We start from the raw sequence: 246,090 nt of genomic DNA, 5'->3' as shown, positions 1-246,090 counted from the left end.
TTTTGGAAGTCACAACAGAACGCAACATGCAAAATTTCAGCCAAATCGGACAAAAATTGCGGCTTCTAAAGGCTCAAGAAGTCAAATAGGAAGATCGGTTTATATGAGAAACATATCAAGTTGTAGACCGATGTTAACCATACGACGTGTTCTCCATTCTTAAAATACTTCATTTCTGCCCGATATTCTCATGATGTCTGATTTAGGGGAGTTTTCGGGGGTGAGGTGGTCCCCCAGACACTTGGCCCTAAAAAAATGTCTGCATCGTGCTCTTCTCTCAAATACCATTTATTTAAACCCCATATTGCCATTGGTTTAAACGGAGTTTACAGGATGAGGCGTCCCCAAACACATGGCCCCAAAAATTGGTTATCAAATTCGTTTTCTAATCTCAAATACCTCTCATTTGAGCCACATATTGGCATGGTCGAAAATTTTTTATCCTATGGGGGGTGTTTTGGGAGAGGGGTGATGACCTGAATACATGGTCCTACAGTTGGATATCAAATTCGTATTCTACTCCCAAATAACTTTATTTGAGCCCCATATTGCGATGGTCACTAAAAAATTGCTGTTTGTGGGGTATTTTGGGAAAGGGGTAGACCCCCAGAAAATTGGTTCCGAAAATGGGTATCAATTCTTGCTCTAGCCCCAATACCTTTCATTTAAGCCCCACATGGTCAAGGTCGGTAAATATGCCCGATTTAGGGGTGTTTTGGGGAGTGGGGTGGTTCCCCAAAAACTAAGCCCTGAAAATATAGCAGCAACGTGCTCTTCTCTCAAATATCATTTATTTCAACCCCATATTGCCATTGGCCTCAACATTTGATATCAAATTTGTTTTCTAATCTCAAATTCCATTCATTTAAAACCCTTATTGCAAAAAATATGTCCGGTTTGGGGTATGGGCCCTAAAAACAATCAATATCGAGCTCCACTGTCTTGAAGACCCAAATTGTATTGGTGAGCGAATACGTCCTATTGTTATTATGGTGCGCGGACGTCCCCTAGACAGTTGGTCTCGAATGTTGATATCAGATTCATGGTCTACTCCCAATTACCCGTCATTTGAGCCAAATTTTTCCATAGTCGGCACACATTACCGGTTTGGGGGTGTTTTGGGGTATAGAGCGGCCACTCAGTGATTTGGCTTTGAAAATATATATCAGATTCGTGTTCTACTCTAAGAAACCTTTTATTTGGGCCTCATATTGCAATGGTCAGCAAATACTTCCTATTTGGGTGTTATTATGGACGTTGGGCGGTCTCATAGACATATTTCCCGAATATTGATATCAGATTTGTGCTTTACTTCCAAAGACCTATCATTTGAGCCCCATATTGCTATGGCCGTAAATTTGTCCTCTTTGGGGGAACATATAAAGGGTGATTTTTTTGAGGTTAGGATTTTCATGCATTAGTATTTGACAGATCACGTGGGATTTCAGACATGGTGTCAAAGAGAAAGATGCTCAGTATGCTTTGACATTTCATCATGAATAGACTTACTAACGAGCAACGCTTGCAAATCATTGAATTTTATTACCAAAATCAGTGTTCGGTTCGAAATGTGTTCATTCACCGTAACGTTGCGTCCAACAGCATCTTTGAAAAAATACGGTCCAATGATTCCACCAGCGTACAAACCACACCAAACAGTGCATTTTTCGGGATGCATGGGCAGTTCTTGAACGGCTTCTGGTTGCTCTTCACTCCAAATGCGGCAATTTTGCTTATTTACGTAGCCATTCAACCAGAAATGAGCCTCATCGCTGAACAAAATTTGTCAAAATTTGAACACATTTCGAACCGAACACTGATTTTGGTAATAAAATTCAATGATTTGCAAGCGTTGCTCGTTAGTAAGTCTATTCATGATGAAATGTCAAAGCATACTGAGCATCTTTCTCTTTGACACCATGTCTGAAATCCCACGTGATCTGTCAAATACTAATGCATGAAAATCCTAACCTCAAAAAAATCACCCTTTATATGGAAGCTATATCCAAATCTGAACCGACTTTTTCCAATTTCAATAGGCTTCGTCTCTAGGCCGAAAAACAGCCCATACCAAATTTGAAGACGATCGGATGAAAATTGCGACCTGTAGTTTGTACACAAATTAACATGGACAGACAGACAGACGAATATAGCTAAATCGAATCAGAAAGTGATTCTCAGTCGATCGGTATACTTATCAATGGGTCTATCTCTCTTCCTTTTGGGTATTACAAACTAGTTCACTAAGTTATAATAGTAGAGGTGTAGGGTATAAAAATGTAGACCCTATTTTCACCACGTGATCATTAGGTACCATCTGTAAAAATTTGAAGAAAATCGTTTCAGCCGTTTTTGAATCTATAAGGAACACACAAACAAACAAACACATATTGATTTTCATATATAAGACTAGCTGAACCCGGCCCGCTTCGCTGCGTTTCCTTTTACACCATATGAATTATAACTTTCCTTTAAATTACTCTTCTTTGCATTCACTAAGTTACGTATATATTTTGCGGCCATGTTTTTATAGAACTTTTAGATTATTTTGGAAGCTTGTCTCAGGGTAGGAGGGTTACACAAGTAAAAGTTTGCTAAGTTCGGCGGGGCCGAATCTTATATACCCTCCACCATGGATCGCATTTGTCGAGTCCTTTTCCCGGCATCTCTTCTTAGGCAAAAAAAGGATAAAAAAAAGATTTGCTCTGCTATTAGAGAGATATCAAGGTATGGTCCGGTTTGGACCACAATTAAATTATATGTTGGAGACCTGTGTAAAATGTCAGCCAATTCGAATAAGAATTGCGCCCATTGGGGGCTCAAGAAGTAAAATAAAGAGATCGATTGAACTCCCATTGTATCGGGCTATAGACCGATTCAGACCATAATAAACACGTATGTTGATGGTCATGAGGGAATCGTTCATACAAAATTTCAGACAAATCGGATAATACAGGCTCAAGAAGTCAAGATCCCAGATCGGTTTATATGACAGCTATATCAGGTTATGAACCGATTTGAACCTTATTTGACACAGTAGTTGAAAGTAAGAATAAAATACGTCATGCAAATTTCGGCCAAATCGGAATAGGAATCGCGCCCTCTACAAGCTCAAGAAGTTAAGTCCCCATATCTGTTTATATGACAGCTACATCAGGTTGGAACCATACTTGGCACAGTTATTGGATATCGTAACAAAATACTTAGTGTCAAAATTCATTCAAATCGGATAAGAATTGCGCCCTCTATAGGCTCAAGAAGTCAAGACCCAAGATCGGTTTATATGGCAGCTTTATCAGGTTATGGACCGATTTGAACCATACTTGGCACAGTTGTTGGATATCATAACAAAACACGTCGTGCAAAATTTCATTCCAATCGGATAAGAATTGCGCACTCTAGAGGCTCAAGAAGTCAAGACCCAAGATCGGTTTATATGACAGCTATATCAGGTTATAGACCGATTTGAACCATACTTGGCACAGTTGTTGAATATCATAACAAAACACGTCGTGCAAAATTTCATTCCAATCGGATAGGAATTGCGAACTCTAGAGGCTCAAGAAGTCAAGACCCAAGATCGGTTTATATGGCAGCTATATCAAAACATGGACCGATATGGCCCATTTACAATACCAACCGACCTACACCATTAAGAAGTATTTCTGCAAAATTTCAAGCGGCTAGCTTTACTCCTTCGGAAGTTAGCGTGCTTTCGACAGACAGACGGACGGACGGACAGACGGACGGACATGGCTAGATCGACATAAAATGTCACGACGATCAAGAATATATATATTTTATGGGGTCTCAGACGAATATTTCGAGTAGTTACAAACAGAATGACGAAATTAGTATACCCCCTATCCTATGGTGGAGGTAATAAAAATGTGTGTCTATCGGCATGCCACTTGGGCTCGATTATAAAAAGGAGGTTTCTTATCTTTGAGCTAAATTTTCAATCAAACCCGCTCCACTGAGCTTTCGCTTTCAAGATGTAGAAAAATTTCACCTCTGTAACGTAACCAACTCTCCAATAGCTCTGATTATTTGTACGTTCGTTGAGCCTTCCCCTCTAACAGTTTAAGACAAACTTGGATATTCGCATTCTACCAAATAAATTGATCAAGTATCCGTGACAAGTTTGGCTTAGACTTAAGATATGCCGTACTACGAGGCCATGTCCGTCTTTTTCAAGATTTGGAAGACTAGGATAGGCAAATTTCGTCATATTAAGCCATCAGGCGGGCGATGAGATCATCACCCAATCCCAAGAAGCCCATTTATAGGAGGACCAATGACTGAGGTTATCCAGATAAACCTCAACCGTAGTGGGACAGCTACACACGCTCTGGGCATCACTTTATCTGTCTTTCAACTCTCCGACACTGCCACCTACGTCGGAGCTGCAACGGTTGGTGAAGAAAGCAAAACAGCCAGGAAATAAGATACTAATAGGGTGCGATGCGAACGGGAGGAGGTTTTAGATGTGGCAATATGTTCGAAAATTCTAATCGATGAGGTTCAGGATTGGATGGTCTCCATGGAGCATTCCTTCTCAAACCATCGTTAAATTAGGTTTAGAATCGTAATGCCAGCGCCGAATCCGATAAGCTTCCGAAATAAGTTGAAAACAAACTGGCCAAAGTTAGGAACACTACTCAGTAGAAGTGACGCACCACTATTCCTCAATAAAACGATTTCGATATCGGACAAGGTCAATTACTTAGGTGTGATTTTGGACAGGAAACCAAATTGGAATGTCATATACAGGAGCGTACCGCAATTACAACCAGGAAGGTAAGGTCACGAACAGTCTTGCAGCGTAAGAAGAAGATTAACAACTTCTAAATTTGATGGCACAATACGCATCAATGCTATTAATAACAATCTGACTAAAAATATATTCATATACACCATAGGAATTAACCATAGCTACAACCTTGTGCCTAGTACCACATTTTACTTTTAAAGGGTCACCACCCACTCTTGCACATGGCCGGTAGTTTTGATGACATATATAGCCACGGTATGTCAATAGACGTGGTAGAAACATATGATTTTGACCAAGTTTCAGTTATTTCGACAAAATTCAATATTCCTAAGCTAATATATTCCTAAACTAATGTATTTTAAAAGTATTACTTCTCAATGCAAAACTGCGCAAATTGCCTTTGGCTACATCGGTAGCTTTCATATAAATATATATATTCGTCCAATTTTGATATATAATAATATGTAATATGGCAATAATGTAATCATTTGTTAACCGATTCTCTTGAAATTTGGCGGTAAGGATTTTCTTACGACTTTGGATCCCATATATATTCGCCCTATTCTTACTTCAAGCATATTTATTAACCAATCTTCGATGAATCTTCCCTAGGGAAATATGTAGTCAATTGCCCAAAATATACCGGTACCAACCTGCAGAATAACCTATCTGGGCTTACAGGGCATATCCTACAGGGAATGAAAAGTTTCAATTGTCATAACTTATGTTTCTTAATTATTTTGTAAAAAATCGATTTATTATTGTTAAAAATTGCTATCCGTTAAATATATTTGCTAACTAATGTAATCCAGCAAACCTGCAAACAGTTGCAGTTGAAGAGAGGTATCGGAAGAAAAGCACAGAGGACAAACATCTATTCCGCAGAAAAAAAAGAAATGGAAAGACGTGAGTGTGAGCGAATTGAGATGTACAGGAGTCAGAATAAAGTCCGGAAATTCTACCGAAGAATTAGACATCAAACCGATGGCTTTGGTGCAGGCACATCCTCCTGCGGACACAAAAAAGAAAAACAGCTAACTGACACAGATAGTATGCTGAGGATATGGAAAATACATTTTTATACCCACCACCGAAGGTGGGTATAAAATTTTGTCATTCTGATTGCAACACATCGAAATATTCATATCTGACCCTTTAAGGTATATATAAAGTATATATAGATATATATTATTGATCAGATTTTGTTTTGCCTATAAGCAGGTTAAGTTCGAAGATGGGCTATATCGGAATATATCTTGATATAGCCCCAATATAGACCGATCTGCCGATTTAGGGTCTTTAGCCCATAAAAGCCACATTTATTATCCGATTTTGCTGAAATTTAAAACAGTAAGTTGTGTTAGGCCCTTCGATATCCTTCTTCAATTTGGCTCAGATCGCTCCAGATTTGGATATAACTGCCATATAGACCGAACTCTCGATTTAAGGTCTTGCGCCCACAAAAGACGCATTTATCGTCCGATTTTGCCATTATTTGGGACAGTGAGTTGTGTTAGGCCCTTCGAAATTATTCGTTAATGTGGCGAAGATCGGTCCCGATTTGGATATAGCTGCCATATAGACTGATCTCTCGATATAAAGTTTTGGGCCCATAAAAGGCGTATTTTTTGTCCGATGTCGCCGAAATTTGGGACAGTGAGTTGTGTTATGCCCTTCGACATCTTTCTAGAATTTGACTCAGATCGGTCCAGATTTGGATATGGCTGCCATATAGACCGATCTCTCGATTTAAGGTCTTGCGCCCGTACAAGGCGCATTTATTGTCCGAAGACGCCGAAATTTGGGACAGTGGGTTGTGTTAGGCCATTCGACATTCTTCTTCAATTTGGCCCTGATCGGTACAGATTTGTATATAGTTTCCATATAGACCGATCCGCCGATTTAGGGTCTTAGGCCCATAAAAACCATATTTATCATTCGATTTGGCTGAAATTTTGGGACTGTGCGTTGTGTTAAGCCCTTCGACATCCTTCTTCAATTTGGCTTAGAGCGGCCCAGATTTGGATATAGCTGCCATATAGACCGTCCTCTCGATTTAAGGTCTTGCGCCCATAAAAGGCGCATTTATCGTCCGATTCCGATGAGTCGTTAGGCCTTTCGACATCCTTCTTCAATTTGGCCTAGATCTGTCCAGATTTGGATATAGCCGCCATATGGACCGATCTCTCGATTTAAGGTTTTGGGCCCTTAAAAGGCGCATTTATTGTCCGATGCCGCCGAAATTTGGGACAGTGAGACAGTTAAGTCCCTCGACGTATTTCTGCAATATGGCATGGATCGTTCCAGATTTGGATATAGCTGTCATATAGACCAATCTATTGATATAAAGTTTTGGGCCCATAAAAGGCGCATTTATTGTCCGATGTCGCCGAAATTGGGGAGAGTGAGTAGTGTTAGGAGCTTCAACATCCTTCTTCAATTTGGTGTAGATCGGTCCAGATTTGAATATAGGCAATATAGACCGATCTCCCATTTTAAGGCTTTGGGCCCATAAAATTCGCATTTATTGTCCGATGTCGCCGAAATTTGGGACAGTGAGTTGTGTTAGGCTCTTCGAAATTTTTCTGCAACTTGGCCCAAATCGGTTCAGATTTGGATATAGCTGCCATATAGACCGATATCCCGATTTAAAGCCTTGGCCCCTTAAAAGGCCAATAACTTAACGCCTTTTTACTTGTTCCAGTGTAAAAATATCATAAATAACACTCGGACAGTATTAAATTCTATTGTTATGCTAAATCACACTGTTCTTTCGAAAGTACACAGAAAAAAAAGTTGCCGAATATTTAGGATTTTTCCTTATTCGCAGGATTTTAGCAATGAAAACGAGCCAAAGAACCAAAACTTTAAAATTAAGATATTGTGTTTAAATTTAATTTCCTATTTACTTACGGATACGACTATCCTTTTCAAATTTTAACTGTTTAATTATGATGAGTATAGAAAATGAATATGGCGTCCCACCAAGGATCGATCCTGGTGCCATTCTACCAAAAACTCAATGTAACGCTTCAACATTTGGTCGACGTCCCACAGGATCCCATCGTGTACTAACGCAGTTAAAACAAAAAAGCTTTTTAAAATCGTTCCAAATCATTGAATCGGTCCAAACAAGTTTTAGTCGATTCACAACAATTAATTTATGCAATACAGTTTTGACGTTATTGAGGCCACGTAGCGCACAGGATAGCATGTCCGTCTATAACGTGTGATAGGCATTTGCACGACCCGGATTGCCCTCGCCTGTCGCTGATGGGAATAAAATGTTCGCTGGGACGCAGGTTTGATGTTGTGGTGTTTTTTTCACTCTTTGGACATTTTATCTTTCTTACATAGTTTCTCTTAAACATATTGTCTTTTTAGCTTCGTTTTTTTTTAATATTTTATCTGATTCCAGTTTACAACAAACTAGACTTGACTTACAACACAGATTGCATTTATTTACCTGTTTCCCCATATTTGGCAATATAACAGGGGTGTGTTATATCTATCCGTTTCGTTGAGGTTTAAACCAGGTGTGTCATAGCTCAGTGGGAGTGTATCAGACTAGCATGACAGACGATTATGATTCAAACCCCGGCGTGGGAGAAATTTCTTTTTTAGTAATTTTTTTTTGTGTGCTTTGTCGTCTATTTTTTGTGGCCTTGAGATAGGACATTAATTAATGGAAGTTAATAATCATTAGGTGGGTTTTTTCCGTTAACTCGATTCTATACCCTCCACCATAGGATGGGGGGTATATATATATTCTTGGAGGGTGTAAAGTATATATATTCTTGATCGTTGTGACATTTTATGTCGATCTAGCAATGTCCGTCCGCCTGTCCGTCCGTCCGTCTGTCCGTCCGTCCGTCTGTCCGTCAGTCTATCGAAAGCACGCTAACTTCCGAAGGAGTAAAGTTAGCCGCTTGTAAATGGGCCATATCGGTCCATTTTTTGATATAACTGCCATAAAAATCGATCTTGGGTCTTGACTTCTTGGCATCTAGAGTGCACAAATCTTATCCGATTGGAATGAAATTTTGCATGACGTGTTTTGTTATGATATTCAACAACTGTGCCAAGTATGGTTCAAATGGGTTAATAACCTGATATAGCTGTCATATAAACAGATATGGGGACTTGACTTCTTGAGCTTCTAGAGGGCGCAATTCCTATCCGATTTGGCTGAAATTTTGTAGCATATAACTGGTAAAAATGATGGTTGATGTCAGTTTGGAAGACAATTGATGGCCATGCACGCTTAGCATCCGGCCTTATTGCTCGTCGGAGGGGGGATTCGAAATTGCCTCAATGTCCCGGTACCATCTTGCCACACAAAATATAAAAACTTTCGCGTGCATATCAAGTAGTTTTGATTAGAAAACAAGTAAAAGCGTGCTAAGTTCGGCCGGGCCGAATCTTACATACCCTCCACCATGGATCGCATTTGTCGAGTTCTTTTCCCGGCATCTCTTCCTATGCAAAAAAAAAAGATTTAAGAAAAGATTTGCTCTGCTATTAGAGCGAGACCTGGAGACCTGTGTAAAATGTCTGCCAATTCGAATAAGAATTGCGCTCTTTGTGAGCTCAAAAAGTAAAATATGGAGATCGATTTATATGGGAGCTGTATCGGGCTATGGACCGATTCAGACCATAATAAACACGTATGTTGATGGTCATGAAAGAATCCGTCGTATAAAATTTCAGGCAAATCTGATAATAATTGCGACCTCTAGAGGCTCAAGAAGTCAAGATCCCAGATCGGTTTATATGGCAGCTATATCAGGTTATGAACCGAATTGTACTTTATTTGACACAGTTGTTGAAAGTAACAATAAAAAAACGTCTTGCGAAATTTCAGCCAAATCGGATAGGAATTGCGCCCTCTAGAAGCTCAAGAAGTCAAGTCCCCAGATCTGTTTATATGACAGCTGTATCAGGTTATGAATCGATTTGAACCATATGAGGAACAGTTGTTGGATATCATAACAAAATACTACGTGCCAAAATTCATTCAAATTGGATAAGAATTGCGCCCTCTAGAGGCTCAAGAAGTCAAGACCCAAAATCGGTTTATATGACAGCTATATCAGGTTATGGACCGATTTGAACCATACTTGGCACAGTTGTTGGATATCGAAACAAAACACGTTGTGCAAGATTTCATTCCAATCGGATAAGAATTGCGCACTTTAGAGGCTCAATAAGTCAAGACCCCAGATCGGTTTATATGGCAGCTATATCAGGTTATGAACCGATTTAAACCATACTTAGCACAGTTGTTGGATATAATAACAAAACACGTTGTGCAAAATTTCATTCCAATCGGATAAGAATTGCGCCCTTTAGAGGCTCAAGAAGTCAAGACCCCAGATCGGTTTATATGGCAGCTATATCAGGTTATGGACCGATTTGAACCATACTTGGCACAGTTGTTGGATATCATAACAAAACACGTCGTGCCAAATTTCATTCCAATCGTATAAGAATTGCGCACTCTAGAGGCTCAAGAAGTCAAGACCCAAGATCGGTTTATATGGCAGCTATATCAAAACATGGACCGATATGGCCCATTTACAATACCAACCGACCTACACTAATAAGAAGTATTTGTGCAAAATTTCAAGCGGCTAGCTTTACTCCTTCGGAAGTTAGCGTGCTTTCGACAGACAGACGGACGGACGGACGGACGGCAATCCGCATCCGTAGCAAACACGGTTCTATTGGCCAGACATTCCTGATAGCGGTGGCCAGTTTGGTGACAGTTCCAACAATTTAGGCTAACTGCTGATATTTGCTCACTAGCTTCATCTAAAGACTCGACATCGTCATTCACCAAAAGCTCGTCTAACTCAGAAACACGCTTAGAACCTAAACTGGGTCTAGAAAAGCCTAGTCCACTCTTGCGACGAATGTCCTGCAGAAAAAATTCTCTTCTCCTACAAATATCTCTTAACTCCTGCAGAGATGTTATTTTCAAATTCAATATTTCATGTTGTATTTCAGGCAGCAAGTTCCGTCTAAGTATTTCAACCAACATGATATTTGAAAGAGGTTCCTTCAACCTGTCTGTAAGTTCGACCACTGATTCATAAAAATTATCAAAACTCTCTCCTTGTTTTTGTTTCCGGTCTTTAATAAGCTCTCTAATATCGACGTCCGATCTTGAATCACTATATTGCTGCCTCAAGGCACGGCACAAATCATTCCAACTAACTGAAGAAATCGATGGTAACGCCAGAACCAGTCTGCTGCCTTGGCCTCAAAAGTGAACTAGCATTGCGACACAATAGGTCGAAATCACCTTGGAGTGTTTGTGAAGTTAAAGCTTCCACTCTATATATAAAATTTTCAACGGATATATTATTCGGGCTTCCGGTAAATTTCAGTCTCCAATTTGAAATAATGTGAAGAACTTATCAGGTCTAGAATTCAAGTCAGATGAAGAATTATTGGAAATAGACGGGCCTGAACGACTTGTATTGAGAGGGGCATGACCATGATTCTGAGAAATTCCGAATAACTCCCTAAAAGCACGTTCCTCGACAGCTGGTAAAGTATGCATCTGCCTTGGCGATGTATGCTGAGAAGCCGGCTGTACAACAACTGGAGAATTCGACTGACCGTTTAGATTCATTCTTGAAAATATTGACTCCATATTACTCTGAACTAATCTGGATATCTGGTCAGCTAAGCCGAACAAAAATTGCGTCTGTTGAGCTGATATAATAAAAGATACTATCTCTTGAAGCTCATTCGGGTTGGTACCCCCAGGTCTTTCAGTGGCATTTGCACTGGTAGTAGCTGTTGCAGCCGCGTTTGACTAACTTACGGACCTTTGACTACTAGGTTCTTGAGTCGAAATCATTTTAGCTTGTGACCTGGTAGTTGTACCCGTGATACTTGTAGTTGACGGTTCAGCAAAAAGTCTAGAATAACATACTGGACAAAAAGGTCTAAGTTTCTCAATTTTTAAAAGGCAATATCTGTGGAAAATATGATCTTATGGCATTGGGCCTTCTTGGTTATCTCGGAAGCACAAGCACCACATGTTGGCTGCTCGTCAACAGAAATATCAACATCCAAATTACCCGCAATTAATTATCTTTTTTTTTAACTTTTTTTCACAATTTTCTAGATGGAATTTAGATAACGATTTTTTTGCTATAGTAATCTTCCTGAAGCCACAAAAGTTATCACTTCTTTACAGCTTACATCGATGCTATTAATTAAGGCACAAATCTTGGCAGACTCAATAATAGTAACGAGTTTCACGAGGATGTTGCACAATGATGATGAAGGGTGCACTTTCTTTGGTGTTTTCGACTCGTTTTCCTTGCAAGCATTAAAATTTTTTAAATTATTTTGCACCACTGGACAGACACACGGCTGCAAGTATGCCTAAGCCGCACACAAGATCTTTGATGCGTTAATCACGGTAGCTCGACGAAACTGATTATTGGTTTGGATGACAAAAATAGTGTAGGCAATCGCAAACAAAGAGAGCAGAGCATGAATGTAGGTTTGATCAAATTTTGTATTATGCTTCATATCATTTGCAATGACGTCAAGGCCTAACACAAGAATATTAAAGGAGAGAAAAAATTGATTTTAGGGAGATTATGAGGCAAATTTAAATGAAATGAAATACCTTTTTTTCCTTATATCAAGCCAAAGGGGGAAAAATTACAAAAGCAAGTCTAGATAGAAAATGACTTATCCATTCGCGGAGGAAATAATTCTAACTCTCACGAATTAATTACCTGCAATTTCTGTGAGGCAAAAAATTATAAAAATAAATAAATACCTCAAAAGTCTATTCTCGAAATTAAATAATCTGGGGGTAATCATACTTACATTGCAGAAATGCGATAATATTTTCTTTGTAAGATCACTTCACAAGAAAAATATCAAACTCGAGTAACTGGCACTGACTTTCAGCAAGTAAAAGGTTAACAGAAAGAAAAACTCTGCCCTTCAAATCTTAGAGGCAGAAAGATGTTCACCGGTGGACAATGCGATAACAAAATGGACGAGTTTGGCCCATTTTGGATAGAAGAAACCTCTGAGAGGCCCTCAACTAACGTTTCCTTTCCAAAAAATTTTCCAAAACGGCCAAAGCGAAAGCTAGAAAAACGTCAACTCCATGATAGATACTATCTATCATTAAGCCCAAAATAACCAACAGGGGTCGCTCAAAAGCAAAACGTTACAAATCCATAATTCAAATTTCAAGAGGAAATATTGTATAATAGAAAACAGACTCAAAGTAAGTTGGGATTGCAAGCGCCTCTACAATTTTGCATGACGTATTTTAATCTTACTTTCAACTACTGTGTCAAATAAGGTTCAAATCGGTTCATAACCTGATATAGCTGTCATATAAAACGATCTGGGATCTTGACTTCTTGAGCCTGTATTATCCGATTTGCCTGAAATATTGTATGAAGGATTCTCTCATGACCATCAACATACGTGTTTATTATGGTTTGAATCGGTCTATAGCCCGATACAACTCCCATATAAATCGATCTCTCTATTTTACTTCTTGAGCCCACAAAGGGCGCAATTCTTATTCGAATTGGCTGACATTTTACACAGGTCTCCAACATATAATTGAATTGTGGTTCAAACCGGACCATATCTTGATATCGCTCTAATAACAGAGCAAATCTTTTCTTATATCCTGTTTTGCCTAAGAAGAGATACCGCGAAAAGAATTCGACAAATGCGATCCATGGTGGAGGGTATAAAAGATTCGGCCCGGCCGAATTTAGCACGCTTTTACTTGTTTTTTGTGGCCTTAAGATAGGACACGAATTAATGGAAGTTAATGATCATTACGTTGATTTTTTCCGTTAACTCGTTTTTTTGCACTCTTTTCGTTGGTAGTGAATAAATATTGGAAGACCATCTTCCATCACAGTAAAGCTTCATCAAAGACAGCATACAATAGTTTTGAAGCATTTTTTTGATTGTTACATTTGAACCAGTACACAACATAAAAGTTCCATACGTTTGACAAAGTGCCGAATCAAATTTAGTGGCTTTTAAAGAGAAAATAATTAAGCCCAAGGACTACCCAAGATACTATTTTAACCAACACGTGATTTTTGGATAAAATTAATTGATACGGATCATATTGATCAACCACTTAGTAAGTTGTTTTTTATACTCTCCACCATAAGATGGGGGGTATACTAATTTCGTCATTCTGATTGTAACTACTCGAAATATTCGTCTGAGACCCCATAAAGTATATATATTCTTGATCGTCGTGAAATTTTATGTCGATCTAGCCATGTCCGTCCGTCCGTCTGTCTGTCGAAAGCACGCTAACTTCCGAAGGAGTAAAGCTAGCCGCTTGAAATTTTGCACAAATACTTCTTATTAGTGTAGGTCGGTTGGTATTGTAAATGGGCCATATCAGTCCATGTTTTGATATAGCTGCCATCTAAACCGATCTTGGGTCTTGACTTCTTGAGCCTCTAGAGTGCGCAATTCTTATCTGATTGGAATGAAATTTTGCACGACGTGTTTTGTTATTATATCCAACAACTGTGCCAAGTATGCTTCAAATTGGTTCATAACCTGATATAGCTGCCATATAAACCGATCTGGGGTCTTGACTTCTTGAGCCTCTAGAGTGCGCAATTCTAATCCGATTGGAATGAAATTTTGCACGACGTGTTTCGTTACGATATCCAACAACTGTGCCAAGTATGGTTAAAATCGGTCGATAACCTTATATAGCTGTCATATAAACCGATTTTGGGTCTTGATTTCTTGAGCCTCTAGAGGGCGCAATTCTTATCCAATTTGAATGAATTTTGGAACGTAGTATTTTGTTATGATATCCAACAACTGTGCCAAGTATGGTTCAAATCGGTTCATAACCTGATGTAGCTCTCATATAAACAGATCTGGGGACTTGACTTCTTGAGCTGCTAGAGGGCTCAATTTCTATCCGATTTGGCTTATATCCTTTTATTTGCCTAAGAAGAGATGCCGAGAAAAGAACTCGACCAATGCGATCCATGGTGGAGGGTATACAAGATTCGACCCGGCCGAACTTAACACTCTTTTACTTGTTTTTATATAAATGAAACCACTGTTTAATAACAATATTGAAAGCAATAAAGATCAGTTTAGTATTTCTATGCGACCGGATGAGTTCGAAACGAACATGTTCATTTAGATAAGCAATTGTACCTAGACTTAAGAATTTTCTGTTATTAAAGTATATGGATACTTTAATAACAGAAAATTCAAATGAAATTCATGATGGTAGGTCTTTTGTTATTTCTTTCTTATGTGAGGTAGGGAAATGTATAGGCACAGTGTTTGGGATCTTATTAAATTCGATTACCTTTAAGATCATGGTAGGGCTAGGGTAAAGAGGCAGTAGGCTCCGTTGACATCAGCAGAACCTACATAACAAATGATTATTTTATGGTTTATACCTTTGTTGTTTTCTTTTAATTTTTTCTAACCAATTTGGGCATTATTGATTTTTAGTATGGTTAGATATGGTCCACTTAATGATAGTTTCAGAGTATATATAAATTTTTTTTTGGTTTGGTTTTTATGCAACACGGGAGTCTATTAAATATTTATATATGTTGAAGATTGTTCTTTTTTGTGATCTCGGAGAATCGAACCCCCCGCCCGACTGCCTTTCACTTTGAAGGTCTCATTTGACTTCTTTTGGTTCTACACCTTCGAAACAATCTACGTTGCAAAAGTTTTCAAGTCTCAGAGTTGATTGGACAGATACCCTTGTAGGAATTTTATCAAGAAATATTTTTCTATGATTGCTTTTGTACGTTACAAACGCTGCGAGTACCACTGCTTGCGCCCAATTTCTCGGCGCAAGCAGTGGTACTCGCAGACGAGCGTGATGGGATTCGTGGTATGGAAATAATATGGACGGGATGACAGGACCTCAGTCACTTTTGGCAAATAACCGTTATTGATCCGAAGAGATGCGCCAGGTTGTTCAACCGTTAAATTATTGTGCATCCCGAGAGAGGCAGGGCAAAGAGGATAGCCATTCGCCGTATTTGTTATCCCCGAGTCGATGAACAGCCATCACAATTTACCGTGGGCGAAGTTACGAATGTCATCCATGGCGCCAAATCATCTAAGACTTTGAGCCCCGACGGAATCTCTACATTGATGTTGAAGAATCTGGATTCACCTGGAGTTGAGTACCTTACCACTGTCCTCAACCTTATAGTTCCCGATGTCTGGAAAATGGGCAGAGTGATCCCGCTATTGAAGCCTGGGAAAGACCCGAGTTCGGGGGAGTCGTACAGACCGATCTCCCTTCTCTCACCAGTGGCAAAGGCGCTTGAGGCATTACTCCTCCCGAGTCTCATAGGAGAATATCCATTCGCCGAGCATTAACATGGATTTCGAAAACTGCACAGCACAACAACAGCTTTGCATGCCATCACCGCATACATTTGTCGTGGCTTCAATCAGTCCAGGCCATGTGATAGGACGGTCCTCGTGGCACTGGACCTATTGAAGGCATTCGACACGGTCAGCCATGCCAAATTATTTGAGGACATCGCCAACACGTCCCTCCAGCCAGGCCTGAAACGATGATAATTGCTTTGTACGTAGTTAACAAGGTTTCCTTGTCTGCACCCTAAGTGCTGCCAGCAAGTGACTTGAGGACCTTGTTTCTACTTTTGACTTTATCGCAGATTGCTGTGGCATGTGGGGAGAATGTGTAAGCAAGCAGACGAAAGATAGAACACAATAAACTGCTACAACAACAACAACAAAAACAAACGCTAAACCAATCCCGGCGAATCCTGGCGGTTTATGTGGCACAGTTGTTTGAAGTGATACCCAAACAACACGTGCAAAATTTCAGCCAAATCGGAAAAGAATTGCGCCCTCTAGAAGCTTAAGAAGATTAATCGGGTGATCGGTCTATATAGCAGCTATATCAGATTATGGACTAATTTGAATCTTACTTAACACAGTTGTCGGAAGTGATACCAAAACACCACGTGGAAAATTTCAACCAAATTGGATAACAATTGCGGCCTCTAGAGGCTCTAGAAACCTAATCGGGAGATCGATTTATATGGCAGCTATATCAGGTTATGATCTGATTTCCACCATACCTTGCACAGTTATTGGAACTGATACCAAAACACTACATGTACAGTTTCAGGCAAATTGGATAAGAATTGAGCCCTCGAAATTCCCAAGAAATCAAGACCCAAGATCGGTTTATATAGCAGCTATATCAAAACATGAACCGATTTGGCCCATTAACTATCCCAAACGACCAATACAAATAAGAAGTGTTTATGGAAAATTTCAAGCGCCTAGCTTTACTACTTCAAACGTTATCGTGCTTTCAACAGACAGACGGACGGACTTGGCTAGATCGACTTAAAATATCATCACGATCAAGAATATATGTACTTAATGGAGTCTTAGACGCATAGGTCGAGGTGTTACAAACGAAATGACGAAATTAGTATACCCCCATCATAAAAATTCATAAAATCTTTAATTGGAACGACTGTACGGTCTATATAATTTAATGTTTGAATGCTATTTCATGCAAATGTTGATCGTGACTGCGCCTTAAATGGTCCATCCGCTTAGTCCGTTTTTGACATACTCTTTCCAACATGTCGGCCGGTATCTCACGAATAAATGCTTCAACGTTGTCCTCCAATGCGTCAATTGAAGCGGGCTAGTCTGTAGAGACATGAGCTCAAACATAACCCCACAAAAAATAGTCTAAAGGCGTTAAATTTCGCCTCTTAATAAGTCCATTGTTACGAGTGCTGTGTGGCATGTGGCACCGTCTTGTTTAAGCCAAATGTTGTCTTGTTTAAGCCAAAAGTCAAGCTCTTGAAATTTGGGCAAAAAAAGATAGATATCATATGATAGAGCTCACCATACACATTTAAGTTACGATTCGCATCATCTTTTAAGAAGTACGGTCCTATGATGCCACCAGCCCATAAACCGCACCAAACTGCGACTTTGCCTGGATGCATTGGTAGCTCTTGAAATGCTTCTGGAGGATCTTCACTCCAAAATCGATAATTTTACTTATTTACGTACCCATTGAGCCAAAAATGAGCTTCGTCGTAAAATGGAAGACGCGCGCGATTAACTTTTTTAACAGAGCACGCATTTCAATAATATAATTCAAAATTTTGCAAACGTTTTTCGTTTGTAAGACGATTCATGGTTAAATTATAAACCAAATTGAAGATGTTTGACAGTGAAACAAAACACCATACTTTGACCCCATATTTTCAAAATCGAAAATGATCAAAATTCTTCTGTTACTGTGAAATTGATTAAGATACCTCAAACTTTTTTTGCAAATTGTGGTCGCTACGGGATGTAGGAACTGGCCCATCGGAGTTGACATTTGGTTTAAATCAAAGCGGAATTTTGTACTGCTTGCCAACACACTAGACCGATCCTTAATTTTCAAAGCCTAACAAATGTGGTTGTCTTTGCGAATATCTTAGTTTTATAGTGATAGTCTTGGAGAATCAGCTTCAGTATTTTGATAAAGTTTTCCCTTTGCGCTCATTTTAGTTTGCTCTCAAACTAGTTTTATTTTTTGTGTCCATCAATTTGTTTTAAATGACTTCTATTTCCATAAAATTTTACGCAAACAAATTAAAAAAGCAACTATAAATGTTAAATACTTCAAAAAAAAAAATTTACGATTTTGATAAGAAAGAAATTGCATCCAACTATTGACGTATATGGATATAATTTGCATCATGCCTGTATAAATCCTAAAGTTTCCTAATTTGTTGGAGATAAAATAAGAAAAGGTGGTAGAACTAGAAATCAGGTGTACAAAGAGATTTCCACGTTATTGCAGTTGTAAACTTTTTGATTTCTTTGCCCATTATTTTTTTTTCGGTTGATAAATTGGTCACAAATGACCAGCGACAACCGTAAGTGTTCTATAAAACTTGCTATCATAAATAAAAGTCTGCCTACTTACATTATTTTGACGAATTTCCTTTCTAAAGCTGGGTATTAAGATCTTTGCATTGTTAAACTTTTTTTTGGAAAAAAATCAATGACTCAAAAAGTAAAATTTAAAATTTTTTAAAAAATATTTCACTGTGTCTACAAAGCTGCTGACTGATAGATTTCGATCGTTAACCCCGTTTACACTGGTCTTTAAATCCGGATTTTATAGCTCGATCATCTGTTTTCCCTTTACAAAATCAGCTGACGAAAGCCTTAAATCCGGATATAATGGTTTTCTAATGGTCTCATTAGAAATAATTATTTTAAAATGTATGTCAATCTGGGTGATTCGGTCTTTAAAGAAAATGTCATTAACCCATAAATACGAATGGGTAGAAAAATATCCAAGAGCTCCATTCTTGGGTATTTTTCTAAGAAAAATTCCAGCTCTAGCTAGGAAAGAGGCATCCTAATGAATTTTGGTTTGACGTAAAGTAGACGACTACAACTAGTTAAAAACAATTTTTCCCACGTTGTAAGATCATGTTTTGGGGGAAATTGGAAAAATATCCAAAAAAATTTTTTCTCAAAATTCTTAGGAGTGAGATTTCTGGAATCAATTTTAGTGTATTTTTGCACTTGGTGGTTTCTTATTAAAAAAAATAATTTGTGATGCTTTTTTATTCCAATGTAATAATGCTAAATGCTTACAAATTATTAAAAATATATTTTTTGTTTGTTCTAAATACATTGTGACTTGTGACTGAAAATAAAAAGAAGATTTTCTATTTATTTTAAAAAATTTTTACAACTTGTTTTTAAAAATTTTCTTAAAAAAAATTTGTTTTTTAAAAAAATGACTAAGTCGATATAGTGCTCTAAACAATGAATATATGAAATTTCATCCAAATTGGATGAGGGAATTAAGGGTCAAGCGTAATGAATTAAAATATTTACTGAAAATTGTCTTTCGAAAAAACTTTAGGAAAATATTTCTGTTTAAATAGATCTCATTGAAATTTATAGAAATCTTTCTTTAAAAAAATAATTGCGAGGATGCCCGGGCCTGAGCAACCTTTTGACTTAAAACAATATTTCATTGAAATTTTGCCTTTAGAATAAAATGTTGTTCAAGTTTTATCATTACATAGAAAAAAATTATTTTTGTATTACATTTTGTGATTTTGCATTTTGTTTTTGTTTCTATTTGGGACAGTAAAGCATTATAAAAAAACTTAAAAAATGTTTAAGCAAAATGTTTTAATGAAATTTGAGCTTTATAAAAAATTTTCGAGGTAGACTGGGCAAAAGCTTGTCTTTAGTAAATTTTTCACTAATATATAGTAGAAAAAAAATCATTAATATGTAGTTTTTAGAAAAAATGTTATTGAAATTTATTGAAAAATTATTTCTAGATTGATCCGGCCATGGCTGAAGAGAAGGTTGCGGGCTTGAGCCCGATGGCACCCCCTGGCTAAGTCCCTAGCTCTTATATAAACCGATCTCCCGATTTGAATTTTTGAGGCGCTGGAAGCCCCAATTTTTGTCAGATTTGGCTGAAATTTAGCACGTATTTTTCTGTTGTGTTCTTCCAACAACTGGGCCAAGTACGGCTCAAATCGGTCTATAACCTGATGTAGATCCCATATAAACCGATCTCTCCATTTGACTTCTTGGGTTATGAACCGATTTGAACCTTATTTGACACAGTTGTTGAAAGTAAAAATAAAATACGTCATGCAAAATTTTAGCCAAATCGGATAGGAACTGCGCCCTCTAGAAGCTCAAGAAGTCAAATCCCCAGATCTGTTTATATGACAGCTATATCAGGTTATGGGCCGATTTCAACCATACTTGGCACAATTGTTGGATATCATAACGAAATACTTCGTGCAATAAGAATTGTGCCTTCTAGAGGCTCAAGAAGTCAAGACCCAAGATCGGATTATATGGCAGCTATATCAGGTTATGGACCGATTTGAGCCATACTTGGCACAGTTGTTGGATATAACAACAAAACACGTCGTGCAAAATTTCATTTCAATCGGATAAGAATTGCGCACTCTAGAGGCTCAAGAAGTCAAGACCCAAGATCGGTTGATATGGCAGCTATATCAGGTTATGGACCGATTTGAACCATACTTTGCACAGTTGTTGGATATCATAACAAAACACGTCGTGCAAAATTTCATTCCAATCGGATAAGAATTGCGCACTCTAGAGGCTCAAGAAGTCAAGACCCAAGATCGGTTTATATGGCAGCTATATCAGGTTATGGACCGATTTGAACCATACTTGGCACAGTTATTGGATATAACAACAAAACACGTCGTGCAAAATTTCATTCCAATCGGATAAGAATTGCGCACTCTAGAGGCTCAAGAAGTCAAGACCCAAGATCGGTTTATATGGCAGCTATATCAGGTTATGAACCGATTTGAACCATACTTTGCACAGTTGTTGGATATTATGGCAAAACACGTCTTGCAAAATTTCATTCCAATCGGATAAGAATTGCGCACTCTAGAGGCTCAAGAAGTCAAGACCCAAGATCGGTTTATATGGCAGCTATATCAAAACATGGACCGATATGGCCCATTTACAATACCAACCGACCTACACTAATAAGAAGTATTTGTGCAAAATTTCAAGCGGCTAGCTTTACTCCTTCGGAAGTTAGCGTGCTTTCGACAGACAGACGGACGGACGGACGGACGGACAGACGGACGGACATGGCTAGATCGACATAAAATGTCGCGACGATCAAGAATATATATACTTTATGGGGTCTCAGACGAATATTTCGAGTAGTTACAAACAGAATGACGAAATTAGTATACCCCCCATCTTATGGTGGAGGGTATAAAAAGCAAAGAACTTGATCTATTGTGGAGAGAATATAAGATTCGACCCGGCCGAACTTATCACGCTTTAACTTGCTCTCAATAGGCTATCACACTGTGACACACTGGCTTCCGAGTGAACTCACCTTTTATACCGAAATCTTAAAATGCTGACATAATTATTAATTTTTCAATAAGTTTATTAAAAGGAAACTACTGTAAGTACAACATATTATTATATAATATGAAAATATTGCCTAAATTATTATATATATATTTTTCTTTTAATTTGTTAGAATGTGCAACCATTCTGAACTTTGTTCATAGATAGAATTCATGTGAGTTCAAGCGGGTCTTACAAAAAACATGTTTTCCAGAGCCATGATATTGTATGCGTTTTCAACAATTCATCTGAGGTAACTTTTACGATTATTTAAGCTGTTTACAGGACTCGCAATTTTTCAACAATTAAAAGTACATATTTTGTTTTTGCCAAGTTAAAAAAAAACTGGCTCAAGATATTTGAAATTTGTAATTAAAATTAAATTAGAATTCTTCACTATCGTTTATTTGTATTCATTTTTAGTTTTGTTTATAATTGGTTTAAAGTTTACACTAGGTGTTTATTTTCTATCCAAAGTTCAAATCGTTGATTTACAATGTCTTTTTGTAGGTTTTGCATGGCTGCAAATGCATGCACACGCACATGTGTAGCTGAAATCATTTTGTACGTGCGTAAATATAACATTTCGAATGTAGAATTACATATTTCATAAATATTTTATTTATTTTCCATGTATGTTTTTATGTTTTGTATGTACTGTAGCAGTAATAGTGTAGTTTGTATTGTTTTCAACCTGATATTTAAGTACACAATCACAAAGATGGCTTAAAGCATTTTGGAACTTTATGGTTCACTCTTTTGTTTTATCAATTATAGTTCTGCATTCGATTCATACGCCTATGTTCGTTACATTATTTTGTTTTGGTATATATTTAGTATTTAGTATTTTTTTTTTTTTTTTTTGGTTAACAAATAAATATCAATTTACAAGTACGAAGAAAACTAAGGACAACAGAAAAAGGCGATTAAGTACTTATATAGATATATATGTATATGTATGTTGTTTGTAAATGTACAATTTCTTTTCTATCTTTCAACTACGTCTACAATTGGGACTTATACTTTTAATAATTGGTTTTATAGTTTTAATACTTTAAGTAATAAAGCTCACAATGGATTTTTTTTTTTCAAATATAACTTAGTGATTTAATTGAAACTGAAATGTAATAAGACATACATATGTATGTGGTTGGTGAGTGAATGTGGGTGTATGTGTTTTATTTTAATTCAATGTGAAAGGGATATCGAATTTCGTGTGGCATAGCTTGAATATGGTAATTGCAACAATAGTCATTATTTTAAGTACTTAATATTTAAGACGCAGCATTAGGCCTAGCTTGCTCTATCGTAGATCTCGCAAAAACTGTTTAACAATTTAAGAAATTAAAGTATTCTAACATATATGTAGTTTTACTTTTTTTGTTTCTGAGTTCATTAACCACATTGATTATAACAATAAAATTTGTGCAATTAATAGGTGCCGAAGCGTGATAGAAAAAGATTTATTTTACGCTGGAATAGTTGCTTCTTCGTAAAAGTCTGGTTCGTCTTCATCAGGTTTTGCCTCACTACCATCCAGCTGCAGGAAAGAGAATTTAAAAACAATTATTGAAAGTATATAACAATGAAGACTAAAACACAGATAAAAATAATTTTGAAAAACAACAACTTTGGTTGAAAAAACAACTACGGCAACAATTTATTTTGTATCTCCACGACCCAAAGTACAAAATTATACAATAGTTGAAAGGCACTCTTTGCAAGCCAACATATAACAACAACTACAAAATATCCATAAGCAAGACAAAATACCATCTAACCAGACGCCGCATGGCGTTGCTTCGGGTGGTGGCGTTTTTATTTTATTTGTTCGGCTCACGCTGTTTTCTCTGTAACTCTCTCTACTAATCTTCTTATATATAACAAGTGAAAGCGTGCTAAGTTCGGCCGGGCCGAATCTTATATACCCTCCACCATGGATCGCATTTGTCGAGTTCTTTTCCCGGCATCTCTTCTTAGGCAAAAACGGATATAAGAAAAGAGTTGCGTTGCTATTAAAACGATATCAAGATATGGTCCGGTTCGGACCACAATTAAATTATATGTTGGAGACCTGTGTAAAATTTCAGCCAATTCGTATAAGAATTGCGCCCATTGGGGCTCACGAAGTAAAATAGAGAGAACGATTTATATGGGATCTGAATCGGGCTATAGACCGATTCAGACCATAATAAACACGTTTGTTGATGGTCATGAGAGGATCCGTCGTACAAAATTTCAGGCATATCGGATAATAATTGCGACTTCTAGGGGTCAAGATGTCAAGATCCCAGATCGGTTTATATGGCAGCTATATCAGGTTATGAACTGATTTGAACCTTATTTGACACAGTTGTTGAAAGTAAAAATAAAATACGTCATGCAAAATTTCAGCCAAATCGGATAGGAATTGCGCCCTCTAGAAACTCAAAAAATCAAATCCCCAGATCTGTTTATATGACAGCTATATCAGGTTATGAACCGATTTGAACGATACTTGGCACAGTTGTTGGATATCATAACGAAATACTTCGTGCAAAAATTCATTCAAATCGGATAAGAATTGTGCCCTCACTGTTGTTGGATATAATAAGAAAACACGTCGCGCAAAATTTCAGCCAAATCGGATAAGAATTGCGCCCTCTAGAGGCTCAAGAAGTCAAGACCCAAGATCGGTTTATATGACAGCTATATAAGGTTATATACCGATTTCAACCATACTTGGCACAGTTGTGGGATATCATAACGAAATACTTCGTGCAAAAATTCATTGAAATCGGATAAGAATTGTGCCCTCTAGAGGCTCAAGAAGTCAAGACCCAAGATCGGTTTATATGGCAGCTATATCAGGTTATGGACCGATGTGAACCATACTTGGCACAGTTGTTGGGTATCATAACAAAACACGTCGTGCGAAATTCCATTCCATTCGGATAAGAATTGCGCCCTCTAGAGGCTCAAGAAGTCAAGACCCAAGATCGGTTTATATGGCAGCTATATCAGGTTATGGGCCGATTTGAACCATACTTGGCACAGTTGTTGGATTTCATAACAAATCATGTCGTGCAAAATTTCATTCTGATCGGATAAGAATTGCGCACGCTAGAGGCTCAAGAAGTCAAGACCCAAGATCGGTTTATATGACAGCTATATCAGGTTATGGGCCGATTTGAACCATACTTGGCACAGTTGTTGGATTTCATAACAGATCACGTCGTGCAAAATTTCATTCTGATCGGATAAGAATTGCGCACGCTAGAGGCTCAAGAAGTCAAGACCCAAGATCGGTTTACATGACAGCTATATCAGGTTATGGACCGATTTGAACTATACTTGGCACAGTTATTAGATATCATAGTAAAACACGTCGTGCAAAATTTCATTCCAATCCGATAAGAATTGCGCACTCTAGAGGCTCAAGAAGTCAAGACCCAAGATCGGTTTATATGGCAGCTATATCAAAACATGGACCGATATGGCCCATTTACAATACCAACCGACCTACACTAATAAGAAGTATTTGTGCAAAATTTCAAGCGGCTAGCTTTACTCCTTCGGAAGTTAGCGTGCTTTCGACAGACAGACGGACGGACGGACGGACGGACGGACAGACGGACGGACATGGCTAGATCGACATAAAATGTCACGACGATCAAGAATATATATACTTTATGGGGTCTCAGACGAATATTTCGAGTAGTTACAAACAGAATGACGAAATTAGTATACCCCCCATCTTATGGTGGAGGGTATAAAAATCAATTTGTGTTTGTTTGTAGGTTTGATTGTTTGTATGTTGTGTGTTCCTTATAGACTCAGAGAAACGGCTGAAACGATTTTCTTGAAATTTTCACAGATGGTGCATAATGATACCGTGGTGAAAATAGGGTACTACATTTTTTGATATCTGAAGGGGTGCGGACCCTCCCCCTTACCTTAATTTTCAGAAACGCCAAATCTCAGAGATGGGTTGTGCGATTTAAGCGAAATTTTGTGTGCTCTCATATATTACCCTAAAAATAAAAATTTGGTATCAAAAATTCGGATGGGGTTCCTAGGGGGCTGCCCCACCCTAAAACCTACCAAACATATATTTAGACCAATTACGCCAATATGGAACTCAAAAGAAAGGTATGTAGGATAAGAAAACGTATCTGATATCCGGTTGTCGGACAAATGCTAGGGGGACCACCCCAAGCCCCAAAACATCCCTACATCGGACATATTAACCGACCATAGCAATATGGGACTCAAATGAAAGGTATTTGCGAGTAGAATACGAATCTGATATCCAAATGTGGGACCACGTTTTCGGGGGTCCACCCTTTCCCAAAACACTCCCCAAACATAACTTATTTACTGACCATGGTAATATGGGGCTTAAATAAAAGGTATTTGAACGCAGAATACGAATCTGATATCCCAATATGGGACTAAGTGTTTGGAGGTCCGCCTCTCACCAAAACATCCCCCAAAGGGTCAAAGGGGACAAATTTACGACCATAGCTATATGGGGCTCAATTGAAAGGTCTTTGGGAGTAAAGCACGAATTTGATATACCCCCACAAAACCACCCAAATAGTAAGTATTTTCTGACTATTGCAATTTTAAGCTCAAATAAGAGGGTTTTTTTAGTGGACCACGAATCCGATATATATTGCCAAGGCCAACTCACTGAGTGGCCGATCATCCCTCAAAACACCCCCAACCCGGTCATGTTTGCGACTATGGAAATATGGGGCTCAAATTATAGGTATGTGGGATTAGACCACGTATCTGATATCAACATTGGGGGCCAACTGTCTAGCGGACATCCCACCAACGTATTTGCTCACCAAGACAATTTGGGTCTTTAAGAGAGTGGAAGTTAATATTCATAGTTTTTAGGGCCAATACCCCAAACCGGACATATTTGCTGACTGTTGCAATAAGGAGTTTAAATGATATATAGATATATGAAAATAGAGCACGTTACTGATATATTTTTAGGGCTTAGGGGGACCCACCCACTCCCCAAAACACCCCTAAATCGGGCATATTTAGCGACCATGTCAATGTGGAGCTTAAATGAAAAGAATTGGGGTAGAGCAAGAATTGATACCCACTTTCGGTATCAATTTTTGGGGGTCTACCCCTTTCCCAAAATACCTCACAAACACCAATTTTTTAGTGACCATCGCAATATGGGGCTCAAATAAAGTTATTTGGGAGTAGAATACGAATTTGATATCCAAATGTAGGACCATGTGTTTAGGGCATCACCCCTAAAGGCAAAACCCCCCCAAAGGCAAAACATTGATTGTTTTTAGGGCCCATACCCTAAACCGGACATATTTGCTGACTTTTGCAATAAGGGGTTCAAATGAAAGGTATTTGAGATTAGAAAACAATTTTTATATCCAATTTTGAGACCAATGGCAATATGGGGTTCAAATAAATGATTTTTGAGAGTAGAGCAAGATGCTGATATATTTTTAGGGCTAAGTGGATTTAAAGTGTACTCCATGCTTAAAATTCTTTATTGCAGCCCGATATTCTCATGATGTCTGATTTAGGGGTGTTTTCGGGGGTGAGGTGGTCCCCCAGATCATTGGCCCTGAAAAATATCAGCATCCTGCTCTTCTCTCAAATACCATTTATTTAAACCCTATATTGCCATTGGTTTATGCGGAGTTTACAGGCCCAAACACATGGCCCCAAAATTGGTTATCAAATTCTTTTTATACCCTCCACCATAAGATGGGGGGTATACTAATTTCGTCATTCTGTTTGTAACTACTCGAAATATTCGTCTGAGACCCCATAAAGTATATATATTCTTGATCGTCGTGACATTTTATGTCGATCTAGCCATGTCCGTCCGTCTGTCCGTCCGTCCGTCCGTCCGTCCGTCCGTCCGTCCGTCCGTCTGTCTGTCGAAAGCACGCTAACTTCCGAAGGAGTAAAGCTAGCCGCTTGAAATTTTGCACAAATACTTCTTATTAGTGTAGGTCGGTTGGTATTGTAAATGGGCCATATCGGTCCATGTTTTGATATAGCTGCCATATAAACCGATCTTGGGTCTTGACTTCTTGAGCCTCTAGAGTGCGCAATTCTTATCGGATTGGAATGAAATTTTGCACGACGTGTTTTGCTATGATATCCAATAACTGTGCCAAGTATAGTTCAAATCGGTCCATAACCTGATATAGCTGTCATGTAAACCGATCTTGGGTCTTGACTTCTTGAGCCTCTAGCGTGCGCAATTCTTATCCGATCAGAATGAAATTTTGCACGACGTGTTTTGTTATGAAATCCAACAACTGTGCCAAGTATGGTTCAAATCGGCCCATAACCTGATATAGCTGTCATATAAACCGATCTTGGGTCTTGACTTCTTGAGCCTCTAGCGTGCGCAATTCTTATCCGATCAGAATGAAATTTTGCACGACGTGTTTTGTTTTTATATCCAACAACTGTGCCAAGTATGGTTCAAATCGGTCCATAACCTGATATAGCTGCCATATAAACCGATCTTGGGTCTTGACTTCTTGAGCCTCTAGAGGGCGCAATTCTTATCCGAATGGAATGGAATTTCGCACGACGTGTTTTGTTATGATACCCAACAACTGTGCCAAGTATGGTTCACATCGGTCCATAACCTGATATAGCTGCCATATAAACCGATCTTGGGTCTTGACTTCTTGAGCCTCTAGAGGGCACAATTCTTATCCGATTTCAATGAATTTTTGCACGAAGTATTTCGTTATGATATCCAACAACTGTGCCAAGTATGGTTGAAATCGGTATATAACCTTATATAGCTGTCATATAAACCGATCTTGGGTCTTGACTTCTTGAGCCTCTAGAGGGCGCAATTCTTATCCGATTTGGCTGAAATTTTGCGCGACGTGTTTTCTTATTATATCCAACAACAGTGAGGGCACAATTCTTATCCGATTTGAATGAATTTTTGCACGAAGTATTTCGTTATGATATCCAACAACTGCGCCAAGTATCGTTCAAATCGGTTCATAACCTGATATAGCTGTCATATAAACAGATCTGGGGATTTGATTTTTTGAGTTTCTAGAGGGCGCAATTCCTATCCGATTTGGCTGAAATTTTGCATGACGTATTTTATTTTTACTTTCAACAACTGTGTCAAATAAGGTTCAAATCAGTTCATAACCTGATATAGCTGCCATATAAACCGATCTGGGATCTTGACATCTTGACCCCTAGAAGTCGCAATTATTATCCGATATGCCTGAAATTTTGTACGACGGATCCTCTCATGACCATCAACAAACGTGTTTATTATGGTCTGAATCGGTCTATAGCCCGATTCAGATCCCATATAAATCGTTCTCTCTATTTTACTTCGTGAGCCCCAATGGGCGCAATTCTTATACGAATTGGCTGAAATTTTACACAGGTCTCCAACATATAATTTAATTGTGGTCCGAACCGGACCATATCTTGATATCGTTTTAATAGCAACGCAACTCTTTTCTTATATCCGTTTTTGCCTAAGAAGAGATGCCGGGAAAAGAACTCGACAAATGCGATCCATGGTGGAGGGTATATAAGATTCGGCCCGGCCGAACTTAGCACGCTTTTACTTGTTTTTATCTAAAATACCTTTCATTTGAGCCACATATTGGCATGGTCGAAAAATTTTAACCCTTTGGGGGGTGTTTTGGGGAAGGGGTGATGCCCTAAATACATGATCCTACATTTGGATATCAAATTCGTATTCTACTCCCAAATGCCTTTATTTGAGACCTACATTGCGATGGTCAGTTAAAAATTGCTGTTTGTGGGGTATTTTGGCCCCGAAAGTGGATATCAATTCTTGCTCCGCCCCCCAATACCTTTCATTTACGCCCTACATTGACATAGTCGGTAAATATGTCTGATTTAGGGGTGTTTTGGTGAGTGGGGTGGTTCCCCCAAACACTAAGCCCCGAAAATATATCAGCAACGTGCTCTATTCTCATCTCATATATCTATATATCATTTATTTGAACCCCATATTGCCATTGTCCTCAAAATTTGATATCAAATTTGTTTTCTAGTCTCAAATACCATTCATTTAATTGCAAAAGCCAGCAAATATGTCCGGTTTGGGGTATGGGCCCTAAAAACAATGAATTCGAGCTCCACTGTCTTGAAGTCCCAAATTTTCTTGGTGAGAGAAAACATCCTATTTGGGGATTGTTATGGTGGTCGTACTTCCAAAGACCTTTCATTAGAGCCAGATATTGCTATGGTCGTAAATTTGTCGTCTTTGGGGGATGTTCTCGGTGATGGGCGGTCTACAAACACTTGGCCCACATCTGGATATCAGATTCGTATTCTACACTCAAATAGCTCTTATCTAAGGAAACGTGGTCCGTTAAATGGCCCACCTTCGTCTTCCTCGTGAACAGGCATATCTCAGTCTTCTCTGGGTTAACATTCAGACCTCTGGGTTTAGCCCAGTCATATGCCAAATGCAAGACCCCTTCGGCCCTTTTGCATAACTCGTTCGGATCCTTACTCCTTAGAGCTATTATAACATCGTCTGCATAGCAGACGGGTTCAAATCCCGGGTCATTTATGGTGATCACCCATAGGAGTGGCGATAAACTGCCCCCTTTTGGCGTGACTTGTTGTTGTAGCAGTTTATTGTGTTCTATCTTTCGTCTGATTGATTCTGTTGAGTGTCAAGACCAACGAACTCTGCGACAAAGATGGGGTGCGTCCACAGGGATCTGGGTCTGGCCGGGCAGTTAAACAGGTGACGTGTATCGTGCGGTCCCTGGTTACAATCGGGACATACATCTTGCTCGTCGGCATCAATCGTAGCTCTGTGGGAATTGAGGCGGCTGCATCTGTCGGAACGTAATTGAGCCAGAACTACTCTGGTTTGCCGGGGGAGGTCGATTTCTTCGGGTGCAATGGGTGGCGGTCGTTCTCCAAGGACTACATTCACCCGGTAGCCAATTACCGCGTCTGCTACCGTGTCTGCATGAATGTTGTTCAGACCTGCTTGATATGCCGCTTGATCTAGAGGTTCTCTCTTGTAGCGCTGAACCTCATGCTCTAGATCATGTAGATCTACCTTAAGGCTTCTGGGCGGTGGATATCTATCCACAAGATTATGATTTGGATGGTCTTTGCGATAACAGACCAAAAGGTATTGCTTAGACAGCATGTAGTTATGTCTTCGCACTGGTAGGATCTTTGTCTCCTGATGGAGGTGGTCCACATGAGAACTGAGGAGACAGCCCGTCGCAGTTCGAAGGGCGGCATTCTGACTGATCTGAATATTATTCCACTGTGTGTCACAAAGTTCACGAGACCACACTGGCGCTGCATAACTTACCACAGACTGGCCAATTGCATTGTATGTGTTCAACAAGGTTTCTTTGTCTGCACCCCAAGTGCTGCCAGCAAGTGACTTGAGGACCTTGTTTCTACTTTTGACTTTATCGCCGATTGCTATGGCATGTGGGGAGAATGTGTAAGAGCTGTTAAATGTGTAGTATTTTTTTGGGACTCTTGATGGCCTTGTGCCACTTTCTGCCTGGGACCCACAATTTATCCACCAGTTCCTTAGCATATAGGTTATCCAGTCTCTAAGCACCGGGTCCATCCGGTACTGGTCTAAGCATTAGATCTGTGTGTCGGTCTGCACATTGTTAAAAGCCGCCTCGATGTCAATACATACCGCCAGGGTGTATGTTTGGTATCGAAGGATTCTTCTATTTTATGGACAACCTCGAGCCGAGCAGTCTCCACTGACCTTCCCTTGACATAGGCATGCTGTTTGTATTTGAGCTGTTCGCTGGATGTCCTACTCTTTATCATGGTATCCTCAATACCATCCATGGTTTTGAGTACGCCTATAACCACCACCCTTGCCTCCTGCCAGGCTTTCGGAGTATATACAAGTCCTGGGCATGTTGTGAAAATATTGGCTAGATGAGGCGCCAGATAGTCGGCTTCCTTTTGTAGTAACGCCGGAAATGTTACATCAGGTCCGCGTGATTTAAATGGTTTGAAACTCCTTTACTATAAATTCCGTAATTAAAAACCATCGATCAACGTCATTATTCCAAGATTCCGGTGTTTCTGTGAGTCCCGTCGTATCCTGTGGAAAATGGGTTTTCATCAAATGCCTCAACATATCCTCCGTTGTCTCTGCTCTCACTCCCATATCGTCTACTAAAGTTTCAGTTTGGACATGGGTTTTTGGACCTGTTCGCAGAAAAGCTTCCAGGAGGCACGTTTTGCCGAACACATTGATATCCATTGATATCCACATTGATATCCTACACCACATTGGGTATGCGGGTTAAGTCGTCGAAGCTTTAAATAGTTTAAATTTTAAATGTAGAAATTCGACCAAAAAACCGTAGTGAAAACAAGTAAAAGCGTGCTAAATTCGGTCGGGCCGAATCTTATATACCCTCCACCATGGCTCGCATTTGTCGAATTCTTTTCCCGGGATCTCTTCTTAGGCAAAACAGGATATAAGAAAAGATTTGCTCTGCTATTAGAGCGATATCAAGATATGGTCCAGTTTGGAAAACAATTAAATTATATGTTGGAGACCTGTGTAAAATGTCAGCCAATTCGAATAAGAATTGCGCCCTTTGGGGGCTCAAGAAGTAAAATAGCGAGATCGATTTATATGGGAGCTGTATCGGGCTATAGACCGATTCAGACCATAATAAATACGTATGTTGATGGTCATGAGAGAATCCGTCGTGCAAAATTTCGGGCAAATCGGATAATAATTGCGACCTCTACAGGCTCAAGAAGTCAAGATCCCAGATCGGTTTATATGACAGCTATATCAGGTTATGGACTGATTTGAACCATACTTGGCACAGTTGTTGGATATCATGACAAAACACGTCGTGCCAAAACTCATTCAAATCGGATAAGAATTGCGCCCTCTAGGGGCTCAAGAAGTCAAGACCCAAGATCGGTTTATATGACAGCTATATCAGGTTATGAACCGACTTGAACCATACTGGGCACAGTTGTTGGATATCATGACAAAACACGTCGTGCGAAATTTCATTCCAATCGGACAAGAATTGCGCACTCTAGAGGCTCAAGAAGTCAAGACCCAAGATCGGTTTTTATGGCAACTATATCAGGTTATGGACCGATTTGAACCATACTTGGCACAGTTGTTGGATATCAAAGCAAAACACGTCGTGCAAAATTTCATTCCAATCGGATAAGAATTGCGCACTCTAGAGGCTCAAGAAGTCAAGTCCCAAGATCGGTTTATATGGCAGCTATATCAGGTTATGGACCGATTTGCACCATACCTGGCACAGTTGTTGGATATCAAAGCAAAACACATCGTGCAAAATTTCATTCCAATCGGATAAGAATTGCGCACTTTAGAGGCTCAATAAGTCAAGACCCAAGATCGGTTTATATGGCAGCTATATCAAAACATGGACTGATATGGCCCATTTACAATACAAACCGACCTTAACTAATAAGAAGTATTTGTGCAAAATTTCAAGCGGCTAGCATTACTACTTCGGAAGTTAGCGTGCTTTCGACAGACAGACGGACGGACGGACGGACAGACGGACGGACATTGCTAGATAAGAATATATATACTGTATGGGGTCTCAGACGAATATTTCGAGTAGTTACAAACAGAATGACGAAATTACAATAGTATACCCCCCATCCTATCAAAACATGGACTGATATGGCCCATTTACAATGCAAACCGACCTTAACTAATAAGAAGTATTTGTGCAAAATTTCAAGCGGCTAGCTTTATTCCTTCGGAAGTTAGCGTGCTTTCGACGGACATTGCTAGATCGACATAAAATGTCACAACGATCAAGAATATATATACTTTATGGGGTCTCAGACGAATATTTCGAGTAGTTACAAACAGAATGACGAAATTACAATAGTATACCCCCCATCCTATGGTGGAGGGTATAAAAAGACAAGATAGGTTGATATATTCGTTAGCAAACGCCTTAAAAGTGAAAATCGGGAGATACATATAAATATATGGGAGCTATATCTAAATCTCAAGAAATTTTTCTGAAATTCGCCAGTGATCAGAAAAGTAATAGCAGAAACCTTAGTGACGAATTTTGTGAGGATCGGTTAATATATGACCAAATTATTGCAATATTAGTCAAAATCGGACGCAAATATTTTTTTTCTATCAGCCAACGCACAGAGGATGCCCCCAATGAATGCAGTGCATTGCGTTGGTGAGAGGAAATCAGGAATTGGAGGGGGAAAGGGTGTAGTGCTTATTGACATTTGTCCTAAATCTTTGGATGTCAAAGTGGGTGGGAAAAACATTAGCCGGAAGTCGATTCTACATACGAACGGTTCGGGAGAAATAAGAATTCTCTCTATAACATTATGTCTAGTATGCCTGATATACATCCTCACATCAGAATTAGAAGACGAATATCAGACGAACACACACCATGAATGTACCGATAGAACAGCGCCAAACAACCCATATTGTGACGTTAATAAAGGGAGGCAATAGAGTTGGATACCCCACTGTCCCCAATCAACCCCATCGCTCGCCTCTGTACACAGTCCAGTAGCTCCAGGGATGATTTTGAAGCTCCAGCTCATACATGTGAGTTGTACTCCTTTTTCGGTGTTATGAAAGAGGTGTAGATGTTAAGAAGATCAGACGGAGTGAAGCAATTCTTACACCGTTTAAAGAAGCCTAAACACTTTAATGCTTCTTTCGACACTTCAAATACATGTTCAGACGAACGGACAATATATACGGACAAACCGACATACACAGTTAGAATCATAGAAAAAGACATTGTGCAACATTTTGAGATACGCTGACAAAGGCTCCAAAAAGTGAAAATCGGTTGATACATACATATGGGGGCTATATCTGAATATGAACCAATTTCTTTGCAATATCGGGAGTCGTAAGGGAATCCTTTGTGCCAAATTTCATGTGAATCGGTCTACAAATTACCACGGACGAATATATAGATACGAGAGCTATATCCAAATCTGAACAGACTTCGACCAAAATCCGCATGTTTCGTGATAGTCGTAGAAGAAAGCGTATTGTAAAGTTTTGAGAAGATCGGTTAATACATGCGCTTGCCAAGGCTCTAGAAGTTGAAATTGGGCGATAGATATATATGGGAGCTATATCAGTATCTGAACCGATTTCTATCAAATTCACCAGTAATATTGAGACTCATAAGAGACTCTCTTGTGACAAATTTCGTTAGAATCGGTTTACAAATGACGATATAATTGCAATTTTAGTCCAAATCGGACAAACATACATATGGGAGCTATATTCAAATCTGAATCAATTTTTTCCAATTTCAATAGGCTTTGTCTCTAGGCCAACAAAGATGCTTGTTCCAAATTTGACGACGATGGGATCAAAATTCTGAACTGTACGTTGTAAACAAATTACCATGTACAGACAGACGAGCATAGCTAAATAGAATCAGAAAATTATTTTGTATGCATCGGCATACTTATCGATGGGTCTAGCTATCTTCTTTATGGGTGTTATAAATAATTTCACACCCTGTACCACAGAAGTGGTGTAGGGTATGAAAAGGGAATAAAATTCTTTGAAGAGGATATAGAAAAATGTTGAATTTTTGGTGACAACTCTATTTAAAAATCACAACATTTGGTCCAATTTTGGAATACATCCAGATCCCAAAAACAACATTTCATCGACAACATTATGTGCTCGTCTGTGCGGGTATCACAGTAAGATGTGGGCTATTCCACTATTTTGTAAAATAAAATGTTCGCGAATAAGCTTTAGGGTTCATCTGGAAAAAATACAGTTCCTGATAACTAACCGGTACACTAATTTATCGAGGGGACTAACCTTCTGTTAACAAAATTGGATTTCGCGTACACTTTTATGGTAAATGAAAAAGCGTTCTCAAAAATGTGTACAAATTTGCAAATAATTTTTAAAGACAGTCTTTCATTTGCAAGTAGGGGAGAGCGTGAGAGCGAAAAACATTTTGAGAGTCTTGTAAATGAGAGGTTGTAAATTTGTGATGGAGGTTTTTTTTACTAGCAGTTAAAAAAAGAATCTGAGCAAAGCTTCAGCTCAATATCTCCATATTTGAAGACTGAAGCGTGATTTCAACAGACAGACGGACGGACATGGCTAGATCGTCTTAGATTTTTAAGACGACCAGGAATATAAAGGGTGATTTTAGTTCTTATCTTTCTTTGGTAACACTGGTTCAAACAGCTCACGAACGTTTCGTATTTTGTTTCACTGTCAAACATCTTCAGTTTAGTCTATAATTTATATACAAACGAACAACTCTTGCAAATTATTGAATTTTATTATCAAAACGCGTGCCAAACAGCATGCTACCGATTCAAATAAAGATTTCATGCATTTTTCTGTATGTTATGTGTTTTTTTTTAACTTTCCTATAGATCTTAAAAATCACCCTTTTCCGAGTAATTAAGGCGTTTTGAAAAACCCACCTATGTATATTGATGATTTGAATATTTTCGGTGAATTGTCCCTTTCCGTGAATTGTCGGTGAATTGTCCATTTCCATCCCAAAACAATAATGTTGTTGGACAACTCATTTAATTTTAATATGGCGAATTTCCCTTTCTTTTTCCTTATGAAATATTTTATTGTATATTGTTCTAAAAACTCTCTTAATAAAATTTGTTGCCGTACTAATCTTTATTTTCCTGGGAAGGTTGATTTCCAACAACTGCGAGTGGAAGTTGAAATGTCTTCCTGTATATTTTTTAAACCAGTTTAATTTGATCTGATTTTCCTGTCTGCACACCATTGTGTCAAGGTATAGTAATTTGTAGTTCTGTAAATTGTATTTGCTTGTCAAATGGGTTGATTACCTGGAGTGTATTCTCCAGTGCCGTTTTCTAAATGACACAGAATTTGTCGTCCACATGTTTCGTCAAGAACCTTGGTTTCCTGGTCAGTTTTCTTATCGAAACGTCCAATGAATCGTCCATTATAACATCCGCAATTATGGGTGATATGTGGCGATTGAGCCACTAGAGTGCGCAATTCTCATTCGATTTGGCTGAAATTTAGCATGAAGTGTTTTGGTATGACTTCCAACAACTTTGCTTACTATGGTTCAAATCGGTCTATAAATTGATACATCTGCCATATAAACCGATCTTGACTTCTTGAGCCACTAGAGGGTGCAATTCTTATCCGATTTGGCTAAAATTATGCATGAAGTATTTTGTTATGATTTCCAACAACTGCGATATATATGGCTCAAATTGGTATATAACCTGATAAGGCTGGCATATAAATCGATCTGGGATCTTGACTTCTTAAGCATCTAGAGGGCGCAATTCTCATTCGAATGGAGTGAAATATAACCCAATGACTTCTACTATGGTCTTCAACATTCAATTCACTTATGGTCCGAATCGGACTATAATTTGATATATCTCCAATAGCATAACAATTCTTATCCATTATTCTTTGTTTGCTTAAAAAGAGTTACTGTAACAATGGGAACATTTTGCAATAAGATTGAAAACTCGGAAAAGAAAAATTGATAAGAATTCCGACGGATCTTATATTATTCGATTTCGCTGAAATTCGAAACAGTGATCTGAACATGTTTAGATATCGCTGCAATATAGGATAATTTTCCAATTAATCCCTTAAAAAAACTGTTACTTGTTTAAGAGTTTTCGGCACACGAATCAAATATGATCCAGATCAGCCATTAATTGGATATATTTGTGATATGATAGTGGATTTATAATAAAATATAATGATGAATATATCTATGGCATTGGGTATCAAAATGTTGTTATTTGTTTAATTGTAATATGCTTTACTTACCGCAGCAATTTCTTGGGGTTTGTACATTGATCCCAATTTCATGCGTATGGGAACCATCATCACCAAAAAGAAGGGGAAAGCTAGCGATATCTTTGAGGATTTCACAGCCCAGAGTAAAGCCAAACAGCCAACTTGAATGGCCGTAAACATATGCATTTTCCAGGTAGGAACTTTTCGCACATATGGCGTGGGCGGATAATGCTTAACAGGCATAAAGAACAATTTCACTCTGAAGGAAAGAAAGAAACAATAAAGGAGCATGTGAGTTATTTTTTTCTCGTAGTTTAATCATTAAATATTTTAGAGATTTTATTCGATTACGATGCTGCAGTGATTTGACAGGAACCAATGCTAAATACCTTTCGAAGAACTGAACACCACTCATCGAAGCAACGCCCATGTATAGGAACACTCCAAACAACACAGCCATGGGAATGAGACGTAGCAAAGGCGCCATGGTCACGGATAAACCTATCATTAGGGCTACAAAAAAGCCAGAGAGTCGTTGTTCTTTTACATCGATTATTCGGGGCGATTCACCAGGAGCATGGGTTCTATGAATTGAGAATTAGTTAAAGGAGTACGTGGCCAATATTTAAAGACCTCATGCAGCTTACCTGGACATAATTGTTAGGGCAGAAACATGAGCAACTGAACGAACAGTTGCAGCACAATGCCAAGGCATACCAAAAAATCCACAAAGGGTGTTCAGGCAACACAGCAAAACAATATCAAAATGTAGACCAGATCCTTTTTTTAAGCCCCTCTCGGGTTTATCGACAATCAACTCGGATATGTGCGATTCCATGAAGATGAGTATGTACACCAAGAGGGCAGGTATGCCAGCCAAGAAGGGCAACCAAGTTTCTACGGGGCCAAGGCTAACCAACCAGCCACGGTTTACCGGGTCACTGGGTGATATGCCTTCGGGTACGCTCAACTTTTCAGTGTAAACTTGAGGTATGAAATAGTCAACCATAACAAAAATCGTTATAGATATGGGAACACCAAAGTCACCCAATGCCCGACGAGCATTGCGTCCCAAAAAGTGTGAATTACGAAACAGCTTAAGGTAATAGGCCACCGTAAATGTTCCCAATGTTAGGATGGTACAGAACAAGGCAGTATTGGGCATATTCAACGGAGCCTGGTTGCCCAAATCGATGGCAAGGGTATTATTTGTTGTCACATTCGATCCATCTTGAGCGTCGTTCAAAGTATCCAAAGTAGAATTGTCGCCGTCCAGTCTGCCACCTGCTATTGTAGGTGGCGGTAAATTATAGTCGGCCAGCAAGGGATGTTTCTTGTACACCGAGACCAGCTTCATAATTGTCTCCACTATATAGATTAATGTAATCAAAGCCGAGAAAATTTCCTGTGTAAAGCGGGTCAACAGACGCACATAAACACTGCCCTCGAAAGCCGAAACTAAAATTGCAATGACGCCCAGCCATATTCCAATGTAGGCTCTTATGGTTAAAAAGCTAATATTATTTTCCTTGCAAAAATTGTTTAGGGCTTCGTCAAAGAGCAACAGCGGACCTGTAGTGCCTATTATAACCAAGGGCTGGCCTGCGAATGTGTGGAAAATCACTCCCACCACCGAGGCACTCAACAGCGTCTCCGATATGCCAATCAAGTTGTGAGTTTTATCCGAAGCCAAGCCGCCAAAGGTAATAGCCGTCGAAAGGCAGGCAAAGTACATGAAAATGGTAGCAGCCAAAGTCTCTGTATTCAAACCATCCATTATATCACTGCGATACATGGGCAAGCGGCGCTTAAGATCATTGCGTAAACCACCCCACAGCCTGTGAGTCTTCTCCAAAGGACTAGGCTTCTTTTTTTCGCCATCATCATCTTCATCGTCGGGTTTCTTTTCGACCAGGGCAGTGGTAAGCTCTGAGCCAGCCTGTTTCTCCTTAAGCTCTTTGAGCTCCTTCTTATTTTGCAGAGCTTTGGTTTTTCGAGATCTAATCCAATCTTTTTTGGCCTTTAACTCCTCGAAGGGCAGCAGATCATGTCGGTCCCAATTTCCAGGCGGCAAGACAATCGAATCGTCCAAAAACTCATTTATAGCCGAAAGCAGATCTTTGCGATCATCTGCTGAATAAGCGATGCCGTGAAAAGATTCATTGGCCATAAGAGTGGCAATGGATCGGCCAACCTCATGATAATCCAAATCGTAGTTGGGTGGGCCCAATAAGATAAACATAAAACGTACCGGTATGGGGACCTCCGTAAGACTGGGCATGGGTACACCTTCTGCCAAACGAAGAAAAGCAATTGTTGGTTGCTCCAAAAAATCAACTGCGCCAACCTAGAGTTGGAAAAAACACGTTGATGAATATTCAAAATTAGCTAAACAACAAATTGACTCACCAGAACCGTCGTTGCCTCTGCTCCATGAGGTATCCTCTTCAAGATGGTATCATTTTGTAATTTCTTCAAATCCTCCTGTGAAGATGAATACATGTCGTCTTTCATGTCGATTTTAAGATCATTGCTCTTTTTGCTACCACCAATTTCAAGGGCGGGCATGATTTTGATTTTTTTATCATCGCCCGAAAGATTCTGCACAAAGGGATAAAAAAAAACACAATAATTAATTACCAATCTTATATTTAGCTTGCACTCTTTAGTTAGCAAATGCACAAACTGAACTAGCCATGCAAAATATTACCAAAATCCAAACAATACAAAAATTACGAAATTTGCAATTGAATATATACATAAAACCAACATAAAGACAATATTTACAAAATATTTTACCATCCGCCATACCGAATGGTATGGTGTTCGACCAGCAGAGTCTGGTGTGTTCTATGTGGATTCACTTTCCCTTCACCCCTTGAAACGACTAGTTATGTTTACGCGAATGAAGTGTCACCTTACGTCAGACATCTAAAAAACTGCAGCTACTTGATGACAAATAGTATGCAGTTCAATTTTAATATGACGCTGTTTAATCTTGCATTCACAAGCCTTGATATGTAGCAATGAAGCCACAGTTTCTGCCTAAGTTCGCGTTGAGAATTAATCGGTAAAAACGGGCTGAGTTCGACCGAGCCAAATTTTGGTTGCCCACCACCATGGGTTCCGTTACCTATTATAACTTCTTACGGATGCTGACTGAGGAGGGATTTGAACCCGTCTGCTATGCAGACGATGTTATAATACTTCTAAGAGGTAAGGATCCGAACGAACTATTCAGAAGGGCCGAAAGGGTCTTGCATATGGCATATGACTGGGCTAGACCCACAGGTCTCAATGTTAACCCAGAGAAGACTTCTCGAGGAAGACGAAGGTGGGTCAATTTGATTAACCGCGTTTCTTCAATAAGACGATTTCGATATCTGACAAGGTCAAATAATTAGGTGTGATCTTGGACAGGAAACTGAAGTGGGCGAAATGGGGCCTGAATCCTAGGATAGTCCACTGGCTCTACAGAAGCGTGATTAGACCAATACTTACTTACGCCTCAGTTGTTTGGTGGACTGCTATGGAAAAAAAGTGCAAAATAAGGACCATACAACAGGTTCAGAGAACATGTTGTCATGGCATAGGCGGAGCGATGAGGACCCACCCACTAGCGCACTGGAGACTATTCTAGATATCCGACCCATTGACATGCAGATTAAGTGTGAGGCAGCCAATACAGCTATGGGACTTAACGCGATGGGAGAAAGGATTTAGGATGGGGGCAGCTTATACCATCGCGGTATAATCGAGGCGACGATAGGAAAACTGGAAAAAGGAAAGGGAGAGGTTTCCACACTGCTGCCATCGGCACAGTCTTGGTTTGACGGAACCCTAGTATTGCCATCTGGAAGATCATGTTACACGGATGGATCAAAGCTAGAGGACAGAGAGGGCCTGGAGGTCTACATTGAAAACCCAGCGACTGACATCTGTTTTAGACTGTCTGACCATAATACGGTCCAGAGGACTGACATCAGTAAGCTTGGTTAACCCGAAGCCTTTCGTTTCGACGCAGTCCGACGAATGCGCATGCAACAGTGTGGAAAGCGAAACCGTCAGTAGGACGGCAAAAATTCTATGGGGGGATCCAAATCATGAGAAGACAAGGCTATTACTGAAAGGAAGCAAGAAAGAGGTCAGTTTAGCTATTGGTATCATAACGGGACACATAGGACTACGAGCTCACTTATGTAAAATCGGTGCGTCAAGTGATAGCATGTGTAGGGCAGGCGGGGAAGATGATGAGACGTTGGAGCATTTCCTTTGTCATTGCCCGGCTTTCGCGTCCAAAAGACACCGGTACTTAGGTGGAGACACAATATCAGGCATGAACCAACTTAGGGGAGTGGCATTGAAAACAATTAAGGATTTTGTAAATAGCACGGTTCAAATCCCTCCTCAGTCAGCATCCGTAATAGGTCATTTGTGGTGATCACCTATAGGAGTGGCGATATCTGCACCTGGAGTGTCCGAACTTTTTATGAAGAGGGTGCAGTATACGCATTGGAGGATGTTTTGAAGTCGTACAGTGCCACTGAGAATTTGTGGTTAGCCGGAGACTGAAGCACCTTTTCTCCAGGTTTATCGAAAGAGAATACGACTGGCGTGAGTGCATTTCTCAGTGCATTCTTATAAATTCTAAACTTATCCATATAAGTTTCCCATTAACCCATTTTTCTTCTTCGACCTACTGACCGGACAAGCCAATTTATAAGACGACGTCATTTGGGACTCCAGGCTCTGAACCTGGAGTCCCAACTTATATGGAAAAGTTTAGAATTTATAAGAATGCACTGAGAAAGGTCAAAAGGTTGAACTTTGGCAGATTGATCGAGGAACTCTCAAACATTGGGTTGCCCAAAAAGTAATTGCGGATTTTTCATATAGTCGGCGTTGACAAATTTTTTCACAGCTTGTGACTCTGTAATTGCATTCTTTCTTCTTTCAGTTATCAGCTGTTACTTTTAGCTTGCTTTAGAAAAAAAGTGTAAAAAATATATTTGATTAAAATTCATTATAAGTTTTATTAAAAATGCATTTACTTTCTTTTAAAAAATCCGCAATTACTTTTTGGGCAACCCATATAAAAGATGTAAATATAAATTTTGCCCATGAACATTCGACTAAGGAACAGGGACTAACTTCTCACTTATCTGTGAGTGCAGTCCGATAAAGGATACTTCAAGATTAAGGAAGCTAATGGTCAAAGACTCTCTATTTACGGGAAATCTGCAGGAGCCGGATGGGGAATGGGCCGAAGCTCCTAGTGAGACTCTATTGAATTTGCTTGTGACACATTTTCCGGGCTCTGGGCTCAAGGAAGTGGCGGAAATAGATTTAGGGATAAGGGAACGGAGGCCATCGTAGAGCAAAGGTTAGCATGTCCGCCTATGACACTGAATGCCTGGGTTTGAAACCTGGCGAGACCATCAGAAAAAATTTTCAGCGGCTGTTTTCCCCTCCTAATGCTGGCAACATTTGTGAGGTGCTATGCCATGTAAAACTTCTCTCCAAAGAGGTGTCGCACTGCGGCACGCCGTTCGGACTCGGCTATAAAAAGGAGGTCCCTTATCATTGAGCGTAAACTTGAATCGGACTGCACTCATTGATATGTGTTCCTTAGTGGAATGCTCATGGGCAAAATTTCCAAATTTGCAAGGGAACGGTGATTCTGATATGGTGAGGATACTTGTTACTTATGGTAGTGTACGTTGGGCTTTACACTCTTTCGAACCTTACAAGTCACCCGAACCGGGCGGATTTTACCTGAAAATGCGTAGGCATCGTACGCATACGTACCGTACGAGTGCCTTTCGGAAAGATTTATTGTGTTGATGAGAGCTTGTTTAGAATTTGCTTATGTACCTCAATCATGGAGGAGGGTTAAGGTGCTGTTTATACCGAAGGCAAGGAAGCTGCAATGTAGTGCGGCCAAGGATTTTAATCCGACCAGTCTCACCTCCTTATTTGTTAAGATATTAACAAGACCCCCAAGTTTACTCCACATTAGGAGTAAACTTGGGGGTCTTACTTTCCTAGATGCCAGTGCACATATATTAAGGACAGATCAGTGGATCGAGAGAGGATACTGGATTATAAGGAATTCACCTTGGCGACTTTTTTGGATATTGAAGGAGCCTTTAACAATGTTCATATGTTTGCTATTGAGCGGGCATTATGGGGTACAGGTGTGTGTGATAGCGATATTGAAGGAGCCTTTAACAATGTGCATATGTTTGCTATTGAGCGGTCATTATGGGGTGCAGGTGTGGGTGATAGTTCGAAGTTTGTGAGGTCTACGACCTACTTTGATGCACTGGCTGTACTCGGCGATGGTATGGCCAGTTCTGACGTATGGCTGTCATGTTTGGTGGCCAGTGACGGATGATCACAGCTTTACCTGTTTAGGTAGACATTCCTGTGAATTGGACAGCACATTGAAAGATCTGCAGACAAACTTACAAGTAGGAATGGAAATAATAGGCTGCCGACTATATATTAGGATACCGACTCTCACGGAATGACTAAAGGGGCGAATTAGCTTTACGGATATTAATATATTTACAGATGGATCTAAGATGGAGAACGGGACCGGTTGTGGAATATATTGCGGTGAACTTGACATCAACGTCTCATTTCGAATGCGTGATGACTGCAGAATTTTACAGGCAGAGGTCTTGGCGATAACTAGGGCGGCAAAAATTATCCTTTCCAGAGGTATAAATCGATTTAACATCTGTATCTACAGCGATAGGCAAGCAGCGTTGAAGGTTTTAGTTAGCACGAGTATAAGAACTAAGGTTTTGTTGGATCGCTGTCGAGAGGTCTTAAATTGCCTTCATAGGAATCATAATCTGGCTTTATTCTGGGTTCCCGGACTTAAGGATATTATAAGAAATGAGAAGGCCGTGCTTGCGAGATCATGTATAGGCCTTGCTCTTGTGTCAATATTGGACATATACCCAACACTATCGAAAATTTTCAATGAAATAAGGGAGCGTTATAAGGATACATGATTAAATGGTTGGAATTCAACAGCCGGATGTGAACAAATAAAAGTTTTTTGTGAGATGAACGCTCGAAATCGAACAAAGATAGTCTGTTGTTAATGGAAAAGGCACATCTGAGTATTGTTATCGGAATTAAAAAAGGATATTATAAGTTAAGTAAACGTATGTCTCATATTGGCACTTGAAATGTAACATCTATCAGTGGTGTCATGAGATCGATAGGAGGAGAACTGAGAGGCGTAAATGCGTGCAGGATCAAGGCGTTTGATTTTTCATCTGGGTGACTCCAGAAAGTACGTTAAAAGACGGTTTGCTTTGAGAAGTGATTTCATCGGAAGGAGAAGAGGGAAGATGAGGAATCACAATGCGCTTTAATCTAGCCAACGTGGATGTCTAGACGACTAAGGTCTTGACAAGTAAATCCACCAAAGACCAGATATTAACACTGCGCTTAATTCTGGAAAGGCCCAAAAAAAGTCTAATCGACACCGACAGCCCTATACGTTCAAATGTATTTCAGGCCATGTCCCTGCAAAACTGATACGACTTTGCAGGATGATGCTGCTGATATACGCCCAGACAGGAAAACGGCTGTCGTGTGGTCTCTTTAATATTCTGCTGGAGAAGACTATATGAGATGCGGGTGTGAATATACATGGCACACTACTCACAAGAGAACATATGCTAATCGACTATGCAGATGACATCGATGTTATGAGTCGGTCACCGGAAGAAGCAGTTGCAGCCTTTGAAAGTATCGAAAGAGAATCAACGAAAGTGGGTCTGGCAGTAAACGGAGATAAGAAAAAGTGGATGATATCAACTTCCACAAATCCCTGTAAGCCCGATGAGATAAAGAAAATTAAGTAAGTGAGAAACTACAACATTGAGATAGTCAGCAACTTTATCCACCTCGGCACCGCCGTGATTGAAACAAATTACACTAGTTTTGAAATAAAACGAAGGATAATATTAGGTAACAGATGCTAATTTGGATTTAGCAAATAGTTCAGCAGAAAAACCACCTTCCGACATACGAAAATTATTAACCATGCTGATGTATGGCCCCGAAGCATGAGTATTTGCAGAAGAAGATGAAGCAGTACTTGCAATGTTTCAGAGAAAGATCTTTCCTAAAATATATGGACCGGTCCGCGTTCATAGATAATATAGGCGTCGTATGAAACACGCATAGAAAAAAACTCTTAGAAAAAAACAACAACCAAATTTATATGTGAAATTTTAAATTTTCAACAAATTTTAGCATTGAATCGAAGACATTATTTGTTGAAGTACGTAAGTAAGTCCCAACAAGAGACATGGCAGACAAAATTATTGAAAATTTGTGGACTTTCAATAAATTCTTTAGTTGAGGTAGTTCTTAAAATAGGCGTACTACCATATAGCCCACAAAATTCCCATGCCGTTCATGACTTGCAAACACAGGTTCGAGTCCCCCGGTCGGTCAAAAAAAAATTTTTTTTTTTTTTCATTAAACTTATTTCGAAAATTCAGCATGAAAAATATGAATTTCGTATTAAAAAAATAGAGTTTTTACCTTTTTTAAATTTAATTAATTGAGAAACTTATCGGTAAGAGATAAGATCATGAGTTCAATCCTCTGCGGCGCCAAAATTATTAAAATTTGTTTTTAAGGGTAATAGTGGAGAGTAGAGATAATAGTAGAGAGCAGTAAAACGAACGAGACAAAGCAGCAGCGCGAGCTAAACAAAGAAAATAAAAACATCACGGGCCGAAGAAAAGCATAAGCGGCGGCTAATTGTAGTTGTTGTTATATGTTGGACTGTAAAGAGTGCCTTGCAACAAAAAATTTGATCGTTGAGATTCAACATAAATTGTTACAAGAAAATTATAGTTAACAACTTCCATTGTACTTTTTTCAACCAAAGTTGTTGTTTTTCAAAATTATTTTTATCTGTGTGAGCTGTATGATGACGCATAGTTAAACGCATCAAAATACAACGTATGAGTAGCTAGGTCATGTTGTCAGAATAAATGAAGAAGCTCCAGCGAAGAAGACTTTTAAAGTCGATTGTTAAAGAAAACGCAGAAGAGGAAGACCAAAACTCCGACGGTGTGATCAAGTGGAGAAAAACATCTCAACTGGGTGTCAGAGATTGGAAGTTTTACGAAGTTTATATCTACCCCAGACTTATATTTAAATTTAAATAAAAGTTTTAAGTAAATTTTTAAAGTTGCTAATACAAGCTCTACAAAAATATAAAATAAAGTTACTTCAAACTATTTATTTTTCGAAAAGCCCCTTACATTTGTTGGGGTAACGCCAATATACAAAATGTAAACTACGTCAAACATGCACATTTATACTAAAAATAAAACAAGTAAAAGCGTGCTAAGTTCGGCCGGGCCGAATCTTATATACCCTCCACCATGGATCGCATTTGTCGAGTTCTTTTAACGGCATCTCTTCTTAGGCAAAAAAGGATATAAGAAAAGAGTTGCTCTGCTATTAAAACGATATCAAGATATGGTCCGGTTCGGACCACAATTAAATTATATGTTGGAGACCTGTGTAAAATTTCAGCCAATTCGTTTAAGAATTGCGCCCATTGGGGCTCACGAAGTAAAATAGAGCGAACGATTTATATGGGATCTGTATCGGGCTATAGACCGATTCAGAACATAATAAACACGTTTGTTGATGGTCATGAGAAGATCCGTCGTACAAAATTTCAGCCAAATCGGATAGGAATTGCGCCCTCTAGAAGCTCAAGAAGTCAAATCCCCAGATCTGTTTATATGACAGCTATATCAGGTTATGAACCGATTTCAACCATACTTGGCACAGTTGTTGGATATCATAATATACTTCGTGCAAAAATTCATTCAAATCGGATAAGAATTGTGCCCTCTAGAGGCTCAAGAAGTCAAGACCCAAGATCGGTTTATATGGCAGCTATATCACGTTATGGACCGATTTAAATCATACTTGGCACAGTTGTTGGGTATCATAACAAAACACGTCGTGCGAAATTCCATTCCAATCGGATAAGAATTGCGCCCTCCAGAGGGTCAAGAAGTCAAGACCCAAGATCGGTTTATATGGCAGCTATATCAGGTTATGGACCGATTTGAACCATACTTGGCACTGTTGTTGGATATAATAACAAAACACGTCGTGCAAAATTTCATTTCAATCGGATAAGAATTGTGCCCTCTAGAGGCTCAAGAAGTCAAGACCCAAGATCGGTTTATATGGCAGCTATATCACGTTATGGACCGATTTAAATCATACTTGGCACAGTTGTTGGGTATCATAACAAAACACGTCGTGCGAAATTCCATTCCAATCGGATAAGAATTGCGCCCTCTAGAAGCTCAAGAAGTCAAATCCCCAGATCTGTTTATATGACAGCTATATCAGGTTATGAACCGATTTCAACCATACTTGGCACAGTTGTTGGATATCATAATATACTTCGTGCAAAAATTCATTCAAATCGGATAAGAATTGCGCCCTCCAGAGGCTCAAGAAGTCAAGACCCACGATCGGTTTATATGGCAGCTATATCAGGTTATGGACCGATTTGAACCATACTTGGCACAGTTGTTGGATATCATAGCAAAACACGTCATGCAAAATTTCATCCCAATCGGATAAGAATTGTGCCCTCTAGAGGCTCAAGAAGTCAAGACCCAAGATCGGTTTATATGGCAGCTATATCAAAACATGGACCGATATGGCCCATTTACAATACCAACCGACCTACACTAATAAGAAGTATTTGTGCAAAATTTCAAGCGGCTAGCTTTACTCCTTCGGAAGTTAGCGTGCTTTCGACAGACAGACGGACGGACGGACGGACGGACGGACGGACGGACGGACAGACGGACAGACGGACGGACATGGCTAGATCGACATAAAATGTCACGACGATCAAGAATATATATACTTTATGGGGTCTCAGACGAATATTTCGAGTAGTTACAAACAGAATGACGAAATTAGTATACCCCCCATCTTATGGTGGAGGGTATAATAACCAAAATAAAAATATTAAATCCTTTAAAAGCGAAAAACAATATTTTCTGTAATAAAAAATGTGTTTTTTTTTTTCTTTCTAGTCACTTTAATAACTAAGGGATGTTGAACATTTACACCCATATACGACATTGTAGAGTGCCTACGGCATGATGGCTCAATGGCGACCGCTATTGGAGGAGGTGCGCTCAGTGTTTCACATATAGAGCGCCGTGTTTGTGCATTGCCGCGATTTCTCTGTTGCATCTGCATATGCTGGTGATTATTGTTTTCGCTTCCCAATAAAAGTAGCTAATTGTTATTGGTCATACATTGCGTGTTTTGCAATCGAAAAACAAAAGTCAATAATTACAAAATGGTTTTTAAATTTTTTACCGCAATTGCGAATTGTTTATAAAAATTTTGAAAAGGGAGAGACGAAAAAACGAAATGTAAGATAAATTGAAGCATACTTTCGAGTGGACAAAACAAAACATAAGTGAGTAAGTGCGTGAACTGTTTTTGGCTACTGGGGTTAACAAGGGAAGTATGCATGAAACTATGTGCGATTATTCGAAAAATTATAATATTTAAATCATTTCGATTTTAAAAATTAAAAAAAAACGATTGGAAAATAAAAATTTTAAATTTTTGGCATGGGAATATGCTTTTTTTTTTGATAAAAAGACGTTCACAGATATTGAATTTAATTTTGACAAGTAACAAGTAAAAGGCTGCTAAGTTCAGCCGGGGTGAATCTTTTAGACCATCCACCATGGATTCAATAGGTCAAGTTCTTTGCCTGGTATCTCTTTACATGCAAACAATGGATAATGGATTGATACGGAAATGACACCGAAATCATGGAATAATGACGTTGATCGGAATTTATGGTAAAGGAAGTCTTGGAAGTTTAAACCATTTAAGTCACCCGGACCTGATGGAATATTTCCGGCGTTACTGCAATAGAAGGCCGACTATCAGGCGACCCACCTGGCCAATAATTTCACAGCGTGTTCAGCATGTACTGTGAAGGCCTGGCAGGAGGCAAGCGAGATATTTATACCCAAGCCCGGCAAGGCAAGTTATACGCCACCAAAGGCCTACAGACCTACAAGCCTCACGTCCTTTCTACTCAAAGCCATGGAACGTATTGTGAATACTAATGCGATACCAGCGAACTGCTCAAATAAAATAGCATGCCTATGTCCTTTTATGCACGAGGTAGTGTTAAAAAAGGAATCCTTCAATCCCAAGACGACACATTGATCCAATCCTTATACCAGTACCGGGTGGACCTGGTCCTTAGAGACGGGATAAACCATATGCTAAGGAACAGATGGATAAATTGCGAGTCCCACGACATTAAAATATGGGAGATAGTAGCAAGAAAGTGAAAATCGCCACTTCTTTGGGTGACCACCATAAATAACCTATTACGGATGCTGACTGAGGGGAGATTTGATACCGTATGTTATCCAGACGATGATATAATACTTCTTAGGATTAAGGATCCGAACCAGCTATGCAGAAGGGCCGAAAGGGTCTTGCATATAGCATATGACTGGGCTAGACCCCGGGGTCTCAATGTTAACCCAGAGAAGGCAGAAATATGCCTAAAGGTGGGACAATTTAACGCACCGCGTTTCCTCAATAAGACGATTTCGATATCTGACAAGGTCAAATACTTAGGTGTGATCTTGGACAGGAAACTGAATTAGAAGTGTCACATTCAGGAGCGTACTGAGAAGGCTCACAGATGTTGGTCACTATGTAAACGTGCCGTAGGAACGAAATGGGGCCTCAGTCCGAGGATAGTCCACTGGCTTTCCAGAAGCGTGATTAGACCAATATTTACTTACGCCTCAGTAGTTTGGTGGGCTACTATGGAGAATAAGTGCATCGTAAGGACCATACAACAGATTCAGAGAACATGTTTTCTTGTCAAGGGCGAAGCGATGAGGACCACACCCACTAGGGCACTGGAGACTATTCTACCGACCGACATTTGCATACAGATTGAGTGTGAGACAGCCTCTATCAGCCTTAAGGCGATGGGCGAATGGATTGAGGATGGGAGCAGCTCATACTATCGCGGTATAATCGAGGCGACGATAGGAAACCTGGAAGGAAGGGAATAGGTTTCCGATCGGAGATAGAGTGCGAGGCACTGCTCTCACGGCACAGTCTTGGACTGACGGAAACCTAGTATTGCCATCTGGAATATCATGTTACACTGATGGATTAAAGCTAGAGGACAGAGTGGGCCTGGAGGTCTACATTGAGAACCCAAGGACTGACATCTGTTTAAGACTGCCTAACCATAATACGGTCCTGCAGGCGATGATCCGGGCGATCAAGGAATGAGTGAGGTCGCATGGTGCGAACGCGAGGACGTCGAGTATGAGCATCTTTACGGACAGTAACCAGGACGGTAAGGTCATGAACAGTCTTGCAGTGTAAGAAGGAGATTAACGCCTTCTCTGAGGATGGGAAAATCCACATTGTGTGGGTGCCGGGCCATAACGGAGTAAGGGGGAATAAAAGGACAGACGATTAGGCGGTAAAGGCCAGAGGACTGCCGACAATAAACTTGTTTAATCCGAAGCCGTTCGGGTCGACGCAGTCCGAGTTAAGGGGCGACGAACGCGCGTAGGATGACGAAAATTCTATGGGGTGATCCGGATCGCGAGAGGACGATGCTTTTACTGAATGGAAGTAAGGAGGAGGTCAGTATAGCTACTGGCACCATAACGGGACACATATTACTACGAGCTCAATTATGCAAAATTAGTGCGGCGAGTGATAACATGTATAGGGCATGTGGGCAAATCATGAGACGCCGGCGCATTTTCTATGTCATTGCCCGACTTTCGCGGCTAAAAGACACCGATGCACAATACCATACATGAACCAACTTAGGGGAGTGGTATGGAAAATAACTAAGGATTTTGTAAGTAGCACGGAATTCCTAACTTAAAATTTTCTTTTTCGAGTTTACTCTTTTTAGGGCGCACAACAAGCCGACTACTGACTAAGGTATATGTCCATAGTGGCATAGGGCGGATTAATATCCGCACCATCTTTTTAAACTAACATAACGGCTCAAAAAGCCAAATCGTAAGATCGTTTTATAGAGCTACATATATCAGCTACATAACAGCGAACGATATGGCCCATTTACAACTCCAGCCAACCTTCCCTAATAGGAAGATCGGTTTATAAAGGAGCTACATATATCAAAACAGCTACATATATAAAAACTTTCTAATGGGAAGTATTTGTGCAAAATTTCCAGCGCTTAAGTTAAAGCGAAAATTAGCGTGCTTTCGACAGACAGACGGATGAACGAAAGGACATTGATAAATCGACTTAGAATGTCAAGACGACAAAGGATATACATACTTTATTGTGCCTCAGATCAATATTTCGATGTGCTACAAAATTAATGACTAACTTAGTTTAACCCCTTCTTATGGTGGAGAGTATAAAATGGCATTAAGTTCGGCCGAGACGAACTTTGGCATACTCTTCAATTTTAATATACACTACCACTAACATGAATAGAACCTAAGACCCCATAAAGTACAAACATTCTTGATCGTCATGACATTTTAAGTTGATCTAACCATACCCGTCCGCCTTTCTGTCGAAAGCACACTAACTTTCGAAGGAGTAAAGCCGCTTGAAACTTTGCAAAAATACTTATTATTAGTGTAGGTCGGATGGGATTGTAAATGGGTCATATCGGTCTATGTTTTGATATAGCTGCCATATAAACCGACCTTGGATCTTGAGTCACAATAGGGCACAACATACGTGTCAAATATGGTCTGAATCGATCTATAGCCTGATAGAGCTCCAAAGACCATATTCATTATAGGCCAAAATTTAGCCCCTTCTTTAACACTCAAGGACATAGCTCGACCCATTTTGCAACATTTGGGTTTCTTATAACTTCTTTTTGCTTAAGGTACAGTTTTGTGAACGTTCATCAATAACTTTGAATCAAAGACAGATAATATCGTAGGATGTGCTATTCAAATGACCCAAATGTTTTACTTGAATGATTTTGTTTTGGTTATGTTGTTATAGCCACCACCGAAGTATGGGGGTATATTCATTTTGTCATTCCGTTTGCAACACATCGAAATATCCATTTCCGACCCTATAAAGTATATATAAAAATCTAAGACCATCTAGACATCTCCGTCCGTCTGTTGAAATCACACTACAGTCTTTAAAAATAGAGATATTGAGCTGAAATTTTGCACAGATTCTTTTTTTGTCCATAAGCAGGTTAAGTTCGAAGATGGGCTATATCGGACTATATCTTGATATAGCCCCCATATAGACCGATCCGCCGATTTAGGGTTTTAGGCCTAGAAAAGCCACATTTATTATCCCATTTTGTTGAAATTTGGGGCAGTGAGTTGTGTTAGGCCCTTCGACATCCTTCGTCAATTTGGCTCAGATCGGTCCAGATTTGGATATAGCTGCCATATAGACCGATCCTCCGATTTAGGGTCTAAGGCCCATAAAAGCCACATTTATTACCCGATTTCGCTGAAATTTGGGACAAATAGTTGTCTTAGGCCCTTCGACTTCCTTCGTTAAATTGTCCCAGATCGGTTCAGATTTGGATATAGCTGGCATATAGACCGATCCTCCGGTTAAGGTCTTAGGCCCACAAAAGCCACATTTATTATCCGATTTTGATGAAATTCGGGACAGTGAATTGTGTAAGGCCCGTCGACAACCTTCGTTAATTTGGCTCAGATCGGTCCAGATTTGGATATAGCTGCCATATAGACCGATTTCTTGATTGATGGTTTTGAGCCCATAAAATGCTCATTTATTGTCCGATGTCGCCGAAATTTGGAACAGTGAGTTAAGTTAAGCCCCTTGACATACTTCTGCAATATCGCACAGATCGGTCCAGATTCGGATATAGCTGCCATATAGACCGATATCTAGGTTTTAGGTTTTGGGGCCATAAAAGACGCATTTATTGTCCGATGTCGCTGAAATTTGACACAGTGAGTTTGGTTAGGCTCTTCGACGTCCTTCTTAAATTTTGCCCAGATCAGTTCAGATTTGCATATAGCTGCCATATAGACCGATCTCTCGATTTAAGGTTTACGGCCCATAAAAGAGGCATTTATTGTCCGATTTCGCCGAAATTTGGGGCAGTACTTTGTGTTAGGCTTTTCGACATGTTTATGCAACTTGGCCCAAATCGGTTCAGATTTGGATATAGCTGCCATGTAGACCGATATCTCGATTTAAAGTCTTGGCCCCATAAAAGGCGCATTTATAATCCGATTTCACTGAAATTTGACACAGCGACTTATGTTCGGCTTTTCGACATCCGTGTCGTATATAGTTCAGATCGGTATGAGGTATATGAGTATAAGGTATGAAATTTTCACCGAATTTTGATGAAAGGTGGTTTACATATATACCCGAGGTGGTGGTTATCCAAAGTTCGGCCCGGCCGAACTTAACGTCTTTTTACTTGTTTTTTACTTAATCTTATATATAAAAATCAATTTGTGTTTGTTTGTAGGTTTGTTTGTTTGTAAGTTTGTGTTTACCTTATAGACTCAGAAACGGCTGAACCGATTTTCTTGAAATTTTCACAGATGGTGCATAATTACCCCGTGGTGAAAATAGGCTACTATATTTTTTGATATCTGAAGGTGGGGCGAACCCGCCCCTTAGCCTAATTTTCAGAAACGCCAGATCTCGGAGATGGGTGGTGCGATTTAAGCGAAATTTTGTGTGCTCTCATATAAAGGGTGATTTTTTTGAGGTTAGGATTTTCATGCATTAGTATTTGACAGATCACGTGGGATTTCAGACATGGTGTCAAAGAGAAAGATGCTCAGTATGCTTTGAACGGCTTCTGGTTGCTCTTCACTCCAAATGCGGCAATTTTGCTTATTTACGTAGCCATTCAACCAGAAATGAGCCTCATCGCTGAACAAAATTTGTCAAAATTTGAACACATTTCGAACCGAACACTGATTTTGGTAATAAAATTCAATGATTTGCAAGCGTTGCTCGTTAGTAAGTCTATTCATGATGAAATGTCAAAGCATACTGAGCATCTTTCTCTTTGACACCATGTCTGAAATCCCACGTGATCTGTCAAATACTAATGCATGAAAATCCTAACCTCAAAAAAATCACCCTTTAGTACCCTAAAAATAAAAATTTGGTATCCAAATTTCGGATAGGGTACCTAGGGGGGCTGCTCCACCCTAAAACCTACCAAACGTATATTTAGACCAATCACGACAATTTGGACATATTTATCGACCATGGCAATATGGGACTCAAATGAAAGGTATTTGCGAGTAGAATACAAATCTGATATCCAAATGTGGGACCACGTTTCTGGGGATCCACCCCTTCCCCAAAACACCCCCCAAACTGGACTTATTTACTGACCATGGGTATATGGGGCTTAAATAAATGGCATTTAAATGCAGAATACGAATCTGATATCCAAATATGGGACTAAGTGTTTGGGGGGACGCCTCTCACCAAAAACTTCCCCCAAAGGCGACAAATTTACGACCATAGCAATATGGGGCTCAAATGACATGTCTTTGGGAGTAAAGCACGAATTTGATATCAATTATCGGGAAAAGTGTCTATGGGGCCACCCCACCCCCACAACACCACCCAAATAGTAAGTATTTTTTGAGTATTGCGATATGAGGCTCAAATAAGAGGGTTTTTAGAGTGGAACACGAATCCGATATATTTTTTTCCAGGCTAACTCACTGAGTGGCCACCCATTCCCCAAAACACCCCCAAGCCGGTCATGTTTGCCGACTATGGAAATATGGGGCTCAAATTAAAGGTATGTGGGAGTAAACCACGTATCTGATATCAACATTAGGGGCCAGCTGTCTAGCGGACGTCCCACCATCATAACAACCCCCAAATAGGACAAATTTGTTCACCAAGACAATTTGGGTCTTAAAGAGAGTGAAACTAAATATTCATAGTTCTTAGCGCCAATACCCCAAACCGGACATATTTGCTGACTTTTGCAATAAGGAGTTAAAATTAGATTTGAAAACGAATTTGATATCCAATTTTGAGGCCAATGGCAATATGGGGTTCAAAGAAATGATTTATAGATTTATAAGAATAGAGCACGTTGCTAATATATTTTCCGGGCTTAGTGTTTGGGCGACCACCCTAATCCCCAAAACACCTCTAAATCGGCCATATTCACCGACCATGTCAATGTGGAAATGAAAGGATTTTGGGGGTAGATCAAGAATTTATACCCACTTTCGGGACCAATTTTCTGGGGGTCAACCCTTTCCCAAAATACCCCACAAGCAGCAATTTTTTAGTGACCATCGCAAAATGGGGCTCATATAAAGGTATTTGGGAGTAAAATACGAATTTGATATCTAAATTGAGGACCATGTTTTTAGGGCACCACCCCTTCCCCAAAACACCCTCCAAAGAGTAAACATTTTTCGACCATGCCAATATGTTGGATTTAAGATTAGAAAACGAATTTCATAACCTATTGTAGGCCATGTGTTTGGGGGACGCCTCATCGTGTAAACTCCCCTAAACCAATGGCAATATGGGGTTTAAATAAATGGTTTTTGAAAGAGGGGCATGATGCAGATATTTTTTCAGGGCCAAGTGCCTGGGGGACCACCTCATCCCCGAAAACACCCCTAAATCAGATATCATGAGAGTAGCGGGCTAAAATAAAGTATTTTAAGAATGGAGTACACCTTACATCCAAACTAAAATTCGTATACCAATAAAGATCATATGGGATTCGGACAAAGGCACCTATATTGTTAAACAATTAGTCAAGCGATATACTATATTCGTAGCATTGTATTTCACTAAAATCTCTTTAATTAGCGAAAATAAACATTCCAAGGAAACTTTTGTTCCATATAAAGTAAAAGAAGGCGCAGCGGAGGGGGCCCGGGTCAGCTAATTATATATAAAAGGGAACAGTTGTTTAATATTTTATTTTGAAACTAGACAAGTTTTAAAAAATAACGATGTACTTTACATCACTCTCTACTACAATTAAAAAAAAAAAAAAAAACAAGTAAAAAGGAATTCAGTTCGGTCAGACCGAACTTTTGATACCCGCGACCTCGGGTTTATATGTTAACCACTTTAGCCATAATACGGAGAAAAATATATCATTTATTAATCCATTGCAGCTATTTTGAAATATGGTATACTAGCTGGACAGGGCCCGTTCCGCTGCGCCTTCTTTAACTCTCTTATATCTATTTAGGGTGGGGACACTTCGCCCTGAATGTGGACATCGTGCTACTGTAGCCTATGCCCACCTATGACGCTGAACGCCTGCGTTCGAATTCTGGCGGAACTTCGGATAAAATTTAAAGCGTTGTTTATACCCTCTTAATGCTGGCGACATTTACGAGGAACCATACCATGCATGGTCATGTACAAAATTCTCCCCAAAGAGGTGCTGCACTGCGACACACCGTACGGACTCGGCTATAAAAAAGGTGCCTTATCGTTGATAAACTCAATTTTAATCGGAAAGCACTCATTGATGTATGAAAAGTTTGCCCCTGTTGGGGTTCCTGGGCGAATTTTTACTCTACTCCCAAACGCCTTTCTTTTGAGCCCCCTGTAACTGTATTGGTAAATATTTCGGGTTTAGGGGGTCTTTCTGGTGTACTCACTTGGCCATCAAAGTAAATATAAGATTCGTGCTCTAATTTCAGAAACATTTCGTATGAGTCCCATAATGGCATGATCGGTAAATAAGTTGTGTTTGAAGGTGGGGTGGACCCCAGGGTCTTTGTCTCGAAAATTAATATAAATTTAGCGAAAATCAATAAATTTCCACCCCAAATAGCTTTTATAAAATAGGGAGGTATTTTGGGGTGGGGCGGCTCCCCAAATACATGGCTCTATAGTGTCCTGGGCTGTGCCCGCAGTACCCGTCCACAACAATAGAAAATATGTTTTTTTATACCCTCCACCATAGGATGGGGGGTATACTAATTTCGTCATTCTGTTTGTAACTACTCGAAATATTCGTCTGAGACCCCATAAAGTATATATTTTCTTGATCGTCGCGACATTTTATGTCGATCTAGCCATGTCCGTCCGTCTGTCTGTCTGTTGAAAGCACGCTAACTTCCGAAGGAGTAAAGCTAGCCGCTTGAAATTTTGCACAAGTGTGCAAAATTAGTGTAGGTCGGTTGGTATTGTAAATGGGCCATATCGGCCTACGCATATCAAAACGTATGCCATATAAACCGATCTTGGGTCTTGACTTCTTGAGCCTCTAGAGTGCGCAATTCTTATGCGATTGGAATGAATTTTTGCACGAAGTATTTCGTTATGATATCCAACAACTGTGCCAAGTATGGTTGAAATCGGTCCATAACCTGATATAGCTGTCATATAAACAGATCTGGGGATTTGACTTCTTGAGCTTCTAGAGGGCGCAATTCCTATCCGATTTGGCTAAAATTTTGCATGACGTATTTTATTTTTACATTTTTACAACTGTGTCAAATAAGGTTCAAATCGGTTCATAACCTGATATAGCTGCCATATAAACCGATCTGGGATCTTGACTTCTTGACCCCTAGAGGTCGCAATTATTATCCGATATGCCTGAAATTTTGTACGATGGATCCTCTCATGACCATCAACAAACGTGTTTATTATGGTCTGAATCGGTCTATAGCCCGATACAGATCCCATATAAATCGTTCTCTCTATTTTACTTCGTGAGCCCCAATGGGCGCAATCCTTAAACGAATTGGCTGAAATTTTACACAGGTCTCCAACATATAATTTAATTGTGGTCCGAACCGGACCATATCCTGATATCGTCTTAATAGCAGAGCAACTCTTTTCTCATATCCTTTTTTGCCTAAGAAGAGATGCCGGGAAAAGAACTCGACAAATGCGATCCATGGTGGAGGGTATATAAGATTCGGCCCGACCGAACTTAGCACGCTTTTACTTGTTTTTTTTTTTTAATTGTTAGAGTGCAAAAAATTTCGAACTAATCACATTACCAATCTTCGAGATCTGGTATTTTTTTAAATTAGGGTAATGAGAAGTGCTTTTTAGGGGAGACATTTCGACTGAAATATGGATATCAAATTCGCGTCCAGTCCCAAATCCCCTTACTTTGAACCCCATTTTGTCATGGTCGGTAAGTATGAACCGTTTGGAGGGTGTTTTGGGGCTGGGGAGGCCACCGGCACTTTGCCCTCAAAATAGATATCAAATTCATTCTTTACTCCCAAATACCGTTGATTTGAGCTCCATATTGATATAATCGGAAATAAAGTTCAGTTTAAGGGGTGACTTAGGGCGTACCCCCAAAATTGTTTTCTACTATTAAATACCTTTCATTTGAGTCCCATATTGCCATAATGGGTCAATTAATCTATTCGATGTATTTTTAGGAGGAAAAGAGCCACCTTGACTTGAACGCAAATTCTAATGTCATATTTTTAATCTACTCCCAAATATCTTTCATTTGAATCCTTTATAGCCATGATCGGTTGATATGCCCATTTAGGGTACTTGGTGGTGAGCCGACCTCCCACTTGGACCTAATTTTTTATGCCATATTTGTAATCTACTGCCGGATACTTTTCATTTAAGTCCCATATTGACAGGAACGTCGAATATTTCTGGTTAAAGGAGTTTTGGCGTTGGGGCGGCCCGCTGGGTACTTGGACCCAAAATTTAATATGATATTCATTTTCTAGTCTCCAATACCTTTCATTTGTGCCCATCAGTTCTTTTTTGGTTTTGGGTGGCGTTTTTGGTGTAAGGGGGAGTGTCAGCTACCATCCGATATCTAAAAATTATATAGCCTATGCTTCCTTTTTTTGATTCTACGGAACAAACAAACAAACCGCGTCTCATATAGTCATGATGGGTCATATACCCATTTGGGGAGTTTTTGAGGGGTGGGGTGACCCCCTGCATTTCGATCTGATTTTGAAAGCCAGATTCGTAATCTACTCCCGAATGCCTTTCAGTCTGTTTTTAGACATTTAGGGGTTTGGGCGACTTCTTGGGTACTTGGACCCAATTTTAATACCATATTCGTATTCTACTTTTCAATACCATTCATTTGATATCCATACTGTCTTTATTGGCCCACTCGGCCCACTATCGGCGGTATTTTTGGGGTAACGGGGAGGGTCTGCCCCCTCCCGATATCAAGAAATTTATATAGTCTATGTTTCCTGACAGACCAACCTACACAATCTGTGAACATTTCACGATAATCGGTTCAGCCGTTTTTGAGTCTATACGAAACAAACAAACAAAACAAATTGATGTCTATGTTGAGTGGTATAGCAAATACAATTCAAATATATAGATCTATCTAAACCATAAAAGGCACAGATGTCAAAACCTTACATAGGTCATTGTGACAAATTTCAGCGAAATCGGATAATAAATGTGCCTTCTATGGGCTCAAGACCTTAGATCAGAAAATCGGTATATAAGGCAGCTATTCCTGAGTACAGATCGTTCTGAACTACATAGGGCACAGATGTCGAAAAGCCTAACATAGGTCCTTGTGCTAAATTTCGGCGAAATCGGAAAGTAAATGCGCCTTTTATGGACCCAAGACCCTAAATCGGAAGATCAGTCTCTATGTCAGCTATATCCAAATAAATGGGGGCTATATCAAGATATAATCCCATATATTCGAACTTAACCTACCTATAGAAAAAAAGAATCTGTGCAAAGTTGTAGCTAATTATGCTCACTTTTAAAGCCTGTAGCGAGATTTAAGTAGGCATACGGACAGACATGGCTTGATCGGCTTAGATTTTTACGACAATCAAGAATACAAAGGGTGGTTTTTAGGCTATTATATTTTTAATAACACTGGTTTAAATAGCTCACGCACGTTTCGTATTTTGTTTCACTGTCAAACATCTTCAGTTTGGTCTATAATTTATCCATGAATCATCTTACAAACGAACAACGCTTGCAAATTATTGAATTTTAATATCAAAAAGACACATTTTGGTGCGGTTTAAGGGCTGGTGGCATCATTGAACAGTACTTCTTCAAAAATTATGCGAATCGTAACGTAACTGTGAAAGATAAGCGCTACCGTGAGAGGATATCCAATTTTTTTCCGGAAATGCAAGAGTTTGACTTGCTGCCACGTGGATTCAACAAGCGTTGCCACATGCACACAGCACCCGTAACAATGATCTTATTAAAAGGCGAATTCGGTGAAAATTTTATTTCACGTTCGGGACCAGTCAGTTGGCCGCCTAAATCGTGCGATTTTACCCCTTTAGACTATTTTTTGTGCGGCTGTGTTAAAGCTCATGTCTATACAGACAGGCCCGCTTCAATTGACGCATTGGAAGACAACATTGAAGCATTTGTTCGTGAGGTACCGGTCGAAATGTTGGAAAGATTATGCCAAAATTGGACTAAGCGGATGGATCATTTGGATGGATCTTTAAGAGGGTAAAACAGCTACATTGAACACGGGTGACGAAGAATTCAACACATCTAGCTGTGCCAAATTTCAGAGATACCGGGAAATAAACACTTTTGTTAGGAGCCCTTGAACTTAAATCGGGAGATCGGTATATATGGTAGCTATATCCAAATAAAGACCGATCCGGACCGTTTGATTGAGGATGTCGAGGGGCCTAACACAACTCTCTGTGCTTAATTGCACCGAAATCGGATAATAAATGTGGCTTTAATGGTTCAATGGGCATAACAACTTAAATCGGTAGCCCATCTTCGAATTTAACCTGTGCAGATTCTGGGCAAAGCTTCAGCTCAACATGTCTATTTGTTTATACTAACTTCGCCATTCCGTTTGTAACACATCGAAATATTGGTCTTAGGTCCCATAAAGTATATTCTTGATCAGCATAACATTTTAATTCGATCTAGCCATGTTCGTTCGTCCGTCCGTCTCCCCCTCTGACCGTCTGTCTGTATGTGGAAAGCACGCTAAGTTTCAAAGGAGTAAAGCTAGGCGCTTGAAATTTTGCACACATACTTCCCATCAGTTTAGGTCGTTTGGGATTGTAAATGGGTATCTGTACCAAAAAAGGTACTAACAATATAAATAAGTGAAGTGAATAAGGATATGCATACACCTAAACGGTATGTATTGGACATCTACAACTAGCAAATAGTTGTATTGGATACAACTAGCAAATATATGATGGGTGACTAAATGAACCTTTCAAAATTCGTACATTTTGGTATCAAAAACGTTTAAAATAGTACGTAATAGCTTATCTCCGTCCATAGCGAACGGCGATAGGTAGAATTAAACACTTTGTTAAAAATTATTGTGATCTTGAAAAAATTAAATATTCGGTTACAAATCGTACCAGAAGTGAAAGAAAACGTACTATAGTGCTGTAATTGGTACCATTTTGTATATTCTTTACTGATTGAGCTTAAGCTTTCATAATTAGGATATACACACCATGACAGTATGTATTGGACACCTAGGATATTTTCTTGAAATTCGTCTATTTAGGTACCAAAACGTACAAAATTTTACTTCCTATATGAACTGAGCTAGAGCTCTAAAAATTGGGATACACCAACACCTTGTGAGTATATAGGACCGACTAGCAAAATTTTCGAAATTCGTACATAATGGTACTAAACCGAACAAAAGGTACTTTCTTAACAGATTGAACTACGAACAAAATGGTACATTCTTTATAGATTGGGATAGAGTTCTGAAATTTGGGACCAGGGCACACCTTGGCAGTATAGAAGATTTTTTAATGTTAGTACTTTTTGGTACTAAAACGGACAAATTAGTACAGGTACATATCGAGAGTATATACCGATGGACTAGAAAAATTTCTTAAAGTTCGTCCATAAACTTACTAAAAGGTAAAATATGAAACTTTCTTAACAGATTAATCCACAGCTCTCAAAATTGGGATGCAGTAACCCTTTGACAGTATAGTTTAGGGGACAAAGTGATTATTCGAAATTCGAACACTTGAATACCAAAAGGTACTTTCTTTACGAACTGAGCTAGAGCTCTAAAATTTGGGATACAGGTACACCTTGAGAGTATATTTCGGCCGATTGAAGATTTTTTTTAATTCGTACTTTAAGCTATTAAAAAGTACAATATGGTACATTCTTAACAAATTTAATTAAAGCTCTCAAAATCAGCATGCAGCATTCCTAGATAGTTTGTTTAGGAGGAGATTTTTTTGGAAATTCGAAAATTTAGGTAGTAAAACGTACAAAATGGTTCTTTCTATAGGGATTGAGCTAGAGCCCTGAAATTTGGTATGCAGGCCCTGAAATTTGGTATGTGGCAGTATATATCGGGCGATTAGGAGAGTTTTTTTGATATAAGTACCTAGCTACTAATGATTTTTTTGAGGTTAGGATTTTCATGCATTAGTATTTGACAGATCACGTGGGATTTCAGACATGGTGTCAAAGAGAAAGATGCTCAGTATGCTTTGACATTTCATCATGAATAGACTTACTAACGAGCAACGCTTGCAAATCATTGAATTTTATTACCAAAATCAGTGTTCGGTTCGAAATGTGTTCATTCACCGTAACGTTGCGTCCAACAGCATCTTTGAAAAAATACGGTCCAATGATTCCACCAGCGTACAAACCACACCAAACAGTGCATTTTTCGGGATGCATGGGCAGTTCTTGAACGGCTTCTGGTTGCTCTTCACTCCAAATGCGGCAATTTTGCTTATTTACGTAGCCATTCAACCAGAAATGAGCCTCATCGCTGAACAAAATTTGTCGATAAAAAAGCGGATTTTCTGCCAACTTTTCTAGGGCTCATTCACTGAAAATGATTTGCAAGCGTTGCTCGTTAGTAAGTCTATTCATGATGAAATGTCAAAGCATACTGAGCATCTTTCTCTTTGACACCATGTCTGAAATCCCACGTGATCTGTCAAATACTAATGCATGAAAATCCTAACCTCAAAAAAATCAGCCTTTAAAACGTACAATATGGTACTTTATTTACAGATTGAGCTTTAGCTTTCAAAATTTGGTTCTTAATAGAATTTATCGGGCGACTAGGAGATTTTTTTCAAAAGCATGCATTTAGGTTCTAAAACGTATATTTAGGTACTAAACTTTATGAATTGAGTTAGATATTTGAAATTTTCAATACACATTGAGAGTATAATCCGGGCGACTAGACAATTTTTTTGAAATTTGTACATCTAGGTACTAAAGCGTACACATTGATACTTTCTTTACGGATTGAGCAACAGCTCTCAAAATTGGGCTACAATTTTTCCTTAACAGAATATGTCGAGCGACTTGAAGATTGTTTTGAAATTCGTACATGTAGGTAAAACGTGCAAAAGTACTTTCATTACGGATTGGGCAAAAGCTCTAAAAATTTGGAAACACTTACACCTAGACAATATTTTTTGGGCGACTTTTGATATAAGTACATCTCTGTACTTAATCGTACAAATTGTTACTTTCTTTACGGATTGATCTAAAGCTCTCTGCCAGTATATATTGGGCACTAGAAGAGTAGTCTGAAATACGTACCTTTTGGTAATAAATAGTTCAAAATAGGACATAATAATTCATCTTAGTCAAGAATGGCATCTTAAACAATAGGATAGAAAAGGACGTACGGGAAATGGGAAATATACATTTAGTACGATTTTAGGTACTGTTACGTATTTGCGGATTGAGCTAGAACCTTAAAATATGAGATACAGAATGGGCGACTAGAAAGTTTTTTCGTACATTCAGGTCCTAAAACGTTCAAAATGGTACTTTCTTTGCGGATTAGATTAGAGCTCACAAAATCGAGATACAGCTACACCTTGATAGAACATATCGTGCGACTAGAGGTTTTTTCTTGAAATTCGTCCATTTGGGCTCTAAAACTTACAAAATTTTACTTTCTATACGGATTAGGCTAAAGCTCTTAAAATTGCAGTACAATTAAACCATGAGATTGGGTGTGCCGTCGGGGCAGCGAAGCAACCAGGCTAGTATTAATATAAAATAGTTTTGTTTGGATTAGTTGTTTTTAATTCTATTTATATTTATTCAATATGAAAAAAAAAACACTCGTCATCATCTAAATGTTAGTTTATACTAATAAATACTTGTATTACATTTCATAATTTCCGATTAAAAACTGTTTTAAATTAAATATAAAAACGCCCGATGGACAATACAATACTAAAAAAATGATATAAACCACATTGATCCAATATATATGTATGCAGCAATAAATAGCAGAACAAAAGCAATTTGTTTAAGTGCCAATTAAGATGAACAAAGGAATGACTTACTTTAAATATTAAATTAAAGCGAACGCGAAGCATGAGTGAAGGATATAACTATGATTAATGGAAGAGCTGCGAGGAATAACAACAAAAACAATAACGAATGAAGGAGCTTCAAGTATCTGCTGCAGTGAGTATGAATATTTATGGATGTATGGCAACGCTGTTAATATTTTATGCCCATATTGAAAATGATTGATGCACGAACATGTATGTATTGTATGTATGTGGGTAATGCAAGAAAAGACTATCTACGGACTTTTTCCATTAAATGGACAGTTATGAGGATAATGAAAATGCATTGTATTACACCATATATACTTCCTTATATCACATGTGTATGTAGATGGACAGTTTTTGGGTTAAGTGCAATTAAATCGTTGAATTACCTGTAAACTCGTGTAGCTGTTGTACTTTCGCTTGGTAAAAGGAAACCCGCTCTGGTTTTCATTAACATGACGATGGCGTAAGAGTAGCGAACGCAATACGGACGGTTTATCATCTGTGTGAATTAAATCATCCACGACCATCTGGAATAAAAAGTCGATAAGAAACACAATCGCATAAGTAATCTATGGTTATTGTAAGAAGAATAGAAATTGATAACAACTTAAAAATTAAGAGAAATAAAAAACGAAAACCAATTAACCGCCAAGCAAAGTTGGCGAACTAGCTAACGTTTAAGTGGTTAGGTCATTTAGGCATTTTCGTCCATTGTGATATCACAGGAACATGAGAAGGAAGATGCCTTCTAGTTCCCACCGTTAACCATCCAAAGGCAAATTTGCCCATGAACATTGCATTAAGAAGCAGGGGCAAACTTCTCACATATCAATGAGTGCTGTCCGACTCAAGTTTAAGCTCAATTTATAGACGTGTCCGAACGGCAAGACACATGCGACACCTCTTTGGGGAGAAGTTTTTACATGGTAAAGTACCTCTCAAATGTCGTATTGGGAGGGGTTAACCACCGCCGAAAATTTGTATATCCACCAACGAAAATTGGGGTATATTTGTTTTTTCATTTCGTTTGCAACACATCGAAATATCCATTTTCGATCCTATAAAGTATATTATTGATCGCTTTTAAAAAATCTAAGACGATATAGCCATGTCCGTCAGTCTGTCTGATGTTGGATAAAGCTGCCATAAAGACCGATCTCCCGATCTAAGGTCTTGGGCCTATAAAATGCTCATTTATTTTCCGATTTCGCTGAAATTTGGGACAGTACGTTCTGCTAGGACCCTCAATATTCTTGTTTGTTTTGACTTAGATCGGTCCAGACTTCGATAAAGATGCCATATAGACCGATCCCTTTAAAGTCTCGGGCCCATAATATGCGCATTTATTGTCCGATTTCGCTGATATTTGGGATAGCGAGTAGTTTTAGGCTCCTCCATATCTCTGTTCAATACATCCCAGATCGGTTCAGATTTGGATATAGCTACTATATAAAACGATCTAGGCTGTCATATAGACTGATCTCTCAATGTATGATCTAGGGCCCATAATAGGCGCTTTGTCGTCCGATTTCCCTGAAATTTGAGACAGAGAGTTGCGTTAGGCCACTCAATATTCCAGTTCATTACTTTCCAGATCGATCCAGATTTGAATGTAGCCGCTACATAGACCGATCTCCCTATTTAAGTTCTTGGGTTAGGTAAGGTTGAAAAAAGGGTACGTATGTTAGTCCGCCCATGCCACTATGGACATACACCTAAGCCAGTAATCGGCTTGTTATATGCTCTAATTACAAACAAAGTAACCTCGAAAAAGAAAATCAATGTTAGGAATTCTGTGCTACTTACAAAATCCTTAAATGTTTTTTTATCCCACGCCCCTAAGTTGGTTCATCTCTGAACCATAACAACACGTTTATTATTCGATTTTGCTGAAATTTGACACTATGAACTGTTCTAGGCTATCCGCGGCTTTTATGATTCGATTTTGCTAAAATGTGGCACTGTGAGCTGTTCTAGGCTCTTTGACATTCGCGTTCGATATGGCTCCCGATTTAAGATCATAGAACTATAAAAGCGTATTTATTGTCCGATTTTGCTGAAATTTGGCGCAGGCAACCCTGTTAAGCTTTTCGCAATCCGCGGCCTTTATGGTTCAGATCACTGTATATTTGGCTATAGGTGGCACATTTGGCCCATCAAAGGTGTATTTTTAAATCCTATACCACTACTATGGTACAGGGTATTATAAGTTAGAGCATTTGTTTGTAACACCCAGAAGGACGAAAGATAGACCCATTGATAAGTAAACCTCAAAATCACTTTCTGATTCGATTTAGCTATGTCTGTCGCAGCTTTCCGATCGCGGTAGCAGCTTTCATCGGTCTAGAGACGAAGCCTATTGAAATTGGAAAAAATCGATTCAGATTTGGATATAGCTCCCATATATGTTAAATATAATTTTAGCAAGAAGGATTTCTTGACTCTCGACATTACTGGTGAATTTCACGGAAATCGGATCGGATATATATATATATATATATATATATATATATATATATATATATACATACATACATATATGTATACATATATATATATATATATATACATATATATAAATATATAAATATATATTGTAGTACCCTAAAAATAAAAATTATTATTCGACACATACATATATGTATACATATATATATATATATATATATATATATATATATATATATATATATATATATATATATATATATATATATATATATATATATATATATATATATATATATATATATATTCATATATATAAATATATAAATATATAATATATATAAATATAAAAATATAAAAATAAAAATTTGGTATCCAAATTTCGGATGGGGTACATAGGGGGGGGCTGCCCCACCCTAAAACCTACCAAACATATATTTAGACCAATCACGACAATATGGGACTCAAATGCAAGGTATTTAGGATAAGAAAACGTATCTGATATCCAATTGTCCGATCTAGTGCTAGGGGTACCACCCCAAGCCCCAAAACACCCCTAAATCGGGCATATTTACCGACCATGGCTATATGGGACTTAAATTAAAGGTATTTGCGAGTAGAATAAGAATCTGATATCCAAATGTGCGACCACGTTTCTGGGGATCCACCCCTTTCCCAAAACTCCCCCCAAACTGGACTATTTACTGACCATGATAATATGGGGCTTAAATAAGAGGTATTTGAATGTAGAATACGAATCTGATATCCAAATATGGGATCAAGTGTTTGGGGGGCCGCCTCTCACCAAAAACATTCCCCAAAGACGACAAATTTACGACCATAGCAATATAAGGGTTCAAATGAAATGAAATGTCTTTGGGAGTAAAGCACGAATTTGATATCAATATTTGGGAAAAGTGTCTATGGGGCCACGCCAACCCCACAACACCACCCAAATCAATCCCATGGCAGCCGGTTGTACGCACCGGATTGACCCGATGGAATCCCCATCGGCAAGGGCAGCCGCCTCAGTGTACGTGTTCGTCTTTTTTCGTCATGGGAGAGGCACATCCCGGAGTGCCTTCTCCGCACGCTTCTGGTCCGTGCCGGGATAGAAAAGAACCCCGGACCCTGGTTCTGTTCGGTTTGCCAGAACCGCCTTCATCATCGGTCGGTGTCGGTGAGGTGTAACCGGTGCATGGAATGGGTACATTTCCGTTCTTGCTTAATGGCCAGGCTTACAACCCCGACTTAAGTGGGTTGCTATCTGGCCATAATCGTCTGGTTCTGGGGAATTTTAATGCGCATCACACGTCATGGCACTCTCCCCTAGGTAACGACCAGCGTGGCATAGCTTTGGCACAGCAGATAGATAGCTCCACGTTTTGCACGGTGAATGAGGATGCCGCCACTAGAATTACGAGGAGGTGCAGCAGCTCGCCAGACATCTCAATTGCATCCCCAGATCTCCTGAGTGACGTCTCCTGGCAAGCCGTCATCTCTTTGGGGTCAGACCACCTCCCCATAATTCTCACCATCGACCGACCACCCGACTTCATAACCTCTGAGCGCCGGACGTTCATCAATTATAAGAAGGCCAATTGGACTGGCTTCAGAGAGTATACCAATCGCCGCTTCAGTGAACTGACACCCCCCTCTGATGTGCTTGTGGCCGAGAGGAAATTCCGAGACATCATCAACGCTGCTGCGAGCTGAATCTGGAAATAAACAGGGTAGTCAACGAACATAAGCGGAATTTGTGGCTGGAACACTTGGAGCAATGTAACTTAGGCACCGGTGCAGGCAAACTGTGGGCCACTGTTAAGTCTCTCTCGAACCCCGGTAAACGGGACGAAAGAACCTCAGTCACTTTTGGCGAGATAACCGTGACTGATCCGAAGAGATGCGCCAGGTTGTTCAACCGTCAATTTATTGTACATCCCGAGAGAGACAGGGCAAGGAGGAGAGCCATTCGCCGTATTCGTGGTCTCCGAGCCGATGAACAGCCATCACAATTTACCGTGGGCGAAGTTACGAATGTCATCCGTGGCGCCAAATCTTCCAAGGCGTTGGACCCCGACGGAATCTCTACATTGATGCTGAAGAATCTGGATTCACCTGGAGTTGAGTACCTTACCACTGTCCTCAACCTGTCATTGAACACTCTTATAGTTCCCGATGTCTGGAAAATGGGCAGAGTGATCCCGCTACTGAAGCCTGGAAAGGACCCGAGTTTGGGGGAGTCGTAGAGACCGATCTCCCTTCTCTCACCAGTGGCAAAGACGCTTGATTACTCCTCCCGAGCCTCGTAGGAGAATTTCCATTCACCAAGCATCAACATGGATTTCGGAGACTGCAGAGCACAACAACAGCTTTGCATGCCATCACCACACACATTTGCCGTGGCTTCAATCAACCCAGGCCATGTGATAGGATGGTACTCGTGGCACTGGACCTATCGAAGGCATTCGACACGGTCAGCCATGCCAAATTATTTGAGGACATCGCCAACACGTCCCTCCAGCCAGGCCTGAAACGATGGGTCGAGAATTATCTGTGTGGTCGCCAGTCATTTGTGAAGTTTAGGGATAAGAAGTCGAAACACCGTAGAGTAAAACAGGGAGTTCCCCAAGCAGGGATGATATCTCCGGCTCTGTTTAACCTCTACCTATCCTCCATCCCATCCCCTCCAAACGGCATAGAGATCGTATCATATGCGGACGATTGTACGATCATGGCATCGACCGGCAAACCAGAGTGGTTCTGGCTCAATTACGTTCCGGCAGATGCAGCCGCCTCAATTCCCACAGAGCAAGGATTGATGCCGACGTGCAAGATGTATGTCCCGATTGTAACTAGGGACCGCACAATACACGTCACCTGTTTAACTGCTCGGCCAGACCCACTCGACTCAGACCCAGATCCCTGTGGACGCACCCCATCTTAGTCGCAGAGTTCGTGGGTTTTGACACTCAACAGAATCAAGCAGACGAAAGATAGAACACAATAAACTGCTACAACAACAACCACCCAAATAGTAAGTATTTTCCGACTATTGCGATATGAGGCTCAAATAAGAGATTTTTTAGAGTGGAACACGATTCCGATTTATATTTTCAAGGCCAGCACACTGAGTGGCCGCCCATTCCCCAAAACACCCCCCAAGCCCGTCATGTTTGCCGACTATGGAAATATGGGGCTCAAATTAAAGGTATGTGGGAGTAAACCACGTATCTGAAATCAACATTAGGGGACAGCTGTCTAGCGGACGTCCCACCACCACAACTACTCCCAAATAGGATATATTTGCTCACCAAGACAATTTGGGTCTTAAAGAGAGTGGAACTAAATATTCATAGTTCTTAGCGCCAATACCCCAAACCGGATATATTTGCTGACTTTTGTAATAAAGAGTTTAAATGAGATAACAAAACGAATTTGATATCCCATTTTGAGGCCAAAGGCAATATGGTGTTCAAATAAATGATATATAGATATATGAGAATAGAGCACGTTGCTGATATATATTCCGGGCTTAGTGTGTGGGGGAGCACCCCAATCCCCAAAACACCCCTAAATCGGGCATATTTACTGACCATGTCAATGTGGAGCTTAAATGAAAGGAATTGAGGGGTAGAGCAAGATTTGATACCCATTTTCGGGACCAATTTTCTGGGGGTCTACCCCTTTCCCAAAATACCCCACAAACAGCAATTTTTTAGTGACCATCGCAATATGGGGCTCAAATAAAGGTATTTGGGAGTAGAATACGAATTTGATATCCAAATGAAGGACCATGCATTTAGAGCATCACCCCTTCCCCAAAATACCCCCCCAAAAGGGTAAACATTTTTCGACCATGCCAATATGTGGCTCAAATGAGAGCTATTTGAGATTAGAGAACTAATTTGATAACCTATTTTGGGGTCATGTGTTTGGGCGACGCCTCATCGTGTAAACCCTCTTAAACCAATGGCAATATGGGGTTTAAATAAATGGTATTTGAAAGAAGAGCACGATGCTGATATTTTTTCAGGGCCAATTGTCTGGGGGACCAACTCACCCCCAAAAACACCCCTAAATCAGATATCATGAGAATATCGGGCTAAAATAAAGTATTGGGTTGCCCAAAAAGTAATTGTGGATTTTTCATATAGTCGGCGATGACAAATTTTTTCACAGCTTGTGACTCTGTAATTGCATTCTTTCTTTTGTCAGTTATCAGCTGTTACTTTAAGCTTGCTTTAGAAAAAAAGTGTAAAAAAAGTATATTTGATTAAAGTTCATTCTAAGTTTTATTAAAAATGCATTTACTTTCTTTTCAAAAATCTGCAATTACTTTTTGGGTAAGAATGGAGTACACTTTACATCCAAACTTAAATTCGTAGACCAATAAAGATGATATGGGATTCAGATAAAGGCACTTATATTGTTAAACTGTTAGTCAAGCGATATACTATTTTCGTAGCATGGTATTTCACTAAAAGCTCTTTAATTGTCGAAAATAAATATTCAAAGGAAAATTATGTTCCATATAAAGTAAATGAAGGCGCAGCGGAGCGGGCCCGGGTCAGCTAGCACATATATAAATATATGTAGGCCTCCTAACCGTTAAGCATCTAGTTGCTTTAAAGAGCCCAACAACTCAAAGAAATGAGAACCTAAAGTGGAACTTCTTCTGACTGCCAGTGCCGGACACACACACAGCAGACGTTCAATAGTCTCTTGTTCCTCGACGTCCTCACAGTTTCTTCGGAAGTCGTTACTTGTCTGTAGTTTTACTAAATTTTATCTCCGGAGATCACTTTTAAAAAATGAGTGTAGCAATCGTTTAAAAAAATAAATTTTCATTTAAACAAAAATCGAAAATTCTTGACAATTTTAATCGATTTCTGGGATTTCTATAATAAAACATCCCATACCAACCGTATTTATTACTTATTAAATTTTTTGAGTTTTGATGACTCATGATTTCATGGGCAAGAATTTTATGAACTTGTCGAAACGTTTGGAGTTTTCTTATTCTGTGGGTCCAATTTTCAGCCCGTTCAAACTTTATTCGTATTTTACTTGTTTCAGTTGTTTTGATATATTACATTACCTGTTCGACTACTCGATATGCTACAGCTGGCAAATCTTTTTCATTTAAATCCAAAAGTACTACGCCAGTCTCAAGGCATCGCCTTAAGTTAAGCAATGAATGAAATGATAGCGATGAGACATGAGCCTTTCCCCATCGATCAGAACCTTCTTGAACGTCTTCTTCATATTTGATCCAACGTGCTGTCTCTTTCCACTCCCTATCTTCACCGGAACCAGTAAGTTCATCAAGTTGAACAAAGATCTGTAAAATGAAAGTACAGTATTTTTTTATTTCAGTAATTATACACAGTTAATAAGTCAGTCGAATTGAAAAGGAAATAAATACTTACTACACTTTTAAAAAAAGAACAATTACGATTAAGGTTTATTGAATTTAATTTAAAAATTCAAAATAATGGATGTCCTATACGAAATTAACACAAGTTTATAATATAATTTTTGTGTAGAGATTATTATACCGTGCATGTTTCAAAATAAATAAATAACAATTTTCAGTTTAAGTGATTCATTACAAATATTATTATGAAAACGATTTACAGTGGTATACAGATTTGAAATAGGTTTTTTGACAGTCTCCTTTTAGAACTTTCAAATAAACTATTTTATCATAAGGCTGTTAGTGGTTGGACTAGTTCCACCAAAAAAAACACAACGTTTTCGAATTCGTAAGTATTTAATTATACACTTTACTTGTGTGCGTAGTAAGTCTTTTCCTTCTCTTTCATCTATATTAAGTGAATATGCTTCTATATATAAATAGTGAGTTTCTTACCTCATGGGGACTGTGATCAAACGCCTTTTTAGCCTGTTGTAAACCTGCTACACTTATTTGCGGCAATTCTCTCAGTTTAATGGATGAGTGATGAATTTTGTGCCTTCGCAATGCTCTGGGATCATCCGAACGATGTGATCTTAATTCATTAAGATCAGCCTCCTAGGATAGAAAGAAGGGAAATATTAGAAAACAATTGTAAATAATTTAAAACAACGTTATTGCGACTACATTAACCTTTGGCGCCTGATATTTAAGGTTTTAGGGAAGGCAGTGTTTTAAAAGGAAAAAAATTATGAATTTAGTTTCTTTCATACTTACTTAATAGTTTCATTTTTAGATTAATTTGTTATAACTTTAATAATATCTTCTCTACAATATCGAACTATACCTATACTTAATTATATTTATCTAAAATTCAAATTTAAGTGAATTGCTATTGTTGTTACTACATTTCAAACAAGGTATATAAGCCTCAAGTTCGTACACCGCAATTTAGGAGAGGGTATATATGAACCCTCTCCTAAAAGACTTATTACAATTTTATCAAACCGTCACAGATACTAGTCATTGTATAAAAAATTTACATTCAACTTTTCGACCAATTCGGCTAAGAATTGTACCGTTCTTGCAGAAAAAAGCTACAATCAAAAGACAATAATAACACGGCAAACAAAAAGTTGTATACAGGATTGAAACTCAGTGGACCAGTCCGAAAAAAGCACTCTTGTGGTCGTCAGATTAACAAGTAAAAACGTGCTAAGTTCGGCCGGGTCGAATCTTGGGAACCCACCACCATGGATTCTGCTAAAAATTTATGTAAACTGAATTTAGTTGAAGGGCATAATTTTATTCTACATACCAAACTTCTGTCAAACCAGCAAAAATTACAGCTTCTAGGAACCGAACAAGGATAATTCAGAGACCGGTTTATATGGGAGCTATATGAGGTTATTGACCGATTCGGAACGTACTTATCACAGTTGTTGAAAGTCGTAACAGAACACCACCTGCAAATTTTTTGCCAAATTGGACAAACATTTAGGCTTCCAGGAGATCAGGAGTCAAATCGGGAGACCTGTTTGTATGGGAGCTATTTCAGGTTACAGACCGGTTGAGACCATATTTGGCGCAGTTGTTGGAAGTCACAACAGAACATCGCATGCAAAATTTCAGCCAAATCGGACAAAAACTGTCGCTTAAAGAAAGAAGTCAAATCGGGAGATCGGTTTATATGGCAGCTATGTCCAAATCTGAACCGATATTTACAACCCCTCGACCTGCATGAATAGTATGTATCCAGGCAAAATTTCAAGCGGTTAGCTTTACGCGTGCGGCCGCTATCGTGATTTCCGCAGACGGATGGACATGACTAGATCGACTCAGAATGTCGAGGCAATCAAGAATATGTATTCTTTATGGGGTCTTAGATCAATATTTCGAGATGTTACAAACGGAACGCTAGATTGGTATACCTCCATCCTATGGCAGTGGGTTTAAAAAAGAAAATCATTTCCATGAGAATCTTTTCTGACCGTTAGCCATTAGCACTATTGTGGATTTGAAGCTCTCAAGACTATTAGCTCTGGGAACTTAAGAAAATATAGCATACGGATATGGAAGAGGATCCATATTAATATGCACAGAAAAAAAATTAGCAAAAGCGTGCTAAGTTGATCCGGGCCGAATCGTATATACCCTCCACAATGGATCGCATTTGTCAAATTCTTTGCCCGGTTTCTCTTTATAGGCAAACAAAGGTTAACGGATAAAGTTTGTCATGCTATTAAAGCTATGCCAGGTTTGGATGTTGGAGACCACAGTGGAAGTCATTGAGCAAAATTTCAGACAAATTGGATGAGAATTGGGCCCTATAAGGGTTAAAATATAAAATCGGGAGATCGGTTTGTACGGGAGCTAAATCCGGTTATGGTCCAATTCAAACCAGATTTAGCACGTATGTTGAAGGTCATAGGAGAAATCGTTGTGCAAAATTTCAACAAAATCGTATAATGCGCCCTCTAGAGGCTTTTGAAATCAAGTTAGTCACGTCTTTCATTGCAGTCCGATTCTTGTGACATCCGATCCATAAATAAGAGAACAATAGCAATTTTATGAAAACGAAACTCAAATTGAAAAATTTTTAAGAAAAAAAAAAGGAATAGAATCTTAATAATTCTTTTTATACCCACCACCATAGGATGGGGGTATACTAATCTAATCATTCCGTTCATAACACCTCGCAATATTGATCTAAGGCCCCATAAAGTATATATAATATTGATCGTCTCGATATTTTTAATTGATCTAGCCATGTCCGTCCGTCCGTCCATTGAGCCCTTAAAAGCCGCAATTTTTTCCGATTTGGCTGAAATTTTGCACAATGGTCTCTACTTTGGTCTCCAAAAGCAAAACCAATCGGTTCATAACTTGGTGAAGCTTAAATAGCATAGCAATTCTTATGTATTATCCTTTAGTTGTCTATAAAGAGATATCTGCCAAAGAACTTCCCAAACGCGATCCATGGTGAAGTGTATATAAGATTCGGCCGAACGTAGCACTATTTTACTTGTTTAATTAAAAATTAAAAGATTTCATAACAATTTTCATTTTCGAATATTGCATTTTTGTCCACTGTGTGTCGCCATCATTAGGAGGGAATAACCACCGCTGTAAATTTCTGATATTGTCACCAGGATTCGAACCCAGGCATTCAGCGTCATAGGCAGACATGAAAACTTCTGAGCTACGGTAGCCTTCTGATATAACTAGATCATTTCTCTAACCTCTAGTGGGAGCAATAATTTATTTTAAACGTGTTATTTTTATGACTTGTAATAGTCACTACATGTAAGGTACATATCGGTTTATAACTCGAGGTATCTTTTATAAATTTTAAAAAGTCGTTCAAAGAACGTGTCAAGTGTCTTCTATGGTGTAGGGTTTATAAGATTCCGCCCGCCCGAACTTAACAAACTTTCACTTGTTCATTACAAAATTTGTCAAAAATGTGTATTAATATGAAGTCTAAAGGATATGCTTCAAAAGTAAAAAAATAATATGAAATCAGCAGACAGTTTTAGCAAATATCAGCATATTTTGCAAAAAATGGTTCTCAGCATAGAAGTTTTCCCATTTTTCAAATGAGGACTACGATGTAATTTACTATAATCCTTTGTAAACATTGCAAATCGTATTTCCAACCTGTAGATAACATAAAATGTTTCTATTGTATTTGCATTTATTTTTTACTTGCCCTACGCAAAGAAAAAGTATTCTTATATAAAGCATGGGGATTTAAATAATATTAAAATGAAATAAATTCTACAATACAGTTTCGAAAATCTGATTCTGGCGCATTTATGTATATCTGAACACCATCCGCATACATATGGATGCTGTAATTTCTAATTTGAGACGGTAAATCATTGCCGTACAAAGAATACAGTATTGGACCCTTGAGGTACTCCTCTTTTTATCATTGCCGGACTTGCCGTTGTGACATTAACATAGACAGATTGAAATCTAGTTGCAAGATAAGACAGTATGAGACAACACGCATCAGTAGCAAAATTGAAATAGTTCTCAAGCATAAACAGGAGTATCTCCCGGTCAACTGTATCGTATGCCTTTGTATGGCCCAACAATACCAAATATGAAATATCTCTCTTGTCCATACTCGCCCTCAAGTCCTCAGAAACTTTTTGCAAAGCCATCAGGCAACTGTGCTTGGTCCTGAATCCGGACTGAAATTCTGTTAATTACCGATTTTCGGATATATATTACTTCATTTGTTTACTCAAAAGCTTTTCAATTAACTCTAAAAGAACTGAAAGTATAGCTATGGACCGATTTCCCCGATTCCAAAGACAAGGGGAAAGTTGATCTAGTAAGGATCGAATTAAAAATGTGCAGCACATTAGAAGAAATGTATGGAAAAATTATCCGTAAAGTTTTTGTACCCTCCACCATAAGATGGGGGGTATACTAATTTCGTCATTCTGATTGTAACTACTCGAAATAATTGTCTGAGACCCCATAAAGTATATATATTCTTGATCGTCGTGACATTTTATGTCGATCTAGCCATGTCCGTCCGTCTGTCCGTCCGTCTGTCTGTCTGTCGAAAGCACGCTAACTTCCGAAGGAGTAAAGCTAGTCGCTTCAAATTTTGCACAAATACTTCTTATTAGTGTAGGTCGGTTGGTATTGTAAATGGGCCATATCGGTCCATGTTTTGATATAGCTGCCATATAAACCGATCTTGGGTCTTGACTTCTTGAGCCTCTAGAGTGCGCATTTCTTATCCGATTGGAATGAAATTTTGCACGACGTGTTTTGTTATGATATCCAACAACTGTGCCAAGTATGGTTCAAATCGGTTTATAACCTGATATAGCTGCCATATAAACCGATCTTGGGTCTTGACTTCTTGCGCGTCTAGAAGGCGCAATTCTTATCCGATTGGAATGAAATTTTGCGCGACGTGTTTCGTTATTATATCCAACAACTGTGCCAAGTATGGTTCAAATCGGTCCATAACCTTATATAGCTGTCATATAAACCGATCTTGGGTCTTGACTTCTTGAGCCTCTAGAGGGCGCAATTCCTATCCGATTTGGCTGAAATTTCGCAAGACGTTTTTTATTGTTACTTTCAACAACTATTTCAAATAAAGTACAAGTCGGTTCATAACCTGATATAGCTGCCATATAAACCGATCTGGGATCTTGACTTCTTGAGCCTCTAGAGGTCGCAATTATTATCCGATTTGCCTGAAATTTTGTACGACGGATTCTTTCATAACCATCAACATACGTGTTTATTATGGTCTGAATCGGTCTATAACCCGATACAGCTCCCATATAAATCGATCTCTCTATTTTACTTTTTGAGCTCACAAAGAGCGCAATTCTTATTCGAATTGGCTGACATTTTACACAGGTCTCCAACATATAATTTAATTGTGGTCCAAACCGGACCATATCTTTATATCGCTCTAATAGCAGAGCAAATCTTTTATTATATCCTGTTTTGCGTAAGAAGAGATGCCGGGAAAAGAACTCGACAAATGCGATCCATGGTGGAGGGTATATAAGATTCGGCCCGGCTGAACTTAGCACGCTTTTACTTCTTACATTTCATTTTATGTTCTGTATATTTTTAATTGTCTTTCTTGTTTTTCTTTTTATACCCTCCACCATAGGATGGGGGGTATACTAATTTCGTCATTCTGTTTGTAACTACTCGAAATATTCGTCTGAGACCCCATAAAGTATATATATTCTTGATCGTCGCGACATTTTATGTTGATCTAGCCATGTCCGTCCGTCTGTCTGTCGAAAGCACGCTAACTTCCGAAGGAGTAAAGCAAGCCGCTTGAAATTTTGCACAAATACTTCTTATTAGTGTAGGTCGGTTGATATTGTAAATGGGCTATATCGGTCCATGTTTTGATATAGCTGCCATATAAACTTTCTTGGGTCTTGACTTCTTGAGCCTCTAGAGTGCGCAATTCTTATCCGATTGGAATGAAATTTTGCACGACGTGTTTTGTTATGATATTCAACAAATGTGCCGAGTATGGTTTAAATCGGTCCATAACCTGATATAGCTGCCATATAAACCGATCTTGGGTCTTGAATTCTTGAGCCTCTACAGTGCGCAGTTCTTATCCGATTGGACTGAAATTTTGCACGACGTGTTTTGTTATGATATCCAACGACTGTGCCAAGTAGGGTTTAAATCGGTCAATAACCTGATATAGCTGTCATATAAACCAATCTTGGGTCTTGAATTCTTGGGCCTCCAGAGGGCGCAATTCTTATCCGATTTGAATGAATTTTTGCACGTAGTATTTTGTTATGATATCCAACAACTGTGTCTAATAAGGTTCAAATCGGTTCATAACCTGATACAGCTCCCATATAAATCGATCTCTCTATTTTTCTTCTTGAGACCCCAAAGGGCGCAATTCTTTTTCGAATTAGCTGACATTTTACACAGGTCTCCAACATAAAATTTAATTGTGGTCAAAGCCGGACCATATCTTGATATCGCTCTAATAGCAGAGGAAATCTTTTCTTATATCCTTTTTTGCCTAAGAAGAGATGCCGGGAAAAGAACTCGACAAATGCGATCCATGGTGGAGGGTATGTAAGATTCAGCCCGGCCGAACTTTGCGCGATTTTACTTGTTTTTTTTTTTATATACCCTCCACCATAAGATGGGGGATATACTAATTTCGTCATTCTGTTTGTAACTACTCGAAATATTCGTCTGAGACCCCATAAAGTATATATATTCTTGATCGTCGAGACATTTTATGTCGATCTAGCCATGTCCGTCCGTCCGTCTACAGTGCGCATTTCTTATCCGATTGGACTGAAATTTTGCACGACGTGTTTCGTTATTATATCCAACAACTGTGCCAAGTATGGTTAAAATCGGTACATAACCTGATATAGCTGCCATATAAACCGATCTTGGGTCTTGACTTCTTGAGCCTCTAGAGTGCGCAATTCTTTTCCAATTTGAATGAATTTTTGCACGACGTGTTTTGTTACGATATCCAACAACTGTGCCAAGTATGGTTCAAATCGGTAAATAACCTTATATAGCTGTCATATAAACCGATCTTGGGTCTTGACTTCTTGAGCCTCTAGAGGGCACAATTCCTATCCGATTTGGCTGAAATTTCGCAAGACGTTTTTTATTGTTACTTTCAACAACTATTTCAAATAAAGTACAAGTCGGTTCATAACCTGATATAGCTGCCATATAAACCGATCTGGGATCTTGACTTCTTGAGCCTCTAGAGGTCGCAATTATTATCCGATTTGCCTGAAATTTTGTACGACGGATTCTTTCATAACCATCAACATACGTGTTTATTATGGTCTGAATCGGTCTATAGCCCGATACAGCTCCCATATAAATCGATCTCTCTATTTTACTTTTTGAGCTCACAAAGAGCGCAATTCTTATTCGAATTGGCTGACATTTTACACAGGTCTCCAACATATAATTTAATTGTGGTCCAAACCGGACCATATCTTTATATCGCTCTAATAGCAGAGCAAATCTTTTATTATATCCTGTTTTGCGTAAGAAGAGATGCCGGGAAAAGAACTCGACAAATGCGATCCATGGTGGAGGGTATATAAGACTCGGCCCGGCCGAACTTAGCACGCTTTTACTTGTTTGTTTTGCTTTTATTCTCAACTATATTTCAAATATTTTTAAACATGTTTGAGGAACGAACACGATTTTATAACAAACATTAATTACTCAAAAGGGGTTTGAATATTTTAGTTGGATTTACCCACTTACCTCCAATGCAGCGTCTTCCGGTGCTGAAATTTTACGATTGCCGGCATCGCCGTTTTCTTCGGAGACTTTTTTGGCTTCCACGCTGTCTTGATGGGAAAATTTCCGTTGTCTGTAATACTGTATTCGGCTGTTTTATGAACAACGAGAACGACAACAAAAAGAAAGCATTAGATAAGTTGTTAACACACAAAAATGCAATAACAGCAATAGAATTGAGAACTAACAAATGACTAAAATAGGGAATTATTTATTGCGATTTATCTGCAAACCTACCTTTTTCTTCTTTTACGTTCGTGTAAATTGTCGTTGGGTTGTTCATCATAACTTAGATTAGGGGGTGTAACAACAGATGCCTTTTTTTTACCAAATTGCACGTGTTTCTCATCGGCAGAATTGTCCTGTGCCCAAAATACATTCCGAACCAACATTAGGAGAAACCCCTAAGGTTTTGCAAATTTTGATACTTACGGAGTGATCTCCATGACCAGCACGTTCTGAGACTAGTGGGAAATCTTCTGGAATATCATCATAGTTTTGAGCATTTGACGGTTCACTATTATGATCGAAATCCGTGTGTTCTTCTATGTTCAGTTCACCTGGTAAATTTTTACGACTTACTGAAATAAAGAAAATGTTTACCAATCAGTAAATATTATATAGGGTGATTTTTTTGAGGTTAGGATTTTCTTGCATTAGTATTTGACAGATCACGTGGGATTTCAGACATGGTGTCAAAGAGAAAGATGCTCAGTATGCTTTGACATTTCATCATGAATAGACTTACTAACGAGCAACGCTTGCAAATCATTGAATTTTATTACCAAAATCAGTGTTCGGTTCGAAATGTGTTCATTCACCGTTCAGCGATGAGGCTCATTTCTGGTTGAATGGCTACGTAAATAAGCAAAATTGCCGCATTTGGAGTGAAGAGCAACCAGAAGCCGTTCAAGAACTGCCCATGCATCCCGAAAAATGCACTGTTTGGTGTGGTTTGTACGCTGGTGGAATCATTGGACCGTATTTTTTCAAAGATGCTGTTGGACGCAACGTTACGGTGAATGAACACATTTCGAACCGAACACTGATTTTGGTAATAAAATTCAATGATTTGCAAGCGTTGCTCGTTAGTAAGTCTATTCATGATGAAATGTCAAAGCATACTGAGCATCTTTCTCTTTGACACCATGTCTGAAATCCCACGTGATCTGTCAAATACTAATGCATGAAAATCCTAACCTCAAAAAAATCACCCTTTAATTTTGATGTTTTCCTACAATATCTGTCCAGCTTAATATTACTCCAAAGGGAGGGATTTTTTGTAACGGTTATATGTGGTTTCAACTTGGCAAAGTTCAGCTTAATCTTCGTTACTCTCTCATCTCTGAATTGTGCTAGCATGTGCCGCGAACTCCACATGTTTTTATAGTCTTTAAATTATGAAAAAATAATATCCTTTATCATCGTAGTGGTTTAGTTCATAAACATGATTGACGTATTGGGGCAGCAGTACCCTGCTTTTGTAGAAAATACAGAATTCTCCAAAGAAACGAAATAATGGAAAAATGAACTATTCTATTCTTGACAGGGGCTGTTGACGAATTCAGTGACTTGGGAATTTACACCTAGAATGTCAAATAGGAATGATGTGTTGAAAAAGTACATGACCAACATTACCGCCTTACACGAAGTGCAAAGGATTAGAAGGAGCAGCAACAACAACAAAGATGTTGATACGGGTTAAGGAGCTTTAACGGAAGGAAAAACATATTTTTTCCAATGGTGGAAAGTAAAGCCTTTACGAAGGTAAGGAATTGAGAATAAAAAAAACTTTAGCATCGTGATATGCACAAGGCTACATACTGTCCCCGAACAAGCAAGATATATCAAATTCACCACATTGTGATAGTAAGTTACACATACGACCGATTGAAGCTGGATGTCGAAATGCTGCAAACGCAACAGATATACAAATGCAAATTTTGCCCATGAACATTCAACTAAGGAACAGGCCACCGTAGCGTAGAGGTTAGCTTGTCGGCCTATGACGCTGAACGCCTGGGTTTGAATCCTGGCGAGACCATCAGAGAGACCCAATGCTGGAGACATTTGTTAGGTACAATGCCATGTAAAAACTTCTCTTTAAAGGAGTGTTGAACTGCAGCACGTCGTTCGGACTCGACTATAAAACGAAGGCCCTTATCATTGAGCTTACAACTTGCATCATTGATATTTGAGAAGTTTTCCCCTGTTATGCAACCGATGTCAATGGGATATTCCAATCAACTGACCCAATTTTTTGAAGAAAGTACTTCTTGTCTCGATGATACAGCGCCGCATGTCAAAAAATTGCAGCGAAATCCATAGTTATATACTAAAAACCTTCCCCAAAACAACCAATAATACGACCAGGAGTCTCGAAATGCTACTGAAGCCAAGAATTCTGCTTACTAAGCTATCCTGCTGTCAGTCACAGTAATAGAAAAGGTTTCATCTTCCCTTTTGAACAGAAATCCATGAGTGTTTGTAAGTTGTGATGATTTGGGAGTCAGAATGAAGTGCGAAAATTATACCAAAAAATTTTACATCAAACCTATTGCTTTGGAACAGGAACATCCTCCTGCAAGGAAGAAATCGTGACAGATACAGGTAGTTTGTTTAGGATATGGGAAGAACATTTTTCCCAGCTGTTGGCTCGGCTGTGGTGAACAAGGATGCAAAAGAACCGATCACAGATAATGGTAAAAGATGCATAACTGGAAAAGACTCAAGTGAGACATTTTTTCTTCAACTACTGCGCCGTGTTCAATAGTGTTTCGAGTCATATCTGAGTTTGCTATCCCCATAGAAAATGATGCTAGCTGAAACACGTTTGCCAGTAGGATAGAACTTCTTCAAAATATTTAATACCAAGTAAAGTTTCAAACAATAAGGCAGATTATTCTGTGATCTCTTTAATATCCTGCTCGAGAATATTATACAATATGCAGGTGTGAATAGTCTTGACACAATATTCACAAAGAGATTCATGCTTATCATCTATGAAAACGATATCGATATATTGTGTCGGTTATCGAGAGCAGTTACTCCAGCCTTTGTAAAACTTGAGAAAGATTTGGTGTGGCAATATGTGAAGATAAATTTATTTGTTCCCAAAAAAAAAATTGAATAAATAATATTGCCCTTTTGGATGGTAATATGGTTTAAGAAGAAACAGAAACAAACTTAACTCCCTCATTAGAATGCGGGCACATCTGCAGGCAGTTTAAGAACTAGAAATCACCTTATACGCTCCAGAGGAATTGGAATCTCGTATGCTTAGCGAAACTAAATAATAGCAGAATTGTAAAGGTCCAATGATCTTAACAAAAGCCAACAAGTAAAAACGTGTTATGTTCAGCCGTGCCGAAGTTTTGATACCCACCACCATGAATAAATTTGGCATCCTCTTTTATAACAATTACACTACCAAATACATAGTAATATGCAAATGGGGGCTGGTCTGGAACATATTTGATTCAGATCCTAAGAACTCCTAGTCTCAACTGGACAATATGCTGGTCGGATGACGGGAGGCTTAATACAAGTCACAGTGTCAAATACCAGCGAAATCGTGTAATATATGCAGCTTTTATGTGCTTAAGATCCTTAATTGGCAGATCGGTCTATATGGCAGCTATATCTGAATAAAGAACTATCTGAACCATATTTGACTCTGATATCGCGAAGGTTAATCAACTTATTACTTCAAATTTCAACGAAATGCGACGATAAATGCACCTGTCTATCTATACGGCAGCTAAATATGGAACGATATAAGCCATATTCGATTTGAATATCGGGCCCCTAGTACAATTTCCTGCTTCAAATGTCAGCGAAATCGGACATAAAATGTGGCTTTTTCGGGCGTCAGAACCTAAATCGTCAGATCGGTCTACATGGCAGCTATATCCAAATATGGCCCGATTTCAATAACGTATAGAAGAAATACGTGTCTATTAAATTTTAACTCAATATCACAATTTTTATACCCACCACCATAGGATTGGAGTATACTAATCTAGTCATTTCGTTTGTAACACCTCGAAATGTTCGTCTAAGACCCCATAAAGTACATATATTTTCATAATCCACGTTCTCAGTTGGTCTACTCATGTCCGTCCGCCCGTCCGTTTGTCAAAATCACGACAGCGGTCGAACGCGTAGAGCTACCCATTTGATATTTTGCACAGATACTAAATATTGATGTAGGCCGTCGGGGATTGCAAATGGTCCATATCGGTTCAGATTTAGATATAGCTCCCACATAAACCGATCGCCCGATTTGATTTCTTGAGCCCCTGGAAACTTAATTTTTTGTACGATTTGTTGAAATTATGCACGTAGTGTTCTGTTATGATTTCCAACAACTGTGTTAAGTACGGTCTAAATCGGTCTATAACCTGATATAGCTCCCATATAAACAGATCTCCAGATTTGACTTTTTGAGCCCCTGGAAGCTGTAATTTTGGCCGATTTAGCTGAAATTTTTTACGTAGTGTTGTGTTATGATTTCCATCAACTGTGTAAAGTACGGTCCAAATCGGTCCACAACCTGATATAGTTCCCGTAAAACCAATCTCTGATTTGATTTCTTGAGCCTTACCCTTACAAGCCGCAATTGTTGTTCGATTGGGCTGACATTTTAGGTGTAGTAATCAGGTAAGACTTCCAACAACTATGTCAAGTACGGTCAAAATCAGTCTATAACCTGGTACTGCTCCCATGTTAACCGGTCTCTCGACCATCCTTGTTCGGTTCCTAGTAGCTTTAGTTATTGCTGGTTTGACAAAAGTTTGGTATGTAGAATAAAATTATGGCCTTCAACTAAATTTATTTTGAATAAATTTTTAGCAGAATCCATGGTGGGCCAAGATTCGGCCCGACCGAACTAAGCACGCTCTTGCTTGTTAAAGACTGTAGCGTGGTTACAAATGACGGACTCCCAGACAGTCAGACACATTGATAAATAGTCAGAGAATTTTACAACGATCAGAAATAAACTTTGTCGGAGTTGGATATTTTGATGTGTTGGAAACGGAATGACAAATCTATTATACTCCCTATCTTATGGTGGTGGGTATACAAATGTTCGAAACGTGCTTTTTCCTTGCTGACCATATGTATACAGTCATTAAGTCGGAAGTAAGATAAAATATATAGAAAAGAGGGATATCTAAATCTAATCCGATTTTGATGAAACTTGGCTGTCATGTTGAGATATCAAACGGTACACCTCTTACCATATTTGGTAATGAGGGGGCCAAAATTGTGGCTATTGCAGCAATAGAAGCGCACATTGGATGAAAGATATACACGCGGGCTGTATCTAAATCAGAACCGATTTTGATGAAATTAAGCGCACATATTGCGACATTAAATAGAACTGCTCATGCAAAATTATGTAAGGAATTATTTATAATTATGTCGGAAAAAAATTTTGAATATAAGACGCAAGATAAATATGAGAGCTATATGTTGTAGATTTGCGCCGATTTTTTCCATGGTGGATACATGTGATTCCGCACAACCCATGGGGTTGGAGCGATGGACTTGTAACCTGGACCCGGCAAACTATAAGGATTACTCTGGCAAACAAAAATGCGATTTGTGAGTAGCCTCTCAATCCGGGAAAGGCGTCGCAATCAATCCAAACGGCGACGAACTTAACTAGAGTTGCCATCCAGGATTGCTCCTGTGTATGAGTGGCCAAATTCCAACTTCTCCAACATAAGCCTTATTTGTGCCCTTGCCCCGACGGATGACAAGGACAAGCAGACTCAGGATATTTTACTACGAGCGCCTAGAGAGGAAATACGACGGCCGCCCCGCCCGTGGTATTAAAATCATTTTGGGAGAATTTTATGCGAAGATGGACAAGGAAAACAGTCGCAAAATTAAGCCGCTAATGGGTTAAGCTAATGGACTTCGCTGCTGCAAAACGCATGGTAGTTAGCAGCGCTAGATTTAATATAAAAAAATTCACAAAGCCAAAAGGTTGTCCCCAGATCAAAAAGTGAGAAAACAAATTTATAACGTTGTATTATATGTACGATCGATCAGGGGAGCGAATATAGATTCAAATTATTGCCTTGTTCCAGCAAGGGTTCGCATCCGTTTGAGCGAGGCGAGAAAAGTGCGATTTGACACTGTACGGATGCTGATAGAAAAGCTGCAAACAAAATAAATGTCAACAGCAAACTCCACTCGACTGACCCAACTGCTTGATGATGGTATAGAATGTTTACCTCCGAGGGACCACTTCTGCATTATTTTCTAGAAGGCTGAAACTAATATAACGATGATCAGACAACACATCCCAGTCGCATATTCTTCTACTTATATCTTCCGATGCAAAGGTAATGTCTGGTACCTCCTGGCTGTTCCTGGTAATAAAGGTCGGTTAATCACCTTTATTACAAATCGCCAGATTGCAACTTATAATATATTCTATAAACAGCTCACCGCTTTCGTAAACATCCGAACTTCCCCATGTCTGATGTCAGATGTATATTAGCATCACTTCCTACAATGAGGCTCTTCTTCCCTACAGAAGCGGCTTCAACCTACAACTTAAGGTTTGAAGGCGGCTACTACTGAATCTTCAGTGCTTAGCAACGGACGATGAAAATCTACACTTTGCAAGTATACCGGTTATGTGTCTCCCATTCCCGGTATCCTTGAGAAACATAAACCCCGGAATTCTTAGTCCACGAACCATTCTCCCACACACCCATAGTTCCTGTATAAGAACCACGTCAAATCGCCCTGCCATAAGGAGGTCATTTAGTGCTGCCGAAGCGGCCTTACAGTAGAGAAGATTTATTCGTAGAAACCAGACAATAGTCAGGATTCAGAACGAATACTGCATGTCTCCGGTCACCATTAGCCTCACCCAATCTACCAATCTTCCAGTCTCCCAAGTATGAATTAAGGATTTGAGGGAATCCTTGGTATCCAAGAAACTGGTCCTTCTTGACTAAATATAGTGCTGCACCTGGCCAGATCTCACCAATCTTTTTTTGCGCACAACGATGCATTTCAATTGAGCGTTGATCCCCGGAGGTAATTAGTCTGTATCGTCCCCGATACCAGCCTGCATCGTCAGAGACTGGAGGAGACCCAGGAAACTCCGTAAGGACATCGGAGTATATTGATTACAGTCCATTGACTATCCCACTCCAATTATACCTAGGTATACAGTCTTGTTCTTCTCCCTTGTCGACAACTTCCATCACTAAACTGTCCATAGCGACATTAGCAAAGGTTCTTCGGCAAAAGCCCCTGCTCACCAGTTGTCTCTTGGCCAGTGAAGCCTGGAGCAGCCATACCACCATTCGAAGTTTCAGTAGCAGACAACATGCTACGGCCTGATACCACCCCCGCATCTTTTTGGTCTTTGGAGTCCATTCTAAGCCCACACCCGGGCTCTTTATCTTCCCTCCACTGCAAACAGACGTGGATCATCAACCGCCTAATGGATAACACTATCGTAGCTATCCTTGATTGATTTAAATATGGACCTATTACGAGTTACAGGAAAATTCTGGCAGAGTGTAATAACGGAACGTCCGCTCCACCCAACGGTTCAAACTTTGAGATAGACAGCATTTTTTTCTATTTCGACACCGCCGTAACCGATTTGAAATAAAGTGAAGAATAATATTGACAAACAGATGCTTCTTTGGATTAAGCAGTGGCCTCAGTTTAGAAACAAGGCCACCTCTCGACAGACAAAGATTACACCATACAACTCCGAAGCATAGGTACTTGTGAAAACAGACGAGGCAGTGCTTGGAATGTTTGAGTAAAAAAATTGTTCGTAAAATTTATGGACCAGTTTGCATTTATTAAAAGGAACGCCGTCGTATGAACCACGAACTGTATGAGCTGTACGATGTTTGCGTTGGCCAGGTCATGAAGTCTTTTGAAGGCTATCACTGTGGTACCCGCATAACGGGACGACCAAAACTCCTTCGGAAATATTAAGTGGTGGGAAACACCGCAAAACTTGGTGCCAGAGATAGCAGAAGGAACGTAGAAGATGTAGGTGCTCGGAAACCTTTTCTAAGTTCAGCTAATAACAAATGTTCTATCATAGCCAATTAAAGTAATTCAGTAAGTTCTATTTCTTATTCCTACACCAGAACAAAAATTTTTGTTCATTGTGATCAATGTTGCATTCTATTTTGAATATCATGTGCAATGGTTACATTATCTTTGTATTTAAATAAAACCGAAAACACACTTACCATTGACTATATTTTTAAAGCTTCCCGGTAGTGGAAGTACTGTGTCCTGGAATGTAGTTACATCGAATTTTTCTTTCAGCGTAGAAGGACCGGCAAAAACTTTTTCCATTTCCGAGTCCAAAAGAACTTCATTGGGATCTTCATTGCCACCCGACTGAAAACAAGTAAGAATATGGAAAATAAATGTTTAATTCTAATGAATTAAATAGAAACAAAAATAATTTTAGGTGTCAAGGGAGTGGCGGTTGTCTGTATATGTCACTACCACAATATAGCAGCCCTCTTACAGTTACGTGCAAAAAAATAAGCATATCGGCTACATATACAAATAAAGGATCCTAAAGCGCGTTAAATGAGAATAATATCAATAGTTTAAGCAATTTTTTAGTCCATGTAGGCTACAGAAACAATTAACGTTATGAAAATGTCAAAAATGGGCGGTTTTTTGTTTGTATGCATTTTATGCATAATATCAAAATTTTGTGTATGAAAAATTAGAGGGACACCTTTGTTTTTTTTTAACGAAAAACTGAAAAATTAGTAAAAATAGGAAGCCAAATTTTAAGTAACTAATGTAGCCCAATTGTGTTCTAACAGCTTCTAACGATCTATTGTGTTTAGTTAAGACGTGTGCTTAAGCCTTTTATCCAGTTGGCAAATCCATTTGACTAGGTTTTAGTAATCAATTAATGTTAAACCACAGTTATGAAGAATTTGAAGGTAATTTATAGAGACCTGCAACTATACACGTGGCTCACTTCATTGGAAAGAAAATTTCCCCAAACCATATATCTTCGGTGATTTATACGGTACACTTAGGTTTTGCTGTGGCTTTAGCTGGTTTCAAAGATCATATTATACTCTATTTTAGCTATCTATTGTATTGGGTTGCCCAAAAAGTAATTGCGGATTTTTTAAATGAAAGTAAATGCTTTTTTAATAAAACTTAGAATGAACTTTAATCAAATATATAATTGCCATTTTGTTCGATAACCTTTTGCCATCTTCCTGCCAAATTTAGTATTCCACGCTCATAGAACTTCTGGCCTTTATCTGCAAAAAACTGAACCAAGTGCGATTTTATAGCCTCATCATTGCCGAAAGTTTTACCATTTAAGGAGTTCTGCAAAGATCGAAATAAAAGGTAGTCTGATGGTGCAAGGTCAGGGCTATATGGTGGATGCATCAAAAGTTCCCAGCCAAGCTCACTCAGTTTTTGGCGAATGACCAAAGATGTGTGCGGTCTAGCGTTGTCCTGGTGGAATATGACACCTTTACAAATGACCAATTCTGGTCGCTTCTCCTTGATGGCTGTATTCAATTTGTCCAATTGTTGACAGTAAACATCCGAATTAATCGTTTGGTTCCTTGGAAGCAGCTCAAAATATGCCACACCCTTCCAATCCCACCAAACAGACAGCATAACCTTCTTTTGCTGGATATCAGCCTTTGAAGTGGTTTGAGCTGGTTCACCATGCTTGGACCATGATCGTTTTCGACTAACGTTGTTGTAAACAATCCATTTTTCATCTCCAGCTATGACTCGTTTGAAAAACATATCGAATTCATTGCGTTTAAGGTGCATATCACAAGCGTTGAATCGGTTTGTTAAATGAATTTCTTTCAATACATGTGGTACCCATATTAAAATTGACGCCAAACAAACAAATGTAAACAAAATTTCGCGCACTTTTTTTTAAAGCAAGCTAAAAGTAACAGCTGGTAACTTACAGAGTCACAAGCCGTTGAAAAAATTTGTCAACGCCGACTATATTACTACTATATTACCGACAATTACTTTTTGGGCAACCCAATATATAGCCCTAATGTAAGGTTTTAGGCCCATTAAAGCCACATTTATTATCCGATTTCGCTGATATTTGGCACAGTTATTTATGTAAGGCTTTTCGACATACACATAGCCCATAAAGTCTGCGTTCACCTGACAAACTTTTATGATTGGTTAAAGAACACAAAATAAAATTATAAATCAAATCAACTCTTTTACATATATTTTTTGTTCATATTAGTTAAGCACTTTCACTCTAGAGCGATTTAAATATGATAACAATTAAATATAAGCACCCCAAGGTCTGCGTTCAGTAATTAACAAGTAAAAGCGTGCTAAGTTCGGCCGTCCCGAATCTTAAATACCCTCCACGATGGATCGCATTTGTCGAATTCTTTTCCCGGCATCTCTTCTTAGGCAAAAAAATGATATAAGAAAAAATTTGCTCTGCCATTAGAGCGATATCAAGATATAGTCCGGTTTGGACCACAATAAAATTTTATGTTGGAGACCTGTGAAAAATGTCAGCCAATTCGAATAAGAATTGCGCCCTTTGTGGCCGCAAGAAGTAAAATAGAGAAATCGATTTATATGGGAGCTGTATCGGCCTATAGACCGATTCAGACCATAATAAACACGTATGTTAATGGTCATGAGAGAATCTGTCGTACAAAATTTCAGGCAAATCGGATAATAATTGCTACCTCCAGAGGCTCAAAAAGTCAAGATCCCAGATCGGTTTATATGGCAGCTATATCAGGTTGTGCACCGACTCGTACCTTATTTGACATAGTTGTTGAAATTGCGCCCTCTAGAAGCTCAAGAAGTCAAGTCCCCAGATTTGTTTATATGAGAGCTATATCAGGTTAAGGACCGATTTGAACCATACTTGGCACAGTTGTTGGATATCATAACAAAACATGTCGTGCCAAATTTCATCCCAATCGGATAAGTATTGCGCACTCTAGAGGCTCAAGAAGTCAAGACCCAAGATCGGTTTATATGGCAGCTATATCAAAACATGGACCGATATGACCATTTACAATACCAACCGACCTACACTAATAAGAAGTATTTGTGCAAAATTTCAAGCGGCTAGCTTTACTCCTTCGGGAGTTAGCGTGCTTTCGACAGACAGACGGACGGACGGACAGACGGACGGACATGCCTAGATCGACATAAAATTTCACGACGATCAAGAATATTCATACTTTATGGGGTCTCAGACGAATATTTCGAGTAGTTACAATCAGAATGACGAAATTAGTATACCCCGCATCCTATGGTGGAGGGTATAAAAATAAACAAAACAGTTATTTAAACACAAAATAAAAACATATTAACACATTCCTAATATTTGGTAGGATAGCCACGTTGTTTTAAGACCGCACTTAGTCTATTTGGCATGGAGTTTACCAACTTCTCTGTTTCCTCAGATGTTATTTTCGCCCATTCCGCCTGCATGACACTTCGTAACATCTCCTTGCTGATTATAACGTGCTGACGAATTTTTGTCTCCATTGGGGTGGTGTTTTAAGCTGCTTTGGAGTGTTATATAGAAGCCAAGGCCTAACAACCTCCGATGTATGCTTTGGGTCGTTATCTTGTTGGAACCCAAATGTTGTTGCTAACCCTAGTTTAGCAGCACTTGGTTTCAATTTTTTTTTTTCAAAATATTGAGATAACCCCATTTATCCATTTTGGACTCAATAAATTCTAATTGACCCACTTCACTAGCAGCCATAAACCCCACACCATAACTCCACCACCACCGTGCTTCAACGTTCCAATTAAATTTTGTTTTTCCAGCTCAATTCCGGACTTGCGCCACACAATTTGCCGACCTTTAATGCCAAAAATACAGATTTTGCTCTCGTCGGAGAAAATAATTTGTTTCCAGAATTCCGGAGACTTATTGATGAAAGCATTAGCGAATGCAATCCGCTTTTGTCTGTTTATGACTGAAATATACGGCTTTCTTCGAGCCACTCTTCCATGAAATCCAGCTCTATGTAATATTTTTCTGGCAGTTTAGGCACAGATGCTTTTTTTAAACATTGTTTTAATTTTTCAACAATTTTGGTTGATGTTATACGAGGGTTGTTGCTTGCCATATTAATCACTTTGCGCTCTTCTCTAACGGATAATTTTTTTGGACGCCCAGGCCGAGGCTTTGAAGTTATAATGCCGGTTTCTTTGCAATTATTAATTACAAATAGATACATACATAATTAAAATTGTGTATTCTGTGCCCATATCGGACAAAAATATAAATGGGAGCTATATCTAAATCTAAACCGTTTTAGTCCTAAATAAGCACACTTAAGGAAGATAGCCACAGTATAGTATGTGGCTATCTTCCTTAAGTGTTTAGACTTTTTCTAACAACTTTAGAAGGACCAAAACCGTCCGACCAAAACCTTTAAGTTGAAAGTAACTTAAAGGTTTTGGTCGGACGGTCTATTTCGATTTCGGTAGATTTTTAGCGAAATACCCACCATCATAGAATAGGGGGTATATTCATTAAATCATTCCATTTGAAACACATCGAAGTATCAATTTTCGAACTTAAAACATATACACATAGTCCATAAAGTCTGCATTCATGTGACAATTTATTTTTTAATGATTAAAAAACAACATAAAAAAATAAATAAAGTTAAGTTTTTTTGTATATGTTGTTTCTTTATAGTTCTTAAATTAGAAAACAAAAACAAAAATACAAGTTTGCATTTGCTTTTTTGTTCTAACGGTACTTTTGTTTCATAAGACGAAATTATGACAACCAAAAAGTCTGCCTTCACTTTGTTACTTCGAAAGTACCGTTTTTTTTTTATGATGCTTGTTCTTATTTTTGACCAATCTCAGTTCATTATCATAACAAGTGATAGTTACACGTGTTTTTTTTTTTTTTTTTTTTTTTTTTTTTTTTTTTTTTTTTAATAATAAATTTGAAAACATCTAAACTAAAGGAAAGGAAATATGCATATCTGAAAGAAAAATAATTATTAAATTGTGGAAAGAAGGACAAAGCTTTAGAAATATTTGTAGAACAGTTGGAAGAACGGCATTATTACTTCAAAGCCTCGGCCTGGGCATCCAAAAAAACTATCCGTTAGAGAAGAGCGCAAAGTGATTAATATGACAAGCAACAACCCTCGTATAACATCAACCTAAATTGTTGAAAAATTAAAACAATGTTTAAAAAAAGCATCTGTGCCGAAACTGCCAGAAAAATATTACATAGAGCTGGATTTCATGGAAGAGTTGATCGAAGAAAGCCGTATATTTCAGTCATAAACAGACAAAAGCGAATTGCATTCGCTAATACTTTCATCAATAAGCCTCCTGAATTCTGGAAACAAATTATTTTCTCCGACGAGAGCAAAATCTGTATTTTTGGCATTAAAGGTCGGCAAATTGTGTGGCGCAAGTCCGGGACTGAGCTGGAAAAACAAAATTTAGTTGGAACGGTGAAGCACGGTGGTAGTGGAGTTATGGTGTGGGGGTGTATGGCTGCTAGTGGAGTGGGTCAATTAGAATTTGTTGAGTCCAAAATGGATAAATGGGGTTATCTCAATATTTTGAAAAAAAAATTTAAACCAAGTGTTGCTAAACTAGGGTTAGCAACGACATTTTGGTTCCAACAAGATAACGATCCAAAGCATACATAGGAGGTTGTTAGGCTTTGGCTTCTATATAACACTCCAAAGCAGCTTAAAACACCACCCCAATCACCAGATCTCAGCCCCATTGAGCATCTTTGGGATCTATTAGAGAAAAAAATTCGTCAGCACGTTATAACCAGCAAGGAGATGTTACGAAGTGTCATGCAGGCAGAATGTGCGAAAATAACATCTGAGGAAACAGAGAAGTTGGTAAACTCCATGCCAAATAGACTAAGTGCAGTCTTAAAACAAAGTGGCTATCCTACCAAATATTAGGAATGTATTAATATGTTTTTATTTTGCAAATTTTGCCCATGAACATTCCACTAAAGAACAGGGGCAAACTACTCACATATCAATGAGTGCAGTCCGATTCAAGTTTAAGCTCAATGATAAGGGGCTTACTTTTTATAGCCGAGTCCGAATGGCGAGCCGCAGTGCGACAGCTCTTTAGAGAGAAATTTTACATGGCATAGTAACTCACAAATGTCGCCAGCATTAGGAGGGGAAAACCACCGCTGAAAATTTTTTCTGATGGTCTCGCCAGGATTCGAACCCTGGCGCTCAGCGTTAGGCGCACGTGCTAACCTCTGCGCTACGGTGGTTGGGATTGTAAATGGACTAAATCGGTCCATGTTTTGATATAGTTGTTATATTAGCCGGTCTTGGGTATTGATTTCTTGAGCTTCTAGATCAGATTTGGCTGAAATTTTGCACGTGGAGTTTTGGTATTATTTGCAATAATTGTGCCATGTATGGTTCAAATCTGCACATAATGTGATATTGCTGCCATATAATCTGATCTTAGGTCTTGACTTCTTGTGCTTCTAGAGGGCGCAATTCTAATCCGATTTGACTGAAATTTAGAATGAAGTGTTTTGGTATGACTTCCAAAAACTGTGGCAAATATGGTCTAAAGCATAACCTGATATAGCTGCCATATAAACCGATCTCTCGATTAGACTTCTGGGGCTTTTAGAAAGCGAAATTCTTATCCAATTTGTTGACATTTTGCATTTGTCGTTTTGGTATGAGTTCCAACAACTGTTGCAAGTATAATCTGGAGGGCGCAATTACGAGTATTATTTTAATTTGTCTAAAATTTTGGAGGTGGTGTCTTTCTATGACTTCTGACATCCATGACAAGTACGGCAAATAACTTGATAAAACTCATATATATTTGTAAAAGTTATTCGGAGAACTTGACAAATGCCATCCATGGTGGAGGGTATGTAAGAGTCGTCCCGGCCGAACTTAGCACGCTTTTACTTGTTTTTATGTTAAATGATATATTGTTTAATAAATAATAACTCGCACTAGAAAATTGCGATTATTTTGATTTAGTTTACAATTTTGCCAAGTGTTTTGGGACTCCTCATCCCTCCAACTCCCCTTAAACCAATGGCAATGTGGGGTTAATATAAATGGTTGTTACTTGAGAGTAGAGCACGATGCTGATATTTTTCGGGGCTAAGTGCCTGGGAGACCACATCACCCCTAAATCAGACATACATATTTCCCGATCAAGACAAAATGGGGCTCAAATGAAAGGTATTTGGGAGTAGAGCACAAAGTTGATACCCACCAACCACCACCCTGCGGTGCCTTCCCGCTCCCAAAATCTCCATATCCCGCTCCCACATTTTCAATATCGAGCTCAATAAAGTCTTTTAAGAAGACTCCAAACCCTCCGAGCAAATAGACCAATTAGGATAATATGGGATTCATATTGGTTGCCCAAAAAGTAATTGCTTTTTTTTCATATAGTCGGCGTTGACAAATTTTTTCAACGGCTTGTGACTCTGTAATTGCATTCTTTCTTCTGTCAGTTATCAGCTGTTACTTTTAGCTTGCTTTAGAAAAAAAGTGCGCGAAATTTTGTTTATATTTGTTTGTCTGGCGTCAATTTTAATATGGAGCCCACAAAGGAGCATTTTCGTCATATTTTACTTTATTATTTCCGTAAAGGAAAAAACGCGGAGCAAGTTGCTAAAAAGTTACGAGATGTGTATGGTGATAAAGCCTTAAAAGGAAGACAGTGCCAAAATTGGTTTCGCAAATTCCGTTCTGGAGATTTTTCACTTAAAGATGAGCCACGTTCAGGTCGGCCAAATGAAGTTGATGATGACCAAATCAAAGCATTAATCGAATTGGATCGTCATGTAACTGAGCGTGAGATAGGAGAGAAGTTAAATATACCAAAATCAACCGTTCATTATCGCATAAAAAGTCTTGGACTGGTGAAAAAGCTTGATATTTGGGTACCACATGTATTGAAAGAAATTCATTTAACAAACCGAATCAACGCTTGTGATATGCACCTTAAACGCAATGAATTCGATCCGTTTTTCAAACGAATCATAACTGGAGATGTAAAATGAATTGTTTACAACAACGTTAGTCGAAAACGATCATGGTGCAAGCATGGTGAACCAGCTCAAACCACTTCAAAGGCTGATATCCACCAAAAGAAGGTTATGCTGTCTGTTTGGTGGGATTGGAAGGGTGTGGTATATTTTGAGCTGCTTCCAAGGAACCAAACGATTAATTCGGATGTTTACTGTCAACAATTGGACAATTTGAATACAGCCATCAAGGAGAAGCGACCAGAATTGGTCAATCGTAAAGGTGTCATATTCCACCAGGACAACGCTAGACCGCACACATCTTTGGTCACTCGCCAAAAACTGAGTGAGCTTGGCTGGGAACTTTTGATGCATCCACCATATAGCCCTGACCTTGCACCATCAGACTACCATTTATTTCCATCTTTGCAGAACTCCTTAAATGGTAAAACTTTCGGCAATGATGAGGCTATAAAATAGCACTTGGTTCAGTTTTTTGCAGATAAATGCCAGAAGTTCTATGAGCGTGGAATACTAAATTTGGCAGGAAGATGGCAAAAGGTTATCGAACAAAATGGCAATTATATATTTGATTAAAGTTCATTCTAAGGTTTATTAAACATGCATTTCCTTTCTTTTAAAAAATCCGCAATTACTTTTTGGGCAACCCAATATAATGGAATTTATATTGTTATAGTGTTAGCCAAGCGAAATACATATACTATTTTCGTACCATGGTATTTCACTAAAAGTTCTTTAATTATCGAAAATGAATATTCAAAGGATAATAAATTTTCATATAAAGTAAAAGAAGGCGCAGAGTAGCGGGCCCGGTTCAGCTAGTATACTATATTTGTCACATCACCCCATTCAAGTGCAACCACTGTGCCATGTACTTTCATAGATTTTATCCCCGAATCTTCTCATTGGGCATAAATATCACTAAAAGGAATAATAATTGTATTTTCAATTCCGTTTTTATTATCCGTAATGCATTGGAGGACTTAGCTATCGAAACCCTTTACAACATCTGTAAAAACCTTCATTGTACTCTGCCTGTATTGAGCCCACATATCTGTTAATTCATTTTTCATTTTAATTACTTTATAATACAGTAAAGTATTTGTACACAATTATAATGTAGGCAATATATGCAAACATGACGAATTTACAAACGAAATGTACTGATATTCAAACTGAAATTGGTGTACTTACATCTTATCTTACGCCGTGCTTAATTATTATGGTGTAACTACTTAAATATCTATATTCTCGGGTTCGGTGATGAAAAATACCCACAGCTACTAGTCGAAAATGTCCTTGTTGTTTGTGTGTATGTATATCAAAGGTATGCACATCCTCTTGTAAATGATGCAGAGATAAAAAGATATAAAATTTGTTTCTGGTCCAACAGTACTACAATAACAATATTACTTTTTTTTCAAATCTTCTGTTGTAGTAGTATAGATTTGTTTTACTTTTTTTAAATTGCCAATTTATTGTCCTTCAAGAGCGGCGACCTTGAAGTTTAATCTCAAGTTTTCGCAGCGGGTTTATTATTGGCAAAATTTTTGTTCACCACGTTTTTCAAGTTTTTTCTTTTTCATTTTACAATGATTACACAACACAAACACAGTGGCCTTTCAACATATCCATGTTTTTCACATCCTATTTCCTGTTAAGGAAGGCAATGTCGATGCTGTTAATCTCGACACCAACTCTCAGCGTAATGGATTTTCTCTTTGGTTTGTGTGCCTGTGCGTTTTCTTGTTTGAGGTTCTAATAAATAAATAATTCACTAAGCCCACACTATTGTTTTAGAAGCGTTCATATTTTATCAAGAACTTATCACTGCGAACGGTTAACATATAACTACGGTGTGAACTGAAGACAAACATTCCGAGTGCTACCAATGACTGCCTGACTGAGTGTGGCACACACTCAACAGCATACGTGTGCATAAGGAATTGTCGTTTCTGTTATGCTCGCTGCTATTGTTTCCTGTTGCGTTTTTGAACAGGGGGTGGGCTGTTGGTGATTGCCTTGGGTTCCGGGATTCTATAGATAGTGTTTTGGCGCTTAATCGTCTTCTACCTCCATGTTCAACGTTCACCCTCTTTATGGGTTGTTAGGAAATCTCTTCGAAAAGGTAACGAAAAGTTCTCTTTTATCAAGTTGTTACGCTTTCATCACCCTTCTCCCCCGTAGACACACGTTTTTATGTTCGTCTTTCTTTCGTTTGCGCACTCTCCATAGAAACAGCTGTCCAAAAGCCGCTTAGAGAAATTTTCAAGGATATCTCAACACTTACGTTAATTTTGACTTTGGTTCTACTATGGGCCAACATACTCACGCACACAACCATGGCACTACATTTCACTGCAGCTATACACTGCAGCAGCGCTTGCACATAACGCTGTGACGTAAAATGTGATGGGTGCTCTTGAACTTTCAACCTGTGGCTGCAAACTATAAATCATATGAATGCACATTCTCGCCCATGTATATACGTATATTTATCAAAAAGTCTGAGAACAGACCTTGAAATGTGGCTGTCTCAGAGGGGCGCTAGATGCACGAGCACTTTCACAATGTTTTAATTTTGGCACCACTAACAACCGATTTTAATACCTCGACTTTATACCAATGGAATAATTTGATTTGCTTGGTAAAGAGAAAAAGTAACTATAATTTTATTTGAACTGAACTGAAGTGAATTCTTTCGACTGAAAGACAAAAACAGACGTTGTCAGTCAATGTATTTTTGCATATGATGCCCAAAAATAGAGGGTAGCTGATACGAAGTGTTACCAAGTTCACACTAGTGCATACACTCGTCATACTAGTTATGACAGCTACATGGTATTTGTTTTATCGAAAGCTCTTTATATTGTTTACAAGCTACCAAAGGCATTTGCTTCTGAGTTTATTTACAAATAAAAATATTCATAATGAATTTCAAGCTCAATAAAGTGTTTGTGTTATATATGACTTGACAATTATTACCGGCTATTGTTGGCGAAATCAAACACCTCAAAGTGAACACATTTTTTTTGTATCTCATCATATGTCATAATAATGATAATGGTAGCGTGAGCCCCACCCAAAATAATTTTGTATATAGAAAAAAAAAATTTAAATAAAATTTATTCTAAAACGAACATTTTAGTAAAACTTTTTAAAACGACAAAATTTTATATTTATAACTAGTTGAGGGCCCGCGCCGCTGCGCCTTCTCTAACTCTCTTATTTTATCCCAGCCCTGTACTGGCACGAACAGGAAAAAAGTTTTGTTTAGGGGTGCTGGCACGAATATTTCGCCCCAATGTGAATATCATATTGGTGCTCTACTCCCAAATACCTTTCATTTGAATGAATATGTAATATTTAAATATGTCCGGTATGGGGAATTTTTTGGGGTGACATTCGTGCTCTAGTCTCAAATACCTATCCTTTGAGTCCCATATTGTCATTATTGGTTTATATTACCTTTTGGCGGGCTTTGGAGATGGGGTGGTCGCCCTAGACATCCCACCTTAAAAAAGTATACAAAATTTCTATTTTTGCGTTGTTATAAACAAACTAAATCTCGCTTAAACTGGCGTTTTTTTTTTTTTAAGGGATACTAGTATCTGTGGCTATGTCTCTAGCGACATGTAAGCTAAGTTTTCAGGAACAGGTCCGAAGGACAACGAATGATAGATGGTAACAAAGAGGTGGCTGTGAGCATTCCAAAGCTAGGTGGCCTAATCTAGACTTGAAGAGGTCTACAACTTTGCTGTCATTGGCTAGAACAGACGTCTCAGTCATTGTGTCCGTCATGACAGGTTACTGTCTAATCGGAAAACATGCTGACAGACTGAAGGAGAAGCTGTGAGTACATCGAAGAAGAAGATACTATAGAACACGTTCTGTTTTTGTGTCCCTAATCATCCCAGTCGTCCAAAATTAGTTGTTGTTCCAAAAACCATTGATGCTGTGCGCCAACTGATATTGCAAGATCGTCACCTTAGGCATTAGTGGGACCAGCATACGTTGAATATTGCATGAACATGCGAGCTCAAGGTTTTTCGACACCTGAAGAATCGGTTGATGCGTTCAGAATTGATGTTTTGGTGATACGTCAATCAGAGTGGCAAAAGAGCTTCGACAATTGGTTCAAACGCAAGAAAAAATGTATAGATCTTAATGGGGAATATTTTGAAAACAATAGAGCGATTTCCGATGATTAATATTTGTATTTGTTCTCAAATCCCAAACAATAAAAGGCAACCCTCCTATTAGGCTATAGACCGATACAGACCATATTTGACAAATACGTTTAAGGTCATGGGGAAGCCGTTACACAAAATTTCCGATAAATCGGATAAGAATTGCGGCCTCAAGAAGCTTAAGAGGTCATGATCCAAGATCGATTTATAAAAAAGCTATATCGACAGACAGACGGACGGTTGGAGGGCGGACTGACGGTCATGTCTAGATCCACTTAAAATGTCATGACGATTTAGATTATATATAATATATGGGGTCTTAGACTTTTATTTCGAAGTGTTACAAACGGAATGATGAAATGAGTGTACCCCCGCCTTTAGTGGAGGGTATAATACCAATATTGGTATTTTTCAATCCATACATATAAAGGGTGATTTTTTTAGAGCTATAGGAAAGTTTTTCAAAATCAAAAACACATAACATTCAGAAAAATTCAGAAAAATTCATTAAATCTTTATTTGAATCGATAGTACGATCCATATAATTTAATGTTTGAAGATTATTTCATGCAAACGTCCATCAAAACGTCCAATTTTGGAATATTCATTCCAACATTTCGGCCGGTATCTCACGAATAAATTGTTCAATGTTGTTTAAAATGCGTCAATTGAAACGGGGTTTTCTGTATTGGCATGACCTTTAACATAGCCACACAAAAAATAGTCTAAAGGCATTAAATCGCATGATCTAGACGGCCAATTGGCCGGTCCCAAACGTGAAATAAAGTGCTCACCGAACACGCCTTTCAATAACTTTATTGTTACGCGTGCAGTGTGGCATCATCTTGTTAAAACCTTATGTCATGTATACTAATCTAGTCATTCCGTTTGTAACACCTCGAAATATTAGTCTAAGACCCCATAAAGTATATATATTCTTGATCGTCTTGACGCTCTGAGGCTATTTAGCCATGTCCGTCCCTCCGTCTGTCGAAATCACGATAGCGGTCAAGCGGGTGAAGCTAGCCGCCTGAAATTTTGCACATATACTTAATATTGATGTAAGTCATTGGGGATTGTAAATGGGCCATATCGGTTCAGGTTTAGATATTGCTCCCATATAAACCGATCCCCCGATTAGACTTCTTGAGCCCCTGGAAGCCGCCATTTTTGTCCGATTTGGCTGAAATTTTGCATGTAGTGGTCTGTTATGACTTCCAACAACTGTGGCAAGCACGGTCTGAATCGGTATATAACATGATATAGCTTCCATACAAACCGATCTTCCGATTTGACTTCTAGGTCCCTTACAAGCCGCAATTTTTGACTGATTTGGCTGAAATTGAGCATGTAGTGTTTTGTTATGACTTTCAACAACTGTGCCAAGTACGGTCTTAATTGGTCTATAACCTGATATAGCTCCCATGTAATCCGATCTCCCAATTCGACTTCTTGAGTCTTTACAAGCCGCAATTTTTGCTCGATTTGTCTGTAATTTTGCATTCGGTGTTATGTTACTACTTCCAATTACTGTGCCAAATGCGGTCCATATAAACCGGTCTTTAAATCATCCTTGAAGTTTTATATGTAGAATAAAATTATGCTCTTCAAGTAAATTTATTTTGTATAAATTTTTAGCAGATTCCATGGTGGTGCGTTACCAAGATTAGCACGCTTTTACTTGTTAGTACTCCCGTTGACAAATCTACGACTGTAAAGGGTTCGTCCTAAATAGTGAATAATAACGTTCAATTGGCTTCTGGTTTTTTTGAACTGCATAATAGCCACCACCGTAGGGTAGGGGGTATAATCATTTCGTCATTCCGTTTGCAACACATCGAAATAACCGTTTCCGTATGATCGGAAATTGTGAGAAAGATGGATATCCCCCAGCTCACAAAGGCTATGGTCTTCATCAAGGGATGGGGCAGTAAATTTGCGACGGAACGCAAAACAAAGGTTTGGTCGCAGAGAAGTGGGAGGTTTTCCACAGGCAAGAGCAAGAGGAAGCATATATTTTCTTGATATTCGTAATCCGTATTTTTGCTATACGCAGGTTATGTTCTTGAACAGGCCAAATCGGGCCATATTTGGTTAAAGCGGCCATATAGACCGATTTGTCGATTTAGGGTCTTAACACATAAAATCCACATTTATTACCCGATTTGGCTGGAATTATTACCCGATTTCGCTGGAATAGGGAGTTGTATTAAGCCTCCCGTCATCTGACCCGAATATGGTCCAAATTGGACCACATTTAGTTATAACTGCCATATAGACCGATCTTCCAATTTTGCGTTTTAATTCCATAAAGAGCTGATTTACTTTTTCGCTCCTCGAAGAAAAAATATATATATATATCCGTATATCGGAATAGGTACTACCTATTACGAAAAAATTTTAAAGACTTTTGGAGTAGGCCAGAAATGGACTCCAAAGACTCAATATCTGCGGTGGTGGCGACAGACCGCAGCATGTTGCTCTCCCCTCCTATAGGTGTGGGTGCCTTGGCACCTGTAGTCGACAGTAATGCTTCAAGCGCACAACTAGTCGTCGGACTAATTAATGAGGAAGAGACGGATAAACCAAAGGGATGCACAGTTCGTCCCCAGCCTTCAATTAAAGGTGGTGTTTCTGACTGGGATTCAGACAGCGACTGTGTCAATGAAACAGTCATAGCAGCCGAATCGAGAGATGAGGGCATCGGGATGACAGCAGAAGTGAGCGATGGCTTTGCTAAGCTCACGAGCAGACCGAGAAAGCGATCCGCTGCACGACGAAGGAGACAGAGGAGTATGTACCGGCAGCGTAATCGGGCGAAAGTGCAGGATGCTGGAAGGAAAGAACTGACATTCCAAGCACTTCTACGGAAACTGGAAAAAGACTCAGATCTCCCGAAGAGCATTACACTGCTAAAATACTGAAGAAGAAACAGAGCTTCCCGCTTTCAAGTACTTTGGGAAAACCAAGCCAGTCAGCCCGCAATGGAGACTCCAGACAGTGTCCTCCGTAGGTAGACATAGTTGAAACAGGAATGAAGGAAGCGCGCACGGCCCCTGAGTCTTCATGGAGGACTGTGACTTCCAAAAGGAGGCCACAGCCATCACGGAAGGGGAAGATGGTAGCTAAGAATGGTTAGGAGCCGCCCTCTAACGCCAGAGAGACAAGGAAGCACAACAGAGATGAGCTGACTTATGCAGTCATCAATATCGGCTGTGCGTCCGGTAGGATTCCACCAGATTATCGGTCCGAAGTGGAGGATCTGGTTAACGATCGGTTTTTTGAACATATGTGGAATTCTGTAGAGGGTCCACCCATACATATGATGAGATGCGACTTTAGAGGGGACATCTTTACGCTGCATTTTGCGTCGGCGGGATGTATTGATACCGTCAAACAGCTCGTCAGAGGTATTCACGCTCCCTGGGAGGGCGCAAAGCTCGACCTGGTGAGAAAGATAGATATCCCCCAGCTCACAAAGGCTACGGTCTTCATCAAGGGATGGGGCAGTAAATTTGCGACGGAACGCAAAACAAAACAAAGGTTTGGTTGCAGAGAAGTGGGAGGTTTTCCACAGGCAAGAGCAAGAGGGAGGAACTCTCTTTGAGGTTGGCATTGATCAAGTCTCCGTGTCAAGTTTGGCTAAGACTAAAGGCATGGCGCACTACGGGAGCAAAGCTGCCTTTTTCAAGATTGGGAAGACTAGGATAGGCAGACATTTTCATTCTGCGACATCAGGCCGTGCACTGGCAGGTGACTCCACATCGTCCAACAAACTGTGAGCCGACCACGAGACTATCACGGCATCTCTCAATATTGGAAAGACTAGGAGAAGCAATGATCCTAATACTAAAATATCAGGCAGTGCCGTGGCGAAAGACCCAACACAGCCTAACAAACAGGAACCCGACGACGGACCTATCACCGATTTAAAGATTCGGAATACTGAGATAGGTGAAGATCCTAATATTGAAACATAAGGCCGTGCAGCGACAGGAGACTCAATGCAACCCAACGAACAGGGAGCCGATGATGATACCATCACACTCCCAAGAAGCCCATTTACTTAAGATTTGGAAGACTAAGATAAGCAAAGATCCTAGTATTGAAACTTCAGGCAGTACAGGGAATGGATACCCAATAAAGCTTAACGTACAGGGACCTGACGATGGAACCATTACCGACTTAATAAAAAGTCGGAAGACTAGAATAGGCAAAGAACCTAAAACGATGACATCAGGCAGTGCAGTGACAGGAAAGTCAATACAGTCTAAAAAACAGCGACCAGACGATGAGATCATCACCTACTCCCAAGATACCCATTTACTGGAGGACCAATGATTGAGGTAATCCAGATAAACCTCCACCGGAGCGAGACTGCTACACACGCTCTGATGGAGCAAGGGCAAGAATCATATTGCCTTAGTTCAGGAGCCATGGACGACCCGGAACAAAGTTTCTGCACTGAACCATATCAACTACCAATTATTCTATGCTAACACTGGTACTCGGCCGAGGACCTGCGTTATTTGTTTAAATTTGAATTATATATTTTCCTCAGAGTTGTCAACGTCGGATGCAACAGTGGTGAGACAGGGAGACGGTGGAGCATACCTGACATCACTTTATCTGCCTTTCAACTCTCCGACACAGCCACCCACGTTGGAGATGCAACGGCTGGTGAGGAAAGCAAAACAGACAGGAAACGAGGTACTAATAGGGTGTGATGCGAACTCTCACCATATTTCGTGGGGTAGTACCAACACTTTTAAGCTGGACCAAGCCCTGGCAGAATTCTCGAATACTAACGACCTAATAACACTTAATATTGGTAACACCGGTCCCTTTTTTAATAGGATTAGGGAGGAGGTATTAAATGTGATGATATATTCAGAAAATCTGATCGATGAGGTTCAGGATTGGAGGGTCTCCATGGAACACTCTTTCTCTGACCATCGCTACATTAGGTTTAGAATAGCACGGCCAGCGCCGAATCCGATAAGCTTCCGGAATAAGTTAAAAACCAACTGGACAAAATTCGGAAGATAATTTAGATTGTCCATGCATAGAAGATATTGACGAAAATGTCAACAGGATTACGACTGCACTGGTGGGATCCTACGAAGATAGTTGTCCTCTACGTGAAAGGAAATCAGTCCAAGAAAAAACCTGGATGACCGGGAAGATTCGCAATATTGGGAAAGAGGTCCGCAAACTTTTTAACAGAGCACGTCGTAGAAAGGCGGAGGTTTATTGGGAAGTGTATTACACATGGCTCAAAGAATACAATAAGATTAACAGAGCGGCAAAACGTGCCTCCTGGAACCTTTTCTGCGAACAGGTTGATAGCGTTAATGATGACGCCAAATTAAAAAATTTTCTCTCAAAAACCCATGTCAAAACTGAAACATAAGTAGACGACATGGGAGTGAGAGCAGAGACAACGGAGGACTTCTTGAGGCATTTGATGAAAACCCATTTTCTAGAGGATACGACGGGAATCACGGAGAAGTCCCGTGAAGGAATCCTTGAGGAGCTTCAAACCATTTAAGTCAACCGGACCAGATGGAATATTTCCGGCGTCACTGCAGAAAGAGGCAGACTATCTGGCGCCTCGTCTGGTCAAAATTTTCACAGCGTGCCTAGGACTTTCATATACTCCGAAAGCCTGGAAGAAGGCAAGGGTGGTGTTTATACCCAAGCCCGGCAAGGCAAGTTATGCGACACCAAAGGCCTACAAACCCATAAGCTTAATGTCCTTTCTACTCAAAACCATGAAACGTATTGTGGATACAACGATAAAGAATATCATATCCAGCGAACAACTCAAATACAAACAACATGCCTATGTCAAGGGAAGGTCGGTGGAGACTGCCCTGTACGAGGTTGTACACAAAATAGAAGAATTATTCGATGCCAAACGTACACACTGACGGTACGCATTGATATCGAGGGGGCTTTTAACAATGTGCGGACCGACACACTGATCCAATCCTTAGACTAATACCGAGTGGACCCGGTCCTTAGAGACTGGATAAACCATATGCTAAGGAACAGGTGGATAATTTGTGTGTCCCATGGCATAAATATAAGGGAGAAAGTGGCACAGGGCACGCCACAGGAGGGCATTCTATCGCCACTCCTATGGGTGACCCCCGTAAATAACCTATTACGGATGCTGACTGAGGAGGGATATGAATACGTCTGCTACGCAGACGATGTTATAATACATCTGAGGGGAAAGGATCCGAACGAGCTATGCAGAAGGGCCGAAAAGGTCTTGCATATGGCATGTGACTGGGCTAGACCCAGAGGTCTCAATGTTAACCCAGAGAAGACTGAAATATGCCTGGTCACGAGGAAGATGAAGGTGGGACAATTTGATGCACCACGTTTCCTCAATAAGACGATTTCGATATCTGACAAGGTCAAATACTTAGGTGTGATCTTGGACAGGAAACTGAATTGGAAGTGTCACATTCAGGAGCGTACTGAGAAGGCTCACAGATGTTGGGCACTATGTAGACGGGTCGTAAGCTCGAAATGGGGCTGAATCCTAGGATAGTTCACTGGCTCTACAGAAGCGTGATTAAACCATCACTTACTTACGCGTCAGTTGTTTAGTGGACAGCTATAGAGAAAAAGTGCAACATAAGGACCATACAACAGGTCCAGAGAACATGCTGTCTTGGCATAGGCGAAGCGAAGAGGACCACGCCCACTAGGGCACTGGAGACTATTCAAGATATCCGACCCATTGACATACAGATTAAGTGTGAGGCAGCCACTGCGGCTATGAGACTTTAGGCGATGGGAGAATGGATTGTGGATGGGAGCAGCTCATACCATCGCGGTATAATCGAGGCGACGATAGGAAACCTGGAAGGTAGGGAAGAGGTTTCCGATCGGATACCTGAGATGAGCCTTGAAGTCGAGTGCGACGCACTGCTGCCATCGGCACAGTCTTGGATTAACGGAACACTAGCATTTCCATCTGGAAGATCATGTTATACGGATGGATCAAAGCTAGAGGACAGAGTGAGCCTGGGGGTGTACATTGAAAACCCACCGACTGAGATCTGTTTTAGACTGCCTGACGGTCCTGCAGGCGGAGATCCGGGTTATCACGGAATGCGTGAAGTGGTGTGGTGCTAACGCGAGGACGTCGATTGTGAACATCTTCACCGACAGTAAAATTGCCGTAAGGGCAATAACAACCAGGACGGTAAGGTCACGAACAGTCTTGGAGTGTAAGAAGGAGTTTAACGCCTTCTCTGAGGATGGCAAAATCCGCATCGTTTGGGTGCCGGGCCATAACGGAGTAAAAGGAAATGAAAAGGCAGACGATTTGGCGGTGAAGGGCAGAGGACTGCCGTCAATAAACTTGGTTAACCCGAAGCCTTTCGGGTCGACGCAGTCCGAGTTGAGGGAGTGGGCGGCGAATGCGCATGCAACATTGTGGAACAGTGAAACGGTCGGTAGGACGGCGAACATCCTATGGGGGATCCAGATCGTGAGAAGACGAGGCTATTACCGAAAGGAAGCAAGAAGGAGGTCAGTATAGCTATTGGTATCATAACGGGACACATAGGACTACGAGCTCCTTTATGTGGAACGTCCAACAGATACCGGTACATAGGTGGAGACACAATATCAGACATGAACCAACTTAGGGGAGTGGTATTGAAAACAATTAAGGATTTTGTAAGTAGCACGGAATTTCTTTTTAGAGGTTACTTTTTAGTTTTTAGAGCGCACAGCAAGCCGATTATTGGCTTAGGTGTATGTCCATAGTGGCATGGGGCGGATAAATATATGCACCCTTTTTTCAACTTAACCTAACCTAACCTAACCTAACCTAAGGACATGATAGTAGTGTTATAATAAACTGCGATGATAACATATGCATGGTGGTGGGTATCCAAATTTCGGCACTGCCGAAAATAATACTTTTTTACTTGTTATAACAGTTTCTAGTACAACAATAATTCAAAAGTTGAAAAGATATATTTTAATAAATTATTTTCTAAAAAATCGCTAATTATTTTCTAAAACGAAGAAAATTTACGTTTTGTACGAAACTTTCTCTTTAGACAAAATTTCAATAAAATTTTCTCAATAATAACATTTGGCCAAATTTTTTTCTATGACCACATTTTGAAAAACAAGAATATTTGATGACATTTTTCTTAAGACAAAATTTCTTTAAAAATTTCTTCAAAACCTTTTATGAAATTTTTCCCAAAGAAGAAATAACAAATAACCCCCCTCTTGATGCACTTTCCCCAATTTCTTCAAAGGCTATATTTTAAAATTTTGAATTTAAAAATTTAAAGAAAATGTTGTGTAGAAAAAGTATGATTAGATTAGTAGAGACCATATAAGAAACCGGTTATTTCTGGTGAAAAAATTGCAAACTTGCCCGTGAACAGGGGCTAACTTCTAACACATCAATGAGTGTTGTCCGATTCAAGTTTAAACTCAATAATGAAGGGCCTTCTTATAATAGCCGAGTCCGAACGGCGTTCCCTACATGAAATAAATTGGAATGAACCAAAAAAAGAAGCAAAATTTTTCGAAAACAAAGTAGTTCTTAAATTCCTGTGGATGTGAACGCCACCAAAGAATTTTTCGGAGAATTTGGCACCAGCGCAGAAGTAAATAAATATTTATAAAATATTCATTCAATTTATACTAAGTCTTTTAGAAATCCTTAGCGAAATTATTTTTATGGCATATATATTCATAGAATCTCTTAATTTCAAACAATTCGCTTTTATGCGGGTCTTTAGCTCGCTCGAATATGTTATTTACAACAAGTAAAAACGTGTTAAGTTCAGCCGTGCTGAATTTTGGATACCCACCACCATGCAAATATTAATCTCTTTTATTATAACTCCTCTACCATATCCAAAGTTATATATTTCAAAATTTCGACGAAAGCGGATAATACATGCAGCTTTTATGGGCTTCAGACACTTTACCAGTAGATCTGTCTATATGGCGGCTATATTTAAATATAGTCCGTTCTGAACCTTATTTGGGTCGGATGTCGGGAGGCTTAAAACAACTCATTGTTTCAGTGTTCAGCAAAATCAGGTCATAAATGCAGCTTTTATGGGCTTCAGACCCTTAACCGGCAAATCGGTATATATGGCAGCTATGTCTAAATAATGTCCGATCTTAACTATATGTGAGTCGGATGTCGGGAAACTTAAAAAACTTCACTGTTTAAAATTTTAGCGAAATCGGGTAATAAATTCGACATTTATTGGTTTCAGACCTTACATCGGCAGATCGGTCTGTATGCAAATATGGTCCGATTTGGCCCCTTTCAAGAACTAAACCTACGTGCAACAAAAAAACGTATTTGTCCCAAATTTGAAGTCAATATCTCAATCTTTAAAGGTTGTAGAGCAGTGATGTGCACACTACCACTATTGTAAAGACCAAACTGTGTTTGTGTGAGTAGTATCAAACATCAACAAAATGAAATAGCATTGAAATACAGTCAGCCGAACGGAGCAACATAAAGTTATACGTGTGCGTAAGTGTGCGTCTGTCTATTTCTCCTATGTCCGCGGGAGTAGAAATTTATGCGCGGATGTGCATGCTGCTCATCTATGCTGTAGAGTGATTGCGACAGACGGATGGACAGACACACGGACATGTTTAAATCGCCTTAGAATTTTACGACGATTCGATATATATATATATATATATATATATATATATATATATATATATATATATATATATATATATATATATATATACTTTGTCGGAAATGGATATTTCGATGTGTTGCAAACGGAATGACTAAATGAATATACGACCTATCCTATGGTGGGGGGAATAAAAATATCCAATAGGGGAAAACCTATACTAAGCTTGAAGTGTTTTAATAACATTATTTTTGTTTTACCTCCCCAACTTTATGATAATGTGCACAAGTTCCCACACATGCCAATAGAGATAATCCCACGTATGTAGATAATCTCTCTTACGTACACATACATAAAATCATACGTATGCCTCGTATCTAAATATACTACACATTTCACGTGTTTCTTAGATATATTTCATTGCCAGAAGCTTTAAGGCTCCGATGCCTACAGTTGCAAAGCTTTCAGAACACAGTATAAGAGAAAGCCAAATGTATCACAACAGTGAGTGCTAGACGCATTCACTATGAGGAACAATCTCTCTACTATCACATGTATGCCAACAGATACATGGTCAAGGCCGTTGAAGGCCAAATATAAAAATCGTATTTGTATTGCTGTAGATATATGTAGAATGATATGTAAAGGGATCAAGTCAAAACAATTTATATCCATTTTTATTATATGAAATGTGCATAGGTTCGTCTGTGCTGCAATGTGGCGATGACCATGGCCATAGCCCTTTTTGACCATTGCAATTAAATAAGGTTGGCAGGTTTCGATATGTCAAATACAAATTAATGTAACTTACATAATTTTTATTTATTCAAAGAGACAAAAGAAAAAGTCGCCAATGGAGTGAGGAAACGTTGCATTTATAGCTTCCAAAAAACACATTTTTTATGGATCACTTAGTTAATTATGAAACACTTCTTTGTTGCAGTATATTATCATATGTAGCGACTAAAAACAAGGGAAGTTGAACATATTATTATACACACCAAACGTCCTGCTCATTTCACCTTCATTGTATGATTGTTACGAAGTTTAGCAAATATAACAAGCAAAGTCGTTTTACCCTTAATCAAGCTTTGCGTTCAGAGAAATTAGTTTGCCGATATCAGCAAACACAGAATTTTAAATTAAATTTGATAAACTTTTGTAGCAAATACCCACCACCATGGGATGGAATGTATATTCAATTTTCTTCACATCAAAATACTCATTGCCAACCTTACAATGAATACATATGTACATAACATACACTCAGCGAAATTTGTTATTTAAAATAGTAAAAAAATAAGCTAAATCAGCAGTTTTGTCTGCTGAAAAAGGGAAAGCATAGAATCCTGCTGTTTCAGCAAACTTTTGGCAACAGTTTTAGCAAAAATGTCGGTCTACTATTTCAACTAACAAAATATTCTGTTTTAACTACAACAAGTAAAAAGGTGTTAAGTTCGGCCGGGCCGAACTTTGGATACCCACCACCTCGGATATACATGTAAACCACCTTTCGTCGTAATCCGGTGAAAAATTCATAATTTATGCCCCCATAGCAGCTTTATCGAAATATGGTCAGATTTGGGCCAAATTCGACACGAATATTGAGAGATCAAATAAGTACAAGTCATTGTTCAATTTTGCAGAACAAAATATTGGCCTTTTTGATAGCCATATCCAAATATAGACCGATCTGAACCATATATGACACGGCTGACGAAAAGCCTAAAATATAAGTCACTGTATCAAATTTCAGCCAAATCGGTGCTTTTTATGGGGCCAAGACTTTAAACGGAGAGATCGGTCTATATGACAGCTATATTCAAATCTAAACCGATCTAGGCCAAATTGAAGAAGGCTGTCGAAGGGCCTAACACAACTCACTGTCCCGAAATCAGACAATAAATGCGCCTTTCATGGGTCCAAAACCTTAAATCGAGAGATCGGTCTATATGACAGCTATATCCAATTATGGACCGATCTGTAAAAAATTTAAAGAGAATGTCGAAATGCCTAACACAACTCACTGTCCCAAATTTCGGCGAAATCGAACAATAAATGTGCCTTTTATGGGCCTAAGACCTTAAATAGACATCGATCGATGCACCAATCTGAGCCAAATTGAAGAAGGGTGTCGAAAGGCCTAACTCAACTTACTGTCCCAAATTTCGGTGAAATCGGATAATAAATGTGGCTTTTATGGGCCTTAGACCTTAAAGCGGCGGATCGGTCTTTATGGGTGCTATATCAAGATATAGTCCGATATAGCCCATCTTCGAACTTAACCAGCTTATGAACAAAAAAAGAATCTGTGCAAAACTTCAGCTCAATATCTCTATTTTTAAAGACTTTAGCGTGTATTAAATAGACAAACGGACAGACGGAGACGGTTAGATCGTCTTAGTAAAATTTCAGCGAAATCGAGTTATAAACGTGCTTTTATCATCCCAAGAACTTAAATTGCGGTATATATAGCAGCTATATCTAAATGTAGCCCGATCTTGACCATAGCCGGTACGAATGTCGAGGGCTCTAACACAACTAATTGCTATAAATTTTAGCGAAATTGGTTAATTAATTTACTTTTCATGGGCCTAAAACTTTAAATCGAGAGATCGGTATCTATGGCAGCTATTGGGTTGCCTAAAAAGTAATTGCGCATTTTTTAAAAGAAAGTAAATGCATTTTTAATAAAACCTAGAATGAAATTTAATCAAATATATAATTGCCATTTTGTTCGATAACCTTTTGCCATCTTCCTGGCAAATTTAGTATTCCACGCTCATAGAACTTCTGGTCTTTATCTGCAAAAAACTGAACCAAGTGCGATTTTATAGCCTCATCATTGCCGAAAGTTTTACCATTTAAGGAGTTCTGCAAAGATCGAAATAAATGGTAGTCTGATGGTGCAAGGTCAAGGCTATATGGTGGATGCATCAAAAGTTCCCAGTGAGCTTCACTCAGTTTTGGCGAGTGACCAAAGATGTGTGCGGTCTAGCGTTGTCCTGGTGGAATATGACACCTTTACGATTGACCAATTCTGGTCGCTTCTCCTTGATGGCTGCATTCAATTTGTCCAATTGTTGACAGTAAACATCCGAATTAATCGTTTGGTTCCTTGGAAGCAGCTCAAAATATACCACACCCTTCCAATCCCACCAAACAGACAGCATACCCTTCTTTTGGTGGATATCAGCCTTTGAAGTGGTTTGAGCTGGTTCACCATGCTTGGACCATGATCGTTTTCGACTAACGTTGTTGTAAACAATCCATTTTTCATCTCCAGTTATGATTCGTTTAAAAAACGGATCGAATTCATTGCGTTTAAGTTGCATATCACAAGCGTTGATTCGGTTTGTTAAATGAATTTCTTTCAATACATGTGGTACCCATATTAAAATTGACGCCAAACAAACAAATGTAAACAAAATTTCGCGCACTTTTTTCTAAAACAAGCTAAAAGTAACAGCTGATAACTGACAGAAGAAAGAATGCAATTACAGAGTCACAAGCCGTTGAAAAAATTTGTCAACGCCGACTATATTACTACTATATTACAGACAATTACTTTTTGGGCAACCCAATACATCCAAATCTAGACCAATCTTGGCTATATTGAACTGGTATGTCAATGGGCCTAATAAAACGCACTATCTTAAATTTCAGCCAAATTCGACAATAAGTGCGCCTACTATGGCCCCAAAACCTTAAATTGAGAGACCGGTCTATATGGCAGCTATATTCAAAAAAAGACCGATCATTACCTTAATCGGTACGAATGTCAAGTAGCCTAACGTAACTAATTGTGCTTAATTTCAGAAAAATTGGTTAATAAATTCACTTTTATGGGCCTATAATCTTAAACCGGGAGACCGGTATATGTGGCACCTATATCCAAGTCTTGACTGATCTGGGCCGTATTGACCATGGATGTTGAAGGACCTAGCACTGAATTTTATTGAAATAGGACATGACCTTAAATCGAGAGACCGGTCTATATGGCAGCTATTTCTAAATCAGGACCGATCCGGCCGTATTTACGAGAAGTATAATATAAGCCACTGTCACAAATTTCAGCAAACTCAGATAATAAATGCGGCTTTAATGGGGATAAGACCTTTCATCGGCAAATCGAACTATATGGGGACTTTATCAAGATATAGTCCGACACAGCCCATCTTCGTACTTAACCTGACTATGGACAAAAAAATAGCTGTTGAATGCTTCAGCTCTCTATTTTTTTCATCAGACAAAAGGAGGGACATGGCTAGATCATCTTAGATTTTTACGATGATCAAGAATATATTGGGTTGCCCAAAAAGTAATTGCGGATTTTTTAAAAGAAAGTAAATGCATTTTTAATAAAACTTAGAATGAGCTTAATTCAAATATACTTTTTTACACTTTTTTTCTAAAGCAAGCTAAAAGTAACAGATGATAACTGACAGGAGAAAGAATGCAATTACAGAGTCACAAGCTGTGAAAAAATTTGTCAACGCCGACTATATGAAAAATCCGCAATTACTTTTTGGGCAACCAATATATACTTTATAGGGTGGAAATGGATATACTGAAACACATATCTCTATTTGCCTCATATTTTTATACCCACCACCATAAGATGGGCGTATACTAACCTAGTCATTCCGTTTGTAACACTTCGAAATATTGATCTAAGACCCCATAAAGTATATATATTCTAGATCGTCTCGACATTAGCCATGTCCGTCCGTCCGTCTATCGAAATCACGATAGCGGTCGAACGCGAAAAACTAACGGCTTGAAAAATTGCACAGATACTTGCTATTGGTGTAGATCGTTGGGGATTGCAAATGAACGATCTCCCGATTTGAAGCCCCTGGAAGCCGCAATTTTTGTCCAATTTGGCTAAAATTTTGCACACAGTGTTCTGTTATGGCTTCCAACAAATGTGCTTAGTATGGCCTAAAGGGATTTAAAACCTGATATAGCTCCCATATAAACCTATTTCCCGATTTGGCAACTTTTTTCAATTATCGTCCTATTTGGCTGATAATTTGCTGTTCTGTTATGACGTTCAACAACTGTACTAGGTAAAGTCCAAGTCGGTCTATAACCTGGTATAGTTCCCAATTAAACCAATCTGCCGATTTGACTTTTTAAGCCCCTGGAAGCACCAATTTTTGTCCGATTTGGTTGAAATTTTGTATGCGGTGTTCCGTTAAGACCGTTAACAACTGTGCCAAGTAGGGTCTAAATAAATCTATAACCTGATATAACTCCCATATAAACCGGTCTGTCCATTATTCTTCTTCGGTTCCTAGAAGCTAACATTTTTGCTGGCTTGACAGAATTTTGGTATGTAGAATAAAATTATGCCCTTCAACTAACTTTATTTTGTATACATTTTTAGCAGAATTCATGGTGGTGGGTTTCCAAGATTCCAAATTAAGCACGCTTTTACTTGTTTTCTGTTTTGTTTTGCTAAGAGAATCTATTGTAGATGCATTTTATTTGAAATTTTACTAATAAATGTGAACATTAACGGTTTTTTATATGTACTTCCAAGTAAGCAATTTTTAAAAGAAAATTGGAAAGCCGTTCGAGTTCTAAAAACGAAAAGCCCAGATCTCCCATTTAGGTTGAAAATGGATTCAATATATATATATCCGAAGCGTATGTTGAAGTTGCTTTAATCAACAACAAAGGAAACATTGTTGATGCCTTTTTGAGTATTTTGAATTTCCATAAGAATATTAAAAAATGGTTTTATTATTTTAGAAAAAAGTCATAAAGCCCAAAGGGCGTTCTGGCCGATTTTTGGTCGCGCATTAGGCCCAAAAAACAATATGGGTGTTATGGCCGTATCAGGGTAGGACAAGTTTGGGATATCCCTTGGGCGTTATAGCCGGTCACCCACTTTACGTACTAAATTTCTGCCAAATCAAGCAAAAATTGCAGCTTCTAGGGGCCGTATAACGCTAATCGGAGATCGGCTTATGTCGTTTAAAATCGATGTGGACAATACTTACCATGGATGTTGGAGGTCATAATAAAACAATATGTAGTAAATTTCAACCCAATCGGATAATAATTGCAGCTCAAGAAGTTCACCCACGAATGACTTACTTTGGGTGGCCTTCGAGGCTCAAATTTTTGAACGTGAGCTCGGTCAACACGATCATTTGGAAACTTTACGAACTGCTCAATTGGGTAATTTTTCTCGTCTGAGAATACGCTTTTCAAATTCACTTTGTTCATGTAAGCGAAGTAACTCCTTTTGCGTTGGTGTAAGTTCGTGTGCCTTTAGGAACCTTTAAGGCTTTTTCTTGAGCTCGTCATAAAACTGCCAATAAAACAAATATCATGTAGTTGTAATATCTGCGCTGTGTGTGACCCGAACTGGCAGTCAGAAGGAGTTTTGGTTCTTATTCCCTAAGAACTTGTCTGATTTAGCGGATGTGAACATTCTCAAGTTGTTTGGGCTTTTTAAAGAGATTGTCCAACGGTAGAAACTAGAAGGCATTTTCCTTCTTCCGTTTCGGTGGTAGCACAATTGAGGAAAACGTCTAAGTGCGTCTGATGGACTGGCACTTAGAACTAACGTTACGTAACCTTACGAAGGTAGCGTGATTACAACTGACGAAGGGACAGACACACGGATTACATTAAATCCTCTAAGAATTTTAAGTAGATCAATAATATTCACTAGCACAAAAAACCTATTAATAGTAGCAAACATGTTTGCCGGCTGTTAGTAAATTTTGCTGCTATTACAGCAATTTCAGAACAGCAGGCTGACTGCTGAAACGTCTGTTGTTTGCTGAAAATTACTGCTCCTTAATAAAGTTCAACAAAATTATTTTAGGAGTTTTCCTCCTAAAGTAGTCGATCCTTAAAAAAATATGCTGGCAAGAAATTGCTTGATAGCAGTCAGAAATATAGCAAAAAAAAAAATCAAAACATATAACCGCCCGCAACAGGCAATCATAAATAATAGCAAAACATACCAAAGGCCAAAGAGAGATTGGGTTACACCAACTCGCAGTTGCTAAAGAAGTAAAAGCGTGTCAAGTTCGGCCGGGCCTAATCTTGGGAACCCACCACCATGAATACTGCTAAAAATTTATACAAAATAAATTTAGTTGAAGGGCATAGTTTTATTCTACATACCAAACCTCTGTCAAACCAGCAAAAATTAAAACTTCTAGGAACCGAACAAAAAAATCAAGAGACCTGTTTATATGGGAGCTATACCAGATTATAGATAGAATTAGACCGTATTTTGCATCCGTACCGTATGGAACAAAAATTGAGGCTCAAGGTGTGGAATGGGAGCTATATCCAAATCTGAATCGATATAGCCCATTTACAATACCCAACGACCTACATCAATAGTAATTATCTGTGAAAAATTTCAAGTGGCTAGTTTTACGCGTTCGACCGCTATAGTGATTTCGACAGACGGACGGACATGGCTGGTCGACCCGGGATTTCGAGACGATAAAGAAAATATATACTTTGTGAGGTTTTAGATCATAATTTCGATGTGTTACAAACGCAATGACTAGATTAGTATACTCCCATCCTAGGGTAGAAGTCATAACAGAACACTGCAAACAAAATTTCAGCCAAATCGGACAAAAACTGCGGCTTCCAGGGTTCAAGAATTTATATCGGGAGATCGGTCTTAATCGTACACTTTTAATCGGTCAATAACCTGATATAGCTCTCATATAAACCGATCTCCCGATTTGACTTCATGAGCCTATACAAGCCGCATTTTTCCGATTTTAGGAGGGATAAAAAATGTTTATAATTATGCGCGATTCTTTCCGATATCCAAAATATATTATAAGCAACTGCTTATATCCACAGTCCAGAACGAGTGAAGATGTAGCATTTTTCGAGTTAGATTTTTTCTACTATTTTAGTTATTGGTGTGCAACAGAATAGCGTATATAAAAATTCCAATATAGTTGTTAGGTTAAAAGGCTAATCCGATTTGGTAAAAGGGCTGATCACATTCCGAATTCCTCTAAATAATTCGCTTCAGAAGAGGTCAGAACGCCCACAATTTTTTTGACACTCTGTCTTGTTTATTATTGGAGGTGATGTCCGTTTGCATGCAGGTCAAAACGCCCAAAAAAATGTTGAGCATTATGTTCCTTGGGCGTTATGACCGGTCACCCGTAAAGTATAGCAATGCCCTTGGAATTGAATTCACAAAATTCGGCCAGACCGAAATTAGCACGATTTTACTTGTTAAATCGATACGAAACAGACAAACAAACACATGTACTTTCATATCAACGACAGCTCTTTGACTTTTATGTATGACCAATTTTCTAATTAACCCTTGTATGCAAACAAAGCTTAATTCTACTGTTGAACAACGGTAACGGCTTGACTGACACATAGTATTTACAACCATCACACTGGCCTTGACCACGACTATTGATTTCCCGCTCTTTTTTTTCATGGTGGATCTTATGGGACTATTTCGTAAGCTTTTATCCACCCTTTTGTTGTTTTTACGTTCCAACGCCAGTATTAGTTGGAACTGACACTTGAATTAGAAAATTGGATAGCCAGATATTACTTTCATACACATACATAAGAATTTTTATACCTTTCACCATAGGAAAAGGGTAATACCAATTTCGTCACATTCTTAGTCGATTCAGCCATGTCTGTCCGTCTGTCCTATAAGTGTAGTATTTACTCGTTTGAGATTGTAAATGGGTCAAATAGGCCCATGTTTTGTTATAGCAGCCATACAAACCGATTTGGGATCTTCACTTCTTAATCCTCTAGACGGCGCAATCTTATCCGATTTCGCTGAAATTTTGTTATGAAGTGTTTTATTAAGACTTCCAACAAATCGGTTCCAAACCTAATATAGCTGCAATATAAACCGATCTCGGATCTTGACTTCTTGATCGTCTAGAGTGCGTAATTACAATATTATCCGATTTAGGTGAAAATTTGCATGAAGTCTTTTGTTTTGACTTTCAACAACTATGACATGTATCAGGACATATTTTGTTATAATAAATAAATAAATTTAATTTATTTCATACAAAAAATTTGAATAACGTTTTTTAAAATGATAAGTCAACGTTTTGCTGCGGCCGGGCCGCCTTAAAATTATTTTTCATCAGGGCAAAATTGTAATGAAATTCTTAGTAAGAATTAAATTGTAATGAAAATTTAATATTATCTAATGACATAACTTCAGCACGGGCCGGACCCACTAAAAATTATTTTTCAAACACAAAATTTCTTTAAAATTCTTCTCAAGACAACATTTAAACTTTTTTTTTTAAAGACAATTTTGTACGAAAAAAATTTTTATTTAATTTTAATTTTCAGCAAAAAACTCTCTAAAGACAACCCAACCTCGAGATTATTTTTAAAGCCAAAATTTCAATAAAATTTCTTCTTTCTTCCAAGAAAATCTATTTACAATGAAAAGATTTTGCGAAGTATTATTTCCTTATGTGGTATGTACGAAAATCTCTAATGAAATTTGACGAGTTAAATTGAATATTTACAAAAAAGTGGGTATTAAAAAACTACAAAAATATCACTGATAACATAACACTTTTATTAAAATTTTATCATAAATAATGGGAATGCCCTAATGAATGAAATCAGAAAATCTTTTTGCCTTCAAATCTATTATATACAAAAAGTAATTGTAAAAAATATTAATATTCACTACCAAACACAAACTCAATACCTACCTTAAGTGAGGAAATGTGTAAATATAATATTAAACCTCGTTTATACTGCTCTTTAAATCCGGATTTAATTGCTCGATCATCTGTTTTCCCTTCTACTTCCGTTTCTTATGATATCTCCAATAAATTAGGAATACTATAGGACTTATAAAGACATGATGGAAATTATAAACATATACGACAATAGTTCGATGCAATATTAACCGGACATCGTTTCCACCAAAACCGGATTTTCGACCGATTTAATTAAGTTCGAAGAAGTAATTAGCGACATTATTCTAACAGAATGTAGATGGTTGTTAGTAAAAGTTTTCAAAAATTTATTTTTTAAAATTTTATACAATTACAGTTGCTTAATGTTTTCAGTTTGCTTGCATAAAATACTGATGCTGATTCGCCGAAACTTTCACTTAAAAACTAAGATATTCGCAAAGACAACCACACTTTAAAGGCTTTAAAAGATTAAGATCGGCCTCTAAATAGCGTGTTGGCAATCAGCACAAAATTTCAGCACTGTCTTTATGACTAAATGTCACCCCCGATGGGTCAGATACTGTACCCAATAGCGACCACAATTTAAAAAAAAATTTAGGTATCTTTACCAATTTCACAGTACCGGAAGAATTTTGGCAATTTTCGATGAAAATGTGGGGTTCCCCTTTTACTTGGTATACTATCTTTCAAAATCTGTATTATAAACTGTCCTTTCTGCACAGTTTATCTGTCGTCGTTTTTTTATACCCACCACCGAAGGATGGGGGTATATTCATTTTGTCATTCCGTTTGCAACACATCGAAATATCCATTTGCGACCCTATAAAGTATATTGACATCCTTCGTTAATTTGGCCCAGATCGGTTCAGATTTGGATATAGCTGACATATAGACTGATCCTCCGGTTTAGGGTCTTAGGCCCACAAAAGCCACATTTATTATCTGATGTTGATGAAATTCGGGACAGTGAATTGTGTAAAGCCCGTCGACATCCTTCGTTAATTTGGCTCAGATCGGTCCAGATTTGGATATAGCTGCCATATAGATCGATCCTCCGATTTATGGTGTAAGGCCCATAAAAGCCACATTCATTATCCGATTTTGCTGAAATTTGGGACAGTGAGTTGTGTTAGGCCCTTTGACATATTTCTTCAATTTGGTCCAGATCAGTTCAGATTTGGATATAGCTGTCATATAGACCGATTTCTTGATTTATGGTTTTGGGCCCATAAAATGCTCATTTATTGTCCGATGTCGCCGAAATTTGGAACAGTGAGTTAAGTTAAGCCCCTTGACATACTTTTGCAATATCGCACACATCGGTCCAGATTTTGATATAGCTGCCATATAGACCGATATCTAGGTTTTAGGTTTTGGGGCCATAAAAGACGCATTTATTGTCCGATGTCGCTGAAATTTGAGAAAGTGAGTTTGGTTATGCTCTTCGACGTCCTTCTTCAATTTTGCCCAGATCGGTCCAGATTTGAATATAGCTGCCATATGGACCGATCTCTGGATTTAAGATTTATGGCCCATAAAAGAGGCATTTATTGTCCGATTTCGCCGAAATTTGGGACAGTGGTTTGTGTTAGACTCTTCGACATGTTTATGCAACTTGGCCCAAATCGGTCCAGATTTGGATATAGCTGCCATGTAGACCGATATCTCGATTTAAAGTCTTGGCCCCATAAAAGGCGGATTTATAATCCGATTTCACTGAAATTTGACACAGTGATTTATGTTCGGCTTTTCGACATCCATGTCGTATATAGTTCAGATCGGTATGAGGTATATGAGTATAAGATATGAAATTTTCACCGAATTTTGATGAAAGTTGGTTTACATATATACCCGAGGTGGTGGGTATCCAAAGTTCGGCCCGGCCGAACTTAACGCCTTTTTACTTGTTTTTTTTTTGTAATCAAGGGGCAGATCGCCTTTGTTATCCATTCATAACGAAATTTTTGACAAATCACTTTTACCCCCTCAAGAAAGAATGCTATTTATTTTTGTAAAATCGGTTCAGATTTATAGCTTCTATCACTGACGTAGCCACAGGTGCTCGAAAAATAAATTTCTTAGACTAAATATTTAATTTTAATACCCACCACCATAGGATGGGGTATACTAATCTAGTCATTCCATTTGTAACATCTCAAAATATTCGTCTAAGACCCCACAAAGTATATATATTCTTGATCGTCTCGTAATTCTGAATTGATCTAGCCATGTCCGTCTGTCGAAATCACGATAGAGGTCGAACGCGTAAACCTAGCCGCTTGAAAATTTGCACAGATACTTAATATCGATGTAGATCGTTGGGGATTGCAAATGGGCCATATTGGTTCAGATTTGGATATAGCTTCCATATAAACCGATCTCCCGATTTGACTTCCTGAGCCCATATAAGCCGCAATTTTTGTCCGCCAAAATTCTTCTGTTACCTTGAAATTGTTAAAGAAACCTCAAACTTTTTGACAATTGTGGTCGCTAATGGGCGCTGGAACTGGCCCACCGGCGGTGACATTTGGCCATAAAGTTAGAGCTGAATTTTGCACTGATTGCCAACACACTATTTATAGGCCAATCCTAATATTTCAAAGCCTGCAAAGTGTGGTTGTCTTTGCGAATATCTTAGTTTTGTAGTAAAGGTTTCGGAGACTCAGCTTCAGTATTTAGATGAAAGTTTTCCTTTTCCGCTCATTTTAATTTGCCCTCGAACTAGTTTTATGATTTCAACAGGTTATTGTTTGTGTCGGCCTTTTTGTTTTTAATGATTTTTAATTCCATAAAATTTAACGCAAACAAACTGAAAACATTAAGCAACTGTAATTGTTAAATATTTCAAAATATTAAATTGCTTAAATGACGTCGCTAATTTTTTCTTCGAACGTTATTCAAATCGATCGAAAGTCAGTTTTTGATTCTTTTAGCAACAACACACTTTTTGCTGTCTTTTAAATGTTTTTTTGCTGTACTATTCTTTGAATAGAAAGCATTAAACAATGGTCTAAAGCCGGACAATATCCTGCAATGGAATCTCAATAAGATTTTAAGACCAAAAAAAGAAAGCGCAAACAGACAGACCAAACGAAAGGCACTTTGCATGTGGTGTAGGTCACTGCCTATACACAAAACAACACTGGCAGAATCAACCGTTGGGCGATCGCCGTGCGAAAAACAAAAGAGTTTTGCAAAAGATGTTTGTGTTTGTTGCTTTAGCATCGTTGGATAAGTTGGATTTGAATAATGAAAGTAAGATTTAATTTGTTTTCTATTGCACTTATGAAACAAGTAGACTTAAAGAGCCCTGTTCAAATTCAGATGTGTGCTTTCAACTTACTCTAGTTGCAATGGTTGTAAAGCACCCATGATCCATTTCACATCTCCTTCTGATGATTTTTCATGCTCGAAAATGAAATCGCGATTAAGTAAACCAGCCAAATGCTTCAAGCAACAAAACACTTTTTGCTGACTTTTGAATGTTTTTTTTTCTTCTATACTATTCTTTGAATAGAAATCATTAAACAATGGTCTAAAGCCGGACAATATCCTGTAATGGAATCTCAATAGGAAAAGATGTGTTTCACAGTGAAAATTAAAAAAATAGATATTGATGCAAAAAATCTTTTTGATTTCATTCATTGGGACATTCCCATTATTTATGATAAATTTTTAATAAAAGTGTTATTATTGATTTTTGTAGTTTTTCAAAAAAGTATTCGTGAAAAACATGGATATTTCACCGTGAAACACCAACTTAATAACCATCTTTTTGTAAACATGCATTTTAACTTGTTGTATTTCGAGAGATTCTCTTGGGAGAAAATCAAAAATTCAAAAAATAAATTTTAAAATGTTTTAAATAATATTTCACTGTACTCAAATCTACTATCAAAGCCATCAGAACCAAAAAATTTCTAATACAATTTTTGTTTCTTAATCATTATGAGCCCCATTTCAATTGCCTTAAATAATGTATTGTGAATTATAGAATTCCAAGAAAAAAAGCTAATGGTATAATTATTTCAATTATTTTAAAATGTAAATTAATCAGGGTCATTTTGAGGTTTCATTGATGATGTAATTCAAACAATTTATAATTAAATATTAATTATTATTCATTGGAAAACTTTTTCACACTAACAACCAAAATATTTCATTTAAAGACATTTTTTCAAATAATATTTCTATTATTTCTTTAATATTTAATTAAAAGGAAATTCTATGGAATTATGTCTTAGAAACAATTATGTTAAATGTTTGTCTCTATAAGTTATAATTGTCGGAAAATTTTTATAAAAAAAGTATGGCAAGAAAATTCCATGAAGATTTTGGCGTAAAAAAACTTTTAATAACTTTTCGTTTAAAGCAATCGCAAAAATATTATCTTGCTATTCAACCTTTAAAAAAATTCCATTAACCTATTAACGACGAAACACCTAAGAATAGAGCTACCTAAAAAAAATTATACAATAGCTCGTGTTAGAACAGAGGCATCGTAATGAAATTTGGATCAGCGTAAAGTGGACTTCTGAAACCAATTACAACAATTTTTTCCGACATGTTTTGGGAGAAATCGGCTTGTCGGAAGTTAGCAATTTTTTATACCCCAAAAATCACTCGAAAAAATTTCTCAAAATTCTTAGGAGTGAGATTTCTGGAATCCGTTCTCTCTGGTTGCATTTGATGGTTTCTATATTATATGACAATAATCCTACTTCTTTTGAAAGCAGGTGATATTTTATGACACTATCATTAAATCCAGCTTTCTTCGCTAAATGGTCATTTGTTTAAAAAAACAAAAATACAACGTTTTTTTTTTAATTTTGAAAATTCAAAATATTTATTAAAAAATATTGCTACGTCAATATAAATTCTCTATGAATATAAAAAATTTTATCAAAATTGGACCACGGAATCAAGGATCAACGGGTTAAAATTTGTATTTAATAATAATTATTGAAATTTGTCTATGAAAAGTTTAGAAAAATAATATTTGGGACAGATTAGTATAATAAAAAGACTTAAGAAATGTTTATGCAAAATGAAGTGTGGTTAAAAAAATAATTTCGAGGAAAGGTTGTCTTTAGAGTTTTTCGCTGGAATTTAGTCCTTAAGAAATGCATTAAAATTTAGCCTTGAGAAAATATTGTATTAATTTTTTTTTTTAAAAATTTCGTCTTTAAGCCAAGTACGGTCCAAATCGATCTATAACCTGGTATAGCTCTCTTATAAACCGATCTAACGATTTAACTTCTTGAGCCCCTGGAAGCCGCAATTTTGTCCGATTTTACTAAAATTTTGCAATTGGTGTTCTTATATAACTTCCAGCAACTGTGCCAAGTAAGGCCAAAATCAGTCTATAACCTGATATAGCTCCCATATAAAGCGCCCTCTCGATCATCCCTGTTGGGTTCCTAGAAGCTTTAATTTTTGAAGGTTTGGCCGAAGTTTAGTATGTAGAATAAAATTATACCCTACAACTTAATTTATTTTGTATAAATTTTTAGAAGAATCCATGGTGGTGGGTTCCCAAGATTCGCCCGGCCGAACTTAGCGCGCTTTTATTTGGAGCCACAGTGAGGCTTGCGACGACCTCACAGCTTCTGCAGAAATCGACCCGTAAATGAGCCTAAGATTTGGATGTCGAATTTGCATACTAAATTCGAGTTTATATGATAGACTCGCAATCTACTATCCAACAAACAATAACATAGGTGATTACCTGTGTTTTGCATATCCTTAACTTTTGCTATAACACCCCACATTCAATTTAATAAATAAACATCTCATGACAGCGGCACATATTTTTTAGGCAAATGAAAAAAACCGCATTTACCGCATTATACGACTTGTTCATTAACTCATTTTTGTTTTTCACAATGACTTAGTCACCACTATGTTTGTAAGACCCCGAATCCAAATGTGTACACTTTCATCTGAAACATTACATAAACTTCACAACACACGCATTTCAAATATCACAATATGACATCAATTAAAAACGAAAGTTTGCGAAAAACTCGTTTGACAGGCAAACACACCTATGACACCATTATGTTGTTGATCAGATATTATTGTTATTTGTTATACATTTAAATGTACTTACCTTTTTGGTGTTAAATCCCAGAAACGAGAGCTTTCGCTTGTTGTCGCTCGAACCCTGGCCGCTGAAACTCATGTTGACGACCTTGTTTTATTTCCTCACTACTTTAACAGTTTAAGGACCAATTTCTCTTTCGATGTGATGGATATTATGGTCCCAATAAATAAAAACGCTTCCAGTATTCTTCTTTGGGCAATCTCGACATTAAGGCGATCCTTGGTGATCTTTTGCAACTGCAAATATAGAAAAACAAATGGGCACTAAATAAGATGCTTCAAAATGTAATATCAACTTGTGACTAGCCATAAAGTCTTGAGAAGCAATTGAAACAAACCAAAGAAAAAGGAAGAAACTCGTATTTGAACCAATAAAACAATAAACAAACTAATTGCGCCTCGCCATTCAATTAAAGTCACGCATTACTTATGTCACGCAACCACTCATCATCATCATCGCCTTTGGCGATCAGTGGACACTTTCAACAAAACCAACCAATTGCAACACCGCCTAAGTCTGTCTCTCTTTGCAGCGACACCAGCGTTATGACAAATAACATCATGACGATGATCGGCTACCAATATCGTGATCATAGTCTTCGTCAGCACTGTCTTCTTATTAATAAAAGCACGCGACTTGTCTGATGCGATCAATTAAGCAGACCAACATTCATATTTTTGCGATCACCAGACCCATTACTTTGGCTTCTGACGGTCTGCCGATGATGTGGATCTCTTTGAGCATGTGAAGCAAAATTGCCGACAACCTTTACACGATGACGTACATCAAAATGACATCGTTCATTCTATTGATCGAATGTTAAATGCTCAAAACAAACAATTCTGATAAATTGTACTGATAGTGTTAATAATAAACCATTTGTTATACCCACCACCATAGGATGGGCGTACACTAATCTAGTCATTCCGTTTGTACCACCTCGAAGTATTAATGTGAGGCCCAAAAAAGTATATATGTAAATTCTTGAACGTCTTGACAATTAAGTCAATTTAACCATCTCCGTCCGTCTGTCTGTCGTAAGGTTAAGCTAGGCCCTGGAAATTTTGCACAAATACTTCCTATTAGTGCAGGTCGGTTGGGATTGCAAATGGATAAAATCGGTCCATGTTTTGATTAAATGCCATGTAAACCAACCTTTCGATTTGACTTCACGTCGTGTTTTGTTATGACTCTAAAGGGCGCAATCACTGGCTGAAAATCTAAACGTGGTAGTTTTTTGCGACTTCCAATAGCCGCGGCAAATACGGACAATATTGATCCATAAATAGCTATAGCTCCTATATATTTCAAAAAGTCATTCAAAGAACTTGTATCGTGCGATCCATGGTAAAGGGTATATACGATTAGGACTGGCAGAACTTAATGGGCTTTTTGGATAATTTTTAAAACAGTCAATTTCCTTGAAAACATAGCCGGAAAGGATTCACAAGAACCAAGTAGTTGGATTCCCAATTTATTCTAAGCGTTGAGTTTAAAAGAGATAACGGAAAATGTTGGTATTCGCTAGCCACTTATCATACCACTCGCTAGCCACTTATCATACCACCACCGTTGGATGGGTGTAAGCATATTTTGACATTATTTTTGTAGCCCCATGAAACATTGATCTGCGTCGCTTCAAAGAGTGTATCCCAACTGCGGAAAACAGTTGTCATTCTCTTAAATACTAATGAAAGTTGACGTTACTAGAGAGCTCATACACATGCTCACCCAACTACTAGCATTTTGCATTATATAGGGTGCTCTTTTAGCTATTATCTTTTTGGCAACACTGGTTTAAACGGCTCACTCACGTTTCGTGTTTTGTTTCACTGTAACCCATCTTCAGTTTGGCCTATAATTTTACCATGAACAATGCTTGCAAAATTTAATTTTATTATCACAATGCATGCTCTGTTAAGAAAGTTCATCGCCCGCTTCTTCTTCTTCAACGACGAAGCTCAATTTGGGCTCAATAGGTACGTAAATAAGCAGAATTCTCGATTTTGGAGTGAAGATCAGCCAGAAGAATTGCAAGAGCTATCAATGCATTCAGAAAAAGTCACAGTTTGGTGCTGTTTATGGACTGGTGCCATCATTGGACAGTACTTCTTCAAAGATGATGCGAATCGTAGAGCAACTGTGAATGGGTCACCGTGAGATGACATCCAACTTTTTTTTTGCCAAAATGCGGTTTCAACAAGACGGTGCCACATGACACACAGCATGCATAAAAATGGACTTATTGAGAGGCAAGTTCGGTGAACATTTTATTTCACGCCAAGATCGAGCGATTTAACGCCTTTAAAAGATTTTCAGGATTTAACGCCTTTAAAAGATTTCAGGATTTCATGCAATAAAGATTTCATGCATTTTTCTGAATATAATTAGTGTTTTTATAAAAAGGTTTCCTATAGCTCTTAAAAAATCACCCTTTATAAAAGTAAATTTGATTTTAGAATGCTGAAAAAAGATGTGAAACAAAGGCAGCCGATTTGTGTAGGATAGGACATGGATGTGAGTCAGTAGTGCTTTGGGCAGGTGTTGCATATAACGGGCTGGAAATCTGGTTCCAATTAATGGAGCAATGGATTAAGAAAATATTTTGATAAATTTTTAAACCAAAATTCAATTTGCTCTGACGATATATTTATTGTTTAGTCAATTATTTTAATGAATGAATGAATGCAAATACATAGCACATATCATTATTTATTCCGTCTTTAAACATCCTCAAAAATTTACGGGCCTATATTAAACAAAAACGCTTTACTTTATTGACAAGGGCTTTCAAAGACACAATGGCAGAAATTCTGAAGCCCATAGAAGCTTTATTTATTGCCCGATTCCGTTTTGAAACATTGAGTTATTTTCATCCTCTCGACATCTGAGCCAAATATGGTTCAGATCGGACTATATTTAGATATAGCTGCCATTTAGACCGATCTCCCGATAAAGCTTTATTTTTTATTCGATTTCGCTAAAATTTTAAACAGTAGTTTTAGGCCTTCCAAAATCTGAACCAAATATGGTTCAGATCGACTATATTTAGATATAGCTGCCATATAGAACGATCTGATGATAAAGGGTATGAAGCCCATAAAAGCTTTATTTATTATCCTATTTCGCTATAATTTGAAACAGTGAGTTGTTTTAAGCCTCCCGACATCCGATCCAAATATAAATTAGATTAGACTATGCAGATATAGCTGTCATATAGACAGAACTACTAATTTTAGGTTCTTAGGCAGATTTCTTGCCTGATTTTAATGAAAACGTTTCTTGTATATGAATTCTCGAGACCAGAATAAAATATGATTGAGACCAGCCCGTATTTAGATATAACTATGGATATAGTAGTAGAGTTATAATATAATAGGAAAATATATGATATAAGCTTGGTGGTGGGTATCCAAAGTTCGGCCCGGCCGAACTAAACACGTTTTTACTTGTTTTATTTATTTGATTATAAAAATGAAATTATTTTGTGTCTTTTTATACCCACCACCGAAGGATAGGGGTATATTCATTTTGTTATTTCGTTTGCAACACATCGAAATATCCGTTTCCGACCCTATATAGTATATATATTCTTGATCAGCGTAAAAATCTAAGACGATCTAGACATGTCCGTACGTCTGTCTGTTGAAATCACGCTACAGTCTTTAAAAATAGTGATATTGAGCTGAAACTTTGCACAGATTCATTTTTTGTTCATAAGCAGGTTAAGTTCAAAGATGGGCTATATCGGACTATATCTTGATATCGCCCCCATATAGACCGATCCGGCGATTTAGGGTCTTAGTCCCATAAAAGAAACATTTATTATCCGATTTTGCTGAAATTTGGGACAGTGAGTTATGTTAGGCCCTCCGATATCCTTCGTCAATTTGGCTCAGATCGGTCCACATTTGGATAAAGCTGCCATATAGACCGATCTGCCGATTTAGGGTCTTGGGCCCATAAAAGCCACATTTATTATCCGATTTTGCTGAAATTTGGGACAGTGAGTTGTGTTAGCCCCTCCGACATTCTTTGTTAATTTGGCCCAGATCGGTCCAGATTTGAATATAGCTGCCATATAGACCGATATCTCGATTTAAAGTCTTGGCCCCATAAAAGGCGACTTATATTAGACGTTTCGACATCCGTGTCGTATTTATATGGTTCAGATCGGTTTATTTTTAGATATAGCTAATGTACTTATTAGTATTTGGTCCAAATCGGAACATATTTCGATATGACTGTTAGGGGACATAAGGTATGCAATTTTCACCGGATTTTGATGAAAGGTGGTTTACATATATACCCGAGGTGGTGGGTATCCAAAGTTCGGCCTGGCCGAACTTAACGCCTTTTTACTTGTTATAATACAATTTGATGTCAAAATACTTATGCCATGATACCTGGCCTAATATTTTATTTGTAAACAAGTAAAAGCATGCGAAGTTGGGAACCTTCCATCATGAATTCTGCTAAAATAAGGATGCTATATCTAGTTATAGACCGAATTGGACGGTACTTGGCGCAGTTCTTGAGAGTCATAACAGAACACTATATGCAAAATTTCAAACAAATCGAAATTTCAAACAAAATCAAATTCAGACAAATCGGACAAAAATAGCGGCTTGTAAGGACTCAAGAAGTCATATCAGAAGATCGGTTTTTATGGGAGCTATATCATGTTCTTGACCGATTTGAACCGTACTTGGCACAGTTATTGGGAGTCATATCAGAAGACCATGTACAGCTAAATCGGATGAAAATTGCGGCTTCCATGGGGTCAAAAAGTCAAATCGTGAGATCGGTTTATATGGAATCTATTTCAGGTTATACACAGATTTTAACCGTACGTGGCACAGTTGTTGGAAGTCAAAATAGAACACAATGTGCAAAATTTCAGCCAAATCGGACAAAAATTGCGGCTTATATGGGCTCTGGAAGTCAAATCGGGAGATCGGTTTATATGGAAGCTATATCCAAATCTGAACCGATATGGCCCATTTGCAATCCTCAACGTTCTACATCAATAAGAACTATCCGTGCAACATTTCAAGCGGCTAGCTCCACGCGTTCGACCGCTATCGTGATTTCAACAGACGGACGGATAAAATCACGCTACAGTCTTTAAAAATAGAGATATTGAGCTGAAACTTTGCAGAGATTTTTTTTTGTCCATAAGCAGGTTGAGTTCGAAGACGGGCTATGTCGGAATATATATAGATATAGCCCCTATATAGACCGATTCGCTGATTTAAAGTCTTAGGACCATAAAAACCACATTTATTATCAGATTTTAATGAAATTCGGGGCAGTGAGTTGTGAAAGGGCCAGATTTGGATATGGCTGCCATATAGAACCATCTCTCTAGTTAAGGTTTGGGGCCATAAAAGGCGCATTTATTATCTGATTTCTCCGAAATTTCTCTTCAATTTAGCCCAGATCGGTCCAAATTTTGATATAGCTGCCATATAGACCGATCTCTCGATTTAAAGTATTGGGCCCTTAAAAGGCGCAACATCCTCCATCCTAACATCCCTTTCATAATTAAGCAGCAGTCATTTTCAGCAACAACAGACTTTTCAGCAGGTAGCATGCTGTTCTGCAATAGTAGAACTACAGCTGTAATAGCAGAACTACTACTACAATAGCAGCAAAATTTACTACTAATATTCAGTGAATTTTTTTAAATAAAATTTTAATGCAATTTTTTCTAAAGAATTTATCAATGAAATCTTAAAAAACAAAAATGTAATACAACATTTTGTAAACACAAATGTTTACGGACTTTTCAATATTCATTTTCGACTTTATAAAGTATATATACTCTTGATCACCGTAAAAATCTAAGACGATCCAGCCATGTCCGTCTGTCTGTGTTGAAATCACTCATTGAGTTGGAATTTTGCACAGACTCTTTTTTTGTCCATAAGCAAGATAAGTTCAAAGAATGCTATATCGGACTATATCACATTTATTATCCAATTTTGCTGAAATTTCGGACAGTGAGTTGTGTTAGACCCATCGACATCTTTAAGCAGATTTGGATATAGCTGCCATATAGACCGATCCGCCGATTTAGGGTCTTGGGCCCATAAAAGCCACATTTATTATCCGATTTTGCTGAAATTTGGGACAGTGAGTTGTGTTAGATCCTTCGACATCTTTCTTCAATTTGGCCCAGATCGCTCTAGATTTGGATATAGCTGCACAGATCGATTTTAGGTTTGAAAGTGAGTTACGTTACGCTCTTCAAAAACTTTCTACAATCTGGCCCAGACATATGTTAGGCTTTTTGACGTCCATGTCGTATATGATTCAGATCAGTCTATATTTGGATATGGTTACCAAAAAACCCACATTTGTTCAAGAAAATTAAGCAATGACTTGTACTAATTAAACCACTCAATGTCCTTGTCAAATTTGGTCAAAATCGGACCATATTTCTATATAGCTGCTACGGGGGCATAAATTATGCATTTTTCACCGGCTTATGATGAAGGGTGGCTTACATATATACCCGAGGTGGTGGGTATCCAAACGTAGTTTCACTTATTTTTTTATTGCAATGACATTTTTGTACAATAATTATTAAACCGAAATTTTTTTGATAGATCCATAAATTTAACATGTAGAAAACGTAATTCTTATACGAATTTGCACGAAGACTTTCGCGATGACTTTTAGTATCCATTCTAACCTAAAGGTTTAAGTGGCAAACTTCAATCAGACACACTCACTTAAACGTTTTCGTTCTTTGTGAAACCTCAGGAACAAAAAAAAAAATAAGAATGATGCCTAGTTCCTACACTCAACCAATTGTAATTCAAACCATCGGTTGCCCGTTGCTTGTTTCGGTTGCTTTGGGCATTTTTTAGAAATTTTGTTGGAACAGATGATTTTAATTTGTGGAATATTATTGTAAAGAAGCCCCCTGATCCATCAACTGGTATACATTTCGAAATGTGGCTGAGCTAGCTCGCATTTTTTGTTATTGCTCTACTAATGTGCACATGATTGGCATGCCCTTTAGTATCTAAAGTTAAAGAAAAAATGTTATGGAAAGAATGTATTTAGTGGTAATTATGAACATCCACTGAGACACAAATGTACATATGTGTCCTATTTTCATACCCTCCACCACCTCGAAATATACGTCTGAGACCCCATAAAGTATATATATTCTTGATCGTCATGTCATTTTAAGTCGATCTAGGCATGTCTGTCCGTCCGTCCGAAGGAGTAAAGCTAAATGCTTGAAATTTTGCACAAACACTTCTTATTAGTATAGGTCGGTTGGTATTGTAAATGGGCCATATCGGTCCATGTTTTGATATAGCTGCCATATAAACCGATCTTGGGTCTTGACTTCTTGAGCCTCTAGAGTGCGCAATTCTTATCCGATTGGAATAAAATTTTGCACGACGTGTTTTGTTATGATATCCAATAACTGTGCTTAGTATGGTTCAAATCGGTCTTGACTTCTTGAGCCTCTAGAGTGCGCAATTCTTATCCGATTTGAATGAATTTTTGCACGTAGAATTTTGTTATGATATCCAACAACTGTGCCAAGTATTGTTAAAATCGGTTAGTAACCTGATATAGCTGTCATATAAACAGATCTGGGGACTTGACTTCTTGAGCTTCTAGAGGGCCCAATTCCTATCCGATTTGCCTGAAATTTTGTACGACGGATTCTCTCATGACCATCAACATTCGTGTTTATTATGGTCTGAATCGGTCTATAGCCCTATACAGCTCCTATATAAATCGATCTCTCTATTTTACTTCTTGAGCCACCAAAGGGCGCAATCCTTATTCGAATTGGCTGACATTTTACACAGGTCTCCAACATATAATTTAATTGTGGTCCAAACCGGACCATATCTTGATATCGCTCTAATAGCAGAGCAAATATTTTCTTATATCCTTTTTTGCCTAAGAAGAGATGCCGGGAAAAAAACTCGACAAATGCGATTCATGGTGGAGGGTATGTAAGATTCGGCTCGGCCGAACTTAGCACGCTTTTACTTGTTTCTTTTAACATACCCTTCATAATTAAGCAGCAAACAACAGACTTTTTTGCAGTAAATTTGCTTCTCTGAAATTGAAGTACTGCTGCTGTAATAGCAGAACTACTGCTACAATAGGACCATAATGAGCTACTAATATTCAACAGTCAGTGTTTGCTATTTTCAGCAAACTTTTTTCTATGAGTGTACCTTTGAACCATCCAGATCGCTTTAAGAAGTCCTACACTTCCAATTCAGTTTCCTGTGCAAGATCACGCTTATGTATTTGACCTTGTCAGATATCGAAATTGTGGAAACGTGGTGCGCTAAATTGACCCACCTTTGCCTTCCGTAAACAAGCAGATTTCGGTCTTTTTATACCCTCCACCATAAGATGGGGGGTATACTAATTTCGTCATTCTGATTGTAACTACTCGAAATATTCGTCTGAGACCCCATAAAGTATATATATTCTTGATCGTCGTGAAATTTTATGTCGATCTAGCCATGTCCGTCCGTCTGTCCGTCCGTCCGTCCGTCTGTCTGTCGAAAGCACGCTAACTTCCGAAGGAGTAAAGCTAGCCGCTTGAAATTTTGCACAAATACTTCTTATTAGTGTAGGTCGGTTAGTATTGTAAATGGGCCATATCGGTCCATGTTTTGATATAGCTACCATATAAACCGATCTTGGGTCTTGACTTCTTGAGCCTCTAGAGTGCGCAATTCTTATCCGATTGGAATGAAATTTTACACGACGTGTTTTGTTATGATATCCAACAACTGTGACAAGTATGGTTCAAATCGGTCCATAACCTCATATAGCTGTCATATAAACCGATCTGGGGTCTTGACTTCTTGAGCCTCTAGAGTGCGCAATTCTTATCCGATTGGAATGAAATTTTGCACGACGTGTTTTGTTATTATATCCCACAAATACGCCAAGTATGGTTCAAATCTGTTCATAACCTGATATAGCTGCCACATAAACCGATCTTGGGTCTTGACTTCTTGACCCTCTAGAGTGCGCAATTCCTATCCGATTGGAATGAAATTTCACACGACGTGTTTTGTTATGATATCCAACAACTGTGCCAAGTATGGTTCAAATCAGTTTATAACCTGATATAGCTGCCATATAAACCGATCTTGGGTCTTGACTTCTTGAGCCTCTAGAGTGCGCAATTCTTATCCGATTGGAATGAAATTTTGCACGACGTGTTTTGTTATGATATCCAACAACTGTGCCAAGTATGGTTCAAATCGGTCCATAACCTCATATAGCTGTCATATAAACCGATCCTGGGTCTTGACTTCTTGAGCCTCTAGAGGTCGCAATTCTTATCCAATTTGAATGAATTTTTGCACGTAGTATTTTGTTATGATATCCAACAACTGTGCCAAGTGTGGTTCAAATCGGTTCATAACCTGATATGGCTGTCATATAAACAGATTTGGGGACTTGACTTCTTGAGCTTCTAGAGGGCTCAATTTCTATCCGATTTGGCTGAAATTTCGCAAAACGTTTTTTATTGTTACTTTCAACAACTATGTCAAATAAAGTACAAGTCGGTTCATAACCTGATATAGCTGTCATATAAACCGATCTGGGATCTTGACTTCTTGAGCCTCTAGAGGTCGCAATTATTATCCGATTTGTCTGAAATTTTGTACGACGGATTCTCTCATGACCATTATCAAATGTGTTTATTATGGTCTGAATTGGTCTATAGGTCGATACAGCTCCCATATAAATCGATCTCTCTATTTTACTTCTTGAGCCCACAAAGGGCGCAATTCTTATTCGAATTTGCTGACATTTTACACAGGTCTCCAACATATAATTTAATTGTGGTCCAAACCGGACCATATCTTGATATCGCTCTAATAGCAGAGCAAATCTTTTCTTATAGCCTTTTTTTTGCCTAAGAAGAAATGCCGGGAAAAGAGCTCGACAAATGCGATCCATGGTGGAGGGTATATAAGATTCGGCCCGGCCGAACTTAGCACGCTTTTACTTGTTTGGGTTAACATTGAGACCCCTAGATCTAGCTCAATCGTATGCCATCTGCAAGTTCCTTTTCAACTTTCTGCATAGCTGGTTCGGATACTTACCCCTTAGAAGCATTACACTCAACCAAATTTGTTATTCAAAACAACAAAAATATTTGTTATACAGCAGTTTTTGTTGTACTAATGTGTACATGACTGGTATGGCACATACAGTGGCGATTATAAACATCCACTGAGATACACATTTACATTTGTATTTTATTTTTATATCCTTCAACATAGGATTAGGGGTATACTTATTTCGTCATTCCGTTGTAACACCTCGAAACATGCGTCTAAGACCCCATAAAGTATATATATTCTTGATCGTCTCGACGCATTGAGTCGATCTAGCCATGTCTGTCCGTCTGTAGAAAGCACGCTAACTTTCGAAGAAGTAAAACTAGTCACGGGACAGAAATGTAACACCTCCAAATATTGACTTGCGACCCTATAAAGCAAGCATGTTCTTGATCGTCTTGACATTGCAAGTCAATCTAGCAATGTTTGCCCATTCTTCTTTCTGCTCGTTCGTTCATCGAAGGAAAATATTTGCACAGATACATCCTAATAATGTAAGAAGTTAAGATTTGGGCATAGCTCCTATATAAAATGATCGTTTGATTTGACTTTTGGAGCCCTTAAAAACCCCAATTGTTATCTGGATTTGCTGAAATGTTACCACTTCCAACAACCGTGTCAAGTACGGTCCAAATATACCTGATACAGCTTCCATGTAAACCGACCTCTCGCTTAGAAAGCTTGAGTTCCAGGAGGCCGCAATTGTTGTCTGATACAGCCAACATCCATGTTTCCAGATTAATCTAGTACGCTCCTAGAAGCTTACATTTTAGCCAGATTTGGCAGAAATTTTAATGTGACTATGTGGCCTTCAACTAAGTGCATTTTTGGAATTTTTTTTGCAGAATCCGTGGTGGTGGCTTCCCAAGATTCGATCCGTCCGACCAAAGCTTATTTGTACTTGTTTAAGCGTTTTGGGATGTTTTATTCTATATTTTGGAATAAGTTAAAGTTTTAGGCTGATTGGTTAATTTCTATCCATCGTTGGCTTTGTCTTCTACACGTGTATCCATTCAACGGTCATTAACCCAATAAATAGTTATTGAAAATTTCCCTAAGTAATGGGCTTTCCAAAGATATGAATCTGAATGAGATATTTAGACGCAAAACTCCATAAAGATGGGAAAGGCATAGTGGGTGATAAAAATCAAAACTTGACTCTACTCATCCGCCTGTTTTCGGTGAGTTACCTTACGTTTAGTTTTTTTTTTTTAATTAATACGCTCGATGTGGAAAACACTTTACCGTATTTATTCCTTGGCATATAAATAAATTATTACATTTAAAATTTGTCCACTTGGTTCATTTATTGCCATTAATTTGCAAAAGTCTCTTTGGTTCACTTCTTCACAAGGAATATGCCACCCAAAACACGTGAAATGCGACACTTTTCAATACATTTTCAATTTGCAAATAAACCCCCAAGGAGAGGTATGCCTGGGTGGACACGCTAGACACGACGAACTAACAAACAAACAAACACCGGACGGATAACGTTTCAAAGTACACGACAAAAGGAAAATATCGATTATATCCATACGAACGTCAAAATCGATATGAACTTGTTGCTAAAGAACACACAGCGATTTATGCACCTTCGCAGCAGAAACACACGACTCAGACACAGCAACAGACATTAACAGCAGAGTTTTAAAAGTAATCATCCATCGATGGTTCCGATAGGGAAACCACCCATAAAAGAGGCCGGAGCTCCAACAACAGTAATGTTAACACTGATACACAAACAAATAGATTCCATACTTGGGCTAACCGCAACCCTTCGTCTAATCACCGCAATGAGTACCCTAAAATGGAACTGGATTTTCCTATTCGAAGTGAAGCAGAACAAAAATTATTTCTGAAATGGTGATGTTTTCACTCAAACCGCTTCTTTTCGGATTTAGCGACGTAAATAGAATAGACACAGTGGGCTTTAATTTTCATAAAAAATAAGAACATAGTAAACCGTTTACTTTGTGGATGGTGACAAAAAATAGTTGTAATTGTAAAAAGCAAGGTAAGGACTAACAAATATGCCAGTTTGGATGCGCTGAAGAAACCATTGCACGACAATGGCTAAAAATATCAGCAGATTACATTTTTTACCGTCTCAGAGCAATACTCAAGACAAAAGGTGGTCATATTGAGCAAAAGAAGATGGATTCTTAATTTTAGACAATTTTAACCAATATATTGACATAAAGAAAGTGGTCGTTTAAATTGGTAACACTTCGTGTGAGCTATACTTGGATAAGTCTTAAAAAACTTAATCGAATAATTGAGGGTCGGTTGATAAGGGGGTTATATTTACTTTTAAATCTTCTTGGGCGACATTTGATGTGTCCCGTAAGAGGATATACTTGTATTCCACGTATCCAATATCAACAATATCCGATAATTGAGACGTCTGGATACATAAGAAGTCAAATAGGAGTGCGATATATTTATTTATTGATCTATCTATTAAAGGGCATAAATTTAACTTAAATAAAAAAATTTTGCCGATTCGGGGAAAAAATTTAGTCTTCTAAAAACCCAAGAAATAAAATCTGGGGACCAGATTATATAGCTATATAATTTTGTTTAGAATAGCAATCCAAGCGCCTTGATATTCTGTGCACATTCTGAAATCTCCGTCGGGCTCTTGGTCGTCTGGGTTTTGCGTGTACCACCGCGATCCCCCACAAAAGACTTCTTTGCTGGAGTATCTTCACGCATTCTGACAATAATCCCTAGCAAACACAACCGTTGTATTTTGATGTGTTTACCTATGCTATCGTCGTCACACTACACTCCAAGCACTACCTCATTGTTTAGATATAGTTTCAATATAAACAGATCTCCCGAATATATTTCTTGACTCACTATAGGGCATACCTTATTTGGGTGAAATTTTGCAGAGTGACTTTTTTATGACCTTAGATATACAAATGTGATCTGTGTCAGACCATAACCCGATCTAGCTGCCATATTCGGTTAAACCGATCTCTCGATTTTACTTCTTGAGCTCTAGAAAGGGTCGTTCTTATCCGATTTGGTTGAAATTTTGCACAGTCACTGTTTCTATAACCTCAAACATACGTGCCAAATATGGTCTTAATCGTTTCATAACCTTATGTAGCCCCCATATAAACCGATCTCCCGTTGTTTACTTCTTGAGCCTCTAGAGGGCGTATTTCTAATCTGATTTGAAATTTTTCATGGTGACTTTTTTTATGACCTCTAACCTAAATGCCAAATATGGTCTGAATCGGTCCATAACCTGATATAGCCCCACATATACCAATATCCCGATTTCACTTCTTGAGTCTCTATAGGGCGCAATTCTTATCAGATTTGGTTGAAAGTCGTCTCGGGCAAACTTAGCACGCTTTTACTTATTTGTATATACCAGATAGGTATGGATAAACTCTGACAAGTCCTCCTCAGGTTAAAAAATTTTTAGCCCACGGCGCTTTTCCACCAAAAATTTAAAGGTCTGGAGACCATACTAGATTCGCTCGACTGCTCTGCACCATCTTTTACAATTTGCGAAACACACATTGCCTTTTAACGTTTGTGATCAAAATTTTTGCATATTGCATAAAATGTTTAAGCATAGCCTTGAGCCAACCATTACTGTGATACCGGATATTATAACTAACGCATTTGTATATTACACCCAGAAAAAAGAGAGATACAACCATTGATAAGTATATGGACCGATTGAAAATCACTTTCTGATTCCAATTACCCTATATCCGTCTGTTTGTCTGTCCATGATAACATTTAAATGTACAAAGTAAAAAAAATTACATTTCCTCATGAACACTACATTATGGAACAGGGGTGCTGTCTCATATATCAATGAGTGCTGTCTCATTCAAGTTGAAGATCAATGACGCGCAACCTTTTTTTAGCCGAGTCCGAATGGCGTCCCGCAGAGCAAACAGTTTGGGGAGAAGTTTCAACATGGCATAGTACCTTACAAATGTTGCCACCATTAGGAGGGATAACCACCGCCAATAATTTTTTTCTGGTGTTCGCGCCAGAGTTCGAACCCAGGTATTCAGCTTCGCACAATGGTGCGGTTTAAGTATTTACTTTGCAAATATCATACCTTTTTGAACCAAATAAGTAAATGATGATTTGAACGGCATATGGTAGATATGTGTTCAGTCTATGAAATTACTGTTTGAAAAGGATGCTAAACCTTGTAGGTGCTTAGTTATGGCTCATCGAAGAGAACATTTATGCAAAAATGCAAAGTGGAGTACAAAAATTTTTATTGTAAATTTTAGATTTTTTTTCAGTCTATATCTAAAAAATAAAATAAATACAATTTTTGTAATTCCAATATCTCTTAAGCCATTAGAGATATTCCTGATATGTAGGCATACTTTTATTTTCGAGAGGAGAGTCTCAGTGAGGAGTCAGGTGGCACTGGTTCTTAATTAAATACTGAGTGCCAATGATACTCGAGATGACAAGGCGAGTTATTGGAGCCATCAAATAACCAATGGCCAACATCAGCGTCTGTTCCCAGGTTAGGGGCGGCTGGAGGCGAGAGTCGGATCTTGGAGCAAGCGGCTCGCCACAACGAGGGATACATGCAATCCCACAAAACCCATGCGGTTGGGGCGCTGGACCAGTAACCCGATGGACTGGGAATGGCGTCACTACAACACCAAACGGTGACGAACTATACTATAGCTTCCAAAACACGAGGCATGAATTTGGCTGTTGATTTGAAACACCTTGTCTCCAGCTTTACTCCGGTGGATGAGAGGCTAGCCACACTCCGCATAAAAGCCAAATTCTTCAACATCAGCCTTATTTGTGCCCATGCCCCGACGGAAGACAAAGACGAGCAGACCAAGGATATTTTCTACGAGCGCCTAGAGAGAATATGACCGCTGCCCCGCCCATGATATTAAAATCGTTCTGGGAGATTTTAATGCGAAGATAGGAGAGTAAGAAATTTTAGTCCAACAGTCGGAAAGTTTAGCCTCCACGAGATAACGTCCAGTAATGGCTGAGGCTGATAAATCTCGCCGCGGCAAAAAACATAGTGGTTAGTAGCACCAGATTTCAACATAAAAATATTCACAAAGCCACATGGCTGTCACCCGATCAAAACACGAGAAACCAAATTGAACACGTTGTGATAGATGAAAGGCATTCATCCAGCGTGTTAGATGTACGATCGATCCGTGGAGCAAATATATATTCGGATCATTACCTTTTTGCAGCAAAGGTTCGCACCCGTTTGAATAAGGCGAGGAAAGTACCATCTGACACTGCACGGAAGCTGTACAATGAAAAGCTGCAAACACAACAAATTGCTGCGGCATACTCCACTCGACTGACCCAACTGCTTCATGAAAGCACTCCTTGTTCCGATTAAATAATGGCGCATTGGCAAACTATTGGCCACTCCATGGAAAATGCCGCGAAATCCGTACTTGGGTACGGGAAGCCTCCTCCAAGAAACCTATGGTACGACCAAGAGTGTCGAGATGCTACTGAAGCCAAGAATGCGGCATATAGAGCAACCATGCAATCAGTAGCTACGCGCCAGATGAAGGAGAGGTATCGGGAGAAAACGAAACGTCTATTCCTAAGAGTGAAAAAGGAAATGGAAAGACGTGAGTGCGAGCGAATTGAGATGTACAGGAGTCAGATTAAAGTCCGGAAATTCTACCAAAGAATTAAACACCAAACCATAGCTTTGGTGCAGGCACATCCTCCTGCAGAGACAAAGAAGGAAATCTGGTAACTGACACAGACAACATGCTGAGGATATGGAAAGAACATTTTACTCAATTGCTATTGTCCGATGTTGGCGGCGAAGAGGATACCGCAGAACCAATCCCTGATGATGGTATAGAATGTTTACCTCCTAGTCAGAATGAGGTCCAAGTATCAGTAACCAGACTAAAGAACAACAAGGCAACAGGAGCCGACGGGTTACCCGCTGAAATATTTAAGACCGGAGGCAACACGCTGATAAGGCGTATACATCAGCTTATCTGCGCAATCTGGCTAGAAGAACGCATACCCGATGATTGGAACCTCAGCATACTATGTCCCGTACACAAGAAAGGAGACACGACGGAATGTGCCAACTACAGAAGAATAAGTCTCCTCCCCATCGCATACAAGATACTCTCGGGCGTACTGTGTGAAAGATTAAAACCAAAAGTCAATGAGATAATTGGGCCCTATCAATGCGACTTTAGACCTGGTAAAACCACCAGATATTCACACTGCGCTAAATCCTGAAAAAGACCCGAGAAGGACAAATCAACACCTTCCATCTCTTTGTTGACTACAAAGCCGCCTTCTATACCCCTTTACGTTCAAAGGTATTTCAAGCCATGTCTGAGTTTGGTATCCCTGCAAAATTAATAAGACTCTGCAGGATGACTCTTGCTGCATTACGCGTTCCTCAGTAAGAATAGGAAAGAATCTCTCCGAACCATTTAATACCAAACGAGGTTTCAGACAAGGAGACAGCCTATCGTGTGATCTCTTTAATATCCTACTGGAGAAAATTATACGAGATGCAGATGTGAATAGATATGGCACACTAATCACAAGACAACATATGCTACTCGCCTATGCCGAGTAGTAACTGCAGCCTTTGAAAGAATCGAAAGATTCTTTCTAAATTCTAAATAGTTTAGAAACAAGGTCACCTCTCGACAGACGAAGATTACACTATACAAGACACTGATACTACCCGTGCTGTTATATGGTTCTGAAGCATGGGTACTTGTGAAAGCAGATGAGGCAGTTCTTGGAGTATTTGAGAGAAAGATTCTTCGTAAAATATATGGACCAGTTTGCGTTAACGAGAATATAGGCGACGTATGAACCACGAGATGTATGAGCTGTATGACGACGATTGTATAGTTACACGTATCAAAATACATAAATACTTAATAAAAGTATATGACAGCTATATCTAAATATGTTCCGATCTGAACTACATTCAAGAGGCTTAAAATAAATGATTGTTTCAAATTGCACGAAATCGGGTAATAAATAAAGCTTTTATAGGTTTCAGACCCTTAATCGGCAGATCGGTCTATATTATAGCTATATCCAAATATGGTCCAATTTCGCCCGTTCTAGAACCTTAACTGTGTGTAGCAAAAAGGCGTATCTGAGCCAAATTTCAGCTCAATATCTCAATTTTTGTAAGCCGTAGAGTGATAACAGACGCACGTACAGACACACAGATATCTTTAAATCACCTTAGAATTTTACGACGACCAGAAATATATATACTTTGTAGGGTCGTAAATGGCTATTTCGATGAGTTGCAAATGGAATGACTAAATGAATATATATATACATATATATATTTTTTTGAACAATGATTTCTTAGGATTCTTTAGATTTGTACGAAATATTGTACAAATTATATCATATTTGGATATGCGTCTTTGACAACTCGAGATATGTGCCAAATAAAGATATAGCTGCCGTATTGGCCGATTTCCCAATTTAGGGTCTTTAGCCCATTAAACAATTTGGACATCTGTAGGGTAAAGTGTTTTAAGAATATAGCATCGGTGGATCTCCTTATTTATTCCTAAAAGCAAGAAAAATGTGATATAAAGGTAAGACCTGTTGATATCGTGAAATTTACCAAAACCATAACTTTTTTTGATAAACACTGCCCATTGTGTACTCTTCTATAAATTTTTTCCTCTTGTATCTACGCTACGAAAATACCAGTGCTAAGTGTCTTTGTGTGTGTGGCTTTATGGACTACTACTTACATACATACATATATGCACGGATGTTTCTCTGATACGGTATTTTGTCATATTTTCATGGCTAATAATCTAAACAGCACGACCATCAAGGTTACTTACGACGAATAGCTGGTAGCAGTAGACAGTATAAGTATTTTGGTTGCGAAGTGCCATACGAATGGCAAACGAACGCATCAGCAGAATTTTCGAATAATTTCGGCGAATGTCCGACCACTGGAAATACTCGTATATGGCTGAGTGTGCCTTTTAAGCGCCCAAAAATGTTTATTGGACACAGATATCAAATGATCATCTCGTGACTTTTAATAATTGTGTGGGTGGTTTCTTGTGCCAGTATGTGAGTGTACATGCGTGTGCTGTGTGTGACCTACTGCTTTGTGAAATTAATTTAGTTAGTTTAATTTAAGACAAACAAAAATATGTGCATAAATAAATAAATAAATTTACACGTTTCGCTGGGGATGATAACATTAGAGAGTTATCAATTTGTTAACACTTCAATATAAAATTAATCGCATTCAACTGACAATTTTGACAGAGAGAATACAAACAAATGGGACGGAATTGCCACAGTCAGGTGAATCGGATTTATCGCATAACACAGTAGGTGAAATATTCGCCTAGGCGATAAGAACATGGGTATAATAGAAGTTTACTAATGGAACCACCCACTTCTAAAAACCTGATCGGGATGAGAGTAACTCTCTGAAAACTATTATTTGATCACGTACTATTTAGGCATTATTATAGAAATGGACATGTGTCCGCGAAAATTCCAATAAAGGCTATATTACACGGTATGAAGGTGACTTGTGACATGTGAAATTTACCACATGTAGAATTGTACGTGTGTATGTCGTGTGATACAAATCAAACTAACATATGAAAATCACTTTTCAAAATAGCACATGTAATTGATTGGTTTAGAGCCTGCTGTATTCCTTCTGACAAAAACATAAAGAAATTATCTGTTGTTGTTGTCAGTAGAATGAAAGCAACCACAAATTAAATTATTTTCACAAATTTATGATTTTACCATCTTTTTCACCTTTTTACAAGTTTTACCCATAAAAAAAGATTTGCACACATTTTTAGGTAATATCATACCAAAATTGCTTACAGGGGTGATCAATAATATGCACACGAGGGCTGCAATATAAATTTCTGGGCTAATAACGAAAATACGGGAATAAGAAGAAGTCATTGAGTGCAAAGTCAGTCATTTATCAATGTAGTTGTGAAAAATTTTTGCACTAAAAATTTTCAAGAGTTAATTTCATTTTTTATACCCTCCACCATAAGATGGGGGGTATACTAATTTCGTCATTCTGTTTGTAACTACTCGAAATATTCGTCTGAGACCCCATAAAGTATATATATTCTTGATCGTCGTCACATTTTATGTCGATCTAGCCATGTCCGTCCGTCCGTCCGTCTGTCTGTCGAAAGCACGCTAACTTCCGAAGGAGTGAAGCTAGCCGCTTGAAATTTTGCACAAATACTTCTTATTAGTGTAGGTCGGTTGGTATTGTAAATGGACCATATCGGTCCATGTTTTGATATAGCTACCATATAAACCGATCTTGGGTCTTGACTTCTAGAGCCTCTAGAGTGCGCAATTCTTATCCGATTGGAATGAAATTTTGCACGACGTGTTTTGTTATGATATCCAACAACTGTGTCAAGTATGGTTCAAATCGGTCCATAACCTGATATAGCTGCCATATAAACCGATCTTGGGTCTTGACTTCTTGAGCGTCTAGCGTGCGCAATTCTTATCCGATCAGAATGAAATTTTGCACGACGTGTTTTGTTATGACGTCCAATAACTGTGCCAAGTATGGTTCAAATCGGTTCATAGCCTGATATAGCTGCCATATAAACCGATCTTGGGTCTTGACTTCTTGAGCCTCTAGAGTGCGCAATTCTTATCCGATTAAAATGAAATTTTGCACGACGTGTTTTGTTATTATATCCAACAACTGTGCCAAGTATGGTTTAAATCGGTAAATAACCTGATATAGCTGCCATATAAACCGATCTTGGGTCTTGACTTCTTGAGCCTCTAGAGTACGCAATTCTTATCCGATCAGAATGAAATTTTGCACGACGTGTTTTGTTATGACGTTCAACAACTGTGCCAAGTATGGTTCAAATCGGTTCATAACCTGATATAGCTGCCATATAAACCGATCTTGGGTCTTGACTTCTTGAGCCTCTAGAGGGCGCAATTCTTATCCGATTGGATTGGAATTTCGCACGACGTGTTTTGTTATGATACCCAACAACTGTGCCAAGTATGGTTCAAATCGGTTCATAACCTGATATAGCTGCCATATAAACCGATCTTGGGTCTTGACTTCTTGAGCCTCTAGAGGGCACAATTCTTATCGGATTTGAATGAATTTTTGCACGAAGTATTTCGTTATGATATCCAACAACTGTGCCAAGTATGGTTGAAATCGGTCCATAACCTAATAGCTGTCATATAAACAGATCTGGGGATTTGACTTCTTGAGCTTCTAGAGGGTGCAATTCCTATCCGATTTGCCTGAAATTTTGCACGACGTATTTTATTTTTGCTTTCAACAACTGTGTCAAATAAGGTTCAAATCGGTTCATAACTTGATATAGCTGCCATATAAACCGATCTGGCATCTTGACTTCTTGAGCCTCTAGAGGTCGCAATTATTATCCGATTTGCCTGAAATTTTGTACTACGGATCCTCTCACGACCATCAACATACGTGTTTATTATGGTCTGAATCGGTCTATAGCCCGATACAGCTCCCATATAAATCGATCTCTCTATTTTACTTCGTGAGCCCCAATGGGGGCAATTCTTATACGAATTGGCTGAAATTGTTATCCGAACCGGATCATATTTTGATATCGTTTTAATAGCAGAGCAACTCTTTTCTTATATCCTTTTTTGTTTTGCCTAAGAAGAGATGCCGGGAAAAGAACTCGACAAATGCGATCCATGGTGGAGGGTATATAAGATTCGGCCCGGCCGAACTTAGCACGCTTTTACTTGTTTTTGTCAAAGTAATTTTTTTAAGTCACTGTAAACAACATAAAAGATGATCGTAAGCATTGGCGTAGCTAGGTATTTTGCCTGGGGTGCTAGACCCAACCAAACAATAAAAAATTCAAAAAAATTTCTTCCTTATAAAAATAATATAATTCGTTACTAATGTTCTAAACTAAATCGTTTTAATCACATAATCTCTTGTCACTTATCTCTTGTGTGTTTAATGTCTTGATCACCCACGCACTATTTTATGACTTCCTGATTTTAGTTTCACGAAAACAATCAAGCTACTTTTGTAATATAAGGGTTTAAGCCATCATATGAAAAAACTAAGGACTATTGTGGCTAATACTTCGAATCTTTTTTCTAAGAAATAAATTCTCTTACTTTAATAAAAAAAAATTATAACAAAAACCAATAAGGAAAGGCAAAAGTCGGGCGGATGCCTGTATAGTAGTATAACACCTACCCTATAAGTACGAAGTGGGAGCTACATCTAATTCTGAACCAATTTTTATGGACCTCGGATGATGTTTTCAGATGACTCGTATCAAATTTCGAGAAAATATGTTCAAACTGCAATAACTACGGTTGATGAATGACTATGTTTTTGCAAATTGCCAACAAATCTAACGAACAAATATAGGAGCATTCAGGGCGAAGTGTCCCAACACTAAATGATATTAAAGAATTAAAGAAGGCGCAGCGGAGCGGGCCAGGTTCGGCTAGTATATATATATTCTTGATCGTTTTGACATTTCAAGTCGATCTAGCCATGTCCGTCCGTCCGTCTGTCTGTCGAAAGCACGCTAACTTTCGAAAGAGTAAAGCTAGCCGCTTGAAATTTTGCACAAACACTTCTTTAAAGCGTAGGTGGGCCATATGGGTCCATGTTTTGATATAACTGCCATTTAAACCGATCAGGGATCGTGACTTCTTAAGCCACTATACTGCGCAATTCTTATCCGATTTGGCTGAAATTGTACACGACGTGTTTTGTTATGATTTCCAAACACTGTCCAAAATATGGTTCAAATGGGTCCATAACCTGATATAGCTGTCGTATAAATCGATCTGGGATCTTGACTTCTTGACATACTAGAGGGCGCAATTCTTATCCGATTTGGCTGAAACATTGCACGACGTGTTTTGTTGTGACTTCCAACAATTGTGCTTAGTATGATTGCAATCGGTCTATACCATGATATCGTTGTCATATAAACCGATCTGGGATTTTGATTTCTTGAGCCTCTAGAGGGCGCAATTCCTATCCGATTTGGTGATTTGGATGCATGACGTATTTTGTTATGACTTCCAACAACTGCACTAAATTTGGTCCAAATCGGTGCATAATCTGATAAAGCTGCCATATAAACCGATCTGGCATCTTGAGCCTGTAGATGGCGCAAGTACAATACTATCCGATTTGGCTAAAATTTTGAACGACGGCTTCTCCTATGACTTTCAACATACGTGTCAAAATATGGTCTGAGTCGGTCTATAGCCTTATACAATTCCTATTTAAACCGATCTCTCTATTTGTCTTCTTGAGCCCGTAAAGGACGCAATTCTTTTTCGAATTGGCTGAGATTTTAAACAATGACTTCTACTATGATCTCCAACATTCAATCCGAAAAACATGACTGTACCAAATTTTAAGACGATCGGACGAAAATTGCGACCTGTACTTTGTACACAAATTAACATGGTCAGACAGACACGTGGACAGACAGTCAGACGTACATAGCTAAATCGAATCAGAAAGTGATACTGAGTCGATCGGTACACTTATCAATGGGTCTATTTCTCTTCCTTCTGGATGTTACAAACAAATGGATTAAGTTATAATACCCTGTACCACAGTGGTGGTGTAGGGTATAAAAACTCTATCTACGTAAGCGCGATAATGCTTTTGAAGTCACAACAACGGCTTACAGTTATTTTACCCTTTCGCCAGTTTCTTGTTTTCAAAATTTAGGGGTCTGAACCGTAGCGCAAAGGTTGGCATGTCCGAGGTACTTTGTCATGTAAAAACTTTTCCCCAAAGAGGTGTCGTACTGCGGCACGCCTTTCGGATTCGGTTACAAAGGCCTCCTTTTAATGTTATTGGGCTTAAACTTGAATCGGTTGACACACCGTGCTCTGTGAGAAGTTTGTCCCAGTTCCTTAATGGAATATTAATGGGCAAAATTTGCGATTTGAGTCTAACAATTATAAATGATCAAAAGGCAAGTCGCCAAAGTCGATGTCAGAATACAAATTCGGATTTCTTGGTAATCTAATATATTCGGCCGAGACTTTCTGGCAGCATAAATTGTTACCGTTTCCTTGCGCTGAAACTAATTTTCATTTTAACAAACTAATAAAACATACCAAAACCTCAATTTATATTATAATATAAATTGAATTGAAAATTATACCTATTCCATTAACAAATAAAAGCGGATTATGTTTGGTGTGGCCGAATCTTATATATCTCCGTCCAAGGATTGTACGTATTATGTTCTTTGTACAAGTTTTCGAATTTTATTTTATGTTGAAAGTCATACCAGAAGTGTTTGTGCACAATTTTAGCTTAATCGGATAAGATGTGCTGTATTTTTCTCTTTCCAAATAAGTAAATTAGATGATACATCAGATTTCTGATTAAAAAGAAGATATTAAAAAAAATTGAATTTTTAACAAAGAAGAATATATCAATAAATTATATATCAAATGTACAAGTTAGAATACCTCTAATTCTACATATGATGATGCGTATTCAAAAAACAAAAACCAACCGCAATTAAAAAACAAGTGAACGTGTGCTACCACCCTAAAATCATATACCATTCTCTTCCGTTATTATTTTAAGGGTTATCGTTGTCACTTATATCACAAATGTATCAAGTCGTCTATTTGTATTTTCATTAGCGAAGAAAGCATTACCTTTAAAAGAATAATTAATGTATTAGAAGTATACGAGCGAGCACATGTCACAAGTTATAATGATTCGCTTTACCTGGAAAACCATTTCCAATTTCGTATTATTTATAAACCCCAAAGCTCATCAATAATGACATTGGACATGCAAGCATGCGTTCACAGACACCTACGAGTAATACCCGTAGACAATGAAGTGTCAGCAATGTTCCTACAGCAGAATTAAATGATATATCACATAATTATTTATCTTTCTCACAAATGATGAATTGCCACTCTGCCGGCCAGAGGGACAATGGGAAAAATGTATAATTAATTATGGAACATAATTTTATTGTGGTCATTATTATGCAATAATCGATATCGACTTCAGTCAGATGAAGAATGAGGTATCGTTTTATTAAGTGGTCGCCTTTGCAACATGGTTAAAATGTAATCTCTTGTGCAAATCTGTAACTATAAATCATTGTATATATGATTTATATGAAAAACCGTAGTAGAACACATGCAGATGAGACCCAAAGCTGTTGAAGTTGTAATAGAGTCATAACATGCTAAGTTTGGCCGGGCCGAAGTTTCTTTACCCTCCACCATTGATCGCATTTGCCGAGTTCTTTGCGCGGTATTGTTTTTTTTTTGTTGGGCAAACAAAGAATAATAATAGAATAATTGATAAGAATTGTTATGCTATTAGTTGAATTGAATTTTGAAAACGATAGTAGAAATCATTGGGTAATATTACAGTCTATTCGGATTAGAATTGCGCCCAAGAAGCATAATCTGGAGATCGGTTAATATGGGAGCTTTATCAGGCTATATGTCCATTCAGACTATATTGGACACGTATGTTGAACGTCGGATAAGAATTGCGCCCTCTAAAGATTTAAGAAGTCAAGATCCCAGATCGATTTGTATGGCAGCTATATCAGCTTCTGTACCAATTTAAACCATACAGGACACTTCATGCAAAATTTCAGCCAAATCGGATGCGAATTGCGCCCTCTAGAGGCTCAACAAATCAAGATCAAAGATCAGTTTATATGGCATCTATATCAAGTTATTCACCGAATTGAATCGTACTTAGCACAGTTGTTGGAACTCATAACAAAACACTTTATGCAAAATTTCAGCCGAATCGGTTAAAATTGCGCTCTCTTGTGGCTCAAGAACAAGATCCCAATTCGGTTTATATGCCAGCTATACCAAAACATGAACCGACATGGCCCATTTACAATCTCAACCGACCTTTACTGATAGGAAGTATTTGTGCAAAATTTCAAGCGCCAACCTGTACTAGTTAAAAAGTTAGCGTGCTTTCGACGGACGGACGAACGATCAAGAATATATATATATATATATATATATATATATATATATATATATATATATATATATATATATATATATATATATATATATATATATATATATATATATATATATATATATATATATATATATATATATATATATATATATATATATATATATATATACTTTTGTATATGGGGTCTTAGACGAAATCTTGAAATCTTGTCCGACTTTGATTTTGCATACCTATTGAAATGTTACACAGATATTCTTGCGATAAGACCTAAATTGTGGCTATTACAGCCTAAAATGGCTATATATAAATCTGATCCGATTTTAATGAAGTTTTGCACAATAGGCATTAAGACGTCAAAAAAAAATTCTCTTGCAAAATATTTTAAAAATCGGACCAAAATGCTGGCTAAAAGGTCAGATGCCTTCTAGTTCCTACCGTTGAACCATACAGATCACTTTAAAAAGCCCAATAACTTGCGAATGTTAACATCCGCTATATCAGACAAATTCTCAATGGTATGAGAACGTAGCCAGACTGCCATCCTTCAGCATAAAGGATGGCAGACTATTAGGACGAAAATCTTTTAAATTCGTGTGGTAAGGGTTTCCTGTTTTTAGATTGAAAATGGCATTTGTGCCCCTTCATCCCATAGGAATACAAGACATTCTGATATTAGTGGAGCATATCTCCCTGAGCCAAGGAGCCAGTTTGTCGGACACAGCTTGTAATTCAACCGGTGATACATCATCAGGGTCAGACGACTTAAAGGATTTGAAACTTTTTATCGCCTAGAGGATTTTCGACTCAGATACAATTTCCCCGATAAGCTGCGACGAATGCCCAAACAGGACTTTCGTGACCGTGCCAACATACAGCTCAGATAAAACAAGAAAGTGAGAGAAGGCGCAGCAGAGCGGGCCCAGTCCAGCTAGTATACATATATACATGGCCCTATTTGCACTTGTAGAGCCGTAGTTATTACACTTTAAATATATTAGATCGAAATTTGATGCGGAATATACGCATAATCATAATAATAAACCATCTGGCTACCTCTCCCGAGCTCCATCAAAATTGGTTCAGAATAAGATATAGCTCCCAAGGTGTAGGGTATTATATAGTCGGCACCGCTCGACTTTTGTCTTTCCTTACTGGTTTAAATTATATTTTTGCTTTGCTTTTGATGTACTTTTACATCAAAATCTTATAAAATATTCAAACATACATATGTTTCCAAGTGCTGGGTCCCAGCTGTTTGTATTTGGTCTACTACTGGATTTGTGTTAGTGTTATAAAGAAAAAACTTGATTAAATTGAACATTTTTGCGTAGTAGTGCAGCCCAAATGCACATACACCAAAAATTTTTCATACATACTTATGAATGTATGCAAAAACTGGATTTAACGTTCACACAAACAAGTTTGCCCCTTTCCACTTTGTTGGTTTTTGAGAAAATTTGTAGGAACGTCATTATGATGCAAAGCAATTTCAAGTTCAATGCCACTTTTATGTTGGTGATGGGGGTTAACAGATGCCCATTGGGCATTGTGAGTGATGTAATAATTATAAAAAGTCTTAAACCCATAAGACTCAACATTTGTATACCCTACACCACCACTGTGGTACAGGAGAAGAGCTAGATCCACTGATAAGTATACCAATCGACTCAAAATACATTGTTTCAGCCCAATATTCTCATGATGTCTGATTTAGGGGTGTTTTCAGGGCCCAGACACTTGGCCTGAAAAACTATCAGCATCGTGCTCTTCTCTCAAATACCATTTATTTAAACCCCATATTGCCATTGGTTTAAACGGTGTTTACAGGGCCAAACACATGGCCCAATATTGGTTATCAAATTCGTTTTCTAATCTCAAATATCCTTCATTTGAGCCGCATATATATATATATATATTGGGTTGCCCAAAAAGTAATTGCGGATTTTTCATATAGTCGGCGTTGACAAATTTTTTCACAGCTTGTGACTCTGTAATTGCATTCTTTCCTCTGTCAGTTATCAGCTGTTACTTTTAGCTTGCTTTAGAAAAAAAGTGTAAAAAAAGTATATTTGATTAAAGTTCATTCTAAGTTTTATTAAAAATGCATTTACTTTCTTTTAAAAAATCCGCAATTACTTTTTGGGCAACCCAATAAGTTGCAGTCTAGCGATTTGTAATATATTGGGTTGCCCAAAAAGTAGTTGTCGGTAATATAGTAGAAATATAGTCGGCGTTGACAAATGTTTTCAACGGCTTGTGACTCTGTAATTGCATTCTTTCTTCTGTCAGTTATCAGCTGTTACTTTTAGCTTGCTTTAGAAAAAAAGTGTAAAAAAAAGTATATTTGATTAAAGTTCATTCTAAGTTTTATTAAAAATGCATTTACTTTCTTTTAAAAAATCCGCAATTACTTTTTGGGCAACCCAATATATTTCAATATATCAATATATCAGATATCAAACTCGTATTCTACTCCCTAATACCTTTATTTGAGCCCTATTTTGCGATGGTCAGTAAAACATCGCTGTTTGTGGAATATTTTGGGAAAGGGGTAGGCCCTAGAAAATTTGTCCCGAAAGTGGATATCAATTCTTGCTCTGCCCCACCTGACTTTCATTAAAGCCCTACATTGACATAGTCCCTAAATATGACTGATTTAGGGGTGTTTTAATGTGTGGGTGGTCCCCTAAACACTAAGCCCTGAAAATATATCAGCAACGTGCTCTATTCTCACATATCTATATATAATTTATTTGAACCCCATATTGCCATTGGCCTCAAAATTTGATATCAAATTCGTTTTCTAATCTCAAATACCATTCATTTAAAACCCCTATTGCAGAAGCCAGCAAATATGTCCGGTTTGGAGTATGGGCTCCAAAAACAATGAATATCCAGCTCCGTCTTGAAGACCAAAATCTTCTTGGTGAGCGAAAACGTCCTATTTGAGGGTTGCTATGGTGGTGGGACGTCCCCTAGAAAGTTGGTTTTTACCTTCATTTGAGCCCCATTTTCCATGGTCGGCAAACATGACCGTTTTGGGGCGTGTTTTAGGGGATGGAGTCGTCACTTAGTGACTTGGCTTTGAAAATATATATCAGATTCGTGTTCTACTCTAAAAGACCTCATATTTGAGCCTCATATTGCAATGGCCAGCAAATTCTTCTTATTTGGGTGGTGTTATGGGGGTGGGTTGGCCCCATAGACACTTTTCCCGAATATTGATATCTGATTTGTGCTTTACTTCCAAAGACCTTTCATTTGAGCCCCATATTACTATGGCCGTAAATTTGTCGTTTTTTGGGTGATAGGAGGCCTCCAAACACTTGGCCCCATCTCTGGATATCAGATTCATATTCTACACTCAAATACCTTTTATTTAAGCCCCATATTGCCATGGTCAGTAAATAAGTCCTGTTTGCGGGTTGTTTTGGGAAAGGGGTGGATCCCCAAAAACTCGGCCCCACATTTGGATATCAGATTCGTATTTTACTCCCAAATACTTTTCATTTGAGTTCCATATTGCCATGGTCGGTAAATATGTATGATTTAGGGGTGTTTTGGGGGTTAGGGTGGTCCCCCAAACACTGGGTCCGACAATTGGATATCAGATACGTTTTCTTATCCTAAATACCTTTCATTTAAGTCCCATATTGTCGTGATTGGTGTATATATATTTGGTAGGTTTTCCAGCTATTACTGCCTTATACGAGTTAAAGCAAATCAGGCGACCCATATGCACATGTGGATTCTGTATTTAAATATGAACCGATATCTTTTAAATTCACTGGTAATGTCAATAGTCATAATTGAATCCTATGTACCAATTTTTGTAAAGATCGGTTAATACATGATCAAATTAGTGCAATTATAATTCCAATAGTACTAACATAAAAATGGAACATATAATTAAATCAAAAAATCAATAAAAATCAATATTTTAATTTGAAATGATATATGTATGTATATTGCAGCGTATAGCTATATCTGAAACGATATCGACCAAATTCCATTCAAACAGTAGAAGTCGTAGAAGAAGACGATGAAAAATCGGACGGTACATATATATGGGAATAACATCTAAATCTGAACCGATTTCTATGACTTCAACTGTAATATCATTGTGTCAAATTGATGTACTGTGATTTAATGCCAAATTGCAATATTATTCCAAATCGAACGAACATATATATGAGAGCTATATCAATAAGTAAAAGCGCGCTTAGTTCGGCCTGGCCGAATCTTTTATACCCTCCACAATGGATCGAATTTGTCAGGTTCTTTGCCCGATATCTCTTTATAAGCAAATAAAAGAAGTCACTGTGCAAAATTTCAGCCAAATCGGATAGTGATTGCTCCCCTTAGAGGCTCAAGAAGTCAAGGTCCGAGATCTCGGCTTATATTATTAACCGCTTTGGACAAAATTTGCACACTTGTTGGAAGTCAAAACAAAGCACTTCCTTCAAAATTTCAGACAAATCGGATAATGATGTCTGCCTCCAGAGACTCAAGAGGCCAACATCCGCGATCGGAATCATAACGATATAATATTCTACTTTTTTCCCAAATTGCAAGAGCATCACATGTGGTTTCAACAAGCCTGTGCCACATGCCAAACATCACGCGTAACAATAGACTAATTTAGAGGTGATTTCGGTGAACATTTTGTTGGGTTGCTCAAAAGGTAATTGCGGATTATTTAAAAGAAAGTAAATGCATTTTTAACAAAACTTAGAATGAACTTTAATCAAATATATAATTGCCATTTTGTTCGATAACCTCTTGCCATCTTCCTGGCAAATTTAGTATTCCACGCTCATGGAACTTCTGGTCTTTATCTGCAAAAAACTGAACCAAGTGCGATTTTATAGCCTCACCATTGCCGAAAGTTTTACCATTTAAGGAGTTCTGCAAAGATCGAAATAAATGGTAGTCTGATGGTGCAAGGTCAGGGCTATATGGTGTATGCATCAAAAGTTCCCAGCCAAGCTCACTCAGTTTTTGGCGAGTGACCAAAGATGTGTGCGATCTAGCGTTGTCCTGGTGGAACATGACACCTTTACGATTGACCAATTCTGTTCGCTTCTCCTTGATGGCTGTATTCAATTTGTCCAATTGTTGACAGTAAACATCCGAATTAATCGTTTGGTTCCTTGGAAGCAGCTCAAAATATACCACACCTTTCCAATCCCACTAAACAGACAGCATAACCTTCTTTTGGTGGATATCAGCCTTTGAAGTGGTTTGAGCTGGTTCACCATGCTTGGACCATGATCGTTTTCGACTAACGTTGTTGTAAACAATCCATTTTACATCTCCAGTTATGATTCGTTTTAAAAACGAATCGAATACATTGCGTTTAATGTGCATATCACAAGCGTTGATTCGGTTTGTTAAATGAATTTCATGTGGTACCCAAATATCAAGCTTTTTCACCAGTCCAAGACTTTTTATGTGATAATGAACGGTTGATTTTGGTATATTTAACTTCTCTCCTATCTCACGCTCAGTTACATGATGATCCAATTCGATTAATGCTTTGATTTGGTCATCATCAACTTCATTTGGCCGACCTGAACGTGGATCATCTTTAAGTGAAAAATCTCCAGAACGGAATTTGCGAAACCAATTTTGATACTGTCTTCCTTTTAAGGCTTTATCACCATACACATCTCGTAACTTTTTAGCAACCTGCTCCGCGTTTTTTCCTTTACGGAAATAATAAAGTAAAATATGACAAAAATGCTCCTTTGTGGGCTTCATATTAAAATTGACGCCAAACAAACAAATGTAAACAAAATTTCGCGCACTTTTTTCTAAAGCAAGCTGAAAGTAACAGCTGATAACTGACAGAAGAAATAATGCAATTACAGAGTCACAAGCCGTTGAAAAAATTTGTCAACGCCGACTATATGAAAAATCCGCAATTACTTTTTGAGCAACCGAATTTATCACGTTTGGGACCGGTCAGTTGGCCGCCTAGATCGTGCGATTTAACGCCTTTAGATTGTTTTTGGTGGGGCTATGTTAAAGCTCATATTTTTAGAGAGCCCGCTTGAATTGACACATTGCAAGACAACATTGGAAAGAGTATGCCAAAATTGGACTAAGCGAATGGACCATTTGAGGCGCAATCACGGTCAACACTTGCATGAAATAGCATTCAAACAATAAATTATATGAACCGTACTATCGATTAAAATAAAGATTTCAAGCATTTTTCTAAATTTTATGTGTTTTTTATATCCTCCACCATAGGATTGGGGTATACTAATTTCGTCATTCCGTTTGTAACTCCTCGAAATATTCGTCTAGAACCCCACAAAGTATATGTCGTCATGACATTTTAAATCGATCTAGCCATATCCGTTCGTCTGTCTGTCGAAAGCACGATAACATTCAAAGGAGTAAAGCTAAACGCTTGAAATGTTTCACAAATTCTTCTTATTAGTGTAGGTCGGTTGGAATTTTAAATGGGCTACATCCGTCTATGTTTTGATATAGCTGCCATATAGACCGATCTGGGATCTCGACTTCTTGAGCCACTAGACGGCCCAATTCTTATTCGATTTGGCTGAAATTTAGCATGAGGTGTTTCGTTATGATTTCCAACCACTATTTATGGTTGGAATCGGTTTATAGCATGATATAGCAGTCATATAAAGCGATCTGGGGTCTTGAATTTCTTAACCTCTAGGTCTTGAATTTCTTAACCTCTCTTCCGATGTGGCTGAAAATTGCATGACGTGTTTTGTTGTGACACCCTAGTCCATAACCTGATATCGCTGCCACTTAAACCGATCTTAGATCTTAACATCTTGAGCCACTAGAGAGCGCAATTCTCAACCGATGTGGCTGAAATTTGCATGAGGTGTTATCATTTCAAACAACTGTTCTAAATATAGTCAAAATCGCTCCATAACCTGATATAGCTGATTTCTTGAGCCTCTAGATGCCACAATTCTCATCCGATTTAACTGAAAATTTACATTTCGTGTTTCGTAATGACTTTTAGCAACTGTGCTAAGTAGAATTCAAATTGGTCCATAACCTGATATAGCTGCTATATAAACCTATTTTGAACCTTGACTTCTTGAGTCACTAGATGCTGCAATTCTAATCCGATTTGGCTGAAATTTAGCATGACGTGTTTCCATATAAATTCAAACAACTGCGATAAGTATGGTTCAAATCAGTTCAAAACCTGATATAGCTGCCACATAAACAGATCTAGGATCTTGAATTCTGGAGACTCTAGAGAGCGCAATTAATATCCGAATTGACTGACATTTTGTACAACGGCCCCTTATCAACCGATCTCCCTATTTTACTTCTTGAGCCTCTAAAGCGCGCAATTATTATTCCAATTGGCTGAAATTTCACCCAATGTCATCTTCTATGGTCTCCTTGACATTCAATTCAATTATGGTCCGAATCGGACATAATAGACAAATGCGATCCATGGTGGAGTAAATACCCTTCGGCCCGGCCAAATTCGTACTCGAGTACCGGAAGCCTCCCACAAGAAAATCCATGGTACGACCTAGAGTGTCGAGATGCTACTGAAGCCAAGAATGCGGCATATAGAGCAACCCTGCCATCAGTAGCAACGCGCCAGATGAAGGAGAGGTATCGGGAGAAAAGGAGAGAGAAGAGAAACGTCTATTCATCAGAAAGAAAAAGGAAATGGAAAGACGTGAGTGTGAGCGAATTGAGATGTACAGGAGTCAGAATGAAGTCCGGAAATTCTACCAAAGAATTAAACACCAAACCGATGGCTTTGGTGCAGGCACATCCTCCTGCAGAGACAAAGAAGGAAATCTGGTAACTGACACAGATATCATGCTGAGGATATGGAAAGAACATTTTACCCAATTCGACATCCGACGTTGGCGGCGAAGAGGATACCGCAGAACCAATCAATGATGATGGTAAAGAATGCTTACCTAGTTGTCAGAATGAGGTCCAAGTAGCAGTGAGTCGACTGAAGAACAACAATGCAGCAGGGGCCGACGGGTTGCCCGCTAAACTATTTAAGACCGGGGGAGACACGATGATAAGGCGTATGCATCAGCTTATCTGCGTAATCTTGCTAGAAGAACGCATACCCGATGATTGGAGCCTCAGCATACTATGTCCCGTACAGCAGATAGGAGACAATACGGAATGTGCCAACTACAGATGAATAAGTCTCCTACAATGTACTCTCGAGCGTACTGTGTGAAAGATTAAAACCAACAAGTAAAAAGGCGTTAAGTTCCGAACTTTGGCCGGGCCGAACTTTGGATACCCACCACCTCGGGAATATATGTAAACCACCTTTCATCAAAATTCGGTGGAAATTTCATACCTTATGTCCCATATCAGTTATATCAAAATATGTTCCGATTTGGACCAAATACTAAAGTACACTAGCTATATCTAAAAATAAACCGATCTGAACCATATACGACACGGATGTCGAAAAGCCTAACATAAGTCACTGTGTCAAATTTCAGTGAAATCGGATTATAAATGCGCTTTTTATGGGGCCAAGACCTTAAATCGCGGTATCGGTCTATATGGCAGCTATATTCAAATCTCGACCGATCTGGGCCAAATTGAAGAAGGACTTCGAAGAGCCTAACCAAACTTACTGTCTCAAATTTCAGCGACATCGGACAATTAATGCGTCTTTTATGGCCCCAAAACCTAAAACGTAGATATCGGTCAATATAGCAGCTATATCCAAATCTGAACCGATCTGTGCGATATTGCAGAAGTATGTCAAGGGGTTTAACTTAACTCACTGTCCCAAATTTTGGCGACATCGGACAATAAATAAGCATTTTATGGGCCCAAAACCATAAATCAAGAAATCGGTCTATATGGCAGCTATATCCAAATCTGAACCGATCTGGGCCAAATTGAAGAAAGATGTCGAAAGGAATAACACAACTCACTGTCCCAAATTTCAGCAAGATCGGATAATAAATGTGGCTTTTATGGGACTAAGACCCTAAATCGGATGATCGGTCTATATGGCAGCTATATCCAAATCTGGACCGATCTGAGCCAAATTCACGGAAGATGTCGAAGGGCCTAACACAACTCACTGTCCCAAATTTCAGCAAAATTGGATAATAAATGTGGCTTTTATGGGCTTAAGACCCTAAATTGGCATATCGGTCTATATGGCAGCTATATCCAAATCTGGACCGATCTGAGCCAAATTCACGGAGGATGTCGAAGGGCTTAACACAACTCACTGTCCCAAATTTCAGCAAATCGGATAATAAATGTGGCTTTTATGGGCCTAAGACCCTAAATCGGCGGATCGGTCTATATGGGGGCTGTATGAAGATACAGTCCGATATAGCCCATCTTCGAACTTAACCTGCTTATGGACAAAAAAAGAATCTGTGCAAAGTTTCAGCTCAATATCTCTATTTTTAAAGGCTGTAGCGTGATTTCAACAGACAGACGGACAGACGGACGGACATGTCTAGATCGTCTTAGATTTTTACGCTGATCAAGAATATATATACTTTATAGGGTCGGAAATGGATATTTCGATGTGTTGCAAACGGAATGACAAAATGAATATACCCCCATCCTTCGGTGGTGGGTATAAAAATCAATGAGATAATTGGGCCCTATCAATACGGTTTTAGACCCGGGAAATCCGCCCTAGACCAGATATTCACACTGCGCCAAATACTGAAAAAGACCCGAGAAGGACAAATCAACACCATGAGAGAACACATTCTACTCGCCTATGCCGACGACATCGACATCTTAGGTCTGTCACCGGAAGTAGTAACTGCTGCCTTTGAAAGAATCGAAAGAGAGTCAGTGAAAATGGGTCTAGCAGTAAATGGAGATAAGACAAAATGGATGGTTTCAACTCCCAAAACACCTTGCACAACCGAGCAGATAAAGAAAATGGAGAAAGTTGGGAACCACAACTTTGAGACAGTCAGTAACTTTTTCTACCTCGGCACCGCCGAAAACGAAACAAATGACACCAGTTTTGAGATAAAGCGAAGAATAATACTGGCAAACAGATGCTACTTTGGATTAAGTAAGCAATTTAGAAACAAGGCCACATCTCGACAGACGAAGATTACACTATACAAGACACTGATACTACCCGTGATGTTATATGGTTCTGAGGCATGGATACTTGTGAAAGCAGACGGGGCAGTGCTTGGAGTATTTTAGAGAAGATTCTTCGCAAAATATATGGACCACTTTGCGGTAATGAAGAATGTGGGCTACGTATTAACCACGAGCTGTATGACAACGATAGCATTGTTACACGCATCAAAATACTACGGCTGCGTTGGCTAGGTCACGTTGTCAGAATGGATGAAGAAGCTCCAGCAACGAAGCTTTTGAAGGCAAACGCAAAAAGCCCGATGGGAAGATCAAGTGGTGGGATACGCCTCGAAACTTGGTGTCAGAGATTTTAGAATGAGCGCAGAAGATCGAGACGCTTGGAACGGTATTCTACGTTCGGTTAGTGGAACAAATGTTCTGTCATAGCCAATTCAATTAAAAAACAAGTAAAAAGGCGTTAAGTTCGGCCGGGCCGAACTTTGGATACCCACCACCTCGGGAATATATGTAAACCACCGTTCATAAAAATCCGGTGAAAATTGTATACCTTATGTCCCATAGCAGTTATATCGAAATTTGTTCCGATGTGGACCAAATACTAATAAGTACAAGTCATTATTCAATTGTGTACAAGACTTTAAATCGAGATATCGGTCTAAATGGCAGCTATATGCAAATCTTGATCAATCTAGACCAAATTGTAGAAATATGTGGAGGGGCTTAACTTAACTCTCTGTCCCAAATTTCGGCAAAATCGGGTAATAAATGTGGCTTTTATGGGCCTAAGACCCAAAATCGCAGGATCGGTCTATATGGCAGCTATATCCAAATCTGGACCGATCTGGGCCAAATTGACGAAGGATGTCGAGGAGCCTAACACAACTTACTGTCCCGAATTTCAGCGAAATCGGATAATAAATGTGGCTCTAATGGGCCTAAGACCCAAAATCGGAGGATCGGTCTATATGGCAGCTATATCCAAATCTGAACCGACCTACGCCAAATTGACGAAGGGTGTCGAGGAGCCTAACACAACTTACTGTCCCGAATTTCAGCGAAATCGGATAATAAATGTTGCTTTTATGGGCCTATGACCCTAAATTGGAGCATCGGTCTATATGGCAGCTATATCCAAATCTGGACCGATCTGGGCCAATTTGACGAAGGATGTCGAAGGGACTATTGCAACTTACTGTCCCAAATTTCAGCACAATCTGATAATAAATGTGGCTTTTTTGGGCCTAAGACCCTAAATCGGAGGATCGGTCTATATGGCAGCTATATCCAAATCTGGACCGATCTCAGCCAATTTGATGAAGGATGTCGAAGGGACTATTGCAACTTACTGTCCCAAATTTCAGCAAAATCTGATAGTAAATGCGCCTTTTTTGGGCCCAAGACTTTAAATCGAGATATCGGTCTATATGGCAGCTATATGCAAATCTTGATTGATCTAGACCAATTTGTAGACATATGTGGAGGGGCTTAACTTAACTCTCTGTCCCAAATTTCGGCAAAATCGGGTGATAAATGTGGCGTTTATTGGCCTAAGACACTAAATCGGCTGATCGGTCTATATGGGGGCTATATCAATATATAGTCCGATATAGCCCATCTTCGAACTTAACCTGCTTATGGACAAAAAAAGAATCTGTGCAAAATTTCAGCTCAATATCTCTATTTTTAAAGACTGTAGCGTGATTTCAACAGACAGACGGACGGGCATATCTAGATCGTCTTAGATTTTTCCGCTGATCAAGAATATATATACTTTATAGGGTCGGAAGTGGATATTTCGATGTGTTGCAAACGGACTGACAAAATAAATATACCCCCATCTCTCGGTGGTGGGTATAACAAAGAATTTTACAAACTTATTCATTAATTTGTAAAACTTTGTACGACAGTAGTGATGTAGTTATCCATGGTCCAGTCCTGCCATTGAAATTATTATCTTGCTTTAGAGTTTCCAGCGGGAAAAGCGGGGACTTCGAAGGCTGATATCATTCCTTGTTTTGCATCCGTGAGGCCTGGTCTCCGAATTCCATGTTTGTATCTTTTTGATATTAAGTGACATTGTCAGGTTAGTACTTGGCTTTAGTGGTAAATATATGGCCTAAGAAGGAGAGAAGTTCAATAAACACTCCCATGTGTCCCATATATTATATGGGGCACTCCAGTAGGAAGCTTCATTTAGATGACATGAGGTCGTTCTATGTAAAGCTTTGAAGTGGTGTTATTAGGCCTGATTTAAGTCGTTTTCCCACTGGATTATCCAAGCTAGTCGAATGAGATTATTTTTAGGGAAGAAAGAACCAATTAATTTGAATATTGTTAATATTTAGACACCTAAAAGTGAATTAAATAAAGATATATGTATATATACATTTTAAAAACTTTCCAACAGCGAGCATTGCTTATTTTTATACCTCCCAAACTAGTTTCACTGATAAACGTCAACATCAACAAAAAAGAAATAAATTAAACGTTAATTTATAACAAGTCGCCGCACTACAACAACACATCGTATTCACATGATCTCACAAGGTAATATACATATGTTTACTAACATTTGATGGTGTTTTGACGTAAAGAACAAAAATGTGAAAGGATTTCATAAGCACGTGATGAACTCAAACACAACTTCGGTTTCTGGAGGAAGCCAACACGTTCAAAGCAAACTAGTTAAATAGTTGGTGATTAAAATAATGCGTATATTATCAAACAAGTCGGAAATTGACACTTTTTAATTGTTACCAATCATTAAAAGTAATATGTGCGTTTTAATGATATTGACTCAATTTTTTTGTTATACACTGGTTTCATTCTAAATCGTCATTGTATCTGTTGTACTTTAAAGTTGATTTATATGTAAATTCTTTTTAATGAACATATCCCGAATTTTTCTTACATTTAAGAAAAAACTGTATAAAATGTATTTTCATGCAAAAATTTATATACATTTTAAGGAATAACAAGTAAAAATGTGCTAAGTTCGGCCGGGTCGAACCTTGGGAGCCCACCACCACGGATCCTGCAAAAAAAATTGACTAATGAAGTCAGTTGAAGACAAGTGTGTATTTTACGTACCAAATTCTTAAAAATCAGGCACAAATTGAAGTTTCCAGGGACTCAAGAAGCCAAATCAGGAGATTGGTTTATAAAGGAGTTATATCAGATTATAGACCGATTTGGACCGTATTTGACACAGTTGTTGGAAGTCATACCAAAACACACCATACAAAATTTCAGTTAAATCGGATAAAAATTGCGGCTTTAGGTGCTCAAGAAGGCAAATCGGGAAATCGGGGTTGTATCAGGTTATTGACAGATTTGGACTGTAGTTAACACAGTTGCTGGTAGTCCTAACAAAACACTTTGTGCAAAGTTTCTCCATCATGGAGATATAGTTCATATATATTTAATTGATTTTGTCAAATATATATGAGCTATATTTACACTCAGAAAAATAGTGCGCTTAAACTAAAGTAAAACACTAAAGTTAGCAAATTTTTATGTAACTCGGTTAAAATTTGATTAAAACAAGGAAAATTGCTAATTGCAGTTTTACAAATCTGTAATTAGTGGCAAATAGTTTATGAACTTGGATCTGGGAAGTCATTTTCCTAAACAAAGTTTCTTCTCGACAAGTCAAATATTCCTATAGCAAACAACGTTTTTAGTTACCCAATATAAAAACGTTGTTACGTTGAGTTTTACGCATGCGGCAAACATATATTCTTCAAATCGAAAAAAATATTCGTTCAAAATAGTTTACGAATTTTCCAAATTTATAAGTAATAATAAATTTAATGCAATTTTAAGTTTTAATTTAAATATTTGTTTAAAATAAACTTAGTGTTGAAAAATTCGGAAGCAGTAATAAAACTTTAAATAAGGAATTCACTGTTTTATTTCGCTTAATTTTCTATAAAGAAGTTTTCAATTAAATTTGTATCAAAATAACAAATATTAAGCTTCATTAATTTCTCAACCAGCTCGATAACTGGAGCATTTCGTTGATCGCTCTCGAAGTAATGATTTTACAATCCACTTATGATCTACTTCAATGTGATTTCTAACGGCGAAGAAAAATTACTCCCTATATCCTTATTTGACCAGTCAGAATATATATTTTCTGTTGGGGAGAACATAAAGCACAAAGAGGAAAAAGATAGATAAACAAGCATACAATTAGACATGTGATAATACTCTCTCGAAGGTTAACATACATGAACGACTGAGAATGTGCAATAACATTGCTGCATAGACCTGTAGAGCATGTTGTTTAAGATGCAAAATGCAAATTTTGCCCATGAACATTCCACTAAGGAACAGGGGCAAACTTCTCACATATCAATGAGTGCAGTCCGATTCAAGTTTAAGCTCAATGACAAGGGGCCTCCTTTTTATAGCCGAGTCCGAACGGCGTGCCGCAGTGCGACACCTCTTTGGTGAGAAGTTTTACATGGCATAGTACCTCACAAATGTTGCCAGCATTAGGAGGGGAAAACCACCGCTGATTTTTTTTTTTGTTTTGTTTTCTGATGGTCTCGCCAGGATTCGAACCCAGGCGTTCAGCGTCATAGGCGGACATGCTAACCACTGCGCTACGGTGGCCTCCTGTTGTTTAGAATACTAATGCTAAATATGACTTGTGGGTGGCAGGGTACGGAGGTTGGCTGTATTTTTATATAACACTTAGTTTGACAGATTTTGTAACAGAGATGATTAAATTTATTAACTTCTCAGTAATACCAAACCTAGCTTTAATGCAATTATAAAGGTACTTTTTAACACGTTGTTTGTCAGTCGAGCAATCACGCTTTATTAAAAACTTAGAATATCATAATACAAGAACGTTTGATCCATGTTCACTCTAAACAAAATGGCATTAGAAACCTTTAAAGGTTTAATACTGAAGCAAATTCCTACTTAAAAAGCAACATCAGTCTTTTACCTTTTACTCTGTTTACCTGTCCTGCGCAGTGTTATTAACCATTCAGAGCAATACGCAGCTGTATGTGCCGCCGACGAAAAAGCGTCAGCAACACACATGCAATAGCTGAAAAAAGTATTACGACGCTCAGTCTGATGTACGCATTTTCCAAGAAAAATAGTGGACGCTAACAAGAAAAAAATGAAAAAGTGCAAACATATGAAATTTGAAATAAAATGATCAATGTAGGTTTGGTGAATCACGATATCCATCTCCTCTTTTTGTTCATATAATGTTTTTTTTTCTCCTTACGGAATTCAATTACGGGAAGAAATTTCATACGCTGCAGTGGTATTGCAGAAATTAGTTCTCATCGCTACTGTTCACAATACCCCGAACATACAGCGTGATACTGCCTGAAATTTGGGTGAGCATTAGCAGTTAAAACACCAAAAATTATGCTGTTGCGTTACTGGTATTTATTTAACATTATTTGCAGGAACTTTAGGAAATTTTAAATGCGATCAGCAATTTATGCAGCGATGGAATATTTAAGCGCGAATGACTTCGCAAAGGCTTTATATATATACTGAACACATTAATTTCTTTTTCAGCAGTCTATAAAATATTGTTGACATGGCGTAACGGAACTTCTGAGAATCATGGTTCTTAGTCAACTTACTTGCATGTTTAAATCGGATGTTGGAAGGCTTAAACAAATTCACTGTATCAAATTTCAGCGAAATCGGGTAATAAATAAAGTTTTTATGGGCTTCAGACATTTAATCGGCAGATCGGTCTATATGACAGCTCTATCCAAATATGGTCCCATTCAAAAACTTAACCTGCAGCAGAAAGGCATATCTGTGCAAAATTTCAGCTCAATATAGAGTGATTACAACAGATGGACGGACAAACGGAAAGACACATGGACGGTCACGGTTAAATCGCCTAAGAATTTTTCTACGATCCGAAAAATATATACTTTGTAGGGTCAGAAATAGATATTTCGATGTGTTGCAAATGGAATGACTAAATGAATATACTCCCTATCCTATGGTGGTGGGTATAAAAATACATTCTCGAATTGTCCCTTAACATAATTGGAAAGAGTTTAGCTGGCCGTACTTGGATCAAGAATTTTATGAAGGCATGTCCCATATGTCGAAAAACCTTATTTTTATCGCATTTGAGCAGATTAATATATCTATACGAAACTTAATGAAATAGTGAACGCTGAGAGGGTTTAAAATAAGTATGCAAAATTTGGAGACCCATTTAAAATGTTGTGCTAAGTGATGCCAAATATGCATTTACAGGCCGATCGTCAATGTTCTTATTGCAAAAGATCAAGCTCGTTAAAATCAATCAAATACGCCCACACGACTAAAATATCTCTAACGGTGTATAAGATATTGGAGTTACAAGTCGGTATTTTTGAAATTGTAGGACTATTTTTTTAATGGATGAAAAATTGATCGAATAACGAAAAAAAAAATTATATAGATAGTCCCTTCCTACTAAAAAAATACCAGAATAAAAAATAAATTATGCATTTTAATACAATTATTAAAGACAATTTAAAACATTATTTTAAAAAATTTAATGTTTTGGTAACATATTGTAACATATTAAAGCCTTAAGAAAGGAAACAAAATATAAAATTAACAATTATTTTTATACCTATCACCGTAGGATGGTGCCACTCCGTTTGTAATACCTCGAAATAATAGTCTAAGACACCAAAAAGTATTTATATTCTTGATCGTCTCGACGTTCTAAGTCGATCTAGCCATGTCCGTCCGCCTATCGAAATCCCGATAACGGTCGAACGCGTAAAGATAGCCGCTTCAAATCTTGCACAGTTACTAACTATTGATGTAGCTACTAACTATTGGGGGTTGCAAAAAGGCTATATCAGTTCAGATTTTGTTACGCTCTTAGAAAAAAGTTTGCTGCAAATAGAAAAAAGTTTGCTGCTGAATATAAGTAGTTGTTGCTATTACAGCAGTTGTACAATTCCAGAGTAGCAGGCTTACTGCCGAAAAGTCTGTTGTTTGCTAAAAATGACTGCTGCTTAAGTATGAAGGGGATGTTAGAAGAAAACCAGTAAGTAAAGGCAAATGTCGGGCGGAGCCGACTATATTATACCCTACACCACCTATACGTAATACTTTTAATAGATAACACTTGTATGCAAATTTAGTCAGACTTTAATTTTGCATACCTATTGAAATATCGAATAGAACCTTATACGATTTTCTTACGATGGTACGAAAATTGGGGCTTATACAGCCTTAATTGTCGAAACGCATAAAAAATATATATGGGAGTTTTATCTAAATAAATATATTATGATGAAATTTTGCACACGTATTGGGATGTCAATTAAGCCATCTCATGATTTGTAGAGATACAGCCTTAAAACGCCATATCAGACGAAAAATATATATGGGAGCCATATCTCAATCTGAACCGATTTTTATGGAACTTTGCACACATATGAGAACGTTGAATAAAACGCTCCATGCCAAATTCTTTAAGGATGGGACCAAAATTGTGGCTACTACAGCTTTAAAAGGGCATATCGGATGAAAGATATACATAGGATCTATATATAAATATGATCCGATTATGATGAAATACAATACACATATTGGGACGTCACAAAAAGCACTTCGTGCCAAATTTTGTAAAATCGGACCAAAATTGTGCCTTCTACAGCCTTTATAGGTCACATCGGACGAAAGTTATATATGGGAGCTATATCTAAATCTGAACCTATTTAGATGAAATTTTGTACACATATTGGGACGTCACACGAGACATTTCATGCCATATTTGGTAGAGATCGCTTCAATATTGAGGTTCCTACAGCTTTAAAAGGGCGTATCGGATGAAAGATATATATGGGTGCTGTATCTAAATCTGAACCGATTTCAAAAAAATTTTGCAAGCATTTTGGGTCGTTAAAAAAAAACACTTCGTGCCAATTTTGGTAAGGATCGGACCAAAATTGTGGCTTCTACAGCTTTAAAAGGGCATATCGGATGAAATATATATATGGGAGCTATATGTAAATCTGGACCGATTGTTTTTAAATTCAATAGCGTTCGTTCTTGGACCAAAAAAGACACCTGTGCAAAATTTTGTGAAAATCGGACGACAAATGCGCTAGCTTCTTTACAGTAATATTCCATTAATTAAAATAATCTCTTATAAGAATATTTCTAAAAAGTAATTCTAAAGTAATCAAAACAAGTAAAAAAATAAAAATTAGCATAAACCCTTTTTTCAGCAGACTTGTGTACTCAAAACAGCAGATTTTGTTAGATGAAATTACGGTAAGAAATTTTTGTTAATACAGCAGCCCTATGTTTTGCATGTAGTGTTCCATTATGACTTCCAACAACTGTGCCAAATAGGTCTGAATCGGTCGATAGCCTGATATAGCTCCCATATAAACCGATCTCCCGTTTTGGCTTCTTGAGCCCTTACAAGCCGCAATTGTCGTCCGATTTAGCTGAAATTTCGCAGGCGGTGTCCCGTTATGACTTCCGACATTTTTGATGTTTCGTATTTTTTGTATATAAACCTGACCTTCTGATCTCTTAAAATCGGATTTTAGTTTATATAGGATTATAGCCGCAATATAGACCGATGTTTAGACTTAAAGTCTTGAGGCAATAAATTGGTAATTTTTCATCCGATTTCGATGAAATTTGACACAGTAAGTTCTGGTGGACCCTTATTTTGTGAGGTGTGGTTCAGATCAGACTAAATTTGGATATAGCTGCCCTATAGACCGACCTCTCGATCTACCGATGTAGGGTATTGAGCCCATAAAAGATCCTTTTGTTACCCGAATCTTAACATAAAACTAATATATCCGCACAGAAGGTTCTAATCGTTCTATAAATTATACTTTGACAAGCAATATAAAGTTTAGCTCTTGTTTTATGACCAAATATCAACGCAGATGAGTACATTCCTGGAGCCAGTAGCAACAACAATTTTCCATACAAAAATTGGAAGTTATTTATGTGCATTCAATTAAAAAAAATATTTGAAATTTTTTAAAATTTCCTTTTAAATAAATGATTGATTTTTTTTTAATTTTTAATCAATTTCTTAGTAGATCCAATTAAAAAATATCCAATTAATTTTTTAATTGGATCAATTAAAAATTTTATTGAAAATATGCTAATGTAAGGCCACCGTAGCGCAGAACCGGGTTCTAATGCTTAAAAAAAAACAACAAAACAGCAACATTTGTGAGGTACTATGCCATGTAAAAACTTCTCTATAAAAGAGGTGTCGTACTGCGGCTCGCCGTTCGGTCTCGGCTATAAAAAGGAGGCCCCTTATCATTAAGCTTAAACTTGAATCAGACTGCACTCATTGATATGGGAGAAGTTAGCCTATGTTTCTTAGTGGAATGTTCATATGGACAAAAGTTTGCAATTTGCATAGGGCGCACCCTCGATTTCGATGCAACATTGTTCACATATGTTAAACACCTAGGACACAAACTTGAGGTTTTGTGATCACTCCTTAGAAACGAAACACCTCCGGTCGTTTTTCCAAAAATGCAACGGAAAATATTGTTTACTGAGCTAGAAGGGAGCAAGGCGAGTTAAGGTCTAGCTACAGACATATGTTAACTGTAATTAACATATTTTTATTACAGAAACTTTATGAATTACATGCATAGTAGAAGTAAACCCAACAGATAACATTTATCTAGAATATGTCATAATTAGATTGATGCTAAAGATGCCGTTTGTGGGGGAGTTTTATCTTATATATAAAAATCAATTTGTGTTTGTTTGTAAGTTTGTATGTTTGTGTATTCCTTTTAGACTCAGAAACGGCTGAACCGATTTTCTTGAAATTTTCACAGATGGTGCATAAAAACACCGTAGTGAAAATAGGGTGCAATATTTTTTGATATCTGAAGGGGGAAGGTGCGCACCCTTCCCGTTACCCTAATTTTCAGAAACGCCAGATCTCGGAGATGGGTGGTGCGATTTAAGCTAAATGTTGTCTGTTCTCATATAGTATGCTAAAAATAAAAATTTGGTATCCAAATTTCGGATGGGGTATCTAGGGGGGCCGCACCACCCTAAAACCTACCAAACATATATTTAGGCCAATCGCGACAATATGGGACTCAAATGAAAGGTATTTAGGATAACAAAACGTATCTGATATCAATTTGTCGAACCAAGTGCTGGGGGGACCACGCCAACCACCAAAACACCCCTAGATCGACCATATTTACCGACCATGGCAATATGGGACTCAAATGAAAGGTATTTGCGGGTAGAATACGAATCTGATATCCAAATGTGGGACCACGTTTCTGGGGGTCCACCCCTTCCCCAAAACACCCCCAAACAGGATTTATTTACTGATAATGGGAATATGGGGCTTAAATAAAAGGTAGTTGAATGTAGACATCCAATTGTCGAACCAAGTGCTAGGGGGACCACCCCAAGCCCCAAAACACTCCTAAATCGGACATATTTACTGACCATGGCAATATGGGACTCAAATGAAAGGTATTTGCGAGTAGAATACGAATCTGATATCCAAATGTGGGACCACGTTTCCGGGGGTCCACTCCTTTCCCAAAACACCCCACAAACAGGATTTATTTGCTAACAATGGAAATATGGGGCTTAAATAAAAGGAATTTGAATGTAGAATACGAATCTGATATCCAAATATGGGACCAAGTGTTTGGGGGCCGTCTCTCACCAAAAACAGCCCCCAAAGTGGACAAATTTATGACCATAGCAACATGGGGCTCAAATGAAAGGGAGTAAAGCACGAATCTGATATCAATATTTGGGAAAAGTGTCTATGGGGCCACACCACCCCTACAACACCACCCAAATAGGAAGTATTTGCTGACCATTGCAATATGAGGCTCAAATAAGAGGGTTTTTAGAATAGACCACAAATCCGATATATATTGCCAAGGCCAACTCACTGAGTGGCCGATCATCCCTCAAAACACCCCCCAACCCGGTCATGTTTGCCGACAATGGAAATATGGGGCTCAAATTGAAGGTATTTGGGAGTAGACCACGTATCTGATATCAACATTGGGGACCAACTGTCTAGGATACGTCCCACCACCATAACAACCCCCAAATATGACGTATTTGCTCACCAAGACAATTTGGGTCGTAAAGAGAGTGGAACTAATTATTTATAGTTTTTAGGGCTAATACCCCTAACCGGACATATTTGCTGACTTTTGCAATAAGGAGTATAAACGAGATTAGAAAACGAATTTGATATACAATTTAGAGTTTGTGTTTGGGCGACCACCCCAATCCCCAAAACGCTCCTAAATCGGCCATATTTACCGACCATGTTAATGTGGAGCTTAAATGAAAAGTATTGGGGGGTAGAGCGAAAATTGATATCCACCTTTGGGACCAATTTTCTGGGGGTCAACCCATTTCCCAAAATATGGGGTTCAAATAAATGATATATGGATATATGAGAATAGAGCACGTTGCTGATATATTTTCGGGCTTAGTGTTTGGGGGACCACCCCAATCCCCAAAACACACCTAAATCGGCCATATATACAGACCATGTCAATGTGGAGCCTAAAAGAAAGGTATTGGGGGTAGAGCAAGAATTGATACCCACTTTCGGGACCAATTTTCTGGGGGTCAACCCCTTTCCCAAAAGAAACCACAAGCAGCAATTTTTTAGTGACCATCGCAAAATGGGGCTCATATAAAGGTATTTGGGAGTAGAATACGAATTTTATATCCAAATTTAGGACCATATATGTATGGAATCACCCTTTCCCCAAAACACCCCGCAAAGGGTAAAAAATTTTCGACCATGCCAATATGTGGTATTTAAGACTAGAAAACAAATTTGATAACCTATTTTGGGCCATGTGTTTGGGGGACGCTTAATCGTGTAAACTTCCCTAAAGCAATGGCAATATGGGGTTTAAAAATGGTTGTTGAAAGAAGAGCACGATGCTGATATTTTTTCAGGGCCAAGCGCCTTGGGTACAACCTCATCCCCGAAAACACCCATAAATCAAATATGAGAGTAGCGGGCTTAAATAAAGTATTTTAAGAATGGAGTACACCTTACATCCAAACTTAAATTCGAGACCAATAAAGATCATATGGGATTCGGACAAAGGCACTTCGATTGTTAAGCAATTAGTCAAGCGATATACTATTTTCGTAGCATGGTATTTCACTAAAAGCTCTTTAATTGTGGAAAATAAATATTCCAAGGAAACTTTTCAATTAAAAAAATATTGAAAGAATTTACTGGCATACTGACTACTAACATTTTTTCTTTTTATACCCAAAATTATCTAGTTATTCCGTTTGTAACATCTCAAAATAGTCGTCGAAACCCCATAAAGAATAAACACTGTCGGACAAAATAAAGTGGGGTTTTAAAAATTTTTAATTTTTTGTTTGAAACATATATTTGTTGTTTTCAAATGTTTATAAATATAGTTTTATTTTTAATTTGGTTAATATTTTATCTAATAATGAACTTAGCATTGAATTCTTTCTTTATATTTTCTATTTATAATAAAAACTATATGACAAATAAGGAATTTCAAGTGACAAAATAAAGTAACACTTCTCAAACTTTTATTTTAACTTTAAAATTTAGTACGAAGTTGCTCCTCCTTTGTTATTAATGACTTTTCTCAATCTTTTCGGCATACTTAAAGCAAGGTTCTCCAAAGTATTTGTTGGAATTGCCCTCCATTCACTTTGCATTTTTTCCCAAAATGTTCGAAGATTCCATCTGGATTCAATCGGGATTTTGTCATCTAGTATAGCCCAAAGATGCTCTATGGGGTTAAAATCAGGGCTTTAAGCCGGTCCATGCTTATTTTCTTTATACAATATTTAAGTAATATTGAACGAAAAAGTTAGGGTCTTTGCTACAAATTATTCTTTTTTAACTTACCACAAATGTTTGTAAAAGAAATCAGGAATATATAATAAATTTCACGATTTATAAAAACGCACTTTTTTATGTCGCGAAGACTTTTTATACACTACAATTCTTTTACATCAGAAACCTAAACGAAACTTGTTCGTTTTTCAAACGTTAATGGAAATTATTGAGGCACTCCATCAAATAACGGGCAATAAAAAACAGTAAATAATGCACGTACATAAAAAAATATTGAAGATTACTGAAGAAGGGTACACAACCGAACTTTATTTTGCCCGACAGTGATTTTCTTGATCATCTCGACGTTCTGAGTCGATCTAGCCATGTCCGTCCATCCGTCTGACGAAATCACGCAAGCGGTCGAACGCGTAAAACCATCTTCTTGAAATTTTCCACAGTTATTGATATAGGTCGTTGGGGATTGCCAATGAGCGATATCGGTTCAGATTTGGATATAGCTCAAATATAAACTGATCTCCCGAATTGACTTTTTGAGCCCTTACTACTCCCAATTTTTGTTCGATTTGGCTGAAATTTTGCAGATGGTGTTCTGTTACAACTTCCAACATTTTTACTAGGTTAGGTTAGGTTAAAAAGAGGGTGCAGATATTAATCTGCCCCATGCCACTATGGACATACACCTAAGACAGTAATCGGCTCGTTGTGCGCTCTAAAAACTATAAAGTAACCTCTAAAAAGAAAATTTCAACACCACTCCCCTAAGTTGGATCATGTCTGGTATTGTCCAACACATGCTATCACTTGCCGCAACATTTTTACTAAGTATCGTCTTAATCGGTCTTTAAACTGATATAGCTACTATATAAACCGATCTTCCGATTTGACTTCGTGGCTTAAAAGCAACAATTTTTGTTCGATTTGGCTGAAATTTCGCTTGCGTTGTTCCGTTACGACTTCCAACAACTGTGCCAAATGCGGTCTAAATCGGTCTATAACCAGATGTAGCTCCTATATAAACCGATCTCCCGAATTGACTTCTTGAGCATTTACAAGCCGTAATTTTTGTCCGTTTTGGTTGAAATTTTGCATGCGGTGCTCCGTTATGACTTCCAATAACTGCCAAATGCGGTTCAAACGGGTGTATAACCTAATGTAGCTCCCATATAAACTTATATCCAGAATTGATTCCTTGAGCCCTTACATGCAGCAATTTTTGTTCGATTTGGTTGAAATTTTGCAGGTGATGTTCTGTTGTGACTTCCAACAACTGTGCCGATTACGGTCTAAATCAGTCCATAACCTGATATAGCTCCCATATAAACCGGTATCTCGATCATCCTTGTTCGGTTCCTAGAAGCTTTAGTTTTTGCTGGTTTCACAGAAGTTTGGTTTGTAGATTGGATTATACCCTTCAACGAAATTTATTTTGTAAGAAATTTTAGCAGAATCCACGACGGTAATCGGACAAGATTCGGCCGGGCCGAACATAGCACGCTTTTACTTATTGCCACTCGATTCGTTCGCCAATTCAATGAAAACAGCTGTTTTCCCATTATAAAATCATCGGTCCAGTTATTGTTTAGTTAAAACAGATAAAATTTTCAATCACATTTTATGTTTAAAGTTTTTTAACATTCTATTAAAAAAAATTATTGAATCAATTAATTTTTTAATTGAAAATTGCCTAAATATCAATCACGATCGTATTGAAAAAAAAGCATATTAAGTTCGAATTTGTCAACTTCTTTGAATGAGTTTTTCAATATATATATCAATATATATAAGCTACGTAGGATATAAGATAAGAATGGAGACCTCTATAGACTCAAGAAGTCAAGACCCAAGATCGGTTTATATGACAGCTGTATCAAAACATTAAGCGATTTGGCTCATTTACAATCCCAACCTACGCTAATAAGAAGTATTTGTGCAAAAGTGCAATGCCTAGCTTTAGTCCTTCGAATGTTAGCCTGCTTTCGACAGATAGACGGACGGGCATGGCTAAATCGACTTAAAATGTCATGACGATCAAGAATATATATACTTTATGGGGTTTTAGACGCACATTTCGAGGTATTACAAACGGAATGACGTAATTAGTTTACCCCCATTCTATGGTGGGAGGTAAAAAAAAAAACAAATCGGATTCAATTAAAAAATGATTGATTCAATTTATTTTTTAATTAAAAACATAATTATTTTCAATTACATTTTTAATTGAAACAAATAAAAGCGTGCTAAGTTCGGCCGGGCCGAATCTTATATACCCTCCACCATGGACCGCATTTGTCGAGTTCTTTTCATGGCATCTCTTCTTAGGCAAAAAAGGATATAAGAAAAGAGTTGCTCTGCTATTAAAACGATATCAAGATATGGTCCGGTTCGGACCACAATTAAATTATATGTTGGAGACCTGTGTAAAATTTCAGCCAATTCGTATAAAAATTGCGCCCATTGGGGCTCACGAAGTAAAATAGAGAGAACGATTTATATGGGATCTATATCGGGCTATAGACCGATTCAGACCATAATAAACACGTTTGTTGATGGTCATGAGAGGATCCGTCGTACAAAATTTCAGGCATATCGGATAATAATTGCGACCTCTAGGGGTCAAGAAGTAGAGATCCCAGATCGGTTTATATGGCAGCTATATCAGATTTGAACCTTATTTGACACAGTTGTTGAAAGTAAAAATAAAATACGTCATGCAAAATTTCAGCCAAATCGGATAGGAATTGCGCCCTCTAGAAGCTCAAGAAGTCAAATTCCTAGATCTGTTTATATGACAGCTATATCAGGTTATGAACCGATTTCAACCATACTTGGCACAGTTGTTAGATATCATAACGAAATACTTCGTGCAAAAATTCATTCAAATCGGATAAGAATTGTGCCCTCTAGAGGCTCAAGAAGTCAAGACCCAAGATCGGTTTATATGGCAGCTATATCAGGTTATGGACCGATTTAAACCATACTTGGTACAGTTGTTGGGTATCATAACAAAACACGTCGTGCGAAATTCCATTCCTATCGGATAAGAATTGCGCACTGTAGAGGCTCAAGAAGTCAAGACCCAAGATCGGTTTATATGGCAGCTATATCAAAACATGGACCGATATGGCCCATTTACAATACCAACCGACCTACACTAATAAGAAGTATTTGTGCAAAATTTCAAGCGGCTAGCTTTACTCCTTCGGAAGTTAGCGTGCTTTCGACAGACAGACGGACGGACGGACGGACAGACGGACGGACATGGCTAGATCGACATAAAATGTCACGACGATCAAGAATATATATACTTTATGGGGTCTCAGACGAATATTTCGAGTAGTTACAAACAGAATGACGAAATTAGTATACCCCCCATCTTATGGGGGAGGGTATAAAAATATGATACAAAGAATGTAAGCATGACGTTAAATTAGTTTTTAAGTAAAGCAAAACTAGTTGAAACTCCCAATGACATTTCATATGTCAAGAATGAACGGTATTGTCAGTGTAAAAAGAAAGTATATTTGTCACAAATTCTTGCAAGAATTTGTCTCGAAAAACATGTACTTTTATCGTAAACAACTTTTATCGTAAACAAACAAGTTTTTAAGAATAGAAGTTTACTTGGCGAAAATTTCTTTTATGTGAAACGATCTATTTTTGTCACGTAGTTATATAAAGTTTCCACAATTCGAAATGCATATCACACATTAAGTTATTATATAAACAACATAAAGATTTTAACCCCACTTGTTGTAATAAAGTTTGCGGAAACCCTAGCGTGGGTGTTGGTATATTTTGAGAGTAAATGAAAGTTGTGATCACATTGAACTCAGTTAAAATCTTCACATTTAGATCAAAATATACTCATTCGTATATCAGAGATATCAATAACATACTGTAGTGCGCATTTACATTTTTGCAGTGTGGTTTGTTGATGATAATAAAGTTTTGATGGAGGTTGAATGCCTCAGATTGACAGTGTGTTCATATGCTGTCATATCGATTTGCTGTAGTAAAGGTGGTATACGATTTGACGTATTGAAAAATTGAGCTCCGCGCTCAATTCATTTAAATGAATTTTCAATAGTCTGTTAAACGACAACGACCAATTTATTATTTGTTTATCATTTTTAACAAACAAATGTCTACAACTTACACCACAAGTGATTGTGGTCGAGAATCGATGCTTTTGCTTTTGGTGCTGCCATACAATGGGCAATTAATAAAACTTCCGTTCAATTAAAACTAAATGTTTGTGACACGGAATTATTTACCAATTTGAATTTATATTCATTTGTCTGAATTACATTTGAATATTTTCGATTTTTTTTATAAATATTGTGTTTTGAAATCAACATTTCGATCAAGCACATTAATCATGCGTGGGGATTTAGCGAGCTGTTTTATACTAGAGAGAACATTTCCTAAGAACCTAGGTAACAATATGACACAAATGGGACAGATTTCATACAAAATTATTTGCATTAAAAACTTAGGAAGGGAATATATGAGTTTTATGTGTCAATTGCTGTCAACATATCGAAATGCCGATTTCTGATCCGTATAAAGTAAATATTTACAATCGTGCAACACATCTTATTTAATTTAGCTAAGACCGCTCGTCTATCCGTATTTAAGTTACACTTCATGGGTTACAGATCGATATTTCGGGATTCTACAAGGTTGTGGGTACGAGTATAAAAAAAAATCTATGTATGTGGACTTCTTGTTATGACCTCCAATCATATTCCTGCAGCTTTTGCACTTGACAACTGTGCTCCAGGTGGAGACTACATGACATGAGAGAAAATAAATATTGTTTGTAAGAATTACTCATCAAAAAACTAATGGAATGCATTTCGACAATTATTCTTAAAAAAACAACATTTGAGTGTCTAGTTTTTTAAGTGGAAAACATTTTTAAATCATGCAATCAGCCCATATGACTAATCTGACGCTTGAAAGTAACGCTAATTGCGAAACCTATTACGGCATAAAACGGCAAGTCTAGCTTTTTCAAAGCTGGTATCAGTAATTCAATGCTAATGGGTTTGGAAATGTAGAAAATTTCTAAAAAGTACACAGAAAAAAATCATCAAAAGGGAACACAGAAAATTAAAGTTATGGAAGTAGGTATTGAAAGAAGTAATGTAATTATTGTGCTTAATTACCTTATGGCATAGAAAATTAAGTTATTATTATGAACGTGCTTATTATAAGTATCGTATTAACAGTTCAAGTATCCGATCACTCTATTGATGCATTTCAATTATTGTATAATTTACAAAATTATACAAATAAATGTTTTTTGTGATTTGCCTTAATTTTAAAATCTTGGAAGTCATAGCAGAAATTAGGAGGAAACCACCGTAGCGCAGAGGTTAGCATGTCCGCCTATGACGCTAAACGCCCGAGTTCGAATCCTGGCGAGACCATCAGAAACAAGTAAAAAGGCGTTAAGTTCGGCCGGGCCGAACTTTGGATACCCACTACCTCAAATATATATGTAAACCACCTTTCATCAAAATTCGGTGAAAATTTCATACCTTATGTCCCATATCTGCTATATCAAAATATGTTCGATTTGGACCAAATACTAGTAAGTACAGTAGCTATATCTAAAAATAAACCGATCTGATATGGTTCGACACGGATGTCGAAAAGCCTTACATAAGTAACTGTGCCAAATTTCAGTTAAATCGGATTATAAATACGCCTTTTATGGGGCCAAGACTTTAAATCGAGATATCGATCTACATGGCAGCTATATCCAAATCTGGATCGATTTGGGCCAAGTTGCATAAAAATATCGAAGAGCCTAACACAAAGCACTGTCGCAAATATCGGCGAAATCGGCCAATAAATCCTTCTTTTATGGCCCCAAAACCTAAACCTAGATATCAGTCTATATGGCAGCTATATCCAAATCTGGACCGATCTGTGCGATATTGCAGAAGTATATCAAGGGGCTTAATTTAACACACTGCCCCAAATTTCGGCAACATCGGAAAATAAATGAGCATTTTATGGGCCCAAAACCTTAAATCAGGAAATCGATCTGAGCCATATTGACGGACGATGTCGAAGGGCCTAACACAACTCACTGTCCCAAATTTCAGCAAAATCGGATAATAAATGTAGCTTTTATGGGTCTATGACCCTAAATCGGAGGATCGGTCTATATGGCAGCTATATCCAAATCTGAACCGATCTGAGCCGTATTGACGGAGGACGTCGAAGGGCCTAAGACAACTCACTGTCCTAAATTTTAGAATATAATTCGATCCTAGCTTGATGAGCCTCAAATTAAAGGTATTTGGTAGCAGATAACGAATATGACATTAAAATTTGTGTCCAAGAATCTAGGTGGTGCTTTACCTCCTAAAGTCGCCTCCAATAGTTTATTTGACCCATTAAAACAATGGGAGATCAAGTGATAGATATTTTTAAGTGAAGTGCGTCATTAAAATTTGTGCTCTAGTGGCAGATGGAGTGAGGCGCCCCTCACCAAACGGCTGTATACACCAATTATGACAATATGGAGTTAAATTCAAGGTATAAGGTTGTGGACTGTCTTTATTCTGCTCATATATCTAGCGGACCACCTCACCACAAAACAGTTGATCAATTATAATGACCTAAAAAAATAAAATAAAGAAAAATAAAGTATAAGAATTTCGTTGCAGTTTATTGCTATATTATTTTTTAAATTTCCCATCCTAAGATCGGTGTTTCAGGTAGTTTAAGTGCCTATCTTTGCCATAGATAAAAATTTATTTTGTAGAGTGCGTTATGTTAAACTGTTAGGGGGAAGGCTCAACGAACGTACACAGAATCAGAGCTATTGGAGAGTAGGTTACGTTACGAAGGTAAAATTTGTCTACGTCTTGAAAGCGAAAGCTCAGTGGAGCGGGTTTGATTGAAAATTTAGCTCAAAGGTAAGAAGTCCCCTTTTTATAGTCGAACCCAAGTGGCATGCCGATAAGCACACATTTTTTTCGTATTGTCACTCGATTCGTTCGCCAAGTCATTGAAAACAGCTGATTTAATAAAGGGAAATTAGCTGTTTTCAATGACTTGGCGAACGAATCGAGTGACAAAGCGGGAAAAGTTCATTTGTCATTTTTTTGCCCAATATCTCTTTATAGGCAAACAAAGGATAATTAATAACAAGTAAAAGCGTGCTAAGTTCGGCCGGGCCGAATCTTATATACCCTCCACCATGGATCGCATTTGTCGAGTTATTTTCCCGGTATCTCTTCTTAGGCAAAAAAAAAAGGATATAAGAAAAGATTTGCTCTGCTATTAAAACGATATCAAGATATGGTCCGGTGTGGACCACAATTAAATTATATGTTGGAGACCTGTGTAAAATGTCAGCCAATTCGAATAAGAAATTCGCCCTTTGTGGGCTCAAGAAGTAAAATAGAGAGATCGATTTATATGGGAGCTGTTTCGGCCTATAGACCGATTCAGACCATAATAAACACGTATGTTAATGGCCATGAGAGAATCCGTCGTACAAACTTTCAGGCAAATCGGATAATAATTGCGACCTCTAGAGGCTCAAGAAGTCAAGATCCCAGATCGGTTTATATGGCAGCTAAATCAGGTTATGAACCGACTTGTACTTTATTTGACATAGTTGTTGAAAGTAACAATAAAAAACGTCTTGCGAAATTTCAGCCAAATCGGATAGAAATTGCGCCCTCTAGAAGCTCAAGAAGTCAAGTCCCCAGATCTGTTTATATGACAGCTATATCAGGTTATGAACCGAGTTGGACCATATTTGGCGCAGTTGTTGGATATCATAAGAAAATACGTCGTGCCAAAATTCATTCAAATCAGATAAGAATTGCGCACTCTAGAGGCTCAAGAAGTCAAGACCCAAGATCGGTTTATATGGCAGCTATATCAGGTTATGGACCGATTTGAGCCATACTTGACACAGTTGTTGGATATCATAACAAAACACGTCGGGCCAAAATTCATTCAAATCGGATAAGAAGTGCGCACTCTAGAGGCTCAAGAAGTCATGACCCAAGATTGGTTTATATGGCAGCTATATCAAAACATGGACCGATATGGCCCATTTACAATACTAACCGACCTACACTAATAAGAAGTATTTGTGCAAAACTTCAAGCGGCTAGCTTTACTCCTTCGGAAGTTAGCGTGATTTCGACAGACAGACGGACGGACGGACAGACGGACGGACAGACGGACGGACATGGCTAGATCGACATAAAATTTCACGACGATCAAGAATATATATACTTTATGGGGTCTCAGACGAATATTTCGAGTAGTTACAATCAGAATAACGAAATTAGTATACCCCCATCTTATGGTCGATGGTATAAAAATTGCAAAGCTATTGGAGCTATTTAAGGTTATCAACTAATTCGAAACATGTTTGGTTTGGCTGTTGGAGACCATAGATGTCATTGCGCAAAATGTCAACAAAAATTGAGCCCTATAGTGGCTTAAGAATTAAGATCGGGTGATCGGTTCATATGGGAGCTATATCTGGTTATGGACCCAATCAGACCACATTTGGCACGTATGTGCAAGGGCATGGGAGAAGTCGTTAAAATAATGTTTAGCCAAATGGCATAAGAATTGCGCCTAGAGGCTCAGAGAGTCAATTTAGGAGATCGGTTTATATGGGAGCTACATAAAGTTTTAAACCGGTTTTAACCATACCTAGCACAGATGTTGGAAGTCATAACAATATATCTTATGCAACGTTTGAGACAAATCGGATAAGAATTGCGGCGTCCCATTTAAAATCCCAACTGACGTACACTAATAGGAAGTATTTGTGCAAAATTTCATTCGCCTAGCTTAATCCTTTCGAAAGTTAGCGCGCTTTCGACAGATGGATGGACGGGGATGGCTAAATCGACTTAGAATGTCAAGACGATCAAAAATATACACATATACTTTGTTGGGTCTCAGATGAATATTTCGATGCTTTACAAACGGAATGACGAAATTAGATTATGATAGATGGTATAAAAAGAAAAAACCAATTTAGTGGTCTAGGCCGTAAGTTTTTGTACTGAAGTCTTAAATGGATAATGATTATGGTCGCAACTATTATTAAAGAAATACCCAGTGCAGAAATTTTGTTCTGATATTTATGCCATGGGTAAGCCGAAGTTGCTTACCCATGCGCAACAGTGACATAAGATAGGCCCACAAGAGTGGAAATTTGATTGAATTCAAAAATAGACAAAATTATGACAATGTGATGGGAATCAACAGCGACCAACAACAACATCAGCGCCATCTATTGGGGGACAGAAATTATTTAAATAGCCAAGCAAAGAAAGAAAAAGAGCGCGAGAGGTACAGGAGAGTGTGTTCAAAGTTGATCATATGCTTTTCACTATTGTTTTGACAAGTTGTCTGTGCTTCGAATAACTAAAAAACGAACTAACCTTTGACTGTTTTCGGTTTTATTTTTTAACCCTCCTATCCTGGGAAAAACTTCCACAGTAGTCTAAAAGTTCTATAAAAACATGGCCGCAAAATATATACGTAACTTAGTGAATGTAAAGAAGAGTAATTGAAAAGAAATTTATAATTCATATGGTGTAAAAGGAAGCGCAGCGAAGCGGGCCGGGTTCAGCTAGTCTTATATATAAAAATTAATTTGTCTTTGTTTGTTTGTTTTTTTCCGTATAGACTCAAAAACGGCTGATCCGATTTCCTTGAAATTTTCACAGATTGTGTAGGTTGGTCTGGAAGGAAACAAAGGCTATATAATTTTTTGATATTGGACGGGGGGCGGACCCTCCCCCTTACAACAAAAGTACTACCCAAAAGTAAAAGTGGACCAATCAGGCAGGACAATATGGGACTCAAATGGAAGGTATTCAGAAGTAGAGAACGAATTTCATATTAAAAATTGGGTTCAAGTAACTGGGGGCCTCCAAACCCAAAAATAGGGGTTTTGGACGATCATGACAATGTGAGACTCAAATGAAAGGTATTCGGCAGTAGAATGCGAATGTGGTCAGGGAGGTGAAATAGGCTTTGTAGTTTGTTGATAACGGAAAAACCCCACCCAAAATCAAATCGGGACAATATGAGTATCAAATCAAAGGTATTGGAAAATGGAATACGAATTCGGTATTAAAATTTGGATCTAAGTATCCATCGGGCCGCCGCAAATTCCCCCAAACAGACATATTGGGCGTTCATGTCAATATGGGCCTCAAATGATAGGTATTCGGGAGTAGATTACGAATCTGGCATACAAAATCAAATCGAAGTATAGGGAGTCCCCTTCCCTCCAAAAATGGGTCACGGTGTTTTTGTTTGTTCCATAGAATCAAAAACGGCTGAACCGATTTTCTTAAAGTTTTCACAGATTGTGCAAGTTTGTCTGGAAGGAAACATAGGCTATATAATTTTTAGATATCGGATGGGTGCGGTTCCTCCCCCTTACCCCAACAATGCCATCCAAAACCAAAAGTGGACCGATAGGCACAATGTGCGTATTAAATGAAAGGCATTGGAGACTAGAAAGCGAATATTGTATTAAAATTTGGGTCCAGGTACCCAGCGGGCCTCTCCAATCCATAAACTGCTCTAAACAGATATATTCGACGTTCATGCCAATATGGGCCCCAAATGAAAAGTATTCGACAGTAGGTATCAAATATGGCATACAAAATTAGGTCCAAGTAATGGGAGGTCGCCCCATCTCCAAGTACCCCCAAATGGGCATATTAGCCGACCATGTCTATATGGGATTCAAATTAAAGGTATTTAGAAGTAGATTACGAATATGACATTAAAATTTGTGTCCAAGTCTAGGTGGCGCTTTTCTTTACAAAAATAAATCAAATAGGTTGATTGGTCAATCATGACAATATGGGACTCAAATAAAAGGTATATGGGAGTAGAAAACGACTTTCATATCCAATTTTGGAGCCAAGTGTTTGGGGGTACGCCCTAAAGCTCCCCCTAAACTGGACTTCATTTCCGATTATGGCAATATCTAGCTTAAATCAACGGTATTTGAGAGTAAAGACCGAATTTGATATCTATTTTCAGGGCAAAGTGCCGGTGGTGGCCCCAGCACCAAAACTCCCTCCAAACATTTCATATTTACTGACCATGGCATATGGGGCTCACATTAAATGGATTTGGGAGTGCCAGCACGAATTTGATATCCATATTTGAGTCGAAATGTCTGAGTACCATCCCTTCCCTAAAAAGCACTTCTCATTACCCTAATTTTCAAAACCACCAGATCTCGGAATACGATTCGTTCGAAATTTTTTTTGCACTCTAACAGTCAAAACAAAACATACTTTCTATTGTTGGCGTCGGGTGCCTCGGGGGCCGTCCAAAAACCGCCAAATGGGTATATCACGACAATATAGAGCTCAAACGAAAGGTGCTTGAGAGAAAAAAAAAAAACGAATTTAATATCCACTTGAAGAGCCATGAGTTAGGGGAACTGCCTCACCCGAAAACACCTCCCTATTATATAACAGCTATTTGATGTTTAAATTGATTGATTTTCGGGAAATTGAGATATACATATGGTAGAAAGTAAGAAACTTATTTTTTGCGTGATGCAATGAAGGCGCAGCATAGCGGGCAGGGTACAGCTTGTATATATATAAAAAATCTCTATGGAGAAATATCAAAATGAGTATTTGTGGTTTTATGACAGATGTAGCGTTCAGCTTATTTTTGTACTCATCATCGAATGGGGAGTATATTCATCTACTCATTCCGCTTGCATATATTAATTTACTCATTCCGCTAAATATCCAATTGCGAACCAACAAAGTACAAATATTCTTGATCGTCGTAATATTCAAGACGATTTAACGATGTGCGTGTGTCTGTCCGTCCGTCCGTATGTTGTAATCACGCTATGACCTTCAAACAAGTAAAAAGGCGTTAAGTTCGGCCGGGCCGAACTTTGGATACCCACCACCTCGGGAATATATGTAAACCACCTTTCATAAAAATCCGGCAAAAATTGCATACATTATGTCCCATAGCAGTTATATCGAAATATATTCCAATTTGAACCAAATACTAATAAGTACAAGTCATAATTCAATTGTGCATAACAAAATACTGATCTTTTTAGTAGCTATACATATCTAAAAATAAACCAACCTGAACCATATACAACATGGATGTCGAAAAGCCTAACATAAGTCACTGTATCAAATTTCAGTTAAATCGGACAATAAATGCGCTTTTTTGGGGCCAAGACTTCAAATCAGATATCTGTCTATATGGCAGCAATATGCAAATCTTGATCGATCTAGACCAAATTGCAGAAATATGTGGGGGGGCTTAACTTGTCCCAAATTTCAGCGAAATCGGATAATAAATGTGGCTTTTATGGGCCTAAGACCCAAAATCGCAGGATCGGTCTATATGGCAGCTATATCCAAATCTGGATCGATCTGGGGCAAATTGACGAAGGATGTCGAAGGACCTACCACAACTCACTGTCCCAAATTTCAGCAAAATCTGATAATAAATGTGGCATTTATGGGCCTAAGACCCAAAATCGGAGGATCGGTCTATATGGCAGCTATATCCAAATCTGGACCGATCTGAGCCAAATTGACGAAGGATGTCGAAGAGCCTAACACAACTCAATGTCCCAAATTTCAGCAAAATCGGATGGTAAATGTGGCTTTTATGGACCTAAGACCCTAAATCGGAGGATCGGTCTATATGGGGGCTATATCGAGATATAGTCCGATATAGCCCATCTTCGAACTTAACCTACTTATGGACAAAAAAAGAATCTGTGCAAAATTTCAGCTCAATATCTCTATTTTTAAAGACTGTAGCGTGATTTCAACAGACAGACGGACGGACATGTCTAGATCGTCTTAGATTTTTACGCTGATCAAGAATATATATACTTTATAGGGTCGGAAATGGATATTTCGATGTGTTGCAAAACGGAATGATAAAATGAATATACACCCATCCTTCTGTGGTGGGTAAAAAAAAGAAATATAGAGTTGAAATTTGGCATATATTCGTATATTTTCTACACGCAAGTTAAGTAGCGCAGAGGTAAGCATGTCCGTCCCAGCCGGTCGGAGGTCGGCCGCCTGTGACGCTGAGCGCATGGGTTCGAATACTGGCGAGACCATCAGAAAAACTCTTCAGCCCTGATTTTTCCCTTTTAATGGTGGCAACATTTGTTGGGTACTATGCCATGTAAAAACTTCTCTTCAAAGAGGTGTCGCAATGCGGCACGCCTTTCGAACTCGACTTTCAAAAGGAGTCCCCTTATCATTGAGCTTAAACTTGAATTGGACTGCACTTATTGATATATGAGAAGTTTGCCCATGTTCCTTAGTGGAATATTCAAGGGCAAAATTTGCGATTAGCAAATTAAGTTTTTGAACGGGCCAAATCGGACCAGATTTGGATATAGCTGCTATATAGAGTGATATGCCAACTTAGGGTCTCAAGCTCATAAAGATCGCATTTATTGCCCGATTCAACTTAATTTAATAAGTAAAAAGGCATTTGGTTCGGCCGGTCCGAACTTAGGATACCCATCACCTTAGGTATATAAATAAACGCCCTTTCTTCGTAATCCGATGAAATATTCATTGTTTTTGGACACATAGCAGCTATATCCATATATGGTCCGATCCGGATTATATATATTTAGATGTAGCTGCCATATAGACCGATCTGTCGATTTAGGGTCTTAAGCCCATAAAAGCCACATATATTACCTGATTCCTCTGAAATTTTAGACAGTGAATTGTTATAAGTCTCCCGTTGTCCGACCAGAATATGGTCCCGATCCGATTCTATTTAGATTTATCTGCTAAACTTCTAATTTAAGGTCGTAGTCCGATACAAAGCGGATTTATTGTCCTATTTCGTTGAAACTGCGACTTGTATAATAATATTTGGATGATATTATGAAAGACCCGGTCTAATGTACACACATTAAAATCGAATCAATGCATATAAATATGTGTGTATGTGAGCACATAAAATTTGAAATGGTTTGTTTACATTCAATTCTATGTTCGTTGGTAATTAATTCCAATCCACACAACCTCTTTCTGGCAGAGACCACCACAATTTACAAACTAACTGCTATACAATGGAAAATCGATATCGTTCAGCGCATGACAAATTTTCGACGGAATTTGTTGCATTTAGTCGGAATACTCGCTCCATTAACAAAGTAAATAGGAGGAACATAATTTTCATTACAACTAGTATATGGTAATCATTGTAAAAGTCACATTCAATTCAATTGCTCACAGCAAATGTGGACTGGAGAACTCTTTTAAATGTGATGGAATAACTGATTGAGAATCTAAATCCATTAACATATTCTATAATAGAATTTCAGACTATTTATAAAAGAATTTTAATTACAAAATTTCCTCTATAAATATCAATAAGCGATAAGATATTTTGCGAAGCTCTTTTTAAATTTACTCTGAGCCCACTTTGGCTCACTGTTTGCCTATAACGCTAAATGCCGAGAACTTCAGAAACAATCTTCTAAAAAGGGTCTGAGATGAAACGTCCAACGTCCCATCTACACCCTAGCGAAACACAGTGGGAAGGGAAATCAAAACAGTGGAAATAAGTCTGCCTTTTTTGAACGAATCCTTACAAAATTTTGTAACTGGAAAGTTTAACGTGTGTAAAATTTTAGGCCCTTAACAGGCCAAGGGCCTGATCACCTCGGCGCTACAAAATTTTGTTCAGGCATCCAAATGCTAGTTTATGGACGAAAACTTCTTTTTTGCCGGAAAGTGTCTGAAAAACCCAACATAAGCATGCATAAATTTGTTGATTATCTTTCATAGTGTCCAAGATATTATTTCCTTGTTTTCTTGTTTTCAAAGACATTTCTGAACCGATTTGAATCCAAAAATTGTGAAAATTAAGTTGTACCACGTGTATTGTGTTTATTTGCATTTGCATTGAAGAACGGAGTATATTCATTTGGTTATTCCGTTTGCAACTCATCGAAACTACAATACAACTATTCGACCCTGTAAAGCCTATATATTTTAGATGCTAATAAATTCTAAGATGGCCTAGCCATACCCGTACATCTGTCCGACTTTACAAATGAAGATATTGAGCTTAAACTTTGCCATAGGCAGGTAAAGGTCGAATATGGACTATATAAGACTATCTTGTATATATAGCCCGATCTGCCGAGTTAAGAACAACCCATTTATTACCCGGTTTCACGAATGATTTCTTGAAAATTGGTAGGGAGAGTTGTATTCGATCCTTGGACTTCTGCGCCAAGTATGGTCAAAATCGGGCCACATTTGGATGTTGGTACAGTGAGTTGTACTCAGGGATTCGAAGCTCCTGCTCCTTTACACATAAGTTGATAATTTATTCTTTACAGCTTCAAAGGGCAAGTGATATTAATTTTATTAATTAAATTTGTCATTGCAAATGCAAATTTTGCCCATGAACATTCCACTAAGAAATAGGAGCAAATTTCTCACATATCAATGAGTGCCGTCCGATTCAAGTCATTACGTTTAAAATATCAAGCAATATGCAATTGCAATTATATGTATTCCTCATCGCTGTCTATATCCGATTATATCTTTATAAAGCCCCCTATATACCGATCTCCCGAATTGATTTCTTGAGCCTCTAGAGAGCGGGTTTCTCATCCGATTTTGCTAACATGTTTTTTATGACCTCCAACATTCTTGTCAAATATAGTCTCAATCAGTCTATAACCGTATATAGCTCACTTATAAACCGATCTCTCGATCGGAGAAATTTTGCATAATTTCTCCTATGACCTCCAACATCTATAACCTGATTAAATTCCCATATAATCCGATATCCTGATTTTACTTCTCAAGCCTCTAGAGGGCGCAATTCATATTCGATTTAGCTGAAATTTTGCATAATGGATTCTCCATTTGATATGTTTAGCCGGCCCGAAACTTATATACCCTCCGCCATAGATCGCATTTATCAAGATCTTTGACCAATATCACAAAGGGCCAAGAATTGCTATGCTATTTCAGCCATACCAAGTTATGAACCGATTGCGGCTATACTTGATTTGGCTGTTTGAGACAAAGTGGAATCCATTGTGTAAAATTTTAGCCAAATCGGTTAGAGTGGTGCCCTATAGTGGCGCCCTATTGTGGCTCAAGAATTAAAATTGGAAGATCTGTTTATATGGGAGCTATATCAGGTTATGGACCGATTCAGGCCATATTTAACACGTATGTTAAATTTTATACAAGAAGTCGTTTTGCGAAATTTCATCCAAATCGAATCAAGATCCGAAATCGGTTTATATGGTAGCTATATCAGGTTATGAACCGATTTAGAACATAAAACACTTCATGCTAAATTTCAGCCAAATCGGATAAGAATTGCGCCCTCTAGAGGCTCAAGACGTCAAGATCCGATATCGTTTTATATGGTAGCTACATAAAGATATGGACCGATATGGCCCGTTTACAAACCCAACCGACCTGCATCTGCAATAAGAAGTGTTTATGCAAAATTTCAAACACCTAGCTTTACTCGTTCGAAAATCAGAGTGCTTTGGACAGACAGACGGACGGACGTGGCTTAATCGCCTAAGAATGTCAAGACGATCAAGAATATATATACTTTGTTGGGTCTCAGATCCATACTTTGATGTGTAACAAACGAAAAGGCGAAATTTGTATACCCCTATCCTATGGTGGAGGGCATAATAATTTTCATCCTTTTCAATTTCTGCCTATAAAGCGAAACCCTACAAAGAACTTGACAAATGCGATCAATTGGGGATTGTATACAAGATTGGGCTGATCAAACTTAGCTCATTTTTACTTGTTTTGACTTTAAGACGAAACTTTGTAAAATTGGAAGAAATCGGCGAAATAAATGTTAACTCCAAAGCAATCTCTTGTTAAATAAATACTCTTAATTTTTTTAAACAAGCAAAGACGTATAAAGTTCGGCCGTGTCAAACTTTAGGTACCCACCACCAAGGATAACTTTATTCGACTATTTTCTTATAACTCCACTATATCCTTAGCTATATCTAAATATGGACCGATTTGGTATTCGGTTTAGATTCCGAGAAGCTTTATGTCCTAGATTCAAATTTCAGCAAAATCGGGTATCAAATGCTCCTGTTATGGAATTAACAGATCGGTCTAAATTAGAACGAAAACTAAATAGGGTCTGATCTGGACATTATTAGAATAGGATGTCGTGAGGCTTTGTACAACTCACTGTTTCTAATTGCAAAGAAATCAGACAACAAATGCCTCTGTTATAGTTAAAATACCCAATGTCAGGATATGGGTCTATATGGCAACCACTATAGTTTGATCAAAACTATATATCACACGAATCTCAAAGGGTCTAATAGAACTGACTGTTCCTGTTGTTGTTGTAGGTCGTTGGGGATTGCAAATGGGTCTTATCGGTTCAGATTTGGATATAACTCCCATATGAACTGATCTCCGGATTTGATTTCTTGAACCCCTGGAAGCCGCAATTTTCGTCCGATTTGGCTGGCATTTTGCATGCGGTGTTCTGTTACGACTTCCAACAACTGTGCCAAATACGGTCCAAATCAGTCCCATGTAAACCGGACAAGAATCGGTTCCTAGAAGCTTTAATTTTTGCTGTTTCGACAGAAGTTTGGTGAAATATGAAGAATAAAATTATGCCCTTCAACTAAATTTATTTTGTATACATTTTTAGCAGAATCCATGGTGGTGGGTTCCACAGATTCGGCCCGGCCGAACTTAGCACGCCTTTACTTGTTTTGTTTTTATACCCTACACCACCACTGTGGTACAGGGTATAATAACCTTGTGCATTTGTTCGCAACGCTTAGAAGGAGAAGAGTTGACCCATTGATAAATATACCGATCGGCTTAGAATCACTTTCTGATTCGATTTAGCTATAACCGTCTTTCCGTCTGTCTGGCCATTTATTCTTGTGATCAAGTTACAGGTCACATTTATAGTCCGATTGTCATGACATTTTGCACAAGTCCACAAGTTTTGGTCCAAGGACGAACGCTATTTATTTTGAACGAAGTCGGTTCAGATTAAGATATAGAACCCATATATATCTTTCATCCGATATAAGTCCCCGATAAACCTTTTTTAAGGCAATTTTGGTCCGATCTGTACAAAATTTGGCACAAATTATTTGACGTCTTCATATGTGTGCAAAATTTCTTAAAAATCGGTTGAGATTTAGATATAGCTCCCATGTATATCTTTCTTCCGATATGGCCTTTTAAGGCTATAGCAGCCACAATTTTAGTCCGATCTTTACAAAATTTTTCACGAGGTGTTTTCTTTGAAGTTTCAATACAACTGCAAAACTTCTTAAAATCGGTTCAAATTTAGATATAGTACCCATATATATCTTTTATCCGATATTTTGGTCCGATCTTTACAAAATTTGACACGGGGTGCTTTATTTGACGTCTTCATATGTGTGCTGAGTTTTATAAAAACCGGTTCAGATTTAGATAAACCTCCCATATATATCTTTCATACTATTTGTACTTTAAAGGCTGTAGTAGGCACAATTTTGGGCCAATTTTATTTAAGACATAGCTCCCATATATATATCTTTTATCCGATATGGTCTTTTAAGGCTGTACAAATCTCTATTGTAGTCCGATTTTAACAATATGTAGTACGAGGAGTTTTATTTGACGTCTAAACACGTGTGCAAAATTTCATAAAATTCGGTTTAGTTTTTGATATAGGTCCCCGATATATCTTTCATCTGAAATAGACTTTTCCCTGTAGAAACCACAATTTTGGTCCGATTTTACATGGGACGTTTTATTTCACGTTCCAATACGTGCGCAAAATTTCATTAAAATCGTTTCTGATTTAGATATAGCTCCAATGTATATATTTTATCCGAGATGGACTTTTAAGGCAGTGAAAGTCACAATTTTCGTCACACCTGTACAATATAGGGCGTGAGATGTTCTATTTGACGTCCCAGTATGTGCCGTCAAAATTGGCACAGGTTTCGAAATAACTCCCATATAATCTTTTATCCGATATGGCCTTTTAAGGATGTGGAAATCCAAATTTGTTGTCCTATCGTACGAAAATCTTACAAGATTCTGATATTTCAATAGGTATCCAAATTAAAGTCTGACTAGATTTCGAGATAAGCTCTATATATAAAGAACTACGTACACCAGATGGTGTAGGGTATTATATAGACGGCTCCGCCCGACTTTTACCTTTCCTTATTGGTTTTTAACTTATCTTAGAAAATTGGGCATGAAAAAATTTTTGTAAAAATTAGTTTTTACACTTTTCTAATTTTATTTTAATTCAGGAACTGATTACTGTGCAGAATTGGTTATTGCCCTGTTTCATCGCTAAGAAAATTATGTCGGTAGCCTTGTGGATCCGTGAAAGACTACAAAATATAAGACCATGAATTCAAATCTCCCCTCGACCACCGATAAAGCTAATAAAATAAATTTTATAGCGTTGTAAGTCGAGAGAGAAAAAACCCGAGGGAGAGTAGCAAGCAAGAAAAATAACGAATAAGCAAGCAAGCAGCGCACTCAACCGACGCCATAACATAAACTAGATAAAAACCTCAAAACCAATGTTGGTTGTCACAACAGCAAAGTGGTGGTTGTGATAAAATTGGTTGAGGCCAAAAATCTGTTGTCTGTGGGCAAAATCTTGTTTTTGTAGGGTTTTTGCACTTTCCAGCAAACAAAAATTGTTGAAAACCGAACCATAAATGCGCTTTTGGCAGCCTGAACAAAGCTATAACTGTGGGTCGTGGGTTCAAACCACGGCCTCGCTAAGCCGAATTTTTACATCCTACACCCACACCACCACTGTGGTACAGGGTATTATACCTAAGTGCATTTGTTTGTAACACTCAAAAGCAAGACGGGTAGATTCATTGATAAATATACCGATCGACTCAGAATCACTTTCTAATTCGATTTAGCTATGTCCGCCTTTCTGTCTGTCCATGCTAATTTTGTGTACAAAGTACAGGTCGCAGTTTCGTCCGATCGTCTTAAAATATGGTACAGGCATGTTTTCGGCCTAGAGACGAAGCCTATTGAAATTGGAAAAAATCGGTACAGATTTGAACATAAATCCTTTATATATGTTCGTCTGATTTGTACTTATATTCCAACAATGTGGTAATTTGTTAACCGATTCTATTGAAATTTGGCAGGAAGGATTTTCTCTTGACATTACTGGTGAATTTCATAGAAATCGGTTCAGATTTAGATATAGCTGTCATATATGTATTTTCATTCCGATTTTCACTCCAAGGGCCACTACAAGCGCTTTTTTTGATCAATCTTCCCAAAATTTTGTACAATGCTTTCCTCGCCGACTAGAACAATATTTAAAGAGTTTGGTCGAAGTCGGTTCAGATTTAGATATAGCTCTCATATACATATATGTATGTTGCAATAAAGTTGAGATTTTTCAACCGCAGTTATTATAGTTTGAACATATTTGCCCGAAATTTGATACGGATGGTTCAATAACCCATCTGAAAACATCCGCCGTGGTTAATCAAAATTGGTTCAGAATTAAATATAGCTCCCAATTTTTACTTGTAGGGTAAGTGTAGGGTATTATACAGTCAGCACTGCCCGATTTTTGCCTTTCCTTACTAGTTTTTATTTGTAACCTTGTTATTGTGTTAATTTCTCTTTCTTATGATTGAAAGTTCTATGCAATGGAAAAATGTTTGATGTTTGTTTGATTTGGGCACATTCTGCGGCAAAAATATAGCAAATTTTGTCAGCTACCCAAATCAGTTTAATAATCAATTCAGAAATGCCTTCGAAAACAACATAATATCACCTTATCTGTTGAATGTGTTTCAAAGGATCTTGTTAAAGGACGCGAATCGAGACGAATAAAAGTTACGTCTGTTCCAAATTTGTTCTGATATAGCTCCCATATAAACCGATCTCGGATCTTGACTACTTGAGCCGCCATTACCTGAGTTTGGCTGAAATTTAGCATGAAGTATGGCCTAAATCGGTTCATTACCTGATATAGCTCTCCCATATACCGATCTCCGGATAATACTTCTTGAGCCTATAGAGGGCCCAATTATTATGAAATTTTGCACAATGACATCCACTTTGGTGTCCAAGAGCCAAACCAAGTATGGCCCCAATTAGTTTATATATTGGTATAGCTGTAATAGCATAGCAATTCCTATTCATTATACATATTTGCCTATAAAGAGATATCAGGCAAAGGACTCGGCAAATGCGATCCATGGTGGAGGTTATATAAGATTCTACTTGTTATTTGTATGGTTTATCCAGTTGCCACTAGATGATAAAATTAAATAAGTAAATAAATATCAAGGGAACAGCCTCATCAAAAATTTCCATAAAAAATTGTTAGTCGAATGTCTTAGATATTAAAACAGATATACTACACACGAAGGCATTTTTTAGGCGTTTTCGAGCAATTTTAAATAAATGAATAAATAAAATAAATAGATAAAACACAATCAACCAATTGAAAATCGGCCCATAAATTCGATTTTGGCATCCCGAACAAAATTTTGTAAGGCAGAGGTGATCAACTTTGTAAGCTCAATAATGGGCTACGGGCCACCTGGGACCCTTAAATTGTGTACCTAATCTGGTTATATTTCTATTTCTTCTGGGTATAATTCTATTCCATATGTTTGTATTTTACTTTTATCGAATAAACATTACTTATTCCATAATTGAATCTAACCCGCCTTAGTGTATAGATATAATTTTTGTAGTTATGATACTGAATAATAAACACCTCTAGCTCAAAGCGAAATATAACGCCTTCTGTCTTTACTATTAATTCTGATAAACATTTAACATGCTCTTATTTTTCTTTTAGAAAAACAGTATGCCGTTAGGTAAACAAACAAAATTGATTATTTTATATTTTGACTTTGCGTCTGTATATACAGTTGCGGGACCATAAGTTTAGGTATGTGCTTAACTAAATAAAATTTTGATAAACAAACAGTGTGGGAAATCAATTGAAGTCGAGAATCAAGGCTTTCGAGAAATTGTAGAGGTAGTTATTGAGGCAGTCTGTAATCAGACAACTTAGTCTCATGTGTTATCAAAAGAAGTGGAGAAGAATTTAATTAGAATTTAACCACTTACCAGTGCTTTATAAGAAGTCATTGACATATTTCAGTTTTTCTGCTTAACCTGACAACCTTCCGTTTGTCTGCAAAAAAATGGCATAACATGAGTTGCAAAGCTCTACTATATGCAACGAGAGCATAGCGCCATACCTAAGTTTTCAGATGGGTCCAGATGCAGTTTTTCACAAAACAAATCTCAAAAAGTGATTTTTTGAGCTCCAATTTGCCTTTATTTTCGTGCACAGTGCCGGCATAGGTATGCAAATTCCGCTTGTTACTTCCAGTTCATACGATATCTCTATATCCGTAGAGGGTTTCATTTTCAAAAAAGTTGTATACTAAGTGTACTTCGCTTGCATTAATTCAAACCTGATTTCTATGAAAATCGTATTTTTAAGGTTGCACTTCTTTCACCTTGCCTCTAAACAAATTTGCTCAAATTAATTAAAAAATGTTACTCATTTGGCTTTATCTTGAAAAAAAAATATTTGAAAATATTGATCTTGAAGTTGGCATTACTTCAGTTATGAGGTCATAATGATTAGGCTTTTATGACTTCATATCATTACAATGCTTCAATTTATTTTATCGAAGTATTGCACATAAAACAATTGATCATTGGCTGTTTTTTATTGGTTACCCCGGCCACAGTTAATGTATTTCACCTGAATTATAAGGAACACGATAGCAATTGTTTTTTTTTCAGAATTTCATTACTCAGATTCATATGCATTACGCATTTTTTTTAAATAAAAAAAACATACCATTGACTTTCAACGCAAATATAAAAATAACCTAAGTTGACTTTTGCTAATAAAGATATCTTTAGATAACACAAAGCAACAGAATTGAAATTGGAAAAATTTTACTAAACGGACTACAACACTTTAATTTCATTAATAAGCTCTGTAATAATTTGTATATATTGTATGTTGACCAAAAACACTATTAAGAATACATATGCATTTGATGGTCTAATCGACTACAGATTTCTATCCAGAACGATAACCCTGGGGCGAATTTTCGGGAAAATGTTGCAAAAATACTTTCTTCTTTACGTATAACTACCTTGTATATCTATCTGTCTATTTGGCTTAGAATATATGTATATAAACAGATAAAGCTCGAAAATTGCGAGCAATCTTTCGATTTTAATTCTAATCCCCTAAATAGTTGTTGTCATACTTAATGTATATAAAACACTAATTTCCGCTCAGAATTTTTTCACTATTTATGCACTGATAGTAGAAACAAGAATACTATTTTATGTAGCATGGTGTCATTAGTCATGTTGTAGATATATTTCACTTTAAATTGATTACTGTTGTATCAGAGAAAATGATAAAACTTCAATTTGAAGCATCCGAGAACAACAATTCAAAGAATTTCTTTTAAATAAGATCACATAATAATTAAATAACACCTTAATACCATTCAAAGAATTTAGTAGCTGGTTTAAGATACATTTTTCCAAAGCATTTCATTCTCGTACGGGGATTTTTTAATTTTTCCTGAACGCTATCAACATTGGACTAGAAGTTATTTTCATTTATTTATTAATAAGAAAATGGTTCGACATTTGCAGTAGGAGCATATATTGTCGTAGTATGGTATATGACATTCTTTTAAAACGTGCTAAGTTCTTTCGAGCTGAACCGTAGATACCCCAATGGATGCTGTGCAAAATTAACCCAAAACAAGTAAAAGCGTGCTAAGTTCGGCCTGGCCGAATCTTATATACCCTCCACCATTGATCGCATTTGTCGAGTTCTATGCGCGGTATCTCTTTTTAAAAAAACATAGAATATTGAATAAGAACTGTTATCCTATTGGAGCTATATCCAGTTATAGTCCAATTCGGACCATAAATGAATGCTGATTGACATTGTAGAAGTCATTGTGTAATATTTCAGTTCATTCGGATAAGAATTGCGGCTTCTAGGGGCTCAAGAAGCAAAATCGGGAGACAGGTTTATATAAGAGCTGTATCAAGCTATTGATCGATTCAGACCATACTAGAAACGTATGTTGAAGGTCATGAGAGAAGCCCTTGTACAAAATTTCAGCCATATCGGATGAGAATTGCGCCCTCTAGAGGTTCAAGAAGTCAAGATCCCAGATCGGTTTATATGGCAGCTATATCAGGTTCTATATCGATTTACGCCATACTTAGCACAGTTATTGGAAGTCATAACAAAACACCTCTTGCAAAACTTCAGCCAAATCGGATGAGAATTGCGAGCTCAATTAGCTCAAGAAGTCAAAATCCAAGATCGGTTTATATGACAACTATACCAGATTATGAACCGATTAAAATCATACTTAACACAGTTGTTGAAAGTAACGCCAAAACACTACGTGCAAAATTTCAGTTAAATCGGACGATAATTGCGCCCTCTAGAGGCTCAAGAAATCAAGACCCCAGATCGGTTTATATGACAGCTATACCAGATTATGAACCGATTTGAACCATGCTTGTCACAATTGTTGGATATCATAACAAAATACGTCGTACAAAATTTCATTCAAATCGGATAAGAATTGCGCACTCTAGAGGCTCAAGAAGTCAAGACCCAAGATCGGTTTATATGGCAGCTATATCAGGTTATGAACCGATTTGAACCATACTTGGGCAAAATTTCATTCCAATCGGATAAGACTTGCGCCTTCTAGAGGTTCAAGAAGTCAAGACCCAAGATCGGTTTATATGGCAGCTATATCAAAACATGGACCGATATGGCCCATTTACAATACCAACCGACCTACACTAATAAGAAGAATTTGTGCAAAATTTCAAGCGGCTAGCTCTACTCCTTTGGAAGTTAGCGTGCTTTCGACAGACAGACGGACGGACGGACGGACAGACGACGATCAAGAATATATATACTTTATGGGGTCTCAGACGAATATTTCGAGTAGTTACAAACAGAATGACGAAATTAGTATACCCCCATCTTATGGTGGAGGGTATAATAAAGATATCGACGAATGTATGAAGTAATATATGATATAATGCCAAATTAGGGGATCGGTTTTATGCTATACTAGCTGGCTCGGTGTGCTACGCTACACCAATAAGTATTTGCAGCCCAAATGGTCCAAATTCGTATTTAACTCTTAAATGGCTTTCATTAGAATCCCGTTGTCCCGTTTGGTATCATGTCCATTTGCTGTATAATTTTGGAGTAGGGCGATTCCCCGGGAATTGACCCAAACTTGAATTCTACTCTCAAACACCTTTCGTTTGAGTGGGGTACCCGCCGGGAAATAGAGCTGTCCCAATCAGCCTATATGTCCGTTTGGGAGTGATTTATGGGATGGGGCGAGAGTTTTTGGAATAAATCGGTGCACCCATCTCCAAGATCTAGCGTTTTTAAATATTGCGGTTAGGGAGAAAGTCCGACGCCTCGCGGATATCACAAACTGAAGTGCTCTATTTTCACAGGGGGCTAAACTCTGTCAAAATTTCGTGAGTTTCGGCCGTTTTTGAATCAATTCCGAACAAACAAAGTGCAACCGCGGAAAAACAGAGGTTAGCTTATCCGCCTATGACGCCTGGTTTCAAATTCCGGTGATTATCCCTTTACTAATGCTGGCTATATTTGTGAGGTATCCTGCCATATTAAAACCTCTCTACCAAGTGGTGTCGCTAGGCGGCACGCCGTTCGAACACGGCATATTATTATTATTGAGCTTTATATGAGAGAAATATACCCAGTTCTCTAGTGAACTGTTCATGGGAAATTTAGTAGTAGTATCATATTCGTGATATACCTCTGAATGTCTTTAATTTGAGTTCCATATTATCATGATCGTCTAATATGCCCAATTGGGTTATGGTTTTGTGCCTGCCCCTTGGTAATTACAATTTTTGATATTCTATAATCATATTTATACTCTACTCTCGAATACCTTTCATTGGAGTCCCATTTTGTCCCGATCCGTCTTTTTATTTTGGGCGGTACTTTTGGTGGCGTTATAAGCTTGGTGCTTAAGGCCCTAGGTACAAGGATTAAATTTCTGACATCATGTTCGTATTCTACTCCCGAATACATTTCATTTGAATCCCATATTGTCCCAATCGGTCCACTTTACATTTTGCGCGATACTTTTGGAATGACGCTTTAGGTATTTGGAATCAATTTTTGACACCATATTCGTATTCTACTCCCGAAAACTTTCATTTGAGTCCCATATTGTCCTGATAGGTCCACTTTGATTTTTGGCGGCACTTATGGAACTGTTTTGGGCCTAGGACGGCTCCCTAGGTTCTTGTACCCAATTTTAAATATCATATTCATACTGTTCTTTCAAATAACATTGGACCCAATTTGTAGTACCATATTCGTATTTAACTCCCAAACACCGATTTATTTGAGTTCCAAACAGTCCCAATCGGTAAATATGTCCTGCTGGGAGGTTTGGGGGTGGAGGGGCCCCTCAGACACCAAGGAATAAATTTTTATTTCAAATTTGTATTCTTCATTTAAATACCTTTCATTTGATACCCATATTGCTCAAAGCAATAAAAGTGTCCTGTTGGGTGGTGTTTTTGGGGTGGGGACCCACCGACACTTAGGGTGATATTTTTATGCCAAGTTCGTACTCTGCTCTTAAATAGCTTTTATTTGGTACCTGTATTGTCCCAATCGGTAAACATGTCCATTGGGGTGAGTTGTGGGATGGGGCGTCCCCCAGGTTATTTGACTCCAAAAAACCCCCGCCCCTTAAAATATCAAAAAACTAAGCACCCTCTTTCGCCGGTAGGTCAAGCTCTACCATCTGTGAAAACTTCAAGAAAATCGGTGCATCCGTTTTTGAGTCTATACGGAACAATATTAGTCCAAGACCCCATAAAGTATAAATATTCTTGATCGTCATGACATTTTAAGTCGATCTAACCGTGTCCGTCCGCCTGTCGAATGCACACTAACTTTCGAAGAAGTAAAGCTAGGCACTTGATATTTTGCACAAATACTTCCTATTAGTGTGGGTCAGTTGGGATTGTAAATGGGCCACATCGGTCCATGTTGTGATATAGCGGCCATATAAACCGATCTTGGGTCTTGACTTTTCGAGTTTCTACAAGGTGCAATTCTCATCCGATTTGGCTGAAATTTTACATGAGGTGTTTTGTGATCATTTCCAACAGCTGCGCCTTCTTTTACTTTATATGGAACAAACGTTTACTTGGAATATTTATTTTCGACAATTAAAGAACTTATAGTGAAATACCATGCTACGAAAATAGTATATCGCTTTATTTTATTTTATTTATTATATTTTAACAACATAAATGCCTTCCCGGAATCCCATGTGATGTACTCCATTCTTAAAATACTTTATTTTAGCCCGATATTCTCATGATATCTGATTTAGGGGTGTTTCGGTGGTGAGGTGGTCCCCCAGACACTTGGCCCTGAAAAAATATCAGCATCGTGCTCTTCTTTCAAATACCATTTATTTAAACCCCGTATTGTCATTGGTTTAGTGAAGTTTACACCATGAAATGTCCCCCAAACACATGACCCCAAAATAGGTTATCAAATTCGTATTCTACTCCCAAATACCTTTATTTGAGCCCCATATTGCGATGGTCAGTAAAAAATTGCTGCTTGTTGGGTATTTTGGGAAAGGGGTAAAGCCCCATTAAACTGATCCCGAAAGTGGGTATAAATTTTTGCTCTACCCGCCGATACCTTTAATTTAAGCTCCACATTGACATGGTTGGTAAATGTGTCCGATTTAGGAAAGTTTTGGGGATTGGGGTGGTCTCCCAAACACTAAGCCCGGAAAATATATCAGCAACGTGCTCTATTCTTATATATCTATATATCAATTATTTGAACTCCATATTGCCATCGGCATCAAAATTGGATATCAAATTCATTTTCTAATCTCATTTAAACTCCTTATTGCAAAAGTCAGCAAATATGTCCGGCTTGGGGTATTGGTCCTAACAACTGTAAGTATTTAGTTTCACTTGTCTTGTCTTGGTAAGCAAATACGTCCTATTTGGAGGTTGTTATGGTGGTGGGACGTTCACCAGACAGTTGGTCCCTAATTTTGATATCAGATGCGGGGTCTACTTTCAAATACCTTTAATTTGAGCCCCATATTTCCATTGTCGGCAAACATGACCGGCTTGGGGGATGGGCGGATACTCAGTGAGTTGACCTTGAACCAAATTGTCTTGGTAAGCAAATATGTCCTATTTGGAGGTTGTTATGGTGGTGGGACGTTCACCAGACAGTTGGTCCCTAATTTTGATATCAGATGCAGGGTCTACTCCCATATACCTTTAATTTGAGCCCCATATTTCCATTGTCGGCAAACATAACCGGCTTGGGTGATGGGCGGATACTCAGTGAGTTGGTCTTGGTCATATCGGATTTGTGTTTTACTCCAAAAACCCTTTTGTTTGAGCCTCATATTGTAATAGTCAGCAAATACTTCTTATTTGGTTGGTGTTGTGCAGGTGGAGTGGGTCCAGACACTTTTCCCGAATATTGATATCAGATTCGTGCTTTACTCCCAAAGACCTTTCATTTGAACCCCATATTGCTATTGTCGTAAATTTGTGCCCTTTGGGAGATGTTTTTGCGGAGAGGTGGCCCCCAAACACTTGGTCCCATATTTGAATATCAGATTCGAATTCTACACTTAAATACCTTTTATTTAAACCCCATATTCCTATGGTCAGTAAATAAGTCCTGTTTGGGGGGAGTTTTGGGGAAGGGGTGGACCCCCAGAAACGTGGTCCCACATTTGGATATTAGATTTGTTTGGTAGGTTTTAGGGTGGGGAGGCCGCCCTAGGTACCCCATCCGAAATTTGGATACCAAATTTTTATTTTAAGAGTACTACATGAGAGCACACAAAATTTCGTAAAAATCTAAGAAGATCTAGACATGTCCGTCCGTCTGTCTGTAGAAATCACGCTACAATCTTCAAAAATATAGATATTAAGCTGAAACTTTGCACAGATTTTTTTTTTTTGTCCATAAGCATGTTAATTTCGAAGATGGGCTATATCGGACTATATCTTGATGCAGCCCCTAGTTGTGTTAGGCCCTTCGACATCCTTCGTCAATTTGGCTCAGATCGGTCCAGATTTGGATTTAGCTGCCATATAGACCGATCCTCTGATTTAGGGTCTTAGGCCCATAAAAGCCACATTTATTATCTGATTTTGCTGAAATTTGGAACAATGAGTTGTGTTAGGCCTTTCGACATCCTTCGTCAATTTGGCTCAGATCGGTCCAGATTTGGATATAGCTGCCATATAGACCGATCCTCCGATATATGGCCTTAGGCCGATAAAAAGCGCATTTATTGTCCGATGTCGCCGTAATTTGGAACAGTGGGTTAAGTTAAGCCTCTTCACATACTTCTGCATTATGGGAAAGATAGGTTCAGATTTGGATATAGCAGTCATATAGACCGATCTCTCGATTTAATGTTTTAGGCCCATTAAAGGCTCATTTATTGTCCGATGTTGCCGAAATTTGGGACAGAGAGTTAAGTCAAGCCCCTCCATATATTTCTGCATTTTGATCTAGATCGATCAAGATTTGCATATAGCTGCCATATAGACCGATATCTCGATTAAAAGTCCCAAAAAAGGCGCATTTTTAATCCGATTTAACTGAAATTTAACACATTGACTTATGTTAGGCTTTTAGACATCTATGTTGTATATGGTTCAAATCGGTTTTTTTTCAGATATAGCTACTAAAAAGACCAATATTTGTATATCAACAATTGAACAATGACTCGTACTTATATAACTGTTATGGGACATAAGGTATGCAATTTTCACCGGATTTTCATGAAAGGTGGCTTACGTATATACACGAGGTGGTGGGTATCCAAAGTTCGGCCCGGCCGAACTTAACGCCTTTTTACTTGTGTCTCTTCGTCTGTTCATTTAATCATGTCATATCTCTCCAATCGTATACAATACTTGGTTTCAAGCTTATCTGTGTCTAATACCTTGTCTGTTATTCAAGAGGTGCCCCGTAGTAAATTGTAGGTCCTATTGTTTTATGCCCTCTACCATAGGATGGGGGTATCCTAACTTGGTAATTTTGTTTCTAATACATCGGAATATTGGTCTAAGACCCCAGATAGTATATGTATCCTTGATCGCCAGGAACGTTAAAGTCGTCTGTCTGGCTGTCAGTAAAAAAAACACTCTCATTTGGAAAGGCGCACCTGTATGCGAATGACATGCGGGTCTACACAAGTAGCCCCGCACCCCGGATTTGATTTCTTGAGCCCTTAGAAGCTTCAATTTATGTATGATCCGAATAAACAAATATACCTTAGGTTAGGTTAGGTTGAAAAGAGGGTGCAGATATTAACCCGCCACATGCCACTATGACCATACACCTAAGCCAGTAATCGGCTTATTGTGCGCTCTAAAAACTATAAAGTAACCTCTAAAAAGAAAATTTTAAGTTAGGAATTCCGTGCTACTTACAAAATTCTTAATTGTTTTCAATACCAATCCCCTAAGTTGGTTCATGTCTGGTATTGTGTCTCCACCTAAGTGCCGGTATCTGTTAGACGCGAAAGCCGGGCAATGACAAAGGAAATGCTCCAACGTCTCATCATCTTCCCCGTATGCCATACACATGCTATCACTTGCCGCATCGATTTTAAATAAGTGAGCTCGTAGTCCGATGTGTCCCGTTATGATACCAATAGCTATACTGACCTCCTTCTTACTGCCTTTCAGTAATAGCCTCGTCTTCTCACGATCTGGAACCATTTGCTAAATACGATTCACATTGGAAGATCAATACGTTTCACAACAGTGAACTACACTGTTGTAAAACTTGTTTACAATATGTTTATGGGCTTTGTCGAAGTGACTCCACATGTCAGTAATCGACGTCTTTGTATGAAGTTTCATTTCTTGACGTGCTCTTGAGTTCTATGACCTATTTACATAAGATAATCCATACACAAATACCATCTCATTTATTTGAGAGAATTAGATTTGCAAGGGCCGACAGTGAAAAAAAATTATACCAATGATATACCGTGACTTAGTCTCTCAATGGCATTTATTTATGTTCGCCGTTCAGCTTTGGAACTAAGCCCCACATGATCTTCAAACTATCAGTAACGAAGTAACATTCAAAGGAAGATTACTGCAATCACAGTAAGTGTGAACAATTTGAGCATATCGGATAGCCGATACTATATCTAAATACAATTCTAATTTAGCACACAGAACTGTTTAGTGAAAAAAATTTAAAAGTTACGTACACTTACAATGCTCTCTTAATACCGCAAAGATAAATTGATGAGTCTAAATTTCAGAATTCATAAACTGACATGACCACTTTTACCTTGTCTTGTTTTTGTTCCTACATCTATGATCTAGGACCGAAATATTTGCTGCCCACGGCTCCAAAATTACTTTCGAAATGTTTTCCCGATAATAAGCCGCATATACTTTGACGCCAGGCTCTATGAAAACGACTGAAGAGCGACCATGGGCAGTTGTAGCTGCCAAAACTATCATTTGAATCAGGTGGCCGTTCGATCATTTTGGGAGTTTACGAATTGGTCCTCACATATCAATTAGTGCTCTCCGATTCAAGTTTATGCTAAATGAAATGGGGCCTTCTTTTACAGCCGAGTCAGAATTGTGTGCCGCAGTGCAGCACCTCTTTAAAGAGAAGTTTTTACATGGCATAGTACCTCACAAATGTCGCCAGCATTTGGAGGGGATAACTACCGCTGAAAATTTTCGAACCCAAATGTTCAGCGTAATAGGCGGACATGCAAAACTCTGCGCTATGATGGCCTCCATCCTTTGATTTCATTAAATTCGAGCTTTCATTCGCCGAACCTTTTCAGGTGTAGTTGCAGCTATTTGGAATACCATCATGGCGTTTGCCAAAGCTACCAGTCTCATAAAGATTTGATGTGATACACGTTTTGATCGCTTTGAGGTGTTTGAGGTCGCCAACAATAGCCCATTGTGATTTTCCATCCAAATATATTAAGCTTGAACTCTATCACGAATAAGTTTATTTTTTAAATAAACTCAGAAGCAAATGCATTTGTTAAAACAACAACAATCAGCTGTAAATAAAATATATATCATGTAGATGTCATTTCTAGTTTTATCTAGTGTTTACTAAAAGTTCAGTTTTGTTTTGCGTTACAAGAAATTAATTAAACACTAGACTGATGCGGAAGATATATTATAATATCTTATATATTTATTATATAATAAATAAACGTCTATTACTTACCCTTTACTTACTCCAGCTCAGCTCAGATGTATGAATTTCCATGCACACTTTCAAAAAATTTTCGTTTTCTGATTGTTATTTAGTTCCTCGATGGTATTGGCAATAGCTAAAATAAAAGTGGAATCGTTGACATCACAATTTTTAGGAAACGATTAGTCAAATACCACGTGAACTCCCAACAAATATGACAAAATTTGTAGTTCTATGAGTTAAGTTGCGTGAAGAAAATTGTTCATTTGAATTACGTACCGCCAGTTGAAATGCAAAAGTGCGTAAGGCTATTTATTTTTGTTCCTCCTAACTAAGGATGAGAGTACACTAATTAAGTAGCTCCTTGAAATATTGGTCCATGACCATATAAAGTATTTATTTATTATTATTTTCCGGGCTTTTGAAATCGGTCCAGCCGTGTCCCTTCGTCTGTCGAAAGCACGTCTCTTCCATATAAACTAATCTCCCTCTTCCACTTTTTAATCTCACAGAGAATATAAATCTTAAGCGACTTTGTTAATATTTTGCAGAATGACTTTTGTTATGACTTCCAATATTTATGTAAAGTATGGCGTAGATTAATCCATAACCTTTTATAGCTCCTATATGAACCATCTCTAGTTAAGACTTCCTAGCTAAAATTTTGCATGATCATTCTTGTTTGACTCCCAATAGTCATGACAAGTTTGGTCCAAATAGGTCCATAACCTGATGCAGGTTAGGTTCGGTTTAAGTGACAATCTGCCATCAGGCTTACTTATAATGTGACACCACAGGACCAGGAGAAAGAAGATGCCGTTGAACCGCCGTTGATCGCTTTAAAAAGCATAACGACTTTCGAATGTCCATAAGTGTGTGTTCTCTTTTAAATCATGTCGGCATATTTTTCGATCAGACAGTGACCTGTCATGACGCACACAATGATTGAGACGTCCGCTCTAGCCAGCGATAGCAAAGCGGTAGACATCTTCAAGCCTAGTTTTAGCCACATAATTAACCACATTTTTAGTTCACAACCTCCACTTTGTGACCACATATCATTCGTTGCCCTTTGAGCCTGAAGACCTAGCTTACATTTCGTTAGAGGCATACTCACAAATTCCAGTTCCCCAGGAAAATGTAAGGTCGTTCTTAGTCTTGCAAGCTCGTCCGCTTTGCAATTCCCTGGGATATCTCTGTACCCCGACACCCAGAACTCGACTTGTCAGATGGTCGGGATTATCCCGACTTTCTGTGGGTATTCCGACTCCCGACTATTCGACAAAACATGTGGGCAAATCCAGACTTTTAAAGTCAATACAAAAATTAAACGAATCGGGAGTATAAATATGAAGTACCTTCTTTTTATACCCACCACCATAGGATGGAGGTATACTAATCTAGTCATTCTGTTTGTAACACCTCGAAATATTTGTCTAAGACCCCATAAAGTATACATATTCCTGATCGTCTCGACGTTCTGAATCTATCTATCCATGTCCGTCCGTCTGTCGAAATCTCGATAGCGGTCGAACGCGTACAGCTATACTTGATATTGATGTAGATTGTTGTTGTCGTCGTAGCAACATTTTCATGAGTAGGTGGCGATCCACGTCGAGCTCCTGTAGGTGGGCAAGCTCGTTCCGGCCCAAAAGACCGATGATGTAGGTCGTTGGGGAATGCCAATGGACCATATCGGTTCCGATTTAGATATAGCTACAATATAGACCGATCTCCCGATTTAACTTCTTGAGCCCCTGGAAGCAGCAATTTTTGTCCGATTTGCCTGATTATTTGCATATAGTGTTCTCTTATGACAACTGTTCCTAATACGGTCCAAATCGGTATATAACCTGATATAGCTCCATTAAAAACCGATCTCCCGTTTTGAGTTCTTGAGCCTTTACAAGCCGCAATTCTTGTAGGAATTGGCTGAAATTTTACATGTCGTGTTCCGATATTACTTCCAACAACTGCGCGAAGTACGGTTCAAATCGGTTTATAACTTGATATAGCTCTCATATAAACCGATCTCCCGATTTGACTTCTAAAGCACTTACAAGCCGCAATTTTTGTCCAATTTGGCTGAATTTTTGACGATTTTTCCGAAATTTTGCACATAGTGTTCCATTATAACTTTCAACAACTGTGTCCAATACGGTCCAAATCGGTCTATAACCTGATACAGCTCCCATATAAACCGGTCTCCCGATTTGATTTTTTGAGCCCTTAAAAGCAGCAATTTTTCTCCGATTTTGGAATTTTGCATGTACTGTTCTGTTACGACTCCCAATAACTGTGTCAAGTACGGTCTAAATCGGTGTATAACCTGAAAAAGCTCCCATATAAACCAGTCTGTCGATTATCCTTGTTCGGTTCCTAGAAGCTTTAATTTTTGGTGGTTTGACAAAAGTTTGGTATTTAAAAAAAAAGACGCCCTTCAACTTAATTAAGTTCGTATAAATTTTTAGCAGAATGCATGGAAGACCGCATTGAAGCATTTATTCGTGAGATACCGGCGGAAATATTGGAAAGGGTATTACAAAATTGGACTAAGCGGATGGGCTATTTGAAGAGCTATCGCGGTCAACATTTGCATGGAATTATCTGCAAACATTAAATTATATAGACCATGCTATCGATTAAAATAAAGATTTCATGAATTTTTCTGAAAAACTTTCCTATAGCTCATAAAAAATTACCCTTTATATGGACCTATTTTTAATCTCAGCAGGCCTACATTATTTACAAGTTCTTGTGCAAGGCTCTCAAGCGGCTAACTATATTCGGCCAAAGACAAGAACGCCAGACCTTGGACCAATATTTTGAGGCATTTCGAACATAGTCATGAAGTTACTATAAAGGGTATACTAACATCGTCACTCACTCAATTGTTTCTAAATTTGAGTTTACTAAAATTTTCTTGATCTTTATTTGTGTATTACCCCCCTTAAATTTCTCATGGCATCCAAGGCGAGTACTTTTAAAGTCATGTTGTATCCACCTTGTTGGGTTTGCTTGTTAGTCATTAAGTTTATTTCGCAGGTAATGTACAATAGGAGTACGGAATAGCGTAAACAGCCTGTTTACGCTTCATACATCAGCAATACATTTAGGAAAGTTTTGGATGTTAAGTTATTTTGCATTTCAGATGACGATATGTACGTTTAAAGCTGGCGATCGTTTTTATTCTTTTCTGCACGTTTTTTTCGCAAATCAATCGCGTGATGAAATTTTATTTTTAGCTTCACAAAAATTAAAAACAAAATTCGCATATACGAGAGACCGACAGAGCGACATACCGACCGAATGACAGAGCAATGGCAACGTCGATACAAGAAAACTTTCCACTCGTTAATATTCCCCCACTGCCGTTTGTCTATCCATCGGGTAGAAATAAAACACTGCGACGTTCTTTATTTGCTTTTTACGTGGCTGGAGGCTAATTTTTTGGGGTTTGTTGTTTTTGTGATAATCGATCGCGGATATGGGTCTTTTCAACGTCTTATTGGGCACACATGTTTACAATGATGATGGTCTTTAATTGTTTGCCGCTTGCTGACGACATGGGTAGTATTTGTTACTGTTTTTTTTCTGTTATTGGGTTCTTCTTGTATTTTGTTACTCTTAAGCTTTTGTCTTCCATTTTCTAATACGTATTTCTGTTTGAGACATATTTAAAACACACTCCATTTTTTGGAAATAAATCCTTTTCAATGGAATTAGCCAATATATATTTTTATATTATTTTTTTTTTTGTTTTGCAAACACTAAACACATAGAGAGGGAGAGACCCGCTGGCGTCGTAAACAAACTTTGCAATTGAGCGACCGCAACATCAGCAAATGCGGCGCACGGCTGGATATTGGCAAAACATTTGTGAACAACACTGCAAAATAGAAACCAAGCGAGAACATCACATCGCGCGGAGGCAGCCAGCCATCGTCATTCATACAAAAAAACCAAACTCAGTAATGGAAACCGAAATACAATTCGAAGACACCGATTACAGTGAACACACTGTGTAGGGGAGGACGGGGAAACCAAAAAAGGGAACTTAAAATGTGTATCAAGCCAAAGAAAAACACACCAATCAAAATAACAAAATACAAAAATAAACGGAAAAAACTTGAACTTGATCGTCTCGTGTGCTGGCTGTTGCCGTTTTCACGTTTCTCACAGTAATGATTTACTGTTTCATTACTCAGCACGTTTTAAGCGAAATGAAGAAAAGCACAAACAATTACGACTGCGACGTCCAAGCCAGCTACGTCATCGTACTCGCAGACTCATATGGATGATATGTCTGAACTGCCGACTGGTCGCGGCTGTGCACACATGCAGTGACCGATCTGTGACAGCTGACGTCGTCGTCGTCGTTGCTCAAACATGTCGAATCTCCTAGCATATCCAAACCATACGCCCTGCAAAACGTTTCAAAAATATATGGCAGTGATGTGGAGCGATTCTCATGTGAGTTACTCGAAACAGGGTTGGAAGTTTTCAATTGCTATGTGGCATATACTGCTCCGAGGCTTTTAATGAACGTAAGTATTAGCGTGGACCGATAAAGAAGTTAATTTCCACACATACACTGGGTTAATTGTACCAAGTATGGGAAAACTACAAATTTGGTCTGTGCAAAATGCATGCTGAAAATTGGTATATAACCTCTATTTTATTTACGAAAAATGTAATGGATTTAAAGGCAACGAGTAAAATCGTATAAAGTTCGGTAAGGTTCAATCCACATTTTGATTGCAATTGAATGACTTTTTCAAGTTATGGACCGCCATATCCACCACGTTCGAAACTTCTGGCAGTTTAGGTAAGGTAATGTTGAATGGGTTGTCCACCATAGGCGAGTTAACTCGGAGACCAGTTTGGCCCATTGTGATACCCTAGAAAGAAAGAGAAGATAAATAAGATAACTTGGATTATACCCAGAGGTCATACACGAACAAAAGAAACAGGAGGAACCATCCCGCCCGTCAAAAAATTTCAGACTTCCCAAAGGTGCATTCGCAGGATCAGCCAGATCGAAGAATAACCGCCCCGCCAGAGAGAAGGGCCTGCGTCCCTGCAGACCCGGACATGAATATAGCAAGTGTTCGATAGTCTCATCCTCATTAAGACAACTCCTGCAGAAGTCATTGTGCGGTATTCCCCTACGGCCTAGAGCATCGTGTCCTGTTATGACCCCTGTTGAGGAAATCAGCGACATCCTAACGAACAACAGTAACTTCTTCATTTTCAAGCATAATCGTTTTCAGAACTTTTTGACGAACAACTAGGGTTTTGCATTTCCCGGGTTTTTATGATCCTACGAAAACAAGAATAAAAATTTTCCATTTCCCGAGTACCCGGGAATTTTGGTCTTCTATTTCCAAAAACATAAAAACTTAATGGAAGTTGAACAAAACCGGGCTTACGTATAGGTCAACGATTTTGGACTCAAACATCATATAAATTCAAATTACACCAATTGCATTTTTTAACGACTTTTTTTCGGCTGCTATTTTTAGAATTTAATATTTGGAATATAGAAATTTTTTTGGAATAATAGAAATTTTTCAAAACAATAAGCCGACCATTTGTTATAAAAATACACTTTTCACGTGCCATAAACATGCAGTGTCATTTCACAGTTATAAAACAGTAAACACTCAAAACTGCCAGATTTATTCGACTTAAACGGAAAACTATTTCCACTTCAATGCTTTATTCGCTGATTAATTTCACACCAGATACCAGCTGAAATACGTGCAGTGCGGCTTACTAAGCTGAAAACAGACTAGTAAAAAGGCATTCGGTCGGGCCGAACTTCCAAATATAGACAGATCTGAACCATATAGGACACAGATGTCGAAAAGCATAACATAACTCACTATTTCAAAATTCAGCGCAATAGGATATTACATGCGCCTTCTATGGAGCCATGACTTTAAATCGAGAGATCTGCTTTGGAGAAATATACTGCATAAGAGGTCCCTTGGCTAAACAGAAGAAAAGCGGATTGGGATAAATTTCGGCACAAATTCTGCACGTCTATCCCGTCTAGAGGATTCTTGTTTGAACCGTTGTATGGAGCGAACGTATTGTTATTTCACTCCGAAAGAATTTTTCTGTAACTCGTAATGCAAAAATGCAAATTTTTGCCCATGAACATTCCACTAAGAAACAGGGGTAAACTTCTCACATATCGATGAGTGCAGTCCGTTTCAAGTTTAAGTTAAATGATAATGGTCCTCCTTTTTATAGCCGAGTCCGAAAGGCGTGCTGCAGCGCGGCACCTCTTTGGAGAGAAGTTTTCCATGGCATACTACCTCACAAATGTTGCCAGCATTAGGAGTGGAAATCCACCTCTGAAAATTTTTTTCTGATGGTCTCGCCAGGATTCGAACCCAGGCGTTCAGCGTCATAGGCGGAAATGCTAACCTCTGAGCCACGGTTGCCTCCAGTAACTCGTAATAAGTCATTATTTTTGGAAGAAAAATTTAAGACACTCAAGAATAGCTGCGAAAGAGGTATCCATTAGGCGGTTGATGATCTGCGTCTGTTTCCAGTGGAGTTCCAGATCTAGAGCCCGGGACTAGGCTTAGAATGGACTTCAAAGACCCAACAGCTGCGGTGGTGGTATCGGGCCATAGCATGGTGTTTGCTACTGAAAGCTCGACTGGTGGAGCGGCTGCTCCAGGCTCCATTAGCCGGCAGACGACTGGTCAGTAGGGGCTTTTGACGAAGAAACCAGGTTCGAGTCAAAAGGACAAGGCCGAACCTATTCTTTCTTCGCATGCCTATAATTTGCCTAGGCCATCGGCCCTAACCGGCAAACCAACATGCTCTTTAAGGCGTTGGAATAATAAAAGACGCATCGCTCTCAGGTTTATTGAGAAGCTTGGTGCGAATGATCCTAAGACTCTCACTCTCTCGGAAACTGCACTGCAGTCAGCCAAAAGACTGCGGTCACGTGGTGGGCATCCCATGCCTAAAAGAACTAGGGCGAACAACGGTAAGATGGGTCCAAGAACCTTTGCTAATGTCGCTAGGGACAGTTTGGTGATGACAGTTGTCGACAAGGGAGAAGAACAGGGCTGCATACCTAGGAATAATTAGTGTGGTGTAGTCAATGGACTGTCATCAGTATACTCCGATGTCCTTGCGGAATTTCCTGGGTCTCCTCCAGTTTGTGACGATGCAGGCTGGTATCGAGGCCGATACAGACTAATTGCCTTCGGGGATCAACGGTCACAACGCTCAACGTTGTGCGCTAAAAAAGATTGGTGAGATCTGGCCAGGTGCAGCACTAGATTTACTTTTAGCTTGCTTTAGAAAAAAAGTGTAAAAAATTATATTTGATTAAAGTTCATTCTAGGTTTTATTAAAAATGCATTTACTTTCTTTTAAAAAATCCGCAATTACTTTTTGGGCAACCCTACATACCCTCCACCATGGATCGCTTTTATGGCAAACAAAGAATATTGAATAAGAACTGTTATGCTATTGGAGCTATTTCAAGTTATAGTCCGATCCGGACCATAAATGAATGCTGAACATTGTAGAAGTCATGTAATATTTCAGTTCATTCTGATAAGAATTGCGCCTTGTAGGGGCTCAAGAAGCAAAATTGAGATCGGTTTATATGGGAGCTGTTTCAAGCTATTGATCGATTCAGCCCATATTAGACACGTATGTATGTTGAAGATCATGAGAGAAGCCGATGTATAAAATGTATAAAATTTCTACCAAATCGGATGAGAATTGCGCCTTCTAGAGGCTCAAGAAGTCAAGATCCCAGATCGGTTTATACGGCAGCTATATCAGTTTAGGTGCCGATTTGCGCCGTACCCAGCACAGTTATTGGAAGTCACAGCGGAACACCTCATGCATAATTTCAGCCAAATCGGATGAGAATTGCGCGCTCTAATGGCTCAAGAAGTCAAGATCCAAGATCGGTTTACATGACAGCTATACCAGATTATGAACCGAGTTAAATCATACTTAACACAGTTGTTGGAAGTGATACCGAAACACTACGTGCAAAATATCACGTAGAGGCTCAAGAAGTCAAGATTCAAGATAGGGTTTATATGGCAGCTATATCAAAACATAGACCGACTTGAGCCATACTTACCGCAATTGTTGGAAGTGATGCCAAAACACCACGTGCAAAATTTCATTCAAATCGGTCGAGAATTGCGCCCTCTAGAAACTCAAGAAGTCAAGACCCAAGATCGGTTTATATGGCAGCTATATCAAAACATGGACGGATATGGCCCATTTACAATACCAACCGACCTACACTAATAACAAGTATTTGTGCAAATTTCAAGCGGCTTGCTTTACTCCCTCGAAAGTTAGCGTGCTTTCGACAGACAGACGGACGGACATGGCTAGATCGACTTAAAATGACATGACGATCAAGAATATATATACTTTATGGGGTCTCAGACGTATATTTCGAGGTGTTACAAACAGAATGACGAAATTAGTATACCCCCATCCTATGGTGGATGGTATAAAAATAAGTCTCATTACTGCCTGGCTTCCCTATATATAGCACACGATTCAGAGATGCCGCCTTCAAACCTTAAGTCGATGGTTAAAGCTGCTTCTGTAGGGAAGAAAAGTCTCATTGTAAGAAGTGATACTAATGCAAATCACCGAATATGGGGAAGTTCGGATGTCAACAAAAGGGGTGAGCTGCTTATTGAATCTTATATACAAAAATCAATTTGTGTTTGTTTGTAGGTTTGTTTGTTTGTTTGTTTGTTAGGTTGTTTGTATGTTTGTGTGTTCCTTATAGACTCAGAAACGGCTGAACCGATTTTCTTGTAATTTTCATAGATGGTGCATAATAACCCCGTGGTGAAAATAGGGTACTACATTTTTTGATATCTGAAGGGGGGGCGGACCCTCCCCCTTACCATAATTTTCAGAAACGCCAGATCTCGAAGATGGGTGGTGCGATTTAAGCGAAATTTCGTGTGGTCTCATATAGTACCCTTAAAATAAAAATTTAGTATCCAAATTTCGGATGGGGTACTTAGGAGGGCTGTCCCACCCTAAAACCTACCAAACATATATTTAGACCAATCACGACAATATGGGACTCAAAAGAAAGGCATTTGGAATAGGATAACGTATCTGAGATCCAATTGTCGGACCAAGTGCTAGGGGGACCACCCCAAGCCCCAAAACACCCCTAAATCGGACTTATTTACCGACCATGGCAATATGGGACTCAAATGAAAGGTATTTGCGAGTAGAATACGAATCTGATATCCAAATGTGGGACCACGTTTCTGGGGGTCCACCCCTTCCCCAAAACACCCCCAAACTGGACTTATTTACTGACCATCGGAATATGGGGCTTAAATAAAAGGTATTTGAATGTAGAATTCGAACCTGATATCCAAATATGGGATCAAGTGTTTGGGGGGCCGCTTCTCCCCAAAAACATCCCCCAATGGGGACAATTTTACGACCATAGTAATATGGGGCTCAAATGAAAGGTCTTTGGAAGTAAAGCACGAATTTGATGTCAATATTCGGTAAAAGTGTCTATGGGGCTACCCCACTCCCACAACACCACCCAAATAGTAAGTATTTTCTGACTATTGCAATATGAGGCTCAAATAAGAGGGTTTTCAAAGTAGAACACGAATCCGATATATATATATTCAAGGCCAACTCACTGAGTGGCCGTATGTGGGAGTAGACCACGTATCTGATATCAACATTAGGAGCCAACTATCTAGCGGACATACCACCACTACAACAACCCCCAAATAGGACATGTTTGCTCACCAAGGCAATTTGGGTCTTAAAGAGAAATATTCATAGTTTTTTGGGCCAATACCCCAAACCGGACATATTTGCTGACTGTTGCAATAAGGAGTTTAAATGAGATTAGAAAACGAATTTGATATCCAATTTTGAGGGCAATGGCAATATGGGGTTCAAAAAATTGATATATAGATATATGAGAATAGAGCACGTTGCTGGCTTAGTGTTTGGGGGACCACCCCTTAATCGGGCATATTTACCGACCATGGCAATGTGGAGCTTAAATGAAAGGTATTGGGGGGTAGAGCAAGAATTGATACCCATTTTCGGGACCATTTTTCTGGGGGTCTACCCCTTTTCCAAAACACCCCCAAAGGGAAAAAATTTTTCAACCATGCCAATATGTGGCTCAAATGAAAGACATTTGAGATTAGAAACGGAATTTGATAACCTATTTTGGGGCCATGTGTTTGGGGGACGCCTCATCCTGTAAACTCCTCTTAAGCCAATGGCAATATGAGGTTTAAATAAATGGTATTTGAGAGAAGAGCACGATGCTGACATTTTTTCAGGGCCAAGTATCTGGGGGACCACCTCCCCCCGAAAACACCACTAAATCAGACATCATGAGAATATCGGACTGAAATGAAGTATTTTAAGAATGGAGTACACCTTACATCCAAACTTAAATTCGTAGACCAATAAAGATCATGTGGGGTTCAGATAAAGGAACTTAAATTGTTAAACTGTTAGTCAAGTTAGCATGGAATTTCCCTAAAAGATCTTTAAGTGTCGAGAATAAATATTCCAAGGAAACTTTTGTTCCATATAAAGTAAAAGAAGGCGCGGGCCCGGGTCAGCTAGTATATTATAAGTTGCAATCTGGTGATTTGTAATAAAGAGGATAAACCGACCTTTATTACCAGGAACAGGCACGAGGTACTCGATATTACCTTTGTACCGGAAGATATAAGTGGAAGAATATGCGACTGGGAAGTGTTGGATGACCACAGTTTCTCTGATCATCGTTATATTAGGTTTAGCCTTGGAGAAAATACTGAAGTAGTGGTCCCTCGGCTTAACAGAAGAAAGGCGGATTGGGATAAATTTCGTCACAAATTCTGCACCACTATCCCTTCTAAACTAGAAAAGGAAGTGAAAACTACGGAGGATAAAAACGTAGTGGTCAAGCGGATCACGAAGGCCCTGAATGACTCGCTTGTGTCAGCATGCCCTACTGCCAAGCCAAGGGACAAACAGCGACCGCCATGGTGGGCCCCAGAGCTGATTGGTCTAAGGAAGGACTGCAGAAAACTCTTCAACAGAGCAAAAGCCACAAGAGCACCACACGATTGGGACATCTATATGGTTGAGCTATGAAAATGTAAGGGTGAGCTTAGAAATGCTCAGAACAAATCCTGGGTAGAATTCTGCAGCTCCGTGGAGAATACATCTGAGGCCTTTAGTACAGAATCTTGTCCTCGAGACCTATTACGGTGGGGTATATTCAGAAGTACGAGAATGTATGGACAATGTCTAGTGAGGAAACACTAAAACTAATCGTTGATGCACATGCATTGCATTGATATGCATTCGTAGGAATCTATTAGGGAAATTGTGTCTAAGCCGAAAATCCTTTGGGTGATAAGAAGTTTCGACTCCTTTAAGTCGCCAGGCCCTGATGATGTATTACCGGTTGAATTACAAGCTGTTTCTGATAGACAGGTTCTTTGGCTTAGGGATATATACTCTGCTTGTATCAGAATGTCATATATACCTGTGGGATGGAGGGACACAGGTCATTTTCATTCCGAAAGCAGGAAAACCCTACCACACGAAGGCGAAAGATTTTCGTTCTGTTAGTCTGTCATCCTTTATGCTGAAGACTCTTGAGAGGTTGATAGTAACATATCTTAGGGCAAATATCCTTAAAGATCGCCTGATTCGGCAGCAGCATGCATATAGTAAACAGCCCTTTACGACCTAGTCGACTACATAGAGGATTCTATCGCTGTCAAGGAATATACAATGGTAGCATTTCTTGACATTGAAGGTGCTTTCAATAATGTAAAACCGACATCAATCATGAAAAAGTTAGAGTTTCTAGGCATCAACTCTACAGTAAGAAAGTTTATTAATAACTTACTTACTAAAAGATGCATTACGGCACCTCAAGAAGGTGTACTGTCTCCTCTACTTTGAAATATAGCCATTAATAATATATTATTCTCACTGGAAGAAAAAGGCGTAAAAATGGTCGCGTATGCTGATGACGTGGCAATTGCGGTTAAGGGAAAGTTTGCCTCCTCTCTAAGATATATAATACAGGAAGCTCTATATGCAACAGCGAAGTGGCCTACTGAAAGTGGTCTAGGCGTAAATACGTGCAAGACAGAAGTAGTTCTTTTCAGCAGGAGATACAAGTTACCTATAATGGTATATGGTGTTGTGGTCTGTTGGACGGTACTTCAAAAGTCCACCTACTGCACAATAGTCAACCGGATCCAAAGAATGGCTCGTTTGTGCATCACAGCCGCACTGAGGACGACACCATCTGATGCACAGAATTTAATGCTACATCTTATGCCTCTGAATATTGCGGCTAGACAAATTGCAGCGACCACTGCCGTGAGGCTAAGGGAGCTTTATCTTTGGTCATGTGGCGGCTACGGACAATGTGTTATCCCTGATACAATGTCCAATGTACCAGGCAGGGTGGATTACATCCAACCTGATCAGTTTTTTGATAAAAAGTACTGTAGCACTTTTCCTGATAGAACCGAGTGGAACAAAGATATCCCTGGTAACAGAAGTTACATAGACTTCAAAACGGATGGTTCCACGCTAGACGACCAGGTGAACTTTGGTTTGTACTTTAAAGATCGAGATCTGGTCATATCGAAAAGGTTACCCGACCACTGGAGTGTATATCAAGCGGAGATCCTTACAAATCGGCATATCGGTCTATGTGGGGGTTATATCAAGATATAGTCCATCTTTGAACTTAACCAGCCTGTGGCAAATAATAATCTGTGCAAAGTTTCAGCTCAATATCGCTGTTTTTAAAGAATAGCGTGATGTCAACGGACAGACAGACGGAGGGGAAAACATGGGTAGATCGTCTTAGATTTTTACGATGATCAAATATATATATATATACTCTAATCAATTTGGTAAGAATAAGGTCGTGATCCGAATGTCTCCTTAAAGTGCCCATCATGTATGTCATAATTGATTATGTCTCATCGTTATGCTATAAAAACGTAGATGAAGAGCAATCTGGGTGCATGTCAGAAAGAAAGAGTTTAAAATTTGTTACTTACTTTAGTAGTCTATGTCAGAACATTTTTTGCACTAGCTGAACCCTGAATTGCTTCCAAGCTCTTTGATCTTCTGCCCACCGTATGTCTTCTTCTTTGTCGGTATGTGTTTCTCCACTTAATTTTTCCCTCGGAGTTTTTGTCTTCCCCTATTGCGTGTACCACAATGTGTACTTTAAAAGCACTTCTTCGCTGGATCTTTTTCATTCACATGACATCATGATCTTGCCAACATAATCGTTATATTTTGGTACGTTATATTATGGTACCGACGTCATACAGCTCGTGGTTCATACGACGCTGATATTCTACATAAAGTATATGGTTCCATAAATTTTACGGATAAACTTCCCGTCTTGTCTTCTTTTACATGATTCGGGACCATATAATAAAACGGGTGGTATTAGTGTATGGTACCGATATATATACTGCCAGTGCAGTTAAATTGCTGAATTTCTCAAAGTTATCTATTTATTGACCTAAGTGTTTTACTTGATGGCACGCTAAAATGTTATGCTAATATTGATTCTGTTGTGAGGAGATCAATGACTGAAATATGTTTCAACAAAAGTTAATTTAAAGAGTTCAAGGATCCGTATTTGTGTAAAAGTCTATTTACTTCCATCGTTAGACCAACGCTGGAGTACGTTTCCAGCTACATATATAGAAGGAGTTGAATGCGTCCAGAAACAATACCTTTTGGATATTCCGCCCTACCACTGTAACATAGATGTTACCACACTAATTTAAATCAATATAGTCGCATTTAAATCAACATGTTAAGAGTTATAAATAAATAAATAAATATATATATATATATATATATATATATATATATATATATATATATATATTCGCCTTATTCACCCGGGTGTACAGTGCGTTCCGAGAGTGTGTACCACTTTGGCTTATCTTCATTTACTGCCAGATCCACTTTCCCTGACTCTTTTTCGCTCTTTTCAAAGCCTGAAGTTACTAATGCTTGTGTACGACCGATAAAATCGATGTTGCACAGTGGGATTGAACTGAAAAAAACTAGTAAAATTTATGCCGTTTAAGAACTGATTTAGATAACTTTGAAATGGTTTAATATGAGGTGTTATCGAGATCATGTCCAAATTTCGAGGCCCTAGGTGGACCTGGCACCTCTTGGACGCCAAAAAAAGTTGGTCCGATTTTCAAAATTCTTTTTTGCTGGATAGGGCTCAAAAATCCCTACAAAAAAAGGCCGCTCGATGTATACACTATCTCAACTTGTTTCGGGGATATTCGATTTTTTGCTTTTTATTGTTGGAATTTTGGCCGAGGTTGTCGTCGTATTTTGCAATTTTCGAAAACATTTATTTATTTTGTATTAAAAAATGTATTATTAAACAAGTAAAGCGTGCTAAGTTGGGCCGGACCGAATCTTATGTACCCTCCACCAAAGACCGCATCTGTCGAGTTTTTTTCCCTGTAGCTCTTTTTAGGCAAACAAAGGATAAAATAAAATAATTGCTATGATCATGCAGCTAAACCATGGTATGGTCCGATTCGGGCCATAATTAAATTGAATGTTGGCGACCATAGTAGAAGTCATTGCATAAAATTTCAGCAAAAAATGAGCCCTTTTAGGGCTTAAGAAGTAAAATATTGAGATCAGTTTATATGAGAGCTGCATCAGCTCTCTGCATTGAAGATCATGATAGAAGCCCTTGAAGTCAGGATCCCAGATCGGTTTATATGGCAGGTATATTTGGCATAGTTATTGGAAGTCATAACAAAAAACCTCATGCAAAATTTCAGCCAAATCGGTTAATAATTGCGAATACTATTTATTCAAGAAGTAAAGGTCGAGATCAGTTTGTATAGCAGCTATATCGAGTTATGAACCGATTTGAACCATACTTCGCACAGTTATTAGAAGTTATGCAAACATTCAGCCAATTCGGTTAATAATTGCGCCCTCTTGTGGCTCAAGAAGTCAAGATTCAAGATCGGTTTTTATGGCAGCAATATCAGGTTATGTACCGATTTGAACCATACTTGGCATAAATGTTGGAAGTCATAACAAAACACTTCATGAAACAATTTCAGCCAAATTTGATAAGAATTGCGCCCTCTATGATATACGACAGCTATATCTGGTAATGGACCGATTTCAACCATACGTAGCGCAGTAAGTAGAAGTTATAACAAAACATCTCGTCCAAAATTTCAGCCAAATCGTACAAGAATTGCGCCCGACAGTCAAGATACAAGATCCGTTTATATGGCAGCTATATAAAAACATGGACCGATATCACCCATTTACAATTCCAAGCGACCTGCACTCCTTCGAAAGTTAGCGTGCTTTCGACAGACAGATTTTGGGGACTTTTGTAAGAAAAGTCATTCGGAATTTATTTCTAGTTTTTAAGAACACTTTAATCGGCAAACTTCAGAGTTAAATTATGATTATAGCTCTACATTCGTTTTTTTTTTTTCTTAAAATTTGTTTAAACTGCCAAGACCACCTAGGCCATAAAAATTTGCACATGGTCTCGTTAAAACTCAGATTATCTATATCTACTCTCAAATGGCATATTTTTTCGAGTTTTTTTCGTTTCTCCCACTGTGTGGCGTATGGGGCAGTGTGTCATATCTATTACATCTGTGTCTTATATTATCTTCTCCAGCATGATATGAAACCTCGCTTGATTTTGAATGGTTCGGAGAGGTTCTTTCCTATTTTAACTGACGAACGTGTCCCTGCAATGCGTCGCCCTGCAAAGTCGTATAAATTTTGCAGAAATACCAAATTCAGATTTGGCATGAAATACTCGTACCTTTGAACGTATAGGGCAGCGAAGGCGGCTTTGTAGTCAACGAAAAATGGTGGGTATTAATTTGTCCTTCTCTGGTCTTTTCCAGGATTTGGGCTAGTGTAAATATCTGGCCAATGGTGGATTTACCAAGTCTAAAGCCGCATTGATAGGGCCCAATTATCTCATTGACTATAGGTTTTAATCTTTCACACAGTACGCTCGAAAGTATATTGTATGCGATGAGGGGGTGACTTATTCCTGTGTAGTTGTCACATTCCGTCTTGTCTCCTTTCTTGTGTATGGGACATTTCAAGCTTACGTTCATAGGGTTACCTTCTTCTAGCCAGATTGCGCAGACAAGCTGGTGCATATATATTATCAGTGTGTTGCCTTCGGTCTAAGATTGTTCACCTGGCAAGCCTTCGGCTCCTCTTGCCTTGTTTTTTTCATTCGGGTCCCTGCTACTTGGAACTCATTCTGAATACAACGTATATACTAAGAGCCGGGGAAAATGTTATTCCCATATCCTTAGCACACTATTTGTATTTGTTACCAGATTTCCTTCTTTGCCTCTATAGGAGGATGTGCCCATACGAAAGCCATAGGCTTGGTTCTTTGGTAAGATTTCTGGACTTCATTCTGAGTCCAGTAAATCTCTATGCAGCCGACACTCACGTGTTTAATTTTTTTTTTTTGTGGAGGCTTACGGCTTACGGATTTCGCGATATTTTTCATGAAGTGGGCCATGGTTTGCCATTGCGTCTTATGTCATCGGGAGTGTTTTCATTAAGCAGTTTAGTAAGTTGAGTGGAGTATGCCGTTGTCGTCTGTTGCGTTAGCAGCTTTTTAACTTTCAGCATATTTTACTTATTCATTTCTCTTACGATGACATCAGGCAATGCTGTGACGGGAAAATCAATGAAGTCTAAAGAACAGGGAGCAGACGATGAGATCATCACCTACTCCCAAGATGCCCATTTACTGGAGGACCAATGATTGAGGTAATCCAGATAAACTCAACCGGAGCGAGACTCCTACACACGCTCTGATAGAGAAAATCAGCATGGGCAAGATTCATATTGCCTTAATTCAGGAGCCATGGACGACCCGGAACAAAGTTTCTGGACTGAACCATATCAACTGCCAATTATTCTATGCTAACACTGGTACTCGGCCGAGGACCTGCATTATTTGTCATAAAATTTTTAATTATATACAATATTTTCCCCAGAGTTGTCAACGTCGGATGCAACAGTGGTGAGAAAGGGAGAAGAAGGAGCATACCTGGCATCACTTTATCTGCCTTTCGACTCTCCGACACCGCCAAACACGTCGGAGCTGCAACGGCTGGAAAGGAAAGCAAAACAGACAGGAAACGAGGTACTAATAGGGTGCGATGCGAACTCTCACCACATTTCGTGGGATAGTAGCAACACTAATAAGCGGGGCCAAGCCCAGGCTGAGTTCTTGAATACTAATGACCTAATAACACTTAATATTGGTAACATCGCTACGTTTGTTAATAGGATTAGGGAGGAGATATTAGATGTGACGATATATTAGGAAAATGTAATCGATGAGGTTCAGGATTGGAAGGTCTCCATGGAACACTCTTTCTCTGACCATCGCTACATTAGGTTTAGAATAGCACGGCCGGCGCCGTATGCGATAAGCTTCCGGAATAAGTTGAAAACCAACTGAACAAAATTCGGAAGGCTACTCAGAAGAAGACTTGGGCTAGATAATTTAGATTGTCCAAGCATAGAAGACATTGACGAAAATGTCAACAGGATTACGACTGCACTGGTGGGGTCCTTCAAAGATAGTTGTCCTCTGTGGGAAAGGAAATCAGCCCAAGAAAAACCCTGGATGACCAGAGAGATTCGCAATATTGGGAAAGAGGTCCGGCTCAAGGAATACAATCGAATTACCAGAGCGGCAAAACGTGCCTCCTGGAAGCTTTTCTGCGAACAGGTCGATAGCGTTAATGACGCCGCCAAGATAAAAAATGTTCTCTCAAAAACCCATGTCCAAACTGAAACTAAGTAGTCGACATGGGAGTGAGGCAGACCTTACGGAGGACAAGTTGAGGCTTTTGATGAAAACCCATTTTCCACAAGATACGACGGGACTCACAGAGACAGCGGAATATTGGAATAATGACGTTGATCGAAAGTTTATAGTTGCGTAATTTATGGTGAAGGAATCCTTATGGAGCATCAAACCATTTAAGTAACCCGGACCTGATGGGATATTTCCGGCGTTACCACAGAAAGAGGCAGACTATCTGGCGCCTCATCTGGCCAATATTTTCACAGCGTGCCTAGGTCTTGCATACACTCCGAAAGCCTGGCAGGTGGCAAGGATGGTGTTTATACCCAAGCCCGGCAAGGCCAGACCCATAAGCCTTACGTCCTTTTTACTCAAAATCATGAATCATGAACACCATGATAATTAGTATGACATCCAGCGAACTGCCCAAATACAAACAGCATGCCTATGTCAAGGAAAGGTCGGTGGAGACTGCGCTGCACGAGGTTGTGCATAAAATAGAAGAATCCTTCGATGCCAAAACGTACACACTGGCGGTAAGCATTGACATCGAGGGGGCTTGTAACAATTTGCGGACCGACACACTGATCCAATCCTTAGGCCAGTACCAGGTGGACCCGGTCTTTAGAGACTGGATAAACCATATGCTAAGGAACGGGTGGATAAATTGTGTGTCCCATGGCATATATATAAGGGAGAAAGTGCCACAAGGCACGCCACGGGGGGCGCAACTCCTAGGTTGACCACCATAAATGACCTATTACGAATGCTGACTGAGAAGGGATTTGAACCCGTATGCTACGTAGACGATGTTATGATACTTCTAAAGGGTAAGGATCCGAACGAGCTATGCAGAAGGGCCGAAAGGGTCTTGCATATGGCATATGACTGGGCTAGACCAAAAGGACTCGATGTTAACCCAGAGAAGACTGAGATATGCCTGTTCAAGAGGAAGACGAAGGTGGACCAATTTAACGCACCACGTTTTCTCAATAAGACGATTTCGATATCTGACAAGGTCAAATACTTAGGTGTGATCTTGGACAGGAAACTGAATTGGAATTGTCACATTCAGGAGCGTGCTGAGAAGGCTCACAGATGTTGGACACTATGTAGACGGGCCGTAGTTTCGAAATGGGGCCCGAATCCGAGGATAGTCCACTGGATTTGCAGGAGCGTGATTAGACCAATACTTACTTACGCCTCATTAGTTTGTCGAACTGCTATGGAGAAAAAGTGCAACATTAGGACCGTACAACAGGTTCAAAGAACATGTTGTCTTGGCATAGGCGGAGCAATGAGGACCACGCCCACTTGGGGACTGGAGACTATTCTAGATATCCGACCCATTGACATACAGATTAAGTGTGAGGCAGCCACTGCGGCTATGAGACTTAAGGCGATGGGAGAATGGTTTGAGAACGGGAGCAGTTCATACCATCGCGGTATAAACGAGGCGACGTTAGGAAACCTGTAAGGAAGAGAAGAGGTTTCCGATCGGATACCTGAGGTGAACCTTGAAGTCGCGTGCGAGGCACTGCTGCCAACGGCACAGTCGTGGATTGACGGAACCCTAGAGTTGCCATATGGAAGATCATGTTACACAGATGGATCAAAGCTAGAGTACAGAGTGAGCCTGGGGTCTACATTGAGAACCCAGGGACTGAAATCTGTTTTAGACTGCCTGACCATAATACGGTCCTGCAAGCGGAGATCCGGCCGATCACGGAATGCGCGAAGTGGTGTGATGCTAATGCGAGGACGTTGAGTGTGAACATCTTTACCGACAGTAAAATTTTCATAAGGGCAATAACAACCAGGACGGTAAGGTCACGAACAGTCTCTTGCAGTGCAAGAAGGAGATTAACGTCTTCTATGAGGATGGGAAAATCCGCATGTTTGGGTATCGGGCCATAACGGAGTAAAGGGAAATGAAAAGGCAGACGATTTGGCGGTGAAGGGCAGAGGACTGCCGTCAATAAACTTGGTTAACCCGAAGCCTTGCGGGTCGCCGCAGTCCCAGTTAAGGGAGGGGGCGACGAATGCGCATGCAACAATGTGGAACAACGAAACGGTCGGTAGGACGGTTAAAATTTTATGGGGGGATCCAGATCGTGAGAAGACGAGGCTATTACTGAAAGGAAGCAAGGAGGAGGTCAGTATAGCTATTGGTATCATAACGGGACACATTGGACTACGCGCTCACTTATCGGTGCGGCAAGTGATAGCATGTGTAGGGCATGCGGGGAAGATGATGAGACGTTGGAGCATTTCCTTTGTCATTGACGGCTTTCGTGTCTAACAGATACCGGTACTTAGGTGGGGACACAATACCAGACATAAACCAACTTATAGGAATGGTATTGAAAACAATTAAGGATTTTGTAAGTAGCACGGAATTCCTAACTTTAAATTTTGTTTTTAGAGGTTACTTTGTAGTTCTTAGAGCGCACAACAAGTTGATTACTGGCTTAGTTGTATGTCCATAGTGACATGGGGCGGATTAATAGCTGCACCTTCTTTTCAACCTAACCGAACCTTACCTACTTATTTCTCTAAAGATTCAGGAAATAAAAGGAATATTTATAGTTAAAGATTTTTTTCCTTGATCAAATGATTTCGGTAATAATTGCATGCCAAAGATACGAATCTTCAAAATAACGGTGCTAACCTTTAGTCGCTATATGCGCAATCTCCCAATTCGAATTTTGATCGCTGACTAACTCTCATTTTATATCACGGGTGACTCTTAATTTTAATTTTGTGAAAAACTTTTAATTTTTATAGATTTTTGTTAGTTTTGATTCAGAATTTCTTCTAGGTAGAATTTTTTCAATGTCACTACCAGAAATTTTGAATTTTTACATATAACATATTATACAACAAATCTTGCAAACAATGAACACTTTCGTCGCATATACCTTCTATTCTATAGTTCTATAATATCATAAACCTATCTGAGAATCAAGACACTAAAAAGAAATTGTACATTATATCTCCCGATTTGATTTCATAAGCCTCTAGAAGATGCAATTATGACCTGATTTTGCTTAAACTTTGGTGTTTTGTTTTACCTTTTAACAACCGAATCATGTATGGTCTAAATTGGCCTAATATGGTCTTCTTGAGCCTCTAGATGAGGTCCGGAAGAGGAGCAATTATTATTGCGACTTCCAACTTTTTTTTATCCATACATACACAAAGAGGAGAATAAGTCTTAGAGGCTGAGAATAAGTCTTAGAGGCTGACTGTTCTTCGACGGGTGTTCGGTGTTGGTAGTTGGTCTTTGTCCTGGAATTTATTTTTCATTTTTACGTGCGGTTTATAATATTTTAAACCATTATTTACGTCGACAATATGGCCGTCATCGATTTTCTGGTGGTCTACTCCCACATACCTTTAATTTGAGCCCCATATTTCCATAGTCGGCAAATATGACTGGCTTGGGGGTGTTTTAGGGGATAGGTAGCCACTCAGTGAGTTGGCCTCGAAAATATTATCGGATTCGTGTTCCACTTTAAGAACCCTCTTATTTGAGCCTCATATTGCAATAGTCAGAAAATACTTCCTATTTGGGTGGTGTTGTGGGGGTGGGGTGGCCCCATAGCCACTTTTATCGAATATTGATATCAAATTCGTGCTTTACTCCCAAAGACCTTTCATATGAGCCCCATATTGCTATGGTCGTAAATTTGTCCCCTTTGGCCCTTTGGGGGTTGTTTTTGGTGAGAGGCGGCCCCCCAAACACTTGGTCCCATATTTGGATATCAGATTCGAATTCTGCATTCAAATGCCTTTTATTTAAGCCCCATATTCTCATTGCCAGTAAATAAGTCCTGTTTGGTGGTGTTTTGGGAAACGGATGGACCCCCAGAAACGTGGTCCCACATTTGGATATCAGATTCGTATTTTACTCGCATATATCATTCATTTGAGTCCCATATTGCCATGGTCGGTAAATATGTCCGATTTAGGGGTATTTTGGGGCTTGGGGTGGTCCCCCTAGCACTTGGTCCGACAATTGGATATCAGATACGTTTTCTTATCCTAAATACCTTTCATTTGAGTCCCATATTGTCGTGATTGGTCTAAATATATGTATGGTAGGTTTTATCAAAAAATGTAGTACCCTATTTTCACCATGGGGTCATTATGCATCATCTGTGAAAATTTCAAAAATCGGTTCAGCCGTTTCTGAGTCTATAAGGAACACACAAACATACAAACAAACAAACAAACACAAATTGATTTTTATATATAAGAAGAAATTAAGATTGGTCTTTTTTGTGTTGTGCTGTGCACTGAATTATTATAAAAGGTTATTATATTGAGAATTTTTTCTTCCACAGTCAAAAAGTCGTTGTCTTCGTTATGCCGTAGGAGTCGAATATGTTTATTTATGGTATTATGCAAACGTTCTATATCGGCGTTTGAATTATCGTTGCTATTGGATGTATGATATATTTCTATGCCTTCTTGGGAGAAATATATGCGAATGGGCGTGGCCTTGAATCCTAATTCGTTATCAACGACGATCTTTTTTTATCTTGCCAATAATCCTGATATATTGGATCAGTTTTGACCTGAATGCAGTCCATGTCCTGGAGTTTAGCATAAAGGCTTGGGCATATTGAGTAAATTTGTCAATAAAGGTTAGGAACATTTTTTTCTCTTAAGTGTAGAACACATCAATATGTACTACTTCTAAAGGTTAAGTTGGAGTTTCCGCTATTTTATATATATATATATACCTCTGTGGTATAAATGTTGTTGTTCACCCTTTATTATTTTGGATATTTCGTCTTCGTCTTGTATGCCAAAAGTTGATTACTCTTATGATTTTTAATTAGAGTTTTGGTTGAAATGTTTTCTTACGGTTTCACAGAACGTATGATATACATTTGTATCTCGAATAAAGATGGCATTTAATGCGTCGTGTTTGAAATGATGTTTGATTAGTATAATTAAGGTGTCCTCATCAAAGTTCCTTGCTGTGATAACTTTTCATACATTATTAAATATTCTTAGAGTCTTTATGTTTGATGATCCTGAACCTTTCTGTCCATTACAATTTGATTTTTGTACATATTAATAAGGGTAGAAGTTTGTGGTATTATATCGGTGTCTGGACCTTCTACTAAGTTTACCTCTGGGTTGATTCGGGACAGGGCGTCTGCGTTGCCGTTATGTAAAACCTTTTTATATTTAATCATATAATGAAATTATTCTAGTCTCAATCGCCACCTTACCAGTCTTGAATTCGGTTCTTTGATATTGAAGAGCCATTGTAAAGGCTGATGGTCAGTATGGATTTCGAATTTCCTTCCAAAAAGGAATTGTCGGAAATATTTAACAGCCCACACGATAGCCAGTAACTCCTTTTCAATGGTACTATAATTGACTTCGTGTTCGTTCAGGGTACGACTGGCATAGCATATGGGATGGCCGTCTTGAGAGAGAAGGCAAAATTGCTTGCATCGGTGTTCAAGGTAAGTAACTTATCAAAATCCGGATATATTAGAAGTGGCTGGCTAATAAGCCTCCTTTTTAGTTCCGAAAAACCACGGATATACTCTGGATCTGTTATGTCTATCTCAGTGTCCTTCTTCAGATATTTTGTCAGCGGTTTAGCAATCTGCGAGTAGTTCTCTATGAACATTCTATAGTAGCCACTTAGGCCAAGGAATTGGGTAAGTACAAATACATTCGACATTCTTCGGGTTGGGCTTGACTCCATGCTGGGTTCCACATGCCCTAGGAAATCGATCTCTCTTTTGAGAAATTCGCACTTATCGATCTGTATTCTTAAATTCACCGTTTTTAAACGATCGAACACTAGTTTCAAAGAATTGATATGTTCCTCCAACGAAGTGGAAAACACTATTATGTCGTCCAGATAAGACATAGTTTCCCTAAAAGATCAGTCAAAATGTCACTTGCATCACTTGTAGCGTGTAGACGTGTTTATTTGAGCTCCTGATAAAACACTCCATACTCTGTTCATAAACCACAAAAATATACAAATAAAAGCAAATTCAACAAGTGGTACACCCTGTGTTTAATAATAATTATTTTCGAGTAACAGAAAGTGTTATGTGTTACAAACATTTGCAATTTATTTTTGTGTAAAATAAAAAGCAAAGACGAAATTACAAACTAGTAACATTACAAGAACAATGAGTGAGAAGCTTAAACACATTAGAGAACTGATTGTGAGAGTAAAAGAGAAGTGTCAAGCGAAACGTCAGATATAAATTGCGAAGTCACTTAAACATAATTCACAATAGTAATGTGACCGTTAAATTTAAATTCTACAGTGGCTCAAAGCGGTAAAACTCAAACCTGGTAACACCTATCACGGAATTGCTCAACCCCAATAAGAACAACTTTCTTCATCGTATTCAATACTTACACCGAGAAAAAAAAAAAAAAAAAGAAAGATGAATACCCCAACAATGCCATCCCAATCTTCGAATCCAGGCGATTTTGCACGGCCCCTCGACCTTAATGAAAGCATCAGCATGGAAGCATGGATTCCAAGGCATTCAAGAGGAACCGTGATAGCGTGTTACACCGCACATTGGTTGGTAACATCACAAAGACACCAAGGCTCTCTGACTCTCCACTTCGCTTGATGCAGATATTGAATGACCGTTTTGAGAAGTTAAGCGATAGAATCGAAGATCGTATGAAATCATTGGTAAAAGAATCTGAAAACCGAATCTTTAATGAACTGGACAAAAGATTATGCGAGTTACGTGCAGACATTGCTGATATCAGTAATAGAGTCACGAAAGTAGAGACTGCAGTTATGTGAAATCGATGTGCTCAAACTGGAATTAAAAGAGATCAAACTGCAAGTCTTACGTCAAGAAAATGCTTCGGTTGCTGCAGATCTTCGTATAAATGGAATCCCTTTCAATGAAAATGAAAACCTAAATAACATTTTCACAAAAATCTGCACAAGCTGCAATATTCCGGCTCCAAAACTCAAATCTATACACCGGCTAAGAAACAGAAACAACACTAAAGAAAGAAATTCACCGGATGGAGTAATTATTGCTACATTGATGTCTCCGTATGACAAAAATTTCCTTTTGAAAGGACTATCTGAATTTCGGAAGAGAAACAATACCACCATATCTCTCAACCTGATTGGATTTGACTCAACATGTCAGTTCTATGTAAATGAAAACATTTCGAATTCAAATTATAGAATCTTACAAGATGCCCTCTCCCTAAAAAGAAAGAAACTTTTACACTCAGCTTACACTTTCAAAGGACTAGTGTATGTGAAGCGTGATCCCAGCGACGTTCCGGTATGCATTGAAAATTCTGATGCTTTAAATGGGTTTCGTCATACTAACCACACACAAAATTCTACTACTAACATCATCTCATAAACCACAACTAATCTCATGTCATTTATGTTATCCTATATTTAGTTCTTTTGCCATGCATTTCTTAAATTTTTATTATAGTACCTTATCATTCATCAAAACTAATTTATCTTCACCCATAACATTTATCATCTTCCGAGTTGCTGAGGATTTAATTAAATTTTTTTACTTATTTAAATATGACTGCTACAACTAATATTAGAGATACAACATAAGGAATTAAATATCTGTCATATTAATGCCCAAAGCCTGAATAACAAGCTTGACGAATTCAAGATGATTTTTGAGAACTCTGATATTGATATAGTGTGTGTATCGGAGACATGGCTGAATCTATCAACACCTAATGCGTTTATTGATCTCTCAGGATATAGCGTGCATAGAGCTGATAGATTACGTCGTGGGGGCGGCACCGCTCTGTATGTGAGAAACTACCTGAATACTCAGTTATGTACAAAGTCTAACCCAGGTGGCCCAATTGAGTATGTTTTTGTTGAGGTGTCTGCTGCCGATACCAAGCTCCTAGTGGGGTGCGTTTATAGACCGAACAACCGTACGGATACGCGAGATTTTTTCTCTGTCCTTGAACCCCTCTCTCTTGCTTACTCAGACATTGTGGTTGCTGGGGACTTCAACTCTAATGTTTTACAGGACACGGGCTTGACGTTTAAAATGTCTTCCTTGGGGCTTTTGCCTGTCAATTCAACAATTCCCACGCATTTTTCCGCATCCTCCAGCACGCTTCTCGGTCTGTACTTTGTTAGTGACACTTCGAAAGTCCTCCTATACGACCAACTGTCAGCCTCATGTTTTTCGAACCATGACTTGATCTTTTTATGTTATGAATTTGAGCTCACCAGGACTAGGGAAACTTATTCATATAGAGACTTTGCCCGTCTCGACCATGATTTTTTGCTTTCGAGTGCTGTGCTCATCGACTGGGATCTGATATTTCGTATGGAAACTATCGATGAACAAACTGACTTTCTACAGAGAAATATCCGTGACCTACAGGAACTTGCGGTTCCACTCAAGACTAGAGAAGTGTCCTCCAGATCGAAACCGTGGTTCTCCCGGGATATTCGTTCGGCTATTCACGTGAGGAATATGTCGCATCGCAGGTGGAGACGTTTCAGGACGCCTGAGTTACATGATGCCTTTCGCTTAGCAAGAGACCATGTCAATAAGTTGATTAAGATAGCCAAGAAAGACTACTATTACAGACGCTTTACTTCTGCAATAGGCTCCAAGAGAACGTGGAAGGTTATTCGAGACAGGAATTGGGAAAGATACTAATAGATGTTCAACAAACTTGGACATCAATGGGCTTAACGATGCTTTTGTTAATGTCCCACAGATCCCAGTTGATCCCAATTTCTATGGCTTCAATATCCCCCCCTCCCTCGATGACGACTCTGGTTTTGGCTTCAGCTGTATTGGTCCCTCCGATGTCCTTGAGTGCGTCGCGACTGTAAAGTCTAACGCTGTCGGATCTGATGGCATTGATCCTAGATTTGTAAGACTCTTGCTCCCCCTTATTATTCCTCATGTAACCTATGTTTTCAATAGGATTTTCACCACGAGTTACTTTCCATTAGCGTGGAAACATGCCAAAGTCATCCCACTGCCTAAAAATTCCAAGGAATATAGACCAATTGCGATTCTTTGTTACTTGTCAAAGGTCTTTGAGAAATTGTTGTATTTGCAAATGTCGTCTTTTGTCAACGAGAACTCTTTGTTATATGTGAGACAGTCCGGATTTCGACCTCACCACAGCTGTGTAACTGCCTTGGCAGAGGTCACTGAGAGGATCAGGGTCAATTTGGAAAATGACAAGATAAATTTCCTTGTTCTTCTTGACCATTCTAAGGCATTTGACACTGTGGATCATTCCTTGTTATGTGATAAGATGAGACATCTTTACAATTTTTCCTCTACGTCCGTTCGTCTTATTTTGTCGTACCTGTCACACCGCACTCAGTCCGTCAGTTATAAGTCTTCTCTATCGGCACCTCTGCTTGTTTTGAAAGGTGTTCCTCAGGGAGCAATTCTGGGTCCTCTTCTCTTTTCATTGTACAGTAACGACTTGGCGGGTCAATTGTCTTATTGTGAGGTACATATGTACGCTGACGATGTACAAATATATATCGGCAGTCCGAGGGATGAAATTGCTGAAAACATACGTCTGCTTAATCATGATCTGTCAAGAGTCAGCACGTGGGCGGAAGCCAATGGCCTGTGTCTCAACCCTATAAAGTCCAAGTGTGTGGTTATCAGAAACAGGCTGTATCGTTTTTCATGTGATGTCGGTATATACATTAACGACTCTAGATTGGAAATCGTTCCTCATGCAAAGAACTTGGGCGTTGTTATTAACAGCACTCTGACTTGGAGTAATCATATCGACTCTGTCGTTGGTCAGGGATATTCAAAATTGCGTGCTCTCTGGGCCACTCAGTCGGTTACTCCGATGCGGGTTAGGTCTCTCTTGGCAAAGACTTATCTTGTTCCTAGCATTCTCTACGGCTGTGAGTTGTTTGCTAATTGCGACTCGGTAAGTAGACGTAAGCTAAACACCTTTTTTAATAGCGTTACTCGTTATGTATTTGGCTTGAGACGGCACGATTCCATCTCTGAATACTGTTTATCTCTGTATGGCGTCTCCTTACAGCATTTTTATACCCTCCACCATAAGATGGGGGGTATACTAATTTCGTCATTCTGTTTGTAACTACTCGAAATATTCGTCTGAGACCCCATAAAGTATATATATTCTTGATCGTCGCGACATTTTATGTCGATCTAGCCATGTCCGTCCGTCTGTCCGTCCGTCCGTCCGTCTGTCTGTCGAAAGCACGCTAACTTCCGAAGGAGTAAAGCTAGCCGCTTGAAATTTTGCACAAATACTTCTTATTAGTGTAGGTCGGTTGGTATTGTAAATGGGACATATCGGTCCATGTTTTGATATAGCTGCCATATAAACCGATCTTGGGTCTTGACTTCTTGAGCCTCTAGAGTGCGCAATTCTTATCCGATTGGAATGAAATTTTGCACGACGTGTTTTGCTATAATGTCCAACAACTGTGCCAAGTATAGTTCAAATCGGCCCATAACCTGATATAGCTGCCATATAAACCGATCTTGGGTCTTGACTTCTTGAGCCTCTAGCGTGCGCAATTCTTACCCGATCAGATTGAAATTTTGCACGACGTGTTTTGTTATGATATGCATCAACTGTGCCAAGTATGGTTCAAATCGGTCCATAACCTGATATAGCTGCCATATAAACCGATCTTGGGTCTTGACTTCTTGAGCCTCTAGAGTGCGCAATTCTTACCCGATCAGAATGAAATTTCGCACGACGTGTTTTGTTATGATACCCAACAAGTGTGCCAAGTATGGTTTAAATCGGTTCATAACCTGATATAGCTGCCATATAAACCGATCTTGGGTCTTGACTTCTTGAGCCTCTAGAGGGCACAGTTCTTATCCAATTTAAATGAATTTTTGCACAAAGTATTTGGTTATGATATCCAACAAATGTACCAAGTATGGTTGAAATCGGTCCATAACCTGATATAGCTGTCATATAAACAGATCTGGGGATTTGACTTCTTGAGCTTCTAGAGGGCGCAATTCCTATCCGATTTGGCTGAAATTTTGCATGACGTATTTTATTTTTACTTTCAACAACTGTGTCAAATAAGGTTCAAATCGGTTCATAACCTGATATAGCTGCCATATAAACCGATCTGGGATCTTGACTTCTTGACCCCTAGAGGTCGCAATTATTATCCGATATGCCTGAAATTTTGTACGACGGATTCTCTCATGACCATCAGCAAACGTGTTTATTATGGTCTGAATCGGTCTATAGCCCGATACAGATCCCATATAAATCGTTTTCTCTATTTTACTTCGTGTGCCCCAATGGGCGCAATTCTTATACGAATTGGCTGAAATTTTACACAGGTCTCCAACATATAATTTAATTGTGGTCCGAACCGGACCATATCTTGATATCGTTTTAATAGCAGAGCAACTCTTTTCTTATATCATTTTTTGCCTAAGAAGAGATGCCGGAAAAAGGACTCGACAAATGCGATCCATGGTGGAGGGTATATAAGATTCGGCCCGGCCGAACTTAGCACGCTTTTACTTGTTTGTACCTAAGATCGCTTACTTTCCTGCATAAACTGATCTACACGCAGGCACCACAATATCTGTATGGATTTATTGATTTCGCCAGATCTACTAGAGGTAAAAAAATCATTCCCAAAATGTATCGGAGGCTTGTTTCTGAATGGCATATGTTCATATTCGCTGTACGTCTCTGGAATTCTCTTCCTAACGATCTGCAAATACTCAGTAACTCGGCAACATTTAAAACCAGACTTTGGAAACTTTTTACTGCATTAAGTTGATGAATGTTAAGACTCATTTATATATTTATTTTATTCTTCTATACTTACCTTAATTTCTTTTTTTTTCGGATCAACTAAGTCTACTAATTCCTCTTTAATTGATAAATTCACTTTTGTTTTTTTTTTCTTTTAAATTCAAATCTACAAAGCCACAATTGTTAGTTTTTTCCGTAAGTTATTCATTCAAAATCTGTGATGTATTGTATAGCTATAGATTCTTAGTTTTAAGTGTTTACTATGTACAATTGTTTGAGATATTACCCGCACTTTAATTGTAAGAATTTTATATTCTTGTTGTGCGGGTGTAAATAAATAAATTACAAATTACAAATATATTGTTCAATGTTGAAATGTGGCTGGCGCCGTTTTTAGACCAAAAGGCATCCTAAGGAACTCATAATGGCCACCTTCTACAGAAAAGGCCGTCTTGTGTATGTCTTCTTCGCAGATCTCCACTTGGTGGAATCCTTTCGCCAGGTCCAACGTTGTAAAGTACATACTTCGTCCTAATTTCTCCAATATTTCATCAATATTGGGTATAGGATATTTGCCATCGACTGTCTTTTCGTTCAGTTTACGATAGTCGATTACAAGACGCCACTTCTTTTTCCCGCTTGCATCGTCCTTCTTCCAGACAATCCAAATGGGTGACGAATAAGGAGATTTCGATGGTCTGATTATGTTATTATCCAGCATCTCACGGATTTGTCTCTGAACCTCCTCTTTGTGTATGTATGGATAAGTCCTCCCTTTTTTACCATTAGTATTTTATATATGATCACATTTTCGTTTATTGTCATTCCCCCTATGAAAATGAAAACTGACTCCAATCCCAATACTTTATATGTATATAAATATATCAAATGCCGCTAAATATATTTTACCTGACCGAATACTCTATGGTTTTAATGGAGGCGTGTGTACACTTCAAGTTGATTTATGGCAATCGTTTTTTAATGTTACTTGCTCAGTATATAGATTATAAGAGCTCAAGTACTCAACATGTTTCGAATATTGGTAATATTTAATTTGTTACTACCTGATAACAACATAAAATTAGAGCTACTGATAAGGTAATTTACCTAACGAATAAAAGCACAAGATATGTGTGTTGTGCACTTATGCCACCCAAATCTAAAAAAGTGGCATCGTTTTCAAACAAATATGTTTGCAATGAAAGATTTCATAGTTAAAATGTTTTGTTCCGCAAATATTGCCGGACGCCCGAGCATGTCAACACCTGACGAAAACATTAATAAAGTGAAGAAAATAGTTTTGGCCAATCGTCGAGTTACCATTAGAGAAATTATTTAGGAGCTAAACTTATCAATTGCTTCGTCACATTCGATTTTAACCACAGGTTATGAATCGCGTCGCCTCAAAGTTTGTGTCAATAATGACATTTAAGAAGATGTTGGATTCAGTCTGCGACGACCCAGATATGATCGAGAGAGTCGTTATTGGAGACGGATCGGTGTTGGGGCAACCAAAGATGAATCATCCCAATAGATGATTGGACATTGCTAAAAATGAACGAATGTGTTGGTTTTGTTCAGTTTTCTTCGCCTTCAGGAACGTCGTTCATCATGCGTTCTTACCGGTCAATAAAAAGTTTTACCTAGCAGTTGTGTGCGAACTAAATTACCACAAACTCCCAAACTGGTTGAAGAACAAAAATTGTCTTTTGCACCAAGCATAGTTGCTTATGTGTCAATTTGGATCAACAATAACACCTCAATGAAGCCGCAGCCAACGAACACAAAAGAAAAGGTTCTTTTACTAATTATATTATTGGTATTATAGATTTTTCACTCATTTTCATTAACTGATATTCGCCCACAAGATTTAGCTGAACCTATAAGCATGAAATTTTGCATAAAGTTCACTATTAGTACAAAGGTGCGAGGTGAGGCTCGATATTTTAAAACTCGAACTAAAACATACTTAAATTAGTAAATTACTTAACACAGCATTGTTTTTGCCTTTCACTTAAGTCTCATTTGTTTGTGCTAATGCTAAGCCACATTACAATAACAGTAGAAGTAAACCCGTTAAACCAGGATACTGAGTATACTAATAGAAATCAAAGTTACTATGGACGTCCCCACAAATAGAGTGGCATAATATGAGAGCACTAGGTGAGAGTAAGACAGATGAAAGTTGGGTGAGTGAAAGATAGAGATCACTGTTTCAGAGGGGTGGCGTGGGTGATATATTGATGGCTGATGGCATGTAATGCATATAATGGTCAGCCAATTGCTTATGCTTTTTATACCCTCCACCATAAGATGGGGGGTATACTAATTTCGTCATTCTGTTTGTAACTACTCGAAATATTCGTCTGAGACCCCATAAAGTATATATATTCTTGATCGTCGTGACATTTTATGTCGATCTAGCCATGTCCGTCCGTCTGTCCGTCCGTCCGTCCGTCTGTCTGTCGAAAGCACGCTAACTTCCGAAATTTTGCACAAATACTTCTTATTAGTGTAGGTCGGTTGGTATTGTAAATGGGCCATATCGGTCCATGTTTTGATATAGCTGCCATATAAACCGATCTTGGGTCTTGACTTCTTGAGCCTCTAGAGTGCGCAATTCTTATCCGATTGGAATGAAATTTTGCACGACGTGTTTTGTTACAATATTCAACAACTGTGCCAAGTATGGTTTAAATCGGTCCATAACCTGATATAGCTGTCATATAAACCGATCTTGGGTCTTGACTTCTTGAGCCTCTAGAGTGCGCAATTCTTATCCGATTGTCATGAAATTTTGCACGACGTGTTTTGTTATTATGCCCAACAACTGTGCTAAGTATGGTTCAAATCGGTTCATAACCTGATATAGCTGCCATATAAACCGATCTTGGGTCTTGACTTCTTCAGCCTCTAGAGTGCGCAATTCTTATCCGATTGGGATGAAATTTTGCACGACGTGTTTTGTTATAACATCCAACAACTGTGCCAAGTATGGTTCAAATCGGTTTATAACCTGATATAGCTGCCATATAAACCGATCTTGGGTCTTGACTTCTTGAGACTCTAGAGTGCGCAATTCTTATCCGATTTACCTGAAATTTTGTACTACGGATCCTCTCATGACCATCAACATACGTGTTTATTATGATCTGAATCGGTTTATAGCCAGATACAGCTCCCATATAAATCGATCTCTCTATTTTACTTCTTGAGCCCCCAAAAGTGCGCAATTCTTATTCGAATTGGCTGACATTTTACACAGGACTCCAACATATAATTTAATTGTGGTGCTAACCGCACCATATCTTGATATCGCTCTAACAGCAGAGCAAATCTTTTCTTATATCCTTTTTTGCCTAAGAAGAGATGCCGGGAAAAGAACTTGACAAATGCGCTCTATGGTGGAGGGTATATAAGATTCGGCCCGGCCGAATTTAGCACTATTTTACTTGTTTTACACTTTTTTCTAAAGCAAGCTAAAAGTATCAGCTGATAACTGACAGAAGAAAGAATGCAATTACAGAGTCACAAGGTGTAAAAAAATTTGTCAACACCGACTATATGAAAAATCCGCAATTACTTTTTGGGCAACCCAATAAATCAAATGTAAAGTCTTTGACAAGAAAGGAGACAAGGCGGAATGTGCCAACTACAGAGGAATAAGTTTCCTCCCCATCGCATACAAGATAATCTAGATCGTACTGTGTGAAAGATTAAAACCTAAAGTCAATGAGATAATTGGGCCCTATCAATGCGGTTTTAGACCTGGTAAATCCACCCTAGACAAGATATTCACACTGCGCCAAATCCTGGAAAAGACCCGAGAAGGACAAATCAACACCTACCATCTCTTTGTTGACTACAAAGCCGCCTTCGATACTCCTTTCCATTCAAAGATATTTCAAGCCAAGTCTGAGTTTGGTATCCCTGCAAAATTAATAAGACTCTGCAGAATGACACTTGCTGATACGCGTTCCTCAGTAAGATTCCGACCCATTTAATACCAAACGAGGTTTCAGACAAGGAGACAGCCTATCATGTGATCTCTTTAATATCCTGCTGGAGAAGATTATACGAGATGCAGAAGTGAATAGATATGGCACACTAATCACAAGATATCATAGGTCGGTCACCGGAAGTAGTAACTGCAGCCTTTAAAAGAATCGAAAGAGAGTCAGTGAAAATGAGTCTGGCAGTAAATGGAGATAAGACGAAATGGATGGTCTCCACTCCCAAATAGCCTTGTACAACCGAGCAGATAAAGAACATGGGAAAGTTGGGAATCACAACTTTGAGATAGTCAGTAACTTTATCTACCTCGGCACCGCCGTAACCGAAACGAATGACACCAGTTTTGAGATAAAGCGAAGAATAATACTGGCGAACAGATGCTACTTTGGACTAAGTAAGCAGTTTAGAAACAAGGCCTTCTCTCGACAGACGAAGACTACACTTTACAAGACACTGATACTACCCGTGCTGTTATATGGTTCTGAAGCATGGGAACATGTGAAAGCAGATGAGGCAGTGCTTGGAGTATTTGAGAGAAAGATTCTTCGTAAAATATATGGACCAGTTTGCGTTAACGGAGAATATAGGCGATGTATGAACCACGAGCTGTATGAGCTGTATGACGAAGATAGCATAGTTACACGCATCAAAATACAACGGCTGCGTTGGCTAGGTCATGTTGTCAGAATGGATGAAGAAGCTCCAGCAAAGAAGCCTTTTGAAGGCAAACACGGTGGTACACGAAAACCGGGAAGACTAAAAGCTCGATGGAAAGATCAAGTTGTGGGAGACACCTCGAAACTTGGTGTCAGAGATTTTAGAATGAGCGCAGAAGATCGAGGCGCTTGGAACGCTATTCTACGTTCGGCTAGTGGAAGAAATATTCCGTCATAGCCAATTAAAGTAAAAGTAAGTAATCTCCTTGAGTCCTCAATTTGTACCTGATTTGGCTGAAACTTATCACAAAAACTTAAACTAAGACTTCCAGCATACGAGTCAAGTATAACCCGAATCGGTCAATTTACTCCTATAGGCCCATTAAATACCGATCCCTCGATATGGCTTCTTTAGATCATAGAAGCTGCAACCAATTGATTGTTGAAAAAAAATTAAATACCAACTAAGTTAACAAAGGGATTTTTTTGCGAAATCCATGCTTATGGGTGCAAAATAATCGGCCCGGCCGAAATTAGCACGTACTTACTTGTTTTAAATGAAGTAGGTAGTCGCAGTGGTGTGATATATAAAAAGGTATGCACCACTGGACTTTTGCCTTTAATTACGTTTTTATACCCTCCACCATAAGATGGGGGGTATACTAATTTCGTCATTCTGTTTGTAACTACTCGAAAGCCTCCTCCAAAAAACCCATGGTACGACCAAGAGTCTCGAGATGCTACTGAAGCCAAGAATGCGGCATATAGAGCAACCCTGCAATCGGTAGCAACTAGCCAGATGAAGGAGAGGTATCGGGAGAAAGAAGAGAGGAGATACGTCTATTCCGCAGAAAGAAAAAGGAACTGGAAAGACGTGATTGCGAGCGAATTGAGATGTACAGGAGTCAGAATGAAGTCCGGAAATTCTACCAAAGAATTAAACACCAAACCGATGGCTTTGGTGCAGGCACATCCTCCTGCAGAGACAAAGAAGGAAATCTGGTAACTGACACAGACAACATGCTGAGGATATGGAAAGAACATTTTACCCAGCTGCTATTGTCCGATGTTGGCGACGAAGAGGATACCGCAGAACCAATCCCTGATGATGGTATTGAATGTTTACCTCCTAGTCAGAATGAGGTCCAAGTAGCAGTGACCCGACTAAAGAACAACAAGGCAGCAGGAGCCGACGGGTTACCCGCTGAACTATTTAAGACCGAAGGCGACGCGCTGATAAGGCGTATGCATCATCTTATCTGCGCAATCTGGCTAGAAGAACGCATACCCGATGATTGGAACCTCAGCATACTATGTCCGGTACACAAGAAAGGAGACAAGACGGAATGTGCCAACTACAGAGGAATAAGTCTCCTCCCCATCGCATACAAGATACTCTCGAGCGTACTGTGTGAAAGATTAAAACCTAAAGTCAATGAGATAATTGGGCCCTATCAATGCGGTTTTAGACCTGGTAAATCCACCCTAGACAAGATATTCACACTGCGCCAAATCCTGGAAAAGACCCGAGAAGGACAAATTAACACCTACCACCTCTTTGTTGACTACAAAGCCGCCTTCGATACTCCTTTACGTTCAAAGGTATTTCAAGCCATATCTGAGTTTGGTATCCCTGCAAAATTAATAAGACTCTGGAGGATGACACTTGCTGATACGCGTTCCTCAGTAAGAATAGGAAAGAATCTCTCCGAACCATTTAATACCAAACAAGGTTTCGGACAAGGAGACAGCCCATCGTGTGATCTCTTTAATATCCTGCTGGAGAAGATTATACGAGATGCAGAAGTGAATAGATATGGCACACTAATCACAAGAGAGCACATGCTACTTGCCTATACCGACGATATCGATATCATAGGTCGGTCACCGGAACTGGTAACTGCAGCCTTTGAAAGAATGGCAGTAAATGAAGATAAGACGAAATGGATGGTTTCAACTCCCAAAAAGCCTGCACAACCGAGCAGATAAAGAAAATGGAGAAAGTTGGGAACCACAACTTTCAGACAGTCAATAACTTTATCTACTTCGGCACCGCCGTAAACGAAACGAATGATACCAGTTTTGAGATTAAGCGAAGAATAATACTGGCACACAGATGCTACTTTGGACTAAGAAGGCAGTTTAGAAACAAGGCCACCTCTCGACAGACGAAGATTACACTATACAAGACACTGATACTACCCGTGTTTATATATGGTTCTGAAGCATGGGGACATGGTGAAAGCAGATGAGGCAGTGCTTGGAGTATTTGAGAGAAAGATTCTTCGTAAAATATATGGACCAGTTTGCATTAACGGAGAATATAGGCGATGTATGAATCACGAGCTGTATGACGACGATAGCATAGTTATACGCATCAAAATACAACGGCTGCGTTGGCTAGGTCATGTTGTCAGAATGGATGAAGAAGCTCCAGCAAAGAAGTCTTTTGAAGGCAAACACGGTGGTACACGCAAACCGAGAAGACCAAAAGCCCGATGGAAATATCAAGTTGTGGGAGACACCTCGAAACTTGGTGTCAGAGATTTTAGAATGAGCGCAAATGATCGAGGCGTTTGGAACACTACTCTACGTTCGACTAGTGGAACAAATATTCTGTCATAGCCAATTAAAGTAAAGTAGGTAAATCTTTGATAGTACATTACAAAACTGATATTAATATTAGTGACCATCTATCTGGGTGGGAGGCCACCGTAGCGCAGAGGTTAGTATGTCCGCTTATGACGCTGAACGCCTGGGTTCGAATCTTGGCGAGACCATCAAAAAAAAATTTCAGCGGTGGTTTTCCCCTCCTAATGCTGGCAACATTTGTGAAACTTCTTTCCAAAGAGGTGTCGCACTGCGCCACGCCGTTCGGACTCGATTATAAAAAGGAGGTCCCTTTTCATTGTACTTAAACTTGAATCGGAATGCAATCATTGATATGTGAGAAGTTTGCCCCTGTTCCTTAGTGGAATGTTCATGGGCAAAATTTGTATTTTTGCATCTGGGTGGGCTCACACACTCTTCTACATGATATCGCGATAGTATTTTATGCCAAAAGTCTTCCACAGTAGAGTAAAAATTTTATATATTTTCATTTTTATACCCTCCACCATAGTTTGGAGGTATACTAATTTCGTCATTCTGTTTGTAACTCCTCGAAATATTCGTCTAAGACCCCATAAAGTATATTTATTTTTGATCGTTATGATATTTTAAATCGATCCAGCCATGTCCGTCCGTCTGTCCGTCCGTCCGCCCGTCTGTCTGTCTGTCCAAAGCACGCCAACTTCTGAAGGAGTAAAGCTAGCCGCTTGAAATTCTGCATAAATACTTCTTATTAGAGTAGGTCGATTGGGATTGTAAATGGGCTATATCGGTCTATGTTTTCATATAGCTGACATGTAAACCGATCTGAGATCTTATATCTTGAGCCGCTAGAGAGCACAATTCTTATTCAATTTGGCTAAAATTTTGTATGATGTGTTTTATTATGATCTTCAAAAACTGTGCTGAGTATGGTTCCAATCGGTCCATAACCTGATATAGCTGTCATATAAACCGATCTGGGGTCTTGACTTCTTGAGCCACTAGAGAGCACAATTAATATCCGATTTAGCTGAAATTTTGCATGAGGTGTTTTGTTATGACTTTCAGCTGATATGCTTAGTATGGTTCTAATCCTTCCATTACCTGATATAGCTGTCATATAAACCGATCTGGGGTCTTGATTTCTTGAGTCTCTGCAGGGAGGAATTTCTATCCGATTTGGTTGAAATTTTGTACAATGGCTTCTATCATGAACTTTAACATATGTGTCGAATATGGTATGAATCGGTATGTAGCCTAATACAGCTCCCCTATAAACCGATCTCCCAATTTTACTGCTTCAGCCCCTAAGTGCGCAATTCTTACTAGATTTGGCTGAAATTTGAAACAATGACTTCTACTATGGTATCCAATATTCAATTCAATTATGGTCCAAAATGAACCATAGCTTGATATTGTTCCAATAACATAGCAATTCTTTTCGTTTATCCTTTGTTCATCTAAAACCAGATACTGTGGAAAGAGCTCGACAAATGCGATCCATGGTGGAGGGTATATAAGATTCGGCCCGGCCGATCTTATCACGCTTTTACTTGTTTTGTTCTGTATAGACTCAAAACTTGCGAGAATGGTCTGGAAAAATTGATAGGCTATATAATTTTTATTTTGGGAAGGAGGGTGAACTCCATCCTCCTTAGCCCAAAAACACAACTCAGTATTAAAAGCGGACCGATGGGAACAATATGCGACATACATCTATCAAAATATGGTTCCAAATTTTGATAGATGTCTCATTGGGCCCTTCTCTCCCCAAAAACACCTCAAACGGACATGGAGACCGATTGGTAGAATATGGAACTAACATGAAAGGTAAATATCTGGGAGTAGAACATTAACCTATTAGAGTAATTAAGTCCTAGAAGGAAAAATAGTCAGATCAAGGTAGTATGGGACTCAATTGAAAGGTCTTTGAGTGTAGAGTAAAAAATTTGATAATTATTTGGCGGCCTCCAGCGTGGGAACAAAAGAACACGTCGGCCGATCGACACAATATGGGGCTCAAAGAAAACGACATTGGAAGTGGAGA

At 38.5% G+C, this 246,090-nt stretch overlaps 1 protein-coding gene and 1 long non-coding RNA gene across 11 annotated transcripts; one reads left to right on the top strand and one right to left on the bottom strand.

The window, feature by feature from the left end:
- Positions 1–5,564: 5,564 nt before the first annotated feature.
- LOC131995105 (uncharacterized) lies at positions 5,565–11,544 on the top strand. Its single transcript, XR_009397154.1, has 3 exons — positions 5,565–5,934; positions 10,784–10,848; positions 10,920–11,544. It is a non-coding gene; the product is annotated as an uncharacterized LOC131995105 (long non-coding RNA).
- A 10,241-nt stretch (positions 11,545–21,785) lies between these two features.
- LOC106094741 (anion exchange protein 3) lies at positions 21,786–211,213 on the bottom strand. Of its 10 annotated transcripts, none has more exons than XM_059362994.1 (17): positions 211,126–211,213; positions 207,066–207,171; positions 126,440–126,669; positions 88,931–89,084; positions 81,111–81,259; positions 80,916–81,040; positions 80,643–80,769; positions 73,542–73,556; positions 73,311–73,472; positions 72,537–72,779; positions 65,374–65,514; positions 48,735–48,938; positions 40,014–40,205; positions 38,252–39,951; positions 37,994–38,188; positions 37,635–37,863; positions 21,786–23,309 (listed from the first exon to the last, which is right to left on the bottom strand). In XM_059362994.1, exons 3-17 carry the CDS (start codon positions 126,509–126,511, stop codon positions 23,238–23,240), a joined length of 3,780 nt encoding a protein of 1,259 aa, XP_059218977.1. In that variant the 5' UTR covers positions 126,512–126,669; positions 207,066–207,171; positions 211,126–211,213; the 3' UTR covers positions 21,786–23,237. The 10 variants fall into 10 exon arrangements, with proteins under 10 accessions (XP_059218977.1, XP_059218992.1, XP_059218987.1 ...); XM_059363009.1 differs by having other exon boundaries at positions 48,765–48,938; XM_059363004.1 differs by lacking the exon at positions 211,126–211,213 and adding an exon at positions 210,851–211,067.
- Positions 211,214–246,090: the final 34,877 nt, after the last annotated feature.

This window comes from Stomoxys calcitrans, chromosome 1 (genome assembly GCF_963082655.1).
Source record: "Stomoxys calcitrans chromosome 1, idStoCalc2.1, whole genome shotgun sequence".
In the NCBI taxonomy this organism is placed as follows: domain Eukaryota; kingdom Metazoa; phylum Arthropoda; class Insecta; order Diptera; family Muscidae; genus Stomoxys; species Stomoxys calcitrans.
This window is presented reverse-complemented; position numbering and strand designations above follow the sequence as displayed.

What these genes read in the sequence shown, in the direction of transcription:
- LOC106094741 (XM_059362994.1), bottom strand. Translation starts at nt 126,511, where the DNA reads ATGAGTTTCAGCGGCCAGGGTTCGAGCGACAACAAGCGAAAGCTCTCG. An exon ending in TGGGATTTAACACCAAAAAG is followed by an intron (nt 89,085 to 126,439) that starts GTAAGTACATTT and finishes ACTTGTTTTCAG; the next exon opens with TCGGGTGGCAATGAAGATCC. An exon ending in TTGATCACAGTCCCCATGAG is followed by an intron (nt 72,780 to 73,310) that starts GTAAGAAACTCA and finishes TTCATTTTACAG; the next exon opens with ATCTTTGTTCAACTTGATGA.